The sequence below is a fragment of the Mobula hypostoma genome, chromosome 26 (genome assembly GCF_963921235.1).
Source record: "Mobula hypostoma chromosome 26, sMobHyp1.1, whole genome shotgun sequence".
Lineage (NCBI taxonomy): Eukaryota > Metazoa > Chordata > Chondrichthyes > Myliobatiformes > Myliobatidae > Mobula > Mobula hypostoma.
The window spans coordinates 26,379,557-26,667,914 of record NC_086122.1 but is presented as its reverse complement, the minus strand read 5'-3'; the positions used below and the strand labels follow the sequence as shown (position 1 = coordinate 26,667,914).

The following is a 288,358-nucleotide window of genomic DNA, read 5'->3' as shown; positions in this document are numbered from 1 at the left end:
AGATTTGTAGTGAGTTGGATCTTTACTCTTCCAAATTCTGTTCTGTTACGCTCATTGTAGTGAAAAGGTAAAAACCCATTGCATAAAGAAGCTGAGTATAATGGTAATACAATTCCAATTTTTGAGCCAAGATTAACCAAAAATGTATTCAAGGTAGTATTTAGAAAAAAATTCATTACAAAACAAATGTAATAATGTTGTAAAGATGGTGACTTTCTTTTAAATTTCAGGCAAAATATGCATTAGACCAGCTGCATATTATTGATGAAACTGGAAAGGAAGAACACTATTACCTCAAATACTTAACACCTACTTCTGATATTGGTGAGATGTAGTGGAAAGGTTGGATCAAATTTCTCTTAATTAAACAGTTTTTAGTTTTTTGTACCCAAATCATTTTGATAATTTAAAGAATCAATACTTCCTTCATTTGAAGGCATCACATCATGGTTTCTGACTGAGTCTATTTTAAATATAGCGGCTTTGTAAAATATGTAGCAAGTGTTGCTGAGCGTAAGTTTGGGCTTAGTTTTAATATGTGTGGTTCTCGAGTTGAACTTCATCGCCTCTTTCTGCCACTGATTTTGAGATGAAGTGCTTCCTAAGCCCTAGAGATGGAGCACCTGTCCATGTCTTCCACTATGACATGTCAAGACATGTCCCAAAACAGAATACTTGCATTTATCCCTCTTCTGTCGTATTGCCTTTTCAAAGCTCTGGTCTTAATGCTGTTCCCAAGGTTTTGGCATGGCTTTCAAGAAGGGTTAGTGGCAATGAGTATAGTTCCTTCAAAAGATGCTAATACAGACTCAAATCATATCTGTTAGTTGCAACAGGTCCAAACAACATCTAATAAAGAATTAAACAGCGTAATTGATATTGATTGGTTGATGTGATCATTATAATGAGTTTACACAAGATCTATATGTGATTTGCATTGCGTCAAACTCCTAAATTTCTGTTGCTGTACATTTTCTAACTCAATTTCTGAATTTTGTATAAATAGTAAAAGAACGATGTTACATTTCAAACAATATAGCTTCAATTGAAGTACATTCACATGTACTGTTGAAATATTTGTTTATGCATTTCTGTTTCTGTTTTCCATATACTTTCCAGATAATAAAACCATATTCTGCAAGACTCTGGTAAGCTAGTCATTTTCTTAATATTGGCCGTTTTTCCTTAATTGTCTCTGTATTCTCACTAACATGTTTCAGTTGACACATTATTTTCAGATATGTATATTTAAAATTACTAATTCTTGGTGGACACAACAATATTAACTCCAGATTCCATGAAATCTCAGCATGAGGTCAGACAAGGGCAAGGGTGTCTGTTTATCACCAACTATCCACCTTTCGTTAGTAAAATAGTATTCCTCCATGTTGAACAACACTTAGAAGAAGGACTGAAAGTAGCAAGGGAATAGAATATCAACTGGGTGATGTACTTTATTGTCATAACCAAGAAAACTCCCACTCACTATTGACTGAGCCAGTTGAGTTTTGAAGAAAGTGATGCTAAAAGTGAAGCTGATACTTTTGCAGCCATGTTCAGACTGAAGTGTCAAGTAGGTGATATATCTTAGCTGCTTCCAGAGATTTCCACTATATTATCACTGCAATGGAAACAATAAGCAACTTCTAGGTAGAAGACAGAAGAGCTGTCATCCAGAACTAGCTTTATCCTAGCCAAGCTGCTCTAGTATATCTTTTGCACTGACATCTATCTGACCCTGTGAAACATTACTCAGCTATATCCTGTTCACAAAAGCAGGACGAAACCAATTTATCAACTTTCAATCTTTAGCACAGTGATGGACAGTGTTGTCAACACCTCTGTAAAGTGACAGTAACTTGTCAAAATCTGCTCACTGATTCCCAATTTGGATTTCACTGAGACCTTTTAGCTGTAGACTGTATAACGGCCTTGTTCTGAGCAAGTCAGCATTTGACCAAGTGTGCATCAAGGAGGTCTGATGATATCAAAATAAATGGGTTTTAAGGGGATAATATAATGGGTGGACTCATACTTGCTCAAATGGGAAAGGTTGGTTGTGGTTATTGGAGGTCAATAATTCTAGATTGCAAGCATTGCTCAGTTCACTACTTGGTCCAGCTGTCTTTAGCTCTTTTATACTGATCTTCCTTTCATCAATAGGTCTGAAATGGAGATGCTGATGATTGCTCAAAATCAATTGTTTTCACAACTCCTCAGTTAATGATCCGGTCTATACCTGTATGCAGTAAGATTTAGAAAACGTTCTGAGATAGACTGATAAGTAGTAGGTAATACTTCTGCCACAAACTGCTTGGTAATAACCATCTCTAACAAGAAAGGATCTAAACACCTAACCTTGATATTCATCATTGAGTAGGGGTCACTGTTGACCAGAAATACAGTTAGACAAGCTTCATAAATACTGTGACTCTCAAGAGCGGGTTATCAAGCTTTGTATCCTGCAGCGAGGTTCTCACTTCCTAACCCACTAAAATTGATTCCAGCTGAATAAGTACATTTCCAACAACTCTCAAGATGTTTGATTCTCTCATCAGTCTATTTAATATGTACTCCATTCACTAATCTAAGCCTTCATTTTCAGCAGCAGCACAGAATCAGGTTTAAGATCATTAGCATATGTCATGAAATTTGTTGTTTTGTGGAAGCAATACAGTCGGCCCTCCTTATCTGCGAGGGATTGGTTCTGGGACCCCTCGCGGATACCAAAAAACGCAGATGCTCGAGTCCCTTATTCAACCTGTCTAAATGAGGTGGACCTTAGGACCCAGTGGAACCCTGGACCTTATTTAACCTGTCTCAGTGCGGTGGACATTAGGACCTGGCAGCGGAGCTCTGAATCCGCGGTGTTTCTGTTCACAAAAATAATCACAATCGCGATTTTAAAATAAAGTGGAAATAATAAAGCGATCGGAAAGAGGTGAAACGCCATTGGTCATTGGAAACGCGTTAGGCTACAGTTAGTCAACGATTGGAACAGTTTGAAAGGATAAGGTGAGAAAGGCCCCGCCCCAATGAAAGCTACAATTATTACTAAGCAACGCAGTGGTGTAATTATTGGGTTTTGGGGTTTGGGGTTTTTGATCCTTCACATCAACCTGGCATGGATGGAGAGCGTGCTCGGGAGCGGTCTGTCACTGGATCGAACTCGGGAATTTCAGTTCCCAAGTCCGGTGCTGAAACATACATTTCTTAAGTGTTTTATATGCATAGAAAGGTAAAATATATGCTATATACTAAGACCAACGTTTGACTGACTGACGCTAAATAATACAGGATGTACCTGTTCTGACTTACTTTGTAAGAGAACTTCCGGTTTTTTTCCGATCCCAATCCACGATAACCTATGCACATCCTCCCGTATGCTTTAAATCATCTCTAGATTACTTATAATACCTAATACAATGTAAATGCTCTGTAAAATAGTTGTTAAACTGCATTGTTTAGGGAATAATGACAAGAAAAAAAAGTCTGTACATGTTTGAACAACAACTGCTGGAAGAGCACTTCCGGGTTTTTGTCGATTCGCAGTTGGTTGAATTCGAGCATGCGGAACTCGCGGATAAGGAGGGCCGACTGTACATTACAATAAATTACAATAAGAAATATATTTCTAAAATATTGACTAAGTAGTGCAAAAATGAGCATAAAACAGAAAAAAAATTGAGGTAGTGTACATGGGTTCATTGTCCATTCACAGTTCAGGTGGTGGAGGGGAAGAAGCTGTTCCAAAAATGTTGCATATATGTCTTTATGCTCCTTGATGGTAGCAATGAGAAGAGAGCATATCCTGATTGATGGAGACCCTTAATTATGGATGCACTTTTATGAGGCATCACCTTTTGAAGATGTCCTTGATGCTGGAGAAGGATTGCCCTTGATGGTGCTGGCTGAGTAAGCTTTCTGCTGCTTTTTTCAATCCTGTGCAGTTGTCCCTTCGTGCTATACAGAGATGTAACCAATTAGAATGCTCTCCGTGGTACATCTGAAAAATTTGCAAGTGTCTTTGATGTCATACAAAGTCTGCTCAAACTCCTAGTGAAAGTAGCAACTGCTGTGCCTTTTTTGTAATTGCAACAATATGTTGGGCCCAGGATAGATCTTCTGAAATGTTGACACCCAGGAACTTTAAACCATTTCAGTTCCTGTCCCCATTCCCATTCTGACATGTGAGTCAATGGCCTGCTCTTCTGCCATGATGAGGACACTCGGGTTGGAGACACAACACCACATATTCCATCTAGGTGACATCAATTGCTCTAACTTCCTGTAATGTTTTTCTTCTCCCCCTTCCCTCCTCTTCATTTCCACACTCTGGCCTCATACTGCTTCTCCTCACCTGCCTTTCACCTCCCTCTGGTGTCCTTCCTCCTTCCCTTTCAATAAGATCAAAGAACATAGGAACATAAGCCATTCAGCTCATTGATGCTGCTCTGCCATTCCATCATGGCTGATTTAAACCCATTCTCCTGCCTTCTCCCTGTAACCTTTGATGCTGGACTAATCAAGAACATATCAACTCTCATTTTAACTATACTCAATGACTTGGCCTCCACAGCTATCCATAGCAATGAATTCCACAGATTCACCACCCTCGAGCCTAAGAAATTCCTCCTCATATTACATTGACTGTTCTATTTATTATAAATTACTACTATTGCACATGGCACATTTAGATGATGATGTAACGTAAAGATTTTTACTCCTCATGTATGTGAAGGATGTAAGAAATAAAGTCAGTTCAATTCAATTCTAAATGGACGTCCTTTCTATATTTGATAGGTTTCATTGAGATTCCACCCTCCACCTTATTCTTCTAAACTCTAGCTAGTATAAGACCAGAGCCATGAAACGCTCCTCATACATTAACCCTTTCATTCACACAATCATTCTTGTGAACCTTCACTGGATCCGCTCCAATGGCAGCACATCATTTCTTAGATAAGGTGTTCAAAACTGCTCACAATACTAAAGTGCAGTGTGAATAATGCCTTTAAAGGCTCAGCATCACATCCTTGCTCTTATATTCTAGTCCTTTCAAAGCGAATGCTAACATTGCATTCAACTTAACTTGCAAGTTAACCTTTAGCGAATCCTGCACTAGGACCCCCAAGTCTCTTTGCACCTCCAATTTTTGAATGTTCTCCCTGTTTATAAAATAATTTATGCTTTTATTTCTTCTGCCAAAGTGCAAAACCATACACTTCCCTATATTATTCCATTTGCCACTTCTTTGCCTTTTCTCCCAATCTGTCCAAGTCATCCTTCAGACTCTTTCCATCCTCAACACTACCTGCCCCTCCACCTATCTTCATATCGTCTGCAAACTTGGCCCAAAGCCATCAGTTCTGTCATCCAGATCGTTGACAGATACAGTAATGTGAAAAGAAGTAATCCCAATCGGAACAGGACTTGTCACTAGCAGTCAGGCAACCTTCAATCCATATTAGTATCTTTTCTGTAATACAATGGGCTCTTAGTTTGTTAAGCAGCCTCGTGCACGGCACCTTGTCAAAAGCCTTCCGAAAATCCAAGTAAGCAATATCCACTGACTCTCTTTTTTCTATCTTGCCTGTTACTTGCTCAAAGAATTACAACAGATATGTCAGGCAAGATTTCCCCTTAAGGAAACAATGCTGTCTTTGGCCTACTTTGTAAGTCCCTACAAATACTAGAATCCTCATCCTTAATAATGGACCCCAATATCTTCCCAAACAATGAAGTTAGGCTAACTGGCCAATAATTTCCTTTCTACTGCCTCCCTCCCTTCTTAAAGAGTGGAATGACATTTCCAATTTTCCAGTCCTCCAAAACCATTCCAGAATCTAGTGATTCTGGAAAGATCATTACCAATGCCTCTACAATCTCTTCAGCTACCTCCTAGAGTTCTGGGGTGTAGTCTGTCTGGTCCAGGTGACTTATCTACCTTCAAACCTTTTAGCTTCTCAAGCAGTTACTCCTTGGTAATAGCAACTACACTCCTGCCTCTTGACACTCTTGAATTTCTGGCACACTGCTAGTGTCTTCCACAGTGGAGATTGACACAAAATACTTATTCTGTTCATCTGCTATTTCTTTGTCCACGTTACAACCTCTCCAGCATCATCATCTTGCAGTCCAATATCTACTTTCGCTCTTTATAGATCTGAAAAAGGCTTTTGTTATCCTCTTACCTTATTGGCAATCTTACCATCATAATTCATCTTTTTTTTCTTCTTATATCTTTTTTAGTTGCCCTCTGGTGTGTAGCCTCCCTTCACCAGGTTTGTATGCAAACTTGGCTCGTTAGCTGACCCTGCTAGCACCCACATGCCTCAGCGATGAGAAGGCTATCTTTTACAAACAATATATGTCTAGGGTCGGTATGATTTGGGGTTCAAACAAATGGGAAGATTGTGATGTGCTGATTTTAAAAACAAAACTTTGATTTGAGCGAATACTGTGTAAAAACTTCCCATACACAATTGTCAGTGGACAAGAAATAACATCATACACTGCATAAAATTATAAAGAAAGTATATTTACAAATTTCAGCTTTATCAAACAATTAGTAGGAAAGAGAAAAGAAAAAATAAAACAGCCCATTACAGTTAAACCAGTCCAGTGTGCACATAAAGTTGGAACTCATCCTGGAGTCATCTTTTACTCACGTGCTGGACCCACAGTCTGCATGAAAGTACACACCACATTCTGAACTTCGCTCAAAATCCATCTCAAACAAACAGGCTCTCTCTCAGGAGTATTGACACTTCCTTCTTGGAGCCATTCATCGGCACAAAGCACTTTGTGCGACAGGGATGCTCCTTCCCATGGCATTCTCAGGCATCTTCCCTCCCGTCCTCTCCATAGTTCTCGCCAAAAAGATCTGAACTAGACCACTGTCCATCACAAATCTGTCTCCGCCCCGCTCTCTAGAACTTTCTCCTGGTTCCACCATCCTGATTGGCTGACACAATATTCCAAGTTGAACAGCAGGGCTTCTTAGATGACTAGAGAGACTTGGTCATCTAACCAACACCAAAACATTCTATCACCAGGACACAATGCTTTTGCAGAAACTGCTGACATGGAATACCTACAGCATAGTCGTGGAAATCTTAACCAGGGCATTACAGTTGGTTTTTAAAAGTTTTCCAGTCCTCTAACTTCCTACTAATTACTGCTATATTGTATGCACTCTCTTTTGCTTTTATGCTGTCTTTGACTTACTTTGTCAGCCACAGTTGCCTCATCCTCTCTTTAGAATATCTCTTCATCTTTCTGATGTATCTATCCTGCACCTTCTGAATTGCTCCAAAAAACTCCAGCCATTGCTCTTCTGCTGTCATCCTTGCTAGTGTCCCCACCAATCAACTTTCGATAGCTCCTTTCTCTTGCCTCTGTAATTATTTACCCCACTGAAATACTTCTTCTTCTGGTTATGCACTTCGGCAGAAGAAATAGAAGCATAGATTATTTTCTATGCTGGGTCAATTCTATCATATTATGATCGCTACTTCCTAAGGGTTCCTTTACCTGCAGCTCCCTGTTCAAATCTGGTTCATTGCACAGCCTTTCCCCTCATGGGCTCAACCACAAGCTGTTCTAAACTGCCAACTTGGACGCATTCTACAAATTCTCTCTCTTGGGATCCGGCATCAACCTGATTTTCCCAATCTGTCTGCAATCCAAAATCCCCATGAGTATCGTAACATTAACCTCAATACATGTCTTTTCTATCATGTGTACTAATTTATGTCACACATCCTGGCTACTGTCTGGGGGCTTGTATATAACTCCCATCAGGGACTTTTTTTACCTTTACAGTTTCTGAACTCTACACTCAAGGATTCTACATTTTATGATCTTTTGTCATCTCTTTTTAAGGATTTGATTTGATTTTTTATCAACAGAGCCACCCCACCCCCTCTGCCTACCCGTATGTTCTTTCGATACAATGTGTATCCTTAGATGTTAAGCTCCCAACTATGATCTTTCAGCCATGACTTAGTGATGCCCACAACATCATACCTGTCAATGTACCTGTGCTATAAGATCACTTACACTATTCCATATACTGAGTGCATTCAAATGTAACACCTTCAGTCCTGTGTTCCTCACCCTTTTTGATGTTACACTTCAACATTACAGTTACAGTTCCCATTGACTGCAATTTTGCTCTTTCATCTGCCAGTCCATCCTACAGTCTCAGGATACAATGCATCGACTTGTATATCAAGTGCCCCATTCCTCAAGCCCTATCACTCCACTTCCCATCTGCTGTCAAATCAGTTTAAACCCTCCCCCAACACCTCAAGCAAACCTGCCTTCCAGGATATTGGTTCCCTTAGGTTCAGGTGCAACCTGTCCTTTTTCTACAGATCATACCTTACCCAGAAGAGATCCCAATGAGCTAGAAATCTGAAACCCTGACCCCTGTACCATTCCTTCAGTTACTAGCATATGGTAGTGGGAGTAATCCAGAGATTACTACCGTGGATGTCCTTCTCTCTTCCCTAACTTACTATATACGCTGCACAGGACCTCTTCCCTCTTTCTACTTTTATCATTGATGCCAATGTGTACTATGACCTCTGACTGCTTGCCCTCCCTCTTGAGAATCTTCTGCAGCCACTCTGCGACATCCTGGACCCTAGCACCTGGGAGGCATACCATCCTGCCGTCTGTTTTCAAGCTACAGAACCTCCTGTCTGTCTCCCTAAGTATCATACAGCTTTGGCTGATTTTACCCTTCTTTGCTGAGCCTCAGAGCTGGCCATACTTCCACTGGTCTGGCAGCTGCTGGTATGCCCTGATAGGTCATCCCCCTCCTGCCTGTATCCTAAGGGGTATACTGTTGCTGAGGGGAATGGCCACAGGGAAACTCTGCACTGACTGCCTACTCCCCTTACTTCTCTTGGTGGTAACTCATCTACCAACTCAAGCTTGCACTCTGTGCATGACTACCTCAATAAAATTCTCGTCTATGAGGTTTCCAGGCACCTGGATGAATACATCCAGCTCCAGTTCCTTGACCTTGTCAGTCAAGTGCACTTCCTGCAGATGTTGTCATCAGGGAAACTATCAGGTACCCTGAGATCCCACATCTCATAGGAGGAGCATTCCATTACCTGAACTACCACCCTGCCTACAGTTGTTATACCCCTGAACACTCTTAACACTGTCCACTCCAAAAATGACTACCTTGCTTACAGCTCACTTATTTTTATTGGCTCCTGCCAAGTGCCAAATAGATTATGATTGCAGCCCACCAAAAAGTTCTCTAAAGTCCCCAAGCTCTTTTTAAACCTTGCACTGCCTCACTAACAAACGATTTCTCCTGATGATGGCAGCCCATCAAAAAGGCTCCAAAACTCCCCGAGCTCTTTTTAACTCTCGCGTTGCCTCACCAACAAGTGACTCCTCACGATGATTGCAGCCTGTCAAAAACTTCCAGAAGTCCCCGAGCTCTTTTTAGAGATCTTTTAACCATAGTCCACTCTCCTCTCCAATCAGATTACTCGTCTACAGCTCTTTGTTTTTCCCACATCATCTCCCACCTTCTTACTTCATCCTGCCTCCCCCATTCTCCTGGCTTCACATATCACCTTCTAGCTTATCGTCCTGCCCCTACCCTCCCCCCACTTTCTTATTCTGGCATCATCCCTCTTCCTTTCCTGCTGAAGAGGTTTAGCCCAAAATGTCAGCTGTTTTATTCATTTCCATAGATGCTGCCTGACCTGCTGAGTTCTTCCAGCACTTTGTGTGTGATGGGCAGTAAAAACTGATCTTGAAAAATAAATAAATCAATTGAAACTGAAAATATAATTAATGAAATGTATTGTGATATACTGTTCAGTTTTTAAAAAGTACCTATTTTCTCTGGGAATGAATTGGACTTCTGTGGTGTTTGTTTGTTTTAAGAAAGTAATCAACTAAAATAACGTTGGCAAGTTTAAATTAATATCTTTGGATTTCTTACATTATTCATACTCTGCAGAAGAATGCCTTTAACACAGCATCCATGCCAGTATTCTGAAAACACTACTGGCATTTGGTTTAAATAAGTTTTAAGTGGATATTGAATTCACTTTTGAAAGCTACTAATGAATCTCTTTTCTCACCCATACTGCTGGTAGTTGTTGCCATTTACTTTAAAACCAAATCTTCTGATTTTTAATCCACTTGTTACAGGAATAATTTATTTCTGTCTGCTTTATCAAAATCTTTCTGAATTATTGGGGTCTCCCTACCTTCTGTCAAAGACCTCCTTCAGAGTCGATGCCTCCAGAAGACACGGTACATCATTAAAAACCCCTCACACCCTCTCCATGAACTGTTTGTTCTTCTGCCATCAGGCAAACGTTACAGGAGCATCAAAACTAAAACCTCAAGGCTACTAAACAGCTTCCTCCCACAGGTAGTCAGACTGCTAAATAGCTGCTCTACCTGACTCTGCTTTTGGACACTTTTAACTCGCACTGGACACTTATAACTTGATTTTAACTGACATGTGGCTGTTGTGTTTTTACTATTTATTGTTATGTTTATTATTTAGTGTTGCATTTGTTATGTTATGATTACACTGCTCCTGGGAAATGCTGTCTCATTCTGCCCTGCAGAGCTGATGTATGGTTAGAATGACAATAAAGTTTTTTGAATCTTTGAATACCATTATAAAATTTCTTGTAGCAAGTCCATTATAATAAATCTCTTCTCACACTCTAATGTGGTGTCAAAATTGAACATACTTATATGAGTTCCAACCTGTGTTTTATAGAAGTTTATCATGACTTTCTTGCTTTTTGTATTTTTTCTCTTCTTAACAAAAAACATATTTATACCCCAAGTCTCTCTGGTCATCTGTGTTCTATAAAATTGTCAGATCTTCCATTTGTGATTAACTCCTGAAGGAATAGCCATTTTTGCGCATGATTCTTGTATCCACATCATGATTTCTTGATTTTAAAAATAATGCAGAAGGTCACAGAATCTCAATTATTTGCAATTAATGCTCAAGATTATGTCATCTTTTCCATGGCTGCACCAATATTGCAAGTATTCCACTAACACGTGCAGCCAGGCTGCAAAGCCAGATTACTATTTGTAAAATATAACTTTGTTAAATTAATTGTTGAAAATGTACTTTTTTCTCATCTATGCAGCTGGAGGTTGTGCTGATAAATAAGTGTTTTGCTGTTGTGGGACATCCAGTATTGAAGAAATTGATTGATTTAAAGTGGAAGAACTATGGACTGTGAGTAATATATATAGTATTCAATAAAATATGAAATCTACAGACTTCACAAGGAAATTCCGAGTAATCAATGTGATAACTAATAGCCCAGATATTGCTGTGAGAAGCATAGAAGCAACATTTGTTGTCCATGTTATAGACAAATTTTTATAGCATAATAGCAGATTTATCAGAAATTTCCATTTGTTTGAGTCCAGTGCCCCCTATAGACACTGAAGATGTGTCCAGAAGCATCAATAGATGTATGTACACAGCAGTGAGTGTGAGCAGGTGAAACTGATTCAGTTTCAGTTATTTACATGTACACTGAAGAATATAGTGAGATGCATCATTTTTTCATTAACAAACATCAAAACCTAAGAATGTGCAGGGGAAAGCCTAGTGCGGAGGAAGACATTTTTGAATTTTTCGTTTTTTTTCCATCGGCGTTCAGAGAGGCAGGACTGCGCAGGTGTGTGACGTTGGGCAGTGAAGCGCGGAAGATTTAAAAGGACAGAAATCCTGCTTCGGGTTTGATTCGAAGAAGGAAGTCTAAGAATCGGAGCGGGCGTGCGGAGGAAGACATTTTTGAATTTTTCGGTTTTTTTTCCATCGGCATTCAGAGAGGTGGGACTGCGCAGGCGTGTGACGTCGGGCAGTGAAGCGCGGAAGATTTAAAAGGAACAGAGCCTCATACAGTGGGCGGCGTAGTTTGCGGGCTGCGGAGTGAGCCGGGAGCAGAGTGAAGGCTTAAGGGCTTCGGCTCACCGGGCTTAGGCGGAAACGGGCGAGGCGAGGAAGGTTTGGTATTCTTTTTTTTTGTTGTTATTTGAGGAGAGGAGCAGTATGAGTGTGAGGGCAGTTTGTTGTTCTCCGTGCCGGATGTGGGAGGCCCTGGAGTCTCCAAGCCTCCCGGACGTCCACATCTGCGCCAGGTGCGCCGAGATGCAGCTCCTAAGGGACTGCGTTAGGGAACTGGAGCTGCAGCTCGATTACCTTCGTCTGGTCAGGGAGAGTGAGGAGTTACAGGCAGGTGGTCACACCGGGGCCACGGGAGGCAGACCAGTGGGTCACGGTTAGGAGGGGGAAGGGGAAGAGTCAGGTAATAGAGAGTACCCCAGTGGCTGTGCCCCTTGACAATAGGTACTCCTGTTTGAGTACTGTTGGGGGGGACAGCTTACCTGGGAGAAGCGACAGTGGCCGTGCCTCCGGCACAGAGTCCAGCCCTGTAGCTCAGAAGGGTAGGGAAAGGAAGAAGAGGGCAGTTCTAATAGGGGACTCGATAGTAAGGGGGTCAGATAGGCGATTCTGTGGACGCAGTCCAGAGACCCAGATGGTAGTTTGCCTCCCTGGTGCCAGGGTCCTGGATATTTCTGATCGTGTCCAAGATATCCTGAAGTGGGAGGGTGAGGAGCCAGAGGTCGTGGTACATATAGGTACCAATGACATAGGTAGGAAAAGGGAAGAGGTCCTGAAAGGAGAATATAGGGAGCTAGGAAGGGAGTTGAGAAAAAGGACCGCAAAGGTAGTAATCTCGGGATTACTGCCTGTGCCACGCGACAGTGAGAGTAGGAATGCAATGAGGTGGAGGATAAATGCGTGGCTGAGGGATTGGAGCAGGGGGCAGGGATTCAAGTTTTTGGATCATTGGGACCTCTTTTGGCGCAGGCGTGACCTGTACAAAAAGGACGGGTTACACTTGAATCCTAGGGGGACCAATATCCTGGCAGGGAGATTAGCGAGGGCTACTGAGGTGACTTTAAACTAGAATGGTTTGGGGGTGGGAATCAAATTAAAGAGGCTAGGCGAGAGGAGGTTAGTTCACAATAGGGGGATGGGAACCAGTGCAGAGAGACAGAGGGGTGTAAAATGAGGGCAGAAGCAAAAAGTAGTAAGGTGAAAAGTAAAAGTGGCAGGCCAACAAATCCAGGGCAAGCATCAAAAAGGGCCACTTTTCAACATAATTGTATAAGGGCTAAGAGAGTTGTAAAAGCGTGCCTGAAGGCTTTGTGTGGCAATGCAAGGAGCATTCGTGACAAGGTGGATGAATTAAAAGTGCAGATTGTTATTAATGATTATGATATAGTTGGGATCACAGAGACATGGCTCCAGGGTGACCAAGGATGGGAGCTCAACATTCAGGGATATTCAATATTTAGGAGGGATAGACATGAAAGAAAAGGAGGTGGGGTGGTGTTGCTGGTTAGAGAGGAGATTAACGCAATAGAAAGGAAGGACATAAGCCGGGAGGATGTGGAATCGATATGGGTAGAGCTGCATAACAGTAAGGGGCAGAAAATGCTGGTGGGAGTTGTGTACAGGCCACCTAACAGTAGTAGTGAGGTTGGGGATGGTATTAAACAGGAAATTAGAAATGTGTGCAATAAAGGAACAGCAGTTATAATGGGTGACTTCAATCTACATGTAGATTGGGTGAACCAAATTGGTAAGGGTGCTGAGGAAGAGGATTTCTTGGAATGTATGCGGGATGGTTTTTTGAACCAACATGTCGAGGAACCAACTAGAGAGCAGGCTATTCTAGACTGGGTATTGAGCAATGAGGAAGGGTTAATTAGCAATCTTGTCGTGAGAGGCCCCTTGGGTCAGAGTGACCATAATATGGTGGAATTCTTCATTAAGATGGAGAGTGACATAGTTAATTCAGAAACAAAGGTTCTGAACTTAAAGAAGGGTAACTTTGAAGGTATGAGACGTGAATTAGCTAAGATAGACTGGCAAATGACACTTAAAGGGTTGACGGTGGATATGCAATGGCAAGCATTTAAAGATCGCATGGATGAACTACAACAATTGTTCATCCCAGTTTGGCAAAAGAATAAATCAAGGAAGGTTGTGCACCCGTGGCTGACAAGGGAAATTAGGGATAGTATCAATTCCAAAGAAGAAGCATACAAATTAGCCAGAAAAAGTGGCTCACCTGAGGACTGGGAGAAATTCAGAGTTCAGCAGAGGAGGACAAAGGGCTTAATTAGGAAGGGGAAAAAAAGATTATGAGAGAAAACTGGCAGGGAACATAAAAACTGACTCTAAAAGCTTTTATAGATATGTGAAAAGAAAAAGATTGGTTAAGACAAATGTAGGTCCCCTACAGACAGAAACAGGTGAATTGATTATGGAGAGCAAGGACATGGCAGACCAATTGAATAATTACTTTGGTTCTGTCTTCACTAAGGAGGACATAAATAATCTTCTGGAAATAGTAAAGGACAGAGGGTCCAGTGAGATGGAGGAACTGAGGGAAATACATGTTAGTAGGGAAGTGGTGTTAGGTAAATTGAAGGGATTAAAGGCGGATAAATCCCCAGGGCCAGATGGTCTGCATCCCAGAGTGCTTAAGGAAGTAGCCCAAGAAATAGTGGATGCATTAGTGATAATTTTTCAAAACTCTTTAGATTCTGGACTAGTTCCTGAGGATTGGAGGGTGGCTAATGTAACCCCATTTTTTAAAAAAGGAGGGAGAGAGAAACCAGGGAATTATAGACCGGTTAGCCTAACATCGGTGGTGGGGAATCTGCTAGAGTCAGTTATCAAAGATGTGATAACAGCACAGTTGGAAAGCGGTAAAATCATCGGACAAAGTCAGCATGGATTTGTGAAAGGAAAATCATGTCTGACGAATCTCATAGAATTTTTTGAGGATGTAACTAGTAGAGTGGATAGGGGAGAACCAGTGGATGTGGTATATTTGGATTTTCAAAAGGCTTTTGACAAAGTCCCACACAGGAGATTAGTGTGCAAACTTAAAGCACACGGTTTTGGGGGTAAGGTATTGATGTGGATAGAGAATTGGTTGGCAGACAGGAAGCAAAGAGTGGGAATAAACAGGACCTTTTCAGAATGGCAGGCAGTGACTAGTGGGGTACCGCAAGGCTCAGTGCTGGGACCCCAGTCGTTCACAATATATATTAATGACTTGGATGAGGGAATTAAATGCAGCATCTCCAAGTTTGCGGATGACACAAAGCTGGGCAGCAGTGTTAGCTGTGAGGAGGATGCTAAGAGGATGCAGGGTGACTTGGATAGGTTAGGTGAGTGGGCAAATTCATGGCAGATGCAATTTAATGTGGATAAATGTGAAGTTATCCACTTTGGTGGCAAAAACAGGAAAACAGATTATTATCTGAATGGTGGCCGATTAGGAAAAGGGGAGGTGCAACAAGACCTGGGTGTCACTATACACCAGTCATTGAAAGTGGGCATGCAGGTACAGCAGGCGGTGAAAAAGGCGAATGGTATACTGGCATTTATAGCAAGAGGATTTGAGTACAGGAGCAGGGAGGTACCACTGCAGTTGTACAAGGCCTTGGTGAGACCACACCTGGAGTATTGTGTGCAGTTTTGGTCCCCTAATCTGAGGAAAGACATCCTTGCCATAGAGGGAGAACAAAGAAGGTTCACCAGATTGATTCCTGGGATGGCAGGACTTTCATATGATGAAAGACTGGATGAACTAGGCTTATACTCGTTGGAATTTAGAAGATTGAGGGGGGATCTGATTGAAACGTATAAAATCTTAAAGGGATTGGACAGGCTAGATGCAGGAAGATTGTTCCCAATGTTGGGGAAGTCCAGAACGAGGGGTCACAGTTTGAGGATAAAGGGGAAGTCTTTTATGACTGAGATTAGGAAAAACTTCTTCACACAGAGAGTGGTGAACCTGTGGAATTCTCTGCCACAGGAAACAGTTGAGGCCAGTTCATTGGCTATATTTCAGAGTGAGTTAGATATGGCCCTTGTGGCTAAAGGGATCAGGGGGTATGGAGGGAAGGCTGGTACAGGGTTCTGAGTTGGATGATCAGCCATGATCATACTGAATGGTGGTGCAGGCTCGAAGGGCCGAATGGCCTACTCCTGCACCTATTTTCTATGTTTCTATGTTACAAGTGTCACCACATATTCTGGCACCAGCATTACATTCCCACAATGTTCAGTAGAACAACAACAACAGCAAAACAATCCCCTCCTCCATATCGCCCACCTACTCACACACACCAACAAGCCTCCAACCCTATGACAGTGGACTTGCAAATATTATGCACCCGCTGACCCAAAAGGCTTCAAACAATGGGCCTCAACATCCAGGTCTCCAACTTTGGTCTATGACCCCAAACTCCAGACTCCAGACCCATGTGGACTTCTGAACACGGGTCTCACTGATCAGGCAGGTCACTGGCCTTCATGCTTCCTGCTCACACAGACCTCCAATCTGCTGAAAGGGGAGTCACCAGCCCTCACCACAGGGCCCAGCAACTTCAGTCATTGAATATACGGGTCACTGGCCCTCAGCCAAGGCACCTGCCAATATCTGTCCATGGAGATTACTGGCCTTTTATCATGGAATGCTCCAACATTTACCCTAGCTCCTTCCCTTGGCTCTTCATTTATGCCCTTGACCTCTAGTTCTCCTTTATCCCTGACCCTAAACCCTAAACCCTAAACCCTAAACCCTAACCTGTTCCAGAACTCCTGCACTGCTCCCAGAACTATTCCTATGAATGTAAAAAAGCAACTAAGAATGAGCCACAACCTCAACAGAATGTTTTTCAGTCAAACAGTTTGGGTAGTTATTGCTTAAAAGTTACATATAGGAATCTGGGCCTTGTAAGTGTGTGACATTGCTAAGAAATCACTGCAAGAGCAGTCCTTATGCCCCCGTGTGCCTACTTCATCTTTCAGTAGCATCATGGCTGATCTGATTTTTATCTTTAAAAATGCTGGATCACCGTAATCCTTATTTCTGATATCTGAGCCTTGAATATACTAAATGGCACAATATCCATAGCTTGCAGGGGATTCGAGCAACTTAGAATCCTCTGAGGACAGAAATTCCTCATCTTGTAAATGAATATATTGATACAGTGCTTCATGTTCCAAATTTGCTCAGCAGGGAAACATCACCGCAATATCTACCCTGTCAAGCTCACTTTGAAGTTTGTGTTTCAATCACTTCATCTTGGCTTCTTTCAAAATCCAGAGAGCATAGGTCCATTTTACCTCATCTTTCCTCTTACGATAACTTATTTTCAGAAATCACTGTACTTAGTCAGTTCTGCACTGTTTCCAAAGGAAATACATTTTTTCTTAAGTGGGATCAAAACAGTACATATTACTTCAGACAGGCTCTCATCAATGTTCTCTGCTGTTGCAGAAAAATGTCCCAATTTTTGTACTCTGTTTCTCTTGCAATTGTTACGTACCCCGTAACTGGGTTGCCAAACCAGCAGAAATGGAACACTCGTTGGAGTCTGCGATCACTAGGTTTGGGAGGCTGTATCAGAGTTCCTTGGGTGAGTAATTGTAAGTGTGCATTATAAGTGATATAGAGAATACTTAAGCAACTAAGTGCTGTTGCGGAGGAAATGATATTTTAAGTGAGCAACACTACCAGAATAGTATTACGTTTTGTGAAAGTTATTGGGATTACATATATTCTGGCAAGTAGAGAGTATCCTATCATACTTCTAACTCATTTCTGCTCAGTGGTGATTCTGGGGGATGTCAGTGGTCAAGGATTTGGCAGTGGTAATGCCAATGGATATCAAGGATAGCTGGTGAGATAATGGAGATGGTCATTGCTTGGCATTTCTGTGGCATGAATGTTACTTGTATTTCTCACCTATGCCTGAATGTTGTCCAGCTTTACTACAAATAGGTGCATATTGGTCCATTTGTTGAGGAATTGAATTGAATTTACTTTATTTCTTACATCCTTCACATACATGAGGAGTAAAAATCTTTACGTTACATCTCTTTATGTGCTATGTGCAATCATAGTAATTTATAATAAATAGAACAGCCAATGTAATATAGAGTACACTCAAGTCAGCGTGAGTTCATCAGTCTGATGGCCTGGTGGAAGAAACTGTCCCGGAGCCTGTTGGTCCTGGCGTTTATGCTGCTGTACCGTTTCCTGGATGGTAGCAGCTGGAATAGATTGTGGTTGGGATGGCTTGGGTCCCCAATTGTCCTACAGGCCCTTTTTACATCCATATTTATTGCCACAGTCTCCACCCATTTGTGCACAGTTTTGCAAATGTGGGTGGAATATCATCCTATTTCTCTGCACTGTCTCAAATTGTACGATTAGGCTGCAGGCTGAGTAACATGGGAGACTGCAGATACTGGAATGTGGAGCAACAAGCAAGCTGCTGGAGGAACTCACCTGATTGAGTAGCACCTGTTAGAACAAAGGAATTGTCAACATTTTGGGTTAAAATCCTGCAACAATTCCTTTCCCACCACAGATGCTGCTTGACCTGCAGATTGATTGATGCATTTTAACAGTTTGTAAATGGTGCAGAGATCATTTAAAAATTACTAAAATTGAATAATTAAAAGATCATTATTTAAATTAGCAATTAATTAAAGATAATTGACTTGAAATTAGTTAAAGGATTACAATTAATGTTTAAAACATTAGCCTGCAAGTTAGCAAGCCTTAAATTTTCATATAAGTCGGTGGTGTTCTCCAGTACTGCACCACATCTGACTTGTGGCAAAATCTGAGTGACAAAATGTCTGCATGATGCTGACAAATCTATTGGGAGTGATCTTGCATTTTGTGTTCAGTGCTTCCTGTCACTCAGTAAATCTTGGACTTCCATGTTTAGCACAGCATTGTGGAATTTTAAGACATATTGATGTTTGTGGCTGAAAGAGTGTGATTTCAATGGGAAGCACCAACAACAGCAAGCAAGATTCACCCCAATATTTTGTTCTTTTAATGTGATATATGGAAATGTAGAGATTTAGCGTTCAAACTAATACATCATTATGAAAAGCATCTTAAGTGGGTAAACCCATTAGAATTATATTAGTAGAATACAATTCAATTAATAAAATTATTAATATGAATTGTGTTCCTACTAAATAATACTAAATAACAGCCCCAGAAGTGAAAGTGAAAATTTGCACAAGTACACGAGAATCGGAATCAGAATCAGGTGTAATATCACTGGCATATGTTGTTAAATTTGTTGCTGTGTGGCAGCAACACATTGCAATACATATTATAAAAACTATAAATTACAATAAGAAGTGCAAATATACATGTATATACTGTACCTCCTCCCTGATGGTAACAATGAGAAGCGAGCATGTCCTGGTTAATGGGGTCCTTAATAATGGATGCCACCTGTTTGAGGCATCGCCTTTTGAAGGTGTCCTTGATGGCTGGGGAAGTAAGTGCTAATAATGGAACTGGCTATGCACACAACTCTCTACTAGGTGTTAAGACAAAAAGAATGGTACTGTACAGGTTTACTAGGACACCACTCTATCAAGGAAAGAAATACAGAAAGAAACACGGGAAAATTGAGTTGGTTTGTGAGAGATATGCAGAAGTTTGAAAGGTTGGGATATAGAAGCAGACTGTTTCTAGAAACCAAGAGATAAGAGTGATTTATGTTTGTGTAAACAATAGTTGACAGAAATCCATGCTGCAGTAATATTCTTATGCACTTTGCTTTTGCTTGAATAGTTTTCATTGAAGAGATGATCTAATACTTTGTCATTATCATTTGTCACATTATTGCACTATATTCATAGCTTAATATTTTGTATTACTGTGAAGCAGAGGCAACTAAGTTATATTTAAAGACAAAATAAAATTTGGAAAAGTCAAGTTGTTTCAGAATATCATGCTTACATTTTGTTCACCTGTATGAAGTATTTAGGAAGCTATTGTGTTTATTTACAGTGTAGCAATGGATCATGAATTTGTAGATCTTGTCCGTGTGCTTTTAGATGAGTAATGTTTCCTATTTGTAGAGCATTTTCATGAACAGCACTCATTGTCATCTGGCTAGATAACATCAATAGAGAGAGTAAAAAATATGTTTTTTGTTTTCACAGTAAAACGAACCAATTGTTGATCATAATGGATTTTATTTTCATCTCAAGTTGGACTATTTTAATGATGTTTCACAAGTGGGAGATAAACTGTAACTCACCCCAGGTAGATTATCATTTGAATGTTGTTAAACTGTGTTTGTGGTAAATGTATAACAACAAATGCCTAAAAAATACTGATGTATTTTTAAACTAGACAACATAATTCCCAATATCTGTTCCATATTTAAGTTTTGGCCAACATCGTGATAGATTTTAGTGTTACAACTCTGCAAATTGAAACTATTTTTGGTATTTTAATTTAATTTCATAATTTAAAGGAGTAGGTTCAATAGGGGAAAACATTGGGAGAATAGTAGCTGTATTGCTAAGTATGTATATTTCTTAAAAGATAAACTGTTGTTATCATAGACTTTAATTTGTTGTGGTCAGAGATTAGTGTTAGTAATTCATTCATGTTTTTTCAACCACTAGGTAGGCAGGAAGTAGATTCGTATTACTAGCTGGAAATACATTGCTTGTCATGTTGTAAAACCTTAAATAATTAGCAGCTTCTGTGCACCCCTGTCCCTGTTGATTTTCTTCCTTACTAAATCTGTCCATCCCAGGCTCCATTTCCACCTTTTTTTTAGATGATCATTATCATTCCCTGCATAAATACCACTCAGCTGCTGCTAATTTCTCACACGATGTTCCTCATGTACCTGCCTATCTCCCTTCCTGACCTGGATGCACCAATTGTTTGCCAGTTCTTGCTCCACCTCTTACCTTCACCTTTATATTATGGCTATCTCCCTTCTATTTTTCAGTCTAGACACAGGGTGTTGAGCCAAAACATTGACTGTCCATTTCCCTACTTGGATGCTGCTTGACGCACTGAGTTCCTCCTGCATTTTATTTTTGGCTCTATATTCTAGAATCTACAGTCTCTTATACCTTTATGTTCCTGCTTGCCTCACTCATCTAGTTCTCCATAGCTCACTTCTATAGCTCAGTGTAATGACATCAATTATTGTTCGGTGTCAAACTGGACATTTCCAAACATTTACAACAGGAATTCTGCAGATGCTGGAAATTCAAGCAACACACATCAAAGTTGCTGGTGAACGCAGCAGGCCAGACAGCATCTCTAGAAAGAGGTACAGTCGACGTTTCAGGCCGAGACCCTTCGTTAGTCCTGACGAAGGGTCTCGGCCTGAAACGTCGACTGTACCTCTTCCTAGAGATGCTGCCTGGCCTGCTGCGTTCACCAGCAACTTTGATTTCCAAACATTTTGTCTGTTTCTAAAATATAGATGCTATCAAAATGCATTACAATATCCTGTCTCATTTTCATTGTTTGAGGATGAAATGTGCAATATCAGTATCACAGTGCATTTAATTACTTAGTAACCTGTCTTTCCAGAACTTGTGGCTTACACTGTTGAGCATCTTCTGTATTGGTGAAATGCTGTTTGTAATATTTGTGGAGATTCGTGCATTCTTAGCTTTGTGGAATACAGTGCGAAAGTGGAAGAAATGGCGAAAAGATCAGATATTGCGAGAAGAAATTCACTGCCATTCCTGCTGGCCCCAGGTAAAGAAATTAATTTGAAGAGAAAAGTGCACAGGTATACTTATCACCTGTTTTCTTCAAGACCATCAAAACTGCTCCTAACTCCATTGTAACACAACCACGAGGAAATCTGCAGAAGCTGGAGTTTCAAGCAACACACATAAAAGTTGCTGGTGAATGCAGCAGGCCAGGCAGCATCCCATGGAAGAGGTACAGTCAACGTTTCGGGCTGAGACCCTTCGTCAGGACTAACTGAAAGAAGAGCTAGTAAGAGAACTTACTAGCACTGGAATCTCTTACTAGTTGTTCTTTCAATTAGTCCTGACGAAGGGTTTCAGCCTGAAACATCGACTGTACCTCTTCCTAGAGATGCTGCCTGGCCTGCTGAGTTCACCAGCAACTTTTATGTGTGTTGCTAACTCCATTGTTTCCACTTTTATATGCAGTCTGATTTTAAATAAAATTAAGTAAGTAAAACATATATTTCTGTCCATGTAAACAAAAAAAAACTGTTCTCTTTATTGCCTATAGTCATTTTACTGAATCACTTAATCCATGCACAGTGTTAATAAAAAGTATTCACCCGCTCCCCCCCCCCCCGGAAGTTCTCACATTTTATTGCTTTACAACATTGAATCTCAGTGGATTTAATTTGGCTTTTTTGACTCTGATCAACAGAAAAAGGCTCTTTTGTGTCAAAGTGAAAACAGATCTCTACAAAATAATTAAATTAGTTACAAATATAAAATACAAGATAATTAATTAGATAAATATTCACCCCCCACCCCCTTCAAGTCAGTACTTAGTAGATGCGCATTTTATAGCATTTACAGCCTTGAGTGTATGTGGATAGGTCTCTATCAGCTTTGCACATCTGCAGTTTTTCCCCATTCTTCTTTACAAAGCTGCTGAAGCTCTGTCAGATTGCATGGGGATCATGAGTTGAACAGACCTTTTCAAATCCACCCACAAATTCTCAATTGGATTGAGGTCTGGATTCTGACTTGCCTTTCAGGACATTAACTTGCTTGTGTTTAAGCCATTCCTATGTAGCTTTGGCTTTATGCTTGGTGTCATTGTCTTGCTGGAAAACAAATCTTCTCTCAAGTCACAGTTCTCTTGCAGACTGCATCAGGTTTTCCGCCAGGATTTCCCTGTATTTTGTTGCATTAATTTTACCTTCTACCTTTACAAGCCTTCTGGGGCCTGCTGCAGTGAAGCACCCCCACAGCATTTTGCAGCCACCGACATGCTTCACGGTAGGGATGGTGTGTTTTTGATGGAGTGTGGTGTTTGGCTTATGCCAAACATAGCGTTTAGTCTAATGGCAAAAATCTTAATTTTGGTTTCATCCGACCATAGAACCTTCTTCCAGCTGACTTCACAGTCTCCCACATAAGTACCTTCTGGCAAATTCTAGCCGAGATTTCTTGAGATTTTTTTTCAACAGTGGCTTTCTCTTTGCTACTCTCCCATAAAGCTGCACCTGGTGAAGCATCTGGGTAACAGTTGCAGTATGAGCAATCTGTCTTATCTCAGCCACGGAAGCTTGTATCTCCTCCAGAGTTGTCATAGGTCTCTTGGTGGCCTCCCTCACTGGTCCCCTTCTTGCATGATCACTCAGTTCTTGAGGACAGCCTGCTCGAGGCAGACTTACAGCTGTGCCATTTTCTTTCCATTTCTTGATGATTTACTTAACTGTATTCCAAGGGATATTCAGTGACTTGGAAATTGTCTTGTATCCATCTCCTGATTTGTGCTTTTCAATAACCTTTTTGCAGAGTTGCTTGGAGTTTTCTTTTGTCTTCATGGTGCAGTTTTTGCCATGATTCTGACTCACCAGCAGTTGGACCTTACAGATACCTGTGTATTTCTACTACATTCAATTGAACCACCTTAACTGCACATGTCTCCAAAAACAGTTTGCCATTTAACTAATTATGTGACTTCTGAAACCAGTTGGGTGCACCGGTGATGATTTGGTATGCCATATTAAAAGGGGTGAGTACTTCTGCAATCAATTATTTTGTGTTTTATATTTGTAGTTAATTTAATCACTTCGTAGAGATCTGTTTTCACTTTGATAAAAAAAAGAATCTTTTTCTGTTGATCAGAGTCAAAAAAGCCAAAATAAATCCACTGTGATTCAATGTTGTAAAGCAATAAAACATGAAAACTTTCAAGGGGGGTGAATAGTTTTTATAGGCATTGTATATCATTTGGAAAATATTTTGTACCCTCCTCCTGACTCATTTTCTCTCCTACCTTTGCATCATTAGCAAACTTGGATATAACACATGATCCCTTAATATTATTATTTACTTAAAAGCCAGCACATGCTATACTTGACAGGTACCAGTTCATCAAGTATGTTGATTAATTCTGAGTTATGTTAACAAATAAATCAACTACAATACTGTATATAAAAGATGGATAATAAGCATGAAATAGATGAATTGTGGTAACTAAGAAGTATGGGGTCGTACCACCAGGAGCACATACTATTAGCTTTGGAAACTACACTTAGTAAACTTAGGGAGCTTCTGTCATATCTGGATAACCCTGATAAGGAACTCAGTTACCATACAATGGTGGACTGCATTGAGAGAATAATGAGAAGCTGGTTACTACAGTGTGTGGGATTGTAAAATGCTAGATAACTTAAGCTTTTGTTTCTTGGGATGTGTATATTACTGGCAAAGCAACATTTATTACTTACCCTAATTGTCCTTGACAAAGCACTGAAGCCACTGTTTGAACTATTGCAATCTTTCTGGTGAAAGTACTCACAGAATCCAGGATCATCCCCCAGCAGCCATGAAGGATTAACCATATATTTGCAAGACCCGAAAAGTGTGCAGCTTGAAGGGAAGCCTGCATGGGGTGGTGTTCCTGTGCTTCTGCTGCTGTTGTGTTTGGTAGTACAGGTCATGGGTTAAGGAATATATTTTGTAAACACCGCACAATACAACCATTGTAGTTGGAGATTATTGCTTGGGCTTTAGTGGTGTGTTGTAGTGGTGGAATGTTTTTTCTGCCATTTATAAGCACGTGCATGAATGCAATTATTAAGGATAAACAACACCTCTGCCATGCTTATCTTCAACACTAGTGCCCTATGAGATTGTGTCCTCAACCCCTACTTTACTTCCTATGCACTCAAGACTGCGTGGCTAGATTCTGTTCTAACTACATCTTCTACAAATATGCAGATAGCATCACCATAGTGGGCTGTATCTCAAATAATGGTGAGTTGGGATATAGGAAGCAGATAGAGAGCTTAGTGCCATGGTGTCATGACATCTGTTATCTTTGAAATGCCTTTCAAATTCATTTTGTGGAATGACTGAAACAGCTGAGCCAGTGTCCAGTTCCATTTTAATTAACATGCCATTCACCTCTGGTGTAATCCATAGTGTTTATCTATTGTTAGTTTTCACAATGTAAATCTCAAGGCTACACAGTCCTGTGTCACTCTTATCATTATCAGATTTTTCATCAACAGCATGCAGATTCATGCTCTTTTTGAAAATGCAACTTGACTTCTTAGCTTTTCCTCTTCCCTGTACAGTCCATGTATTTTTGTCTGCCCAACACACTCTTTGTTTGTGTCCTACTTTGTTGCATTTTCTGCAAGTTTTGCCTTTAAGCCTGCATTGGTCTGGTGTATGTGAGCGCCTGCTACAACAGTAACACAGTTTGTTTGGCCAGGCAGGTTTATGTTTGGACATTGCAATTTTGTTCATGCTCACTTTTATTCCTTACTGTAACTAAATTGCAGCTCTGTCTACTGTTTCAATTGATATAGCTACTTCAACTGCTCTTTTAACTGTAAGTTGTGCTTCAGTTAGGAACCATTTTTCAATACTTTCTTATAAGATTCTACAAACTAAAGATCTCTTAGTGCGTCATTAAACCCATTACCAAACTGATAATTGCTCAGTTTCTTCAATTCAGCCATGTATGCTGAAATGGACTCTCCTTCCTTTTGATTCTGCTTATGAAACCCATATCATTTTGCAATCAACAGTGGTTTTGGTTCTAAATGTACCTGCATTACTTTCACAATATCAGAAAAGCTCATTTCGGCTGGTTTGATTCAATTGCTGAAAATACAGCTCAATTTGTTACATATAGTATATCCAGTTACCTGTGTGTAATCAAATGTGACAATCTTTCCAATATAGTGAGCCATTTCTGCTCTTTTTTAATGATTATTATCACCCTGTACTCACTTATGAACCCATGAATTCTTGCGTTTTCTGCTTTTTTTCACTCGATTGTCTCTCCTTTTCTGAAGAAACACATGCTGTACAGCTTTTTTTTAAAACTCAAACATCTCTGTAAAACTTACTTGTCACCATTGTTATGTTTTGTATCTCTGAAATGCCTTTCAAACTCATTTTGTAGAATGACTGAAACAGTCGAGCCAGTGTCCAATTCCATTTCTTCTCCATCTATAGTAATGAGTTCAAGGGACGAAGCACAGCAGCCAGGTTTGGCAGGATACTGTTATAGTAATTGACAAATCCTAAAAAGGACTATGACACGTCCTTTGGCCTTGTGGCATCACCGCTGCTTGAATTTTCTCAGCATACTTGTGTAATCTTTGTTTGTCAATAGTGTGACCAAGGTAAGTGATGCTTGGTTTAAAGAATTTACACTTGTTGCACGTGCTCTGAGCCCATAATCTTCTAATCTTTTTAACATTGTCTTGAAATTCTGAGGATATTCGTTATCATCCTTACCAGTGACAGTGATATCATGGTAATACTGAATGCCTGGACAACCTTGCAGCACCTGGTCCATAGCTTTCTGCCAGAGTGCAGGTGTAGATGCTACTCAAAAAATAAGCTTATTATAGCAATAAAGCCTGTTGTGAACGTTTATAGTGAAAAACATTATGGACTCCTCTTCCATGTCCATCTCTAGGTAGGCCTCAGCTATGTCCACTTTGCTAAGGTGTTTTCCTCCAGAAAGGTTTCCTCTATCCTGGGCAGAAGGTATTGTCCTACTTTCAGTACTTAAAATCACCACAGATCCTGCCAGATCCATTCTTCTTGGCTACTGGGACCACTGGTGTTGCTGCACTCAACCTTGGAAAGAATTCCTTCAGCTTCCATGCAATCTGGCTCTCTGGCTACTTTATCACAGAAGGTATAAGGAACCAGAAAGGATTTGTAAAGCTTGAGACTGGCGTTTTCATTTAACACTATTTTGCCCTTGATATGATTGAGTTTTCCATCGGCATCCTTGAATACTACTGTGGCATCATCTAGTACATTTCTTAATTTACCTTCAGTTGACTCTTTTGCAGGGATCTGGCTTGCAACTGGTGGATGGATCTCCAATCAAGTTGTAGTTGTCTCAGTCATTCACGTCCTCACAGGCTGTCCTGTTTCTATCATATGCAAGTCTAATATGGCTTGTTGGTCATTGTATCTTGCTGTTACAAATGTCATTCCCACAATAGTGAACTTTTCTCCAGCATGAGTGCTTAGTTGAATATCTGATACCTTTCCCTCAATGTCAGCAAAACAAATGAGCTGGTCATTGACTATATGAACGGTACTGTGGTCAAGAGGGTTGAGAACGTGAAGTTCCTAGGAGTGAGCATCACCAATCACCTGTTCTGGTCCATCCACATAAGAATCACGCCCCTTCCTCAGGTGGCTAAAGAAATGTGGCATGTTCCCCTTTAATCCTCACTAATTTTTATAGATGCACAATAGAAAGCATTGAATGTAGATGCATAACAACTTGGTATGGCAGCTTCTCTGCTCAGGACCACAAGAAACTGCAGAGAATTATGGACACAGCTCAGCACATCATGGCAACAAGCCTCCTCTCCATGGATTCTACTTTTCACTGCTTCGGTAAAACAGCCAACATAATCAAATACTGCACACACCACAGATATTCTCTCTTTTCCACCCCCTCCTATCAGGCATAAGATACAAAGCATGAAAGCACATACAACCAGGCTTGCTATTACAAGATTTTTGAATGGTTCCTCAGTATAAAATGGACTCTTAACTTCAGAATGTACCTTGTTATGGCCTGGCACCTTATTATCTGCTTGTACTGCACTTCCTCTATAACTGTAACACTATTTTGCATTCAGTTATTGCTTTTCTCTTGTGCTACCTTAATGCACTGATGTGATGAAATGATCTGTATAGATGGCAGGCAAAACATTGCTTTTCATTGTACCTTCTCAGCTAAGAATGGAGAAAGTTGACACTTGCATTTATAGTTGCAGGCTTTTATACTTTCACTATATTGTGAAATGTATTATAACCAACAAGACATTTTTCAATTCCCATTACTGATTTATTTTAGATCTTAAAAGAAATTGGAGTTTTTCTTTGAAAATACATCATGAATCATGATTGTTGAAAATGTATGTTGTACAAATATGTACAATTTTACTGCAGGAGGAAATCAATTTAAGGAGAAAGATTGTTGCAGTGGAATCAATGAAAGATTACTACTTCCTAGATTGGTGGTAAGTTAAACATGCTTTAAGAATTGCTCTCTATGTGATGCCAACAAATAAATAATAAGTAAGATGTAAAAAAAAATGTTAATCTCATTGTGGACTATGTCTGAAGAGAAGAAAGGTTTTTATGATTACGAGTAAAAATGCTTCCTTGTGTTAAAGCAACAATTTCTGTCAGTCCATTTTTTTCAGACTTTTATGTGAATCATTTTAATTATAAATTTCTGTGCCTACAATACCTATTGAATTATTCTGTAACAGCTTTCAATATTGTTTTTATGACATAGCCAACTCAAAAATATTCTTTAAAAATATAAGCCATTTTTTCTGTATGACTGAAGACAGTACATATTTTTAAACAAATTAGATATGTGAAAATAAATTTGACAAAAATGTAGCTTAAACCATTGTATTGTTCTTGATAAAACAGTGAATGCTCTAAGTACTTATTGGGTTGAACAATATCTGTGAAGAGAGATGTTACAAAATGTTAACTTTGTTTTTTTGCAGGTGCATCCTGTTCTGCAGAATACTTAAGAGAATTTTCTCTTTTATCTCAAATTTCCAATATCTGCAGTATTTTGCTTTGGTAATTTTGTTTTAACTTGGAAACCTACTTTTTAAATGACTATTGATAAAATTTGAGAAATAAAGCCTCTAAAAGCAATACCCACCTGCTGTTGGTAGAACCATTCTTAGCATCTGCAGTCCAGAAAAGTGAGAACAGTATTTATATTTTTAAAATACAGTGGATTTGGGGTTATTGGGACACAGTGAAAACAATACATTTTGGCCCAATTAAGCTACTGCCCTAACTAGCCAAAGTTTCATGAGATACGGTGAATTCTGGTTAAATGGGCCATCAGTTAATCGGGGCAGCTATTTAATTGACACAATTCTTAAAGAACAAAAACTGAATTGAGAAAATAGCAGGAATTACCTTCATTTATTTGGGACACTATGCTACTTAATTGGACCAGGTGACTGTTACCAAACAGTTTCTAACTAGCATCAACCGCATGCATTTGTGTGGCCATTTGGCATACAGCAGGGGAGCTTCATGGTCTCAGTTGTAGCAAGGACTGGGCCTCAAGTCGCAATACGCCTATTTACAGTCACCAAGGAGAGAGGCATCAGAGTTGGTGTCCTCCACCAGAGGTGGTGTTGCACTGCGTCCAAGCTGGAGTTGGTACTGCCCGCCGACCCCCCCCCCCCCCAGTGTTCACTTGGCAGAAAACAACCTGTATTGTGGTCACTGCAACATCCATGGACTCAGAGTTTTGGACTATATTTTTTTGTGTGCCAGGATATCTTAAATGTGCTTGCTATCTTATATGTGCTACAGGTGCCTCGTGCTATGTGCGACTGTTGTACTGTGTTTTCCACCTTGGCTCCAGAGTAATTCTGTTTCATTTGACTGTATTTGTGTATATTCATGGATGGTTGAATGACAATTTAACTTGGAAAAAATAGCAGCAGTTGTGTGTGTTTGTGTTCAAAAAGCAGTGTTTTTTTTTACTGTTAGTTGGCAAGAAATACCCAGTAAGACAAATCGGAACTGTTTTGCTCACCGTAGTTACAAGCATTCAGGCTTGGAGATGCCAGAAACAACCGGGAGTGAAAATGAAAAGATTTCACTATTTCAGTAGGTTAGGAATTACAAAGAAGTTGAAGGTATCGACAATCATTTTCAATGTTACGATGAAAATGAAGATTCGGAGGCATTGTATGAAGGCAGTCCATTATTTGCACTAATTTTGTTCATTTGTTAAATTTCTCTATTGATAACTATTGGAATCTAATACAGTTTCATAGTAGTGTAGAAGTATTGGTGGTGTTCTAATTCATTCTATATTTTATTTAAATACATGTTGTTCCTCAGTTAAACTATAGTTTTTTTTACACACCTTTTCATTATTTCCATGAAATTTCAGCTAATTGGGGCAGTCACTCAATTGGCCAAAATACACTGGTCTTGATGTGTCCCAATTAACGAGAAAAAAGACAAAATACCACTTAATTGAGTAATAATTTATATATTTCAATGAAATACAGAACAAATTAGAACACTGTCAATACCTCTACAATACTATAAAACTGTTTATTAGTTCTTAATAGTTATCAATGGGAAGATTCATAGTGTATGCTGCCATATTCTTTTGATTAACTAAATAAAATCAACACAGACACCTAGTACATGTAATGAACTGCCTTCATGCAAAGTTTTCAATGATTGCATCCTCCAAATCTTCATTTTCATTGCAATATTGTTGATACCTTCAAATTCTTCGTAATTCCTAACTTATTGAAGTAGGGAAATCCTTTCATTTTCACTACAGCTGTTTCTCGAACTCTAAGCCCGACTACTTGAACTGGTAGTGAGGAAAACAGTTCTGGATTGTCTTACTGCTTATTTCTCCCCCAACTATCAGTGACAAAAATACTGCTTTTTGAACAGAAACAAGTGTAAATGACTCTATTTAAGACTGTTTGCGCTAAGCACGGTGTAGTGTCTTAACTACCACACAATTACACATGACTGATGCTAGTTAGAAGCTGTTCGGCGACAGTCTCCTGTCCCAGTTAAGCGTCATAGTGTCCCAAATAAACAAAGGGAATCTTGGCTATTTTCTCAGTTAGATTTTGTTCTTTAAGAGTTGTCCCAAATAAGTGCTGTCCTAATTAACTAATGAAAAAATCTACAGATGCTGGAATTCCAAGCAACAGACACAAAATGCTGCAGGAACTCCGCAGGCCAGGCAGCATCTATGAAAGAGAGTATAGTTGACATTTTGGGCCGAGACTGAGTCCTGAGGAAGGGTCTCGGCACAAAATATCAGCTATACTCTTTTCCATAGATGCTGTATGGCCTACTGAATTCCTCCAGCATTTTGTGTGTGTTGCCCTAATTAATTGATGGCTCAATTAACTGGAATCCACTGTATTTAGACTTTGAAAAGGATAAACACTAAAAGACACAATTTGAAATGTTATTATCTTGGCTTTTGTAAAGCCTTTTACATACTTCTCCCAACTCAGTATTTTTCCTTTCAAATATTCATCAATTTCTCTTTTGAAAGCAATTACTGAGTTTCCTTTTACCACCTGATTAAACAGTTGTTGTGGCTACAAAAACTCATAAAAATCAAATTCTCCTTGTTTCCACTTTTTTGTCAATCACTTTAAATCCATATACTCTGGTTATTGACATTTCATCCAGATTAATTAGTAAATTGAAGTTAGAGAGGTGATATAGAATTTGGCAGACGTGTCACGAAGATTTCTCAAGCATTTGTTCTTACTGAAGTTGAGTTAGACTAACTGCACCCAAAGACCATCAAAAAATATGGTTTCTTGTAATATACCCATTTCTTGTTCCACATGGCTTCCAACTCCTTCCTCTATTAATTTTTTGTGATCTTCCCTCATTTTCTTGATCTTGCTTAATTCGCAAATGCGGAGTCTCTTCTAGATTTAAGTAATTAAATTACTTCAGCACAGGCTTTCAATTCACAGAAAGTAAATTAGCACCAGTTAGCACGACTGCTGTAGGCTAATTAGACCTTAATCAGTAAAGCAAACTACGAAGATGTCAACAATTCCAACACCTGTGATGTAACAACTAACTTTTTAGTGCAGCATGAAAAAGAAGTGTCCAAGATAGATCAGCTATGATCATACTGAATGACGGGGCCTGATGGGCAATTCCAGGTCCTATTTTATTGTATTCTTGTAACTCTGAGTTTTGTGTTGGGTGGCTCATTTTGATTAATGCATATTCAGCTGTGCAAGATGTAAGGTAGGATGAAAGCTGAAGCATGGTGTTTGTTGCACAGTTGCTAGTTTACTGGTGATGCTGGCATCAAATCTGGTACAAACACTGGTGCTTTTCTTGCCTTCTGACACAAGTGGCTACACCCATTCAGATGCACACTTTGAGCAATAGAGATCTGCAGAACAGGTGATATACTGCTGTTTCTCCTCCCATTAGGTTGTTGATAGCGTTGTTCATAAAGTGCCAATATCCTCCGCAAGCGTGACTTGGCTTACGGACTTGTTTCAGCCAGGAGCCCGGCCACCCGGGATTAAGTGTCGGCTTCGGGGCCCGACCCAATCGACAGCCCAGGCCCCCGGCAGCTGGAAGTGGCAGCGGAGCCTCCCCCGTTACTCAGCCCAACCCGGAGCATCCGACGACGCGACCCACCAATCGATCCCCGCGAGATGCGTCCACCAACATCAAAGAGCTGACAACAAAACACTGCATCGATGGAAACCTGGAACGATGCACTATTTACCGAGGAAACGTGGGAAAAGAGCTGGGCTGCTGCTCAGATTGAAACTGAGGGGCTTCAGGGTCCCTATGCCCACCATCCTACTAGCTAATGTGTAAGCCATAGAGAACTAGGTGGATGATCTTAAAGGGCGACTCACCTACTGCAGGGAGATGCAGAACTGCTGTGTATTCTGTTTCACCGAGACCTGGCTCTCCCCTGCCACCCCCAACTGTGCCATCCGACCAGAGGGATTTTTGATCCATCAGACGGCGTCTTCAGTCAAGACGAGGGGAGGTGGTGTCTGCCTACTGATCAACACTGCGTGGTGCTCGGACACAGTGGCACTGACAAGCTCCTGCAGCCCGGACCTGGAACACCTGTCAGTGAAGTGTCGTCCCTAATATCTGCCACGGGAATTCACCTCGGTCATACTGACAACAGTCTACATTCCCCCCCAGGCAGACGTGGAGTGTGCTCTGAACATACTGTATGCCAACATCAGTGAACTTGAGACCAGGTATCCGGAGGCTTTGCTCATTACAGCCGGAGACTTTAACCAGGCTAACCTCAGAAGGGCGCTGCCAAAGTTATACCAACATGTCTCCTGCCCCACTAGAGGCCCGAATATACTTGACCACTGCTACACAGCAGTCAAGGATGCCTAATGTTCTGTCCCACGACCTCACTTCGGAAAATCGGACCATCAGGCCGTACTCCGCCTCCCGGCTTACAAACAGAAACTGAAGCGGGAGGTCGCGGTGTCAAAAATAGTGTCGCGTTGGATGGAGGAAACAGATGAGGTCCTCTGTGACTGCTTTGAATCGGTGGACTGGTTAGTATTCAAGGACTCGGCAGCTAACCTTGATGAGTATGCCTCAGCTGTCAAGGACTTTATTTGGAAATGCACGGAGGACTGTGTGTCTCGCAAGACGATCCGGGTATTCCCTAACCGGAAACCTTGGATGAATTATGAGGTCAAGTCCCTTTTAAAGGCTAGAGCTGCGGCTTTTAGGTCCAGGGATACCAGTCACTACACTGAATCCAGGCGTGAACTCCGGAAAGCCATTAAGGGTGCCAAGAGGCAATATCGAGCCAAGTTGGAAGCCCAGGCTAACCAGAGGGATGCCAGTAGACTATGGCAGGGTCTAAATGAGATCACTGGGCGCAAAGAAAAGACTGGGAATATCAATAACTGTGGCGCTTCTCTTCTTGACGAACTTAATGTATTCTACGCGAGATTCAAACAGAAGAGGAGCGTCCCGCTCCCTCTGGATGAACCGGACTTGGTGGCATCGAGATTTATCATCACCGAGGAGGACGTTAGAAGGGCCTTCCTGAAGATAAATCCAAGGAAGGCGACGGGCCCAGATGGCGTCCCAGGACGGGTTCTCTGGGTCTGTGCAATCAAGCTAGCTAGAGCGTTCGCTGACATCTTCAACTGCTCCTTGCTTCAGTCTAAGATCCCCTCGTGTTTTAAGAAGGCAATGATAATCCCAGTGCCAAAGAAGAGCAAGGTGGTATGCCTGAATGACTATCGACCTGTGGCTCTGACATCAATTGCTGTGAAGTGCTTCGAGAGATTGGTTATGGCACACATCAACCACAGCCTACCAGTCAACCTCGATGCTTTGCAATTCGCATACCGGAGCAACAGGTCAACGGCAGATGCCATCTCTCTGGCCCTACATTCCTCCTTAGAACACCCGGAGAATAAAGATGCATATGTAAGGCTCCTTTTCATTGACTACAGCTCTGCCTTTAATACCATCATTCCAAATAAACTGATTCCTAAGCTCCGGAACCTGGGCCTTAGCACTCAGTTCTGCAGCTGGATCTTCAACTTCCTCACAGACAGGACCCAGGCTGTGAAAATAGGGGACAAGCTCTCCTCTACAATCACTCTGAGCACCGGTGCCCCACAAGGCTGTGTACTCAGCCCCCTGCTGTACTCACTGTACACCCATGATTGTGTAGCCAAGTTTCCATCAAACTCAATATATAAGTTTGCTGATGACACAACAATTGTAGGTCGTATCTCAGGTAATGATGAGTTTGAGTACAGAGAGGAAATTAAGAACCTGGTGGCATGGTGCGAAGACAATAACCTATCCCTCAACGTCAGCAAGACGAAGGAATTGGTTGTCGACTTCAGAAGGAGTAGCGGACCACAGGACCCAATTTACATCAGTGGTGCTCAAGTGGAACAGGTCAAAAGCTTTAAGCTCCTCGGGGTCAATATCATAAATGACCTGACTTGGTCCAACCAAACAGGGTTCACTGCCAAGAAGGCCCACCAGCGCCTTTACTTCCTGAGAAAACTAAAGAAATTTGGCCTGTCCCCTAAAACCCTCACTAATTTTTGTAGATGCACCGTAGAAAGCATTCTTTAGGGTGCATCACAACCTGGTATGGAAGTTGTTCTGTCCAAGACCGGAAGAAGCTGCAGAAGATCGTGAACACGGCGCAGCACAGCACACAAACCAATCTTCCGTCCTTGGACTTACTTTACACCGCACGCTGTCGGAGCAGTACTGCTAAGATAATCAAGGACACGACCCACCCAGCCAACAGACTTTTCATCCCTCTTCCCTCCGGGAGAAGGTCCAGGAGCTTGAAGACTCGTATGGCCAGATTTGGGAACAGCTTCTTTCTAACTGTGATAAGACTGCTGAACAGATCCTGACCCGGATCTGGGCCGTACCCTCCAAATATCTGGACCTGCCTCTCGGTGTTTTTGCATTACCTTACTTTCCATTTTTCTATTTTCTATTTATGATTTATAATTTAAATTTTTAATTTTTACTATTTTTAATATTTAATATTTGTACTCCAGGGAGCGGGAAGCACAGAATCAAATATCGCTGTGATGATTGTACGTTGTAGTATCAATTGTTTGGCGACAATAAAGTATAAAGTATATCCAAAAGCTAATTTTTGAACACGGAGGCTGGAGTTGCCTACCCTTCCAAAAAAAAAGTAAAGAGGACAGTGTCAGGATTATTCCTCAGATTCATTGATTCTCTCACTAGATGTCATGCTATACATAGTAAGGACCATTCAAGATAATCTTTCCTGATGACGGAAGGAAAGAAACTGCAGTCAGTGCTCAAAACAAGAGGCTGGTGATACCTGCAGAACTAAACTGCAGGAGTCAATGCTGTCAGTGTTTTAATGAAATTGTCCTGTCCTAAAGTGTTAAAATGCCACTCACATTGTTTCTCAGTGTTTCAGCTCAGGAACTTTTCATCTGAACGAGACATTCTGATTAGTAGTTCTGATGGTGATATCAATTAATAACGTTAACTTTGATTCTCTCTCCACAGATGTTGGCTGACCTACTACATATTTACAGCATTTATTATTTTTATAAAAAGTCAGGCTTTTGCAGTTTTTACACACAAGTTACCCACATACCACTATTAATAATGAATCTACTTTCATTAGACCGAATGTATTCTTTTTGTAGGCATGCACATGACTGCATTGTCCTGACCTTTTTATTCGCGGTGATTTGCACCCACTTGATTGCACTTGGTCTGACAGGAAACATCAAGATGCTTTGTCAGCACCTTATTGCATTGTCATTCATTCCATTATGGCTGAAGAATATGAAGCATCTTCGTGCTTTCAGGTAAAATATGGGAAGATTTCACTGAAGTGTGGCTGTCTATCTCTAAGATATAATAATTTTTCACTTGTTACCTTGTCCATCTATCTGTTCTAAGTGTGTGTATTGATCATTGGTGTTATTACTCATTTATATCTGTGTCTCGTTGATGGTTTTGTTTATAGCATGGAAAATAAGAACCAGACATGATAATTCAGTCTATTTGCCTGTTCTATCTTTCAATACGGCCATGGTTGATCTTCTTTCTCAGTACTTTATTTCTGTTCTCTCTGCAAAGAACTTGAACCTTTTGTATATAGAAATGTAGGTTTTACATTTGTCTTTAGCGTGTAAATATGTGATAGAATTTGAGGAGGAGTGGATGGGAATGTGGAGAAAGTAACATAGTTTAGTGTGAAACTAGCATAAGAATGCATGAATGATGATTGGCATGGTGGATGGAAGGATTTGTTTCTGTGCTGTATTTCTCTTTATGACTCTAAATTTATATGTGTCCTTATTCAATATGTTAGGTGTCTTGATTCACCATCCTCTGAGTGAAAAGAAATCCTCCTAATCTCAGTCTTAGAACTGTCACCCTCCAACCTGAGATTTTAATCTTTATTCAGGGTGCCCAGCCAGGGGAAACATTTTCCCCACGTTGGATCTGTCTCACCCAGTGAGAATTTTGCATGTTTCAAGTCCTTTTCACTGTTTCAAAATCCTAATGAATACAACCCTAATCTCTCTCCATATGGCAGTTCTGCCATCCCTGAATCTGTCTGGTGAATCTTCACTGCACTCCCTGTGCAGCAAATGTATCTCTGTTAAGTAAGGAGACTAAACAGCATGCAGTATTTCAGTTGTAGTTTTACCAAGTGCTGACATAACTGTGGCAAGACATCCTGAATTCCATTTTCAAATTCTCTTGTTATGAAAGCAAACATGTAGATACACCATAACTGTTTGCTTCATTGGTATATTTGCTTCAGTAACTGGTGTTCAAGATCATCCAAGTCTCTTTGTGCATCAACATATCCCAGTTTAAATACCATCTTACTTTCCTACTGAAGTAGTTACCTTTTTGGTACATACTTTGTCCATTCATTCAATTTGTTAAATTCTCTTGTAGCTTCTGCACCCTTTTCACAATCTGCCAGCCTACGCATTTTTGTGATTTTGGTATATTTAGAAATATTGCATTTTATTCCCTCTCTCAAATCACTGGTACAGCATATCTTATGAATATGAGGCCTAAGCATTATGTCCACAGGACCCCATTAATTATTGCCCACTACCGTGGAAAATCTGTTGCCTATTTGTTAATAAATTTTTCATCAATTTTCCATACAATAAGATTGTGGTGTACTTGGTTGCAGTGGCCTCTTCAGGTCCAACTAATAGTGCAAAAGTGTATCTTAAATGTTTTCTTGTGATCACAAGACACTGTTGGACATTGGTAATACAAAATATTGCAAGTCTGGTTCATTGATTTATTGGCGAGACTAATGATAGGGGAGCTGCGTGGCCTCAGTTGTTGTGCAGACCAGACCGTCATACTGTAGCGTCGCCTGTAACAGTTACCCAGAGTGGAGGCGCTGGAAGTTGTGTGGGAGAGAACAGAGGAATCCATGCAAGGTTGAGAGCTGGCTCCTCCCATTGGTGCTGCTGTCAAGAATTTGCTCTTTGGGAGATAAACTGGATTGCCTGGGGCTGGCTTAGCGCAAGACATGCTGATTTGCTTATATCTGCTGAGTCAGCTGTCATCTGCTGATCCAATGTAAGATGAAGAACCGCTGTGTACTTATAGTTGCAGAAATATGGCTCCAGGGCAATACGACATGGATCATCAATCTTGAAGCCATGCCACTCAGGGACCTTTGCTAATATTTTTGTGACTGTGCTATTGTAACTATATGTGTAGTGCATGACTGTATTTACTATGTTTTTTGCACTTTGGGCCCTGAGGAAAGCTGTTTACATGTATATAGTTACCGTAACTGATGCTAGAGATATTGATATTGTAATGAGAGACACAGAGATGGCAGAGGAACTGAATGCGGATTTTGCATCAGTCTTCGCGGTATACTGGACATTCAAGAGTGTCAGGGAAGTGAAGTATGTGCAGTGAAAATTATGACTGAGAAGGTGCTCAGGAAGCTTAATGGTCTGAGGGTGGATAAATCTCCTGGACCAGATGGAATACACCCTCAGGTTCTGAAGGAAGTAGCTGGAAAGATTGCAGAGGCATTAACAATGATCCTTCAAGAATCAATAGGTTCTGGCATTGTACTGGATGACTGGAAAATTGCAAATGTTACTCTGCTATTTAAGAAGAGTGAGAAGCCACAGAAAGGAAACTATAGACCTGTTAGCCTGACATCAGTGGTTGGGAAGTTGTTGGAATCGATTGTTAGGGATGAGATTATGGAGTACCTGGAGGCACGTGACAAGTTAGGCCAAAGCCTGCCTGACTAATCTACTACAATTTTTTGAGGAAATTACAAGCAGGGTAGACAAAGCAGATGCAGCAGACAAGGTGTACTTGGATTTTCAGAAGGCCTTTGACAAGCTGCTGCACATGAGGCTGCTTAGCAAGATAAGAGCACATGGAATTACAGGGAAGTTACTGGCATGGGTGGAGCATTGGCTGATCGGCAGAGAACAGAGATTAGAAATAACGGGATTCTATTCTGGTTGGCTGCCAGTTACCAGTGGAATTCCACAGGGGTCGGTGTTGGGACCGCTGCTTTTTATGATATATGTCAGTGATTTGCGCTATGGGATTAATGGATTTGTGGCCAAGTTTGTCGATGATACAAAGATAGATGGAGGAGCGGGTAGTGTTGAGGAAACAGAGAGCCTGCAGAGAGACTTGATAGTTTAGTGGAATGGGGAAAGAAGTAGCAAATGAAGTATAATGTTGGAAAGTATATGGTCATGCACTTTGGTGGATGAAATAAACGGGCAGACTATTATTTAGATGGGGAGAGAATTCAAAATGCAGAGATGCAAAGGGACTTGGGAGTCCTTGTGTAGGATACCCTAAAGGTTATCCTCCAGATTGAGTCGGTGATGAAGAAGGCGAATGTAATGCTGGCATTCATTTCTAGAGGTATAGAATATAAGAGCAGGGATGTGATGTTGAGGCTCTATAAGGAACTCATGAGACTACACTTGGAGTATTGTGTGCAGTTTTGGGTTCCTTATTTTAGAAAGGATATTCCAATATTGGAGAAGGTTCAGAGAATGATTCCAGGAATGAAAGGGTTACCATGTGAGGAACGTCTTGTACCTCTTGGGCTGTATTCCCTGGAGTTCAAGAGAATGAGGGGGGATCTCATAGAAACATTCTGAATGTTAAAAGGCCTGAACAAATTAGATATGGCAAAATTATTTCCCATGGTAGGGGAGTCTAGGACAAGAGGGTACAACTTCAGGATTGAAGGACATCCATTTAGAACAGTGGTCCCCAACCACCGGGCTGCAAAGCATGTGCTACCAGGCCGCGAGGAAACGTTATGAGTCAACTGCACCTTTCCTCATTCCCTGACACACACTGTTGAACTTCAACGCACGCGAGATCGTTACCCACGCGAGGACATCAGTCAGTCATTAACCTACAACTACTCGATGAGTAAAAAACAAACGTCACTTGAGAGTTTCTTTGGAAGAAATGGTAGGGGACATAAAAGGCCTAATGATGATGATAACGCAGAGACAGCTGAGGCCAAGACTGCAAAAAAAAAGAAATCTTCCTTCAACAGAAAATACGACGAGTTGTACGTAAAATATGGCTTTATTGCGACTGGTGACTCGCACGCTCCAAGCCCCCTGTGTGTGATATGTAGAGACAAGCTGTCTAATGAGGCAATGAAGCCTCAAATCTGCCTCAGCACCTTGATTCCAAGCACCCTGCACTAAAGACAAACCCGTTGAGTTTTTTGAGCGGAAAAAATGTGAGCAAGCGGGACAGAAGCAAGTGCTGAGAGCCACCACCTCCACAAATGCTGCTGCTCTGAGAGCGTCGTACTTAGTGGCTAGCCGTATTGCTAAGGCTAAGAAGCCTTCTGCTGTTGGTGAAGAATTCATTCTGCCTGCTGCCAAGGACATGTGCCGTGAACTGTTGGAAGAAGCTGCAGCTAACAAGATGGCACAGATTTCTCTTTCAGCTACCACATTTTCAAGGAGAATCGATGACATAGCGGAGGACATCGAAGCACAACTGTTGGAACGGCTTAACGAGTCTGGTTTCACTACCCAAATGAAAGAGATTGCTCCTGAATGCCAGTCTACACACTGTGTCACACACAGGGAAATGCCGGCTAGCCGAAAAATGTCACCGTATTGAGTGACGTCGTTGAAGTTATCAATCACATCAAAGCAAAAGCCCTTAACTCACGTCTGTTTGAGCAGCTTTGAGAGGAAATGGATGCAGAGCACAAACGCCTTCTCTTACACACTGAAGTCAGGTGGCTGTCAAGGGGGAGAGCCCTGGCCAGGGTTTTTGAGTTAAGAGAGCAGCTACAGAGATTTCTTTCAGGAAAAAAGTCACCACTGGCAGCACACTTCAGTGACGAGGATTGGATAGCAAAACTCGCTTATCTGTGTGACATCTTCAACCTGCTCAATGAACTCAATTTGTCACTTCAAGGAAGAATCACAACTGTCTTCAAGTTGGCAGATAAAGTGTCTGCTTTCACAGCCAAACTGGAACTGTGGGGACGGCGAGTGGACAGGGGCATATTTGATATGTTCCCAACATTAGCTGGGAATTTGGGAGAGACTGAGGCTCACAGTTGGTGCGCAAACACCTATCTTTGCTGTCGGCAGAATTCGAGTATTACTTCCCAACCGCAAATGACCCAAGACCTGCTAAGGAATGGGTCCGTGACCCATTTGTATCTGTCCCCGGTGAATCATCCATGTCAGCACGGGAAGAAGATCAACTCCTCGAGCTTGCAAATGACGGTGGGCTGAAAAGTATGTTCGACATAACATCTCTGCCAGCATTCTGGATCAAAGTCAAGGCTGAATATCCTGAGATAGTCACGAAAGCACTGAAAACATTGCTTCCATTTCCAACAGCATATCTCTGCGAAGCGGAGTTTTCTGCAGTGAATGCAACGAAAACTAAATTGCGAAATAGACTGGACATAAGGAACCCCCTTATGACTTATAATTGACTTACTATATTCATGCGAGGAAAATATGCGCTGTGTGTTTAATATTAAATTCGTTAGATCAGGGGTCCCCAACCTTTTTTGCACTGCGGATCGGTTTAATATTGACAATATTCTTGCGGGACCGGCCGACCCGGGGGCTGGGGGGTGGGGTTGCCAACGGACAAGAGTAGCAGTCAAATAGGTTGTTACCCAGAAAAAGACTACAATGACCATGAAGCCTTGCGCGGGCATCAGTGCACATGCGTGTAGCTGCCGATTTTTTTTCTGCAAATCGTTTTTGGTGATTCTGTTCGGTGGGTGTTAATCACGACTGGAGTATAGGTGATAAGTGGCTAATACACTCAATTTCGTTTCTAAAAGGGTTTATCTAACGAATTTAATATTAAACACCGCATATTTTGCTCGCACGAATATAGTGATAAGTCAATTATCAGGGGAGCTTGAAGTAAGTGTTGAACGAACTTCCAGTAGAAGTGGCAGAAGCAGGTTCAATATTATCATTTAAAGAAAAATTGGATAGGTATATGGACAGGAAAGGAATGGAGGGTTATGGGCTGAATGCAGGTCGGTGGGACTAGGTGAGAGTAGCGTTCAGCACGGACTAGATGGCCTGTTTCCATGCTGTAATTGTTCTATGGTTATATAAGTCACTTATAAGTCAATAGCATCATAACATTTTCAGTAATGTTTGGATATTAAACTCACAGCGCATATTTTCCTCGTATGAACATATAAAATCATTGCACCACACCAATATCGCTGAATCAGTGAGAGCCCTGGGCTTGTTTTCCTGCAACAAGACGGTCCTATCAAGGGGTGATGGGAGACAGCGATACTCGAAGGGGGTTCCTTATGTCCAGTCGATTCCGCAGTTTAGTTTTTGTTGCATTCATTGCAGAAAATGCCGCTTCGCAGAAAAATGTTGGAAATGGAAGCAACGTTTTCAGTGCTTTCGTGGCTATCTCAGGATATTTAGCCTTGACTTTGATCCAGAATATCCGCAGAGATGTTATGTCAAACATACTTTTCAGCCCACCGTCATCTGCAAGCTCGAGGAGTTGATCTCCTTTCCGCGCTGACATGGATGACGCGCGCGTAATGACCTCGTGTGCGTAATGGCTCAACAGTGGCCGTGACAGGGAATGAGGAAAGGTGCAGCTGACTCATATTGCCAAATCATATTGTTTCCTCACGGCCCAGTAGCACATGCTTTGTGGCCCGGTACTGGTCCGCGGTCCGGTGGTTGGGGACCGCTGCGTTAGATAAATACTTTTAGAAACAAAATTGAGTGTATTAGCTACTGATAAGTGACTTATAGTTGACTTATCACCTATATTCCGGTGGTGATTAACACCCCCCGCCCGGTCAGCCAGTCCACAAGTATATTGTCAATATTAAACCGGTCCACGGTTCAAAAAAGGTTGGGGACCCCTGATTTAGAACAAAGATGCAGAGAAGTTACTTTAGTCAGAAGGTGGTAAATCTGTGGAATTTGGTGTATTTAAGGCAGAGATAGATAGATTCTTGATTAGCCAGGGCATCAAAGGTTATGGGGAGAAGGCGGGGGAGTGGGGATAACTGGAAGAATTGGATCGGCCCATGATTGAATGGTAGGGCAGACTCGATGGGCCGATTGACCAATTTTTTCTCCTATATCCTATCTTATGGACAATTAAATAACAACATATTTGAAAAAAAAATGCATTAATTTTAAGCACTACTTTTTTATGTGGGACTTTATCAAAGACCTAATACTGTAATCCAAATACACCATATGTACTGATTTTTCCATTATCTATTCTAACAACTGCATCCTCAGAAAAGCTCCAATACGTTTGTCAAACTCAAATTCCCTACTGGTGCTCATTGTGATTATTTCAAAGTCCACTTTGCTGAAGTGTTTTCCTCCAGAAAGGTTTGCAAAGATATCATCAATCGGGGGAGATGGTATTGATCTACTTCCAGAACTGCTTTTCCTCCTGTTTGTGTTTTTGAATGCTTTCTTTTAAGATTTCACAACCTGAACAATCATTCAGTGCATTATTAAGCCCCTTACTGAACCGGCAAATGCGCAGACATTTTCTTCAATTTATCACGTACCCTTCCTTTTGATTCAGTTTATGAAACCTAAAGCGTTCTTCAATCAACAGTGATTTCAGTTCTAAATTTTCTTACATTACTTTCATAATGTCAGCAAAGCTCGTTTTGGTTAGAGCAGTTAAAATTCTGAGCAAACTGTATGCTCTTACAACAATTACACTCAGCAAAACTGGCACTTGTTTCTCATCGGTTATTTCATTTGCGTCACATTACTGCTCAACTCACTCAGTATACATGAGCCAGTTATCTGTTGTGCAATTAAACATGTCTATCTTTCCAATGTAGCCAGCCATTTCCGCTTTATTTATTTATTATCATTATCATTATCTCCTGGTACTATTTATGAACCCGTGAATTTTGTCTGATTTCATATACTTTTAAGTATAACCAATAATGAATTATGTAAACAACAAAGGAAGCTTAATCAAACAGTAGATTTACAATATTTCTGAAATATTAAATACACTACTGTAACTAATTGGGAAGCATGTCAGAGGTGAACTGCAACACTTGAGAGAAAATGTCTGAAGGTCTTCCAACAGAATATCACTTTTTTTTGTGATATCACCAATGGAAAATCAGAAATGGCTGTTCTGCATTTAGTGAACTTGTTTGGTGTATACCTAATGCTAGGAAAGTTCACTGCAATTAGTGCTATTTAGCATTTGTCTATTGTTGGGGGTAGTTGGGAGTATGTAAATTGTGCCTGAGATGCATAGTTCAACATTGCAATTGACAAAATGATCATCTGTACTTTTTTTGTTTGGCAAATTTTAGATCAGGGTGCAGAAAAAAATGAATTTTATATAATCTGATTTATGTGACAATGATTTTTTTCTCTGGCCTTTTCAAAATGAATATTTTGCATTTCTGTTGCATTGTCTTGAAGCACTCTATATTACAGAATAGGAAATAGACCAATAATCTACTGCTTCTTGACATTTTTTTTACTGTGCCTCTTGCGATTTTCCTCCACATTCTTCATTAGTTTTGATCTTGCTAAGGTATATAAGTTGGGATGCAATTTTTTAATTGGGTACCTGAGTCATGGGGTGGGGGTCCTCACAACTATATAAAGTTTGTCTGATTTACATTGAGGATTAACAGATTAGATTTTGTGAGCCCACATTGTTGAGCATCCAAAAGACATTTAATACTTAACCTTGTTATAATAATATATTGTGTGTTATCTGCTCCTGCTCTTTTGAAATAAAACGAATCACAGAGAAGTTGTTACTCTTTAAAGATTCATTACAAATACAAGGTTGATAACATCAATCTTTAATTAAACCAAACTTTGAAGAATCTAAAGAGCAATATCCTGAGAATAATTGATCACGGTTTTAAAATTACAGCACACTGACAAGATTAAATTCTACATTTTTGTACTTCTGGCTGCTGCAAAACAACGTTTCATTACAAATGTTAATGATAATAAACCTGATTCTGATTCTGATATTCAAATAGTCACTAAAATGTATGGGCAAAATAATCCGCCATCCCAAATTGCAAGTATGTGTTCTAATAGCCAAAATCTAGTGCAGAAGTTGCTGTATTTTTTAGATGTTTATATCATGGAAATCCTTTAGGTGATAGGTATATAGATACGTTTAATGCTTTTTTTTAAGAATTTCATGATATTCTTCTGTTCCATCAGAGTTATAGGGCCCTTTATTGTCACAATTGCCAGGATGATGACCGATGTTGCAAAGTTCTTATTTCTGTACTTCGAATTTTTTTTTGCTTTTGCCTACTCCATTTGGCTGATGCTTGGAGGTAAGTTCAGTTGTTTATTGCCTTTCCTGTTGTTTTGCTTTTGCAATAATCTAAGAACTTGAATTTGTATTTGTAGAGGTAGAGACAGAAGTTAAAATGGAGAATAAGGAAGTGGCAGTGATCTTAAAAATTTTACATTAGATTTGCAATTGAAGACAGAGAATATCGGGAATAATGGGAAATCAAGTGTCCCCATGAACCTGGCCTCCTAGTTTTAAGAAATATCTCTTAAGGAGGTAGATGCACTGATTTGGTATTCTTCAGTTGTCTGGCTACTAAAAGGAAGGATCAAATTATACAGGTAATATGGGCTAGATGAGCTTCGAATAAGCTTGCCACTTTAACTCTCTATCCCACTGCTATTTTGATTAATCTGCTTGTGACTCATGCACTGTTACAACAATACTCAAAGCAAGCTTGAGGAACAACGCCTCATCTTCCATCTAAGCACTTTGCAACCTCCCAGACTGAATGTCATATTCTCCAGTTTATACTTTATACTTATACTTTATTGTCGCCAAACAATTGGTACTAGAACGTACAATCATCACAGCGATATTTGATTCTGCGCTTCACACTCCCTGGATTACAAATATTAAATATTAAAAATTTAAATTATAAATCATAAATAGAAAATAGAAAAATGGGAAGTAAGGTAGTGCAAAAAAACTGAGAGGCATGTCCGGATATTTGGAGGGTACGGCCCAGATATGGATCAGGATCCATTCAGCAGTCTTATCACAGTTGAAAAGAAGCTGTTCCCAAATCTGGCCGTACGAGTCTTCAAGCTCCTGAACCTTCTCCCGGAGGGAACAGGGACGAAAGTCTGTTGGCTGGGTGGGTCATGTCCTTGATTATCCTGGCAGCACTGCTCCGACAGCGTGAGGTGTAAAGTGAGTCCACGGTCGGAAGATTGGTTTGTGTGATGTGCTGTGCCGTGTTCACGATCTTCTGCAGCTTCTTCCGGTCTTGGACAGGACAACTTCCATACCAGGTTGTGATGCACCCTAAAGAATGCTTTCTACGGTGCATCTATAAAAATTAGTGAGGGTTTTAGGGGACAGGCCAAATTTCTTTAGTTTTCTCAGGAAGTAAAGGCGCTGGTGGGCCTTCTTGGCAGTGAACTGCTTGGTTGGACCAAGTCAGGTCATTTGTGATATTGACCCCGAGAAACTTAAAGCTTTTGACCTGTTCCACTTGCGCACCACCGATGTAAATTGGGTCGTGCGGTCCACTACTCCTTCTGAAGTCAACAACCAATTCCTTCGTCTTGCTGATGTTGAGGGATAGGTTATTGTCTTCGCACCATGCCACCAGGTTCTTAATTTCCTCTCTGTACTCAAACTCATCATTACCTGAGATACGGCCTACAATTGTTGTGTCATCAGCAAAATTCTATATTGAGTTCGATGGAAACTTGGCTACACAATCATGGGTGTACAGTGAGTACAGCAGGGGGCTGAGTACACAGCCTTGTGGGGCACCGGTGCTCAGACTGATTGTAGAGGAGAGCTTGTCCCCTATTTTCACAGCCTGGGTCCTGTCTGTGAGGAAGTTGAAGATCCAGCTGCAGAACTGAGTGCTAAGGCCCAGGTTCCGGAGCTTAGGAATCAGTTTATTTGGAATGATGGTATTAAAGGCAGAGCTGTAGTCAATGAAAAGGAACCTTACGTATGCGTCTTTATTCTCCAGGTGTTCTAAGGAGGAATGTAGGGCCAGAGAGATGGCATCTGCTGTTGACCTGTTGCTCTGGTATGCGAATTGCAAAGCATCGAGGTTGACCGGTAGGCTGTGGTTGATGTGTGCCATAACCAATCTCTCGAAGCACTTCACAGCAATTGATGTCAGAGCCACAGGTCGATAGTCATTCAGGCATACCACCTTGCTCTTCTTTGGCACTGGGATTATCGTTGCCTTCTTAAAACACGAGGGGATCTTAGACTGAAGCAAGGAGTAGTTGAAGATGTCAGCAAACACTCCAGCTAGCTCGCTTGCACAGGCCCAGAGAACCCGTCTTGGGAGGCCATCTAGGCCCGTCGCCTTCCTTGGATTTATCTTCAGGAAGGCCCTTCTAACGTCCTCTTCGGTGACGATGAATCTCGATGCCACCAGGTCCGGTTCATCCGGAGGGAGCGGGATGTTCCTCTTCTGTTTGAATCTTGCGCAGAATACGTTAAGTTCATCAGGAAGAGAAGTGCCACAGTTATTGATTTTTGCACCTAGTGATCTCATTTAGACCCTGCCATAGTCTACTGGCATCCCTCTGGTTAGCCTGGGCTTCCAACTTGGCTCGATATTGCCTCTTGGCGCCCTTAATGGCTTTCCGGAGTTCACGCCTGGATTCAGTGTAGCGACTGGTATCCCTGGAGCTAAAAGCTGCAGCTCTAGCCTTTAAAAGGGACTTGACCTCATAATTCATCCAAGGTTTCCGGTTAGGGAATACCCGGAACGTCTTGCGAGACACACAGTCCTCCACGCATTTCCAAATAAAGTCCGTGACAGCTGAGGCATACTCATCAAGGTTAGCTGCCGAGTCCTTGAATACTAACCAGTCCACCGATTCAAAGCAGTCACGGAGGACCTCATCCGTTTCCTCCGTCCAACGCAACACTACTTTTGATACTGCGACCTCCCACTTCAGTGTCTGTTTGTAAGCCGGGAGGCGGAGTACGGCCTGATGGTCCGATTTTCCGAAGTGAGGTCGTGGGACCGAACGGTAGGCATCCTTGACTGCTGTGTTGCTGTGGTCAAGTATATTCGGGCCTCTAGTGGGGCAGGAGACATGTTGGTATAACTTTGGCAGCGCCTCTCTGAGGTTGGCCTGGTTAAAGTCCCCAGCTGTAATGAGCAAAGCCTCCGGATACCTGGTCTCAAGTTCACTGATGTTGGCATACAGTATGTTCAGAGCACACTCCACGTCTGCCTGGGGGGGAATGTAGACCGCTGTCAGTATGACCGAGGTGAATTTCCATGGCAGATAGTAGGGACGACACTTCACCGACAGGTGCTCCAGGTCCGGGCTGTAGGAGCTTGTCAGTGCCACTGTGTCCGAGCACCACGCAGTGTTGATCAGTAGGCAGACACCACCTCCCCTCGTCTTGCCCGAAGACGCCGTGTGGTCCATCCAATGGATTGAAAATCCCTGCAGTCGGATGGCACAGTCAGGGGTGGCAGGCAAGCCGAGACACAGTTGCGAAGGCCTCCGCTCTTGTCGAGCCTTGGGCTCGATTTCTGAGGTCGGCGGCGGAGGCCTCACTTCCGGCAGCTGTGGATGGCCACCAACGGGGCTTTACAGTGGTCACTCCGGGGAAGCGTCTGGGGCACCTTGCGGTCTCCGCTGTCACTTCTGTGTGGTCGTCTGCTCCAGAGAGGTGCTGGTCGGAATGGGCCGTGTCTCCAAGCGCTCTGGCACGGTAGCAGATCACGGGTCTCCGGGAACGTTGGTCGGGTCCAGGTGCGGTCCTGAGTTTAAGAAGCAGTTCGGGTGCGGTGGTCTCCGGCTCGGTCAGTAGCTTCGCCAGGGTGTTGTTGATCTTTATCTTGCTAAATTGAAGGTTTAGAAGGGTTTCTCGGATATAGGATAGTGGAGAGGGCAGTTTGCGCGGGAGAGCACGCGCAAAGTCGCCAGTTACCAGCGCCATCTTTAACAATGATAAAGATTTTAGGTAACTTTTTCTTTATTGCTGTATTAGAACTGGCCATTTCTACCAGTTATTCATCTGTGATATTGACTCAGTCCTTTTCTATCGGTTAATATAGCTTGGAGTACCTGGCATGTCTCACAGTTCTCTTACCAACAATGAGTATCAGAGACAAAATAACTGCTTCTAACTGCCACATTAATATATTTAATCTCAGATTTTCAGAATATTTCTTTCACTCTACCCATCCTTTCCCCATTTTCTCTGCAAATGAAAATTAACTTTTCTCTTTCCCAATTCTTGTACCTAAAATTTCAACTCCTTTTCTCTTTCCGTGGATGCTTGATGACTTGCTGTGTTTACTGCATTTTCTGTTTTTATTTATTGAATCTTACCTAATTGATAATCTCTTCCCAAGTCAGAGCTCAGCGCAGAGAATGTATTTTTGGAGTCTGATGTCAGGCATGAGAAAGACTTGGTATACAAGATAGAGCCAGCTGAATATACCTAGGGCCTCAAATGCTGGGAATATTGATTTGGGAAAAGACATAATTTTTTTTGTTCATCTTTCTAGTGAGTTTGAAGAATTTTGTGGACACAGCATAGGTGATATGTTTCCATTGCCATGAATTGCTGATGTCTCCTCCACATCATGTTGGAAGCTGGGGATTACCGCTACCAAGTGGGCCATGAGTTTGTGCCAAGTCTGAAGTCTTGATCTTTAACACCTTTTTCTCAAATTAATCAAGGGCCTTGCTGTCATATTGACAGGTGGCTTCCAAGGGATCCACATTTTCCAGGGTCTTAAATGAATTTTTATGCTTGCAGTCCTGTGTTTTACAGTATGGGCAGATTGGTAAATAATCTTTATGTTATGAATGCTCATTGCAAGGCCTATTGTCTCTTCTCCTTAAGTGAATGAGTTAATGATAGGTGGGAGATCAGTCTCTGAGCACGTGCAAACAGAGGCATCATCAGATCCTTCAGCCCATGATATCTTCTGACCAAGCCAATTTTAACCCTCTCTGCTTACATATGATTTATATCCCTCTATTTACTGCCCGTTCATGTGCCTGTCTAAATGTATCTTAAACATTACTGTCATATCTGCTCCCACCACTTCCTAGGCAGTGTGTTCCAAACACTACCATTCTTTATAAAGAATTAGCCTCATAACTTCCTTTTAATTTTTTTCTGTCCTTAAACCTATGCTCTCTTGCAGTTGACATTTCCACTCTGGGAAAAGCACTATATCTCCTCTATTTAGGCGTCTCATATCTTTATTTAATTCTGTCAGACTACCCCTCAGTCACTGACATTTCAGAGAAAACAATACAAGTTTGTTTAATCTCTCCTTATAGCTAATATTCTGCAATCTAGGCTCATTATGATGAACCTCTTGTGACCTCTTGACATTGGTGCAAGAATGCTAAGTGTCTTCTTTACCATCCTCTATACTTATGTAGCCACTTTCAGGAAGCCATGGGAGTATTCAGGGAGTATTTCAAGTCCCTCTGCATATCAATACTCCCAGGGGTCCTGCCACATACTTTCCTCTTACATTTGACTGCCCAAACTGCAACACCTCACACTTGCCTAGATTAAACTCCCTTTGCCATTTCTCTGCCCACATTTTTGCTAAATCTTTTGACAACTTTGTGAATAGTGAGGGGAAATGGCAATATTTGTGTCTTTTACAAACTTACTAATTAGTTCCTCTACATTTCATCCAAAACATTTATATATTATCATAAAAAAACAGGTTTCAACATGTATCCCCTCCACTGTTTTCTTCTGTCTTCTATGGCCAAGCCAGATTTTTGCAGAAGAACAATATAGGCTATTTTCTGGTTCTTGAGGACCTTTGCCTGTGACTGAAGAGGATATAACAATCTCTTTCAAGGCGCAACAGTTTCTACTTTTGCTTTTCTCAATAACCTGGGATAAATTTCATCAGTTTCTGGATACATATTTAATTCAATATTCTTCAAGAGCCCAACACTTCCTTCTCTTTATCAACATGCCCTAGAATAACAATATGGAGTAGCTCTTCCTAATCTCATTATCCTCCACGTCCTTCTCCTTGTTGAATACCAGTACAAAGTACTCATAGTGCCTCACCTATTTCTGCTAGCTTCAGACACAATTTTCCTCCTTTGCCTTTAAGTGAACCTATCCTCTCCCTAGTTATTTTCTTATTTGTAATACAATATACACTTAAGAAATTTTAAAGTGTTATCACCAAGGAAGAATACTAAGCAAACTAATTCAACAATGATGTAATAAGTTCCCTTGATCTGATAGTATGATCTTAATATTCAAAAATAAGAGTAAGTGGGTGGAATATGATTCTGGAAAGGTCTCAGCTGAGTGGAAAACTACAAAAGTAACAGTACTATTCAAGAAAGATGAAAGAATCAAATAGAGGACTATAGGCCATTTAACTGTATGTCATGTGGAATCCATCATGAAGAAAATGGCAGCTCAGAGAAACATAATATGAATAGTAAGAGTCAACATATTGTAGTTTTATTAAAAGTTCTACCCATGTTAATTTTAGAAGTTATCAATGAAGTGCCACTTAAAAATCAGAAACAGGCTTGTAAGGTTGGGGTAGAAGTATGTTATCATGGATAATAGCCAGTAACATACAGAGAGAAGGTATACATCGAAAATTTTCAAACTAGAGGGCACTAACTATTAAGGACACCTTGGGATCAATATTGGTATCTTGGTTATTTTTGGTCTGGGTTTTGTGACTTTTGCCAGTAGTTCCAAATGAAATTGCCAGCATTCAATTGTTAAACTGAAACTTACACAAGTATGCTGTAAAATGCAGAAGTTTGGAACTAACTGACAGTTTTGGAAGGCCGAATCTTTCAGATTACCCCACTGTTTGATCAGGGTGCAGAGACTGGAGGAAGGAAGTGTGGCTAAGTAGGTCAAAAACTGCTCTCAGGTTGAAAATAGGAAAGGCTACCTTAAACACTCATCTGGGATCAGAGCTGGCTTGGTACTGTAGCTAACACAGAAAACTGATTCAGTCAGCAAGCTTGGGGTGAACAGGGCACGGATTTGGGAAGCTACAACACATTTCTGGATTTGGAAAGAAACTAAATTTGGAAATGGTTTTTAGTTTGTAAATGGATTACACTTTCTTTTGAGGAGAACCAGTGATAACAGCAGATTTGATGGAAAGGGAACGAGTACCTGACGGGAGAGATTAGTCAGCAGTTTAGCAAGAGTAGGATCAGTAGTTCTTGATATGTTCTATCAAGCAATGTGACATGAGAAGCATAGTGGCCAATTCTAACAAATCAATTGTCGCTGCTTGCAGCCTCTACGGATTGTTACCCGTGTATGACATGCCTTCCAATCACTCCAGTAATGATGTTTCAAAATTCGAAGAACTGCATTTGATCTTCTGTTAGCAACTAGCAAAACATACAATCTTGAAGCAATGAAACTTAAGTGTAATTAAGTGTAAATAAGCAGACTTAAGCAGCCGACAAAAGATATAACATCAGTACCCAGCTCCAAACTGCCCAGAACAAAGTACGAATATGTAACTTACTCCCTTTGCTTTTACCACACCCCCACTCATGTGACTAGTTTCCATAATACACATAATAAACACACAACACAGAATACAATGCAGATAGAAAAGAGATGTATGAGTCCTACAAGAAGAGATAGGAGAGAAACTGGAGAAAGGTATGCCTTACAGTCTATGGAAAAGAAAGGAAACAACAAGTGGTGTTAATCTTAATTACAAAGTACTCCAAGGTTCTTGAATTTGTTTTTGAAGATCAGGGCAAGAAGAAAGGGGAAAGGGGGTTAAGAATTTGGCTCACCCTGCGGTAAAGAAATTAAGGCTGGTGTCATATTGTGTCTTTTTGTATAAAACCATCTTTGTAGAATAGGAGGATCTGAGCTAGTGTGAAGTTTTATCAGATAACAAATTTGAAGTTGCTCTACATGGACTTGTCTTAATGTTGTCATCCATACACTATTATCACCTTCCTTTAAGGTTAAGGGTAATCATGGTGGAAGTAGTTGCAGAAAATAAAAGGAGTGGTAAAATTAAAATAGCTATGCCAATCAAACATAGACCAAAAAGGGAGGAATTAATTGCTCCAGAATGGAGAGTCTTGAGATTTACAAAATGTGCATTGGTTCTCACTCATTGAACCTGCAAGCTGCAGATATTGAATAGGTAGTCCACAGAAGATCGGCTTCTGTGACCATATATTTGCACCTGGAGGTATATCAGTAACTATGTATTTACTCAGTCATATATGAGCAGTTCTGATATTTCTTTACTATATTGTTAGCAGTACTTGGTTAGCAGTGTTTGGTTTTGTGTTCATCAAAATGATAGGTAAACTTCAATATTAAGTGATTCTATTTCCAAATAAATTGTAAATTTCTAATCTTTCCGTGTGCATGTAGGAACTTTAGAACTACGAACATTGGATGAAGCATTATTCTTTATTTTTCGGATTAGTGTTCAAGATCAATGGCAGCTGGGGGATACAGCAGATGAAGATCGTGTTTTAGTATACATTATCATTGGGACTTACATTAGCATTATGTCATTCCTGTGTTTCAGTGTATTTATTGCATTATTCAGCAATACATATATGAGGTGAGCAAAGTTTATAGCTGTCTTTGCCAAAAGTATCAACTTGTACTTAGAATTTAATGAATAATAGTTTCTTTCATATCAGGGAATCAAACTCTCAATGCTTTGTAGATATGATGTATCACCACCTATTTCACCATTGCAAAAGTCTTAGACACTATAGGGTGCCTATGACCTTTGCACAGTACTGTAGTAATTTTATGTTGTACTGTACTGCCACAAAGAAAAAAAAATCATGATATGTGAGTGATGATAAACCTGATTCTGATATGGGTCTCTTGTGGCTGAGAGTGGGAAGGGAGAGAGGAATCATGGTAGGGAAAAGGGGAAGGGAGAGTAGAGGAAGCAGGAAACACCAGAGAGACATTCCATAATGATCAATAAACCAATCATGTGGAATCAAATGACTTTGCCTACTGTCTTAGGGCTGCATGTATCTGCACCCGTGCCATCTCCCGCCCCAGCGCTCCATTTCTACCACCTGTCCTACACCCTTCCTGTGGTGCCATTCCCAATATCCTTTACTCTGGCAAGATTTACAAACTCTTCTCTGCTGCTTGTTGACAAATACAGTACTGTGCAAAAGTCTTAGGCACCTTAGCTACATATACATGCCTAAGACTTTTACACAGTACTGTAAAATACATTCTCAGTTGCTTAAATCACAATTCCTCCTGTTAAATTAGGGCAAAGTAGAAATCTGCCATCAGAGATGGGACAAAGGTAGGAGCAAGAATGAGAACAGATTCCCCAGCCCTTTGATAACTCATTGATAGATGGTTTAAGATTACAATTTAGCAAGTACGAAGATCCAAACTCAAGGTTAATCAACTAATTAAATGGAAACTAACTCAAATTTTTTCTATAGCTCTGTTATATGGCTATTCTACAATCCTAGAGATTATTCACCACAAAAGGAGACTATTTGGCCCATTGTAAAAATGATGGTCAAATAGAGAGCTTCTCAACCTAATTAATCTTCCACCATTTGGTCCAAAGCCTACAGTTTACAGCTCCTTGATATGCATGCTACTTATTAATCGCAATTAGGGTTTCTCTTCTATTACCATTTCAGTTAGCACATCAAAGACCGCTATCATGCTTGTTTAGTATCTAACCTTTGTAACAAATTTGCCGCCTTGTTTATGACCTCTCAGCTGGAGGAAATATGTCCCACCTGTTTTTACTCATTCTAGACTCTTCAGTTTTGTACACCTCCAATTAAAGGATTAAATTTCACTTCATCCCCTTGACGAAAATGACCACAGTCCAACTATTTTACAGTCCTGGCCATCTACTTGCAAATTTCCTCTGCACCATCTCTGATGAATCCCATCTTTGGCATAATGTGGTGACCAGAAATGTATGCAATAACCAAGCTGTGGTGTAACAAGGCTTACATGAAATTGGAGAGTAACCATTCTGCTCTTATACTCTTTGCCTCAGCTAATATAGAAAAGCTGTAAAAATGCTTTTTAAATTGTTTTGTCTACCTGTCCTGCAACCTGTAAGAACCTGTGAACATAAACCATAGGTTTCACTATTCCTGTACACCTCCCAGTCATTGTGTATTCTGCTGCTTTCTTTTTACCTTCTCAAGTGCAAACTGCACACTTGGATTAAATTCTATTTGCCACTTTTTTGGATGTGAGCAGCATAGTTTAGTATGTCTTGGTAATTTACCTTTTTCTTATATGTACCTAACTTCCCCACCTCTTAAGACAGTGTAATTTGGAATCCAGTTATGCTTATGCGAAAATATTCCCCCTCAGATCCTCTGTTAAACCTCCTACTGCTCATCATATACCTATGCCTTCTTATTGAGTTGCCTGGTTGAAATGCAGTCATAAGGAAAGTATGTCTTTAACTTAGGAGGTTAAAGTGACCTAGTTTGTCACCAAACATTAACGAACTTCTACAGGTGTACTGTTGAAAATATCCTGACTGGTTGCATCATGTCTGGTACAGCAATTCAAATATGCTATAACATAAGAATCTGCAGAGAATAGTGAACTCTACTTAATATACCACAGGCACATCCCTTCCCACTATGAATAGCATCTACAGGGGAAGCTGCCTCAAGGAAGTAACATTCATCATCAACCATCACGTAGCCCCATTATCTGGTCCATACCATTTTTTGCAGCTACTATCCTGCAGGAGTTATAAAAGCCTTAAGTTCCACATCAGTTAAGAACATCAACTTCCCTTCAACCATTCTTGGTTGATTCTTAACCATCCAACAAACCCCTTATCATCATTACAGTTTAGGGACACTATGACCACTCTGATCACTGTGTATTAAAATGAACTTGTTTCCTTTGTTTGAAAAATTGTATATAACTTATTTTTTTCCTTGCTCCTTGTATGATACTATATGCCTGTGATACTATATGAGTTTGTGATATATTGTGAGCTTGGAGGTGAAAGGGTTAGTGGTCTCAGTGTGGAGTGCCTAAATATGAAGAAGAAAGCCCTTAACTCCAAGTGGAATCATCAGGACGCTGTCATGATGGCATTTTTTTTAAGCAGGCTTTCTTATTTTTATGAGGCCGAGTTACTAGCTTGACGCTCAACCCAGCACGGATGGAAAGCGTGCAAGGGAGCCAGCTGGATTCGAACTCAGGAGCCTTCGCTCGGAAGTCCAGTGCTGATGCCACTATGCCACCAGCCGGCCTGTCTAAAGATGGTAACTTATTAATAATTGGCTAATTTAGCCCACAATGCTCAAATTCAAGGACAGCAACATCATCCCACATGCAACTGATATGGCAATTGCATCAAGCATGTAATGGTGTGCCCAGTTGAATTTCCAGAGTGATGCAAACAATCCAGAAAATGTCATTATCGTGTTTGACTGAGGGTAAAGTCATTTTTAATTGCATAACACTGAAAAGATAGCAGCACTGCACAATTGAATTTTAGGCAAAAGTGCCAAAAACACGAAAAGGTGAATCAGTAAAGGCGAATGGAAGGAAAAAAAGTTAAAATTTTATGTGCAGAACCTTGCATGGTCAAAATTTCAAACATGTTTTTTTTGTTGATTCTCTCAGTTAAAGTAAACCCAAAGGTAATTGCAGCACTATCTTCCACACCAATCTTCTGTACAACATTGAAAATATTTTGATCGTGATATTAGACCAAAGTCATTTTTCCAAAAACTCTGAATGATATATCAGTAACAATAGAGTTCTATTTCTTTATTAAAATATTTGACACTTTTACTACTTTTGTATCAAGCTACTTTTATAATATTGATTAACATTTATATATTGCAAAACGTGACCATTTATCTTTCTGTTTAGGATTCATGAGAATCTGAATGCCGATGTTCTTATGCAACGAGTCAGTATTATACTGCAAGCAGAAAAGAGGTGGTGTATCTTTCTACACCAGGACAAGTTTCGAGATTTCATATTAGAAGACTGTGCACCTTTAAAAGTACAATACAAGAAAAAGGAAAAGCATTGGAGTGTAAAAGCATGTCCACTTAGAGAAACTAAAGCAGATAAGGAAGCAAGACTTTCAGAACTTGCATTGAAAATTAAGGTACAATATGCTAACTAGCTTAGAAATATTTATTGATATCAATAAATAAGTGGAAAGATTTCTGAGAAATCATAAATCGTTTAAGATTTGTATCTTAAAGTTAATCTTTGTAGCAGTCACTTTCTTGTACAGTGAGTGAGCCCAAGGACACCACCAGCAATATTCATAAAGGTCGAAAAACTGCTACAGATCCTTATCCAAAGATTTTAATTGCTGAAAGATAGTTCCTGTATTCAGGTAATAAAAAAACAATTTAACATTTTCCATTTAATTCCATTTACTTGAACCTTTGGGTACCATACTTCACGAAATAATGTCTTGGTGACAAGGGTAGTCAATTATTCTCTAAATTTAGCTTCTCTCTGAAGTTCAGATACTTACACTATATTTGAATATCTAGAACCAAGTAGTGTTCATTGAAATTAAGTTGTTTTCTTAAGTGAACAAGTGATGAGAACAACTTATTCTTTATACTTTGTGTCGCCTCACTGATAATTAATAGTAGGCTGATGAAAGAGTGGATTGTGGTGAAATGGGTTTTCCCTGCTTTTGTTCATGGATTTGATGTATGCAACTTTCCACGAACATAAATGCCACTGCAAACAAGTGTGGAATAAGTGTAAAACAATACAATCAGGATAATACCAACAGCTCTGGTCTTTGCGTCTAGTGCGCTCAGTCAGTTCTGGACATTAAGTGGAATTGAATGAGTTCAATGTTCAAAGTAAATTTATTATCAAGTATGCAAATGTCACCAAATCCTACCTTGAAATTCATTTTCGCACAGGCAATCACAGTAGAACGAAGAAGTGCAATAGAATCAAAAAAAATCTACACACAAACAAAGACTGACAAACTGAAAATACAAAAAGAAAAAATAGTAATAAATAAATAATACAGAGAACATGAGTTGGAGAGTCCTTGAAAGTGAGTCCATAGGTTGTGTTCAACGATCAGTTTAGTGTTGTGGGGAGTAACGATATCAATGCTGGTTCAAGAGCCTTTTGGTTGACAGATAATAACTTCCTGAACCTGATAGTAAAGGACCTGTACCTCCTTCCTGGTGTTAGCAACAAGAAGAGAGAATGGCCTGGTTGGTGTCCCAGATGATGTGTGCAGTGCTCTTTGTAGATGTGATTAATGGTGAGGAGGGCTTTTCCTGTGATGAACAGAAATATGAAAATAAATTAACTCTGCTACTTATCATGGTGAACTGAGCAGGAATAGGGCAAGATGTCGATCTGTTCATAACTTCTCGTAGAAAATAGCAATCATTTCAGCTTTTATATTAGCATTTATTTAATGGATGAATTCTGTTCATTTAGTGGCACAAATATGAATGATAGGTGACAATCAAATGGCTGTGACAAAGCCAGGTTGTAAAGGGGCAGAGATTGAAAATTGATTATTCAAAGGTACTTTTAGAAGGAATGGGAGAAATGCATAAAGCAGAGAAAATGCCCTGATAAAGGTTGAGATAAAAATAGCAATGAAAATAGATCAGAGTCAAAATATCAAGAAATAGAATCAGCTTGGGTGGAGCTAAGAAACAGCAATGAATGGGGCAGCATGGTAATATAGTGGTTAGCACAACACTTTACTGTATAGATGACCCAGGTTTAATTCCGGCTGCTGCCTGTAAGGCATTTGTACATTCTACCCGTGACTGGATAGGTTTCCTCCTTACGGTCCTTAGAGCTGCTCCATCCAGCAATCACCCAATTTAATGCTAGCCTAATCACAGGACAATTTACAATGACTAATTAACCTATCAATTGATAGGTCTTTGGAATGTGAGAGGAACCAATATTTGGACTGTGGGAGGAAACCAGAGCACCCGGAGGAAACATACGCAGTCACAGAGAGAATGTACAAACTCCTTACTGACAATGGTGGAGTTGAACCCAGGTCGCTTGTGCTGTAAAGTATTGTGCTAACCACTACAATACTGTGCCGCCCTACTATATCCTTTAGTAGCTTCCATGAAAATGTACAAAAAAAGACAATTAATGAAGGTTAAGATAGGTCCTTTGCAGACTGAAATATGAGAAGTTTTATTAGGGAATAAGGGGAAGGCAGAAAATTAAACAAATATTTTGTCATTCTTCATGGAAGAAAACAGAAAACCTCTCCAAGAACAATAGGTGCAAAGTAAATGAGGAGCAGAAATGAACTTGTGGGAAAACTCTATTGGAGAACTTAATGGGACTGAAATCCAATAAATTCTTATGAACTGATAACCTGCATCATCAGCTTTTGAAAGAAATGACTATGGAGTTGGCAGATATGCCAAGTGACATCTTCCCAACTTTCATGCATTTTAAATAGCTCTCATATATTCAAAAATAGAAAATGTAACTCCACCAATTCAGAAAGGAGGGAGGAAAAATAATAACAGAAGGGACTTGTGTCAGGGAAATCACGTTTAAGTTTTGTGAGTTGCACTTGGTAGAACAGAGTATGGGAATAAAGGGATCCTATTCTGGCTGGCTGCCAGATACTAGTGGAGTTTCACAGGGGTCGGTGTTGGGACCACTGCTTTTTACAATGTATGTCAATGATTTGGACTATGGGATTAATGGATTTGTGGCTAAGTTTGCCGATGGTACAAAGGTAGGTGAAGAAGCAGATAGTGTTGAGGAAACAGAGAGACTTAGATAATTTAGTGGATTGGGGAAAGAAGTGGCAAATGAAGTACAATGTTGGAAAGTGTATGGTCATGCACTTTGGTGGAAGAAATAAATGGGCAGACTATTATTTATATGGAGAGAGAATTCAAAATGCAGAGATGCAAAGGGACTTAGGAGTCCTTGTGTAGGATACCCTAAAGGTTAACCTCCAGATTGAGTCGGTGGTGAAGAAGGCAAATGCAATGTTGGCATTCCTTTCTGGAGGTATAGAATATAAGAGCAGGGATGTGATGTTGAAGCTCTATAAGGCACACGTGAGACCACACTTGGAGTATTGTGTGCAGTTTTGAACTCCTTATTTTAGAAAGGATGTACTGACATTGGAGAGGGTGCAGAGAACATTCACGAGAATGATTCCAGGAATGAAAAAGTTACTGCATGAGGAATGTTTGGCAGCTCTTGGGCTGTATTCCCTGGAGTTCAGGAGAATGAGGGGGGATCTCATAGAAACATTCCAAATGTTAAAAGGCCTGAACAGATTAGATATGGCAGAGTTATTTCCCATGGTAGGGGAGTCTAGGACAAGAGGGCACAATTTCAGGATTGAAGGACGTACATTTAGAACTGAGATGTAGAGAAATTACTTTAGTTAGAGGGTGAGAGTGTAAATCTATGGAATTCGTTGCCACAAGCGGCTGTGGAGTCCAAGTCATTGGGTGCATTTAAGGCAGAGATAGGTTCTTGAATAGCCAGGGCACCGAAGGATATGGGGAGAAGGCAGGGGAGTGGGGATGACGGGAAGAATTGGATCAGCCCATGATTGAATGGCGGAGCAGCCTCGATGGGCTGAATGGCCTACTTCTATATCTTATGGTCTAATGGTGAATTAGGATTTTTAGAACACTGAGTTATTAAACAAAATCACAGGATGTTATATTGGGGCTAATATATTATCATGGATTGATGAATGGTTAACAGAAAACAAGGTGAAGAAATAAATAAGTAATTTTCATATTTGGAGACTGTCATTTGTATGATGTTGCAGGGATTGATGCTATGTTCCCATCTCTTAATCTATGAACGTTTTGGACGAAAGGCTCCATAGTAATATATCTGAAAAAAACAAGGGATTGCTAATGCTGGAATCAGAAGCAAAAAATAAAACAAGTTGCTGGAGGAAGGTAGCAAGTTGAGCAGGTTGTATGGGGGTGAAAGGAATTGTAAAGTTTTGGGGTGGAGACCCTGAATCAGGACAGGATGGAAAGGGAAGATATCGGGTGGACCAGAGAGCAGCATCAAGAAAGGCCAGAGGCAGCTGTGTCTCTTTCATGATAAACTAATCATGCTCAAACATAGTGGACTCTCTCACTCTTGTTCTACTGACCTGGAATATCTATTGATTAATTGCTGACCATTCTACTTACTGAAAGAGCTCTCCGCAGTGATCCTGACCACAGTCTACATACTGCCAAAGGCAGATGTCAAGCAAGCACTCGATGTATTGAGAGCTGTTGTGTATTTAATATTTCAATAATATTTGAGTAATCTTGTATTTATGTTGGTTGATTAAGGATTCTTGTTTGGTTAAATGATTCATTAAAGGTTATAAGTATGAATATATGAATTGTTCATGAGGTTACACTACCATGTGATACGTGTGCGCCTTGCTTAAAGGAAACACGAAGTTAGACCCACCTTTCAGACTCCCATGTCTTTCTTTGAATTAGTTTAATGCTTTGAAGTTACAAAATACAACATTGGCAACAAGGTAATTTTAAAACAAGCCTGAGATGGCTATCAACCTGTTGAAGTACAGCGAAATGTTTGAACCCAAAAAAATGCAGCAAGGAATGGTGTATAAAAAATGAAGCCCAGCATGTGCAGATATTGTCGTGTTTAAAAAAAAGGAGGCAGTAAACGGAAGAATTCACGAGTTCATAAAGAGTGAGTACTGGATGATAATATTCATGAAAAATGCAGAATTGGCTGGCTACTTCCGAAAGTGACATGTTTGATTGCACAACAGATAACTCGATTTTGTATACTAAGCAAATTATTTTGAAACAAGTACCAATTTTGCTGAGTGCATTCGGTTTAAAATCATACAGTTTGCTTCGAAATTTGACTCTTCTACCAAACCAGCAGAAATGAGCTTTGCTGATACTGTAAAAGTAATGCAGGAACATTTCGAACTGAAGCCATTGTTGATTGTAGAACATTTTAGGTTTCATAAGTGGAATCAAAAAGAAGGGGAGTCCATTTCAGCCTATGTGGCTGAATTAAAGAGATTGTCTATTCGATAATGGGTTTAATGATGCACAGAGAGATAGTTTAGTTTGTGGAATCATACAAGAAAGCATTCAAAAGCAGCTCCTAATTGAAGCACAGCTCAAATTTAAAAGAATTATTGAAATCACAGTTTCAATGGAAACTGCAGATACAGATGAAATTGAGTTGCAGTCAGGAATGAAAGTAAGCATGAACAAAATTGTCGTGTTTAAACACAAACCAACTTGGCCAAACAAATTGTGTTACCTTTGTGGCAGGGGCTCACGTGCACCAGACCAATGCAGATTTAAAGGCAAAACGTACGGAAAATGCAACAAAGTAGGACACATACAAAGAGCATATCAGGCAGGCAAAAATAAGTGGACTGCACAGAGAAGTGAAAAAAGAAAAAAGTTAAGTTGCAGTTTCAAAAGGAACACTAACCTGTTGTTGATGAAAAATCTGATAATGATGAGAGTGACAGCAGGTTTGTGTAGCCTTAAGGTTTATATAATAAAAACTAACAATAAACAAGCACTATGACTTACACCAGAAGTGGATGGCAAATTAATTAAAATGGAATTGGATACTGGTTTGGCTGTTTCAGTCGTTCTACAAAATGAGTTTGAGTGGCATTTCAAAGAAACTGAGCTACAAGGTGGCACCGGCAATCATCATCAGTTTTCTGTGGGTGGCAGAAACTTATTCCAAAATTATTCTTAAATATAATTTTGAATTACTTACACTGTAATCTGCAGTATGTAAATTTCCTCCTAACAATGGGTTGTAAATCACATCAGTGATCTTCAGATCTCATGATCGACTGAAGAACCCGGTCCAGTCAGGCGCGGTGCTTGTAAGGCTCATTACCATGGCTGAAAGTGTGGGAGGAGAGGGAGGATCCAAGCCAGGCTGAAACACAGAGGGATGAGGCGTCCTCTACCTAGCATCTTGTTGGCGAAAATGCAGTCGCTGGAGAATAAAACTGAGGATCTGAAGACAAGACTGCTATATTAGAAGCAGATGAGAAGCATCTCAATTGTTTGCTGTATCAAAACTTGGTGATCTGTGGACACACCAGATGTAGCAGTCAGACCAGAAGGATTTACGATTTAAAGAATGGACTGAACTGCGGACTTGGATAAGGCAAAGGGAGGATGCATGTGTTTTATGATCAATTCCTGTGGTGCCTCAATGTGGCAGTTCAGTCAAACTCATGTTCCCCCATCTTGGAACACCTACTGGTCAAATGTAGATCATTCTGTTTGCCTCAGGAGTTTTCATCCATGATCCTGACTGCAGTTTACGTACCACCAGCGGATGACTATAAGCAAGCACTCGCAACACTGCATGATGTCATCTGTAGACAATAAACAGCCTATCCCAATGCATTTCAAATACTTGTTTGAAGAAAACCCTATCCAATTATCACTAGCATATAACTTGTAGCACCAGAGTTTCCAATATACTAGACCATTGTTACACTAATATAAGGAATGCCTACCATTCCTTGCCCAGACCACATTCTGGTAAATGGCATCTTCCCACCAGCATACAGGCAGAGCCTAAAAAGCAAGGCTCCAGAGATTAAGACAACTAAGAAGTGGTCATGGGAGGCAGAGGAACAATCACAGGATTGCTTTCAGTCAGTGGACTGGTCCATGTTCACATATAAAGTGCTGGAGGAACTCAGCAGGCCAGGCAGTATCCATGGAAAAAAGTACAGTTGACGTTTCAGATCGAAACCCTTCGGCAGAACTAGAGAAGAAAAAGCTGAGGAGTAGATTTGAAAGGTGGGGGGAGGGGAGAGAGAAATGTCAGGCGATAGGTGATCATAGCAGGGGAACAGTGAGAGAGAGTTTCACCGAACTCCTGTCGAAGGGAAGATTTAAACTTCTTCAGTGTAGGCATCCCTGGAAGAGACTTCGCAGAATAGTAATCAAATCACAAACGAGAAAATCTGCAGATGCTGGAAATCCAAGCAACACACACAAAATGCTGGAGGAATTCAGCAGGCCAGGCAGCATCTATGGAAAAAAAGTACAGTTGACATTTTGGGTGGAAACCCTTTGGCAGGACTGGAGAAAAAAAACTGAGGAGTAGATTTGAAAGGTGGAAGGAGGGGAGAGAGAAACTCCAGTCCTGCCCAAGGGTTTCAGCCTGAAACATTGACTGTACTTTTTTCCATAGCTGCTGCCTGGCCTGTAAATTCTTCCAACATTTTGAATGTGTTGCTCAGATTTCAAGCATCTGCAGATTTTCTCTTGCTTAGACCGTGTTCAAGCACTCATCTAGAGATCTGAATGAATACACTGTAGTTATAAAGGACTTTATTAAAACAGCTGTAGATGAGTGTATCCCCACTAAATCATTCATAGTCTTCCCCAATCAGAAGCCCTGGCTGAACCATGATATCTAAAATTTGCTGAGGGCCAGATCAGAGGCATTCAAGTCTGGAGACCAAGAAAACTACAAGAGGTGCAGGTATGATCTCCAGAAAGCCATCTCATGGGTGAAGTGGAGATTCTGGACCAAATTTGAATCAGTGAGGGATGCTCAACAGTTATGGCAGGGCTTGAATGCTATCACCTCCTACAAAGTTAAATCAAGCAACATGGGAGACAGCAGGGCTTTGCTTCCTGATAAGCTCGATGGCTTCTGTGCTTGCTTTAACCATCAGAATGTGGAGGAACCAGCGCAAACCCCTACATCTCTCAATGATCTTTTGACCTCAGTATCTGAAGCTGACATGCAGGGTACCTTCAGGAGGGTGAATCCAAAGGAAGCATCCAGACTAGTAGAGGTACCTGGCTGTGTACTAAAGACCTGTGCTGGCTAACTGGCTGGTATCTTCACTGAGATCTTTAACCTCAAGCTTCAGCAGTGTGTGGTGTGGTACCCATCTGCTTTAAGCAGTCTTCAATTCTGTCGGTGCCTAAGAAGAACGTGGTGACCTGCCTCAATGACTATCGCCCAATTGCACTTACATTCACAGTGCTGAAGTGTTTTGAGAGGCTGGTGGTAAAACATATTGGCAACTTGGATATGCTCCAATTTGCCTACTGGAGCTAAAGGTTCATAGCTGATGCTATCTCATTGGCTCTTCACTCAAACCTGAACATCTATATAGCAAAGCTACATACATCAGGATGGTTCTTACGGACTACAGCTCAGCATTCAATACCATCATCCTCTCAAAACCTAATCAATAAGCTCCAAGACCTTGGCCTCAGTACCACCTTGTGCAATTGGATCCTAGTTTCCTCATTTGTAGATCCCAGTCAGTTCAGATTGGCAACAACATCTTTGCCACGATCTCCATCAGCACAGGTGCACTGTAGTGTTATGTGTTTTAACACCGTGCTCTACTTGTTTTACACCTATGACTGTGTGGCTAAGCACAGCTCTAATACCATATTCAAGTTTGCTGATGACACCACTATTGTAGTCCAAATCAAAAGTGGTGATGAATCAGCAGACAGGATGGAGATTGAAAATTTTGCTGAGTGGTGTCATAACAACAACCTCTCACTTAATATCAGCAAGACCAAGGAACTGATCGTAGATTTCAGAAGCGGGAAACCAGAGCTCCATGAGCCTGTCATCGTCAGAAGATAAGAGGCGGAGGCTGTTAGCAGCCTTAAATTCCTGGGTGTTTCTATTTCAGAGGGTCTGTCCTGGACCCAGCAAGTAGGTGCAATTGTGAAGAAAGCACAGCAGCACCTATACTTCCTTAAGAGTATGTGGATATTCGATATGGCATCTAAAACTTTTGACAAACTTCTATAGATACGTAGTGGAGAGTGTATTGACTGGCTACATCACAGTCTAGTATGGAAACACCAATGCCTTTGAATATAAAAACATACAAACGCTAATGGATTCCGCCCAGTACATCACAGGTAATGCCCTCCCAGCCATTGAGCACATTTACATGAAACACTGTCGGAAATCGACATCCGTTATCAAAGATCCCCAACAACCAGGCCATGCTCTTTTCTCACTGCTGCCATCAGGTAGGAGGTAAAAGAACCTCAGTACTCACAGCACCAGGTTTTACTACACCAAATCCATCAGGATCTTGAATAAAATGGGATAACTACTATCATTTGCCCATCCATTGAGATGTTCCCACAACCAGTGATGTCACTTTAAGGACTCTATCTTGTTATCTAATGTTCTCATTACTTATTGCTATATATTTATATTTGTTTTGCACAATTTGTTGTCTTTTGTGCTCCGGTTGATCTTTCATTGATCCTGTCATAGTTACTATTCTCTCGATTTGCAGAGTATGCCAGCAGAAAAAATGAATCTCAGGGTTGTATGTGGTGACATGTATATACTTTGATAATAAAGTTTACGTTGAACTTTGAACTGAAGCCTGCAGATACTCAACTAAGAATTTGTACTGGAAAAACGATAACTCCTATGAGAATGTCATTCTTGACAGTGAAATACACAACCAAAAAGCCACATTGAGGTTGTACATGGTAAAAATAGGAGGACCAGCACTGTGGGGATGTGAGTGGCTGAGACAACTACAACTTGATTGGGGAGCCATCCACCAGTTGCATAACTTAGGTTGGAAAGGTGACAAGGTCTTGAAGAGAGATTTTAGGGAGCGAGGTAGAAAGCTGAGAAACAGGACCTCCAGAGTAGTGATCTCTGGATTGCTGCCCATGCCACGCACCAGTGAGGGTAAGAATAGGATGATTTGGCAGATGTATGGCTGAGGAGCTGGTGCAGGGGACAGGGGTTCAGATTTATCTATCATTGGGATGTCTTCTGGGGAGCTATGACCTGTACAAAAGAGTCAGATTGCACCTTAATCCAAGGGGGACCAGTATCCTTGCAGACAGATTTGCTAGCGCTGTTCAGGATGGTTTAAACTAATTTGGCAGATGATGGGGCAAAATTGCAGTCAGCAGGATGAATTACAATGTAAAGGCAGACAAAATCAAAAAGGGTGAATACAGGACTGAAGGTGTTTTATTTGAATGCACTCAGTATACAGAATAGGGTAGATAAACTTCTAACACAGTTACAGATTGGCATGTATGACGTTGTGGGCATAACTGAATCGTGGCTGAAAGAAGATTATAGCTGAGAGCCTAATGTACAAGGATACACATTGCATCGAAAGGATAGGCAGGAAGGCAGAGGGGGTGGCCTTGCTGCATTGGTAAATAATGAAATCAAATCATTAGAAAGAGGTAACATAGGATCAGAAGGTGTAGAATTGCTGTGGGTAAAGCTAAGGAACTACAAAGGTAAAAAGACTGATGAGAGTTATATACAGACCCCCCCAAACAACACTAAAGATGTGGTCTACAAATTACAACAGGAGATAGAAAATGTATCTCGAAAGGCCAATGTTACAAAAGTCACACGGGATTTCAATATGCAGGTAGATTGAGAAAATCAGGTTGGTGCTGGATACCAAGAGGAGAAATTTGTAGAATTCCTACTAGATGGCTTTTAGAACAGCTCTTGGTTGAGCCCACTAGGGGGAATCAGCTATTCTGGATTCGGTGTTGTACGATGAACCGGAATTGAGTGGGAAGCTTACGGTTAAAGGAACCCTTAGGGGACACTGATCATAATATGATAGAATTCACCCTGCAATTTGAGAAGGAGAAGCTAAAGTCAGATGTATCAGTATTATAGTGGAGTAAAGGGAATTACAGAGGCATTAGAGAGGAGATGGCCAAAATTGATTGGAAAGTAACACCAGCAGGGATGTCGGCAGAACAACAATGGCTGGAATTTCTGGGAGCAATTCAGAAAGTGCAGGATATATACACCCTGAAGAGGTAGATGTTTTCTAAAGGCAGGATGACACATCCGTGGCTGATACATAAGCCAAAGAGAGGGCATATAATAAAGGAAAAATTTATGCGAAATTAGAGGGTTGGGAAGCTTTTAAAAACGATCACAAAGCAACTGAAAAAGTCATAAAGAACAAAAAGATGGAATACGAATGTAAACTAGCCAATATTAATAAAGAGGATACCAAAAACTACTTCACATTTATAAAGTGTAAAAGTGAGGTGAGAATAGTTATCAGACCGCTGGAAAATGATGCTGGAGCAGTAGTAAAGGGGGATAAGGAAATGGTGGTCAAACCAAATAAGTATTTTGCATCATCTTCACTGTGGAAGACACTAGCAGTATGCCAGACATTAGAGAGTGTCGGGGGCAGAAGTATGTGAAGTTGCTATTACTAGGGAGAAGGTCTTGGGAACTGAAGGGTCTGAAGGTTGCTAAGTCATCTGGACCAGGATACACCCCAGGATTCTGAAGGAGGTGCCTGAAGAGGTTGTGGAAGCATTAGTAATTACATGGTTTCAGAGGAATGGAAAATTACCAATGTCACTCCACTCTTCAAGAAGGGAAAGGCAGAAGAAAGGGAATTATAGGCCAGTTAGTCTGATCTCAGTGGTTAGGAAGATGTTGGAGTCAGTTGTTAAGGATGTGGTTTCAGGGGACTTGGTGGCACATGATAAAATAGGACGTAGTCAGCATAGTTTCCTTAAGGGAAAATCTTGTCTGACAAATCTGTTAGAATTCTTTGAAGAAATAACAAGTAGGATAGACAAAGGAGAATCAGTAGATATTGTCTGTTTAGATATTACAAGAAGGATACTAGCCTGGATAGAGCATTGGTTGATTGGCAATAAAGAGTGGGAATAAAGAGAGCCTTTTCTGGTTGGCTACCAATGACTAGTGTTGTTCTACAGGTGTCTGAGTTGGGACCGTTTCTTTTTACATTATATGTCAGTTATTTGGTTGACTGAATTGATGGCTTTGTGCCCAGGTTTGCGGACGATATGAAGATAGGTGGAGGGGCAGATAGTTTTGAGGAAGTAGAAAGGCTTCAGGAAGACTTAGACAGAATAGGAGAATGGGCAAAGAAGTGGAAGGTGGAATATAGTGTTGTTAAGTGTGTGCTCATCACTTTGGTAGAATAAAAACATAGACTATTTTCTAAGTGGATAGAATATTCAAAAATCTGAGGTGCAAAGGAACTTGGTAGTCCTCGTGCAGGATTCTGTAAAGTTAATTTGCAGGTTGAGTCAGCGGTAAGGAAGGCAAATGCGATGCTAGCATTAATTTTGAGGGAACTAGAATATAAAAGTAAAGATGTAATGTTGAGGCTTTATAAAGCACTGGTAAGGCCTTACTTGGAATATTATGAGCAGTTTTAGGTCCCTTATCTAAGAGAGGTTGTGCTGACATTGGAGAGGGTTCAAAGAAGGTTCACAAAAATGATTCCAGGATTGAAAGGCATGCCGTATGAGGAGAGTTTGTTGACTCCGGGCCTCTAGTCACTTGAATTCAAAAGATGAGGGGTGACCTCATTGAATCCTATCAAATGTTGAAAGACCTCAATAGAGTAGATGTGGAGAGGATGTTTCCTATCGTGGGGTAGTCTTAAGACCAGAGGACATAGCCTCAGAATAGAGGGGTGTCCTTTTAGAATGGAGGTGAGGAGGAAATTCTTTAGCCAGAGAGTGGTGAATCTGTGGAATTCGTTGCGATAGACTGGTGTGGAGGCCAAGTCATTGGGTATTGGAGGGTGGCTAATGTAACCCCACTTTTTAAAAAAGGAGGGAGAGAGAAACCGGGGAATTATAGACCGGTTAGCCTAACGTCGGTGGTGGGGAAACTGCTGGAGTCAGTTATCAAGGATGTGATAACAGCACATTTGGAAAGCGGTGAAATGATCGGACAAAGTCAGCATGGATTTGTGAAAGGAAAATCATGTCTGACGAATCTCATAGAATTTTTTGAGGATGTAACTAGTAGAGTGGATAGGGGAGAACCAGTGGATGTGGTATATTTGGATTTTCAAAAGGCTTTTGACAAGGTCCCACACAGGAGATTAGTGTGCAAACTTAAAGCACACGGTATTGGGGGTAAGGTATTGGTGTGGGTGGAGAATTGGTTAGCAGACAGGAAGCAAAGAGTGGGAATAAACGGGACCTTTTCAGAATGGCAGGCGGTGACCAGTGGGGTACCGCAAGGCTCAGTGCTGGGACCCCAGTTGTTTACAATATATATTAATGACTTGGATGAGGGAATTAAATGCAGCATCTCCAAGTTTGCGGATGACACGAAGCTGGGTGGCAGTGTTAGCAGTGAGGAGGATGCTAAGAGGATGCAGGGTGACTTGGATAGGTTGGGTGAGTGGGCAAACTCATGGCAGATGCAATTTAATGTGGATAAATGTGAAGTTATCCACTTTGGTGGCAAAAATAGGAAAACAGATTATTATCTGAATGGTGGCCGATTAGGAAAAGGGGAGGTGCAACGAGACCTGGGTGTCATCATACACCAGTCATTGAAAGTGGGCATGCAGGTACAGCAGGCGGTGAAAAAGGCGAATGGTATGCTGGCATTTATAGCAAGAGGATTCGAGTACAGGAGCAGGGAGGTACTACTGCAGTTGTACAAGGCCTTGGTGAGACCACACCTGGAGTATTGTGTGCAGTTTTGGTCCCCTAATCTGAGGAAAGACATCTTTGCCATAGAGGGAGTACAAAGAAGGTTCACCAGATTGATTCCTGGGATGGCAGGACTTTCATATGAAGAAAGACTGGATGAACTGGGCTTGTACTCGTTGGAATTTAGAAGATTGAGGGGGGATCTGATTGAAACGTATAAGATCCTAAAGGGATTGGACAGGCTAGATGCAGGAAGATTGTTCCCGATGTTGGGGAAGTCCAGAACGAGGGGTCACAGTTTGAGGATAGAGGGGAAGCCTATTAGGAAAAACTTCTTCACACAGAGAGTGGTGAATCTGTGGAATTCTCTGCCACAGCAAACTGTTGAGGCCAGTTCATTGGCTATGTTTAAGAGGGAGTTAGATATGGCCCTTGTGGCTACAGGGGTCAGGGGGTATGGAGGGAAGGCTGGGGCGGGGTTCTGAGTTGGATGATCAGCCATGATCATAATAAATGGCGGTGCAGGCTCGAAGGGCCAAATGGCCTACTCCTGCACCTATTTTCTATGTTTCTATGTTTCTATATTTAAGGCAGAGGTTGATAGATTCTTGATTAGTCAGGGAATGAAGGGATGTGGGGAGAAGGTCGGAGATTGGGGCTGAGAGGGAAAACGGATCAGCCATGATGAAATGGTGGAGTAGACTCTGCTGCTATATCTTATGTTCTTATGAGTGCCTGTAAAGTAGTTGTATTATATAGTATTCTGTGTATATGGTTGTGATGCATTCTCTATTGACCATATACTCAGAGAATGCAATCTCTATTGGATTTTATAGCTAAGCAAAGAGGAGTGTTGTGTAGTTAATATTTCAATAATATTTGAGTAATCTTGTTGGTATAAATATTTCAATACAGGTTATATGTATAAAATGTGAATTGCATACGTTACTATGTGATATGTGCGCACCTCACTTAAAGTAAACACAAAGTTAGGCCTGCATTTTGAACTCTGGTGGCTTCCTTTGAATTAGTTTAATGTTTTAAAGTTACAAAGCATTCAAAAGTGCCATGATTAATAAACAAGAAATGGCCTACTCTTAACTCGTCTTACATCCTTACCGGGGACTTCAAACAGGCTAGCTTGAAGAAACCTTCCCAACTACCATCAGCACATCACCTGCAGCACCAGAGGATCCAAAACATTTGACTGCTGCCACACTACCATCAGGAATGCTTACCATTCCACATTTTGGGAAATCTGATCATCTGGCTATCGTTCTTCTACCAGCATATAGGCAGAGACTACAGAGGAAGTGGCAGAACAACAAAGAGGTGATCACAGGAGGCAGAGGAACAGCTATGATTCAGTGGACTGGGCCATATTCAAGGACTCATCAGAGGACCTGAGTGAATACACCATTGTTGTCACAGACTCTCGTGGATGAGTGTTTGACCACACAATCATTCAGAGTCTTCCCCAACTGGAAGCCTAGGATGAACCAAGAGATTCAAAATCTGCAGAGGGCTAGATTGATGGCATTTAGGGCTGGCGATTCAGGGAAGTACAAGTAGTCCAGGTATGACTTCCAGAAAGCCATCTCACATTAAAAGAGGAAATTCCAGACTAAACTCAAATCATAGAAGGATGCTCAATAGCTGTGGCAAGGTTTGAATGCCATCACCTCCTACAAAGCAAAACCAAGCAGCAGAAATGACAATTAGGTTTTGTTCCCAATGAGCTCAATGCCTTATATGTTTATTTTGACCAGCAGAACATGGAGGCACCTTCACAAATCCCAACAGCCATTGATAACTCTGAGATTTCAGTCTCTGAGTCAGAAGTGAAAGCATCCTTCAGGAGAGTGAATCCACGGAAAACATCTGGCCCAGATGGTGCACATGGCCGAGTACTGAAGATCTGTGCTGATCAACTGACTGGAGTTTTCTCTTTCAATCTCAACATCTCGCTCCTGCAGTCTGATGTACCCACCTGCTTCAAGCAGGCTTCAGTCATACCAGTGCCCAAGAAGAACATGGTAACCTGCTTCATCATCCAGAAGAACTTGCATCCGCTGTGCATATCCTGTCTGAGGAGTGACCTGGTTCTGCTCCAGTTTGCCAACCACAATAAGTCAACAGCAGATGCCATTTCATTAGCACTTCACTCAGCTCTGGAACACATGGACAATGAAGATGCATATGTCAGAGTGCTGTTCATTGACTACAGCTGAGCATTCAACACCATCATCCCCTCAAAATTTATCATTAGGCTCCAAGACCTGGGCCTTGATTCCTCCCTGTGCAACTGGATCTTCAACTTACTCTATTATAGACCCGAGTCAGTACAGATGGGCAACAACATCTCCACATCACCATCAGCACAGGTACACAACAAGGTTGTGCATTTAGTCCCCCGCTCTACTCACTCTATACCTATGACTGTGTGGTTAAGTACAGCTCCAGTCCTGCATTTAAGTTTGTTGATGACACCATTGTTGTTGGCCCAATTAAAGGTGGTGACAAATAGGCATATAGGGGGGAGATTGAAAATCTGATTGAATGGTGTCACAACAATGACCGCGCACTCAGTATCAACAAAACCAATTAGCTGATTATCGACTACAGAAGGAAGAAGCCAGAAGTCCATGAGCCAGTCTTCATTAAGTGATTGGGTGTGGAGAAGGTCAGTAACATTAAATTCCTTTGCATTATCATATCAGAGGATCTTTCCTGGGACTAGCACATAAGTGCCATCACAAAGGAGACACAACAGTGTCTCTACTTTCTTAGAACAGGTTGCATCATTGCCTGGTATGGAAATACTAATGCCCAGGAATGGAAATGTCTGAAGGAAGTGGTGGACACAGCCTGGTCCATCACAGGAAAAACCCTCCCACTATTGAGCACATTTACATGTGTGCTGCCATAAGAAAGCAGCATCCATCATCAATGACCCTTACCATCCAGGCCATGCTCTCTTCTTGCCACTACCATCAGGGAAGAGGTACCACATCATCAGATTCAGTTTCAGTTATTACCTCACAACCATCAGGCTCCCGAACCAACGTGGATAAATTCAATCTACCACAACTTTGAAGTAATCCCACAACCTATAGACTCACTTGCAAGGACTCTGCAACTCATGCTTTCAGTATTTAATTTTTATTTGCACAATTTGTCTTTTGCACATTTGTTACTTGTCAGTCTCTGTTTACATATGTATAGTTTTTTAGTAAGTTCTATTGTATTTCTTTATTTTCCTGTAAATGTCTGCAAGAAAATGAATCTCAAGGTAGTATATGGTAACATATGCACTTTGACAATAAATTACTTGACTTTGATAGTGTAGAAGAGTGAGATAAAGGCCATCCACTTTGATAGAGAAAAAAAAAGAAAAGCTCAGTCATTTTTAAATGTGAAAGAATGAAAGACGTTGGAGCACATTTAAAATACTTTACACCCTCTGATGTCCTATCTCAGGAACAATATGCTTGTGATAGAGGGAATATGATAAAAGTTTCACCAGATTGCTTTTTGGTGGATGGATTGTCCTAAGAGGAAAGTTTAAACAAACTAGGCTTGCCTTTGAGTTTAGATGAACGAGAGGTGATCTCATGAAACGTACAATATTCTTAGAGGGCTTAATAGGGTAGAGAAATTATTAGTATTTCTCCTGGCTGGAATGTCTGGAACCGAGGGTCACAGTTACAAAGTAAGTGAATTACCATTCAGAACTGAGATGAGAAGAAATTTCTTCACCCAGAAGGTTATGATTCTTTGGAATTACTTATCTGACAAGATTATGGAGGATCAGTCACTGAGGATATTCAAGAGAGGGACTATATGGTTAATAAGAGAATTAGGGATATAGGGTTAGTGCAAAATTGTTGTGCTGATCCTACTGAGTGGCAGTGTAAGTGCACAGGACAAGATGCTATATTCCTGCTTCTTTTTATTAAGTTATTATGTCCTTTTGTCCTCTGCATTACTGAATATGAACATATCCTTAGCTGTTTAATCATATACCTCAGTATATGGATATGACAGCATTGTAGAATTCTGCTATAGGCAATTGGTTTTGGGGTAATTTTTCACTGTCTTTAGCATTTTATTTTTGCCATGCATGTATCTTCATCAGTTGACATCTCATTTTCAGGTCTGCCTGTTGCTGCATTTTGTCTGCTCCTCTTCTTCCTCAGTAAATTAGAAATGGTTTCCTACCTTGCTGCTGATGAAAGAGTGGTGAATATGCTTAGGCTCTAGTTACAGATTACTGTGGAATGCAGTTCTGTCACTATGGATGTCCACAATGATCTATAGATGACCTGTTGAGAGCTTTTAAATTTACTCTTTGTCTAAAACTGTGTTAGTGCCACACAGGTCTGGAGGCAGTTCTTATTATGGAAGTGGAACTGCCACTGATACAGTCATGGACTAGTAACTAAAACTGATAAATTATGAAGAAAATGGGTTATTTCCTTCTATTGCTTTTCTTTTCTCCTGCTCCAAATCCTTCTGGACTTACTGTAGCTACTTTGGTTATTTTATGGTAGTATTGACCAACATTCCATTCCATTGTGCGTTTAGAGTTATTTTTGATGATATTCTTTGAGGGTGAGTATCAATTAATTGGTTTGGTGAAAATTAGCTTGAATTTCAGTGGATCCGTAATTAAAGATGAGAAACCTCAGGGCTACTCCTATCTGATTATACGACCTTCTGTTGCCAAATTCAAAGTACTCACGGATATTTCACTTGACTTTTAAATATTATCATTTAAAGATTACTTTGCAAGTTCACCAAAATGAAAACATAGTTTAGAATTCATTGAGTTAACTTTGATTATAAGAAATTATAGAATGATTCAGAATTTGATAGGATGGGCATTCAGAGGGAATATAATGCCTTCAAAAGTAAGATTGAAGCTAGACCATTTAAGACTGAAATTTGAAAACAAATATTAATATATGAAGTGTGAAATTTAGAACTCTTCGAAAAGGCTGTTGAGAAATAAAGACATAGATTATCATTTGAGGGAAAAGGTGTTTAAAAATAAAGCTAACATGCAGATCAACTTTGAACTAATTGAATGATAGAGTTTGTCTTAGGAGCTTGTTGGCCTTCTACTGTTTCTGTCTTAGTATGGAATATTTTGAATCTAAATGAAAACCAAACAAGAGTAAACAACATTTTAAAATTATCTCATTTATTCTCATGTGAACATATTTATTCATGATTATGGGAATTATTTTATTTGCTTTCTTAGGAGATGCTCAGGGATTGCACAAGTATAGTTACTGGTATCCCAAGTAAGAATGAAGAAGAGTCTAGAATTAATCTCTTGCAATCTAGACAACAGTAAGTTCTGATTCAAAACTCAATTTATAATAAGAACAAAGAGCATCCTTTCAGTAATTTTCTTTATCTTCTATCCTCCTAGGTGTAGCTATAAAAACCTAGTTCAATTTCTCCTACTAGGAAGAACACACTGGGTGTAGACTTGTAAACATCAAGAGGGAAATAAGTAAGGCAATGGGACTGGAAAGATTTCCCTGAGTTCTAGTTTAGACTTGATGGGCTGAATGGTCTCCCTCTACATTGGAAGGAAATTTTTAACCATTTTAACATAACTTACATGAACCAAGTCAGAGATGAGTATCAATTTATTGGGAGGCCTGAAATTGAGCAGATCGGAAACAAAAGCAAGAAAATTAGCAGAAGGTCGAGACAGAGAACAGAGTTCAGTTTATGAAGTGTGGGTAGGCACAAACTTAGTGATAGTTTGTTCCTGGTTGACAGGTCTGAAATGTAATGCCACAGAACAGGTGGTGGGGTGTTAGCGATCTTTTTTGACTGGCCAGGAAATTTAAAACAGGGGCATTAGTATAGCAAGAAGTGCACAGTTGAAATCTCTAGTTAAGAAATTTAAAACAGGGCATATATGTATAGCACTTTTCAAATAATTGAATCCAGTCTTTTTAAATAAATCAAAGATACATTTAATGTCAGAGAAATGTATACAATATACATCCTGAAATACTTTTTCTTCGCAACCATCCACGAAAACAGAGTGCCCCAAAGAATGAATGACAGTTAAATGTTAGAACCCCCAAAGTCCCCCCCCAGCTCCCTTCCCCCCTGTGCATAAGCGGCAGCAAGCAACAATATAACATAGATGAATGGGCTGATAATCTGTTGTAGCTGGGGCATACAGGAACTGGTGGATACGAATGTGGATCAGATTGACTATACCTGCAACATGTGTTGGCAACTCCAGGAACTTTGCCTCAAGGTTGGTGAACTAGATAGAGTCCAAGCATCAGACCCTGACACATCAGAGAGGAAGAGAGTTACTGGACACTGAGTTACAGGAGGCAGACATATCCTTGGACTGCTTTCTTCAAATTAGGTCAGATCAGGGACAGGATGGTGTGACTGCAACTAAGCAGGTAAATGAATCCAGAGAGTAGTTCTGGAGGAACGTCAACTCTTGCCTTTGTCATACAGACATAAGGTTGTCACAGGAAGGATGAGAAAACTGCATAGAAAATGTGGGGAGAAAAAAAAAATGTTGTATACATTGGGGAGAGCATAGTTAGGAGAACAGACACTGTCTTCTTTGCAACAAGAGGAGAACCCCACAGCCTGTGTTCCCTGCTCATTAGCAGATTAAGACATTTCCTCTGGACTGGAACACTCAGTATAGAGGGGCTTCTCCAGAAGTCATGGATACATAGGCATCAACAGCGTGACTAGTCCTTGGAAGGAGGTTCCATTGAGGGATTGTGAGTAATGGGGAAAAAATTGAAAGGCAGAATCACAATGGCGGTAATCTCTCGATTACTACCTGACGTGTGCATATTGTCAAAAGGTAAATAGGATTAAATAAGTAAACCGTAGCTTCAATGTTGCTCTGGGAGAAATGGATACAGATTGATGAGGCACTGGTATTGAAGGAAGAGGGAACTGTTCCACTGGGACAGGTTTTTTTTGAACTGTGTTGGGATCAGGGTTCTGATGGATTGCATAAATAGTAATGGATAAGGCTTTAAACTAATTGAAGTGTGTGGGGGGGGTGAGTTCTATTGCCAGGAAGATCAATAAATCAAAAAACTGAAAGATCACTCACCATATAGTAAAGAAGAGAATGAACAGCAAAGAATGACAAGAAGAGGAAGAAAAAAATAAGCCAAGCAACACACACAAGATGCTGGAGGAACTCAACAGGCCAGGCAGCATCGATGGAAAAAAGTACAGGCAACGTTTCAGGCTGAAACGTCGACTGTACTTTTTTTCCATATATGCTGTCTGGCCTGCTGAGTTCCTCCTGCATATTGTGTGAGTTGCTCAGATTTTCAGCATTGGCAGATTTTCTCTTGTTTGTGAAAAATAAGCCAAAATGTGTACCAGAAGTCTGAAGTAAAAATTGTAAATAATCAAAGATTAAGACTCTATTTGAATGAATATAGCATTAATAATAAGTTAAGTCTGTTAATTTCATAAAGGTGAACACCTGGATTCCAAACCAATGACCTCAACTTAAAAAAGGGCAATTACATATGTATGACCATAGAGTTATCTTGAGTGAACTGGCAAAACAGTCTAAAGTAATGAGCAGTGACACATATTTCAAAGCAGGTTTTCCACAATGTTCAGTAGAAATAAATCCCAATTGGAGGGATTCTATGAAAAAAAGGAACTAACTGTGTTTAACAAAGGAGATTGATGAAAAGAATAAATCAAAAACTTGTTCACATAATGTAGCGAAAACTAGAGAAAGACCAGATGACATGGAATTTTTCAGAAGCCAGATAACAGATACTTTTAAAAGTTAATAAGGAGAGAGAAAATTTGTTATAAAAGAAAAATGGAAATCAACGCAAACACTAAGACTTTCATGCATCTATAAAGAATGGAAGAGGGTGGCAAAGGCAACTGTACATAAAAGCTGCCTAAAAGCATAGCTTTCTGTTCCTCTCCCACCAATGTTTTTACCTTGCATCCTTTTTTCCTGGCATATATGCTATGTGGTTCAGCTACTGAAAATTTAAAGCCATATTTTCAAAGACAGAAAATTGACCTACCCTTGCTTAAAATAGCTGGTGTAGCAAAACTGATATTTGCATAAGAACATTTTTTGGACTAATTTGTACAATATTAAGAAGCAGCTTTTAATCCTTTATGAACGTTGTATGACCTATGCCCACATAATATGGATTTCATTAATTTAGGGTCATAGATTCATATAGCATAGAAATAAGCACTTGCACCCACAGAGTTCATGCTGATCATCATGAAAGTAACCGCAGCACCTCTACATCCTTAAAAGTTTCTGAAGATTCAGCATTACATCTAAAACTTTGACAAACTTCTATAGGTGCATGGTGGAGAGTATATTGACTGGCTGCATCACAGCCTGGTATGGTGACATCACTGCCCTTGAATGTAAAATCCAACAAAAAGTAGTGGATACAGCCCAGTCTATCATGGTTAAAGCCCTTCCCCACCATGGAACTCATCTACATGGAGCATTGTCCCAGGAAAGCAGCATTGATCATCAGGGACTCCCCCATCACCTGATGGATCGATGCTGAGGATGTTCTACTAGTCTGTGGTGGCCAGTGCAATCATGTTTGCTGTTGTGTGCTGGAGCAGCAGGCTGAGGGTAGCAGACACCAACAGGATCAACAAACTCATTCGTAAGGCCAGTGATGTTGTGGGGATGGAACTGGACTGTCTGACGGTGGTGTCTGAAAAGAGGACGCTGTCCAAGTTGCATGCCATCTTGGTCAATGTCTCCCATCCACTACATAATGTACTGGTTGGGCACAGGAGTACATTCAGCCAGAGACTCATTCCACCGAGATGCAACACAGAGCGTCATAGGAAGTCATTCCCGCCTGTGGTCATCAAACTTTACAACTCCTCCCTTGGAGGGTCAGACACCCTGAGCCAATGGGCTGGTCCTGGACTTATTTCGTGGCGTAATTTACATATTACTATTTAATTATTTATGGTGCAACTAACGAAAACCAATTTCCCCGGGGATCAATAAAGTATGACTATGACTATGATTACCCAGGCCATTCATTCTACTCACTGCCATCAAGAAGAAGGTACAGAAGCCTCAGGACTTGCACCATCAGGTTCAGGAACAGTTATTATCCCCTCAACGATCGGGGCTCCTGAACCAGAGGGGATAACTTCATGCAATCTCACTTGCCCCATCACTGAATAGTTCCCACAACCTATGGACTTCAATATTTATTGCTTATTTTTTATTATTATTATTATCGTTTGTATTTGCACAGTTTCTTGTCTTTTACACATTGGTCTGCTCTGTTGGGTGCAGGTTTTCATTCATTTTATTATGGTTATTGGATTTAGTGAGTATGCCTGCAAGAAAATGAATCTCAGGGTTGTATATGGTGACATATGTATTTTTATAATAAATTTACTTTGGTTATCTAAACTAACTCAAATTTTAATTCTCCCTGATTCTACCACTATCCATATACTGTTATGATGTGGAAGAAACCCATGACACCTAGAGAACAACTCTGCAGTTGCAGTAAGAACATGCAAGCTCCACACAGATAGCAATGAAGGCCATGATTGAACCCAGGTTGCTGGAGGTGTGAGGCAATATTTTCATTGACTTGCCCCGTTGAGTGGATTTGATTTGGATATTTTTATCCTAGCTATGTAATTTTTGTGCTGACTCTTACAAGTGCAGAAGTTTAAAATAGTCCCATTATATTTTTTATTATAAGGTCAAAGAATAAGAAACTAGTTGTGTTGCAGAAAGATCTCTGGAGATTGCAACGAGGACTGGAAGTATTACAATCTCAACAAGAAATCCTTGATGAGGAATTACAGGAAGTCATGGACAAACTGCTGGAAAAAGTACAGAGAATATGTGAAGTGTATCGTAACAGAGGTACAGTACATTTTTATACTGTAGTTTAATAGGATAAGGATTTGAAGTATGATGGTACAATTATTACAGAATTGGACCACCATTCAGAGCCTTTGGTAGAGATACAAGTTTTACTCCTTTCATGGCAGCTGGAGAATTTAAATTTACATAAGTAAACAATTCTAGAATTTGGGATGGGAGACAGAGAGCTGGACTCAGTAACAGTAATAACAAAACTATTGGATTGTTCCAAAAACCATCTGGTTCACTAGTATGCTTCAAATAAGGAAGTATTCTATCTTTATGTAGTTTAGCCTATGTGTAATATAAAACCAAAAAATGCTGGAAAATCTCAGCAGGTCACGCAGCATCTGTGGAACAAGAAAAAATATCTGAAATTAAGATTACCTTTTTCCAATTTCTTTTTCCTAGTTCCCATTTCTGATGAAGGGTCTATATTTCTCCTTCACAACTGTTGCCTTATTTCTGAGTGCCTACAGCATTTGCTGTTTTTATTATGTTTCCAGCAATTTTCATTTAGCATATCTTTGACCTCAGACACAGCATGGTGATCAGTTCTTAACTACTTTCTCAAACCAAGGGTAATTTACTATATGTTGGCATTGCTAACAGGACCCATATAACAAAGGAGGAAAAAGAAGTTGGAGCTTAAAGTTTTAATACTGGATTTGTACTGTAGCCCTCTGCCTAAGAGTACCAAAGATCATTATTTAAAAAATGCTACAACCATTGAAATAGCATTGTGAACTTTCATGATTATGTTTAATATGATAATTGCATTTTCAAAAATAACTAACAGTTGTAATGGAAAGAATCAATTTGTTTTCTTGTAGTGTATTTAGTTTTTAATACCTCAAATTCCATTACTATGATAATATCTTAGTGGTCCCATTGTTGTCTTGTACTTTTTATAGTGTAAACACAATCAATATTTGTGTATTTACAAATCAGGGTATTATTGTAATGAAACAAAGGTTAGATTTACTTTGTTTAATTACAAGATCATTTACTATTTTATTAATAACAGAAAAACTGGAAATACTCAGAAGATCAGACAGCATCTCTGGAAAGAGAGACAGGGTTAGTGTTTCGGGTTGATGACCTTTCATCAGAATTGTTCTGATGAGAAGTGTTCAACCTTACACATGAACTCTCTTTCTGTGTCCACTATTGCTGAGTAACCTGCTGATATTTCCAGAACTTTTTTTTTGTTCAAATATCCTATATATTTTCTTTTTGCTTTTAGGTTACTATTTTTATTAAATTTTTTATGGCTCATTTCAAGACAAATGTTAACAAATTTGTTAACAATAGGTTTTGTGAAAAATTGTAAAAATACTCCTTCAGCTTTATCAGGCAGCCATTTGCAGTCCATCATCATTAGGAGTCGTGTCGTGTGACATCATTGTTATGGCTGTGTCATATGACATGGACAATCACGGTCTTTCAATGACCATGATTGTTCTCAGGCTATGTCCACATTACGCCGGATAATTTTGAAAACGCCAGTTTCGAGTAAAAACGACAGGCGTCCACACTAAGCGTTTTTCAAAATATCTCCGTCCACATTAGGCGGATATTTGGGCGAATCTCCTCCTACTGGGCATGCGCAGGACACACAGAAAACAAGCGAAGAGGAAACGATATACTTAGTGCACGTTTGTCCAGTTACAGAGTAGAAAAACTATAAAGGAATTGCTCTTGGCTCTCATGTAGGAGGACTTAAAACTAAAAAAAAACAAATACTGGAGCGTATGGAGGCAACCGACAGGGAGTTCACGGACAGTATGACCCAGCTGACGACGAACATTGAAAAACTGACTAACTATGTTGCATTAATAAAGCACCTTGTTAAATGTATAAAACGTCTGCATCAGTTTTATCTTGTATTTCCATACAATGTTACGTTAGGCTGTTACACATCTATTGGCAGAGAAGTACTTGCATAAATAGGTAAACCACCTTCATACAAGCAAGGACAGAAAACAAGGCAAAGTGAGTATAATTTATTCAGTAAGCTATGGGTCAAAGTATTTGGTGAGTACATTTCTAACCCTTCTGGCTTCAGTCTCGTTGCCATCTGTTCTGAAATTGTTAGGTGGTTGCGTTCAAGAAAACAACGAACATCTGTTCCGACACGTCATGACAGCGTTTTTAAATAGTCAAAAAAGCTCACTTTACAATTTAACTCTCACGCCATTCACACCGACTGCGCGTTATATCAGCTTACGCAGTACCAAGCAGAAGCAGAAAAAAGCATTGCTGTTGTGGTGTTGTCATGACAGCGTTTTCAAATCTCTCCATTTACCCTGTACACGCTACGCCGGATATTAAGCATTTTCAAATTTATTCACTCTGGAGAATGTTTTCGAAAATCTCCGTTTTTGGGGGCTGAAAACGCCGTTTCAGTGTGGACGGGAGGTCAAAATGAAGAGAAAAAGCTTCATTTTCAAAATTATCCGGCGTAGTGTGGACGTACCCTCAGTTAGTCATCTATTGAGGCCCTCCATTAGAACATAGAACATAGAATAGTACAGCACAGTACAGGCCCTTTGGCCCACAATGTTGTGCCAACCCTTAAACCCTGCCTCCCATATAACCCCCCACCTTAAATTCCTCCATATACCTGTCTAGTAGTCTCTTAAATTTCACTAGTGTATCTGCCTCCACCACTGACTCAGGCAGTGCATTCCACGCACCAACCACTCTCTGAGTAAAAAACCTTCCTCTGATATCCCCTTTGAACTTCCCACCCCTTACCTTAAAGCATGTCCTCTTGTATTGAGCAGTGGTGTCCTGGGGAAGAGGCGCTGGCTGTTCACTCTATTTATTCCTCTTAATATCTTGTATACCTCTATCATGCCTCCTGTCATCCTCCTTCTCTCCAGAGAGTAAAGCCCTAGCTCCCTTAATCTCTGATCATAATGCATACTCTCTAAACCAGGCAGTATCCTGGTAAATCTCCTCTGTACCCTTTCCAATGCTTCCATACCCTTTCCTATAGTGAGGCGACCAGAACTGGACACAGTACTCCAAGTGTGGCCTAACCAAAGTTTTTATAGAGCTGCATCATTACCTTGCGACTCTTAAACTCTATCCCTTGATTTATGAAAGCTAACACCCCATAAGCTTTCTTAACTACCCTATCTACCTGTGAGCAACTATCAGGGATCTGTGGACATGTACCCCCAGATCCCTCTGCTCCTCCACACTACCAAGTATCCTGCCATTTACTTTGTACTCTGCCTTGGAGTTTGTCCTTCCAAAGTGTACCACCTCTCACTTCTCCAGGTTGAACTACATCTACCACTTCTCAGCCCACTTCTGCATCCCATCAATGTCTCTCTGCAATCTTCGACAATCCTCTACACTATCCACAACACCACTAACCTTTGTGTTGTCTGCAAACTTGCCAACCTATCCTTCTATCCCAACATCCAGGTCGTTAATAGAAATCACAAAAAATGGAGGTCCCAGAACTGATCCTTGTGGGACACCACTAGTCACAACCCTCCAATCCGAATGTACTCCCTCCACCACGACCCTCTGCTTTCTGCAGGCAAGCTAATTCTGAATCCACCTGGCCAAACTTCACTGGATCCCATGCCTTCTGCCTTTCTGAATAAGCCTACCGTGTAGAACCTTGTCAAATGCCTTACTAAAATCTATGTCGATCACATCAACTGCACTACCCCCATGTATATGCCTGGTGACCTCCTCAAAGAACTCTATCGGGTTTGTTAGACATGATCTGCCCTTCACAAAGCCATGCTGACTGTCCCTGATCAGACCATGATTCTCCAAATGCCAATAGATCCTTTCCCTAAGAATCTTTTCCAAAAGTTTCCCCACCACAGACATAAGGCTTACTGGTCTATAATTACCCGGACTATCCCTACTACCTTTTTTGAACAAGGGGACAACATTCGCCTCCCTCTAATACTCCAGTACCATTCCTGTGGACAACGAGGACAAAAAGCAGACATCCCACCTCTCCCAGAAGTTCCGGGAGTCTCCCACATATCGATAGTGGCTCCCTGATGCCCGGAAATTATATACAATATCCCGCAAATCGATTTTTTTGAGAGGGAGAGCGAGAGCGAACCATCCTGATTGGTCTCTCTTCGTGCTAAGTAGACCTATCAGTTTTCTTTGTGGGAGGGCTTTACAGTCGACCTCAAAAATAATGACAGTGTTGCTCGCTGCACTGTTTGCAACAGTGACTTTTCTATTGCCCATGGTGGGTTAAAATATAAAAGACATGTTGAGGTGAGTTTAATAGGTGTCATTAGTTCAGTAACGTAGCTAACGTTATTTAAACTAGCTGGCTAGCTGCTAAGGAGCTACTCTATTGATGTCCTACGTGATGACGCCAAACTCCCTGTAGACTTGCTTAAAGTTGTAATCGAATAAACATGATAATATAATATAATATATGTACATATTTTAATGTCACATTTTCTGTATATACCCAACTTGCTTTACAGATTAGACAAAATCACTAAACAAAGTATTACATACACCCTTGAAGGTCGACCCGGTTGGGGGGGGGGGTTGTTACCTCCCTGAACTGGTGGTGCTACCTCCCTGAAATGAGTTTTTGCAGGGTGGGATGTCTGATAAAGATCCTAGCCAGAGGCTCAGCAATCTCTTCCCTCGCCTCGTAGAGCAGCCTGGGGAATATTCCGTAAGGCCCCAAGGGCTTATCCGTCCTAATGTATTTTAACAACTCCAACACCTCCTCTCCCTTAATATCATGGTGCTCCAGAACATCAACCTCACTCATATTGTCCTCATCATCATCACGTTCCCTCTCGTTGGTGAATACCGAAGAGAAGTATTCATTGAGGACCTCACTTACTTCCACAGCCTCCAGGCACATCTTCCCACCTTTATCTCTAATCGGTCCTATCTTCACTCCTGTCATCATTTTGTTCTTCACATAATTGAAGAATGCCTTAGGGTTTTCCTTTACCCGACTCACCAAGGCCTTCTCATGCCCCCTTTTTATTTGGGGTCAACCATGGATGTTGCATCTCAGTTGTCTACATAACATGCAAGCCAGGGCAGAATGATCTGGAGAGCAAGTTGTTGTCCACGTAGCAGGCTCCCCTATTCCATGCACCTGATGAATCCAAAGGAATGGCAGAGACCCATACAGTTTGGCACCAGCAGCATTGCAAGAGTTGCCAGTGGAAGTTTGAGATCAGAGTTTTCCTTCTAGATGAGCTGCCATCCATGGTTGACAAGCCCCCTTTGCCCAAAGTGGCTGGTTTTAAGGTGCCAGTAACTTGCCTTTGCCCCTTTCCCCGTCAGTAGAAACAGTTTCACCAGGCTTAGGAACTAAGCCACACATGAAAGCCAGTAGCTGGACTTGGTTGTCAGAGACTGTTTGAGACACTCGCCATTGGAAGCATTTAATAGGTATTGGGAGCTTATCCCCACTACTACACCTGGCTACAACAACCTTAAGGAACCTTCAATATACTGTGAAAAAAAAACAAACACACACGTGCACAGACACTCCATTTATTATATGTCTGCATAAGAGCTATAGACTTAAGGATAAGTAATAAGCAGTGTAAGATTAAGACAAGGAAAAGTACCTTCACCCAGAGTCTAATAAACTAGTGGAATTCTTGACCATAGAATTTACTTGAAACAAAATATATTCAAGTTGGATAATGTTCATAGGGTTAAGGGGATCAAGTGATATGGGTGGAAAGCTGGAACAAAGTACAGATCTTGAATGATCAGTCAGATGCAATTTGAATGGCAGAATAGACTCAAAGAGCTGAATGGCCTGCTGCAGCTTGTGTTTTCTGTGATCCTATATTTCTACATACATCCTCTGATATAAGTATGTATATTTCTAATTTATGGATCAGCTTTGAATTACTTCTTTCAGTGTCTGTAGTTCACATCTCTCAAAACTCTTGCTTTTGTAGGGTTGACAGATAGAGTGCTTACAAAGGAGGAATATCAACATAGTCAATCTTTAGAATCCTTTCTGAGAAAAAAGATACGAAGTGTTAACCATTATGTAGGAAGGTAAGTTCCTCCGAGAAATTCACAATAATATTGTTAAGTAGGTTGAGTATATGAAGTCCGGTGGATGTTTCAACTTAGTTGATCGATAGACAGAAGAGGCCAGAAATGGCAGAAGCTTTGCTGTAAGATATACTGTATCTATTAAAATTTGTGTCAGTGGCTAATCAATGAATCAGTGAAAGTTAACTTCCAGGTACCCCAGGTAATTAGGAAAGCAAGTAATATACTGGCCCTTTTTGCAACAAAATTTGAGTATAAAAATAGAAGTGTATTGCTCCTTTTATATTAGGTCAGGTGATAGTACATGTGGAAAACAGGGTACAGATCTGATCTCCTACCCAAGGAAGGATAGATATATTGCAATGAAAGTTCAAAAGATTAATTTTTTGGGATGATGGGTTTGTTGATTAAGAATAAATAAAGCAATCTTTGCATATATTCTCTTAAATTTAGATTATTAAGAGGGCATTCATTGAAATAGACAGTATTTTTCCAGAGCTTTACAGGGTACATACAGGGAAATTGTTTGGCTAGTTAGAACATGCAAAGTAACAGGAGGTTAAGCATTCAGTACAGAAATCAGAAGAAATAAATGTTTTTGCAGATGGAGCAGTGAATCTTTGATTTTTTTAAATCCAAAATGTCTGTGAATGCACTGTCACATAATGTAGTAAAAAACAAGAGGGATATTAGATATTAAGAGAATCAAGGAATATGGAATTAATACTGTATGTTTCATATTGCTGGTACTCCTTCGCCAATATTCAAGAACATCAGCATTAAGATAAGTGCAATTGACTTGGTGTTTGCTGATCAGATGCCATGTGGGCCTCAAAGAAATGTGGTTATATCCTGGAGGAAGGTTGATCAGGTTGAAAGATCAAGTGATAGGGGATTGTGGTATTGAGTGGGTGGAAACAATTGATTAGGGGACGAGATTGACATTGTGGAGTGAGGGCAAATGTCAGACTTTGCAGGCATGAAGACTAGAAGTTCTGAGTCTTGACAGAGTCAAGGGGTGATTGGGAGCTAAATGAGGGTTGTTTGGATTCCAACTATTTAAGTAGTTTGTATGAACATTAAATTCTCAATTTCATTTATTTCCCACATTTACTCAATGGCTGAGTAATCTATGGGTTAATACAATTTTGTTGCTGATAATCAGTGCTGATTTGCTGAGGCTAAATTCTGATTGATCAGCTTAATTTTCTGCTTTGAAAGAGAACATTGCCGAAGTCACTGTGTGCTTTGAAATTTAAAAAATGTGCATTTGTCTATAGTACTGTGCAAAAGTCTTAGGCAAGAAATTGCAAGGGTCGTAAGACTTTTGCACTACTATATTTGTCAACGTGGAGCGGAGAGCATGTTTGTAAATTTGGTGGGAGCAAAGGATGTTGGGAATGGTGAAGGTGGAGCACTGTGGGAGGGGTGTGGGACAGGTGGCAGAAAAGGAGTGCCAGGAACAGACACACCCTTCCCTGTGATACAAGGCAAAGTCGTTTCATTCCAAACAATTGGTTAATTGATATTACAAGATGTCTGGTGCTTCCCAGTCTCTCCCTTTTCCACTCTCAGTCCACAATAGAGACCCATATCAGAATCAGGTTTATCATCACTCACAAATACCATGACTTTTTTGCAGCAGCAGTGCAGTGCAATATAGAAAATTACTACAGTACTGTGCAAAAATCTTAGGCACCCTAGCTATATACAGTATATTGCTTGTGACTAAGACTTTTGCACAGTACTGTATTCCCTAGTTTAATGGTAAATAATAATTCTTGCTTAAAACCAATGATTATCACCACAAAAGAGAATCTGACCATCTACAGCAGGGGTGTCAAACTACCGGCTCGTGAAGGGGTCCAATCTGACCCGCGGGATGATTTTGGGGGGAAAAAAAGTATATTCACGACCATTTATTATGTATCTGTACGGCAGTCACTCTCTCTCCCACCGCTGTCTGTGCTCCCTGCTGCGCCGGCAGCTTGTGTGTACTTAGAAAACAATAGGCACCTGTTAACCTCCCACTGTGCATAAGCACCTACCACCCTGCACTGAAGACCACTAGGGCCCCACTTACATCGTCAGACACGGTATAAACACACAGAGTACTCAGGTAAGTAACACCTGTAGCAAGGCTGAGACTGTTTACTGCTGTGGTTCAAAATGCTTTCCAAGAAAAGAAAAGTTGACATCAAAGGTCAGACATTCAACAATAATTGGAAAGATCGTTTTTTCTTCTGTGAGGTCAACGACGAACCTGTGTGTCTGATATGCTCGCAACAAGTGGCTGTGGCAAAAGAGTACAATATCAAATGACACTATGAGACGTCACACGGAGAAAAATATGACAAGTACGCAGGATGACTCAGAATGCAAAAGGTAAATGAGCTTGAAGCAGCTCTGAAAAAACAGCTATCAGTGTTCACCAAAAGTCGAGAGACTCATGATGGAGCTGTCGAGGCCAGCTATATTATTGCCAACAAAATAACTGCTGCATCGAAGCCATACTCAGAGGGGGATTTCATCAAAGCATGCATGCTGACGGTGGCTGAGCTGGTGTGCCCTGAGAAGAGACAGACTTTTGGTAATATCAGCTTGTCAAGAAATAGCGTGGCAGAGAGAATCGGGGACCTTGCAGGAGATTTGAACGGTCAACTAAAAGACAAAAGTGAAATCATTTATTGCCTTCTCTATTGCAATTGATGAGAGCACCAACGTGACTGATGTAACTCAATCGGGAATATTTATTCGTGGTGTTGTTGCATCTTTGACCATCACCGAGGAGTTTGTGGAGATGGTGCCCATGACAAATACCACAACGGCGAACAACGTTTTCTCCAGCCTTGTCGAGGCCTTGGACAGACTGGGGGTTGACTGGAGTCACGCTGTCAGCGTGGCAACAGATGGCGCACCGTCCATGGTCGGGAAAAAGGCGGGTGTTGTTGTGAAACTTGGAGAGAAAGTTCAGACAGAGAATCCAGAGCAGGAATTCTGGAATTTTCATTGTATTGTACACCAAGAGGCGTTATGTAGCAGGAGCCTGAAAATGGACAATGTCATGGATGTAGTAATCAAAACGGTTAATTTTATTAGAGCCAAGGGACTCAACCATTGGCAATTTGACACACTTTTGCCCGAAAGTAATATTGGACACGGCTACCCTACCACACTGAAGTCTGCTGGTTGAGCAGAGGGGTTGTGCTCAAATGTTTTTTTCAATTGCGTGCGGAAATTGGACTATTCATGAACGAGAAAGGGAAGCCAGTGGCAGAGTTGGATGACCCAGACTGGCTTTATGATCTTGCATTTTTGGTGGATATAACGGAGCACTTAAATGTGCTTAATGTTAACATGCAAGGCCGCAACAAACTTGTTACGGAATACTACAACAGCATTCGTGCCTTTCAAATTAAATTAGGCCTGTGGGAGATGCAACTATCCCGGAGCAACCCAGCTCATTTCCCCTCTTTGCAGTCTGTGTGTGTCGCTCATGGGAATAATGACAACATGGACAAGTACAAGGACAAAATATCACAGCTGAAAAATGAGTTTCAGAATCATTTCCAAGTCTTCACTCAGCTCGAGAAGGAATTCTCACTATTTTGCTCGCCGTTTGCCGACAACGCAGCATCAGATCTGCCGGAGGAACTCCAAATGGAACTAATTGAAATTCAGTGTAACTTGGCTTTGAAATATAAATTTGAGACTGTAGGTCTGGACTCATTCTATCTGTACCTGGGACCGATATACCCCAAGATGACAGACTTTGCCTCAAAGATACTTTGCACGTTCGGGACAACATATCTGTGAGCAGGCATTCTTCATAATGAACATTAACAAATCCAAACTGCACTCGCAGCTGACACACAGACGTCTAAGCAACACACATAAAAGTTGCTGGTGAACGCAGCAGGCCAGGCAGCATCTCTAGGAAGAGGTGCAGTCAACGTTTCAGGCCGAGACCCTTCGTCAGGACACAGACATCTAAATGACATTATGAAAATCACAACTGCCCAGAAACTGTCCCTGATGTTGACAGGCTGGTTAAAGCCAAGAGATGTCAGGTGTCTGGAAGCAGCAAGTGAAAAATGAGTGACACTGTTTGATGCACTGCGACATGTAAGCAAAATGCATTATGGAAATATTGAGTGTCATAATATTGTGATTCATTCATTTTCTGATTATTCTATTATTGTAAATGTGTTCACTTCAATAAAAATTAGAGGCTAACTGTGTTCATTGTCTTGAGTTTGATTGTTGGGAGCAAGCTAATAAAAATTAGGTGCAGTTGTGTAGCCTACATTTACAATTTGTTTCGTTAGGTCTACATTTGTGTCTGCTAATGTTGGATTTCAAATGGTTTATTAATGGAAAGGGTGTGGCTCCCAAAACAATCTTAGCCAAAGTAGCAGCGTTTTTCTCTCTCTCATCACAACTTTCTTGTAGCCTACCACTGTAAGTTAATACCAAGCATAAAAATAATGCTTGCTAGGCAATCTTCTTCATAAGAAACGAAATCGTAAAGTGAAACACTTTGTTGTTATAGCAGAGACTGAGACACATGAGAGCAGGTTGAAAAAACGAAGACATCGAAAGCTGTGGGAGCGCACGTACACAACTGATCCTGCCCGCATGAAGTCGCATTTTGCCCAATCTGGCCCATGACCTAAAATGAGTTTGACACCCCTGATCTACAGTAATACATACAAAATGCTGGAGGAATTCGGCAGGTCAGGCAGCATCCATCTATCGAAAGGAATAAACAGTCAATGTTTCAGGCCAGGATCCTACGCCCTCAATACTTGACGTTCATTGGAAATTACATAACTGAGCACTCTAATGTTACGTCATGGGGATCTCCATCAAACAAAGCTCAATTAGACCAGTTACATAAAGCAGACATCTTCCAGAGAAGGTCACCTGAAGCATTGTGTAATGAGTGACTCACCCTATCAAAGCTTTTCTGAAAAGCACCACAGGAAAGAGATGAACTCCCCTCAACTTGCTTGGATGAGTGTAGTTCCAATACCACAGCATCAAAACACTGGTTAGACCATATATGAACTGTTGTGTGCAGTTCTGGTCTCCATGTGATAGTAAGAAATAAGTTGTGCTGTGGAGAAAGTACAGATAAGATTCACTGGGATGAGGTCTGGATTAGAGAACTTTAATAACGGAGAGACATTGGGTTTGTGTACCCTAGAGCTAAGGAGGCAAAGGGGTAACTCAATAAAGCTCGAAGTATATAAATTAATAATTTATATACAGAACAGATCATCAGAATCTTCTCCCATGTAGGAGTATCAAAAACAAAAAGACACAGGTTTAATGTGAGAATTGGGAAGTAATTTTTTTTTAACTCAGAGTGGTTGATATCTGGAATTCGCTACCAGAGGAGGTAGAGGAGTGAAATAAAATCACTGCTTTTAAGAGACATGTAGATACTTAAAATAGGCAAGACACTGAAAGATACAGAACAAATATGGGCAAGCTTGCATTATATTCTCTGGTGTGTTGTGGACTGAGAGGGAGACCCAATAGAAGTTTATAAAATTATTAGAGGTATAGATAGGGTAAATCATCAGTCTTTTTTCCTGGGGCAGAAATGTCAAATACTAGAGGGCATAACTTTTAGATATTGATGGTCATTGAGGAGAAGATGAGGTTTCCAATCTGGACTGATTGTGGTCTCTCAGTGAGGAAGTCAAGGATGCAATTGCAGAGGGAGGTACAGAGATGATATGTTTGGGAAGATGAAAGGTGCTGAGTTGTAGTCAATAAACAACAGCCTGACATATGTGATCCAGTTGTCCATTTGGTTCAGAACAGAGTGGAGAGCCAGTAACGTGACATCTGATGTAAATCTGTTGAGCCAATAGGCAAATTGATGCAAGTTCAAGTCCTTACTGAGTTGGGAGTTGATTCGAGCCACAACCAACCCCTCAAAGCCCTTTGTTACAATAGTTGCAAGTGCATTCCTTGAAGCAGATTACTCTGGTCTTCTTGGGCACTGGTACAATTGATGCTATCTTGCAGTAAGTGGAAACTTCAAACCACAGAAACAAGAGGTTGAAGAGGTTCCTGAACAAATCCAGGCAGTTGTTCAGCACAGGTTTTAGCACTTGACCAAACAAGCACACCATCAGGGCCAGTCCTTGTGAGGGTTCACCGTCTTGCAAGGTGTTCTGACATCAGCCTCTGAAATTAAAATCACAGGGATATCAGGTGTTGTGGGGATTCAAGCTGGTGTGTCATTATTCTCCCTCTCAGTGTGCATAAAAGTGCTCATTAAGGAGTGATACATCATTGCCATTCATGCTATTTGTTCTCACATTGTAGGGGGTAATGCCAGCAAGTGCTGCAATTGCTCAGTTATTGACTATATTCAAGGCTGAGAATGACAACATTTTGGACATTAAGGAGACCAACATATGTGGATAGAGGGCAGAGAAATGTAGCAAAAACATGATCAACCATGAAGGGAAAGAATTGAAAGGCAATCAAGAAGGAGCATGAAAGTAGCTTTGTGTAGTTCTACTAAACAAGTGGGAATCAGCACAGCTACTAGAATCGCTGCCTCACAGTGCCAGAGACTCAGATTCAATCCTGACCTAACCCGCGTGTTTGTCTCTGTGGAATTGCATGTCCTCTCTGACCCACATGGTCACAGAATGAAATGCTAGATGCATGTTTGTTCCGACATCCCAAAGACATGCAGATTGGTAGGTTTATTGCCAACTGTAATTTGCCCTCGTAATTGAGTGGTAGCATTTGGGGGAAGATTTAAAGAAAATGGGATTAGTATCAATGGATAGTTGATGGTTATCATGGAGATGGGCCTATTTCCGTGCTATTTTTCTCTGACTCTAATTACCAGAGGCAGAATGGTTGAAGTAACAATTTCCATTGTTTTATCATTTCATGACTTAATTTCACTTTTAGATCTATTGACATCTGTTTCTTCCCCTCGATAGTGGTGTGAGATGAAAAAGTCATCATGTTCGTTTCAATCCAAGTTTTGATTTTAAGTACCTGGATCACTTTTTCTTAAATAATCATTGCTCTGATTTAGCAACCTATTTATGATGTCAACATAATGGGTAATATATACCATCAATCAAAGTGAAATAATTTTGTTGATTTCTTTGATTTATGATTAATTTGATGTATCAATTTTCATTGTTTAATTTGTTTTGTTCTGTGCAGTAAAGGGGTAGAAAATAACGTCATCAATCAACATGATCAACAATTGTCTAAGTACCAACCAAACTGAATTAAATCAAGCAAGTGATGGTAATAATCTCATTTTATAAATTTTGTTCAATCAATCCCTATTAGTTTTCTCAGCTTCTCAATAAAAATAAAGCTATGAATGTTACTGGGCTGCTTTGCAGGCATTGTAAAAATTGATTTTGATTTTAATGTGTGTTTTTTTGCCTTACTGAGATCTATGTTTAATCTTGAAACTTGGGTACTATTTGTTAGAATTCTGTTATGGGAGTAAAATTGTTTGAGTTGATCTAAAATTATTATAATTATTTGTTGAGAACCATCTTATACACCAATCTAAAGCTTAAATAAAACTTAGATCATAATCTTAAACCAATTATTTAAGTATGTTGTCTGTGTTTCTAAAGCAACATCACTTTTATAGACTATTGCTTATCTGCTATAATATTTTCAAATTACATAATCTGCCTCAACCTACAAGCCCCTCATATCTTTGTAGCTGCCAATGGTTAGATTTCAAACTGTAACCACATAACGGTAAAACAATGTAAATGTCAGTAAATTCTTCAATTTCTAGTGAATCCATTACTATTAGATAGTCACAATGTAGTTCAGCCAAGGTGGCCTGTTTCTAGTTGGTTCTCTAGCATATTGGGGCCAATTTTCTGTTTTCCCTGTGTGCCAGTGGACCTCACTTTTATTCAGTCTAGTACTGAATACCGTCTTCCACTTGGAGCCCAGCTCCCAACCCATTAACATGGGCCAAGGCTGCACAACAGTGCACAGGACTCCCTTACTGTGAACAGCTCACTGTGCTGATCAGATATGCAAAACTTAAAATTATAGCTCCATCATTTGAAGGATTTTGACATGGCTGGCAAAAGCTACGTTTATGCCCTATGCTGAAAAGCTCCTTAAACTGGATGTCTTTCTCAGTCATGTCAGAGAGCTGTTCCGATTCAACCACATTGTCATTGGCCTAGAAATACATTTAAGCCACATCAGGTAGATTTCCATCACTGAACAAGCAATTGTGAACCAAATGGGTTTTTATGATAATCCAGTCGTTTCAGGGTATTCTAGCTTGCTTAATGATTTTTATTTTATCTTTTATCTTTAAATCCTGCAATAGTGTCACACCATCTGACTTTTTAGCACATCCTAAATTCTTTATCCGTTAACTTTACTCCTTTTTTTACCCATATTGATAACTATTGGGTTACTACATTTCTCTCAAGTTACTTTTTCACCTCAAGAAAAACTGAAAATATGCTCAGAAGCCATCCTATCATAAAAGCTTTCTGAAAAATGTAGGAAGAAAATAAAAGTATCAGCATTTCACCAAGAAGTTTCAGTTTCTTTCTACCACAGAAGCTTAAATTGTTTATGGAATTGTTATTTTTATGTGATCTGATGATCAAACTAAAATTGGTAGAATCACACTGCCTGGTGAAAAACCTGAATGTTGAAATAAGAATCCATACAAATCTTCACTCTTTGAAAAATAATAGCTTTCCTTTTTAAAGTTATTTTAAGATGGTTATTAAAAATAGTAACATTCTCTTCATATTTTTGAAATTATTAGAGAGACTACACCCTTCCCGCCTCAAATCTCAAAAACAACAATCATTTGGAAGACTTGCTTTCTAGTCAACATGATTAAGAATTGAATGCTAACTATTTTTTAAACATTGTTTTTGTTTTTTGAGGTACTAGGCAGAGTGCAACACCAAAAGTTCTGGTACATCACCCTTTTGCTTATTTGTGTTTTAATAAGACATACAGGCTCTCCATTGTAAATAGTAATGTATCTTTCATAATCCAATCACCATAGTCTGAAATCTACTGCAACAATAATTGCAAATGGTAACTTCCACAGAAGCTTTTGGCAAGATCTTTGTTCTCATTTTCATCCTCAAAAAGTAGATTAAAATGATGAGGAAACAAGTTCAAATTCCTTAAATATGTATGCACAAACATTGCTGAGAACATTGAAAATTTAGCCTCAAGGTCTGTATGGTTCAGTTTTCCACTGTATCTTTCAATCACTTTATTTTGAACAGAACCTTGCATTTTAAGAGTAGTTGATACTGTTTCTCCTCATTTTTTAAAAATCTGTGGTGAAACAAGAATAAGGGGAACAGTGATTCAATTATATTGTAAAATTACATAGGAGTACGTTTGTTTTTGTGTTGAATTGGTGCTATGATGTCAGCTGCCATTGTAATTTTCTCCCAATAACTTGTTCCATTGTCTTCTGTGGAATCGAATATTGAGAGGGGAGTACTGTGGGCAATAAAAATTAATTTCAAACTTTTACTGCATAACAACCAATACCATACTATTAGAAAATGCACTGAGCATTTTAAATACATTTTGTGATTGTGTTCTTCCTATCACCACATTATAACTATTTTTGGCAGAGCTTTCCACTCAGTAGGGTGGAATATAATGTGTTTGATGTTTCCTCTGATGAGGTGATATATTTTCATTTGCAGGGTGCTCCAATTAGTAAATACTTCAGTGTAATAATACATTCAAGATCATGGAATCAAATCCTATTTAACACAAACTTGTAACATAAATAAGCTAATTGTTAATGTATCCTGTTTGGTTAGGAAAAAAGTGATCTTTTATGTATGACAAATTGTAGGATTGGCTTTTTATCCTCAATATAATTATATTGATTTATTAAATAGTCTTAACTTAAATTAAATTCAAGTGTTGATATTCTGGATGTATCTTAACACTCAGATGTTCTCAGAATTTGATAGGTCTTTTATTATTTGGTTAATTATTGAAGATTTTGTTGCAACTTGTTTTGTTGCCACAATAGTAAATAAACTAAAAACTTACAAAAGTGTATTGTCACTTAACTCCTTCACTTATCAATTAAATATTTTGAAAACGATTCAACAAGACTGCAAATGTTTGTAAAGCATGTAGAATACTAAGAGTCTTTCTTATAAATTTAAGTTAAGCATTGAATGTATACTAAAACAAGTAAAGGCATAATAGTTTAATTACTATAGATATTTTAGGACTGAGAGCAGGTTGTTGTAGCAATGAACAGAAAATGGCCAGTGTGGTAAGAAACAGAAGTGTTTACTGAACACAATTTGCATATGTTTTAATATTTTTCAGTGTTACATAAATGCTTCTCTGTTACGTGAAACAGCAGAAAACTGAAATCATTAAAATCTGCTAACAATAAATTATGTTTCCATTTGAAATTGAAATTGGTTTATTATGGTCACATCTATTAAGCTTGTCTTGTAAGCTGTTCATACAAATCAATTCATGACAGGGTGCATTGATGTAGAACAGAATGCAGAATAAAGTGTAACGGCCACAAAGAGAGTGCAGTGCAATTAGACAATAAGGTTCGAGATCATAACGAGGTAGATTGTGAGGTCAAGAGTTCATCTTATCATACTAGAGAGCAATTCAATAGTCATAACAGCAGGGTAGAAGCTGGCTTTGAGTCTGGTAGTATGTGTTGTCAAGCATTTGTATCTTCTGCCTGATGGAATGGGTGAGGTCTTTGGGTAGGCTGGCTGCTTTACTCATGCAGTAAAAAGTATAGACAGAATCTATGGATTCTGGTCGCACTTCGCAGTTTCTTGCAGTCATGGGCAGAGCAGTTGCCATACCAACCTAATATGTAATCAGATAGGATGTTTTCTGCAGTGCATCATTAAAAATTGGTAAAGTTTGATGGGAATGGTGTTGGTGAGCTTTCTTGGCCATAGTGGTTATGTGTTGCTGCTACTAATGTTCAATCCTAGGAAATTTAAGTTCGCAACTCTCTCAACCTCAACAGCACTGATAAATTTATGAGCATGTACAATACTCCCCTTTCCTGAAGTCAGTGACCAGCTCTTATATTTTGTGGACATTGAGGGAAGAGTTATTGTCATGATACCATGTTGTTAAGCTCTATATCTCCTTCCTGTACTCCGATACAGCTCTCTGTGATAGTTGCCAACTATGTAAATTGTATGAGGAAACTGAAAGGCTACAGGAAGTTGGTGTGCAAAATAACAGGCAATTTATTAAAAACTGGTGTGTACTAGAAGACTTGTCAAAGCTGATCTACCTGAGCATGAATTTGATACAGTTTTTATATTCTCAGTTGATGAGATTACCTGTAAAACTACATTTTGGTAACTGAAGTGGTTAGAGGAATACTTAATTGAGTAAAGACTAGGTCCTTAGTACAGAATAAAGTGATTATCCACAAGTCTAACAGCAAATCCAATGTTGTATTACAACAGTAGGTGTACATAGTCATAGTCATACTTTATTGATCCCGGTGGAAATTGGTTTTCGTTACAGTTGCACCATAAATAATAAATAGTAATAAAACCATAAATAGTTAAATAGTAATATGCAAATTATGCCAGGAAATAAGTCCAGGACCAGCCTATTGGCTCAGGGTGTCTGACCCTCCAAGGGAGGAGTTATAAAGTTTGATGGCCACAGGCAGGAATGACTTCCTATGACACTCTGTGTTGCATCTCGGTGGAATGAGTCTCTGGCTGAATGTACTCCTGTGCCCACCCAGTACATTACGTAGTGGATGGGAGACATTGTCCAAGATGGCATGCAACTTGGACAGCATCCTCTTTTCAGACACCACCGTCAGAGAGTCCAGTTCGATCCCCACAACATCACTGGCCTTACGAACGAGTTTGTTGATCTTGTTGGTGTCTGCTACCCTCAGCCTGCTGCCCCAGCACACAACAGCAAACATGGTAGCACTGGGCATCACAGACTCGTAGAACATCCTCAGCGTCGTCCGGCAGATGTTAAAGGACCTCAGTCTCCTCAGGAAATAGAGACGGCTCTGACCCTTCTTGTAGACAGCCTCAGTGTTCTTAGACCAGTCCAGTTTATTGTCAATTCGTATCCCCAGGTATTTGTAATCCTCCATCATGTCCACACTGACCCCCTGGATGGAAACAGGGGTCACCAGTACCTTAGCTCTCCTCAGGTCTACCACCAGCTCCTTAGTTTTTTTCACATTAAGCTGCAGATAATTCTGCTCACACCATGTGACAAAGTTTCCTACCGTAGCCCTGTACTCAGCCTCATCTCCCTTGCTGATGCATCCAACTATGGCAGAGTCATCAGAAAACTTCTGAAGATGACAAGACTCTGTGCAGTAGTTGAAGTCCGAGGTGTAAATGGTAAAGAGAAAGGGAGACAAGACTGACAAGATTGTGGAGCCCCAGTGCTGCTGATCACTCTGTCGGACACACAGTGTTGCAAGCACACGTACTGTGGTCTGCCAGTCAGATAATCGAGAATCCATGACACCAGGGAAGCATCCACCTGCATCGCTGTCAGCTTCTCCCCCAGCAGAGCAGGGTGGATGGTGTTGAACGCACTGGAGAAGTCAAAAAACATGACCCTCACAGTGCTCGCTGGCTTGTCTAGGTGGGCGTAGACACGGTTCAGCAGGTAGACGATGGCATCCTCAACTTCTAGTCGGGGCTGGTAGGCGAACTGGAGGGGATCTAAGTGTGGCCTGACCATAGACCGGAGCAGCTCCAGAACAAGTCTCTCCAGAGTCTTCATGATGTGGGAGGTCAATGCCACCGGTCTGTAGTCGTTGAGGCCACTGGGGCGCGGCGTCTTCGGCACAGGGACGAGGCAGGACGTCTTCCACAGCACAGGAACCCTCCAGAGCCTTAGACTCAAGTTGAATACATGGCGAAGTACTCCACATAGCTGAGGAGCACAGGCTTTGAGCACCCTGGTACTGACACCATCCGGTCCTGCAGCCTTGCTTGGGTTGAGACGTTTCAGCTGTCTTCTCACCTGTTCAGCTGTGAAGCCCACCGTGGTGGTTTCGTGTGGGGAAGGGGTATAGCCATGAGAGCAGGGTGGGGGACTGTGAGGAGGGGTAGGAGGAGAGAGTTGTATTGGTCGGGGGCTGACAACAGGTGGCTCATGTGGGGGATGGACAGGGGCCACAATGTCAAATCTGTTAAAGAACAGGTTAAGTTCGTTGGCCCTGTCCACACTGCCTTCAGCTCCTCTGTTGCTAGTTTGCCGGAACCCAGTAATGGTCCTCATCCCCCTCCAGACCTCTCTCATGTTGTTCTGCTGGAGTTTCCACTCAAGCTTCCTCCTGTCCCTGTCTTTAGCCTCCCTGATCCTGGCTTTCACATTATAACAAAATTGGTGAAGTTCTTGAAACTTGGTTGTACTTGCTGCTGTATTCCATGTCTCTACTTATAGGCTTTGTGTGTTGTTCTCTGTTATTGCATTAGCTCAATCTACATCCCTATTTAATAGTTAATGGGCCTCTCTGTTCTTTCCCATTCAAGTTAGTATCATCTACAGACTTGTAGATTGAGTTAGAACAGAATCTGGCTACGTAGTCATGAGCGTACAGAAAGTAGAGTCGAGAGCAGTCTTTTGGGGCACCAGTGTTGAGAATAATCATGGCAGAGGTGTTGCCATCTATCCACATGTAGTCTACTGGGCACGAAGTCGAGAATCCAGTTGCAGATGAGAAGTTGCCTCCCAGGTCTAGAGTTTGGTGATGAGTTTTCTTGGAATTATAATCTTGGATGCAGAGATGTAGTCAATAAACAATAGTCTAACGTAAGAGTCTTTCCTGTGCAGATGCTCCAGAGATGAATGTAGGTTCAGGAAGATGGTATCTGCCATAGATCTGTTCAGGAGTAATACCAGATGATTGGAGGGTGGCAGATGTTACTCATTTCAAGAAAGAGAGTTGGGATAACACTGCCATACAACATTTCCTGGTTTCTGGAGAAGAGCCAAATTGCTCTTCATCGTATTTCCCATCCTCCTACTTGTTTGAAAGAGGCTTCAGTGCAGTGACCCACATACTTACAAAAAATAGAAACCACTTGGACATTGTTATACATGGGGACTTAAGGCTTTTGTTGTCACAACTTGAACCAGACATTTCAAGTCTTGCTTAAAAACGATCAAGCTCAAGGATCACATTGATATTGAAGCTGCTGTACAGCGCACAGATACTGTATAGCTAGGTTTAAAGTGAAATAAAAATTTAAAAGCAGAATCATTTTTCTCATGTTAGCATATGGTAGACATGATTTTACACTATGGGAGTGCCAGAAAGTATTTCGTGCCTTAGTATGTGTCAAAGTATGTTGGTAAGTATGAAGGTACTTTATGGGGGTGTTGGCAAGTACGGAAGTTCTTTAGGGTGGTATTGGGCTAAAAAAAAGGTTGGGAAACACTGGGTCAGATTGATCTTATTGTAGGCTAAAAGGTTGGTACACCACTGTAGGCCAAAAAGCCTGTATTGTGCTGTAATGTTCTATGTTTCAGCAGTAGGCAAATTGCAGTGGGTCAAGGTTGTCTGGAAGGTTGGAGTTAATGTGTTCATGACCAACCTTGAAGCACTTCGTGATGGTAGATGTCAGAGCCACAGAGTCGTTAAGATGCCTGAACCTTGTTTTTCTTGGGTACAGGGACCTAAGATGAGGTCTTTGGTTAGGCTGGCTTAAAGCAAGAGAGAACTTTGGATTGCAGCTGGAGAGATTAAAAATATCTGCAAATACTCTGCTAGCTGATCTGCACAATATTTAAGAACACAGCCAGGGATACCACAGCAACACACACAAATTGCTGGAGGAACTCAGGTCAGGCAGCATCTATGGAAAACAGTACAGTCAATGTTTTGGGCTGACCCTGAAGAAGTTTAACGAAGAGTCTCGGCCCAAAATGTCGACTGCACTTTTTTCTACAGACTTATCTCCTCATATTAGCATTGTACAACTTTCTGTACTGGATCCTCCATATCAGCTGTTGTTTATATGCAGGAAGGAGGAGCACAGCCTGCTGATTGTTTTATGAAAGTGTGGCTGTGCGGGGTGTGTGGATGCTGGTGGGTCAAGAGATGTGCTGATAGTATTTTGGTGACATAGTCCTGAAGCTGACCTGATTGAAGTCAGCAGTTGTAGACCACAGAATATGTACTTCATTTAGTGCAGGCTTCAGGTCTGTCTAAGGTGGGATGTTGATTGCCGTTTATATAGCTGAAGTGAACTCCTGTGGCAAATAATACTCTTCACTCATTAGATATTCCAAGCTAGGTGAGCAGAAACTCACTGGAACCATCATGTCTGAGTACTACAAGGCATTGATTGAGAACGTTGCCCAAGGACAACTTGAGGCTCATCCAGTGAATTGAGAACCTCTTAGGTAGTATGGCGCAGTCAGGTGAAGCAGTGTAAGCCACGCTTCAGTGGGACATAATACACCAATAGTTGCTAAGTAACATTTAGAAATCCAACCATATTCATTATAAAAGTTTTTGATATGCCTCCAGGTAGTGAATGGTCATTTTATAGACACATTTTTGACCTAATGGTCAGTTCTCGAGGGGTAGTAATTTGTGGAGGGGATTTTAATATTAGATTAAATCCTATATTAGATTCTTCAAGAATAGTTACTCAGAATAAACCTCTGACTCGGAAAGTGAATTCATTGATGGAGGAGTTGGGAATTATAGATGTCTGGAGGGAATTACACCCTACTAGTAAAGATTATACATATTACTCTTTCCCTCATTCAGCCTATTCAAGGATAGACTATTTCTTTATCTTTAATACAGATAGACTCAGGATAAAAAAACTGTAATATTGCAACAATTGATCTGTCGGATCATAGCCCAGTCTCTATGTCTCTAATCCTGGAAAGGAAAATGAGGAAAACACTATGGAGGCTAAACTCACATATACTCAATAACCCGAAAGTAATGGAGAGATTAAGGGGAGAAATCAAAGAATATCTAGACCTTAATGACACGGGAGAAACATCACCAGTGATTTTATGGGATACATTGAAAGCTGTACTGAGAGGGAAAATTATTTCCATTACTACTCACATGAAAAAAATCAATGCACAAAAATTAGCAGACCTTCAAGGAAAATTAAAACAACTTCAAGTTGTAGATAGCAACAAAAGTAATTCAAATCGAAAACAGGAAATTAGGAAATTGCAAAGTGAAATTGATGATATTTATACGTTGGAAACTCAAAGAAATTTTCTTTACCTGAGACAAAAGAATTATGAAGTAGGAGGTAAATCAGCTAGATTATTAGCATATAAATTATGAAAACAACAAGCAGACAATACAATTCATAAAATAAAGAATCCAAAGACAAAGCTTGTGGAGAGTACAATAGGGAAAATTCAAGAGAGTTTTGAAACATATTATCGAGAGCTGTACTGCCAACCCCGGGCCCCCAATGAGCCCTATATAGACAGTGTATTGAATTTTTTAGATCTACCTAAACTTACAGATTTACAAAATGAAAGTTTATTAGAACCAGTAACTGTCAAAGAACTGAACGTGGCCATCTCTAGGTTAAAGGCTGGAAGGTCCCCGGGTTCTGATGGGTTTACCTCAGAGTGGTACAAGTCCCTGAAGACACAGTTAGCCCCATTACTACTTAACACCTTTAATTGGATCTTGCAGAGAGGAGAAACTCCACCTTCCTGGAGAGAAGTGATTATTTCAGTTATTCCTAAAGAGGGTAAAGATAAACTAGAATGTGGCAATTATCGGCCAATTAGTGTTCTTAATTTAGATTACAAACTATTTACATCTATATTAGCGCGCAGATTGGAAAAGCTTTTACCTGGCCTAATCCATTTAGACCAGACTGGATTTATTCAACAAAGACAAACACAGGACAACATAAGGAGAACTCTGCACATATTAGAACAGGTTAATAAGAACGAGACAGAGACAATGGTAGTAGGATTGGACGCTGAGAAAGCTTTTGATTCGGTTAGTTGGGCATTCCTATACAGAGTGTTAGGAAGATTCGGCTTTCAAGAAAGGTTTATTAAAGTAATTCAGACTCTATATGACAGCCCTACAGCCCGAATTAAAATAAATGGGGACCTCTCTGACTCCTTCATTTTAGAGAGAGGCACTAGACAGGGATGCCCAATTTCTCCTCTCCTTTTTGCGCTATATATTGAACCACTTGCCCAACTAATAAGACAGAGCGAAATCGTAAAAGGTATCAAGGTGGCAGGGATTGAACAGAAAGTGGCGTTATTCGCAGATGATGTTTTGGTCTATCTGAGTGAACCAGAAAAATCATTTATAGGATTGTTTACACTGTTGGATGACTTTGGGAAAATACCAGGTTATAAAATAAATGTAAAGAAAACGCAGGTTATGTCCCTAAATTATACACCATCCAAAAAATTGCAGGATACATACGATCTTAAGTGGGAAGCTAAATCATTAAAATATTTAGGAATAACCCTGCCGAAGGATCTTTCAACACTGTCACAGGTAAATTATGGGCCATTAATCTCAGAGATAAAAGCAGATATGCATAGATGGAATCTTATCCCCTTTTTAAGTTTAAATTCAAGGATAAATACTATAAAAATGAATATTCTTCCTCGGTTATTATATCTTTTCCGTACTTTACCAGTGGAGGTGGATGATAATCAATTCAGGGAATGGGACAAATGGATTTCCCGCTTCATTTGGCAAGGAAGGAAACCTGGAATTCGATATAACACCTTACAGTTAGGGAAGGAAGGAGGAGGTATGGTTCTTCCTTGCCTGAGAAATTATTTTTATGCCTCACAGATAACCCCTCTGTTATATTGGTGTAATAGGGAATATAAGGCTAGATGGAAGGAAATAGAATTTGGATTAGTTGACAGTTTTCCTCTTCAGGCCTCAATAGCTGACAAAGGATTGATGGCCCAGTTGGAAAAATTTAATAATGCTTGGATAAATCTTACATTAAAAGTATGGCAGAAGGTGGTTAATTCATGTGGAATTAATAACATGTTAAAACTCTTTAGATGGTGTGCATATGATACCGAATTCCTTCCCAACAGAGGAGATAAAAGATTTGAGCTATGGATAAAGACAGGTCTTACAACCTACCTCTCATTTATAGATAAAAGAGTATTACAAAGTTTCCAAATCCTGCAGGACAAACATGGCCTAGAACATAATGACTTTTTTAGGTACCTTCAAATACGAAACTATGTTAACCAGAGTTGTAGATATACAGACCTATCAACAGTAGAATTAGAATTTTTCAAGATTCTGAATTCGGCTTGCAGTTCAATACCTAGTAAATCAGTTTCTCGCCTATATAATGCACTCTCCCATGCTAAAAATGTAAATACACTGTATATTAAAGAGAAGTGGGAGAAAGAAGCGGGGTTGGTACTTTCAGAGGAGGCTTGGGGGAAAATCTGCAGCTTTCAATGGTCCTCGACTAATTCTTTGACTTGGAGAGAACATTGTTGGAAAAACATTATAAGATACTTCAAGACCCCGTATCAGTAAAATTATAAAGATACAAATGTGATGTGTTGGAGAAGGTGCGGCTCCAAGGAGGCAAATCATTTTCATATTTTCTGGGATTGCCCTAAATTAAGTCTATTTTGGGAAGGTATTCATAGAACATTAGTTAAGGTACTTAGGTCCCAGATACCTCTGAACTTTGAGACGCTCTATTTGGGGCATGTATTGTTCCTTGAACAGAAGGAAGATATAAAGTTGCTGCAGGCCCTCTTAGCGGCAAGTAAGAAATCAATCACTAGAAAATGGCTAAATCCAATACCACCTACATTAGAAGATTGGTACGAAATTATCTTGGAAATATTTAAAATGGAAAAGTTGACTTACTCCCTGAGAACTCAAAAAGAAACATTTTATCAAATCTGGAATAAATGGATTGAATATATAACCCCAATGCGAGCAGACTTTAGATGACTCTCCTAATGATTTATATTGCTCTTCTCATCAACACAGTAATATTGCTAACGTAAGCACCCCTAGTCTAAATGTTTGTTTGTTTTTTGGAAAATAGAGAATTAACACAAGTAAAGGGAAAGATTTGGGAAAGGGATAAAAAAAAATGAAAAAATTAAGTTAATAAGTACATAGGGATTGGATAATTATGTCTGCGGGCAGGAACAAGCACGAACAAATTGGGATATAAACACCTACAATGGTTGGTATATAGGCTTGTATGCAACATTTTGGACTAGTGGAAATGGTCCAGAAGGGTTGTATGGAAACTATTATTACCATTTTTCTTAACAACTAATTTCATTACTTAGCCTAATAGGTTAGATTTACCACAGTACATAATTATCTATTTAAATGTTTATTTTCCTTTTATATCATCTCAATGTGTACTTAAGAATGTATAAATAATTGTAGTTTTATACATATAAAAAAATGGAAAAGGTTATGTGTGAAAAAAGTACATGATAATTGTGAATTCCTTATCCAAATAAAAATAAAATTAAAAAAAAGTTTTTGATATGCATATACTCTTCATGGGACTGTGATCTGAAAACTTCTTCAGCTTCTAAATGTTGCATATTATACTTCCAAACTGTCAGCCTTGGAGAGAAGAATGATAGAATTGGCGTTTCAATTCCATTACAGTAGTTATTATTTACCACTTCCCTTTCCTGTCATTTTGAACTATCATATACTTATCCACTTTACACAGATAAATTGCATTTATATTGTATCATTGCAAGTGCCCCAAGCAAATGTCCAGAAAAAGTAATCAACGACACTCTAGTTCCCCAAACTAAGTAATCCCGGTGAGATTCGAGTTGAGCATACAACTACTGTACGATTGGCCCCAGTTCTCATGCACGTGCACACGCGCGCGCCGTTTAAAGATCCCCAATCCGCGCACGCGTGTTGTAGGTGGGTTGTTAGGGACATGCGCATTATCTGTTCTGACTGAAGCGTCGTTTGGTGGGAGATCGGGTTCGATAGGTATCCGGAATCGGCGGCGACGGGAATGGAGCCAATGGCGCCAGGTAGGGACTCGGCTCGGGGAGGTTCGGGATTGCTTTAAAGGGAACTGTGGTAGGTAGCCCAGCCCTTGACAAAAGCCAGGGCATCGACGAGAAGTGGTTTGGGCCCGTGAAAGTGAGCGCTGCCTCGGCCCAGTTCGCAGCCACGCACAACCAGTATCGGGGTATGAGGGGAAAGGAAAGCCATGCAGTTTGTAATCACAGACAGTGCTTTGCCGGCTACAATTGATTATGTTTTCCGTACGTATGTTCGGGGATTGAGACTTGCCACGCTTTTCCCGAAGGGCAAAGGCCCTTTTAATCCTGCTGTCTGGCAAGCATGCACCTGAAGCCTGTTTGTAAACAAGCGAACGAAGGCAAAGCCAGAAAGTAGGCGCAAAGCCACCGTCCGGAGCAAGCGATTGCTGTGTATACCTGTTGTTTCCTTCCTCGTAGCTTGATGAAGAGGCGATTAGTCGGCAACTTGGGCTAGGTAGATGGATGAAATCGTGGGACGATTGGTTTAAGAGTTAGAGGAAGGAGAAAGTCCGGATTAATGAAAATAAATGAAGGTTGAATTCGCACAATGCTCGTAAATATTACGAACGTAGGTTGTGGTTTCTGAACACTGGGGTTAATGTTTATAAATAGATTTAACGAGTTGAATAGTTAAGTGGTGTGGGAACTTTAGTGGTTATTTAGAAGAACGTAACATCCGCTTCCAGTAGTCTAGTATAGAGGAACGGGCGAAATAATTCAACCTTCCATCTGATATACATTGCCTCAGTCTGTACCAAATGAGCGCATTTTGTTCAGCTTGGGCGATAATTGAATCATGACAGAAATACACTATTAGAGGAAGCCTGTTGCACGGGAATGAAATTAGGAAATGTTATGAAACTGTTTTTGCGTTTCTCTTTTGCGTTAACTCTTGTGTCGTTCCCTAAACTACCAAACACGGGATTCTAAAACGCAGGTATTGAGTGTAGACCAAGACATGTTTTTGCTCACGCAAATATTTAATTTTGAAATAAAGTTGTAGATTTTGCAGAAACACAAAAAAACTGGAGGAACTCAGCGAGTCAGGCAGGTTCTGTGGATGGAAATGGACAGACCATGTTTCCAGTCCAGACCCTTCATCAACAATGGGATGAAAAGAGATAGCCATATATTTTTTAAAAAGTTGAGGGGGAGGGTGGAGAAAGATCTGGTGGATGATAGGGGAACCAAATGAAGGAGGGTGTGTGATGTGTAGCTTGTGGATATATATTAGTTTAAAAATAATATTAAATGAACCTTTTTTTTTAGTTTACACTGGTCCTGGATATGTTTTGTAATGTAAATAAAATACCAAAGTCATTACTTTTAGCATTTCCCTGCTATTTGCAGCCACCACCACACATTTTACCATTACCAATTATGTCATTTCCATTCTGGTCTTTTATTTAAAGCTGAACAATGCTGTCTTTTGGTCATTGTTTTAGCTGTGTTTTGGAATTTCTTCCTATAAATTACATAGGGTTTTCTATTTTTACCACTAACTTGCATACCCTTGTTACCTGAAGCCAGGTCTTCTCCTTTTCTACTTTGGTGGTCTCTTAGGGTCGTGGATGACCTCCACACTATTTTTGTGGTTTATAGATAGCCAGAAGAGCATTTTGGGAGCCACAGAGTCCCCATTGATGAGGCAAGTGAGTGGATAGTTTGTGGGGTGGTGTGCTGCTTCTATTAATCCGCTGTCTCTGTGTACTTCCATAGAATGACCTTGATTCTCAATATCAGCAATTGCTCCTTTACTTTGAGCAATCATGTTTCAGAGGTTTTGAGGAATCTGAGGGTGTTCTACGTGAGACAAAGCAGCTTTTTGAATCTTCAGTGCTGAAGAGCCATCTATGGCCTAAATGGGCAAGACACCACTCCACTAACAGTTGAGAGCAGGTGTAATGCATCAGAAATGGACAGTCAATAACTGCTAGAAGTAATACTTCAGACACCTCTTCAACTGTCCTAATAGTGTCCTTGATCTTGTCCCATAGGCTACTTGAAGCAGCCTATTACCAATGAAGTGAAAAGATATAGGACAGTTCAGCACAGGAACAGGCCATTCGGCCCACAGTGTTGGCCCAACTAAAAAGCAAATCAAAAATACCCAAATACTAATCTCTCCTATCTACATCATGTCCATGTCCTTTCATCTTCCTTGCATCTATGTGCCTATCCAAATGTCTCTTAAAAGCCTATAATGTATTTATGTATTTCAGAATCAGAATCAGGTTTATTATCACTGGCATGTGTCGTTAAATTTGTTAGCAGTAGCAGTTCAATGCAATACCTAATATTAAAAAAGCAAAAATAAATTAAATTAAGTAAATCAATTACAGTATATGTATATTGAATAGATTAAAAATCATGCAAGAAGCAGAAATAATATATATTAAAAAAGTGAGGTAGTGTTCATAGATTCAATGTCTGTTTAGGATGGCAGAGGGGTATAAAGCTGTTCCTGAATCGCTGAGTGTGTGCCTTCAGGCTTCTGTATCTCCTACCTGATGGTAACAGTGAGAAAAGGGCATGCACTGGGCGCTGGGAGTCCTTAATAATGGACACAGACTTTTTGAGATACCGCTGCTTCAAGATGTCCTGGGTACTAAGATAGAGCCGACTAGACTTATGGCCCTCTGAAGCTTCTTTCGGTCCTGTGCAGTAGCACCCCCACCCCACACCAGACAGTGATGCAGCCTGTCAGAATGCTCTCCACAGTACATCCATAGAAATTTTTGAGTGTTTTTGTTGACATGCCAAATCTCTTCAAACTCCTGATGAAGTATAGTCGCTGTCTTGCCTTCTTTATAGCTGCATCGATATGTTGGGACCAGGTTAGGTCCTCGGAGATCTTGACACCCAGGAACTTGAATCTGTTCACTCTCTCCACTTCAGATCCCTCTGAGGATTGGTATGTGTTCCTTTGTCTTGCCCTTCCTGAAGTCTACAATCAACTCTTTTGTCTTACTGATGTTGAGTGCAAGGTGGTTGTTGCTGCAACACCACTCCCATTAGTTTGTATATCTCACTCTTGTATGCTCTCTCATCTCTATCTGAGCTTCTACCAACAATGGTTGTATCATCAACAAATTTAAGATAGTATTTGAGCTATGCCTTGTCCACATAGTCATGGGTATAGAGAGAGTAGAGCAGTGGGCTAGGCATACACTTCAGTGTTGGAGGAGATATTATCACCAATCTGTATGGATTGTGGTCTCTGGTTAGGAAGTAGAGGATCTATTTGCGGGGGGAGGTACAGAGGCCCAGGTTCTGCAATTTATCAATCAGGATTGTGGGAATGACGGTGTTAAATGCTGAGCTATAGTCAATGAACAGCATCCTGACGGAGGTGTTTGTACAGTCCAGATGACCTAAGGCCATGTTAAGAGCCATTGAGTTTATGTCTTTCATTGACCTATTGTGGCGATAGGCAAATGGGTCCAGGTCCTTGCTGAGGCAGGAGTTCAGTCTAGTCATGACTAACCTCTCATAGCATTTCACCACTGTAGATGTGAGTGCTACTGAGCGATAGTCATTAAGGCAGCTCATTATTCTTCTTGGGCACTGGTATAATTGTTTTCTTTTTGAAGCAAGTGGGAACTTCGGCCTGTAGCAGTGAGAGGTTGAAAATGTCCTTGAATACTCGTGCCATTTGGATGGCACAGGTTTTCAGTGCCTTACCAGGTACTCCATCGGGACCTTCCGCCTTGCGAGGGTTCACCCTCTTTAAAGACAGCCTCAGATTGGCCTCTGAGACAGAGATCACAGGATCACCAGGTGCAGCAGGGATCTTCACAGCTGCAGTTATATTCTCTCTTTCAAAGCGGGCATAAAAGGCATTGAGTTCATCTGGTAGTGTAGCATCGCTGTCATTTATGCTATTGGGTTTCGCTTTGTAGCAAGTAATGTCATGCAAACCCTGAGTTGCCAGAGTTGTTGTGCATTCAATGTCACCACCAACCTCGTTTGAAATTGTCTCTTCACCCTTGAAATAGCCCTCCGCAAGTCATACCTGGTTTTCTGGTACAGACCTAGGTCGCTAGACTTGAATGCTACAGATCTAGCCTTCAGCAGACAACGTACCTCCTGATCTATCCACAGCTTTTGGTTTGGGAATGTACAGCAAGCCTTTATAGGTACACACTCATCCACACAGGTTTTAATGAAGTCGGTAAAAGCTGAAGCATACTCATCCATTTTCAAAGATGAATCCCTGAATATGGTCCAGACCAACAATTCAAAGCAGGCCTGTATGCTCTCCTGTGCTTCCCTTGTCCATACCTTCTTGGTCCTCCCTACAATGTATTTGCCTCTACCACCATACCAGACATCACATTCTTGGCATCCACGTCTCTCTGAGTAAAAGATCACATCCCCCTTAAAACCATCCCCTCTCACCTTTAATGCATGCCCTCTGGTATTAGACACTTCAACCCTGGGAAAGATGCACTCTGTCCACTATCTATGCCTCTTGTAATCTTGTAAACCTCTTTCAGATATTCCTTCAGCGCCTGATGCTCTGGAGAAAACAGCCCGTTTATCTAGCCTCTCATGATAGTACGTGCCCTCTAAACCAGGCAGCATTCTGGTACACCTCTTCTACAATCTCTCCAAAGCCTCAAAATCCTTTCTGTAGTGGGACGACCAGAACTGTACGCAGTACTCTAGGTGTGGTCTAACCAGAGTTTTGTAGAGTTGCAACATAAGCTCCTGACTGTTGAACTTTATTTTGAAGCATTCTATAAGCCTTCTTAGCCACCGTAACGACTTGTGTAGCTACTTTCAAGGAGCTGTGAACTTGGATCCCAAGATCTCTCTGCTCTGCAACGCTGTTAAGGACCTTGCCCTTAACAGTGTACTGTAGACTGACTCTCTTGTATTCGCCTTACTGAGGTGCAACAGCTCATATTGAGTTAAACTCCATCTGCCATTTCTAAGCCAATATCTGCAACTGAACTATATTGTTCTATATTCTCTGCCAATCTTCTGCACAATCCACAACTCCACCGATCTTGCTATCATCTGCAATTTACTAACCAACCCATCTACATTTTCATCCAGGTCATTTATATGTATCCCAAACAGCAGAGGTCCCAACACGGATCCCTGCAGAATTCCACTAAGTACAGACCTCCAGCTTTATAAGTCACTTCAACCACCACCGTCTGTCTTCTATGCGCAAGCCAGTTCTGAATCCATACAGTCAATTCGCCGCAGATCCCATGCATCTTAATCTTATGGATTAGCCTCCCATGAGGGACTTTGTCAAATACCTTACTGAAATCCATGTACACAACATCCACTGCCCTACCCTCACTGATCTCTCTTGTCACCTAGTCAAAAAACTCAATCAAGTTGGTAAGGCACAACCTGCCACACGCAGAGCCACACATTGATTTGAGGAGTTTTGGCCACTGGGAGGTTGATCCCTTCTTAAATAGAGATACAACATTAGCCACTCATCAGTTCTCTGGGACCTCCCCTGGAGCTAGAGAGGACACAAAGATACTGGTCAAGGGACCAGCAATCTCGTCACTTGCCTCCTTCAATAACGAGATAAATCCCATCAGCCCCTGGGGACCTATCTACCTTAACACTCACTAGGATTCCTCCTCCTTGAACTCCCTAATGTATTTATTGTTATGTACCCCGTAACTGGGTTGCCAAACCAGCAGAAATGGAACACGTGTTGGAGTCTGTGATTACTAGGAACTAATAAAGTTTTATTAAAGAAATAAGTAATGCGGTACACTAATCGTAAGGATATAAATGTAACAGGTTAGCAATGATAGTATACACATGTACACAGAAATAGGGTAATAGGAATCAACCAAGCTCTATTGCAGTCTAGGGGTAAAATGATCAGTCTTAAGTGAAGCAGAGTTCAGTTCAGTCTAGTGCAGTTCGAAGTAATCGCTGTTGTTGTACCATTGGAGAGAGAGTGAGAGATGCAGTTGGTTTCAGGCAAACCTTTTCGATGCCTTCTGATCCAGCTGTGGTCACCGACTGTGACCCCTCCGTTCCGGATGCAATCGTTCTTCCATGGTGAACCTGGCACCCAGGCAAGGACGGACACACACCAGGTTCCCACCAGTCGTACCTTTACACTCTGTGAGCCTCTGACCGATTCCCGCGAACCGGTCCTCCAAACTTCCACCACCTTGTGGGGCACACTGCTCTTTCCAGGGTCTCGTGGCGTGTGTCCCGTGCCTTAGCAAACCTACTATTTTTATCCCCCTGCTGGGATATCACCTGTCCATCAAACTTCAAACAGTTCAGGTTCAAAGCAAACGGCCTGTCGCAGACGCCAACATCAGAATTGTGTTTCTTTCTCGTTAATCTCTCTCTTCTCTCTTATTAGCATTTTGAATGTTTCTCCATTGTCTTCCATTATCTCTCTCATTAGCATCATCCGTCCTGCAGCTCTGCTTGGCGTCACACATGACATTATACACTCAGCACTGATCTCCTGATCCTTCATATCCCTTTCCGTAGTAAATACTGAAGCAAAGTACTCAATAAGTACCTCACTCACATTCTCTGCATCCAAGCAAATGTTCTCCCCCTTTATTTTTGAGTGGTCCCACCCTCTCCTTAATTATCCTCTTACTCTTGAACTATGTATAGAATGCCTTGGGATTCACCTTAATCCTACTTGCCAGGAACTTTTCATGGCCCCTCGTGTCTTTCCTAATTCCCTCCCTTAGTTCTTTTCTGGCTTTTTTATACTCCTCAGGTTTGATTCTAACTTCAAAAGCTTTACATACTTTTCCTTTTCCTTCATATCTCTAGACATCTATAGTTCAATAGTTCCATTTAATATCGGAGAATGTATGCAAAATACAACCTGAAATTCTTGGTCTTCGCAGACACCTACGAAAACAGAAGAGTACCCCAAAGAATGAATGAGAATAAAACCGTTAGAACCCCAAATCCCCCTACTTCCCCTTCCCACACACAAGCAGCAACAAAGTATCAACTCTCCCCCTCCCCCTCACTTCAGCAAAAAAGCATCAGCACCAACCATCCACCAAGCAAGCAATAGCAATGCCCCCAAGAGAGCCCATGATCTGCAGAAAAAGTAAACGTTCCCTCAACCAATTCGACATGCCACAGGTGCTCCTCTTCCTAATAAAGGAGCAGAGAGGTGTCACACAGTGCAAGGGGAGACCAGCGAAAGCAAACATCTCACTGATTTACGGTGATAAAGTCTGTTGTGTCACTTTTCAGAGTTCTCCAACTTGAGAATTGGCAATGTACTCTTCCCCCACAAATGAGAGAGAGAGAGCAGTTCATCAAGTACAGACACCTGACTGCTGATCCGCTATTCTGGATTTTCTGTTTCCTCCCACAATGCTTCAGTTGGTGGCCTCAGCATAGAATCAGCTCATCCATAGGGCCACGAAGCCTTGGAACCCTAAAGGCACACTCTTCTGCTAGGTCAAGCCCTTGGGATATCGAAAAATGGTCAGTCAGTGAGCCCCAGGAGTGGGTCCCATTGCCACAAAGAACCACAATTTGAGTGCAATTTGAGTGGGGCACTAATAGAACCCATCCACCTTTAAAAAGAGGGAAAAAAAGAGACATTAGAGGTAGAAATTAAGCTGTTTCTGCAGATGAGCTCAAAGAACCTCCTTGAGGTTCTCTTATCTTTCCATCTCCATCCTTCCTTCTAACAGGAACATACTTTTCCTTTCCAAAGACCTTACCAAAATGTAAAAAACTAATAAGGCCTTGAGAGCGAGCAGTATACTTGCAAAATATTAAAAAATTTTTTTTTGAAGAAGCAACTAAAAACTTAGATGAGAGTAGGGCAGGGAACGTTGGTGGTTGGACTTTAGCAAAGCCTTCAACAAGGTCCCACACGGTAGGCTGGTCTGGAAGGTTAGATCGCTTAGAATCAAGGGAAAGGTGGTTAGATTATGAGAACACTCAGTCCTCTCTTATTGTCATTTAGAAATGCATAAATGCATTAAGAAATGATACAATGTTTCTCCAGAGTGATATCACAGAAAACAGGGCAAACCAAAGACTAACACTGACAGAACCACATAATTATAACATATAGTTACAGCAGTGCAAAGTAATACCATAATTTGATGAAGAACAAACCATGGGCACGGTAAAAAAAAGTCCCAAAAGTCCCCGAGTCGATTGACTCCCGAGTCCCCGATAGCAGGTGGCAAAAGGGAGAAACTCCCTGCGATAAACCTCCAGGCACCGTCGACTTGCTGATGCCTTGGAAGCAGCCGACACTGAGTCCATCCGTCCGAAAACTTTGAGCCTCCGACCAGCCCTCCGATACAGCCTCCCGAGCGCCATCCTCTGCCGAGCACCTTCGACCTCGCCCCGGCTGCTGAAACACGCAAAGCGGAGGATTTCGGAGCCTTCTGCTCCGGAGATTCTGGTTACCACACAGTAGCAGAAGCAGCAGCAGCGAAGCGGTTGTTTCAGAAGTTTCCAGATGTTCATCCGTACTCTCACGTCTGTCTCCATCAAATCAGGATTGTGCACAGTCCCCTACTTGACAGATAACGGATATTCATCACCGGAAAGGCCCCGCACGCTGCCGTCGCGCTGCCATCTTCTCGCATTAAAATTTAGTTTGGAGGTAGGAAGCAGAGCAAGGTGGTTGAAGGTTATTTCTCTGAATGGAGGCTGGTGATTAATGGTGTGCTGCAGTATTCAGCGTTGGGACCCTTATTTGTTATTTATATAAATAATTTAAATGCAAATAAACAATGCTTGGTAAGTATGTTTGTGGATAAAATGAAATTAGGAGGTGGCATTGTTGAAGAAGGTTACCGTAGATTACAAAGCAATCTTCATCAGTTTGGGAAGTGGGCCAAGGAGCAGCAAATTAATTTCAATACAGATAAGGGTGAGTTGATGCATTTTGGAAAGTCACACCAAGTAGGTCTTGTACTGTGAGTGGTAGGGCCCTAGGAAGTGTAATGGAACAGAGGGATATAGGAGTACGAGTGCATAGTTCATTGAAAGTGGTATCACAGATGAACAGGATGATGAAGGAAGAATATTTAATATGCTGGCCTTAATCAAGGCATTGAGTAAAGGAGTTGCACAAATAGTTGGTGAGGGTACTTGGAGTGTTGTGTGCAGTTTTGGTCACCATATTATAGTTAAGATGTGGTTAAACTGGAAAGATGCAGAAAAGATTTACAAGGATGTTGCCAGAGCTAGTTGGCTTGACGTGTAGGGTGAAGTTGGCCAGCCTAGGTCTTTATTCCTTGGAACGTAGGAACTTGGGTGACCTTAGAAATGTTTAAAAAGGTGAATGTTAACTGTTTTTTCCCCCCAGGGTAGGGCAATCTAAAACTAGGCAGCATCGATTTAGGGTGGGAGGAGAAAGATTTAAAAGGTACCTAAGTGGCAAATTTTTCATGCAGAAGATTGTGAATATGTGTGATGATCTGTCAGGAAGTGATTGAGGCAGGTAAAATAGTATGATTTAAGAAACACTTGAATAGATTCGTGGATGGCTGGGACTTAGAAGGATCTAAGCTGAACACAGGAAATTGGGCCAATTGGTTTGAGTGGCGCCAATTTCGACATGGACTTGTTGGACTGAAGGACCTGTATCTGCACTGTATTGCGATATTGACTATTTTAAAAACATTTTAACTTTTTTTTAAAGTTGCATCTGCAATTTTATAGTCTGCTTATGGGAAGGGGAGGACATACCAAGGGATCTCAGAAGTGGTGACCATGATCATCATCAAGAAAGGAGATAAACCTGACTCTGCCAACTACAGAGGCATCTCACTGCTGTCTGCCACCAGGAAATGTTAACACCACAGACCTCCTTAACTTCAACTACCCAGTGGCCAAAGCTCCTGAAATCATTGTATGGATTCTGACAATTTAAAAGTTGATATGATTTTCACAGTGTAGCAACTACAGGAAAATTTCAAAGAGCAGCGTGAGCTACAATACATGTCCGTTAATTTTATTAAAGCATCTGACTCCATAAACTGGGAGGGTATTTAAAGCACCCTCCTTAAATTTTGACTATTCTTATTCCAGTGTGGACTGTGACTCAGTTTGTGGAATTCTTGCACGTGATTTAATGTTGCGTTATCTTCTTTAGAATGAGTGAATGCAAAAGGTGCCATGGCACTAAATTGAAAATGCGATGGGGCATTCTATTGCTGCAGTGGCTGATATTTTGTTGTTCAACTAGCACCCCTGAAATTGATTAGTCATTATTACATTGCTGTTTATATGGGTTTGCTGCATTTTGTACTTTCCAGAGTAATTTAGGCTGTAACTGCTTTACTGGAGCAATGTATCCAAAATTTTGGATACTTCATTCAGGAAAACCCTGAACAACTGTTGAATCACATCTGCTCTACCACTAAAGTAGTCAGTAGATATATTAAAAAGATAGATCAAGGCCATAAGCATTCATTCAGTCAATTTGTTGCTTTAAAAACCTCATTTAGTTTATTGAAGATTCATCCATCAGCTATTTGAAGTTACAGCCCAATGCTGATGATGAAATAATCAATTAATTACAAAAGAAACATCATCCTATGCTCCAGATTCTCAATAACTATGTTTCAGTTGCTGGTTGTAAGGCAAAGGTTTTGTGATATGTTTGTAACAATTTAATAAAAGGTTTTTGTTCAGGCTTTAGCTGATGTCGAATAAACTCTTCTTGACTTCCTGCTGGGTACCGATATTATAACCGATATTTCAATGACAAAATTCTGCTATCTTCATCAGGGATGATGCCTGGGCATGTCCAGTCTGGTGGTATTTATACCCCCGTAGTCCATCCCGCCTGATTGGTCAGTCCTCATCTAGTCAGGTTTCTGCTCTCCCACCTTGTTTACAATCGAATTCCAGTTCTTACTTCATTGCAGTTGCTACACTGTTCTTGACTTAAAGATCTTACTCCAAGTAAGAACTGGAATTTGATTGTAAATAAGTACATAATTCTGAGAAAACTAATAAAGATAAATGGTAAGAGGCCTTCTGTGGTTAAAGGGTGAAGAATTTAAGGCTTAGATTTAATAAAGGTTTGGACATTTCACACTAAGGTGAGCACTCCAAGGTAGAGAATTCTTAAGATGTACAAAGGAAATTGGCTTCTTTTACAAGTCCAACATTTTATCTGAATCTATGCTCCAAGTTCAAAACCATTTAATACGTACTCTTCTCATCGGTATCAGAAATGTATGTTTCAATAAAATCAAACAACAGGAATTCTGCAGATGCTGGAAATTCAAGCAACACACATCAAAGTTGCTGGTGAACGCAGCAGGCCAGGCAGCATCTATAAGAAGAGGTACCGTCGACGTTTCAGGCCGAGACCCTTCGTCAGGACTAACTGAAGGAAGAGTGAGTAAGGGATTTGAAATTCAAATCCCTTACTCACTCTTCCTTCAGTTAGTCCTGACGAAGGGTCTCGGCCTGAAACGTCGACGGTACCTCTTCCTATAGATGCTGCCTGGCCTGCTGCATTCACCAGCAACTTTGATGTGTGTTGTTTCAATAAAATCACCTATGTTCTTCAGGTGAAGGACAAACTTTACCAATCTCTTTTCAAAAAGATAGTGATCTCATTTTAGTAATTCTTTCCGAGAATCTACAGTTGCTTTCCAGTCATGTGCACCAAAGTGGATTTCCAGCATTTTCCCCATGTTAGGCTCCATCAGACTTTACCGTATTGCTCACTTCACCTGTCTAGCTCCTTGCAGACGATGACTTCTCACACCTACCTTTGGTTATAAACCTGAATGCAATATCCAGCCCATCCCCAGGTACAAATGGGTTCAGTTTTTACGGGCATCCTTGACTTGATTTTTTGTTCACAAGGCTGAAAATACGTAAAATATGTTAAATGTACCTCCACCGTATTGCAATGAATAGTATTAAAAGTATGCAAGACCGATGAGAAAGAACAATTACTAAAAGTAGAGAGAGAGTTCCGCCATATGTCAGAGCAATGATGTATATATATCATACTATGGGAACTCATTCATATGTATGAGTGACTGTAAGTCAGGTGATGATAACCTGGGGGCAGCCTGTATTGGGTCTTTTTATCTTGATTATTAAAATGGCTGGTAACCACTTGGCAATCTGGAAGCATCTTTATTTCTGTTATTTAACTACGCCCCTGTACACAGTAATAACATGTACATAAAATACTCATTCTTTTGATGTCAAATGTTACAGAGTCTTGTCTTCCAAACTACTTTTGTCCATTTGGTGTGCCCAGTCTGCATGAGGATTGAAATTCTCATGATTATTGTTGACCTTTGTTATAAATTTAATTAATCAATACACTTTCCACCAAAAATGCTTTTTGTCTCATGTCATTCTGTATTTTCCCACTCCACTTCACCAATTGATGCTAATCTCTTTAATGGATAGATTTTTCCATATAACTAACTTTGTCATTGTTTATTGTCATAGCAATATCCGTTCACCTTGATGCCTATAAAATCAAATCCATTGATTTTCCAGTTCTGCCAGTAGTTTATGTAACAGCTTTTTAATTGTAGGCTAGTTATCACTCTGTCAGACATCCCACCTCTCCCGGAAGTTCCGGGAGTCTCCCACATATCGATAGTGGCTTCCTGACACCTGAAATTATATGCAATATCCTGGAAATAGATTTTTTTGAGAGGGAGGGGGAGAGCGAGCATCCTGATTGGTCTCTCTTCATGCTAAGAGTGGTCCCCCAACCACCACTATGATTTGGCGATATGAAACGATATGAGTCAGCATGCACCTTTCCTCATTCCCTGTCACGCACTGTTGAATTTTAACGCACGCGAGGTCATCAGTGACCTAAGACATGCAAAGGAATGGGTCCGTGACCCATTTGTGAATGTCCCTGGTGAATCATCCATGTCAGCACGGGGAAAAGATCAACTCCTCGAGCTTGCAAATGACAATAGGCTGAAAAGTATGTTTGACTTAACATCTCTGCCGGCGTTCTGGATCAAAGTCAAGGCTGAATATCCTGAGATAGCCACAGAAGCACTGAAAACGTTGCTTCCATTTCCAACATATTTCTGTGAAGTGGAGTTTTCTGCAGTGAATGCAACGAAAACTAAATTGCGGAATAGACTGGACATAAGGAACCCCCTTCGAGTATCGCTGTCTCCCATCACCCCTCTATAGGACCGTGTTGTTGCAGGTAAACAAGCCCAGGGCTCCCACTGATTCAGCGATATTGGTGTGTTGCAATGATTTTATATGTTCATACAAGGAAAATACTTGCTGTGTGTTTAATATCCAAACGTTACTTAAAATGTTATGATGCTACTGACTTATAAGTGACTTATCAGTGGTCCCCAATTTCCGGGCCGCAAAGAATGCAGCGGTGGCCGGAACGCACCCAGCACATCTTTAAGAAAAAAGCCAAAATAAACAAGCTAATTGATTAGGTGCCACCTGGCACCTAATCAATTAGCTTGTTTTTTTCAGCTTTTTTCTTAAAGAATGCTGGGTGCGTTCTGGCTACTGCTGTCCCACTGCATTCTTCACAGCAATGAATCGGTTCGCGGCCTGGAGGTTTGGGACCACTGTTATACTGTAATTGACTTATCACTACATTCATGCAAGGAAAATAATGCGCTGTGTTTAATATTAAATTCGTTAGATAAACCCCTTTAGAAATGAAATTGAGTGTATCAGCCACTTGCAAGTGACTTATAGTTGACTTATCACCTATATTCCTGTCGCATTTAACACCTCTCCCCCTCCCCCCCCATTGGCCAGTCCGCAAGAATATCGTCAATATTAAACAGGTCCGCGGTGTTAAAAAGGTTGGGGATCCCTGATTTAAACTAGCTGGCTAGCTGCCAAGGAGCTACGCTATTGATGTCCCACGTGATGAGGCCAAACTCCCTGTAGACTTGCTTAAAGTTGTAATAGAATAAACATGAATATATAATATAAGTATATATTTTAATGTCACATTTGCTGCATATACCCAACTTGGTTTACAGATTAGACAAAATCACTAAACAAAGTATTACATACACCCTTGGAGGTTGGGGGGGGTGGATATGGGGTTGCGGGGGCGGGGGGTGCTGCTAACCTCCCTGAAATGAGTTTTTGCAGGGTGGGATGTCTGCTCTGCTTCTTGCCAAAATTGTGACCTTTCTGTACGGTCTTGATTTTTCTCATTAAATATATAATTCTTCTTCCATCTGAACCCCTTCTCCTTGCCCATCATCTTTAATTTGATTGGTTCAAGGCACAGGTTCCCAACTTTTTTTATGCCATGAACCCCCACCATTAACTGAGGGGTGTGTGGACCCCAGGTTGGGACCCCTTGGTTTAAGGCCTGTTCGACAATCTCCAGTTATCCAGTTCATCAACGAACTGATTCCTAACCCAGTTTAAGTAGAGCCTGTCATCAGTATTTTCCTCTCTGCTGATGCAAGTGTTTAATGAATTGAAATCCAGTCTTGCTGTACTATTCAATTCTGATTGTAACTTAATTTTCATATTAATGTGTTTCTGAGCATTTAGGGGATGTGTTTTTTTTAAACAGATGCCTCCAGAAGCAAGTTTGTCAGTAATTTGTTACGCCCACCTAAATGTAATGATGTTGAGACATCAAGCTGCATGTTTTTATTATGTTCATTTTAATAGGAAGTAAATGTCACTGACAAGGTCAGTATTCAACGGCTAGCTGTCATTGTTCTTGAAGATGATAGTGAGCAGCTGCTATGGCTTTTGAGGTGAAGATGCATACCTCAGCTTTGAGATTGAGGTGAACTTGTAGGTTGTGGATCTTTTTGTTGCTGATAGTAAATTTGAGAAACACGGTTGAAGAAGCCATCACAAAGTGCTGTAGTGCATTTTATGCATGTTGCACTGATGATAGGAGCAATGACTGAACTGTTGTGGGATGGGGTGATGATCAACCAGAGTGATCTTGGTTTCTATTCTTTAGTTTCCTCATCATCACCCTCTGGATACTATCAAGAATCAATTTTTGGTTGGCATTTATTTGAGTGTCCAAATAAGAGAGGATTTTTCATTTATGCTCCCAAATTAGCTTCTTAAATTGTTAAGTGGCTTTGGGGTATCAGGTGCAGGATACTTGACCTTTTGCCTGTGATTAATAGCTGCAAAATAATTCAATAAGAGGAATCCCCTTTTAAAACCTCTAGTGAATGGTATTGGTTACAAGTGGAGGTTTTACTGTACAATGTCTCTTACTGAGCTATGTAGATAGAGAATATAACGTACAGTATTTATTAAGTTCTTTCCATAATACTGCTTGAGTTAATGTTATGGGGGAAGTACAGTTGGCCCTCCTTATCCACGAGTTCTGCATGTGTGAATTCAACCAACCGCGAATCGAGAAAACCCGCAAGTGCTCTTCCAGCACTTGTTGTTCGAACATTTACAGACTTTTTTTCTTGTCATTATTCCCAAAGCAATGCAGTATAACAACTATTTTACATAGCATTTACATTGTATTAGGTATTATAAGTAATCTAGAGATGATTTAAAGTATACGGGAGGATGTGCGTAGGTTATCGTGGATTGGGATCGAAAAAAATCCGGACATTCCCTTACTAAGTAAGTCGGAACAGGTACATCCGGTATTATTTAGCATCAGTTAGTCAAACGTTTGTCTTAGTATATAGTATATATTTTACCTTTCTATGCGTATAAAACACTTAAGAAACATATGTTTCAGTGCCGGGCTCGGGAATGGAAATTCCCAAGTTCGATCCAGTGACAGATTGCTCCCGAGCATGTTCCGCATCCATGCCGGGCTGATGTAGAGAATCAAAAACCCAAAACCCAATAAATAAACCAATGTGTTGCTTAGTAATAATTGTAGCTTTCATCGGGGCAGGGCCTTTCTCACTTTATCCTTTAAAATTGTTCCAGTCGTTGACTGACTGTAGCCTAGCGCTTTTCCAATGACAGATGGCGTTTCACCTCTTTCTGATTGCTTTATTATTTCCACTTCATTTTAAATCGTGATTATTTTCGTGAACAGAAACACTGTGGATTCAGAGCTGTGCCGCCGGGTCCTAATGTCCACCACACTGAGACAGGTTAAGTAAGGTCCGGAGTTCCGCTGGGTCCTGAGGTCCACCATATTTAGACAGGTTGAACAAGGGACTTGAGTATCTGCATTTTTTGGTATCCGCGAGGGGTCCCAGAACCAATCCCTCGCGGATAGGGAGGGCCGACTGTACTGCAAGCCTTTCTGTCCATTATCTAATGACCCATGTTGTAATTGTGAGAGCAGAATCACACTTAGCTCTGCAGTCACCCTGCGCCCCTCTGTCATAAAATAATCGATCAGTACCTTTTGCTGTAACGGATCACCCATGTAAGAGCACCTGGACCTGATGCTGCTTATATTCTGACTGTCCATAACCTATCAAGCTCTAATTTAACATTGTCCATTCTTTTGCATGCCTGATGTTTTTTGTAATGTTTATGAAGGACTGTTGAAATTGACGGAAATGAAATGTAGAAGCTGATTGATTTTTCTGTTAAAGGTTGACTTCAATAAAAGGAAATTATTTAAGTTAACAGCAAGCAGTCTTAAGTTTTTTTTCTTACACATCTTCTAACAAATAAGATAGTAAAATTTTGAAGAAGTGTAAGAAATATTACGCTTTTAGGAACTAACTGTTGGGAAATATTCTAATATTATGTAATGCTTGATTGTATCAATTGGGTTCATGATTAGCGTTCATTGTCCAAAAAAAAGGATTAACTTTGGTTAAAGAAGCCTTTGTAGATCAGTAGGATAAAAAGCAGATTCCAAAGGATTTTAAAAGTTGAAAAGTAGCTTATGAGTGTTTGAAATCTTAATGAAGAGCTGTTTTCTGAAAATAAGTAATTACTTAATAGAAAAAGATATTCAAAATTCACAAAGGATTTCTGGAATGTTACAGAATAATTGTTTCTCTCTGGTTTTCAATGTAAAGAATCTAGATAATGAAGGGCAAATACACAATATGGATCAAGGGGGCATGGGTCAGTATTCCAGGTAGCATATTTTAGCAGGGTCAAGCAATTATTGTTTAAGGCAGCGGTCCCCAACCACCGGGCCGCAAAGCGTGTGCTACCAGGCCGCGAGGAAACGATATGATTTGGCGATATGAGTCAGCTGCACCTTTCCTCATTCCCTGTCATGCCCACTGTGGAGCTTGAACGCACGCGAGGTCATTACACATGTGAGGTCATTACCTGCGCGTCATGCTTGTCTGCGCGGGAAGGAGATCAACTCCTCGAGCTTGCAGATAATGGTGGGCTGAAAAGTATGTTTGACATAACATCTCTGCCGGCATTCTGGATCAAACTCAAGGCTAAATATCCTGAGATAGCCACGAAAGCACTGAAAACGTTGCTTCCATTTCCAACATATCTCTGCAATGAATGCAACGAAAACTAAATTGCGGAATAGACTGGACATAAAGGAACCCTCTTCGAGTATTGCTGTCTCCCATCACCCTTTGATGGGACTGTCTTGTTGCAGGGAAACAAGCCCAGGGCTCCCACTGATTCAGCGATATTGGTGTGTTGCAATGATTTTATATGTACATATGGGGAAAATATGTGGTGTGTTTAATATCCAAACGTTACTGAAAATGTTATGATGCTATTGACTTAAAAGTGACTTATATAACCATATAACAATTACAGCACGGAAACAGGCCATCTTGGCCCTTCTAGTCCATGCCGAACGCTACTCTCACCTAGTCCCATCAACCTGCACTCAGCCCATAACCCTCCATTCCTTTCCTGTCCATATACCTATCCAGTTTTTCTTTAAATGATAATATCGAACCTGCCTCTACCACTTCTACTAGAAGTTCATTCAACACTTATTTCAAGCTCCCGTCCTCCCCGATAATTGACTTATCACTGTATTCATGCGAGGAAAATATGCGCTGCATGTTTAATATTAAATTCGTTAGATAAACCCGTTTAGAAACGGAATTGAGTGTATTAGCCATTTATCAGCTATATTCCGGTCGTGATTAACTCGCCAAACACGATTTGTAGAAAAAATTGGCACGAGCGCACTGGTGCCCGCACAAGGCTTCATGGTCATTGTAGTCTTCTTCTGGGTAAGCTCAACGTATTTGACTGCTACTCTTGTCCGTTGGCAACCCTACCCTCACCCCCCCCCCCCCGGTCGGCCAGTCTGCAAGAATATTGTCAATATTAAACTGGTCCGCAGTGCAAAAAAGGGTTGGGTTTAAGGCATTTCCTTTACTGTTTGGATTTTCTTGTCAGATGCGTATGAATGAAAACTTTGTTTTACTGTAATTGCCTTTGTAAAGCTGATAAAGGAATTGTTTTAAAACCTGAACTGATAGTATTACAAAGAGAGGTGGACATTTTGATAATAGTAATATCTTAACTGGAGCGACTAAAGAAAATTGTTTTCTGAGAGAGTTGCTTTTTACCACTTAGACCAATTTACCAAAATATCTTGACATTAATAGTTTGCATTGCAAATGTTTCTTCCAATTCCTAAAGTTTTTTTCCATTGAATTTAAAAACATTTTTTTTACACAAATGGGTGCATTTTGCATCATATAAGTAATAAGTTCTTTAAAATTTCTGCATCACCTTGTCAAGATAAATTATGAGATTGATGTCCTTTTGGTGGGTTCAATGCTATCTTGTGGGAGTATGAACATGGGAGAAAGAGCATGAAAGTCCTTGCATCAGTACAAGGATAGAAAAGGTGCCCATGATTTAGTAATTTTCATTCATCTTGATTTCAGAGAAATTGTTTCTGCTGTATCCTCCTGATATTAAATACCCCGTTCAGATCACTGTTTTAACCTACATTTATGTAATGCTCTAAATAACACCACATCCAAGTGAAATGTAGCTAAGATAAAAACAGTGCTCAAAAACTGAGAATACTTCTGCAGAAAGTCTGATCAAGGTTCTGTGCACTTGAAGCACTTTGAATTATATGTAATAAGCAACAAAATTCTCTTTTTCTAATTTAGCAGTAGAATTTAGTAATTTGTTTACACCTTCAGCTAATTTTATTGCTCCTCATACCATTTAGAAACAACTGTATTTTACCAAAATGCTGACATTGAATTCCTTTTTGTCATAATTTTGCACTCTTGATCTTTCTTCCTTTGCACCTCATTGTTTTTATCTGCATAATTCATTGTCTCTCCAAACTACTTGTAAACTTGGATTTCTTCATTAATCTTTCAGTATTATGGAAGAGCAACAGTTTTGGTACACATCTTTCATGAAAACTGTATCTAATTAATCATAAAATTAATTCTGCCTTTCCCTTAATGTTATTGCAGATTGGAATGCTTTTTATTTTTGTATGTTTTTTATAAAGAAATTGCAGAATATAAGCTTTGGAAGTCTAGTCTTCAGCATGTTTATTATAGGCAAAATACTTAGGGCAAGAATATTATTGTGCTCTCACTTATCTTCAGAGGCCTATTTGATGTACAGTATATGCTCACAAGTTGGCATTTCAAGTTGGAGAACAAATACAAGGTAATTGTTAAGAGTTATGTTTTTAAGTTAGAGTTCTTATGACAGTAGCTTCTAGTCTGATTCATAAATTCTGTACAGAGTGACATAAATTAGAATGTTCAGTTTGCTGCAAGCTGTTGGATGAAATAGTATCAATGAAATCAGCATGGGAAGATTAAATTTTATTGGAAAGTAGCTTAATTCTTGAAGTTTTGTCTTTTTTGCAATTGCAGTGATTTTGATTATAAAGGTCTGATAATTTATTTATTTTCAGCTCTTAGTTTTGGTAGAGGCGAGTATGAAGGGTATGCTCTAAGCATCACTTGCCTTTAACATGTATAAAGATATTTGACATACTTCAAGCCTGTGTCAATTCCACCAGCATATTCCCATCCGTCCCTTTCCTCCTCTTACTTTGCTGTTCTCCGGGCATTTGTTCTCTTTCACATGCATATTGACGAATCTTTTGTTTCTTGTGATTTAGCAATATAGTGGGGGATAATCCACAATAACCAATTAAATTACCAGCACATCTTGTGGGCTTCAAGAGAAAACTCAAGCACCAGCCTGATAATCACAGTTACAGAATATGCAGACTCTACACAGACACTTGATTCCGTTAAGCACTAGCTGTTGTCATCTTTTTGGTGTTATATGAAACATCTCAGTCAGAAAAGTTTTAATTGACACTTTCTTATTTGATCTTCATATTTTCCCTCGTATTCCCCATCATAATCTTAATCTCATTACTAAGAACTAAGTAGTTGTGTTGAATATGTTCTTCTCTGTGGGCTTGTTGGCTTGTTTTTCATTTACTCATCCTTCATAGAAGCTTGGCAAAATCAAGAAATCCTGTTTTCTGTAAAAACAGCATTTCTTGATTTCCATGGAAGATGAGTAATTTTCTCATATAAAATTGGAAGTTTTCCATCTTTCTTTAAGCAGTTTACAGTTACGGATTAATTTTTGTGCATTTCCATATTTCATGATTATTATGGTTGGACTGTATGTTTCTGAATTTCTTGGAAGTTTACTAAAAGACAATTGTAACAAAATTCTTATTTGTGTATTATTGACTGAGGAGATTCAGTGAGATGACTTTGCCAGACTCTATTTTTCAATGATAACCTGAAAGAATGCAAATAAATTATTGGCCTTGTAGTGAGTCTTAAGCAGTGGGATTAGATCTTGAGATTTAGATTCTTATTTTAAAGTTTGGGTTTGTAATCTATAATTGATTAACTCGATTAGGCTTATAATCTAGAACAAAATAAGATTTCTATACAGATCTAAAGTTATCCTACCTGGCTTATCCAAAAAAAAATCCTCAGCTCTTGTTCTCTCCCCCCCCCCCACCCTGTATCATATATATTACTATAAGTTGCACATTTAAACGGAGATGTAGCATAAAGATTTTTACTCATGTATATGACAGTTGTAAATAATACTCAATTCGATTCAACTCTTTTCTTCCCACTCCAAATAATCTGAAATGTATATTGCTAATTCTGGGAAGAGGTGGTCTGATTTGATCCATTCTTATTGGCAATTATGTGTTCCAATGGGGTGCTCTTTGTCTTTGCTTGCCCTGAGCTGAAGAGGAGAAGAAAACATCAAAAGTTGTATCAGGAAACCATCCAAGAGAACTTAATACCTATTAAATTAGTTCAAGTCTTGACTATGATCTACTGTTTTATGTACACCTTTGATTGATGTACCGCTAAGCTGTTTTGTTTGCTATTGTGGGAATTTACTTTTGGTAACCATGATAAGTGCTTTCAGTTTTCTTCTGTATTTTACTTTTTTTTTGATTAAACTGCTTTCTGAGATAATTTTTATAATATTTAGCAAGAGTGATAAATTAGTGAAAACATGTTCTAGTGCAAGATCAACTTCTATTCCCCTTTTGAGCATGGTGCATAAAGCTGGGGAATATGGAGCAGGGGTGGATATTTCCTCCTCAAAGGAATGTGTTTTGTGTGCCACTTTTGTTGGATACTTAATAAGCATGAGAAATGTGTGGCTATTGGAGCTGTATGCACTGTTGCGTTTAATACAATTTAATGATTTGATCTGAACCTGTCTTTCTTGATTTGCAGGACCTCCTGCAACAACCAACTTGTTTCAACCTCCTCGCAGGCCAGGACTTGGTACAGTAGGGAAGCCAATTCGTCTGTTGGCCAATCATTTTCAAGTTCAAATCCCTAAAATTGATGTTTACCATTATGAAGTGGATATCAAACCAGAGAAACGTCCCCGCAGGGTCAACAGGTGAGAGGTGGACACTTTCTTGATAGCAGTAGATAGAGGTGCCCTTGACCCCAGTTAGATGGGTGTAATGAGAATATTCTAATCCATTATTAAGAGATCATTATGCAGAATCTGGGTGGGGGGAGCAGGGCATGGTATTTATTTTGCTATTTGTAACCTTGCAAGAAAAGATTCTTTGCTATACAACTTGTCCATTAAATTTCCCAGATTTTAACACACCATAAATGTATTTCAATAGAAAACTAACTTCTTAGTGAGCCTCTTCATTGAAACTAAAATGTTGAATTATCATTTCATTTTTCTGCCAGCACTATAAATTTTTTCATAAAATTATAATTTTTTTAAAACTTGATTATGGTTGTATTTTGACTTAGATTTGAATTAAATGGTGCATACAAGTTCTGTTTGTAAATCCTGACATCCTATTGCTAACCCAAATAGGATTATTTGGGATGAAGTATATTTAGAAATGGGGTTGTGTTCTTTTGCTTACACTTGCATTCCCTGGCATTTGTGGAGATAAATTTTAGATTATTCCATGATTTTGAGGACATATTATTGCCACCAGTTAATAATGAAAAAGATTCCTTAATCTATACAGTTTGACTTTTAAGCTTAAAGTTTTCTATGAAATTTATTTCTCTCCAGAGAAGTGGTCGATACAATGGTACGACACTTCAAGATGCAAATTTTTGGAGATCGACAGCCAGGTTATGATGGGAAAAGGAATATGTACACTGCAAATCCATTACCTATTGGGCGAGAGAGGGTGAGTTATTCTAGATTTCTGTTCAGTACCTGCCTTGTAACCTTTGAAGAGATTGTGAATAAAAAGTTCTGGGTTATCACTAACTTTAATCATGGCAATAGTCTGATGTGTGAAAAGAGGCAAAGACTTTGTTTTGTGTTGCATCTCATTCTTTTTAGCTCAGATAAAGTTAATCCAAATTATTATTAATTGGATAATTAACAACATTAAATTCTGAGCTGGGTTACCCTGATCCACACCAGTAGTATTTGACAGGATTGACTCCTCTGATAGTATCATGCCTAATCTAGCCAGCATTGATGCTTTCTTTGAAGATCCCAAGACTGGTATTTAGTTCTCAAACATGAAAAGCTGCATTATCACCATAAATGCATATTTAAAAATTCATCTGAAAATAAGTCATTAGAAGATAGTGTGACTGCAAGTAAACAAAAGAACCATCTCTTACAAACCCATGGACTCTCACAGCTATCTGGACTACACCTTGTCCATCTTACTACTTGTGAAAATACCATCCCCTTATTTTAATTCCTCTGCCACTGCCGCATCTGCTCTCAGGAGCGTTAAATTTCAAAGGAGGTTTTGGTTGAATAATGGTTTAGTTGGGCTGTTGGATCATTTTAATAAAAATATAATTTGTTGTCATGATTCATGTATGTTGAATTTAATCAGGTCCTTTAGATTTCCCATCTTGACTTCCATAAGCATATAACGTTTAAAAAGAAATGCTGTGCCTGTTTGGAATTTGAGTTACTAAGTTTAATTCTTTTTTGCTTCTTGGGGGCATAAGTTTCCAACTTTTTTTGACCAGTGTTTTTACTAGTTTCCTACACGGGCAAGTGTGACCTGTAATAGATATTACAAATGAGGAACTACTGTCTACTTCTATTTTATTGTAGGTTGACTTGGAAGTGACCCTCCCAGGGGAAGGCAAAGATCAGACATTCAAGGTTTCCATACAATGGGTGTCAGTGGTCAGTCTGCAGTTACTCTTAGAAGCTTTGGCAGGGCGTCTAAATGAAGTTCCGGAGGATTGTGTCCAGGCACTTGATGTTGTCACAAGACATCTTCCCTCAATGAGGTAAGTACTGATGTGCGTTTACTGTTATACTTTCAGATTGATACTGAGGTGCTTCATTTTCTGGCAGAAAATATGCTCTTGAGATTCATCGTAACAGCTCATAAATATATTTTGAGTTATTGTTTGTATTCCTTTTTGAATTGGGGCATTAAACTAGCTGAGATGTGGGGGAAAGAAAGCTTTGCAAGAGAACCCAATGCAAAATGTAAGGCAGACACTGAAGTGAAATAGATTAATAGTTCTGCTGTAAATCTTTCAACCAGAACTGGAATTGGGTGAATAGATTAATATAGTTTTTAAACCTACCATAATTGCTAACAACCTATTTATAAAGGGGATTGAAGAGTACTGTGTGAAATGCAGCAGTGATTTTGGCATTTTAAAAAAGTTGGGGCAAAAATTGAATGCACCTCAGTTAATAGGTCAAAAAACTTCCAGTCAAGTTGATGCTGAGCTGCCGTGTCCATCGATGTTATGGCTCAGACTTAATTACCTCTTTCTTAGGTTTGTAGGAATGGTTTGGGGGACAGTGTTGGGTGCTAGACATCAGGTTAGGTTTTGGGGCAAGGATGAAAGAGAATGAAGAGTCAGGAGCAGGAGCCTGTGTTTGGAGTCCAGGTTGGAATGCTCCATGATCAATAGTAAGCAGTCTAGAGTTTGGGTCAGGTCGACAGACAACGTGGAGACCAACAATCCCCAGGTCTCCGAATCATGAGTCAAAGGTTTGTACAGGCAGGAGTCATGATCACCTGTGATCACCCAGGTCACTGGGATCAGAGGTCCGTGTAAGTCCAAAAGTAGAGAGGCCCAAGGTGCTCCACAGTCAAAGGTCCATGATCCCAGAGGTTGGGTCAGTCAATGCCCAGAAGTCAAACTTGTGATTGTTGAGTCCTGGGGTCAAAACGTGAAGGTCAAACCTGAGATTGGTGAATCTTGGGGTCAGTATTCAGAGATCAGCAAAGTCCAGCAGGCAAAGCCGAATGTTGAAGTCTAGAGCTCAACAAGTGCGGTGGTAAAAAAAATCTCAAAAGGTTGAAGACCGAAAACTGCGAGTCCAGAAATGGAGGTCGAGTCCACACTAGAGACTGGAGGTTGGAGGCCTGATGTCTGTGAGTTTTGAGAATCAGGGGCCAGGGCATAGAGCCAACCTGTCTTCGGGTTGGAGGCCTGTGTGTGTGAGGGGATGAGAGGGTGGGAAAGGGACTTGCTTTGCTTTGCTTTTGTTGTTGTTGTTGTTGCTACTGCTTGTGTCATTCTGAATTGTGTGTTGTGTTGAACATGCTGTGTTGATGCCAGAATGTGGGGCCACACTCGTGGGCTGACCCCAGCACATTATTGTGTGTGTTGGTTGTTACTACATTCCGGTGTATGTTTCAATGTACATGTGATCTATAAATCAGAGTCTGAATATATTAAAAAAATTATCAATAGTCAATGGAAAGGAATGAGATAAAGAATAAAACTCAAGCAGGAAAATGTGGCTAAGACTTGAAAAGGTTGTGGATCCATTGCAGTATGTTGATTCGAGGGCCTTCTGAAAATTCAGAGCAAGTGACTGCTGTGAAGAACATTCTGCTCTTGGTCTGGACAGTTCTACCTTGTACATTTGTGGAGGTGAAGTGGCAAGACATAGAAAAGTAGGCATCACACTGCTAATAAAATAGAAGTATTTGACATGTGATTTAAAAATCTGCACTTAGTACTGAATCTTTGAAGAAAATACCACATCATACCACAATGCTGTACTGTAAATTTGAGTTGCTGTGCAAAAATTTTGGTTCATAAATTCTGGTAAATAAAGATGAATAAATATTTGTTCCAGAAAATAAATTTGGATGTATTTGATGAAGAGATGTCTCAGACAGTGTGGTTAGGTGGAAGAGATGGTATGAAAAGATAAAATAAAATTGGACATGTTGCCAGATTAGTAATCCAGAAGCCTGGACAAAAATAATCCAATGGGGTTTAAACTGTACCAAGTTGCTTTAGGAATTTAAATTACACTTAGAAAAACAGTGAGTAAAAAATTTGTTGGTAGCAATCCTGAAACTCCTGATTTTTTTTTTAAACAAACCAATCTGGTTCACCACTGCCCTTTTTAAGGAAATAGTTTCCTGTTCCTATATAAAATCTTTTACTCAGATCTACAGCTACATAGCTGGCTCAAGGGCCAACTAAAATCACCTGGAAGGTAACACTATTAAATCACCATAAAATCTGTAATAAAATTAAATATGCCAGCTGGCATCAACTTAGATGCTAGATTCAGACACCTCAAAGGCATTTGGGACCCAGTCAATCCTGCAAAGTCACCCTTTCCAACTTCTGCAGATTTATGCCAAAGTCTAGTGAACTTTCCTGCAAATCAATTAACAGCTGAACAGTGTGCTGACAAAATGATACCTTTTGGTGAATATCCCATTCTCCTCAACACTTATCTCAGGGAATATCCAATCCCTTCCCATGTTCTAACTTATTCTTCACTATACCATTATAATCAACCTGAAGTATAATTGTATGCATACTAAGCACTGGAAGCTGCCTATTATAGAAAGTGAATTGATCCCACAACCTTCAAATTAGATTAATTCTGTATAGCAGTGGTTTCCAAACTTTTCTGAGTTACCACATCCCCACTGTTCCCCTCTCCCTTTCCGGCTGTTATATAAAAGCTACAAAGAATTTTGATTTACGATGCAGTGGAAGAAAATAGCAACTGCAAATTCAAAGCAGTGACAAATAATTGCAAAGATTATTCAAATCTACTTACAGTTACAAATAAAATTAATTATAGTAAAAGCAATCTTCATCAATTTTAGATGGTAAATTGGTAGTTTAACTATTCATTGCTTTTTCATCTTTCAATGAGATGAATGAGCTTGGTGCACTGAAATCAGTTTCTCAACATCAGGCTGAATGTCCATAAGATCATAAGACATAGGAGCAAAATTAGGCTGTCTGGCCCATCGAGTGTGCTCCGCCATTCAATCCTGGCTGATCCTTTTTTTCTCTATCTCCTCCTCAACCCCGTTTCCCAGCCTTCTCCCCGTAGCCTTTGATGCCATGTCCAATCAAGAACCTATCAACCTCTGCCTTAAATACACACAATGACCTGGCCTCCACAGCTGCATATGGCAAAAAATTCCACAAATTCACCACCCTTTGGCTAAAGAAATTTCTCCACATCTGTTTTGAGAGGGTTCTATCCAGAGGCTGTGCCCTCTTGTCCTAGACTGTCCCACCATGGGAAACATCCTTTCCACATCTATCTGTCTAGGCCTTTCAACATTCAAAAGGCTTCAATGAGATCTCCCCTCATCCTTCTGAATTCCAGCGAGTATAGACCCAGAGCCATCAAATGTTCCTCATATGATAACCCTTTCATTCCTGGAATCATCCTTGTGAACCTCCTCTGGACCCTCTCCAATGCCAGCACATCTTTTGGAAGATGAGGGGCCCAAAACTGTTCACAACACTCAAGGTGAGTCTCACCAGTGCCTTATAAAGCCTCAACATCACATCCTTGCTCTTGTATTCTAGACCTCTTGAAATGAACGCTAACATGACATTTGCCTTCCTCCCCACTGACTCAGCCTGCAAGTTGAACTTCAGGGTGTTCTGTAGAAGAACTCCCAAGTCCCTCTGCATCTCAGATTCCAGTATTTTCTCCCCATTTAAAAAATAGTCCGCACATTTATTTCTACTACCAAAGTGTATGACCATGAATTTTCCAACATTGTATTTCATTTGCCATTTTCTTGCCCATTCTGCTAATCTGTCTAAGTTCTTCTGCTTCCTACCTGTTTCCTCAGCACTGCCTGCACCTCCACCAATCTTCGTATCATCTGCAAACTTGGCAACAAAGCCATCATCCAAATCATTTATATACAGCATAAAAAGAAGTGGTCCCAACACCGACCCCTGCAAACACCACTAGTCACTGGCAGCCAACCAGAAAACGATCCTTTTATTCCCACTCGCTGCTTCCTACCAATCAGTCAATGCTCCAACCATGTTAATAACGTCTCTGTAATCCCATGGAATCTTAACTTGATAAGCAACCTTGTGTGGCACATTGTCAAATGTCACTCTAAAGGAATCTCAAGTCCCCACGTTCAGTAATTTGCAGTCTGTTTTGTTGCTTTGAAAGAAGTTGGACAATAACACTGAGACCATGCTCCAGTGAATATGATGTTAGAAAAACAACAAAGAATATTTCCACCTTTTTCCACAATGCAGGATGGGGTTCAGTAATTTCTTTCTGCAGCTAAAAGTCTTGATATGATTTTTTTTTAACCTTGTCTTCAATTCAGTCATTTTGAAGTGAGGTTAGTTCTTCCTCTATCCTTCCTGTTAATTCCTTACAAGTGTTAAGGAGTGGATTTATTACCCAATCTGGATTTTGGATTGAGGGAAGGTCCTGAAATCTGTCTGACATGTCTTTATGCAGCTCAGATGGTTACAATATACTTGAAGATCATGATCTGGTATTTTTTCTTTTTCTTCTAACTTTGAGAGGCTTGGAAATTGGAAAAGGTGGCAACAGCCAGTGTTGCATTTAAGTAAGGTTAACTTGGACGGAAATGTGGAGGCAACTTATTTGACTTTCATAAGATTCACATCATTTCCTTGCAATTGAAAATTGATTTCATTAAACTTTGTGAATAGTTATGACAAATAAGTAAACTTCTTGAGTTGATTACTGGGTAGAGCATTTGAGTCTTCAAAAAATTTTATCACAGTTTCAAAAAGCATAAACACATCTCAGGCAGTTTATTTTTGAGAGCCATCTGATTTCTGTGTGCACCAGCAAATGTACAAATTGTTCATCATCCTCAGTACAAAGCTCTTGAAATAGGTGAATTGAGAGCATGGGACTTGAGTTTATTTACCACTGTGATAACAGTATATAACAATTTGTGCGGCTGATCACCTTAGGTTTCTTGCGACATGTCTGTGAATTACACAGTGAATGGTAAATATGTTAGCTACAGCTTTTTTCCAAGAAAAAAATAATCCCATAGTGCCCACCTGTCATTGATGGTGCCCCATCTGTTGCACAAGCAAGAATGTTGGTGAGCAGAATGTCTTTCCCTTTGGGAAAAATTGCTCAATAACTTAAAACAGATACAAAGGGGAGTCATTATTTCTAGTTCCCTGATAAGTAACAACTCTTGAACCATGCTTTTTTTCTTTTATGACATAAACATAACCAAGGAGCAAATAATTGTTCCCTGGCAAAGTTGACTGATTCAACTGCAGAGCAAATTCTGTTGTCCAAAGTATATTGTGCAATGTGTCTTCCACATTTTCAGACATTTCATCTATCAGTCTTTGAACAGAGTTGCAGCTGAGAAGAATTACTTTGTGTGATCCAGTGACTTATGCAAAACCATATTCAGAACCTCCCACAGTGCTGGCAGAATCAGTTCTTCTCCAATTTTATGGGGCTTTCTAGATTAAGCAATGAGCAATGAAATGTTGCATGAAGCACACAAACTATCACTTTTGTGAAGTGCTTGTTTTAAAGTGTTTTCCATTTTTGATAGTTTTTACTAAGTGACTGAAAATAAGCCAAGGTCTTATTTGCCTTATTAGAGTGCACTCTGTTCAAATGTTCAAGAATGGGTGGTTTCATTGGCTCATTTGAAAAGCTTTTTCACACAACAGACTCGTTGGCTGCTATAAATCCATATTTCAGAAACTCTTACACTATACGGGAGGAGAGAGAGCAGCGCGCCGCATGTGCGCAACCCTCCGGTGAAAAATGATATTGTATCCATTAAATAGGGGCCGTGGACAATTTTGATTTGATGGAGAGGAACGTGAAAGCACAGAGGAACATCTGGAGAAATTTCTGAAATGCTTGTTCGCTGCTGTCGTTACTGCGTGGTCGGGAATCTATCGGAGGGTAGGCCTCAAAATCCCCGGCTTTGCCTGCTGTTGGCGACTGAGATTGAGGTCGAATGGTTCGGACAGAGATGGCGCTCAGTACTCGGTGTCGGAGAGATGATTCGGAGGCTTGAAGTTTTCGGATGACTCAGAGACGGATTGTGGTCGGGCATGGCAGGGAGAGTTTTTCTTCCTTCTCCCGTCTGCATGAGATGTGGGACATTTGAGAGACTTTGAACTTTTACTGTGCTCATGGAATTCTTCATCAAGTTATGGTATTGTTGCGCTGTTGTAACTATATGTTATAAGCAACTTTTATGTGTGTTGCTTAAATTTCCAGCATCTGCAGAATTCCTGTTGTTTGTGTTATAATTATGTGGTTTTGTCAGTTTTTTCAGTCTTGGTCTGTCCTGTGTTTTGTGATATGTGGAAATATTGCAACACATATCGAAGTTGCTGGTGAATGCAGCAGGCCAGGCAGCATCTCTAGGAAGAGGTACAGTCGACGTTCGGGCCGAGACCCTTCGTCAGGACTTGTATCATTTTTTAATGCGTGCATTACTAAATGACAATAAAAGGGGGCTGCGTGTCTTCATAATCTAAATCTAACACTTATTTTTCATTTGGTCTACTTCAGCCATTTTTGTTGTGGATTACTGACCATAGTCAATCACCTATTGTTTAAGACCAAACTCAAGTGCTGCGATCAATAAAGTTATGACGCCATTATACAGTGGCATACAAAAGTTTGGACACCCCTGGTCAAAATTTCTGTTACTGTGAATAGCTAAGCAAGTAAAAGATGACCTGATTCCCAAAAGGCATAAAGTTAAAGATGACCCATTTCTTTAATATTTTAAACAAGATTACTTTTTTATTTCCATCTTTTACAGTTTCAAAATAACAAAAAAGGAAAAGGGCCCGAGGCAAAAGTTTGGGCACCCTGCATGGTCAGTACTTAGTAACACCCACTATGGCAAGTATCACAGCTTGTAAACACTTTCTGTAGCCAGCTAAGAGTCTCATTCTTCCTTGCAAAAGGCTTCTAGTTCTGTGAGATTCTTGGGCCGTCTTGCATGCCCTGCTCTTTTGAGGCCTATTCACAGATTCTCGATGATGTTTTGGTCGGGGGACTGTGAGGGCCATGGCAAAACCTTCAGCTTGCACCTCTTGAGATAGTCCATTGTGGATTTTGAGGTGTGTTTAGGATCATTATCCTGTTGTAGAAGCCATCCTCTTTTCATCTTCAGCTTTTTTACAGATGGTGTGATGTTTCCTTCCAGAATTTGCTGGTATTTAATTGAATTCATTCTTCACTCCACCATTGAAATATTCCCCGTGCCACTGGCTGCAACACAAGCCCAAAGCATGAGCGATCCACCCCCGTGCTTAATGGTTGGAGAGGTGTTCTTTTCATGAAATTCTGCACCCTTTTTTCTCCAAACATACCTTTGCTCATTGCGGCCGAAAAGTTCTATTTTAACTTTCATCAGTCCACAGGACTTGTTTCCAAAATGCAGCAGGCTTGTTTAGATGTTCCTTTGCAAACTTCTGACACTGAATTTTGTGGTGAGGACGCAGGAAAGGTTTTCTTCTGATGACTCTTCCATGAAGGTCATATTTGTGCAGGTGTTGCTGCACAGTAAACAGTGCACCATCACTCCAGAGTCTGCTAAATCTTCCTGAAGGTCTTTTGCAGTCAAGCAGGACTTTTGATTTACCTTTCTTGCAGTGTTATGAGCAGATCTCTCGGAAAGTTTTCTTGGTCTTCCAGACCTCAACTTGACCTCCACTGTTCCTGTTAACTGCCATTTCTTAATTACATTATGAACTGAGGAAACAGCTACCTGAAAACGCTTTGCTATCTTCTTATAGCCTTCTCCTGCTTTGTGAGCATCATTTATTTTAATTTTCAGAGTGCTAGGCAGCTGTTTAAAGGAGCCCATGGCTGCTGATTGTTGGGACAAGGTTTGAGGAGTCAGGGTATTTTTAAAGCTTTGAAATTTGCATCACCTGGCCTTTCCTAAAGATGACTATGAACAAGCCATTGCCCTAACAAGCTAATTAAGGTCTGAGACCTTGGTAAAGGTTATCTGAGAGCTCAAATCTCTTGGGGTGCCTGAACTTTTGCATGGTGCTCCTTTCCTTTATTTCACTCTAAAATTGTACAAAACAAAAATAATACACTACTCTTGCTTAAAATGTTGAAAAGAATGTTTTATCTTTAACTTTATGACTTTTGGAGATCAGTTCATCTGGGGAGAGGAAAAGATGGTGGCGCGACGCAGCACGTGCGGCCTCTCCGGTGAATGATATCGGTATTTGTTAAGTAGGGTACCGTGCACAATTCTGATTTGATGGAGACAGCCGTGTGAAGCACGGAGGAACATCTGGAGAAACTTCTGAAATGCCTGCTTCGCTGCCACTACTACTGTGCGATCGAGAATCTCCGGAGGGAAAGGCCCCGAATCCTTGGCTTTGCCTGTTGCCGGGGCCGGGGTCAAAGCGCTTGGCAGAGATGGTGCTCGGTGTCGGAGGGCTGGTCGGAGACTGGAAGTTTTTGGACGGACTCAAGAGTTGGCTCTGGTCGGGTGCTTCCAGGGTGCTGCATTGGCAAGTTTGCGGCGCTGGAGGTTCATGTCAGGGAGAGTTTTCTTCCTTCTACCATCTGCGTGAGATGATGGGACTATCGAGACTTTGAGACTTTTTTTTACCGTGCCCATGCTCTGTTCTTTATCAAATTACAGTATTGCTTTGCACTGTTGTAACTATGTGTTATAATTATGTGTTTTTTGTCAGATTTTTAGTCTTGGTCTGTCTTGTGTTTCTGTGATATCATACTAGAGGAACATTGTATCATTTCTTAATGCATGCATTACTAAATGACAATAAAAGAGGACTGCGTGTCCTCATAATCTAATCTAATCTAATCTAATCTTCTACTCACTTAACTATTCACAGTAACAGAAATTTTGACCAGGGGTGCCCCAACTTTTGCATGCCACCGTAGCTCAGGCAAAACCTGACTCTGCCTGAAGGTACATCAGTTGGGGCAGCAATATCTCAGTTGGGTCGTGGGCTAGAGAAATATAGTCAAGACAGTTTGAAAGGGCAGATACTAAACTTAACCCACTGAATGCCATACCCTAATTAACAGGAATTGCGTCACTGCGTGATCAGAGTTGAGGAATCATACTAGCTAACACTACTAAAGTAGAGTGCAGGCCAGGCCCCAAAATATCAGCCAAAATGTTGACTACTTTTTTTTCTGCCCGTCTGGCTGAGTTTCTCCAGCATTGTTGCTCGGATTTCCAGCATCTGCAGATTTTCTCTTGTTTACAATTTCTTAAATCCAGGTTTCTCATGATATGCCAAATACAGAAGTGCCTTTGGTTTTCAACATCTTTAATGTGCTTTGAGCAATGTCTAAGAGAATGTGGTGAGTTAGCAAGAGATGAGGATTATATGATCATTGTAATCAGTTTTGAGGCAGTGGGGATCAAATACTTATAATCTTAAATTAAGCCTGTAATCTCTCAGTTTGTTACCGATGTCCTCCTCATCACCCCCAAGGGGGCGATATTGGCCACTTCGGGAACCACTGCACTAGGGTATTGCCAAATCCAATCATGCTTGAAGGTAAACTATTAGCATTTAATAGGAGATAGAGGTGTATTATCATCCTCATCCTGAATGATGGCAAAGGGCTAATTTGAAGCCATAATCAACCAGAATTGTTGATTGAATAATCCATCTACTGAGGTCCCTTCCTGTCCTATAAGTCATAATTAATTGCAACAATATTAAGAGATAACTGTGTGCTGGATCCATTAAAAGCAATAGGATTTTAGAGCACCTGGGTGTAACATTGCAGACTTGACTGCTAGAATTTATTATACCTTAAGCAAAATGTCTTCAGTTCAGCTACAACACTAACATACTGACATCTAACCAGCAAAGTGGTAAATTGTCCAGATTTGTCCTAGCAAAGGGATTACCTCAATTTTGGCCTGTTTTTGCTTATTCACTTTATTTTTAATTATAAAAGAAGAGTGGTATCTTAGAACATACAGAACAATAGTACAGTACAGAAATAGGCCCTTCTGCACACAGTGCATATTTATGTGCCTATCTATGAGCCTGTTAAGTACCTCTGTCATATTTACCTCCATCACCAGTCCTGGCAGCATCTTCCAGACACCCATCACTCTATTAAAAGAAAAACTTGCCTTGCACGTCTGCCGTGAAGTTTACCTCTCTCACCTCAAATGCATGCCCTCTAGTATTAAACATTTTAACCGAGGGGACAGAGATACCAGCTGTGTACTCTATCCATTCTTCTCATAAATTTTAAGCTTCTTATAGCTCTCCCCTTAGAATTGCTGGAATACTTCCAATACATGGACCACAGTTTTTCAATAAGTCAGTTCACCACCACTATTTTTTCATTAAATGAAATCGAAGCAGAATATGGGGAATTTTGTTCAAGTAAAGCTAATACTTTAGCTATCTTACTAGCTGCCATTTTGATTATAAGATGAAGCTTATCAGAATATGGAGATTGATCATGTTATGCCACTTCCCAGTTTATTGCAATTGTGCCCTCCAATCAAATTGCTCATTTACAGCTTTTTGAAATCCATGCCAAACGACCTTCTAAATTTATCTGCCTTCTCCATGTTTTCTTAATCATTCCTCGAACCTGCTTTCTACAGAACTAGCATCCAATTTTAACAACTATTTTAGAAACTAATTAGAAGACAAACTGCGCAGAAGTTTGTATGGAAGTAAAATAACTGAGTAAAAGTTATCTTTGGTTTTGTTTCTGAATCCCTCTTAAAATTATTGGGATCTTGGATCCTGCACTGAACTTCAACAGGCATGTGATCTGAGCAGTGGTTTCCTCAATGTAACACTGGATAACCTCTGCTAGGTTTTCCTTGTTCACTGCCCTCCCTGTGATGTATTGACTATTAAAGCTTACTGCTACCCCAAAGTTTTGTTCATTTGTGCTTAAGTCCATATTGAATTTCCCGGTGTTAAAACTAGCTGAGTTATTTAGAAGTGAAATAAAGAAGCATTTCTCCTAATTTTTCTGGAATTTTGTCCTTGACTTATCTTCTGAACATTCTTTACATCATGTTACAGACCTGGGTCTATGCCTACTACACCTTGCAGTATCTGGTTGGTGCCTTTGTATCATCAGAACCTCATGTAGACATTGAAAACATGCACACGTGTTACTTAAGATTATCGGTACTGCATGTAATCAGTCTTTCCGAGGTGAGAACTTGAGATCCAGATTGACCATGATGTGTCTGAATGGTGTGTAGCTTCTCCTGCGCTTTACCTATTCATGTTTTTTTCCCACTGTGTGTGGAGTTGCTTCTTCAAATTCCTTTTTTCTAGTTGTACCTTAACATATTTGCTATAGAGTTTATAATTCTAATAAAACTGTTTGTTTCTCCTCAGCAGTAGAGAAACAGCTTTGTGAAGAAGCTACAGTAAGCACTAGAAAAATGCTTTGTAAAATATTCTCTCTTCACTGTCTGAATCTCTAGTGTCTTAGCAGATGATATTAGAAGAGTTTTGTTGGATTACCTTTTTTTTTTCTTTCCGTCCTCAATTCACCTTAGGTATACCCCAGTGGGTCGTTCCTTTTTCTCTCCTCCAGAGGGTTACTATCACCCACTGGGAGGAGGTCGAGAAGTTTGGTTTGGTTTCCATCAATCTGTTCGACCAGCCATGTGGAATATGATGTTAAACATTGATGGTGAGTTGCTAAACTGTGAACATACTTATTATGTGTATCTTACAGCATTCAGAATGTTTTTATCTGACTTGCTTTTGTGCTTTCATAAAACATTAATTTCAATCTCAAAACATCCTTCAGGTAGATTCAAAGCGTCAAATTATTGCCTAATCAACTGCAGCATTAGTAGTTTATTTAAATGGATAAGATGTTATCCAGCTGGGTATAAAGATTAGTGGTGCTTGTCAAAATGTTAAATTCAGCTAAGTATGACCATCATATTAAATGTGCGAAATTAAAAAGATGTTGGATCTCTTGCTGAGTAGTCTTAAAATTATTTGATTCAAGTTGTCATCATGGGTTGATTAAAATATAGTTTTATTGTTTTGTAAAAAGTATATTCAAAAGGAGTGTAGTGAAATATGATTACTGTTTTCCTATTAATTCATTTCAGAAGCACAAATGAAATCAATCCATATATTCTGATAAGCGAGTAGCAGTACAGGTTTCCCCCGCCATCCGAAGGTAGAGCGTTCCTATGAAACGGTTCGTAAGCCGAAATGTCGTAAAGCGAAGAAGCAATTACAATTTATTTATATGGGAAAATTTTGTGAGCATTCGTAGACCCAAAAATAACCTAGCAAATTATGCCAAATAACACATAAAACCTAAAATAACAGTAACATATAGTAAAAGCAGGGATAATATGATAAATACACAGCCTATATAAAGTAGAAATACTTTTCCACAATCATTGCCAGCACTGTTCTCCGTAGCGAAAATGTCACGCAAGCGCTCTCGGCAGAAAATCTCACATAAGCGCTGTTGGCAAAAACACTCTCTCCAGTAACCTTTAAGCTATGAAGCTGCCAAATCATACCAAATAACACGTAAAAATACACAGCCTGCATAAAGTAGAAATAATGTATGTACAGTGTAGTATCACTTACGGGAATCGGGAAGACAGTGCAGAGCACACTGATGTTGGTGTGTTAGACTGAGTTGTCGCAGGTTGGGGTAGTGCAGTGGCCCTCACCCTCCAGGCCGCTGACTGATACATTGCCACGAAGCATGCAGGGGTCCAGCGGTAGCCGGAAGGCACACAGCACATCTTTAAGAAAAAAGCCGAAATAAACATGCTAATTAATTAGGTGCCGACCGACACGTAATTGTCGGCCCATATCATTGCCAGTTGCATCGCCTCTGATCTGGGCCGACATTTACGTGTCGGGCAGCACCTAATTAATTAGGTTGTTCATTTCGGCTTTTTTCTTAAAAGATGTGCTGTGTGCCTCCTGGCTACCGCTGCATTCTCCGCGAATCGGTATCTGTCTGTGGCCTGGGGGTTGGGATGGTGGGACACTGGGGTGTCATCTCGTCATCTGTTTCCATTAGAGCAGGCAGCTCTTCTTCTCCTATGACTGCCCGCCTCGATGTTGAAGGTCGAGGTTCGTCATCTGCTGTGGCTGATGTGGAAGGCTTGCTTGACTGCTGAGGCTCGCGCATTTTTCTATCATACAGTTCTTTGTAAGCACTCAAACCATCCTGCAAATATTCCCTAAACCTACATACCCTTTCAAAATTGAAGTCGTACTTTATCATTGCAGCAAAAATCTCACGCAGTTGCTTCACGTTCATTTGGCTACTGCATTTGGTTTTGATTGTTATCCTTTCCTCTTCCAATTGCATCAGCTCTTCATCTATCAGTTTTTGGCTTCCACAAGCCAAACTCATGTTGTCCTTACTTCGTTCACCACGATCAAAACGCTTAATTATGTCTAGTTTTACGCTAAGTGTAACACCCTTACGAGTTCTTTCAGGCTTTTCCAATATCTCAGAACTCATCTTGCTAACTGCTGCTCACAGGCATGTGTTAAAGCAATGCCGTTCCAAATCCGGGGGAGAGAGACTGATCAGGGCGCGCGCTGCCTTTTATCGCTCGCTGATTCTTTTCGTAACAGTGAAAACACCTGAAAGCGGAAATAGGGTACTAATGTAGGTCTTTCGTAACAGTGAGGTTTCGTAAAGCGAACGTTCAAAAAGTGGGGGACACCTGTAATAAGAATAAAAAATTTTTAGGAATTCCACTGCTGCTGAGGAGGGCCCTTCTGGGGAAGGTTGTTGTACCCATACCACTTTAGTGAACGTAGTAAAGCAAGTGAAGGACTGTCCTTGCACACTGTGTACACAATTACCTTTCTACTGACCTTGCTACCTCACCATTACACCAAATGTCCTCAGAACGATTAAGGGGACAGTAAGGTAATTTTGCATCCTGAAATGGACTTTTATTGAGTGGTTTTGGCCCATCTGAATTAATTGTAATGAGATACAATGATGTGTAATTTGTGGGGTGGTTGGTTTTTTAGAAAATCTTAGAAAGAAGAAGAAAAAGCAAAAATAAATACAGAACATCCTTGAGGCTGAGACCAATAGTGTCTTGCACGTAAGCTAGATTCAGACAAAACCTTTTTTCTGGATTTCAGTGTCAGCAGTGCTAGGAAAACTGAGCACTTTTGGATAAACCAGGGTAATGCTGCATTATGCAAGGCTGCTGATCATAATTAGATTGACCAAATAAACCAAATGGCTCATTTAATCTTTTTGTGGTGAATCAGTCTGCCTCTTTCCAAATACAACAGCTACTTGTTTTAAATACTTGTTTATATTTCTCTAACTCGTTTACTTTTCAAAGCTTGTCTAAATTAATATTAGAGGTGAGCGATACCACATTATGACTTGCCTATTGGATTCTGTTAAATGCATCTCAATATTTAACATTTAGCAAACCACTGTAATACATCATATGTTACAAAATGCAACCAGTGCATCAATCGTTTAATCTGAATTTGGCCATTCATGGCATGCAGTATAAAATGAAAATGCATTATTTTATTTTCCGATTCTTTCTGCAAAGATGGTGTCTGTCTATTCTTTATTATTGTTTGCTGTATTTTCTCACCAGATTCACTGAAATTTGCATAACAAACATTTACATTTGTCATCAAATGTAGACTTAAGGGTTCTACAATTATTAAGAAAATAGATTATTCCTATTACATGATACATTGAAAATAAAAGATCCTAACTGATCTAATAATGTGCATCAGAATGGTTGACTTTATGGTGTACATATTGTCATCTGAATATTTGGAAAACTGTAATTCCGATTCTTGACTGTGGGTAAACATTCCCCATTATTTTATAGCTGTCCTTTTGTTGGATTAATACAAGTTTCTATAATAATCGGTTGCTAGAAAAGATCATGTCCGCACCGTCCATCAGGGAAGAGGTACAAGAGCCTGAAGACCCACACTCAGCATGTTAGTAACAGTTTCTTCCCCTCTGCCAATAGATTTATGAACGGTTCATGAACACTACCTTGCTATTCCTCTTTCACACTAATTATTTATTTTTATTGTAACTTAAGTAATTTATTATGGCTGCCTGGTACTGCTGCCATAAATCAAATTTCATGACTATTGTCAGTGACAATAAACTTGATTCTCGTTTTTGAAGCAACACACACAAAATACCCCCCCTCTGGTTTTTGAAATAATTTCTTAACTACTGTTGGCTTGTGGTTCTCAAGAACCAGATCCTATTCTTCAGCAAGCAGCAGAAAATGAATGTAATCACAGTCAGGACTCATGGCCTTAAAGGAGGGGTTTCCAACCTGCGGTCTCCGGACCCCTCGGTTAATTGTTAAAGCTTCATGCCATAAAAGAGTTGGGAACCCCTGCCTTAAAGATTTTAGCTGTAACCTCTGGTGAATATCCCAGTGGACTGCTGACTGCCCCTTACAGGCAGGGCAGGCATACTCCCCAAAACCTCTGAAGATTGTACAGCTACAAACAAGAAAATCTGCAGATTCTTGAAATCTTGCCCTCCCCCTCGAGGTGACTTTTCATCTTTGAGTCTGCTGGGGTCATATCCAGTGTTTGGTGCTCCTGGTGTAACCTCTTGTATATCAGTGAGACCCAACGTAGATTGGGAGACTGCTTCACCAAGCATCTATGCTCCATCCACAAGAACAAGCAGGATCTTACAGTGGCCACCCATTTTAATTCCACTTCCCATTCCCATTCTGATATGTCCATTCATGGCCTCCTCCACTGTCGGGATAAGGCACACTTAGTTTGGAGGAACAACACCTTATTCTGTTTGGGTAGCCTTCAACCTGATGACATGAACATTGATTTCTCAAACTTCTAGTAATGCGTTTCCCCCCCCCCCCCTTCACAATTTCCCATTCCCTTGTCCCTCTCTCATGTTCTCTCCTTGCCTGTCCATCGCCTCCCTCTGGTGCTCGTCCCTCCCCATCTTCTTTCTTCCATAATGTTCTGTCTCTTTCGTCAAACAACTTCAAAGCTCTTTGCTTCATCCCTTCCTTTCCAAGTTTCACCTATCGCCTGGCATTTCTCTCTCCCCTCCCCCCTCCTTTCAAATCTATCTCTCAGCCTTTTTTCTCCAGTACTACCGAAGGGTTTCGTCTCAAAACGTTGGCTGTACTTTTTTCTGTTGATGCTGCCTGGCCTGTTGAGTTCCTCCAGCATTTTGTGTGTGTTGCTCTGGTTTCCAACATCTGCAAATGTTCTCTTCTTTCTGTTGTGTATGTACTTGTATTTTCTTTTGCCTTAAAGCTGATCAATAATACATAGTTCCTCAGTAAAGTGGTTCCCTATGCAATTTACAGATGGGTTTTCCATTTTACTTAGCCTGCCAGGAAAAGGAAAGAAATAGAAGCTCATTAGTTCATCTCTCACTCCTGTTGTTAATTCCACTCAGCTTATTGATCAGGGATCTCCCTGGATTTGAAGTCTGGAAAAACCTATGGTTTCAAATTGATAAGGTGGGAAACAAGAGTAAGGAATATGAATTTGATTGCAGGCTGCCCTTTCAAGAAAAGTGATCTTTTTGTGTCTTACAGTGTCTGCGACAGCTTTTTACAGAGCTCAACCAGTCATTGAGTTCATGTGTGAGGTATTAGACATTCAGAATATCAATGAGCAAAATAAACCACTGACTGACTCTCAGCGTGTGAAATTTACCAAAGAAATAAGAGGTAATGTGCATGAGCTATGGCAAGCAAGTTTACTGTCAATTTCTGCAAAAGAATATGTTCAGCTGAAGTGAATAACTTTTAATAGGCCATTTGTTTGAACTCCCAAAATTCTAAGCTCAGCATGGAAACTTTTTTAAGACAAAACCTTGAATCACTTAGAATTTTTTTTGTTTATGTATATGAATAGAACATTTATGTGTGATTGACCACACTTCAAATAGCCTGTTTTGGAACATGAGTTTTGTTAATTATTTGTAAATAGGTGCTCCTGTTTTTTTTGTTAAATGTGTTTTGTATTTCTAGGATTGATAAAATTACATACCCCAAGATTTGAATTTAGTTTGAAGAGTTTTATCTTCTAAAGTTACTTACACCGATATTTTTCAGTAATATACTTTATAACATTGCAAATTAGAGTATTATGCAAAATCAGTTGCCTCATTTTAAATATATTGTTATTAGATTATTATTTTTGTATAAAATGTGTCCATTTGATTAAAAATGTTATTCATTTATTAATAACATTTTCAATGAAAAAAATTAAATCCAATTTATTCTCTGCCTTTTTACCAAACGTCCTCACAGAATCAGTGTTTACCTTGATTCAAAGTATTAAGGAATGAAAAGTATTGATTTTTGTTTGTAGAAATGGAAATTACAATAACCATATTAATCATAGAAAATTATGCCACTCTTCTATTCTTTCTGCAGTTGTAACATGCTTACATGAACAAAATGATGGAAGTTAATATTAAAATACTAACTTTTAAATTATTATACTGCAAGTAGTAAAAGTGTAGAATAAGGTTATTGTCCAGTACAGCTCATTTAAACGTTTGATGTTTCAATCTGCTGGTCTTGTTTTCAGCAACTAATTTCAACAATTCTATTCCAATTCATTTACCTATTTCAGGTCTAAAAGTGGAGGTGACTCATTGTGGACAGATGAAAAGAAAGTATAGAGTATGTAATGTCACCCGCCGGCCGGCCAGTCACCAGACGTGAGTACACATTCGCTTGTAATATTTCAATTGTAATTGAAATATTGTAATATTGCTTTTTCATTTGTAAGTCTTCAGTCCCCATCTTTTTCCCAAGTGCAATGCAATTTTATATTTCTTTCATGACTCTTAAAAATTGTACTGGCTTTCCTGATTTTTGTCAGTTGTCTCCTTTGCCAGGTTTCCTCTGCAGCTGGAGAATGGGCAAGCAATGGAATGTACAGTGGCACAATACTTCAAACAAAAATACAACTTGCAACTTAAGTATCCCCATCTACCTTGTCTACAGGTGGGACAGGAGCAGAAGCACACCTATCTGCCACTTGAGGTGAGATCGAAATATAGGGAGCAATACCATTTAAAGTCAGATTTTGTAGCAAAGCTTAAGGTCAGACCCACCTCAAGAGTCCACATACCTTCTAGGACCATTTTGACTTTGTTTAATTTCTATCACTTTTACTGCATGACCATTTTCAGTGTGAAGGAAAGTATTTTTTGTTTGTTTGTTTACTACAGCCATGCCCTCTCATTGAATCTAAATTTTATTTTTCACATTATTCTCCTCAAACTGCTTGTTTTTAATTTTTATGTGTATTTCCATAAGTATCCACTTTGGAATCTTGCCAAGTAGTCAGTATTAGTGTAATCCTTGACTGCAAGTGTTTAATAGTGAATCATATCAAAGCTGAGTTGTATCTTGCTTTTCTGATGACCTTGTATGCACATTGTAAGGCATAAATGTACCTTAAAATTTTATTCACTTGCAGGTCATTAATCCAGCTCCAGCTTTTAATGACTAACAACAGAGAATTGGAATGGAACCGGGAAATTTCCATTACTTGCAACTGTCCTCCACCCATAGCCATTTTTGCAGAAATGTCCAAGTTAAATTTCCTTTAGAAAGTTAAAGATCATGTGCTGAGTAGTGAAAAGAAAAGAGGCTGATATGTCTTGCTTTAATCTTTTGAACTTCATGGACTTCAAAACAATTTGCAGAAACAAACAACTTTCTACATTGCTGAATATTTAAGAGCTGTTAATGCATTATTTTGCCATCTTCCTTGATAGTAATGCACAAAATTAGAGTATCTAATTATTTTAGAAGATTGAAAGAATACCCACTAATATCTGTATATGTATTTTGGAAAGGTTTTGTGTTCGGACCTTTTTTTTTCAGAACATAGGAATTTACATTTTAACTTTTTCCATTTGCAGGTATGTAACATTGTAGCTGGGCAACGTTGTATCAAGAAACTAACAGACAATCAGACATCAACAATGATCAAAGCAACAGCACGATCAGCGCCCGACCGACAAGAGGAGATTAGTCGTCTGGTGAGTAGTGATAAAGCTTTAAAGTTTGTGATTTTTATTTTGGGAGATACAGTACAGATTTGACTGTGAGCTAAACTAACCAGGAAGTCGATAATAGAAGGAGAAATTTAAATATTTTGAAACACTTGAAAGGTAATATAAAAATGATTTTCAAATTATGAATTTAATGCAGAAAGAATCAGTCCCTAATACCCAAATTAGCTGTCCCTGGACAGTGATTAGAATCTTAAATCGTAAATGGTGAAGTAAGGTGTTACAAATTACATTGCCTGCTATGCATTAGTCATTTGCAGGTTTGCCAGCTGAAACGGGGTCACACAGACCTTATGGGCAGAATGTGTACAGTGCATAAAGTTTTCTCAGGCATGACCATTACACTGAGTAGAAATAGATTCATGTGATTTTTTTGGGCTTTCAGGCAATTTGGAGGAAGAGAAAAGGAAGGTGAATTTTGGTACCGAGTGGCAAAGGGAAGTCTGTTGAGTATGCTGTTGTGTCCAATCTCAGAAATTTCTTTAAAGATCATGCTCCATGGTTCTGCATCCATTCAGATAAACAGTTTAGAAAATTAACAGGCTAGCGTTACACTATATAATTTTATCAGGATATTCAGTACATCTAGAAAACTCAAAATCAAAGCTTAAAGAGGTTCATACAAGAGAGTTTGGAAAATGGCAAACATCAACCCCTTTCCCTCCATGCGCAAAAAAAATATGCAAACAGCAACAAGAATATCCAACCCCAAGACCCTCCTCGCGCTAAAAAACAAAATGCGCAAATGGCAACAAGAAAGAATGGGCAAAAACACAGAATATAAAAGCATAAAACTGAAAGAATGCAAGTGAACTACAGTCCAATCCATAAATCGATCTTCAAACTGAAGGTCACAAGCTGTAACAGAACCAGAAGCACATTTAAAATAAAATGAAGATGTTAAAGAAGTAAAAGAATCAGTTTTGTGGACTATGTGGAAGATGTTGCCTGAGTTACCATTTTTCCCTGGTGCTGTCTTGATCAGTAAAGGTTTATGGTGAATGCAGGAAATGGCTATGGTAAATTTAAATGAGTATGGCCAGCATAGCCCCAGTGAGTTTGTGTAAGAAACCTTCAAGAAGTGTTTAAAATAAGCAGTGGATATGGCCCCATTGAATAAAAGGAATGTGGGAAGAAGAGTTGTGTAGCAGAGCAGAAAGCTGTAATCCCAGTAAGTTTATGCAAAGTGCAGGAGGAACAGAGGCCCATGTATAAAAAGTGTTTCTTTTATTTATCCATTTAAACAAATGACTTATAATATGATTGCACATTTTTTTGGTTTCTTTCCCTATTAGTTGAACCAATATAACAAAATAGAAGTAAAGGCAGGGCACCTCAGACCTTGGAAGGCATATCATGTGACATAAGGTCTCAACCTTAGGCAATGTCAGCATAGTTTTCTAAAGGGGAATTCTTGCCTGACAACGCAAACACGTGGAATTCTGCAGGTGCTGGAAATTCAAGCAACACACATCAAAGTTGCTGGTGAACGCAGCAGGCCAGGCAGCATCTCTAGGAAGAGGTACAGTCGACGTTTCGGGCCGAGACCCTTCATCAGGACGAGTCGACGTCTCAGCCTGAAACGTCGACTGTACCTCTTCCTAGAGATGCTGCTTGGCCTGCTGCCTTCACCAGCAACTTTGATGTGTGTTTCTTGCCTGACAAATCTGTTAGAATTCATTGAGGAAATAACAGACAGGATAGACAAAGGAGAGTCAGTGGGTGTTGTTTATTTGGATTTTCAGAAGGCTTTTGACAAGATGCTGGACATGAGGCTGCTTAACAAAATAAGACCTCATGGTATTACAGGAAAGGTACTAGAGTGGATAGAAGATTGGCTCTCTGGTAGGAAGCAAAGAGTGGGAATAAAGGGGGCCATTTCTGGTTGGCTGCTGGTGTCTAGTGGTGTGTCAGAGGCTTCAGTGCTGGGACCGCTCTTCTTCTTGTATGTCAGTGATTTGGATGAAGGAATTGATACCTTTGTGGCCAAGTTTGCAGACAACACAAAGATGGTGGAAGGGAAGATGGTGTTGAGGAAGCAGGGTGTCTGCACAAGGACTTAGATTTGGGGAATGGACAAAGAAATGTCAGATGGAATATAATGTAGGGAGATACATGGTCATGCACTTTAGTAGAAGAAATAAAGGCACGGACTATTAAGTAAATGCAGAGAAAATTCAAAAATCGGAGTTGATAGGGGCCAGAGGACTTGGGTATTTTTGTGCAGAACAGTCCACAGAAGGTTCACAAAAATTACCCTAGGAATGAAGGGGTTAACATACGAGGAGCGTTGATGGCTCTGGGCCTATACTCGCTGAAGTTTAGATGAATGAAGGGAGGGGTCTCTTTGAAACCTATTAAATATTGAAAGGTCCGGATAGAATGGATGTGGAGAGGATGTTCCCAACAGTGGACGAATCTAGGACCAGAGAACATAGCTTCAGAATTAAGAGCCATCCATTTAAAACAGATGAGGAATAATTTATTTAACCAGAGGATAATGAATCTGTGGAATTCCTTGCCATCATTAGATATATTTAAGGCAGAGGCTGATAGGGTCTCAATTAATCAGGGCGTCAAATGTTAAGGGGAGAAGACAGGAGAATGAGTTTGAGAGAGATAATAAATCAGCCATGATGGAATGGTAGAGCAGATCTGATGATCAGAATAGCCTATTTCTACTTCTGTATCTTGTGGTGTAACTGGATGATTTCTACATTTTGAAGACACTTGAAAGAGTTTCTGAATTAGGTGGTTGGGAAAGATGATGTTCTGTTTTGAATCAAGGACCAAACATGCCTGTTTAGAATTAGGAAACGGAGAAGCAGTTGTTTTACTGGGACTATTCCATAGGCCACTATCTTGTGGGAAGAATATTGAGCAGCAAGTTTACAAGGAAATTACAAAGGTGCACAAAATTTCTGGCATAGTGATAATGGGGGACTTCAGTTATTGAACTATAGACCAGCAATTAATAATGCGTAGGAGACAGAGGGAGAGGAGCTTCTGAAATGTGCATGGGAGAATTTTTATGATTACTGACTGTCTGGCCCAGGGAAGATGGACTTGTGGAAGTTTGTTTAGGAAATAAGCCAGGCCAGTGCCGCAAGCATCTGTGAGGGAGCATCAAGGAAATGATTGTAATTTCACAAGGTTTAGAACAGTTATAGGGGAAAAAATAGATGGTAAATTGGGATCAAAACTTCACAGGCAAAACTATTTGAACAATGGAAGGCCTTTTAAGATACAGCTGTTTCATTTTAAGCCTTGGTATATTGTTATGAGGGATTAGGATAAAGAATTTAAAGGCAAAATTCCTCAGATTACCAAAATGAGAGGATGAAACCAAAAGAAAGCATACTCAAGTCATCCTGTACAAATGTGATTAACGTAATATAAGGATATTAAAGCTGGGCTTATGGTGAGTATATAAAGCCTACCTCCCTACTAACCCAGACCTAATGAGTTGTATCTAACATTAACAGGCCATAAAATGACTGAAATTGACTTATTTAAAAAAAAATGAAGTAGCAAGAAAAGAAAGCAAATATCATAGAATTGTACAATTCTTTAGCACAGAAGGAGGTCACTGAGCACATTGTGTCTGTAGCAGATCCCTACTAGACCTACATGCTAGTTCCATCCCAAATCCTTTCCCATCACCTTTCAATATTTTCTTTGCAATGTGTATTTGTTCAATTGCCTTTTGAAAGAGAAAAAGAACTTGCCTCTGTTATGAAAGGTGGTAAACTAAGTGCACGTGCATGCTAAAATGTCCCTGATTCGTACAAGGAGATTGCTTTTCTTAATATATTTGAATGATTTGGACTTGGATGTACAGGAGCAATTTTCAAATTTTACTGTAACACAAAACTTGGAAGAAAAGTTAATCTCGAGGAAAATAATAGACTTTAATAGACGAATTTTCTTAATAGACTTAAAAAAGAAACAGGACACTGGTGGAAGGGGTGGGGAAGTGGCAGACAAAATTTAATGCAAAATATTACATTTTGAAAGTAGAATCAGAATCAGGTTTATTATCACTGTTTAATATGACATGAAAATGGTGTTTTGTGGCTGCAGTACAATGCAAAAGCATAAAATTACGATAATTTACAAGATAAATAGTACAAAATAAAGGAATAATGAGGTTGTGTTCATAGATTGTTCAGAAATCTGGTTGCAGAGAAGAAACAGTTTGTGAATCATTGAGTATGGGTCGTCAGGTTCCTGAACTACCACAGCCACGTGTCTTTCCTGTGAGCTTGTCTCTGCTGCCATCTTGCGCCACGTGGCTTCCAGCTCTGTTTCTAGGCCATTTTGGGCTCAGCAAGTATCCCAGGTACCTGTGGTCTATTGACTTCTTCTTTTGCCAGATTCTCTAACTTCTGGCAATTACTTTACCTGTTTCCCCTTCTCTCTTTTTCCATTGCCCATTCTGGTCACGTTCTCACCCATTCTTCTCACCTGCCCATCACCTTTCTCTGGTTCTCTTCCTCCTTCCCTTTATTCCATAGTACACAGTCCTCTTATGTATTTAATGTTCCAGTAGTGTTTGAGTAAGCATTTTTGTTTGTTTAAATAATTCATTCTGAGCTATATATATATAAAAATAAGTGAATTACATAGGTCATGTCGCTACCAAGTGATGCACACGCATGTCGCTTAAAGAACAAACTTAAAAATTGCATCTTTTGGCTGTCTTGTTTTCCTTTTGAATTAGTTTAATGTTTTGAAGTTACAAAACATAATACGGCTCCTACCAGATTTCTCCTCCTTACTCCTTTACCTCTTCCACCTATCACCTCTCAGCTGCCTATTCATCCCTCCTCTCCCACTCACCTCCCTTCCTCCACACCTGGTGTTACCCATCACCTCTCAGCTTGTACTTTACCCTTCCTCTAACTCCCCAACTTCTCATTCTGGCTTCGGTCCCCTTCCTTTTCAGTCCTGATGAAGGGTTTTGGTCTGAAACGTCAACTGATTATTCCCCTTCATAGATGCTACCTGACTTCCTGTGCCCCTCCAGCATTTTGTGTGTTGCTCAAGATTTCCAGCATCTGCAGATTCTCTTGTGTTTAGAAGTGGTGCAGTTTCTTGCTGACAACCTTTCTTGTTTAGCTATGCTCAGTATTCATCTCCTAGGAGTAAGAATCCAAAGATTTGGACAGTTTACTGAGTTGTGCTGACACAAAAATGACATTGAATACATGTTTAAAAAAGAACTTCCAATATTACATTTTACTTATGTCCTCAGAAGTGGCAAACTAAATCGTCACAAAATAACTTTTTTTTAAAGCAAACTAAATAAAGTCATCCTTATTTTATCTTGTTCCTCTTTCAGAATCATGGACACTTCTGTTAGGTGCATTGATACAAGTTTACTCTGTGAATACAAATAGAAGAATTAGTGGTCAAAAGGATTCCCAGACCTGTGACATACCAGCACTAATTGAATTGATTTTCTTTGGTTCATATAATTGGGTAGCTTTGAGCAATTGTGTTTGTTGTACAAGATGTGGAAATGTAGCCAGCTTTTCCAATGTTTGCCTACCTGCCTCAATATTTTATATGAACTGTTTTCATAATTGTACCATAGTGACTAAAGTTCATGGAATCTAAAGGTGGACTGAATTTTACTTTGGCACTTAATCCTACTGAACTGTCATTTTTTTTTACTATATTCAAATAGCAAAACTTGATATGCCATTCAGCTATGAATTCTTGCATTTGAATATTCTTGATTACATTATACTTCTAAGATTTTGACATTGAGTAATTTTTTTTTAAAAGGTGAAGAGTAACAGTATGATTGGCGGGCCAGATCCATATCTAAAGGAGTTTGGTATTGTCGTTCATAATGAAATGACTGAGGTGACAGGTCGTGTGCTGCCTGCACCGATGCTCCAGTATGGAGGCAGGGTAAGTCTGATGTTGGACGGAAGCAGCTGGAATTGTGAATGCACAGGACTTGAAGTAAGTGATATAGTGCATCGCTATGCTATATGTATGAGTTGTACAGCAAAATTATTTTAAGCACAAACTATTTACCAGCAAAAGTTAGTTCTGGATAGTTAAAATTATTGTTTTGTTTTAGGTACCTGCTGCTTCATTACATTTTAGCATAACTGTCCAAAATAAGTTTTGAGGGTTAAATTTTTAAATAGTTTTTTTGAGTAGGGAGAGCATCTTGTGCACTGCTTTTGGAAGATTTCCCTCTCCCCCCCCCCACCCCAAAGAATATTGTTTCAAATTTGTAACAATGGTACAGAAACTGCAGATGCTGGAGATATTCAGTAAGTCAGGCAATGTCCAGAAAGATAGACATACAGTTGACATTTCAGGTATTTAACCTTGTATCAGAACTCTAGACAGCACTGCCTTGAAGAGTTCTACATCATATTGTTAGTTTACTCTGGCTTGGAGTTCCACACACAGAACAAAGTGATTAAATCATTCTTTTTAATCAGAACAGTGTATTTATGTATACTAGAATTTTAGTTGAAGCATCGTTATTTATTATTGTCTTTTAACCGGTTAACTTTATTAAATTTTCATAAATGCCCGTGATTCATTCACATCATACTATATAATAACAAATTGTAAATTCAAGTTTGAAACTTCCTTTTCCATAGAATTTGAAAGTAGAAGATGTGTTCAATTGTAATTGTCAGTTAAAGTTTATAAGTATGGCCTTTTGAATAAATTCCCACAAAAGTCAGCTCAGCCTTTTTTTTCCCACTTTATTATTTAAACCAGTGAAATAAGGAATTTAAGCATTTTTACCATAAAATCTAATTTTCAAATTAATCTTAACAATTATAAGTGGTGATTTTCTTAATTTGGGTGGTATTTTTATCCATTACAAAATCTTTTCCTAAAGACAGGTCCTTTGTATATACTGGACAAGTACTATAGATATGGATGTTGATGTATCTTCCCTCACACTTACATGAGTCCTATTAAAAAGAAGTTTTTGTCTTTGTTTTGCTTAGACATATGCATATGTAAGAAAATGAATAATTTTCCCTGTCTTCAAGATAACATGATTGAAATGTCATTTTTATTCTTGCATCAACATGTTAAGTAATTAATTTCAGTTATAAAATGCTGATTTTTTCAGTTCTCATTCATTTCTCATTCTTAAGTTGCCCTCCATGCACCATGGGTTAGGTGGACAATGACAACAAAATAGTCAAAGTTACTTCATATCGACATTCACTTTTTAAAGGCCAGTTAAAAAATATACTCCTTTTGATATCCCTTCTGTGGCCATCTTTGCTCTCTGTACCAGTTTCTACATTCCTTTCCTTACTACAAAGGTTTGTGTTCTTTTAAGATTGCCTAGTTGCAACAAGCATGCTTTCAAAAGACAGCTTTACAGAATGCGTTTGAGTAAAATGCAAAGCCTTAAATTCTTGTTAGATAATCAAAGTCTGTGTCCTTGTTGGAAAAGTTGCTGATTAGAGTCTGAATTTGTAACTTAGATGTTAGCCTACACTGGGGAAGAATAAAAACTAACTAAATGCCTTTTCCTTTGACTACATTTGCATTCCTATTTTAAAAGACTGGACATGAGTATTAAATAGGTTGGCCTTTGTGCGATATATTTTTCCTTGGATTTTGTCATTGCTGTTAAATTTACTCTGCTAAGTGGAATTCGGTTACTGCATAAAAGATTACCTTTTCAATGCTCCTAACTCATGATTGCCATGATAAAATTATCCAGTGTTTTCTTTTGAATGTTTGCATCCTGAGGTATTAGCTGGAAATGCCTTCATGTTTGACATTGCTTCTGATGGTTTAGAGACATTGAGGTAATTCCAGGAGACCAATTAAATAATAACAGTTTGAACTAGTAAAGGACTTGTGAAAAGTGTTAGCCTCCTTCCTTATGAAAAGAGAGGTTCTAAAATCTGTGGAAAGACCTTTCTTCAAATGTTTGGGATTCGTATCTAATGTAGCTAATAGAATAAAGGCAAGAATGAGGACTCCACTGTATGGATAGATTAGAGAAGATAGGATTATTTGGCTTTAGCAGGGACAAAATTTATAATTAGAACAAGAGTAAAGACATTGTTATCCTAGAGCCTACTCTGATACTTGGGAAGATGCTGGCTATTACTCTGCCTTCCTACTTTTCTGCTGTATAACTCCTGGGCTGAATCGCCATTCATTCAGCCAATCACAAGCATGTAAGTCTTTTAAGTACTGCATTTGCTGAGTATCAATGTGTGTGTCCTCTACTCCATCAGAAAACTACATGTGTAGTTCAATGCAATGCCCATTACTGAGACTTTCCAGCAATATGTAAGGAATTGGCCCTTAGATCCTGAGCTGGATCATGCCTGGAATGGGATTGAAGCCTCCATTCATTTGAATGGGGATTTTTAACCTAAAGAAAGTAGAAGGTACATTTTTTTAAATCATTGTACTTTAATTTTTCCTATGTGTTTTATTGAATTTTCATTTAACCTTTTAAATATGTTTTTATGTGTATTATCTGTATTACTTACAGTATTCGTATATAAGAAACATTTAAAAAGTGCTTATCAGCTTTGACAAAAGACACTTAAACTTCTGTCAAAGCATTGCGAGGGCAAGGCCTCTAGATTAGAGCCCTTTATGAAGTCACTGGAGTTCATCCCTCTACTTGTAGGTAGGTTTGGGTGGGCAGGAATCATGTGCAGCAGTTATCCAATGGGCCTGATTCGAGAAGATCTACTTCATTATCGCTTGGTTCCATAATATTCAAAAAACAACTGTGCTTTGTACCTGCAGCTCCCTTGAGGTTAGAGAATTTCAGTGAATCCGTAAAAATGTCCCTATATTCTACAGATATGTGATCCCCCAATTTTTTTGTGTCTCCATATAGGGACTCTGCATTTGTTAAAAAGCCTTAAAAGGTTTTTTTTACTTGTAACAATTCAAAGTTGTTGAGTGATTGTTAATAAATCCAAAAGCTTGCAGTTTTTTTTAGCATAATACTGTAACCAACTAAGTTGATTGATCCAGAGTTGAGGAAGATTTGATAGGTGTTCAAGATCAAGAATGGTTCTGATATTATAAACCTGGCATTGCAGTTAACAGCCAGAGGCACATGTTTAAGACTCAAAATATCCAGGAACTGAAATTATTATCAAATCACAAATGTACTGCTTGTAAATGCTGTGGAATATTTGTTCGATTCCTGCATAGAATGGAAGCAAAACTAGGGCAATGAGTGTGATAAATTAGTTATTTTTAGAGGGAATTGACACAATGGGTTAAATAGCCAGCAGTGCAGTGCAATTTTGAATTTGCTTTTCAGGTGCTGCCAAGAGGCCAGGGGACAATTGTGGCCTGCTATAATGTACTTTATCAAAATTGCTTTATATTTTTTGGGGGGGAGATAAACATGCTCCTTAAATTCTAACCTTAATTTAGCATCATTGTTTGACTTGTTCAAGAGAAATTTAATTCCCCTGAGGTCACAGTCCCAAGTTTCCTTTTCAGGTAAAGAATGGTGACATGCATATTGTAGAGAAGCCTTTGACAAGAGTTTAAGACTAGTGTAAGAGTAATAAGTCCATCTACACTTGTATTGAGTTTGAGTCCACTCTTAAGATGCTGGGTAGAGATTTGATCTTGTGTAGGGAAAGTCATATTTGGAAGAAAGAATCACTGGAATGCTTTGAGGTAAAAGTGTTGTCCTGTAAGGAAAGAATTTGTTAGAAATTAGAGGGATAAGTATTGCCATTAAAATCTTCTATTCTTAATGCAAAGTGCTGAGAGGCTCATTTCCTTGCCCTTGTAATCTTAGGTAAAGGAATTGTAGGATGATCATGTTGGATGGAGATGGGGATTCTCACTGAAGACTGTGGATCTTTTAAATTCTGTGTGATTGATAAAAGTTTGGACAGTAAGGGAAATAAAAAAATATAGAACTGAATGATCTTATTTGAATGGTGGAATAAATTACTCCTACTTTTCCTTTTTTTAATCTTCATGACACTGAAATATTGAAATGTAAATGATACTGCAAACCCTGTTTTGTGGGACTTATTTTTAATCATGGTGTGTGAAGAGGAAACACTTATAGTAGTAGAACAGGGACAGCTGGCATGCTTCTCAAAATATTTCACATTTTCTTCATAGATAGCACTCTGACCACAACAATACAATTATTTATTTGTGGGTTTTTTTGCATTGTAGCCCTTATTTGTACAAAATTCTCAAGTATATTCAATATTTTGCAGAGGCTATATCTGTACTTTGACTTTGCTTAACAATATATTTGATTTTGCTGTATTGTAGTAACTTTGATATTGAATAACATTCCAGTCTATGTCCATATTTACTGTTAACTTTTATTTCTGAATTCTTTACCAACAGTCTATCAAAAAGATCAGAAGAATAATTCCCTCTGTGTAGAGGAAAGGGCATTGAAATTTCATTGCTTTACCCTACAATACTTTCCTCTTCTGGTCCAAAGAACTGAAGATGGCTGTGTAGGATTCTAACAATTGTACATGGGAATGAAAAGATTCTGGCTGAAGCCTTCCAAGGGGACTGTTTATTTATGGGTGGAATTGGGTGGGGGAGAAGGAAGTTTTCCATGATTGGATTTGGGCACTCTATCCCATGGTAGGTGGAGGCAATTTATTTGAAGAATGAGGATTATTCTACATGGATAGTAGTATACCTTGATTCTTCATGAATTGGTATAAATATTATTTTGCATTTTAAGTTGATGGGTTTGTTTGCAGCAGAGCTAAGATTTAATTGGTTTATTTACAGAATTAATAGATTCAATTAGAATTGTTATAGTGTTCATATTTAAGTAGTAACCTGTTTTAGAAATAATTTCTTAATCCTTTATGTTTGGCTAGCTGACTTTTTGCACATTTCATGCTCTACTGTAAAACAAATAGAAATTTGCTCGATAATATACCATCTAAGGATTTTGGGAATTGGTATTTGTAATTCATATTGGAGTTCAATATGGTGCTTGCTGTGCTAAGCATGTATGACATTCCAAAACAAAAAATGGATAGCTGATGGCCATTAAAGAGTCACATTGACTAGATTATATCAATTATTCTAGATGATCTTAATTTCACATCTTTGGAAGTAATTTTCCATTTATATTTTGCAGTTCACAGTAGGAATAGTGCAAAGAAACAGAAGTAATCTTTCTATTAAGATGTAATTGTTAATTGTCTTTAACAGGTTTCTTTTCACCTTCCCAACCCCTGTGCATTTATTTCAGAATAAGACTGTTGCTACCCCAAACCAGGGGGTATGGGACATGAGAGGCAAACAGTTCTATGCTGGCATTGAGATTAAAGTCTGGGCAGTTGCCTGCTTTGCACCACAGAAACAGTGCCGGGAGGAAGTTCTAAAGTAAGGATCCTTTCATTTACACAATGAAGCATTCATTGCTAGATTTGTTGGAAAGCACCAATGTCAAAAATAGAAAAGAGCATTTTTTTCCCCAAAAAACTGGGTTAATAGTTTCATTTCAATATATGGTTTTCTGTACTTTGCGTGATTAAGTTTTGAATTAAAATATACCTGTTCTAAATATCATTTTTATTTACATTAATACCTTTTGAAAAAAATTATCTATTTCAAATTTGTTTTTAAAATTTTATTAAGCAAAAAGGGAATTATTTTGACTGAAATGAGTTGAAACATTTAATGGGTGGTGGTAAAATTTTTTTGCACAATTTCAAATTATCTTGCGAGTGCAGATGCAAAGCATTAAAAAAATAACTTGTACTGCTTGATTTTTTATTTTATTTTTTTGCTGTTTCTTCTTTCTCCTTTAGGAATTTTACTGATCAACTACGTAAAATTTCCAAAGATGCTGGAATGCCTATTCAGGGTCAGCCATGTTTCTGTAAATATGCACAAGGTGCAGACAGTGTAGAACCGATGTTTAAGCACTTGAAGATGACTTATGTTGGTCTGCAATTGATTGTAGTCATCCTCCCCGGGAAGACTCCTGTTTATGGTATGTGTGTAATGAGTATAATGTAACAATAACTCCAGTGGGTATTACATTACAAGGTAGTGTTTGGGTGCTAATAGAGTCAAAATAGATCAACTTTAAATGCAGAAATGATCAAACCATTTGCTTTTCAGCTCTATAGTCATCTCAATTTATCTAAAAGGCAAGTTAGAACAGTAACAGACATTTATGGGAATGCTTTGGTTTGTCGTAACTTTTGGGTTTTGTGCAGTGTTAACATATCTGCAAAATCTTCATACCATGAGTTTCCCATCAAGCAGGATTTTTTTAAAATAAAGAGTAGGAAATCCAAGTTCAAAAGGTATTCAACTTGGAGTACTATCCACAAAACAGTTAGTAATTTTGTAAGGATCTTTTGGTAAATTGTTAGCTTATCCTTTTGTGCAATAATATTTGTACCGGGTATTAAGTTGAAAAGTTAGAAACTTCTAAACAATAATGTAACATCATTCTGTATAATGAAGTACCTAATTGGATGGCATACTTGAAGTTAAATTCTCTAGGTTTAGTCTTCCATCTCTGGACTAATTATTTTTCATCCAGACTTGCTTTATTCAGGGGATTGTTAAGCTCTCTAAAATATTACTATTTGATCATTTCATCTCCTTGTTATGTTGGTGTTTAGTACCATTATAGTCTAATACATCTTACTCACAAAAAACAAATGAAACCATATCATGTAATTAATATTTAATGATCACAACTGTAAAAATTTCTTGAAACAAAATCATTCTGCAAGGTTTTTACATGCTCAAAAATAAAATATTTCACAAGATACGGAGATACAGGAGATTATATACAAGATCTGAAACAAAAAAGCAACCTACTAGAGGAACTTAGCGGGTCAGGCGGCTTCTGTTGAGGTAAAGAGATAGTTGACATTTCAAGTTGAGATCCTATATCATAATGGATTCTAGGTCCTGATGCAAGGTCTCAACCTGAAACATTAACTCTCACTTTGCCTCCACAGGTGCTGCTTGACTTGCTGAATTCCTCCAATGGTTTGTGATTTTTTAAAATATATTCTCAAAGACATCCATATTTAATTTAAAAATATTATAGTCAACTGAAAGCTTTCCTATTTTGGAAAAGTTTCAAGTTGGATGTTCCTGCAGAAGACTTCATTTTAAAATGTTTATGTACTTGTCTCCAGCTGAAGTAAAACGTGTGGGAGACACGTTGTTGGGAATGGCCACGCAGTGTGTTCAGGTGAAGAATGTAGTCAAAACATCCCCCCAGACATTATCAAATCTTTGCTTGAAGATTAATGCAAAACTTGGTGGAATAAATAATGTCCTCGTACCTCACCAGCGGTGAGTTCTGTCTGCATTATTTTCATATTACTTTTCATTTTAATAACTTGTGTAGCTATATAAAGTGTTTTACGTAATGTCTATTCCTATTAAGTTGTTTTCCACATGATACCTTTGAAGTTCATTCATGTGCAAAGACCAACATAGCAGTTCTAAGTCAAAAATATATTTGTAATGACAGAACACTAATATTGTTAGTTTAATGAGAAACATTGAGCAGGACAACTGTGAAATGTAAAACAATAGTAATAAACAAATAGAAACAAAATAAGGTTGCATTCCCAAATAAAGTAACCTGCTAACTCTGTACATTCAATCTAGATATTTTTAAATCATACTAAATAAATGTTTAAAAAGTTAGTGAGGGAAATTTGTATTTGGGAAGAATGCTTAAAACTAATTGTATGATTCATTTTTTATTTTCTTTATACAATTTTATTCATTCCTCTTTGCCACCATGATGAAAAGAACACTTCTAATGTCAATAGTTTCAAACATTTATTAGATTTGTAAGCATGTAGAACCAAAGAGAATGCAGCTCCTTTGTTATTTTCTACAATTATGTCTGCATCACAATTGCACTTTAAACACTAAAAAGCGTGTTATTCTAATTGATTGACAGTATCCAATGGGGGTAGGGAGGGTACATATCTTTAATAATTTGCTAAATCCAACCACTACCCTACCCCTCCACACACCCCCACCACCACTAATTTATAATATCCTCTCTGAGCCACGATACATGTATTCACTCCAGTGCCTAGTGTCACTTTATGGGCATACAATCAATGTATATAAGCTATTTAATTTATTTATGTTTATTATGTTCTCATTATTCTTTATTGTGTTTTTTGATACTGCATCAAATCCGGAGTAACAATTATTTTGTTTTCCTTTGAACTTGTGTACTGGAAATTACATTAAACAATCTTGAATCTTAATGATAATTCCTTAGATTATACCCATCAGTTACTTCACTGTTGACTCTTAGTGTTACATTTTAAAAGATGGAAATTTTTGTTGTACATAGACCATCTGTATTCCAGCAACCAGTCATCTTCTTGGGAGCTGATGTCACACACCCACCAGCTGGAGATGGCAAGAAACCCTCAATTGCTGCAGTAAGTTCAATTTGATAGTCGGAAACTAAGTCTGCCAGCTCGGGTGGGGGGGTGGTGTGGGCAGGGGGTTGGGGGGAGAAATATTGATTAACCTGAAACACTGTTAGAGACTGCTCAGAATGCAACCATGTAAACTTGGATATTCTTAACCTTGCACAGACAGTCATGTAGAGAAAATTCAGCCAGAATGCCACCTTAGTTTTAAAAAAAAATGTTACAATGTCATTATGGAATTATTGTCAGAAGAAAGCCATCACTCTTCGAGCAACCAGTTGTAATCTTGATCACTGATGCCATGCACTTGTTAGCAGGAGATGCCAGCTTATAGTCCTCTCCAGAGTCAGATTGCCAGCTGACAATTATTTGGGTCTCTGTAGTGGGAGAAATACAGGTAACACAATAACATCTACCTATGGAATCAACCAGCTGTTGTGCAATTGACTCCTGGCGTGAGGAGAGTTGAGAGAAGGGTAAAAGCAAGTATGTTTTGTAGCTTGGAAATGACTTTTTTTTAAAGTAAGTCTTTATACTGGATAAATGGTCATTATATTTCATGCAGGACTGTGCAAAAGTTTTAGGCACATATATGTAGCTAGGGTGCACAAGTCTTTTGCACGGTACTGTATTTGTCAATCTGGAGTGGAGAGTGAGTTTGTAAATCTGGTGGGAGCAAAGGATGTTGGGAATGGCAAGGGTTGAGTGCTGCGGGAGGGGGGAGGTGAGAGTGCAGACACAACCAATCCTTAGACACCAGGTAAGGTTATTTGCTTCTAAGCAATTGGTTTAATGATCATTACAGAATGTCCCTCTGGTGCTTCCCTCTCCCTTCTCCTTTAACCAACCATGATTCCCCTCTCCCTGCCCCCTTCCCACTCTCAGTCCACAATAGAGACCCACATCAGAAGGTTTCTCATCACATACATCATGAGTTTTTTTTCAGCAGCAGCAGTACAGTGCAATACATAAATTTGTTGCAGTAGTATGCAAAATTCTTGGGCACCCTATCTATTAATATATATGTGCCTAAGACGTTGGCACGTATATACAGTGCCTTTAAAAAGTATTCACTCCCCTTGAAAGTTTTCATGTTTTATTGCTTTGCAACATTGAATCATAGTGGATTTGATTGGTTTTTTTTTGGCACTGATCAACAGAAAAAGACTCCTGTGTCAAATCGAAAACCGATCTCTACGAAGTGATCTAAACTAATTACAAATATAAAACACAGAACAATTGATTGCATGAGTATTCACCCCCTTTAATATAACACACCAGACCATCACTGGTGCAGTCAGTTGGTTTTAGAAGTCACATAATTAGTTAAATGGAGATCTGTTTTTGGAGACCTGTGTGCAGTCAAGGTGTTTCAATTGACTGTAGTAAAAATACACTTGTATCTGAAAGCTCCAGCTGCTGGTGATTTCAGTATCTTGTCAAAAACTACACCATGAAGACAAAAGAACACTCCAAGTAACTCCACAAATTGGTTATTGAAAAGCACAAATCGGGATGTGGAAAAATTTTTTGTATCTAAGACACTGAATATCTCTTGGAGTACAGTTAAGTCAATCATCAAGAAATGAGAAGAATAGGGCACAGCTGTAAATCTGCCAAAAGCAAGCTGTCCTCAAAACCTGTGTGACTGTTCAAGAAGTGGACTAGTGAGGGAGGCCACCTATGTCAGCTCTGGAGGAGTTACAAGCTTCAGTGGCTGAGATGGGAGAGACTCCATATACAACAACTGTTGCCCGAGTGCTTCACCTGGCACAGCTTTATGGAAGAGTGGCAAAGAGAAAGCCACTGCTGGGGAAAAAAACTCTCATGACATCTCGACTAGTTTGCCAGAACGCATGTAGGAAACTCTGAAGTCAGCTAGAAGAACATTCTATGGTTGGATGAAACCAAAATTGAGCTTTTTGGCCATCAGACTGAATGCTATGTTTGGCGTAAGCCAAACCCTGCACATTATCAAAAACACACCATCCCTACCGTGAAGCATGGTGGTAGCTGCATCATGCTGTGGGGATACTTCACTGCAGCAGGCCTTGGAAGGCTTGTGAAGGTAGAGGGTAAAATGAATGCAGCCTGGAGCAAAACCTGATGCAGTCTGCAAGAGAACTGTGACTTGGCATAAAACCAAAGCTACACAGGAATGGCTTAAAAACAACAAAGTTATGTGCTGGAGCAGCCAAGTCAGAGTCTAGACTTCAATCCAATTGAGAATTTGGGGCTGGACTTAAAAAGGGCTGTTTGTTCATGCTCCCCATGCAATCTGACAGTGCTTGAGCAGTTTTGTAAAGACGAATGAGGAAAAATTATAGTGTCCAGATGTGCAAAGCTGATAGAGACCAATCCACACAGCTGAAATTGCTGCCAAAGATGCATCTTCTAAATATTGACTTGAAGGGGGGTGAGTAATTATGCAATCAATTGTTTTGTGTTTAATAATTTTAAATAAATTTAGACCCAATTTGTAGAAATTTGTTTTCACTTTGACATGGAAGTTTTATTCTGTGATCAATGTCAAAAAAGTCAAACTAAATCCACTGTGATTCAATGTTGTAAAATAACAAAATATGAAAACTTGTAAGGAGGGGTGAATGCTTTTTATGGGCACTGTATATTCCATTAATAACATAGTATTCAAAGAAAATTTTTCTTCCTTCAGTTGTCTCTAAAATTAAGATAGGGTTTGTCCCTCAGAGCTGTAATATTGATTTTAGTTCATTTGTTTTCTAGGTGGTTGGTAGTATGGATGGACATCCCAGTCGATACTGTGCAACAGTGCGTGTGCAGACATCAAGGCAAGAAACATCTCAGGACCTTCTCTTCAGTCAAGAAGTAATCCAGGATCTGTCCAACATGGTGCGTGAGCTTCTAATTCAGTTTTACAAGTCAACTCGCTTCAAGCCTACACGTATCATCTACTACAGGGGTGGAGTATCTGAAGGACAAATGAAACAGGTTTGTATTTGTGTTATTGGGGTGCTTTCTGAATCACTTATTGCATTTTCCAACATTGATAAATCTCTGCAACTGTGTACTTTAGACTGAGCCATATATCTGCGGCTTTTCTTGTCTGTGTTGATTGTTTTGGAGGGAAGCATCTCATTATCTTGCTTCGCTTCACAATAATTCAACCAATAGCTGAACTGAAACAGACAAGTCCTTGAAATGATTAACATTTGGTTTTGAAGGCTTGAAAGCAGCTCACTTAGCTTGGAAGAATAATTTGACTGGATTGGACTGCTCTACTTTTACATTGAGTACTTGTGGGCATTTTACATAGGTTGTTACTGAAAGTGTTGTGGGGTGTGAAAATAATACTGAAAAGTTAACTAATGGCAATAATGTTGAAATCAATTAAATGTTCCTGCTGTTTCAGTTGTGTAATTTTATTCTTATTTAAACTTGAACTTAGGTTGCCTGGCCTGAGCTTATTGCTATTCGAAAAGCCTGTATTAGTTTAGAGGAAGACTACAGACCTGGCATAACGTACCTTGTTGTTCAAAAACGACACCATACTCGACTATTCTGTGCTGACAGAAGTGAAAGGGTAAGTGTTCTAGAATGCAAATTGTTACAGTTTGGGTAAATGCACCTGTAGTTCTGAAATTCATTTGTATACCACAAGAATTATCATTTGCTTAACCCAACTACATAGGAGTATTGGTGAAGCAGATGAACAACCTATTGTTCCCATCTGATCACTTTTCCATGACACCACCTGGAAATTCTGCAGGTGTGAAGCTAGATTGTAGCACCACAGTGAAGCTTCCAAAATTTAATAGTCTACAAATCACAATCCTGCCCTGCATTTTTTTAAACAAACTTGCTAGAAATCTAAGACTTCCTAATACAAATGTTTTCTTTTCTACAGGAAAAAAAAGGATAGTATTGTTAAACAGTGAATGAAACTACACTAGTTTTCTTTTCATAGAATTTTATTTTCCATTGATGGCCTGGTATTTGTTTTTAAATAATGAATGCTCTCTCTATAAGACCATATAAGAGCAAAGTCAGGCTATTTGGCCCATGGCGTTATCATGGCTGATCCAATTTTCCTCTCAACCCCAATCTATTGTCTTCTCCCCATATCCCTTCACACCCTGACCAATCTAGAATCTGTCAGCCTCTGCCTTAAATAATACATAAAGACTTGGCCTCCAAAGCTGCTTGGGGCAAAGAATTCCACAGATTCACTACTCGCTGGCTGAAGAACTCTCTCCTCACCTCCATTCTAAAAGGACGCCCCTCTATTTTGAGGCTGTATCCTCTGGTCAGTATGGACTCTCCCGCCATATCCACTCTATCAAGGCCTCTCCATATCCACTCTATCAAGGCCTTTCATCATTTGATAGGTTGTAATGAGGTCACACCTCAATCTTCTGAATTGTAGCGAATACAGGCCCAGAACCATCAAACGTTCTTCATATGACAAGCTATTTAATTGTGGAATCATTTTCATGAACTTCCATTAGACCACAAGACAGAGGAGTAGAAGTAGGCCATTCAGCCCATCTAGTAAAGTAAGGAGGCATGGAATCCAAGGGGGCATTGCTTTGTGGATCCAGAACTGGCTTGCCCATAGAAGGCAAAGAGTGGTTGTAGATGGGTCATATTCTGCATGGAGGCTGGTGACCAGTGGTGTGCCTCAGGGATCTGTTCTGGGACCCCTGCTCTTCATGATTTTTATAAATGACCTGGATGAGGAAGTGGAGGGTTAGGTTTGTAAGCTTGCTGATGACACAAAGGTTGGAGGTGTTGTGGACAGTGTGGAGGGCTGTCAGAGGTTACAGTGGGACATTGATAGGATGCAAAACGGGGCTGAAAAATGGCAGATGGAGTTCAACTCAGATAAGTGTGAGGTGGTTCATTTTGGTAGGTCAAATAAGATGGCGGAATATAGTATTAATGGTAAGACTCTTGGCAGTCTGGAGGATCGGAGGGATCTTGGGGACCGAGTCCATTGGACACTCAAAGCTGCTGTGCAGGTTGACTCTGTGGTTAAGAAGGCATACGGTGCATTGGCCTTCATCAGTCGTGCGATTGAGTTGTCAAGGGCCTTCTGAAAGTCCAAGTACACGACATCAAGCAATTCTCCTTTGTCTATCCTGCTTGTTATTTCTTCAAAGAATTCCAACAAATTTGCCAGGCAAGATTTTTCCTTGAGGAAACCATGTTGACTAAAGCCTATTTTATCATGTGCCTCCAAGTATACCCTGAGACCTCATCCTTAATAATCGACTCCAATGTCTTCCCAACCACTGAGGTCAGACTAATTGACCTGTAGTTTCATTTCTTCTGTCTCTCTCCCTTCTTGAAGAGTGGAGTGACATTTGCAATTTTCCAGTCTTCTGGAACCATTCCAAAATCTACTGAGTTTTGAAAGATCATTACTAACAACTCCACAATCTCTTCAGCCACCCTCTTTCAGAACTCTGGGGTGTACACCATTTGATCCAGAATCAGGTTTATTATCACTGGCATGTGACGTAAAATTTGTTAACTTAGCAGCAGCAGTTCAATGCAATACATAATATAGAAGAAAAAAAACAATAAAATAATAATAAATAAGTAAATTAATTACAGTATACGTATATTGAGTAGATTAAAAATAGTGCAAAAATAAAAATACTATATATTTTAAAAAGTGAGGTAGTGTCCAAGGATTCAATGTCCATTTAGGAATCAGATGGCAGAGGGGAAGAAGCTGTTCCTGAATTGCTGAGTGTGTGCCTTCAGGCTTCTGTACCTCCTCCCTGATGGTAATAGTGAGAAAAGGGCATGCCCTGGATGCTGGAGGTCCTTAATAATGAACACTGCTTTTTTGAGATACCACCCCTTGAAGATGTCCTGGGTACTTTGTAAGCTAGTACCCAAGATGGATCCAACTAAATTTACAACCCTCTGCAGCTTCTTTCAGTCCTGTGCAGTAGCCCCTCTCCCCATACAAGACAGTGATGCAGCTTGTCAGAATGCTCTCCACAGTACATCTATAGAAGTTTTTGAGTGTTTTTGTTGACATACCAAATCTCTTCAAACTCCTAATGAAGTAAAATCTCTGTCTTACCTTCTTTTTAACTGCATCAATAAGTTGGGTCCACGTTAGATCCTCAGAGATCTTGACACCCAGGAACTTGAAACTGCTCACTCTCTCCGCTTCTGATCCCTCTATGAGGATTAGTATGTGTTCCTTCATCTTACCCTTCCTGAAGTCCACAATCAACTCTTTCGTCTTACTGATGTTGAGTGCCAGGTTGTGGCTGCGACACCACTTCACTAGTTGGCATATCTCATTCCTGTACGCTCTCTCGTCACCACCTGAGATTCTACCAACAATGGTTGTATTGTCAGCAAATTTATAAATGATATTTGAGCTATGCCTAGCCAAACAGTCATGGGTATATAGAGAGTAGAGCAGTGGGGTAAGCACATACCCCTGAGGTGCACCAGTGTGGATTGTCAGTGAAGAGAAGATGTTATCACCATAGAAACCATAGAAACTACAGCACAGAATCAGGCCTTTTGGCCCTTATTGGCTGTGCCCAACCATTTTCTGCCTAGTCCCACTGACCTGCACATGGACCATATCCCTCCATACACCTCCCATCCATGTATCTGTCCAATTTATTCTTAAATGTTAAAAAAGAACCCACATTTACCACCTCATCTGGCAGCTCATTCCATACTCCCACCACTCTCTATGTGAAGAAGCCCCCCCAATGTTCCCTTTAAACTTTTCCCCCCTCACCCTTAACCCATGTCCTCTGGTTTTTTTCTCCCCTTGCCTCAGTGGAAAAATCCTGCTTGCATTCACTCTATCTATACCCATCATAATTTTATATACCTCTATCAAATCTCCGCTCATTCTTCTACGCTCCAGGGAATAAAGTCCTAACCTATTCAACCTTTCTCTGTAACTGAGTTTCTCAAGTCCTGGCAACATCCTTGTAAACCTTCTCTGCACTCTTTCAACCTTATTTATATCCTTCCTGTAATTTGGTGAACAAAACTGAACACAATACTCTAGATTCGGCCTCACCAATGCCTTATACAACCTCATCATAACATTCCAGCTCTTATACTCCATACTTTGATTAATAAAGGCCAATGTACCAAAAGCTCTTTTTACGACCCTATCTACCTGTGACGCCACCTTTAGGGAATTTTGTATCTGTATTCCCAGATCCCTCTGTTCCACTGCACTCCTCAGTGCCTTACCATTAACCCTGTATGTTCTACCTTGATTTGTCCTTCCAACGTGCAATACCTCACACTTGTCTGTATTAAACTCCATCTGCCATTTTTCAGCCCATTTTTCCAGCTGGTTCAAGTCCCTCTGCAGGCTCTGAAAACCTTCCTCACTGTCTACTACACCTCCAATCTTTGTATCATCAGCAAATTTGCTGATCCAATTTAGCATATTATCATCCAGATCATTGATATAGATGACAAATAACAATGGACCCAGCACTGATCCCTGTGGCACACCACTAGTCACAGGCCTCCACTCGGAGAAGCAATTCTCTACTACCACTCTTTGGCTTCTTCCATTGAGCCAATGTCTAATCCAATTTACCATCTCTCCATGTATACCTAGCGACTGAATTTTCCTAACTAACCTCCCATGCGGGACCTTGTCAAAGGCCTTACTGAAATCCATGTAGACAATATCCACTGCCTTCCCTTCATCCACTTTCCTGGTAACCTCCTCGAAAAACTCCAATAGATTGGTCAAATATGACCTACCACACACAAAGCCATGTTGACTCTCCCTAATAAGTCCCTGTCTATCCAAATGCTTGTAGATTCTGTCTCTTAGTATTCCCTCCAATAACTTACCTACTACCGACGTTAAACTTACCGGCCTATAATTTCCCAGATTACTTTTCGATCCTTTTTTAAACAACCAATCTGCATATATTGTGATCTTCTGGTTAAGAAGTCAAGGATCCAATTGAAGAGGGAGGTACGGAGGCCCAGGTTCTGCAACTTCTCAATCAGGATTGTGGGAATGATGGTATTAAATGCTGAACCATAGTCGATGAACAGCATCCTGACGTAGGTGTTTGTGTTGTCCAGGTGGTCTAAAGCCGTGTGAAGAGCCATTGGGATTGTATCTGACGTTGACCTATTGTGGCGATAGGCAAATTACAATGGGTCCAGGTCCTTGCTGAGGCGGGAGTTCATTCTAGTCATGACCAACCTCTCAAAGCATTTCATCGCTGTAGATGTGAGTGCTACCGGGTGATAGTCATTGAGGCAGCTCACATTTTTCTTCTTATCTACCTTCAGGTGACTTACCTACCTTCAGTCCTTTCTGTTTTCCAAGAACCTTCTGTTTAATTATAGTAACTTCACACATTTCATGACCACTGACACCTGGATCTTCCACCATACTGCTAGTGTCTTCCACAGTGAAGGCTATTGCAAAATACTTATTCAGTTCATCAGCCATTTTGTTGTCCTCCATTACTACATAGGCATTTCTAGTGGTCCAATATCCACTCTTGTCTCTCTTTTACACTTGATGTTTATATTTTATTTTTAAATAGGCATTTAAAGCTAATTACTTTTTCATTTTGCTGAGAACCTTTGTTCTGTATACTATACCAGTCTATATCCCCGGTTGCCAACCATTTTAATTTTCCTTCCTATTCCCACAGCCTCCTTCACTGCTGGGTTGCGGTGAAATGCAAATGAGAAGAGCAGCATCTTGTATTCTGCATGGCAACCTGGTAGCATGAGGACTGAGTTCTCCAACTTCCAGTAACTGCTCTGCCTGGCCCCCAAGACCCATTTCTTTCTCCTCCCCCACCCTGTTCACCTGTCCATCACCTACTCCCTCCTCCCACTGGTTCCACTCCCACCTCCTTCCTATTATTCCATACTTCACCTTCCCCTCTATCAAATTTCATCATCTTCAGCTTTTTCTCACTTCCACCTTTCACCTCCCAGCTTTTAACACCATTCCCACTCTTCTCTCTATCTCCCTATCACCCTTTTATCTGGATTCATTTATCACCTGCCAGCTCTTGTTTCACCCCTTCCATCTACCTTTTTATACTGGGTGAAGAGTCTTGATCAGAAACATTGACTTTCCTGTTCTCTGCTGACCTGCTAAGTTCTTTCAGTGATTGTGTGTTACTACAAATTGCAGCATTCTATGTACCAGCACATTAAGGATTTCCAATCACTCTGGTTCTAGCAGACTGATAAACCATTGGCTTCTGATGTATAAACTGAAAAGCAGCATTTCCTGTGTTGGATATTTTCTCTTCATGGGCAATTGCTCGAAGCATTAACCAATGAAATGTCATCATGTTTAGTTAATTGGTAGTACTGGTTAGAGTGCTCCATAAATAGATATTTTACAAGTAGAGGTCCTCCTCATCTTTTGAACATCTTGCAAATATCTGTCTTTTATGTACAGCCTGTACAGACAATTAAATGCTTGGGAGACTGCCAGAATAGATTTGCCAGCTACTGCGGTCAGCAGGCATTTTCTGTTGACTGGGAACTCAGTTCACAATTGTATTTCTGACTTGCGAACTATTTGGATTGCAAACAGTTGATAGGAATGTAACCTTGTCATAACCTGGGAGGACCTGAAATCAACTCCTGCAATGCTTAACTATGGGAAGGAAAGCATGATTTTAAAAGCTAAAGAGATGGGATTGATAGTAAATAACAGAAAATTATTTTAGTTTTAATATTAGGTTCTGATATGAATAAATATTTCTAATGATAAATATTTGCTTATATATTTCCAAATAAAGATGCCAGATGGATAACTTCAAAAGATAGCAAAAGAAGATTAACAGTCAATGAATTAGAGGTCAACTTAATTTTCTTAAGGGTCCTTAAAGACAACAATCAGTAACTGCTTTATCCTTCCAGCTTTCCCACCCAACATGCCTACTAAGGGATAACCTGGCTACCACATGCCTGGCACTTGCACATAATTTATCCTTGACTCTACTGGTAACCTATCATTGTGTTTTCCTCCATTTTATTTGTCCACTTGAAAATGAGGTTTTATTGTAAATGATTGGACAAGCAGAGACTGTATGTCAATACAAAGGCAAATCCACCTTCTCCATACTGGAATTTACACATCTGGGTTCTGTAAGAATTTTCTTCTGTTCGCCCCATCCAAATGTGAGTAGTGGTGGTATGTTCCTTGATTCCTCCCTTTATTGTTCAACATGAGGATAAGACGTGAGAGAATAGGACCAATCAAGTGTGACAGTAGAAAGTGTGTATGGAACCAGAGGAGATAGCAGAGGTACTTAATGAATACTTTGCTTCCATATTCACTATGGAAAAGGATCTTGGCAATTGTAGGGATGACTTACAGTGGACAGAAATGCTTGAGCATGTAGATATTAAGGAAGAGAATGTGCTAGAGCTTTTGGAAAGCATCGAGTTGGGTAAGTCACCGGGACCAGAGGAGATGTACCCCAGGCTACTGTGGGAGGCGAGGGAGCAGATTGCTGAGCCTCTGGCAATGATCGTTGCATCATCACCATGGGAGAGGATTGGAGGGTTGCATATGTTGTTCCCTTATTCAAGAAAGGGAGTAGAGACAGCCCAGGAAATTACAGACCAGTGATTCTTACTTCAGTGGTTGGTAAGTTAATGGAGAAGATCCTGAGAGGCAGGATTTATGAACATTTGGAGAGGCAAATATGATTAGGAATAGTCAGCATGGCTTTGTGAAAGGCAAGTCGTGCCTTATGAACCTGGTTGAATTTTTTTGAGGATGTGACTAAACACATTGATGAAGGTTGAGCAGTAGATGTAGTGTATATGGATTTCAGCAAGGCATTTGACAAGGTACCCCATGCAAGGCTTATTGAGAGAGTAAGGAGGCATGGGATCCAAGGGGATATTGCTTTGTGGATCCAGAACTGGCTTGCCCACAGAAGGCAAAGAGTGGTTGTAGACAGGTCATATTCTGTATGGAAGTCAGTCACCAGTGGTGTGCCTCAGGGATCTGTTCTGGGACCCCTACTCTTCATGATTTTTATAAATGACCTGGATGAGGAAGTGGAGGAATGGGTTAGTAAATTTGCTGATGACACAAAGGTTGGGGGTGTTGTGGATAGCGTGGAGGGCTGTCAGAGGCTATAGCGGGACTTTGATAGGATACAAAACTGGGCTGAGAAGTGGCAGATGGAATTCAATCCAGATAAGTGTGAGGTGGTTCATTTTGGTAGGTCAAATATGGCAGAATATAGTATTAATGGTAAGACTCTTGACAGTGGGGAAGATCAAAGGGATCTTGGGGTCCAAGTCCATAGGACAATCAAAGCTGCTGTGCAGATTGACTCTGTGGCTAAGAAGGCATACGGTTCATTGGCCTTCATCAATCATGGGACTGAGTTTAAGATCCAAGAGGTAATGTTGCAGCTATATAGGACCCTGGTCAGACCCCACTTGGAGTACTGTGCTCAGTTCTGGTTGCCTCACTACAGGAAGGATGTGGAAACCATAGAAAGGGTGCAGAGGAGATTACCAGGATGTTGCCTGGATTGGGGAGCATGCCTTATGAGAATAGGTTGAGTGAACTCGGCCTTTTCTCCTTGGAGCGACGGAGGATGAGAGGTGACCTGATAGAGGTGTACAAGATGATGAGAGGCTTTGATCGTGTGGATAGTCAGAGGCTTTTTCCTAGGGCTGAAATGGCTAGCATGAGAGGGCACAGTTTTAAGGTGCTTGGAAGCAGGTACAGAGGAGATGTCAGGGGTAAGTTTTTTACAGAGAGTGGTGAGTGCGTGGAATGGGCTGCCGGCAACAGTGGTGGAGGTGGATACGATAAGGTCTTTTAAGAGACTCCTGGATAGGTACATGGAGCTTTGAAAAATAGAGGGCTGTGAGTAACCCTAGGTAATTTTGTAAGGTAAGGACATGTTCAGTGCAGCTTTGTGGGCCGCAGGGCCTGTATTGTGCTGTAGGTTTGCTATGTTTCTATGGGAGAACATTGACCTTCCTCAGTTGGTGCAAACAGTGCGTAGTAATCAGGAGGTGGTTTCATTGGCATGTTGACAGTGTATTGAATTTTGATAGGATCAGAAGTTGATGCTCCGAAGGATTACCCCTCTCATTTATATGCCACTATACTGCCCCCCTTTGAGGGTCCTACCAATGGGATAGATCTCTCCAAAGCAACACACACAAAATGCTGATGTAGCTCAGCTGTTCGGGCAGCACCTATGGAAATGAATAACCAAGCACTCATGCAAAGACCCTTCATCAGGACAGGAAAGGAAGAGGGGAGAAATCAGAATGAAAAAGAGGGAGGTGAGGAGGTCAAGCTAGAAGGTGATTGCTGAAGCTGGGTGTGTTGGGGAAGGGGGAATGAAGTAAAAAGCTAGGAAGTGATGTGGAAAAGGCAAAGGGGCTGGAGAAGAAGGAATCTGAGAGGAGAGTGGATCATGAGAGAAAGGGAAGGAGGAGGGGCACCAGTGGGAGGTGATAAGCAGGTGGGAAGAGTAAGAGGCCAGAGTGCAGAAATGAAGGGAAGGGAGAGGGGAAAATTACCATAAGTTGGAACCTACCTAGATGGAATATGAGGTGTTGCTCCTCCAAAGAATGGCCTCATCGTAGCAGAAGAGGCCATGGAATTGCATGTTGGAATGGAGATAGGAATTGAAATGGTTGGCCAGTGGGAAATTCTGCTTTTTATGGATGGAGTTGAGATGCTTTACAAAGCAGTCCTCTGATCTACGTCCGGTCTCTCCAGTGTAGAGGAGGCAGCACCAGGAGTGTCAGGAACAGTAAATGACCTCAGCAGATTCACATGTGAAGTAGGACTATTTGGGGCTCTGAATGGAGGTGAGGAAGGAGGTGAATGGGCAACTGTAGCATTTCTGCTTGCAGTCATGTGCCAGGAAAGAGATTAGTGAGGAGGGATGAATGCACTAGTGAATCACAGGGGGAGCAATCCCTGTGGAAAGCGGAGAGTGGGGGAAAATATGTGTTTCATGGTAGAATCCCATTGAAAATGTCACAGTTTGCAGAGAATGATATTTTGGATGTGGAGGCTCGTGGGATGGTAGGTGAGAACAAGAGGAACTCAATCCCTTTTTAAGGTGGTGGGAATATGGGGTGAGCGTGGATGTCCAGGGAATGGAGAAGATGCGGGTGAGGGTAGCGTCAATGGGTGGGGGAAAGGAAACCCTGTCTTTGAAGGAGTTGACGTCGCTGATGTGCTGGAAATGAAAGCCTCATCCTGGGAACAGATGCGGTGGAACTAAGAAATGCTAAAGGCATTTTTACTGGAGACAGGGTGAGAACAGGTATAGTCAAGATCGCCATGGGAGTCAGTGGGTTTATAATAGATATCTGTGAATAGTTTATCTCCAATGATGGAGACAAAGATTGAGAAAGGGGTGAGGGGTGTCAGAAATGGTCCAAGGGAATTTAAGGGCAGGGTGAAGTTGGAGGAAATTTGATGAAATTGATGAGCTCAGCATGGGGGCATGAAGCAGCATCAATGTAATCGTCAGTGTAGTGCAGAAAGAGTTGGGGAGCAGTACTGGAGAAGGCTTGGAAAACAGACTGTTCCACATAGCCACTGAAGAGGTAGGCATCGCTAGGGCCCAAATGGGTGCCCATGACTGCACCTTGAGTTTGGAGAAAGTGTGAAGAGCCAAAAGAGAAATTGTTGAAGGTAAGCACCAGTTCTGCCAGAGTGGAGGAGGGTGGTGGTGGAGGGGAACTGGTCAGTTCTGTTGTCAAGAAAGAAGCAGAGAGCTTTAAGGCCTTTTTGATAGGGGATAGAAATATATAGGGACTAGATATCCTTGGTGAAAATGAGGCAGTCAGGGCCTGGGAATTGAAAGTTGTTAAGGAGATCAAGAGCATGTGAAGTGTCATGGATGTAGATGAGAAGGGACTAAACCAAGGGGGATAAAATGGAGTTGTATGTGGTCACAAGTTCATTGGGGCAGGAGCAGGCAGAAACAGTGGGCCTATCTAGTGATATAGGTTTGTGGATCTTGGGTAGGAGGTAGAAATGAGCAATGTGGGTTAAGGCGAACTATGAGTTTGGTGGCTGTGGATTGGAGATATGCAGAGTTGATGAAGTTGGTGATGGTGTCAGAGACAATTTTCTGTTGGTCCTGATAAGTAAGAGGAGGTGTTGGAAAGTGCTGCTGGCCTCAGCAAGGTAGAGGTCAATCTGCCACACTCTAACATACCCCTTTTGTCTGTGGGTTTAATGGTGAGGTTAGAATTGATGCAGGGAGAGTGGAGGGCAGTGAGTTCAGAGGGAATAAGGATCAAAGGGAAGAGAGGAATGCTGAAGTTGAGCTGGTTTATGTCTCATTGGGAATTTGAGATGAAAGGATCCAGTACAAGCAGAGAACCGGAATATGGTGGTGTCCAAGAAAAGGAGGAGGATTGGAGATGGGAGAAGAAGTCATCAGTGTGGAGTGAGGAATTCTTGCCAAAGAAGTGGGCTTGGAAGTAGAGACAATGGAAAAAGAATTCAGTATTGTGGCAGCATGGAACTCACTGAGGGTGAAGCAGTCAATCAAATGCAGGTATCTGAGATCCCCATTGGATCCAGACTGGGAGGCCTGAAAATGGAGCTGTAAACCCTGTGGAACAAGATGGTGGTGAAAACAAGTTCTCAGGAAGGATATGTGGCTGTGGTAGCAAGTCTGGACCAGAGGGACAACAGTGGGAGATGATCCCTCAGAACCTCTGTCGAACAGAAGATTTAAACTTCAGGGTAGGCATGCAGTACCAAGAAGAGACTCTTGGAGCAGCAAATCATGAACACGAGATCCTGCAGATGCTGGAGATCCAGAGCAGCAACACACAAAATACTGTTGGAACTCAGCAGATCTGGCAGCATATATGGAAATGAATAAACCATTGATGTTTCCAGCTGAGACCCTTCTTCATGACTGGGGAGGAAGGAGGAAGAAGCCAAGATAAGAAGTTGGGGGGGGGGGGTGAGGGGAGAGCCAAAGGAGGACAGGCTTAGAAGGTGATAAGTGAAGCCAGGTGGATGGGGGAGAGGTGGTTGAGGTAACATCGACTGTTTACTCTTTAGCGTGGATGCTACCTGGCCTGCTTAGTTCCTCCAGCATTTTGTGTGCATTACTTTGATTAACAGCATCTGCAGATTTTCTCTTGTTTGTGATTTGAGAGTATAGTTATACCAGGCTATTCAATGATTCATTTGTTGGACAGCTATCCAAATTTAGACATAGGTCCCCAGTTATTTGTGAGGAGGAGTTTGCAATGTAGCTGAATCAGGAACAACTTTACCATGAAATCAGTGCTCTGCTAATGTTCTTTACAACTTTGGCCTTTTGAGAGGGCATTTAAAAATCACCCACAAGGATGGGTATGGGATTTGTGTTAAAGCCAGTCCAACAAAATATGGCAGATTTCCACCTTTGCAGGATATTAGTGAACCTGATGAATTTTTTTTTACAACAGATTTCTAGTTTTTGTGGTAGCTTTGCTAAGATTGTGATTTTTTTAAAACAAAGTATTGTGGCCTCACTTTCACCTTGTACTCAGAAATTTGATGTTCCTGGATTGGAAATCCCTCTCCAGAGAGTTCATAGACTGCAGTCTTTATTTTGGTGTGGTACCACAGGAGTGTTACAGCATCAGAACGGCCATCTTTGGCTTGATGGTAAATAAGGCCCAGTCTTTTTCTATATTTGAATATAAAATATGGCACTACTTGAACACGACAGTCTTCCGATTGTTATTTATCCTTCAATCAGCATCACTGAAACTTTCTAATTGTGTTTTGTGTGCATATGTACTGTTTTCAATCCTGTGCAACAGTGACAAATATCAGAAGTATTTAATTGTATGTTAGTCCGAATAGTGTGAAAGTCATTAAGTCAAATTATCTCATTTAATATTTTATTGTAGTGTGAGATATTTGTATGTAGCTTTTATTTTCTCTTATAACCTTTTTATTATCCAATTGACAGGTGGGTAAAAGTGGCAATGTCCCTGCTGGTACAACTGTGGATAGCACCATCACCCATCCTTCTGAATTTGATTTCTACCTTTGTAGTCATGCAGGAATTCAGGTACAGTAAACTACCTCTTGATTCTTAAACCTATTTAAATTTTCCATTTTAAACTAGTTTACTTCATCCTAATTTTAGTAATCATGTCAAAACATAGGCTCATTCTTTTACAAGCTCCTTACCAAAGTCACCAGCCCTGCCATAGGAACATCTTTTGTCCTTTATTCAACAGACTCCCAGAATTTTTCTCCCAACTAAGAAAACCATGGCCGTTTCTATAGTCCCTGTCTCCATTACTGCTTTACCACCTATTCTGTCACTCTGCCGGGAGAATGAATCAAATCACTACTAAGAATGTCTGTTTCTGCCTCTGTAACATTGCCAAATCCAGCCCTTCCTTTGTCAAAACACTCGTTCATCCTTTTATTATCCTCAAACTTGACTATCACAGTATATTCCTGCCATCTGTAAATTTTAAATTGAAATTCATCTGACTTGCATTAAGTCCTTCTCACCCATTGCCTGCACTCACATTAATTTCAATGAAAGTATTTTTAAAGTTCTCACTGCCATCTTCCTGTAATCTCATACTTCTGACTTGGGCCCTTAGCTCCTAAGTGGAGAATAGGCCATCAATGACCACCGGTCTCTGTCATCCTCTGAAGTCGATAGTTTGGTTAGAGTTCACCAATGCTTTTGCAATCCATTGCATCCACTGTACAGAGGGTTGGCCTATAGAGCTACACCAAAGCCCTGTAGGATGGCCTTACTCATTTCTGCCTCTCACAACAGGGATGTAGGGTTGGACTTTTGAGAGGCCTGTAATCTCATTCTGCACTAGAAGTTCCTTCAGTTCTGATCTTTTGAGCATCTCTAACTTTAATAACTCCTTAGCTGGCTGCATTGCCTTAAGCTCCCCAGCCATAAACTCTGGAATTCCTTCTCTACTCCTCTCTAAAGCATCTTAAAAGAAGAAAGAGACGGTGGCAAAGTTAATGCTCTTACCCACCTGCCCTAACTTCCTGAAGCCTATATGTCAAATTTTGGTTGGCCATGGGAAGCACCTAGAGACACTTATCTACTTTGAACTACCTGGAATGTACTCCTTAAGTTGGCGAAGTTTCAATTGCCTCCTGGAAAAATCTCATAAAATAAATTAAAATTCCTTGACATGTTTGTTCCTGGAATTTTATGACTGGAAGAGAATCCCATGTTGTTCTCTTTCACTTAACCCTAAACTTGATCTTTATTGTATGTGTGTGTGTGTATATATATAGGGTACCAGTCGTCCTTCGCACTATCATGTCCTGTGGGATGACAACTGCTTTTCAGCGGATGAACTGCAGCTTTTGACGTATCAACTATGTCATACATATGTACGTTGCACACGCTCTGTTTCAATCCCTGCACCAGCATATTATGCCAGACTGGTTGCATTTAGAGCAAGATACCATCTTGTCGATAAGGATCATGACAGGTAAAATGCTTGGGTTCAATGTATAAATTTTAGATTTATTAGAGCAACCAATTAATCAGGATGAATGCATACAATTAATTTGATTGCAAATAAATTATTATTTTTAGAAAGTAATCATAAATGGGGAAAAGATTGCATTGGCGTTCTAACTCTTAAAATTAAACAGCAATATAGTAGGTATGTTTTAGAAGATAGTTTATTGAAAGTTAGATGTTTCACAAGCTGAAATGCATTATTCTTAAAATACTTTAATCTATTGCTTTCATATATCAAATCTGACATTCTAAGACTAATTTCTAGTTAAAATGAAATCTTTTGATCTTTGCAGTGCTGAAGGAAGCCACATCTCTGGACAGAGCAATGGTCGGGATCCACTGGCACTTGCCAAGGCTGTACAGGTCCACCATGATACCCAGCATACAATGTACTTTGCATAAAACCTGCTGAAGTTTCCAGCCATTTCCAGCATATTGTGCTGTTCTGAAACGTCCTTAGTGCTTTTTTTATATAAACTTGTAAGGGCCAAGCAGGTTTCAGACAGCAATCTACCAGCGAAAAAGATGCAATGCACTGAATGACTCATTTAAATAATTAGTATTTAAATGCACAGAGAAATGAGCCATTGTTCTTCATAATCTATCAGAAGCACTATACAAGGACAACTGTGGTGGTTTTTTTTCCCCACCATAATGATTTTATATTTTTTACCTCAAGGCTAGAAGGCTGAACATCATAGGGGAAAATTGCATGAATGACTTTGATTGTTACTACATTCAGTAGCAAGATTTGATATTGTGTGTTTTCTTTCTCTGTTTATACGAGGTAACACTGTTGTAAAACTCCTATCTATTTTTAATCTTTTACAAAAGGACTCTATGTGTTTTTGTGTGTGTATCTGTGTGTGTGTATATAAGTGTGTGAGAGCAAGAGAAAGAGAGAGAGAGAGATGGGCATTAGGGATTCTTTATAGCTAGTTCAAGTCTCTCAATTGTGCAACAGTTTCGAAGGGAATCCTTGAAACTGTACAACTATAAAGGTGCAAAGTGTTTCCAAACTATACAAGTACAGGCAACCAGCATTATGCACTCATAATTGCAAAGTTGTTCTTATGGTCCATCTTTGCAAGGCTTAAGTTCTTGTGATTTGGCTTGTTCAGAGATCGGGCTGTTACCCATATGGTTGAGGTTTGTGGTAGAATATAAAAGGAAGTTTAAGTGTAAATAAATCCAATATTTATCATTAAATAAATTATTTTAGACCCTGTGGTTCTGAAATGTTTTGGTACCAGCATTGAAAAAATCCTCCCAATATGTAAAATATCAGATGTACCAGTCCTATTAATGGGTGTCCTACATCATTGCCTCAATCCATTTGGTGATCTTTTCATTGTTTGATTTCTTTTGATGCATAATGGCCATCAGTGTGGTCTGACCCCAGTTGCTGTGAACTACCCAACCACAACATATTTCCCATATTTATTTAATGACAGGTCAGTCATGAACAGATTGTCAGTCATCTTGGCAGCCCCTTTTGCCACTGATAAACTCCATTCCTTGTACTAGTGAATTTAATTTGTTTTTAAATAGGAATTTTGCACTACAAGCTTAATCTTTGTGATTTTTACCTTAAACCTTGATTGTAGCTGAACTTAGTACAATTCTTTCATATGCAATTGATGGACAAAGTTCCTCATTAGAATTACATTTGACACAAGTAAGTTAGTAATTAGGAAAAGATGCTCAATAGAATAATATATATGCTGTGGAGTGTACTGTACTTGCATATTTTGAAAGAAAACAATCCTTTAATTTTTTATGCAACATTTTAAATTGTACTCGTCAGGTTTTTTTTGCTGTTGTTCATCAGCATCAGAAGCTTCTAAGCATTGATAGTTTGCTGTAAGTTTTCAGTGGAGTAACATCTAGATACCTACTTGATTGATTATTGCAGAAACCAGTATGGTGCTTGAAAAATACTTGACTGTATTTATATTGAGGCTTTTGCCAGCTGGACTGTCCATGATCACTTTATAGCTTAGGGAAGAAAGATATGGTCAGCTGTACTCAGAAGAAGACCAAAACTGTGGTTATAATACTACAGTTCACTCTTGGAAGAGATATTTTAATTTGTAATTGCAGTGGTCTTTTTTATTTGAAGTTGAGCATACTTTTTGCATTTGAAGTTTTGTGCAATATATGTTTAAAAACCTTCAACTGCAAGGCACAGGCAAAGGCTGTAGAAAAGGGTTTTGTTGGCTAAGCATATGGGCAATTAAAAAGCAGTAATTTAAAATTTCCAGTTTGGTTCTCAAGGATCTTGGTAAGGGATATTGATTTATTATGTGGTTCCACATCCTCGTATGCAGTTTTTCATGGGTTGTGACCTTTGTCTTTTTGTAGCATAGGAATGTTTTGTTTTCTAAGCAAGCAAAGCAGCATTTTCCTAAACTAGCTTATAAGACTGCATCAGGAGAGTAAATCTTGGTTTTATTCATTCAATCATGACACAAAAAAATTATACAGCTCCATACAATTTTTAAAAGCTAGCTTTTCATTTAGTTTATTTCAGCATTCCATCGATGAAGGTACTAATAAGGAATCTTAATCTTGAAATATTTTTGTTGGGCTACTTCTGATGCAACAGTTGATTGTTATTTTTAAAAAAGACAATGTATGGTTTATCTGATCTTCGGATGAATCCTTTTGTAACAACAGTCAAAATAATTTATCAAATAATGTCCTTTCCCTTAACACTTAAAATTATTTTTTGACACTTGAAATGACTGTATACAACTGTTTAACTCAGTGACCTGTTGTATTTTTATTACCGTATCTGTCTGACATTACATTCAAACTTTATCATTTTTCAAATGGCAAAATATAATTTTAGTTTCTAAATTGGGATTTTGCTGACAGTTGTATCCAACTAGAAACAAGATTTTTGACTTGTCTATGGAAACTTTATAATACACTTTGCAGTATGTGTTGCTGAGGAAATGGTTATATATTCAACAAACTTCTAAAGGGATACTGGGGTTATAACAATGGCAGTAATTTGAGCAGTAAGGAGGCCATGTTACTTATCGCTTGACTGAACTTGCACTTTTTAATAAATTGTGTTTTTCAACTTTTTTGGATTATACCATTGATACAACTACAGTATAGTTTACAGTATTCCAGTCTATAGAAAGTTTTTTTAAAATTAAGTTGAAGTACATCTTCTGTCTTCAACACTTTTTCAGTCTTAATGCAGTGAATTTTTACCAGCAGACTGATGCTTTATGGTATTCAGCCACCAGTATTTTGTAGCCAATTTTCCAAACTAGCTTTCGTATTGTGAAATGCCTCTACTTTCCAGAATAGACTGCTTGAACTAGACGTTGCCTAGGAAAATAGAGGATAGAGATCGTAAAAACAATAATTTTAAAGAACATAAATATCAGTAATTTTCAGAATTCATCTTTGAAATGGCTCTCCATAAAAATGCCACTTCCTGTTTCCTAAATACAGGAGACAACCATCAGGTCTTAAGACTGTGTAGAGAGGCAAGTTTTACTGAGGGTGTATTTATACTTCAGTCAATATCAGTTGTATTAAATTTCTATGATATTGGATCCATGTCTTCAAAAGAACACCAGAATAGTTTTGCAAATATAAAATGCAGACTGCTGGGACTTCAATGTATTGCAGTATTCTATTTCTATTTGTTTACTCTTAGATAGTCAAATGACCATCTAAATTTCAATAACCGTCGTAAGATTGATCCGAGGCAGAAGTTGTAATTAAGAATGAGAGTAATTGACATTTATTTTTACATTTTTTAATTTGTAAGGATATGGTAAATGCTGCTCAAGTTATGAGTGTGCCTGTTTTAATCTGGTTTTTATTTCCTGCATGCAGAATTTAAATACCAGGATGCAGTCAAATAATATAAACTTTTGACTGTATTCCATAAATACAAAATCAATTTCAATTTTTTTGGGGGGGAGGAGGGTGGATATGAATTTGTAGCTTTATGACTGGAACCACAAGATGATTTTTGAAGTTATAAATGGTCTATAACAATATTTCCCACCAGCTAAAATCATTGTATTTGAAAATTTGTATAAAGACTGGAAGTTTATTTCATAATAAAATTATGTTTCTCTGCTCATAACTGAGAAGCATGAGTGTACCTGCTGAAAAATGAATATCTAATGGTGCAATCTAGAAATCAAACTGATTAAAACAGTTACTGAGAAAGTGTAACAGTTTGGTGATCCATTGTTAACTTCACAAGTCTGATACCTATCTGCAGTTTGACTGAATAATTTTACTAAAACATGGAATTTTACCAATTTCAAGTTGGTGTGCTAAATTGTGGTGCAGTGAATAAAAATGTTTGCAATTTGTTTAGAAACAAAAAGTAGACATAAGTATTAATGTCATTCTTTGCATTGACCATATTCATACGTACATATAATGCACATTGGATGAAAAAAAATGTTAATGTGCAGAAGGCACTATTCAATTATTATGCCTGCACTATTTACAGACAGCTGTCGTTCTACTCTATACTTCTGCATTGTCCCACGCTATTTTGACATTTGTTACGGTCTCCCTGTTTTTTTATAAATGTTTCTTCCAACGCGCCATTTTGTTGTAAATTTAAACCATTACCATCTTGCCGACTATGGCTTTTGATCAAAGTGTTTATTTATTCATATGACATAACAAAAATCCTTCTGATTTATATTCATTCAAGGCATTCATTTGATTCTGTTGTCCTCTTTGTCCCATTTCTGATTTTTTTTTACTATAAATAATTTGAATAATCCATGCAGTCAGTTCATCCTTCTGCCTTGAAACAAGCATATTGCTTCTAATATACAAAAAAAAAGCTACCTTAAAATAAACACAATGTTGAAAATATTCAGCAGATCATACAGAGAGAGCTGGTGTTGGTGTTTCAGGTCAATGGTCTTTTTTTCTGCTGAGTATTTCCAGCGATTTCTATTTTTGTTACGGATTTCCAGCATGGTTTCAATCCTGTTATGCCAGATTTAGATTTGTGATTTAGTGAAGCATTAAGTATTTATTGATTTAAATAATTACATTAAGATCTAGCCATAAATTTGCACACATGTCCATTTATGGCGTCATTGTTGAAAGTCCCAGTTAATTACAATTTACTTGATTTTTATTCCAGTTTTCAAGAGTTTTTATTCCTTCCACTACTCCAATTATAAAAATGAATGGTATATCAAGTAGAGTTGGTGATTCACCTCTAGCAGCCCAATTTCCATCCTGATTCCCACTGCTATCTGTGCAGCATATACATGCTCTTCCTATTATGACATGGCTTCTCCAGGTATTCCAGCTTCCCCTCATGTCTCTAAAGATATGTTAGTTGCTAGATTAATTGTCTACCCTAAGTATAGCTGGGTAGAAGACAATCAGAAAAGTGGTAGTAGGAGAACCAGAGGGGTGGGGTGAAGGGCATGCAGGAGAGAACGGGTAACAGGGATATAACTGGGGGACTGGGATTGGTGGGATTGCTCAGATAGCTCACCTAGATTCAATGGGCAGCATAGCTTCCTACAAAATAAGGAAATATAGTATAACAACAGTTTGCATCACAATGAGTATTAATTATTTTTTGTGCCATATTTTGCATTAGATGACAGGAAAATAGAGAGATTGGCTGTGAGTAGGGATGAACCACCTTGATGATCGGTAGGTTCAGCAGCTCCAGACTGGATGCTGGTACTTTAAGCATGGCTACAGGACCATAGATCACTCTACGTTATTAGCCAATGATACCCAGAGGCAGACTGTCCTTCAGGAATCAGTGTATTTAATCATCAATGGAATTCAGTACCTGGAAAATTATTTTAAGGTGTGGAAGCTGCATATTCTTTGCAATACTTAAGTGGAAGGCTAACAAATCAATTTTAAGTACATCATGAGCCCTAATTTTTCCAGTTTCCAATTGCTATGAGTATTGTTGAGAATAGAAAGCATCAATAAAGAATATCATGAGTGAATTACTTATTACCAATTATAGTAGTTTTATTGCAGTTTTCATCTTGTTAACCTGCCCAGAAGGATTATCATTCTGAAATTCTCTCGTACTGTTTTGTTTTCCTTTCTAAATTGGCTCTTGTCATCTATCAGTGATAGATTTCTTAATGAATGCACCACCGTAAAATTTTATAAATGCCCTAATGTATGTTGTCATTTTAAAATTGATCATTGCATGTTTTGTGATATACATTCATAATGTTTTCGGATAATGATTTTTATATGAGGTGAAGTTGAGAGGGTTTGGGTTTTGCAGAAAAAAAAACTGGAGTCTAGAATTTGTAAGTAATATTGTAAATTAGCCTGGTAATCATGCATTTAATGCCCTAGCCCTTGCTGTTTGAAAATACTTTGAAGGTATTTCATGCTGCATAGTTCTGCTGTAAACAATTTTTGTGTAATTCATTGGGAAAGCTGTTGATAAGATGTATGCATTCTTCAATGAAGTTGGAAAAGCTTTTCTTTTTGTTTACATGTTTAGATAAGTGCTGTTTTGATTATTTTATTGATTTTGTGTCTACCAATACGAGGTACTCTCTTGAACTGTAGGAATGGAAACTGTGTGGTAACCTCTAATGGTAAAAGAAGTTGGCTGATTGAATTGCAAGTCTATTGCAATATGACTTTTAGTCTGCAGGGACAATTTGTGTTCACATGACAATAAAAAGTGGTATTTTTATGCCGAAACTTGTAAAGTCTAACAACTTAATTGTCTTTTTTTCCCTTTTGGTTGTGAGACTGACATGAGTTACAGGGAAAATTGTGGGCTGTGGAGAATCGGGATGGAAACTGATGCCAAAGAATATTGCTGGGGTGCTGGTCTCCAGGTAGTACTGAATCCACCAGAATCTTGGAATTTACCCAATTTTGGTTGCGCACTTGATAATGATCAATATCACAGTTGATTTTGGAACAGCTACTTGCTTAGGATCAAAGAATAAAATTCAAAGATGTCCTAGTCAATAGAAGATGCTTATCTGGGAAGAAAAACAAAATCCCCTGTGATAGTCAAAGAATTGTCTTATAAAATCACTGGATTACATAGATACATCAGCTGCCTGTATATGCCTGGTAATCTTTTACATCTCACTGACACGCCAACCAAATATAGCCTGGCCAGTCAGCTTAATCAGAAGCAATCATGAAGGTGGGAAAATAAACTCTTGAAAAAACAATTTTTTAAAAAGCCAGACATCTTTGTGGAAGGCATTTAATGCTTAACCAATATGGTTGTATTTTTAATGAGTTCATAGAAGATTGAGTTCACATTCAATATCATCTGTATGAATTTTTAGAATGCTATTGACAAATTCCACATTAATAGTCAGTTAGACCTCATATTTCCATAGCATTATAAAAAATTGTATCAAGGACAAAGAGCAGAGTGTAATGGTAAACAGTATTACAGGGTAAAACGCAAACACGAGGAATTCTGCAGATGCTGGAAATTCAAGCAACACACATCAAAGTTGCTGGTGAATGCAGCAGGCTGGGCAGCATCTCTAGGAAGAGGTACTGTCGACGTTTCAGGCCGAGACAGGGTCCTGACGAAGGGTTTCGGCCGACTGTACCTCCTCCTAGAGATGCTGCCTGGCCTGCTGCGTTCACCAGCAACTTTGATGTGTGTTACAAGGTAAAAGGTGGTATACATTTGGTGTTTTCATTGTAGTCAGTGGCCTGAGAGACAGTGGGATAGTTTCCATATTTAATGACTCAATAACAAGATCCTGGTGACAAAAGCTCCCGTTGAGTTGCAAGTTTAGAAGTAAATGCTGCAACTTACCCAAATTTAATATGAAATACAATCTGAATAATGGAAACTACAAACAAGACTTAGCAATGCCAGGAGATAATTACACACTTCCACAAACGGAGGAGAGGAGCTAATTGTTTTAGAGAAAAGGATGTGTCAAATTTTCAGCCGACGTTTCGGGCCGAGACCCTCCGGCAGTGGTGAGTTTGTCTCCTATCAGCCTACTAGTAATATGCAAGCCTCAGTACTCTGGAAGACAGTGCTATTTGCATGCATTCTCAGCCTGCACTCTCTTCAGATTATGCTGGAGGAAGTACAAGCAAGTATACCTAATAACCCCTCTTCTCTATAACCCTATCATTGTTTCAGAATCAAGTGAAATATTCTGGGTTTTTTTTTAGGTTGCTTGTTTTAAATCACATCTGGCTTTGGTGAGAACATAACACGTGGTATCTAACTTAACATAATGTGCTACCGAAACTCTAGAAAGCTACACAAAGGATCCAGCAGTGAACTTTGTTTATTCAGCAGAAATGTTAACCAAAAACCTATTTGGGCGATGTCTGAGGTTAATTATGAGCAATTTATTATTCTCTTTAGAAATTGTCGTCCCTTTCGTCAAAGGATGTTTGGAAACACTTCCTAGTCATACCCTGGGTGTAGGAGATGGAGTGAACAAGCCATAGCTGTAGGTACTGCAGGTGCCTGTATCTGTCAGTAAGAATAGGGAGTCAGAAGAAAATTGAGAGTAGAGTTCTGGATATGAATCCATTCAGCTGTTTTCCACCAGGGTGAGGCTGTGCTAATGGAAAGCCGAAATCTGAGTCAGAACGTGGGCGGTTGTGAACGAGAAAGTGGTAACCTGAAGTTGTAGGATGCAATATCGTAAAGAATTCTTCAGTGTGTTTTCCCTGCATCTTACAGTGGGTCCCGTTGCAGAAGTGCAGGTCGTGGGAGGGAGAAATAAGCTGGCTGGAAACGAGACGTTCTGGGTGGCCCCCTCCCCCGTTCAGTCCGAAGGGACGATCCTGCCTCCCTGTTGCCTATCAATAACGAATCGCGACCCTCGGACGGGGCCGATCCGATGCGGTCTGTGCGGCCGCTCCGCTCGCAGAACCTGCAGCGGAAGGTGGCCGTTGCTGTCTCCTCAAGGACGGCGATGTGGCGCTCCAAGACCCCGTCCCAATTTGTACAGTCCCCCCGCTGTTGACTGACTGAACCCCCCACCCTCTCCCTGTCTCCCTCTCCCCTCCGTGCGGGGAGAGGAGGTGATTGGAGGCGAGAGAGGAACTTGGGCGCCACTCGGGAGCGTCGGGCAGCCGGCGCCTGCGCGCTGCGGGCCTAACGAATGTCCGGGCCGCGCATGCGTGGTGCCAGTGTGTGTTGTGAAGTGGAGTTGCTGCCTGAGGAGGAGGCGAGGTTTTCGGTGTCAGACCGCGGGGAAATCCGCCCTCACACACGGTCTATGGGATGGAAGCGGGGCCAGCGACAGCCGGTAAGCCACCAGGGAGCGGGAATCGGAAGGTGTGTTGTTATTTTTGCTGTGGGGAGCAGAAGGGCTCCGGAGCAGGGTGTGTGAGGGGGACATGCGCACTGGGCTGGTACCGCAGGAGCAAGCGGTGCTAAGAGTGGGACTTAAAACAACACGCTGACTCCAAAATCCGGCGAGGGGGCCGTTTTCTTGGACAAAGTGGTAAAAGAGCCTAAAATTCGCACGTATTCAAACTTTGTGCCGAGTTTCAGGTGATGGAGTACGGAAATTAGGTGGAGGGGTTGCTCCCGGGAGATTTTCCACACTGTGCATCAAGCTTGTACATTTTAATCGTTCGTTAGGAAAGTCACCGTGAGGGAAATAAAGCACAGTATAATGCAAAGGTTGACTTTGTACTACCTGATGTTAAATGATGATGGCAGTCTGAAGGCTGATTAAATATAAACAATTTTCTTAGTAGTGAAAACATTTCGTGTGCGCGCACCTTGCTCGTTTATAGGAGTAGGTTGGTAAGGGGAAGAATGCTGTTCAGTGTTTTTGATGGGAATTTTTCGCGGAGACAAATATTCAACTTTGGAAAGTCATAGCCGACGCGTAATCGTGTTCCGTCGTCGTCGGGTCAGGTAGCTAAGCTGCAAACCTTTCTTGTTCACTGTGAATACAGGCTTTTGATGACTGTGACTTGTTAAACAGATGCCTACAACACTAGATTTTATTGTTTTAGCGCGGTCTGTCCCTCAAATAGTCATTGCCATATATAAAACCTTAGTATTTACACATTGGTGGTCGTGTCGGCAGCAGTGAGTTCACCAGGAATTCGCTGTGAAACATTTTGCCTTGTTGGTCGTGTTCTTGCATCTACAAGATGGTGTGGATTCAAGTTAAAATCCAGAGATACGAATCTCCCTGTGCGACATTGCCGGAAAATGCTATGCTGTTTTCTGCATGAGATGTTAAAGCCTTTTCAGGAAGACACAAAAGATCCCATGCCAATGTTTAAAGATAAGATTTTCTGGAATCTTAAGCAATACCTCAGCTTTCTCTACCACTTAACCATATCATTTACACAGTTATCTGTTTCCTCGTGGTGTATGCAAAGTGTAAACACGAGAATGACTAAACATCCAAGTTATTAGTTCCCTGTATTTCAGAACCAGTACTCCCAATTTCAATATGTGACTTTAGGAAGATATTGGGTAGGACATAATTCACAGTCGCTGGGATCTTTTCAATTGTAGGTGTAAAAGCACCATTACTGGTGTCTTTATGTTAAATTAGTAGAAGTGGTTGAAGGATCAATAAGCAACAAACTTCTGGTTTAATATGGCACTGGTAATGCCTAGTAACTACTTATTGGCTGCAAAAATTGGTGAGAATGAGGAACAATCCGATGTTTGGACAATTTAAGTGCCAAGCCAGATTGAAAGGGTCAGGGTGTCAAGACTGGAGACGAGGCAAGTGCCAGTTCTGTTCACTGCTCTGTGACATTTGCTCAGTTCTGCGCTGAACTGACTGTAGCCTGCTCCGGCTGCAGGGATGCCTGCCTTCATTTTCTGTGGTCTCACAACATTTACTCAGGTTTGTGATGAACCGAGGCTGTGGCTGCAACTGCAATAATGCCTGGCTTCGTGGCTTTTGTAAAACTTCAGTTCTGAAGCTATTTACTTTTATTGTTTGCATGATTTGGTTCCCACCCCCCCCCCCCGCACCATTTGGTGTTGATGGTCTTTTTCTTTCTTTCTTTTTCAATCTTTTAATTAAATTTCAAAATTAATAAATATACAATAATAGTAATGAATCATAGAGATCAGGATTACAATAATAACAGTTAACATGTACAAGCACAGATTCCAAGTAACAAATATAGTTTAGCCTCCCAATCTCATAGTAATTGACCATGAAAAAGGTGTTGTTATAAAGAGAGGGAAAAAACCCTAAACTTAAAAAAAAACAACTTAAAAAAAAACGAAGCTTGGGCTGTCATAATGCATCAGCTAAAATTATTATTTGTCATTAACCCCACTCCTCTATACATGGAAAAATTGCTACAAAGGATTCAGAAAGGGTCAACTTACATCATATGAAAATATTGAATAAATGGCCTCCAAGTTTCTTCAAATTTAACCGAGTGATCCATAGTACCACTCCTAATTTTTTCCAAGTTTAGGCATGCTATCTTTTTAATGGGTTCTTTTGAGGTTTCTTTGTTTTGTGGCTGTAAGGAGATGAATCTCAGAATTGTATAATGTATGCATTGATAATAATTGAACTTTGAACACGTTCAAAATCATTGGCAGGATAAGAGAAGGTTTTTGGTAGATGTTTGTTGAGATTGGAACATAAGTCTTGAATAATGTGCACAGGTCCACTGCAGCATTGGATAAATACTCAGGAAAAAATTGGAACAGAGCAGAGTGGGATTAACTAGATTGCTCTTTGAAAGCTGGCACAGACTAAATAGTTGCCTTCAGCATTTCCTATTATTCTCTTAAATTAACCAAAATGCTCTGTCAGGTCCTGAGGGTGTAAAAGAACATCATTTAACCTTCAAATATATGCATTTTTTTCATACTTTTTATTGTGGTATTGTAAGTGCTCACTGAATCATTTGTAACTTTTTAATTAATCAAATTTAATTTAAATCTGATATGGCCAAGAAGATCTTTTCTGTGAAATAGGTGTTTATTTCCCAGACTCTCATGCTGCAGTGTATTGAAGTGTGTGGGTGTTGTAAATGAAAATGTTGCTTATTTGCAAGTTGCTGCTGATGTAATTGAAGTAAGTTTGAAATGCTTTGCCCCAAGTCATACTCAAAACATTCACAAATAAATAGATTTTCCCTAGATACTCTGGGGATATTTGGTGTAAATTCCAGTTCCAGGGAGAAGGTACAAACTCCGTACAGAGAGCACAGAAATTGAACCTGGATCTCCGGCACTGTCATTGGCTGAATCAAAGATGGTGACGAATCAGTATGTAGCAGGAAGATTGAAAATCTGGCTGAGTGGTGCCACAGCAACAACTTCTCATTCAATGTCAGCAAGTCCAAGGAGCTGATTATTAACTTCAGAAGGAAGAAACCAGAGGTTCATGTCCCAGCCATGGGGATCAGAGGTGGAGAGGGTCAGCAATTTTAAATTCCTCAGGATTATCATTTCAGAGGATCTTTCTTGGATCCAGCATGCAAGTGCCATTACGAAGAACGTATGGCAGCGCCTCTACTTTCAAAAAAGTTTGTGAAGATTTGGCATGACATCTAAAACTTTGACAAACTTCTATAGATGTGTAGTGAAGATCGTATTGACTGGCTGCAGTGCAGCCTAGTACAGAAACACCAATGCCCTTGATGTAACTTCATTGGACATGTGATTAGGAAAGAGGAGTTAGAATGCACGGTAATTATGGGAAAGATTGAAGGGAAGAAAGCAAGAGGAAGACAAAGACAAATGATGATGGAGACAACAGCCAGAGAACTGGAAATGAATACCAATGAATTGATCCACTTGACCCGAAACAGGAGTGTGTGGGCCATGGCAGTCAAAGCTCAAACTGGGCATGGTACCTGATGATGATGATGAATGCCCTTGAACGGGGGGGAAAAAAAATCTATAAAAGGTAGTAGAAACACCCAGTCCATCACAGGTAAAGCCCTCCCCACCATTGAGCACATCTACACAGAGCACTGTTGCAGGAAAGCACCATCCATCAGCAAGGACCCCCACCATCCAAGCCGTGCTGTCTTCTCACTGCTGCCATTGGGAAGAAGGTACAGGAACCTCAGGACTCACACCAACAGGCTCAGGGACAGTTATTACCCCTCAACAATCAGGCTCTTGAAACAGAGGAGATAACTTGCCTTCACTTGCCCCCTCAACCTATGGACTCACTTTCAAGGACTCTTCATCCCGTGTTCTTGATATGTACTGCTTTTTTTTGTATTTGTATAGTTTGTTATCTTTTGCTCATTGGTTGTCCGTCCAGTTGGGTGCTGTTTTTCGTTGATTCTTTTGTGTTTCTTGGAGTTACCTGGTATGCCCATAGAAAAAAAACATCTCAAGATTGTATATGGTGACATATTTGTACTTTGATAATAAATTTACTCTAAACTTAATGGATTGATCCCATTAAAATCACTCCTTGCCTTGCACATGGTCAGAACCAAGATCACATGTACATTGAAACATACAGTGAAATGTTTTGTTTGCATTTACAACCAGTGCTCCCAAGGATGTGTGTGGGGCGGGTGCAGCCTGCATGTTCAACGTGACCTGTCTAAATCTGTAGAGCTGGCCTTAAATATTTTGTGTTGTGATTGTCAGCAGCTGCAGCTTTCTACATTCTAAAAAAAAACAAATCAATCAATTGAAAACAATTGAAGAAATGGCAAAAAAGTCTATTTATATTGTAGTCTTTCTAGGCATAGTTTGTGATTCTTGCACATGATATTAGATTTCACTATTGCCAACTAATTTTGTTGGGTAACTAACAATCAGTTAACCTGGACTGTACACACCGGCTGTGTGGCAAAAAAAGAACAGCACTCCTTCCACCTCAGACAACTGCAGAAGATCAGCATGTGCCCCCCAAATCCTCAAAACCTTCTACAGGAACAAGATTGAGAGCATCCTGACTGGCTGTATCACTGCCTGGTACAGGAACTGCACCAACCTTGATCACTGGCCATTGCAGAAAATAGTACGGACAGCCCAGCGCATCTGTGGATGTGAACTTCCCTCCATTGAGGACATTTACAGTAGCAGGTGTGTAAAGAAGGCTTGGAAGATCATTGGGGACATCAGTCACCCCAACCATAAACTGTTTCAGCTGCTTCTGTCTGGCAAACAGTATCGCGGCATTAAACCCAGGACCCAACAGGCAATAAGGCACCTTCTTTCTACAGGCCATTAGACTTAAAAATTCACACGTCTGTACATGACGCAAAGATTTTTTTACTCCCTCACATGGGACAGATGTAAGTTTTAAATTCAAAACTTCTATTGTCTCAGTAAAATAAAATTATGTTGTGTTCAGCACTTTTTTTGCAGTGATTTCACCCTTTTTCTTGCTTGCTTGTTGATGATTCTTACTAGGGTGTATTTCTATGGGTATCAATAGCCTTTCAGTGATTAACAGGTCTGCCCTTTCTTGATGTATTTAGGAAGCAGGCGCCTTGACTTGTGAGATTGCTCCTGTCCTTATCAGACCTCCATGTGTGCATGTGTACATTAATTCCTGTTTATCTAGATGTGCAGTGTCCAGACAAAGGATCTTCAATACTATTTTGATTGGTTGCTAGTGTCCTGTTATACTGTACAGTGAAACAGTTTTATATTCGCAACTTTGTCATTCTATTCACTGCTATTCTGATGTGACACAACTGCCCATGGCTAAAATTGAAATGGCAGTTATAATACATTTGGAAAATGACACTGCATAAGTATTAAACCAGCTCTCAAGTGTTCCTGCTCTTCTGCATTGTCCAGTGCATTTTTTTTTCTATCTCCATTATTAAGTTCATTGAGTTCATTAATGAAAGCTTTGTGGAAACCACTTAACTCCCCCCCCCAAAAAAAAAGGGACAGGATCTTCCTGGCAAGATAGTCACATCTTATTAATCAATCTAGAAAATTTTGAAGGACAACCTTCTCATCCCAGAAATTCACCTGGTTAATCTCCTCTGGACTACCTCCAGTGTAAATTTTTTTTAGGCAGTTTTTTCGATGAGTAGGTTGTCACCAACACTCGGAACAATTGCAACAGTCCTTTCTATTATTAATCTCCAACCCCTTTGCAATGAAGGACCCAATGCTATGTCTTCTTACTTGTAGCTGCTGTTAACTGTGATTTATGCACTGAAATATATCGATCTCTCCGTACTTCACTCATTGCAGTCTCTCTCTGATTACACAATAATCTGCCTTTTGACATACATCTCTTTTGAAAGACATTCCCCTGTATTAAACTTCACTTGCCAGTCTTTTGCCTCCTCATCCAATGTCTCCCCTGTTGCAGGATCACAGTACTTTTATTGCAATCAGCCTTTTTACTGATTTTCCTATCGTTTGACAGATTTGGAAATTGTACCTAATGTTCATTCCTTCCAGGTTATTACTGTAAATAACAAACAGTTGCAGACCAAGAAATGCTCCCTGAATTATACTAATTACATCCTTCCAGCCTAATTTCTATGAAACAACCAGTTTTCCCTTTCACGTTGTGCAATAGCATAGGCTTTTAATTTGTTTATCGTGCCCCTGAAGTACCTTGTGAAATGCTTTTTGAAAATTGAAATATACTACATCTACATGCTCTCCTCCTTCAGTTCCCTCTTCCATCTTCAACGAATTTGAACAAGTTTGTCAAATGTGATTTACGATAATCCAAGTTACTTAAAAAGGTTCTCCTACAGTTGCCTACAATTTCTATGTTTAAATCTGCCATTTCCTGTGGCAGTCTATTGTCCCAAATTGTATTCATTATATTGTGTGTTTTCCCTCCACCAGATCAGAACGTGTTGATTTCACCGTCCTCTAGTAACTATGGTATGTTATACAGCTTAGTGGAACACCACTCATGATTCCAACCTTGCCTGTTGAACATCATACCTGTATAAATGGTACAGGCAACCCTCACCCCTGTTACAACTGTTTGGGTAACTGATACTTGCCCTTACAGAATTAAATACAGAGGTATAGAATAAAATTTACTCTTAACCGAATTAAGTGGGGGGAAAAAAAGCAAACTCTCAGATGACGTCGTTTTGCATTACAGAAATTCTTGATGCAGCAGCTTGAAATTCCAGCATCTGCAGATTTCCTCGTGTTTGCGTTTTTAAATTCTTGATGCAGACTGAATTCTGTGAAAGGCAATTACTCCTTCCCCCATAAAGCATGGGTTACCTGTGGTTCCACTTCCACATTTTCTTTGTAATTAGTTTAATTATACTCAATGCTAGTTAGGTCATTTTAAAGGACTGTTAAGAATTAATACATTGTTATGGGGCTAGAATCCCATATAAGGATGACTGGGTAACATTATTAGTTATCTAGTTGATTTAAAAGGAAAAGAATAGGAACATTGACCTGAAGAGGCCATTCAATACAATTTATCTCTATATTACTTTGTTCCTGCATAATTTCTTTGTGTCAAGGAATCTATCTTTTTGTTCAAATACCTTAAGTGCTATGGCCATTGTAGTCATCTGTGTTAGGGAATTAAACAAATTTGCCCACCTCAATGAAGAAGTTTCTCCTTATCTCAGTCCTAAATCACCTAGCCTAAGACTATGACTCCTGCTTTTAAATCCTACCTTTCATTTAAAACGGGGCCCTGTGTTCATCGTATCGTCTTGCAAGGGTTACTATATTTCAATAACCTCTCGTTCTAAGTATTCATCCTATCGCTCATACAACAGTCCTACCACCTCAGGAATTAGTTTGGTGAAACTTTCCTTTCATTCCTTCGCTTCATTAAAATCCTTGGTTTCATAATTTCTAAGAAGTTATTTGTGTTCACTTCTGTGAAGATAGAACAAAAGTATTTGCTTAATTGCTTTGCCGTGTCTTTGTTCAACTATTTACAAAGTTGCCTTATTCTAATTGTTAGGGACTTTATTTTGCCTCCATTAATCCTTCCCTTTTTACATATGCATAGAAGCTTTCACAATTTGCTTTTGTTTTTCTGCAAATTTACGTTGATAATCTGTTTTTGTTCTCTATCAACCTCCTGGTCCATTTTTGCTGAATTCTGACTGCAGCAGTTCCATAGGATGGTCTGTTTGGATCAAATACTATCCCTAAATGTTGTTATCTGAGATTGGAGCACTTGCTTTCTTGTGTTTTGCAACGTATAGCTGTAGTAGTTCCTCTATTTGTAGTTTAGGAAATAGAAGAAACATAAGAAACACTCAGCGGGTCAGGCTGCATCTGCAGAAACAAAACTAGAGAAGATAGAAAACAAGTTAGTTTTGAGCAGCTATAGTATATGAATTCATTTGGTCCCACTATAGAAATTCCCTTTGTTCAATCTATCCTTCCCCCACTACTGAAAACTAACTTATCGTCTTTTTATTCCAGTTCAGATTAATGGTCTCAGACCCAAATAGTTAACTCTTTCTCTTTCACAGTTGCTACTAGACCTGCTGAATATTTCCCGCATTTTCTATTTTTATTTCAGGTTTGCAGCATCTGTAGGTCTTATTTTATTTTGATTAAAAAAGCACTTCTCTGATGCAGCTCTATAAAACTCTGGTTAGGCCACACTTGGGGTTCTGTGTCCAGTTCTGGTCACCTCACTATAGGAAGGATGTGGAAGCATTGGAAAGGGTACAGAGGAGATTTACCAGGATGCTGCCTGGTTTAGAAAGTATGCATTATGATCAGAGATTAAGGGAGCTAGGGCTTTATTCTTTGGAGAGAAGGAGGATGAGAGGAGACATGATAGAGGTATACAAGATAATTAAGAAAAATAGATAGAGTGGATAGCCAGCACCTCTTCCCCAGGACACCACTGCTCAATACAAGGGGACATGGCTTTAAGGTAAGGGGTGGGAAGTTCAAGGAGGATATTAGAGGAAGGATTTTTTACTCAGAGTGGTTGGTGTGTGGAATACACTGCCTGAGTCAGTGGTGGAGACAGATACACTAGTGAAATTTAAGAGACTACTAGACAGGTATATGGAGGAATTTAAGGTGGGGGGTTATATGGGAGGCAGGGTTTGAGGGTTGGCACAACAATGTGGGCCGAAGGGCCTGTACTGTGCTGTACTATTCTATGTTCTATATCTTTGTTGTTTCCTTTATTTAGATTTAGGATCCTAGTTTCAGATTTAAGTATTTTTTCCATATCAGAATCAGGTTTATTATCACAGACGTATGTCATAAAATTTTTATATTGTGGCGCCAGTACAGTACAAGACAAAAAAATAAATTGCCATAAAAAATAAAATAATTAAGTAGTGTGAAAGAGGAATTGGGAAGTAATGTTCATGGACCATTGAGAATCTGATAGCAGATTGTGTCTTCAGGCTCCTGTACCTCCCCCCTGATAGTAGTAATGAGAACAATGTATGACCTGGATGGTGTGGGTCCTTCATGTTTGATGCTCCCTTTGAGGCACCATGTTTGGAAGATGTCCTTGGAGGGGAGGCTAGTGCCCATGATGGAGCTGGTTGAGTCAACATATAACTTTTATCATTCTTTGGTCATACTTTCCTGAAGGATCCTGCACAATAAGGTTAATAACTAACCCGGTGTTACTGCAAATATTTGTACATTCAGAATCATTGCCCTTATATTTGTCTTTTAATACTTTTAAACAATTTAGCATTGTTGTACTATATCCATTTTTGTCTTATAAAATTAGGTCCTACACACTATTTTGTTGACTTAGACACAATTCTTCATTCTTACCATTATCACTTGTTTCCACTACTTGTACTACTTCCTTGTCTTTTGTCTTAACCATTCTTGATCTCTTTTCAGTGGGATGCTCCTTTTCCTTGCACCTTTACCCCTCCCCCTTGGTAGCTAAATTAAAGACCCATTTACCTCCCCAGTTACTTGGTGGAACTCTGGTCCCTGTAAAGTTTAGATGTGAGTGCAAAAGACTCGAGTTGCTGAAATTGGGGGGGGGGGCGGGGAAGAGTGCTGGTAGAGCTAACATCTGTGGAGGCAAAAGGGTGGTTGTTGTTTCAGGCTGAGACCGTGCATCAGGACTGAGAGTGTAGAAGGAAGATGGCCAGTACATTAGAAATGAGGAGGAGGAGTGAGGCTTTCCTATCCCATGCCCCACCTAGTTTCATGTGCCCATTATTCATTCCACACCCCCCCCAACTAGTTCTGCCTTTCATCTATCAGCCTTTGATTCATCCCTCCCTCTTGCTATGTATCCTAACTATCTTCCTTCTGTGCTGTCAGTCCCAGTGCAGGATCTCAATCTGAGACATAAACCATCCCTTTGCCCCCATGGTTTGGACAAAGCTTGTCCTAACAGAACAGATCTTTTTACTGATGCCAGTGCCCTAGGAATGAAAACCCACTTTACCCTCACTACCGTAAAGGTGCACATCCATCTCCTTGATCTTATTATCCTATTCCAATTTGCTAATGTGTTTCTTAATGTAGTTCTTAATCACTCAGTGTCTGAAGATAACCTTAGGTAGGATTATGCGGACCACTTGGCTAGATCCTTACCCTTCCCCTCTCCCCTTCCCCAAAACCGCTTCAAATTCTCTTCCAGCCACAGCAGATATCCCTTGCCATTGGTCCAGCCAGGCAACATAACCTTTTGCTCTTGTGCTCCTGTTTATGTAAGGTGTTGCCTATCTCAATAATTATACTGTCCCTACTATACCCACATTTCTTTTCACTCCTACTTGAAAAGCTTTCTGTACCACTGCTGCTGTCAGTTTATTTGTCCTCTTCACAGTCCCCTTATGTGTCCACAAGTTTTACAAGAATCTCAAATCCATAGGACAAGTGCAGTGACCACCGCTTCAGTAATGCTCTGAACCCACATGTCTGCATCACATGTTTTCTGTTCATGATCATGTTTGAAATTTTAAATGGGTGCCAACCTCCCTAAGGTCTCATGATATCTGGAAATGAAACTCCAGCTTCTTAACATAGAGCTGAAGTAACTTCGGTTGCAAATATTTACTGCCAATGCAGTTCACACATATTGTGATAGCAACATTTCTAAAATCTTGACATTTTAATTATATTAGATTAGATTATGAGGACACTCAGTCCTCGTTTATTGTCATTTAGAAATGCATGCATTAAAAATGATACAATGTTCCTCCAGAATGATATCACAAGAAACACAGGACAAACCAAGACTAAAACTGACAAAACCACATAATTATAACATATAGTTACAACAGTGCAAAGCAATACTGTAATTTGATAAAGAGCAGACCATGGGCACGGTAAAAAAAAGTCTCAAAGTCCCAATAGCCTCATCATCTAACGCAGGCGGCAGGATGGAGAAATTCTCCCTGTCATGAACCTCTAAGCGCCGCAAACTTGCAGATGCAGCAACATCAGAAGCACCCGACCACAGCCGACTCTGACTCCGTCCGAGAACTTCGAGCCTCCGACCATCCCTTCGACACCATCTCTGCCGAGCGCTTTGACTCCGGCCCCGGCCTCCAAGCAACAAGCAAAGCGGAGGATTCAGGGCCTTCCCCTCCGGAGATTTCAGATCACACAGTAGCAGCAGCAGCAAAGCAGGCACTTCAGAAATTTCACCAGATGTTCCCCCGTGCTCCCGTCAAATCAGGATTATGCACGGCACCCTACTTGACAAATAAGACATCACTACCAGAGTGGCCGCTGCAAGCTGCGTTGCGCCGCCTTCTCCTCCTCTCCTCGTGTTTGTCTTAATCAAGTTACTTTAGATTAGGTTTATTTAATTTAATTAAAATTTTGGTTAAATGTTATAGGATAACAGTTGGAACGACCAATCACATATACCTTACCCGTGATGTTACTCTGCAGTTTGCTTTTGTTACAGCATCTCCACACCCACAAACCCCACCCCCACGTCCCAAAGTTAAGTGATAGGGGATCATTGTCACTTAGTCCAGAGAGATTTTTATGCCATTGTGTAGAGCATGCAATGGAGTTTTTATCGACCAGGTTGTAGGTAGCTGATTGATGTAACCCTAGGGATTGAAACTAGATTAAGTGAATAAAATACTAGCGGATAGTGACCTTAACACTAAATTTCAAGGTAGTTATGGGAAGGGATAAACACTATTCAGAAATTATGTATTGGAATTGACAGAAGGCTGCTTCCAATCTAAAGCCACATTTTCACTGGTTGCACTTCTACTCCTAAGATACTTTAAATAATCTTGGGAATACAAATTATATTTCAAGGTCCCTCATTGGCCTCCAGGTTCCTTTTGTTTTAAACACACACACACATCCTAAAGGGTTTATCTTGTTTTCTGTAAGTCATAAGGACAGAATTAGGGTTCGTTGCCCATCGAGCCATTCCATCATGGCTCCTCTCAACCCCATTCTTCTGACGTTTCCCTGTAACCTTTGAAACTTTGTACTTTATACCTGCAGACAGATCCTGCCAAGCTGGGGCAGCTCCTTGCAGGTAAACTTGCATTTGGAAAGTGAGAGTCTTGTAAATGTGTCTCAGGTCCAGCGTGTTCCTGTGAGGATGAAGGGTAAGGAAAGCAGGTCTCAGAAACCCTAGATGTCAAGAAATGTCAAAGGTTTGATAAAGGAAAGGCAGCAGATATAAAGCACTGAAAACGGGTGGACCTTCAGGAGCATAAAGAGTATAAGGAGGGAGGAGGTGTTTTTTAAAGAGGAATTAGGGGGCCATTGAGGGCCACGAAATATCAGCAATCCAAACCTATTTTAAAATACTTAACAGCAGGAAGGTAGCTAGGGAAAGGATGGGACACCTACATCAAAATACCACTTACTGACTGCAGTACTGCCTTCAATGCCACAATTCCTTAACTTATCAACTCCTAGACTTCTTGGCCAACAACTCATGGACACCTTCCATAAAATTTCAGTTAATTCATATCGTACTGCCCTCATTTTTACTTTTGTTCTCTGAAGCCTCAGATTTCTGGAATTCTTTTTCAAAATCTCTGTCCTTCCACTTCTAGAGTAATTCCTCTTTGTTAGTCCAAAATTTCAATTTGGTCACCACTTGTAATCCTGGATTTTTTTTCATGACATTAATTGTATAGCATTCAACAGACCCAACACACCTATTCAGAGCAGTAAGTCTTTTACAATTGCTTGTTGAATACTCACTTCTCCCACTTGCCAGAGTGGCAGAGCTGCTAATAGTAAAACATTGAAAAGCAAAAACCAGAATCTACAGATGTCAGTAATTTAAAATAATTGTTTCTATTTCCATTTAATGCTGTCCAAACAGCTGAGAATATATTATAATAAGAGCGACAGAAGTTAGAGAAGTGTTAACGAGGGTGCAATTTTTAAAGTGTTGTGATTTGCAGCATTTTTACATTAATTGGTTTGTATGTTTTCATCATCAACACAGCAAATTACTTTTGTATCATGGTACAAGTTTACACATCTAACTTTGAAATCATATGTTCTTGATTAAATGAAAGGAAGATGAGGACACATGGATCGTTCAGAGCACCTGTCAACCAAATTATTTTAAGTAGTCTTTAACAGTGAAAAGAAAATTGGGGGAATCGAGAAGTACGTTTTCTCTTGCCAATATTTTTAAAGATATTGATGCTGTAGTAAAATAGGGACCCACAAACACTGTTTTTTCACCTAAGGGAATTGCACTGCCAGATAGTAAGGAGAAGTCCCACTGAACATTTTAGTATATGGATGAGCACTTGAATCGTCACACGTCCAGCACAGACTACAAATGACTATGTGGAGGAATACTTTCTAATTCACTTAGCAAAGACTGAAGACTGTTGAAGTGCACCTAATTGCCAACGAAGCCTCATCTACTGATCCAGTAAAGCAAGCTCAAATCCCTCCTTGGTTGCCAAGGAAATTAAATTCTATCAATTAAATAATGGATTAAAGATCTAATCTGTAATGGAGACTGCACATCTGCCAGCTGGTAAAAACCTATCCAGTCCATCAAGGACTGGATTTTCTTAAACAGTTTGATAATTTTTGATCCATAACAATATGTTTGACTCTTAACTGTCCTAAAGTATGAAGGGAAGCCTCTCAATTTGAGTGGTCATGAATAAATGACAAATGCTCAGATTGCCAGTAGTGCCCACGTTCTTTCAATATATTACAAAATTCAGAACGTGCATGAATTCACTGATTCTTTGGGAAATTCTGCATGTTTTTGGGTGAAGGGTATAGAGGAATTTTGAACATTGATATGATACTCTTGAGTGCTCAATCTAAATTCTTGCTCGTGCCTAGTTATTTTTCTAATTTGCAGAAGATTGACACCATTCATGATTTGTAAAATTTTCCTATATCCAGTCACCAGCCCTTATCAGTACCTGTAGATAGGAACAACATTTTTATAAATGGAGAATAATAGGAGAGTGACATGGTCTAGGATTGGTAACTTGCTGATTCAATGTTCTAAAATGCTTTCCGTAAGCAAGTGAATATGCTGGGGAAAAAAATTATGATTTTAGTATCAACTTCGGCTGCAGAGAGGGTAGCTGCAGAGATGATAAATGATGTCTACTCTTTGATGGTTTGTAAATATAAGCAATTTAAGTTCTTGGGGAATAGTGGTCTTGTTAAGTGACTATATAGCACCACACACAAAATGCTGGAAGAGCTAAGGCCAAGCAGCATCTGTGGAAAAGAGTGAACAGTAGACATTTCAAATCACCATTTCCCCATTCCTGTTTCCCCCTTCTCACCGTACCTCCTTGCCTGCCTATCACCTCCCTCTGGTGCTCCTTCCCCTTCCCTTTCCTCCATGGTCTTCTACCCTCTCCTATCAGATTCAGCCTTCATTTCTCTCCCCCCACACCCATCCTTCTTACTCTGAATTCTCATCTTTTTTTCCAGTCCTGAAGAAGGGTCTTGGCCCAAAATGTTAGCTATTTACTCTTTTCCATAGATGCTGCCTGGCCTGCTGAGTTCCTCCAGCATTTTGTGCGTGTTGCTCGGACTTCCAGCATCTGCAGACTTTCTTGTCTTTCTTTGTGCTACAGCAGTGATTCGATATTCCTTTCATAACTAAAGGAAAGGTAGTGTTCGGCAACGTAATATTCTCACTGGCTTGACATCCCAAGGTATAAAAACAACCGATTTTAGAAGCCAGAAAGTACAACAACATATTTCGCAATTTCCTATTGTCAGTGCTGGGATTAAAAAATAAATCATATATTCCATGGCTGTGAGATTAATGTTGGCCAGAACTTGCCATTCCAAATAGTTTTATGGACCTTCGTTCATCTACAAAGGCAGGCAGGTCGTGTTTATCATTTTATTTCAGTAAAGTACTTCCAGTTGTTTTTAAAGTGTTCACCTAGTAAATATTTCCTACAGAAAACAGTCTTCAGTCATGTAGCCGAGAGGTAATGTCGCAGCTATATAGGACCCTGGTCAGACCCCACTTGGAGTACTGTGCTCCATTCTGGTCACCTCACTACAGGAAGGATGTGGAAACCATAGAAAGGGTGCAGAGGAGATTTACATGGATGTTGCCTGGATTGGGGAGCATGCCTTATGAGAATAGGTTGAGCGAACTTGGCCTTTTCTCCTTGGAGTGACGGAGGATGAGAGGTGACCTGATAGAGGTGTATAAGATAATGAGAGGCATTGATCATGTGAATAGTCGGAGGCTTTTCCCCAGAGCTAAAATGTCTAATCACGAGAGGACACAGTTTTAAGGTGCTTGGAAGTAGGTACAAGGGAGATGTCAGGGGTATTTTTTTTTTATGCAGAGTGGTGAGTGTATGGAATGGGCTGCCGGTGACGGTGGTGGAGGCGGATATGATAGGGTCTTTTAAGAGACTCCTGGATAAGTACATGGAGCTTAGAAAAATAGAGGACTATGGGTAACCCTAGGTAATTTCTAAAGTAAGTACACGTTCAGCACAGCATTGCGGGCCAAAGGGCCTGTATTGTGCTGTAGGTTTTCTATGTTTCTATGTGCATGCTTCTAGTTTAATGAGGAAAATTAATGACCATGGAGATGAAATAGTTATTAAGTTTCAGCTAGATGGTGCAGGAGTGCTGAAGCACCAGAAGGATGAGCTTCATTTCAAAGGGCTGAATGGCTTTTCATCTTGGTCCTTCTGTGAAGAGGTTCACTAACTTGCTGCTTTGGATGGAGTATTTCTGTTATGAGGGAAGGCTGCATGGGCCAGGTTTGTTTTCCTTGTGGTGAAGGAGATTGAGGGCAGCCTTGGTGGTGGGATACATTTCTTCAAAGCGGAGAGCGCACAAATGTAGAGCAAAGGTGATTGGTGTAGAAGAGATTTGAGGAAGAACTTAGGTGGTGGAGGCAGAGAGTTGTACATTTAAGTGTCTGGATGAGCACTTTAATCCCCAAGGCATAGGAGATTGTGAACCAAGTTCTGGCAGATGGGATTGGTTTAGAAGTAGGTGCTTGATGAATTGCATGAGCAAAGTGGGTGAAGCACCTGCTTCTGTGTGTCTGACAGTATGGTTATTATGTTGTAGGGCTACATTGGACAGCTGTTTTCATCAACTAGTCTGAATGTTGAGAATGCCTTAGTTTATGTTTCAGGGCAACTTTCAGATGGGTGCCACTTAGCACTATTCGAGGTAAACATTTATATAAAAAAACACACACACGTCTTTAGAGAGAGTACTCTTTGAAGGATATTTCTGCCAGGTCCAGATCGGTTTTAAGATGGTATTGATTTTTACTGGGAATTGTGTTTTAAAAGCCTAAATCCTAACCGGGTGTAGAAGCAATGACTATTTTTTTCCCCAAGGTTGCTGAATACGATACTATACCATACATTTTTATTGTGTGCCTTGCTGTCATTCTGATTTTTTGGTAACTTGTGAAACTCAAAACCTAGAAGAGGAATTTGATAGCTAATTTCTTAACTCAATCAACTTTACAGTTTGATAATGGGAGGGTGCTAATATGGTAGCGATCACAATATGTATCTTACCTTGTATATTGGCTTTTCCCCATTCACTTTCTCTCTGTTTTGCAAACAGAAAATGTAATAAATTTAATTTTACAATGGAAAGCAGATTTAATAAATCTTAACTTGCAGTTTTGTTGCATAGAAGGCCACAGATACTTTAAAATGCATCTGTTTTCTTGAATTCATAAAAGGTCAAATGATTTGAAAAGATTACTTGTGACAGTTGGCCTGCTCTTCTGCATGAGCATGGACATTGAATAAGTGACAGATGGCAGTATAGAGAGAATAGACAAAGGTACTTAATTGATGGGCCAGAAGCAAAAAAAAATCACAAAGACAGCATTTTAAATTAGTTGCAGAGTGAAAAATGACATGCAGTGTGAGGGAATGACGTTTAACAAAATTGTTTGCACAACCTTAAGGCATAAATATTCGGTGAGTTCCAGTGTGTAGAATAAGCAACTATTTTAATCATTGTGATACAAGTCTGATATACTGGCGGGCAATCTCCCACTATTGTTGATCTATCATTTTTACGTCATACAAGTAGAAACATTTGGACAATCTGTGGCACATCTTTTAGAGCTTGTATTATTTAAACACTATTGTAACCTTGTGAGCTGTATAATACAATATATTATTAAGTATTGGTTGTAGATTGACTATGATTCATGTTGTAGTTCTAGCCACAAATTGGTTAGGCTTGCAATGAATTATCACTATAAGTTGGCAACATTAATTTTTCTCAATTAGTGTTCACTTTGTTAATGTTTCTGCTGCTGATTAAGGCACCTGGTTGTATAAACATAACAGAGTTGCAAAAAAATTACCACCCTAATTTCTAAGTCTGCAGATAAACATTTTCCACACCCAGTCCCAACACCTGCTGTCATTATCTGACTTTTTCCCTGTCTTGTACCAAACAAGAATGGAAAAATATTTTTGCCTGCAGAGACGTGATTGTGAAGCTGTAAGGCAGCTCTCCTCAATCTGTCGGCATGGATACTTGTATGTATGTAGCATGGTTTGGCACTGGATTTTTGGCACGAGATTTACTAGATTCTTGTGCTGTGGATAGATAACGATGGAAAGTGTAGTGTGTTTGTTGTGACCTTTATAAGCTTGTTGCCTGTGTTAGTAAGAGACTATTTTAAGTTTTACTTTCTAGAAAATAATTTATTTTTTCATGAATATTTATACAGTGCATTCCAAACATCGTTGTCCCATTTTAGTATTAAAGACGACAGCTAGTTGAAGTCCCTAATATGACACAGCAAGGTCATACATTGACTGAAATGCCAAATGTCAGCAGAACTTGCCATTCAAGCTGTTGTGCCTGGGCCATCTCTACATTAAAGCACCTAAAATCCTGTTCTTGTATTAGTTTCCCACATTTATTTGTCTCAAGAGCTCATTGATTTCCCTCGGATGCTGCTTCAATATTCCCTTGCTGTAATGTTTTCCACTTTCAAATACCATGTTGGTTATATCAGATTGTATTGTGGTTAATAGAAGTATAACGTGATTCTTTTTTATGTTTGAAATGGATGTTGTGTTCATTTAATTTAGCAATTTCAGCAATGCTTTTTGGGGCCCATTTTGAAGAAAAAAGAGCTATAACTAATGAAGTGCTGAAATATTTCTGAAAAGCTAAATTAGACCTGCTATTATATTCCCACGATTGTAATTAAAGGGAGAGCAAGGGTTCAGCAGAGACTTGAGCACAGAATGTGTGTATTTAATTGCTTATCTTTTTGAATAAACTGTTAGTAGAAAGGAAATGTGCTGTTGTTCCTTACAAGGTTTAGAAGCAAATTTGTAATTAAAAAGAAGTTTTAAGCAAAGGGTTAAAACTGCTCTAGTAAAGGCATGCAGGCTTTGAACTAGCTTATTTATATTTTACCCTCCTTGAGTACATTTTAATATTTGGTACACAGGTGTACTGAAAAGTGTACGCCTTTTGTGTTGATCCAGGATGTTAATGGCTTTGTGTGAGGGTTATCATCCAAATGATACAAGATTATTTGGCATGTTCCTCAATGCCTCAGATTATTCAAAGCAGACTTGTCATAAATGTATTTAAAAAGTTATGAGAATAGAACTTTGTGGAAGTTAGAATTTGGAGAAGGGAGATTTGAATAATTTTAGATTTATGGGAAGTAGAACAAAAGAATTTGCAGTTGTGGGTTGAAGTCACTAAGTTGAATGGTAAGAAAGGCACGCAGTGGAGTTTCAAGAGATGTTACAAAGGTGGAAATAATCAGTTGTAGTAATCATATGAAAATTTCTGAAACTCATCAAGCCAAGGAGAAAGTGTTTGTGATGGAGACCAAAGACCTTGACTTCAGTCATTTCAATATTTGGGGAATATATCTGCCCATCGAGTACTGGATGCAATATAAGTAATCAGTGTAGGGACACTGCTCCATTTAGAACCGATGGGTTACAGACACACATGTGGAAACTGACTGCATAGGGTGATGTTACTGAAGGTGACAGTGCAAATCAAGGCTAAATTCTTGGGGAGAGTAGTGATAAAGACGAGTGCAGAGCAGAAGAACCCAGTGCTCTTGATTCTTTAGCATTGACTGAGTAGATAAAAATGGAACAAGGCAAGGTCTTACTCAGTTGGGCAGCATTGGAGAGGGTTTGATATGGTTCCTCCAGCACTTTGTGTGTATAATGCCCGTGGTGAAGCAGTGATTTTGAAGGGTATTCAAAAGGCAAAAATGAGAGGAACTGAGATGATAGGGCTTGAGGGGATGTGAAAAATGGAGGGACAAGCTTTGAAGGCTTCAAAAATGATACTTTTAAATGAAAATCTACAACAGCTGATACTGGAATGAAGCAAAAAGAAAATGCTAGAAGTGCTCTTTAATCTTTCCATATAGATTAGTTTTGTCTTTTAAAATATAGGCAACCACTTTGCTTCTCCCCACACCCCGCCACCCCCCCCCCCCCATATTGCTTCCTAGACTAGAAATTCTTGTCCAGGAGGTGTGATTAAGAATTCCTTAAAGGCCTTGTCATTGGTTGTGAGTGATACAAGGGTTTTAATGTGCAGGGGCAATACACTGTGTGAACAACTGTTTGGTGTCCCAAGCTGCTGCATTTCTAATGAAGAGCAGATTTTGCATCGTTGAGTGAGCACATTGTGTCTAAAGGACACATGGCCTCTGTCCCACCATTTGAATCTCCATAACAAAGTACGAGTTTAGCTGCCTCTGCCATGGAGAAGTGAAATATGTGTGACCTCTATATCCAGGAGGTGAGAGGGAACAGCAGCCTCTGGCACAGAAATGTAAAGAAAGCCATTTCTCCAATGCCTTGTGTTAGTTTATTGTGTTAATTGGAGTATGCTCACTACTGCTCACTCTTTTTTCTGCCTTTGCTTATTTTTACCTACAACGTAGTAGTAAAGTTTTTTTTAAATTCAGACACAAAACACTAGATCTGTTTGGTCATGCTAGTATGAAATTAAGTAGTGATAATCCATTACCATTGTTGAAATAGTGCTGGTTAAATTTATTTTGGGATATTTAGAGAGGCCTTATCCTTTGCTCCACCAGAAGTGCAAAACATCAAATTTGCAACTGTTTACAAAGCAAGTTAATGAGTGGTAGATTGTAAAAAGGGATTAATTTCCAGTTTGTTCCTCTCTGTGCCTCGTGGCGCATCAGTTGGCAACCTTGCAGTTTCTTCAGCATTTGTCTGTTTTATGAGGCCAAGTTGCAAGCTCAACGTCCAACTCAGCACAGATGGGAAGCGTGCAAGGGGCAGGCTAGATTCAAACCTGGAGCCACTTGCTCGAAGTCCAGTGTGGATGCCACTACACCACTGGCTGAATTTCCACTTTGGCAGGGGTGTAAATTTTGATCCATACAATCTGTCCAAGCACTCAAAGCAAGTAGTTGAATTACAAACAAGAGAAAATCTGCAGATGGCGGAAATCCAAGCAACACACACAAAATGCTGGAGGAACTCAGCAGTTCAGGCAGAATCTATGGAAAAGAGTACAGTCAGTATTTTGGGCCGAGACCCTTCATCAGGGCTGGAGAAAAAAGATGAGGAGTCAGAGTAAGGTGGGGGAGAAACACAAGGTGATAAGAAACCAGGGAGGAGGCAGGGTTCAAGTAAAGAGCTGGGTAGTTTATTGGTGGAAGAGATACAGGGCTGGAGAAGAGGGAATCTGATAGTGGACTGAGGCCATGGAAGAAAGAAAAGGGGGAGGAGCAACAGGGATATGATAGGCAGGTAAGGAGATATGGTGAGAGAGGGAAATGGCAATGAGGAGTGGTGACGGGTGGGAGCATTGCCAGAAGTTGGAGAAATCGATACTCATGCCATCGGGTTGAAGGCTACCTAGACAGAATATAAGGTGCTGCTCCTCCGACCTGAGTGTGGCCTCATCGCAACAGTGCAGGAGGCCATGATCTGACATGTGGGATTGGGAAGTGGAACTAAAATGGATAGCCACTGCTTTTTCTGGCGGATGGAGCATAGATGCTCGGCAAAGCAGTCTCCCTATCTCCCCAACCCCAGTTTCACCTATCGCCTTGCATTTCTTCCTCCCCTTCCCCACCTTCTAACTCCGACGACTCAATCTTTTTTTCTCCAGTCCTGCTGAAAGGTCTCAGCCTGATACATCAACTGTACTCTTTGCCATAGATGCTGCCTGGCCTGCTGAGTTCCTCCAGCATTTCATGTGACTATCTGGTTGAAGGTGATTCTCTGTCGAACAAAAGTAGCTACTTAGCTGCTGTGGTTTCTCTCTGCTCTGTCTAAAGCAGACTGAAATCAATGAGTGTTGCAACATTTATGAGAGTGATGTTAGAAAGATAAATCTAGCTGTTGTTGCCACTCGAAAGCTGATCACATATTTGAACATAATGGAAGTGTACATTGTTTGTGAAGAACAGGAGGTGAGAATGAGCCCCATGATTTTCGGCAGAATCCTTGTAGGAATACAAGGATCAGCCTGTGTAAATATTGTTTTAAAAAATTGGTTGTCTACAGACTCCAAAGAATAACACATTTTTTCCTTCTCTTTTCAGCAGCAGTTGGCCCATATGTGCCACCTCTGCAGCAGGTGTTCCAGGCACCACGACGACCAGGAATAGGTACGATCGGCAAGCCAATAAAACTACTAGCCAACTACTTCGAAGTTGATATTCCGAAAATCGATGTTTACCATTATGAGGTGGATATAAAGCCAGACAAGTGTCCTCGGAGAGTAAACAGGTACCCAATCTGTCAACCAGACAGTTCAGAGTAACACTTCCAAATAAAGACTGGTGGATCAAATTGTGAGTTTTTATTGGCAGTGTAGATATACTTGATGTCATTTTACTGTTTGATGCCCTATGATAACTCTGTAATATTATATGCAGTGTAAAGTGTTGTGATATGCCCAAGAATAGTTAATGCATTTTGTTAATAAATCATGAAAATTGTTATGTGTAAAATAATATTGTAAATGAGATTGGACACCGTAATAGATGGTTTGGTATCTCCTGTCCAGATGTTCACAATTTGGTAAATGTATGAACAGTGTACACAGGTTTCATGAAACATGAGCACCTCACTTGATGCTCAAGGTGAGTTCTAGGTACAAGGGTGCTGATGGAATAAAGGTTAGAAGGAGTCACATGCATTGCTGACTGCGTTGCTATGCAGGTAACCTTTCGCCCACAATTCACCGTGGAGAGGCTGCCTGTGAGGTCTGGTGCTGATGATGCCCGTATGAGCAGTGCAGCCACTCATCGCTGCGATGTGATCCATCCTGGGAACTAATAATGCAAACACCTTGTGTTGTCAGGCTACCCAGATCCTGTGGTTTCTCTCTCATTGGTTCCTACTGAATGTGCTAATGCTTTTGTATCCCCTTCAGTGTCTGTGGCTGCTTTGCCCTCCGCTGCTAAGAGGGAAGAAAACAACTCCTACCACATCCAACAGGAACTGATGAGAGAGATTATAGGATATAAATGATCAAGACATAGAACTGAAGTTGCTAGTACCAGCACACACCATACTGACCATGTTAAAGCCAACCCTTTCATATCGACCCAGGGAGGGTTCTTGCCACACGAGTACTAATGGTGGGCTCAGGGGTTTTACCGTGACTCCTGACACAACAGTGTACAACAACAAGAAGGGATGAGTTCTCACCAGTTTGCTGACACCATGCTAGGTGCCTGGAACAGCAGCCCGTACTTTGTAAAGTATGGACACTTCACATCTGTGAGAGTTCGGACCCCAGACACAAGACATCATAACAAATTAGTACTCTGCAGAGCAGTGTAAAGTACGGTAATAGTACAATTGTATCAAATATTTTATACTTAAGGTTTATTGCTGTTAGCTCCTTGCTTTGTATTTTGATTTCTTCCCCAATGGAACAAGACAAATAGCTCTCCAACTAAACATTGAATTACCCCTCTACAAATCAGGCTTGAGCAACATTAATAGTGGATGGAAAAACGGTTTGCCTTTCTTGCATTGAGATGCTTACTAAATCAAGTCAGCATGAACTGCATTTGTATGCAATTATGACAATGATATCAATAAGTACAAACTTTTAGTTCCATATTCTATGTAAAAGCTAAGCCTCATTAATGGCTATAGTTATTATGATCTGTGCATTTGTGAATTCACTAATGGTGCCATTTTTGATTAGTGACAAGTTTTTTTAGTGTTTTCCTAAAGGTTGAAGCATTGGGTGTGTAAAGTTGGGAAAAGTCAAAACTTTAGGATGAAGAAATAAGTGTTGAGGCTGGTTGAAGATGCATAGTGGAAATAAAATTATCCCTGTGAATTGCATGGCTCTTCCTACCAGTCAGGGTATAAATGTGATAATAATCTGTTAGTGCAGGGATCCTTCTCTTTTGTAGATGATCTGTTATCTGCATGAATTTTAAATTGTTTAAGAATCAAATGTAGCAGTTTGTAATGAAGGTAAATTCTCAATAACAGCTTGTTAAAGGGTAGCTTTCCTGTAGTGCAGCATCTCAGATCCCTTTCAAGAGTCTTCACTTATACCCACGAAAGTTGATATTAGCACGACTAAAAATTTCCAGTGAGCACCTCAATGAAGGAGAGTGGTAGAAAAACTTATTTTCAGGATGAGAATTAAAACTGAGCATGCAAATTTTTGAAGACATGATAAGAATAGGATGCATGAATGCCAGATTCAGTGCTTAGGAGACCTTTGAAAATTGTACAATGAGCCTTGAAATCGTCAATTTAAAATTAATTTGACAATTTAATCCCAGAAATTTAAAAGTAAATCATTCAAAATTTTTTGTGTTCCTTTTTACAGGGTTTCTCTAGTGACTGTCAGAAATTTTGCACATTTGAATCAATGTATGTGTAATGTGAGCATATTCAAAAGTATCATTTGCTAATGACTGTAGATGGGAGAATATCTCAGTTTGCTAACATTTGGGGGAAAATAATCCATTATAAGCACAATGTGTTTCATAATTCCTGAATAGTGGGTGCACATCACGGATTTAGGATTCAGACATCGAAGGGATGCCTGTGTTTACTCTTTTAACTTTGAATATAGAAGAAAGTCACACCTTGTCAGACACGACTTCGGTTAATAAAGCCAAAAATGCATTCATCAATGGAGTAACACCGAATCTTGATAAGATAGCCTTCTCAATGCATTTGTTTTGCAGGGAAGTGGTGGAGTACATGGTGCAGCATTTCAAACCTCAGATCTTTGGAGACAGAAAGCCAGTGTATGATGGAAAAAAGAATATTTATACAGCAACACTACTACCTATTGGCCAGGATCGGGTATGCTGCATCTCATGTGGAGAAGGGGGTGAAGGCTTTTATCTCTTCCTTGAAAGGGGATAAACTTTTTTTATAAGTTTAATCGTGTGGAAACAAGCAATGCATATTGGAAACTTCCAATTTTTTTTTATCAAATATGTGCTGATCTAGGGATACTATATTTGCACTTCAATGTATTGTGTTGTAAAAATCATTTTGGGTTAGCCCTGCTGTTAAATATGCAAAAACGCTTAAAATATCTGGCTGAATTGTGTTGAATGGATCTTCTTGGGATTTTTGTAGATATTTACCAAATATTGCTCATTTGATGTGGCTTAGAGTGATACTGAATGGTTTCTTAACTTTGTGGCTGCTGTTATGGTGTGCTTTTCAACAGCAACAAATTGCAAGAAACACGCAATGAGTCATGATGAAGGGACTTGGCCCGAAACATTGACTGTTTATTCCTTTTCCATAGATAGTATCAGACTTGCTAAGCTCCACCATTTTTTCCTGTGTGTGTGTGTAATATAATAGAGCCTGTTATTTCTTCCACCCTGCATGTAGGACAATTATGATGTACTGCAGTGTGATTGAAAGAGTTGTAATTCAGCTGCAGCTCAGCTGTTGCCATACTCCAATTTAAAAACAGATAAACGCTCATCAGAAATGGAAAACAAATTGGTGATAGAGCCGAGGATATTTTTGGTCTGTGTAGTCAGTACAGCATACTTTAATGTACTAAAGCATCAAAGATTAAATACAGTGGATTTCCAGTTAATTGGGACAGCTATTCATTTTGGACAACTCTTATTAAAGAACAAAAGCTAAATCAAGGAAATAGCTGGGATTCCCTTTGTTTATTTGGGACACTGTGCTGCTTAATTGGGGCAGGAGACAGTTGCCAAACTGTTTCTAACTATCCTCACTCACGTTCACTTGTGTAACCATTAGACCTACACCATACTTAGTGATCAGTTTTTAAATAGCATCAGTTTTGTGTGATTGTGTTCAAAGAGCGGTGATTTTTATCGCTGATAGTTGGCGAGAAATACATAGTAAGACAATTCAGAACTATTTTGCTCACCGCAGTTCCAAGCTTTCAGGCTCGGAGATGCCAGAAACAGCTGGGAGTGAAAAAAATGATTTCACTATTTCAATAAGCTAGGAATTACACAGAATTTGAAAGTATTTGCAGTAGGTGTCTGCTGATTATTATTAATTTACAGTCAACCCAAAAGATCATGGCAGATGAAATCCTCCAATAACTATTGGGAATTAATAGTTTCATAGTACTGTAGAGGTATTCATAGTGTTCAAATATTTTTTGTATTTCATTTAAATACATAAATTGTTACTCAGTTAAACAGTAGTTTGCCTTTTTTATGCATTTTAACTATTTCCATGAAACTTCAGCCACTTAATTACACCAAATTGTACTCACCCCGATGTGTCCCAATTAACCAGAATCCACTGTATTTCCTTCCAACATTGGGACTGCCTTGTCTCTTTCCTGATGTTGCCAGATTGCTACAATAACTTTCCTTCATGGCACAATTGCCTGTAAGGATCTTCGATATCCTATTCTTCATTTCTCTCCTCACCAGTGGCTTAACAGTGGCCATGATAGTTGTTAGCACGATGCTATTACAGCTCAGTGTGTTGGAGTTCAATTCTGATGCCATCTGTAAGAAGTTTGTATGTCCTTCTCGTGTTTCCTCCCACATTCTAAGGACCTACCAGTTGGTAGATTTATTGGTCATTGTAAATTGTCCTGTGACTAGGCTTGGGCTAAATAGGGTGGGTTGGGCAGAGTGGCTTATTCGGCCAGAAGGGCTTGTTCTGAACTGTATCTCTAAATATAAGTAAATAAAACAAGGCAAATTGCACACGTAGGCTTTAAACACCCAGTGAGATAAGTACACTTATGTGAAATTCTTTAGAATGTTTTTCTACCTTAAGTGCTTTTTGTTAAAAGGTAATGAATGTGGTCACCTGATCTAGCAATGTTTTATAAATTGTGTTTAATGGATTTGAATGGCTCACTCAGTGAGCAGTATTTATAGATGCCATTAAAGGGAACCTGCTAGATGCAGGGTTTCTAATTGTCAAAGTTCAGTGCATTTATTATCAGAGTATGTATATATTGTACAACCTTGTTATTTGTCTCCTAATAAGCAACTGTGAAACAAAGAAACACAAAAGAGCCCGTATTTTAAAAAAAGACCGTCAAACACCCAATGTGCAAATAAAAATAACACATCATGCAAACAATTGCAAGCCAGTAGCATTCTGAAGTCCACAAAGAGAGTCCCGTAGTTCAGCGCAGAGCTGAGTCCATTAAATCTGGTGTTTAAATCCGTGCTTCTTTTAGAAGTCAAGAATGAGGCATAAAACTTGTTTCACAATTGTTTTATTAAAAGCTGATAAGAAGAAAAGGAACAGTGACAGGAGTCTACTACTTGAAGAGGAGAGAAACTAAAGATGGCGCCTAGCATAAACAGCTATTTTTATACTCAGAGATAAGAGAACTTGCATTCAAATCTGTAGATAAGAGACAACCAACTGAAAAATACTTATTCAATACTGCAGTAAAAATGAACCGACGAGAAAGCAATCACTTAATGAAGTACAGTGAAGGTTTCAGAATTATACTTTATGTAGCCATTAGAGGCATATCAAGCTATTATGCATATAAAGGCAGCTTAAAATACAAGCAGATAATCAATTGTTAAACTACAAAGAAAATAATTAAAATTAAACATTCAGATCCAACAGTGGCATACTGGTTTTGTGTGCCGTTCATTATACAAGTAATAGAAGTACACAATTTTGGAGAAAGTGCTTTTTGTGGATGTTTTGTTCATCTTATTTCACATGTTCTTTAAATCGAAGCTAGTCATGGGGCAATTGCCACTGCGCTGCTGTGTTTGTATCATTCCAATCAGAAACATCTTGACAGATGAAAAGAGACGCAAACAAGTCAGTGAGTCAGTGGTGCTTGGCAGTGGTGTGAAGGGACAAGCCCAAAGCATCAGCAACAAGTCTTCCCATGGTGGTTCCAGGCTTGCTTGCCAGGTGGAGATTGGAATGCATGATGCCTTTTGACTTGTGTACCAGGCTCAATGCACCAGCCTTAACCCAGCTTCTCTGGATTGAGTGCCTGCAGACTGAAATCTTCCAGGTGTCAAAAAGTTGGTAAAATTTGTTCCGCTTGCTTAATTTTTTAGTTTTATTTTGATTATATCATGAAAAATTTCCAGAGAGAAGGATTTATCTTTTGGCAGTTTCATTTATTTGTTTCTTTTTCTTTTAATGTAAGGTTGATTTTGAGGTGACCATTCCTGGTGAAGGAAAAGATCGGATTTTTAAGGTTTCCATTAAATGGCTGGCAGTAGTAAGTTGGAGACTGCTGCATGAGGCCCTTGTCAGTGGTCGAATCCAAGTTCCGTTAGACTCTGTTCAAGCATTGGATGTAGCAATGAGGCACCTGGCATCAATGAGGTAATCTGATTTATTGTTCATATAACCTAAGGAAATATTTTAAGTTGATGCAGTTAGGAAAAGTACTGAATATTGTGATACTTGAAGTCGCTCCTTGGTGTCACAAGTTGTAAGTTTTGCAAATACTGAAATTTAAATGATATCTGAGATGAAGAAATCGTTTATTTTACCTCGACTTTATGTTACTCTTATAGCTAGTCAATGATATATTCACATTTTATGACGCTGTCATACCAATGAAAATTAAGAGGTACATGCAAATATAGTTTATTAAGATTCTTGTCAATTTCTTGGGTGTTTTATCATTTACAGTTCATTATATGTAAGAAGACTGCATTAATATCGTCCAGTATCTCGCCATAAGTATGCTTTCAGTAAGATCAGCACCTTCTGTACAAGTGGGACAACTAACCTGGCCCTGAATTTCTGAAGTAGGTTAGGCTACAGGCATGTATGTGTTTTAGGAAAGGAAATGGGCATATTCATAGTTACTGCTTTTCATAGTGTGTGTTTTTCAGTTAGGGAATTATAAAGAAAAAATGGCTTAGAATCACCAGTAACCCTACTTAAATTACATGGAGAGATCAAGTTACACTTGTTCTGATCCCGAGATCTCCACGTTGTGCACAAACTCCATTTGTTTTCTGCAGCAAGATGCACAGCCATCACATTGTGAGTTATACTGTGGAGCTAGTAACATGTGGTATACTAGTTTATTCCATGCCCAGTGGGCAAACCCAGTAAACACTGTAAGGGCTTCCATTTTGTTTTGATCGAGGTAAAGTTATCTGCTAATTTGCATCGGTTTCTGAAATCAATGTGACTTGGTATTCTGATAATTTTCATAAATCCGTAGTGCTAAGAGCAGCAGTTAGGCATTCACTTCTACATGTCGAAGCAGTAAAGAAGTAGAAATTTGTTGCTTATGCTTTGACAATAGGTTGCCAAAAGTACTTTATCCCCACTCACTCCATCAACCTATGTCCCTGTTGCTCAATACAAAAATGTTATTTGAGCTGTTAATCTGGGTTTTTAAAATTTCAGGTATACTCCTGTTGGTCGCTCATTCTTTTCTCCACCTGAGGGTTACTATCACCCACTGGGAGGAGGTAGAGAAGTCTGGTTTGGTTTCCATCAATCTGTCCGACCTGCCATGTGGAAAATGATGTTGAACATCGATGGTAATTCAGCTTTTTTTTTCTATTAAAGGCTTACATTGATCTTTAACTAGTTACTGAACAACAGATAATTTTTAAATAAAAATGCTGCACAAGTTCTATGGTTAATTTGTACACAGGCTACAAATGGTTCATGTGCTGTGGAGCCAGTTACTGGCAAAAGATTTCTTGTGGAATGACTACCATCAAATATAAGTTTGACTACGTTATTTTTTATCTCTGTTTATTCCTTTTAGTCATTTAATATAGCTTTAATCCCTTGTTCTGTTTCCTGCACAACTGATTTTTGATCACATTTATATTAGCATAGATTAGTCAGGGTCATTTCTGTCCTTTAAGACAATCTGGCCAAAATTATTGTCTTGCTGATTATCAATTGATAAGGATAAGTAAATGCATTTATATAATATTTGTATATTTATGCAAAAATTATGTCAAATAATGCATATATACAGCCTCTATAAATACATCGACTTTATTTTGTGTAAATCCTCACAAAAACAAGGTGTGGGAACCCTCCCAGAAATAGCAGAGAGGCCCAAATGTATGCTATGTCTCCATAACCAGTGTACAGAAGATTGTTTTTGTATTTTATCGGTTCTGATGAATCTGCTCTCTTTCCAGAGGCACTGTCCTACCTGTCGAGCATTTCCTTCATATGCAATTAGTTGATTTTTAGGTCTGTTTTGGGCAAGTATGTAAAGTGAAGATCTGGTCTTTGACTTAAATGCTTTAGTTTAGTTTATTTAGTATACAAGATATTAAGAGGAATAGATAGAATGGACAGCCAGCGCCTCTTCCCCAGGGCACCACTGCTCAGTGCAGTAGGACATGGCTTTAAGATAAGGGGTGGGAAGTTCAAGGGGGATATTAGAGGAAGGTTTTTTACTCACTTAGTGTGTGGAATACACTGCCTGAGTCAGTGGTGGAGGCAGATACACTAGTGAAATTTAAGAGACTACTAGACAGGTACATGGAGGAATTTAAGGTAGGGGGTTATATGGGAAGCAGGGTTTAAGGGTTAGCACAACATTGTGGACCAAAGGGCCTGTACTGTGCTGTACTATTCTATGTTCTATGTAGTTTCCCTGCAAGTGAGTGAAGTACTATAGTCGTAGACAAAGCAACATTCTTATTAATAATCTCTAGAATAATTCAAGTGTTATCCTAATAGCTTATGTCTTTGAGTTATTAAACAGATTTATATCATGAGACAAGATTTGTAACATACTGAATTTGGTTAGAACAGTGCAAAAGCAGTCTTGAAGGGTACAGATATATGAATAAGAATTGGTATAGGAGATGAGAGGTTGTATTGTTTTGAAGCTGTCCCTAATTGTATATAATTATGGTGCACAATAGCCTCCAGACACAGTTCTGTGTTGCATTTCAAGTTGAACAGTGAGCCACTACTATGCCTCTTCTGTACCCACGTTTGCCTGCAATATCTTCTGGCAGATGAGTTCTCAGCATGGTTTTCATTGTGTGGCAGTGACGTTTATGATGAGCAAAGACTTAACGCCAGTGAGTCCTGTTCAATGAAGTTCTGCTGTGCTTTGACATCTGAGCCATGTCCTCATTTACAATAGGCTATGAGAATTCTGAGGCAATCATAAAATTTCAAAGGTAATGAATATCATTACAATTATACATACTGTCAAATGCAAATTTGTATAAAAAAATAAAATATTGCAACACTGGATGACACGAAAACAATAAAATTCATAGATTGATTCAATTCAAAAGGTGTAAATGGCCTGAATTTGCCTCCTGTGAGCTGTTAAAGGTTCATTAACATGAATGGAGTTGCTGAGCCCCAGTGCATATTCAGCACTTAAATTTTCAATATGATTGCTGAGACACAGCAGGATGTTGGTGCTCTGTCTGCGGTTTCCTTGAGGAATCCATATCAGAGGACAGTCCTTAATGGCAGAAGCAAGAATCCTTGAGAATTTTGAGAGTTTCACTTGAGCGGTCCTCAAAATTTATGGACTGTGAATCCATCTCTTCCTACAAAAAAAGGTAGTAAGTTACTAGCATCACTTTTTTTTGAAGTGCTGGTGCCTTATTAACAATAGCTAGTAATTATTTAGTAACTCTGATAAGCTCTCTGAGGCTTCAATGTATTAAACAAAATGTCTTGCTCCAAACTATGAGAGTTAATTAAGGTCTGAATAAAACTTTTTCAAATATATATAGATTTTCTAAATGTTGGACTTCACCCTTGTGTTTTACATTGGATTAGTTACAGTGACAATAATAAATCACTGACCATTGATATTTTTCTTTAAATTTTAGTGTCCGCCACAGCTTTCTACAAAGCGCAGCCAGTGATAGAGTTCATGTGTGAAGTCCTAGACATACGGAACATCGATGAGCAGCCAAAGCCTCTTACGGACTCTCAGAGAGTGCGTTTTACAAAAGAAATTAAAGGTGAGCTTCATGATGGTTGCTTTTTATCATTGTTAGGATACTTATTCATTTTGTTCCCCCACCATCAAAGAAGCCCATTTATGAAAGTATGGGTGGGGAAGAATGTTGTTAGTTTGTTCAGGGAACCCACTGCACCTCCATAGCAAGTATTTTCAATATCAGTATATTCCCACAGATTCCTGTTACATCACATTAAAACTTTTTAAACTTTGTCCTCTTGTAACATGGGCAAGGGCAATAGCCAGCATCCTCTGAAAACTGAGTCGAATGAACAACCAGATTGAGGATGCTACAATTGCACAGAGGTTAGTGCTGCTTCCCCAACACCAGGGATCCAAGTTTGATCCTGACCTGAGGTACTAGCTACACAAAAGTTGCACATTATTCTCCCTGCCTCCTTGTGCTCCAGATTTTTCTGTGATCCACATTCTTCCCATGAACTGATGCAATTACTCTGCTGCAAAACGGCATAGAGACAATGTATTAACAAAGTATGTAATAATGTGTTTTATTGAAATTGCTTGAGGGATTATTGTTGACCAGACCATCAGGGGACTTACTGTTGTACATGAAATCTCCATATCTATCCAACTATATCTTCACGAAATCTCCTAATTGAACATGCATAAAATATATAACTGTTACTCTTGGTCATGACAACTCCAATTGTGCAGCATTACCTTGCCCCTGAGCTAAAGTACAACTTAAATTTGATCACCTTTGAGATCTGTATACAAAATGGTAATCGGGAGTTAAAAGTATTTTTTATTATTAAAGTACATGTATGTCACCACATATATCCCTGAGAATAATTTTCCTGCAGCCATACTCAGCAAATCTATAGAATTGTAACTAACAGGATCTAGTGCAAAAGACAACAAACAATGCCAATATAAATAAATAGCAATAAATAACAAGAACATGAAATAACAAGATAAAGATTCCTTTTAGTGAGATCATTGATTGTGGAATATCTCAATGGATGGGAAAGTGAGTGTAGTTATCCCCTTTTGTTCAGGGGTCTGATAGTTGTGAGGTAGTAACTGTCCTTGAACCTGGTGATATAAGTTCTGAGGCTCTTGTCCTTTCTATCTGATGACAACAGCAAGAAAAGAGCATGGCCTTGGGCGGTGAAGATCCCTTTTAATGAATGCTGCTTTCCTACAACAGTGTTTCATGTAGATGTGCTCAGTGGTTGGGAGGGCTTTACCTGTGAGGTACTGGGCCAAATCTACAACCTTTTGTAAGATTTTCCATTCAAAGGCCATACCAGGCCGTGATACAGCCGGTATATACACTCTCCACCATATTTTTAAGCTTACTAATGATAGGTCATCTCAGTTATGGAACTACAACATTTGAACTGTACCTCCACAATGAATAGCATGTGCTTTGTCTTGGAGTATACTAAGTTTCCATTTCAGAGAATCGTAACTTTAAAAGCAAAGTACTTGTAATGCTCAAAAGCTAAAATGGACATTGTAAATACTGAATATGCTGAGCAAGCAGAGTGCAAGTGGGAAATACAACTAAATGCTTCACACCTAACTGAAAGACATAGTTCAGCATGGTTTAACATGGAAAGGAAAGAAAGACGGTGTACAATTGTGTAGAAAGGAGGAAAAATTAAACACGTAATCTCAACTGTAACTTGTGCTAACAACAGTGTAGAATGCCATACTTCAGTACTTTTATCTATCCAGCATATCTACTCAAACAAAACCCAAAATAACTGTTGGAAACACCAGGCCAAGCAGCTGTGGAAAAAGGAACAGTTAATATCTACGGTTGACGTACTCTAACTGAAACTCTTTCCACAGACCTTGCCTCATCTGCTGAATGTTTCTAATGTTTTTGTTTCAGGTTTCCAGCACGTATAGTATTTTTTTTTATTGATCCTCATTTACTACTAAGCCCTCGCCTCGGCAGTCTTAAACTCTCAATTTGGCAGTCTGAGATAACCATCTGCTTCAAGCAAGCTTCAATTATACCGGAGCTTAAGAAGAACATGGTAACCTGCCTCATTGTGTATCGTCCAGAAGCATCCACAGCGATGAAGTGCTTTAAGAGGCTGGTGATGAAGCATACCAATTTCTGCCTGAGAAATGATTTGGATCCAACAGCAGATGCCATTTTAATTGGCTCTTCATTCAACCCTAGAACATCTGGACAGTGAAGGTGCATACATCAGGATACTCTTCAGTACAGCTCTACATTCAATACTATCATCCCCTCAAAACTAATCAATAAGCTTCAAGACCTCAGCCTCAGTACCTCCATGTGCAACTGGATCTTTGATTTCCTCATTTGCAGACCCCAGTCAGTTTGGATTGGCACAATCTCCACCAGCACAGGTGCACCTCAAGGTTTGTATGTTTAGTCCTGTGCTCTACTCACTTTAATACTTATAACCGCGAGACTAAGCTTAGCTCCAATTTCATATTCAAATTTGCTTTTGCTGGCCGAATGAAAGGTGATGACAAATCGCCATATAGGAGTGGAGATTGAAAACCTGGCCACAATAGTAACCTCTCACAACATCAGCAAGACCAAGGAGCTGATTATTGACTCCAGGAGGATGAAATCAGTGGTTCATGAGCCAGTTCTTATCGAGGAATCAGAGATGGAGAGGGTCAGCAATTTTAAAATCCTTGTTGTCATTTCAGAGGATCTGTCCTGGGTCAGAAGAAAGCACAGCAGCATCTCTACTTTCTTTTTGTATTTGCACAGTTCAGTGTCTTTTGCACATTAATAGTTTGTGTGTCCTGTTGGTGGTGGTCGTTCAGTGATTCTAGTACTTACTGTAAATGCCCACAAGAAAATGAATCTCAGTGTGTATGTACTTTGATAATAAATTTACTTTGAACTTGACTACTCTGTTGGAAGAGATTCATCATTGAAGTAAGCTTAATTGAAGATTAAATACTGGGGATGTTCCATAAAGTCAACCCAATCTTGTTGAACCAAAAATAAGGTGGGGAGTCAAGTATTCAATGAGTTGGTTTATGTTACAAGTACAGAGTAGTTTAAAGAATTACTGACAAAATGCCATGTACGTATTAATCACATACAAGTTAGAGAATCTAGAGATTGGGAGAATGACCAATTTAAAGGTTTTGGCCACAGCAAGAATTTTCCTTTTTTTAAACACTGTGTTTTAGCAGGTACATAGCAGGCATCTTTGATTTGTTAGTGTGTGGTCTGCCAGTTCTTTTGATCATCGTTTTGTGAGAATTGGGTAAGGAAGAGCAAATAATCGGTCATGAAGTCACCAATGTGCATTCTTATGGAAGATTAATAATCTGAGATTCATGTTATTCAGTGCACAAAGCACAACAGATCTGCTGTTGTTTCTGTGCAATAGCATTCCAACCATGCCACAAAACCATTCATTCTCTGATAACAACAGAGCTGCCAATAGTTTTTTTTGAAGAAAGTGCAAACATTGTAACATAAATATTCAAATCGGAGATCTGATTTCTTTGTGTTAATAGATTTCCTGTCAGTAGGTAGCCTCCTTATGTCACTGAATAACAAAAGATGGTGCATACTGGTTAAAAGACTGTTGATGTCTTGTTATTTGGTAGGTGGGCATTCACCATGCAACCCCCTCCCTAACAGAGCCAAACCCATTTACTGATTCCTCCTTTTTTTATATTAAGAAATCTTTGATGCTGAATTGCTGGCTCTGCCTCAATATTACGAGCAGAGTTGACAGTCGGGGGGGGGGGTGCATATCATACATTAGCCGAATGGAAACAAACATTTCCTTAAGACAGGCAAACATGTTAGGCAGGAGAAATTAATGATTTAAGCTCCCTCCAGTTTATGAATGTCCAGTGTTTGTACAGCCTGTACGTATTTGCAAGTACTTGTGAGACTGGCAGGGTGGATTTGTGGGGCTGCAGGCATCTTCTGCCATATTTCACCTTATTAAAAGCCACTTTTCTGACCTGTGAACAAACTGGGTTACAGACATGTGAGGGTTGAATTGATGAACAAGTAAACAGTGATCATGAATTACCAGGTATTTTGCAGATTGGCAAACTGTGACCAGTGTGATAATGCCCTACCTCTAGTTATTTGCAATGTATTCCATTCCTTGGCTAAGTAAATCAAACAGATGAGTTTGATAATGTTACAAAACTAAGTATAAAGAGTAGGTGGTGATATGGATGAGAAGAGATGTCAGGGGATATATAAGTGGATAACTACATGGTAGATGTATCATTTGGGAAGTTGGGCAATTATTCATTTGAGTAGAGAGAACATATGCTGCTTGCAGGCTGGGCCAACACTGAATTACCCATTCCTTGTTGCCATCTGTGAAGGTGGTGATGAGGTGGCTCGAACTGCTGCAGTCCTCATGAAATAGCAATACAGTTGGTGAAGGAGATACTGTTAGCAAGGGAATAGCGATATATTTTCCAGTTTCCGGTAAGATGGTGGAATTTTCGGACACAGCGGCCTCTCTGGGGCTCCTGAACCTCCTCCCCAAGGTGTTTTGAAACTTTTTTACAATCGCAAGAAAATGCTGAACTCTAATAACTTCAAGGACTGCAAGCTGCTTGTTGGCAGAAGAGCTGGATCTGGTGCAGAGCTTGTTACTGCCTGCTGCAGAAAGCCATTGAAGTTGGTACACAAAGCTAGTCTGCAGTCTTAACAGCAAGTGATCGTCTTGAATGTTTCTCTTGCAATCAGTCGCAAGACCCTGTTGAACACTGGTAAATGTAAAATACTGCAAGACTGTTTCTTTTGTTTATTGGCAAGACAGGTGGCAGAGGAGCTCGTGAGACCTCAGTTGTTGCGAGGACTAGGCCTCAAGCTGTGGGCTCGCCTGTTTCAGCAGTCCAGGAGAGGAGATGTCAGAGGTGGTATACCGTGGCATCCATGCTGGTTTGACCCTTAAGTCAGGCTGCACTCCAGTGTTCACTCAATGGAAGACAAGCTGGACTGCAGACCTCTGAGAACTGCTTGTTCTTGCTGATAACACCCATCTACCATCAATTTTCAGGATATGTCACTCAGGCACTTGGGCTATGTATTTTTTTGTGTGACTGTATGTTTACTGGTATCTTGGTACTGGTACTGGTTCCGTCGGCTGCGTAAGTCTAGGGAAGGCACCTGCCGGCCCTGCCAAACGTGGGAGATTGAAGTGTAAGCCCCCCAGATCCCCCTGTTTATGTGGATACTGCATGATTTGTTACCCTGTTACAAATAAGTACCACAAAATAACAGACAGGACACCACATACAATTAAATGATTTAGCTTTGTTTGGCTGTATTCATATATAGTTTAATGATAGTTAAACTTGAAATCAGGATGGTGTGTGGTTTGGAGGGCAACTTCCAGATGGTGTTTCCATGCTTTTGCTGCCATTGATCTCCAGTCTTGTAGAGGTGATAGGTTTGGTAGGTACTGTCTAAGGAGTCTTGGTGAGTTGCTACAGTGTAGAAGCGGTGCAAAAAGCTCTTACTGTGTGTCAGTGATGGGAGTGAGGGAATGGCTATGGGTGAGGTGCCTAACAGGAGGACACGGGCACTCTATCCGTGGTTATGAATGGGGTGCCTGTGGTTTCTGTGGTGGTGAACTTGAGTGTTATTGAAGCTGCACTCAGGCAAGTGGAGGATTTTCTGTCACACTCCTGGCTTGAGCCTTGCAGATAGTGGGCAAGCTTTGCGGAGTTAGACAGGTTGCCCGCTGTAGGATTGCTAACTTCTGGCCTGCTCTCATAACCTCATTGTGTATATGGCTATTCCACTTTAGATTCTGGTCAACGGTAGCCCCCAACATATTAACAATGGGGTATTTGGTGGTGGTAATGCAATTGAATGTCAGCAGGTGACAACTGCATTTTCTCTTGTTGAGTGTTGGTATGGGTATTGTCCAGGTCTTATTGCATTTGGTTGCCTACTGCTTCATTATCTTTAATTAAAGTTTGAGTAAAAGAGCAAGGATGTTTTATGGCAATGATACAAGGCTTCATAAAATCATACCTGAAGTATTTTGTACTCCACAGGTCTCAATTCAAAAAGGATACATCTGCTATACTGTTTCCTGACATGACAATTCTGTCCTATAAATAGTGACTGAGTAAGCAAGGGCGCTATTCTCTAGAGTTCATGAAAATGAGATTTGACCTAATTGAAACTTACATAAGTTTCAAAGGGCTCAGTGGGGTAGATGCATGGAAGGTGTTGTCATTGCCTAAAGAGTCTAGGTCTCTCAGTCTCAAACTAAGTACTGGGCCATTTACAATTGAAATGGAGGATTTTTTTTCACTTAAGGTTGATTGGAATTCCCTGTACTAGAAAGCCGCAGAGGTTTTTGTTTGCATTCAAAACAGGTGAATAGGTATCAGAATATGAAAGGAAGCCAGTGATCAATAGAAAATGTTGCTTCACATTCAAGATCAACCATGGTCTTGTTAATGGCACAGCATGTGAGAGACCAAATGGCCAACTCCATTTTTATATTCTCATGGCATTGTTGCCTGGATTAAGATCGAGCACCTGTTTTGTGTCACTCAAAACATTTTAACAAAACAAAAATGTTGACAATGTTCAGCAGGTGATATAGTAGAGAGAAAAACAGTCAACGTTTCAGGTTAATATCTTTCCGTGAAACCTGTTAGGTTTTGTTGCAAGCAACACACACAAAAACGCTGAAGGAACTCAGCAGGCCAGGCAGCATCTATAGAAAAAAGTACAGTCGACGTCTCAGGCCGAGACCCTTCGGCAGATTTCCAAGCCCAGTCTATCCAGTCTCTCCTTGTTATTAAAGTGCTTCATCCCAAGCAATACCACAGTGAGTCTCTTCTCCACCCTGTCCAATATATTCATGTCCTTGTACTGAAGTGACCAGAGCTCCATTGCTTTTTTTTATATAGTTTATTCATGTTAACTGAAACATAAAATATGTGCATCTCATCTGTCGTCTTAAGCCACTCTATCTACTTGTGCTTCCACCTGTAAAGATCTTTGAACATATAAAACAAGATCCCTCAGTTCCTCATAGGCCTCTGATCACACAAAAAAAAACTACCGTCATAATCAGTACACTGTTACCAAGCCGTTTGAATTCAGTTTGCCAATTTGGCCTCGGTCCCTTGGGATCTAATCTCTTGCACCCGTCTCCTTTGTTGGTACTTATCAAAAGCCTTGCTGAAGTCCACAGAAAATATCAACTGCACTGCCCTCATGAATGCACTTTGTCACATCATCTAATAATTCAGTTAGTTTGGTCAGAGGGAATCTCCCCATAACAAAACCATGCTGATTGCTTTTAATTAATCCCTGTCTTTCCAAGTGCAGATTAATCCTTTCCCTCAGTTTTAAAACCATAAGAGCCAGAATTAGGCCATTTGGCCCATCAGGTCTGCTGTGCCATTTAATTACGGCTGAGCATCTCAACCCTGTTCTCCTACTTTTTCCCCTAAGCTTTGACACTGCAGGTTTCCTAGCCACTTCCTGCTCTTGTAACCATGTTGTGACCACCCTTACTAATCAAGAGCCTTCTCCCCGTCTCCTCTCATGCCCTGACTAATCAAGAATCCACCAACCTCTACTTTGAATGTACTTAATGACTTGGCCTATATGACTTCTGTGGCAATGAATTCCACAGATTCACCACCCTCTGTCTAAAGAAATTTCTCTTCATCTCTTCTAAAAGGATGTCCTTGTATTCTGAGATTGTGTCCTCTGGTCCTAGACTCTCCTGCTACAGGAAAAAAATTTTTAGAAAGTTCTTTCTGATGTTTAACTCGCTAGCCTGTAATTATCTGTCTCACCTATGCTGTCCGTTTTGAATAACCATACCACATTTGTTTTCCTTCAGTCAAATGGTCAGTGAAGATTTGTTTCACAGTCAGAGCCTTCGTAATATCTTGCCTTGTCTTCCATAGTAACCAAGGAGGCTTTGGGGATTTATTCACCTTTAAGATCACACAGATTTCTAATTCCTTTTTAATGGTACTTTATGGTAGAGTTTCATAGCGACTGTCCTTGGATTCTCCAACTGCAATTCCATCTCCTCAATGAAAACAGATGGAGAGTATCATTTAAAACCTTGCTCATCTTTTCAGCTGCACATATAGGTTGTTCCTTTGGCACCTTCTGTTCACCTGTTTAATCTTCTGCCCCTTTAAAATACTTTGGATTTTCCATAATCTTGTCTGTCAGTGATATTTTGTATCTTCTCTTTGTCCTCATTTTATTTTTTGTAACTCATTCCTGCCAGCCCTTCTCACTTTCAGTTCCCAAAAGCTACTAGGTGCTGCTTTTTCTTTTCTTCTTTTTCCAACCCTTGTTAGCAAAGTTCCTTGAATTTGTTGTCTTTCCTCGTCATTCTTACGGGAACACCAATGCCGTGACTCCCATTATGAGGTGATTTCCCATAAGTTAAGAAGCTGTGTGTTCAGTTTTATTTGTTCTTCTAGGAACAAAATGTGTATGGGTTGATAATGTGACAAATAACATGGTGTCGTAGTAGCATCTAATAGTAACCCACTTCAGAAAGAGAATGTGAACAAAGTTACCATGTTAAGGCCCTATTATAAATTTGTTAATTGATTGGTAATTTACCTACAGCGGCCTCAAATAAACTTCGACTGCAAGAGCTAATCAGAGGCTGGGTGTTCTTGGGTAAGTGGCTTGTCTGCTGATGTCCCAAAGCCTTTACACCGTCCAATTTGCAAAACAGGTTTGCAGCGGAGTATTCTTAGCTTTCATGAATGCAGCTCAAGTGAGTATGGTCGTATTGTGCTTAAATTAATGGATGGTTACTCCGATTATGTGAGTTCTGGTCTCGCCAAATAGAAAATGTTAATTATGTAAATTGGGAATTAAAAATTGTTATCAGTATCAATGACTGTATTAGTACTGACTGTGTAAAGTAAAAAAATCAGCCCAATCAGTTCAGGGGAAACCTTGATGGACAGATAAAGTTCCAAACAAAACTGAACAACTCCAATCTATCAAGCAGATTGGCTTTCACTTCTTCCATCACTAGGGCAACATGGCTATGATGTGTGCCGACTAAATGTACTGGAATTAAGTGCCAAAGCTACTTTCCATTATCACCCTAACATGGCCCCTCCCAGAGGCAAAGCTGGCAGCTGCAACTACCAACTGTAAAGTCCCTGACAGACCACACAAATTCATGACTTGGAAATATACATTGGTATTCACTTGTGGTTTGATGTCAGTCCTGAAAATCTCTACTTAATACTGGGAATGTACTGCATTAGTTCAGATTAGCAGGTCACCAGCACCTTTTCAAGGATAAATGTGGATGGCAATCCACTGTGGCCTTGCTTCACCACCTTCACTTGTTCTTCACAAACAATGCATGTGTATTTCCAGTGGACTCACTAAATGGTATTGAGAAATACTTACTGAAATTTTGGTCTCTAGATGTAAACTTGCGCAGGATAAACTTTCCCTTCCTTAACCCACTGTGCCATTAGGGAACCTTCAGAGTCCTGATTCTTGATTTTCTTCCTCTGGCTCTCACAGGTTTAAAAGTGGAAGTGACCCACTGTGGACAGATGAAGAGGAAATATCGAGTCTGCAATGTTACACGAAGGCCCGCCAGTCATCAAACGTAAGTACCCTCTCATTAAAGTGGTGAAATTTTAAGAAGTTTGTGTGTTGGCTTGTGTAACTAATAAAGTTTTGTGTTAAATTTAGGATGCAAACGTAGATTTCCGAATTATGGACACTTGTGTCAAATTAATTGTAGATTATATGTAATTAGGAACTTACAAAACTGAAGTAGACTCAACAGTTAGTATATACAGGTGTCCCCCGCCTTTCAAACGTTTGCTTTACGAAACCTCGCTGTTACGAAAGACCTACATTAGTTACCTGTTTTCACTAACAGGAGGTGATTGCGTCGCCTCTGATCTGGGCCGACATTTATGTGCCAAGCGGCACCTAATTAATTAGCTTGTTTATTTTGTTTTTTTTCTTAAAGATGTGCTGGGTGCATCCCGGCTACTGCTGCATTCTCCACGGCAATGTATCGGTCAGTGGCCCGGAGGTTAGGGTCTGCTGCACCACCCCAACCTCTGACGACTCAGCCTAAAGCCTGATTTATACTTCTGCGTTAACTGGACGCCATAACCTATGCAAGTGACCGACGCGCGTTGTGAGCATTTATACTTGTGCGTCGGTGTGTCTGCGTCGCTCTGCAATTCGGGCACGTCATGCATGCGCACACACCTGCCCGCGCAAGGCTTCATGATCATGGTAGTCTTTCTCGGGGTAAACAAGTTTAAAGCGAGTGTTGTTTTTTGTAAAAGCGAAATGTGTCCTCCATAATTTCGGAGGTCTGTAAAGCTTTATGGAAAGCATTGCAGCCAGAGTTCCTTCCCTGCCCTTCAGTCGCCCAGTGGGAAACTGTTGCAACGTAGGAGGAAATACGATGCTCCCAGGCGGACCAATCACTGTTTTTGCGTTGCTGCGACGCGCAGTTACATTTTGGGAGAGGTGCACGTCAGGCTCTGGCGTAGGGATCCGCGTTGGCTCTGCGTAGGGTTTGCAGCAACGCAGTACTTACGGCGTGGAGTTGACGCAGAAGTATAAATCAGGCTTAACACACCATCATCAGTGTGCTTGCCGCTGTCTTCCCAATTCTGGTAAGTAATACTACACTGTACATACATTATTTCTACTTTATATAGGCTGTGTATTTTTATGCGTTATTTGGTATGATTTGGCAGCTTCATAGCTTTAAAGGTTACTGGAGAGAGTGTTTCTGCCGAGAGTGCTAGCGTGAGATTTTTGCTACGGAGAACAGTGCGGCAATGATTGTGGAAAAAGTATTTCTACTTTATATAGGCTGTGTATTTATCATATCATTCCTGCTTTTACTATATGTCACTGTTATTTTAGGTTTTATGTGTTATTTGACATGATTTGGTAGGTTATTTTTTGGGTCTGTGAACGCTCACAAATTTTTCCCATATAAATAAATGGTAATTGCTTCTTCGCTTTATGACATTCCGGTTTACGAACCGTTTCATAGGAACGCTCTACCTTCGGATGGCGGGGGAAACCTGTATTGAAAAATTGTGTGCATTTCCAATCAAATGTCAAAATGATGTTCAAAAGAATAAAATATATGCTTGAGGTATATGCAATTTGATGAAGATTTTGGATGATCTAAAGCAATTGTAGAATAAGTAGACGAGTCACAGAAATGGAAGGAGAGTTGGGAAAGAGAGCAGTAAAAGACGTAAGTAATTGGGGAAAGATTCTGGAGTACAGAAGCTGAGTAAGGCAAGGTTGGATTATAGTAGCTTTTTGGAGTCAGAATAAGTTATACTAACAGATGGGGACAGTTGTGGCACAACAGTACACTTTTTGAGGGATTAGCAAACCATCAGAAGAATGTTGAAACTTAATCGGTTTATTATTGTCACTTGTTTGAAAGTTAAAAGTGAATTTATTATATGTCACAATGTAATGCCTTGAGATTCATTTTCTTGCGGACATTCACAGTAAATACAAAGAAACAATAGAGTCAATGAGAAGCTGCACATGACAGTGGTATAGGAAGTTTGCAGTTTAGAATGGTGTTGGTGTGACACAGCGACACCTTGCTGGCAGCAAACTAAACTACAAACTACTCTATTAATCACGCTTCAGTCAGAAGCCTGTAACTTCCCTTTTGGAGTTGTTTCTGAAAACACTGTACAACCTGGTATTTTTGCGGTGTGAACTGAAGTTTCAAAGGTGCGGGACAGTTGTGGCATGTACGGGCCATATCGAGGTGGCCTGTGCCCGAGAGTGAGGAACAAGCCGATGTTTGGCTGTTGCTGGAGTGGACTTGGAGCCGATTCAAAGCGGCAGAACCGAGGTGAGGCAGCAGGGCCTGGGCCTTGGAGCGAGGAGCAAGTCAGTGTTTGACCGATTTAAGCACTGGGCCAGGTTGGAGAGGTCGGGCACAGGCCGAATTGAGACGCTGGGGTCTGAGCCTAGGCCTGAGAGCACATCGAGGCACTGTGACCAGGGTCTGAGACCCGATGTTTGGTCAATTTAAGCACCAGCCTGAATTGAAATGTCAAGGGGTCAGGGTGGGGGAGCGGGATGAGTCAGTGTGCAGCTTGCTGCTCAGCGAGGCTTACTCACCTGTGCCCAACTGAGGCTGTGGCCTGCAACAAACAGGCTGCTGGACCGCTGCAGTGTTGGCTGGCTTTGCGGCTATGAATTCACTTTCAGGAACTTCAGTTCTGAATGTTGCTTGCTTACTTATTGTTTGCATGATTTGTTTTTTTGGCGCTTTGAGTGTTTGGCAGTCTTTTTTAATGGGTTGTATTGGGAATCTCAAGGTTGTATATCATAAACATACTTTGATAATGTACTTTGAACTTTGGTGGGGGGGACAGACTTAGTTTTGCATGCCATCCATTTAGATCATTGTATCTAACAGGATTGTTATCATGGGTGAATTTAGCTTCCCTAATATTGATTGGCACCTGATTACTTCCAAGGGTTTAGATGGGGCAGAGTTTGTTAAGTGTGTCCAGGACAGATTCCTGTCACAGTATGTGGACAGGCCAACTAGGGGGAATGCCATACTAGATCTAGTACTAGGTAATGAACCGGGTCAGGTCACAGATCTCTCAGTGGGTGAGCATCTTGGGGACAGTGATCACCGCTCCCTGGCCTTTAGCATTATCATGGAAAAGGATAGAATCAGAGAGGACAGGAAAATTTTTAATGGAGGAAGGGCAAATTATGAGGCTATAAGGCTAGAACTTGCAGGTGTGAATTGGGATGATGTTTTTGCAGGGAAATGTACTATGGACATGTGGTCGATGTTTAGAGATCTCTTGCAGGATGTTAGGGATAAATTTGTCCTGGTGAGGAAAGTAAAGAATGGTAGGGTGAAGGAACCATGGGTGACAAAGAAGGTGGAAAATCTAGTCAGCTGGAAGAAGGCAGCATACATGAGGTTTAGGAAGCAAGGATCAGATGGGCCGATTGAGGAATATAGGGAAACAAGAAAGGAGCTTAAGAAGGGGCTGAGAAGAGCAAGAAGGGGGCATGAGAAGGCCTTGGCGAGTAGGGTAAAGGAAAATCCCAAGGCATTCTTCAATTATGTGAAGAAAAAAGGATGACAGGAGTGAAGGTAGGACCGATTAGAGATGAAGGTGGGAAGATGTGCCTGGAGGCTGTGGAAGTGAGCGAGGTCCTCAATGAATACTTCTCTTCGGTATTCACCAATGAGAGGGAACTTGATGGTGGGGAAATATGAGTGAGGTTGATGTTCTGAAGCATGTTGATATTAAGGGAGAGGAAGTTGTTAAAATACATTAGGACAGATAGCCCCCGGGGCCTGACGGAATATTCCCCAGGCTGCTCCACGAGGCGAGGGAAGAGATTGCTGAGCCTCTGGCTGGGATCTTTATGTCCTCGTTGTCCACGGGAATGGTACTGGAGGATTGGAGGGAGGCGAATGTTGTCCCCTTGTTCAAAAAAGGTAGTAGGGATAGTCCGGGTAATTATAGACCAGTGAGCCTTACGTCTGTAGTGGGAAAGCTGTTGGAAAAGATTCTTAGAGATAGGATCTCTGGGCATTTAGAGAATCATGGTCTGATCAGGGACAGTCAGCATGGCTTTGTGAAGGGCAGATCGTGTCTAACAAGCCTGATAGAGTTCTTTGAGGAGGTGACCAGGCATATAGATGAGGGTAGTGCAGTGGATGTGATCTATATGGATTTTAGTAAGGCATTTGACAAGGTTCCACATGGTAGGCTTATTCAGAAAGTCAGAAGGCAGAGGGTTGTGGTGGAGGGAGTACATTCAGATTGGAGGATTGTGACCAGTGGTGTCCCACAAGGATCTGTTCTGGGACCTCTACTTCTCGTGATATTTATTAACGACCTGGATGTGGGGGTAGAAGGGTGGGTTGGCAAGTTTGCAGACGACACAAAGGTTGGTGGTGTTGTAGATAGTGTAAAGGATTGTCAAAGATTGCAGAGAGACATTGATAGGATGCAGAAGTGGGCTGAGAAGTGGCAGATGGAGTTCAACCCAGAGAAGTGTGAGGTGGTACACTTTGGAAGGACAAACTCCAAGGCAGAATACAAAGTAAATGGCAGGATACTTGGTAGTGTGGAGGAGCAGAGGGATCTGGGGGTACATGTCCACAGATCCCTGAAAGTTGCCTCACAGGTGGATAGGGTAGTTAAGAAAGCTTATGGGGTGTTAGCTTTCATAAGTTAAGGGATGGAGTTTAAGAGTCGCGATGTAATGATGCAGCTCTATAAAACTCTGGTTCAGCCACACTTGGAATACTGTAACACACATCAAAGTTGCTGGTGAACGCAGCAGGCCAGGCAGCATCTCTAGGAAGAGGTACAGTCGACGTTTTGGGCCGAGACCCTTCGTCAGGACTAACTGAAAGAAGAGCTAGTCAGAGATTTGAGAGGAGGAGGGGGAGATCCAAAATGATAGGAGAAGACAGGAGGGGGAGGGATGGAGCCAAGAGCTGGACAGGAGATTGGCTAAAGGGATATGAGAGGATCATGGGACAGGAGGCCCAGGGAGAAGGAAAAGGGGGAGGGGGGGAAAACCCAGAGGATGGGCAAGGGGTATAGTCAGAGGGAGAAAAAGGAGAGTGAGAGAAAGAATGTGTGTATATAAATAAATAACGAATGGGGTATGGGGGGGAGGTGGGGCATTAGCAGGTTAGAGAAGTCAATGTTCATGCCATCAGGTTGGAGGCTACCCAGACGGAATATAAGGTGTTGTTCCTCCAACCTGAGTGTGGCTTCATCTTTACAGTAGAGGAGGCCGTGGATAGACATATCGGAATGGGATGTGGAATTAAAATGTGTGGCCACTGGGAGATCCTGCTTTCTCTGGCGGACAGAGCGTAGGTGTTCAGCGAAACGATCTCCCAGTCTGCGTCGGGTCTCGCCAATATATAGAAGGCCACATCGGGAGCATCAGACGCAGTATATCACCCCAGCCGACTCACAGGTGAAGTGTCGCCTCACCTGGAAGGACTGTGTGGGGCCCTGAATGGTGGTAAGGGAGGAAGTGTAAGGGCATGTGTAGCACTTGTTCCGCTAACTCTGACTTAGACTATACCCCTTGCACATCCTCTGGGTTTCCCCCCCTCCCCCTTTTCCTTCTCCCTGGGCCTCCTGTCCCATGATCCTCTCATATCCCTTTTGCCAATCACCTGTCCAGCTCTTGGCTCCATCCCTCCCCCTCCTGTCTTCTCCTATCATTTTGGATCTCCCCCTCCCCCTCCCCCCCACTTTCAAATCTCTGACTAGCCCTTCTTTCAGTTAGTCCTGACGAAGGGTCTCGGCCCAAAACGTCGACTGTACCTCTTCCTAGAGATGCTGCCTGGCCTGCTGCATTCACCAGCAATTTTGATGTGTGTTGCTTGAATTTCCAGCATCTGCAGAATTCCTCGTGTTTACTTGGAGTACTGTGTCCAGTTCTGGTCGCCTCACTATAGGAAGGATGTGGAAGCATTGGAAAGGGTACAGAGGAGATTTACCAGGATGCTGCCTGGTTTAGAGAGTATGCATTGTGATCAGAGATTAAGGGAGCGAGGGCTTGACTCTCTGGAGAGAAGGTGGATGAGAGGAGACATGATAGAGGTGTACAAGATAATAAGAGGAATAGATAGAGTGGATAGCCAGCACCTCTTGCTCAATACAAGAGGACATGGCTTTAAGGTAAGGGGTGGGAAGTTCAGGGGGGATATTAGAGGAAGGTTTTTTACTCAGAGAGTGGTTGGTGCGTGGAATGCACTGCCTGAGTCAGTGATGGAGGCAGATACACTAGTGAAATTTAAGAGACTACTGGATAGGTATATGGGGGAATTTAAGGTGGGGGCTTATATGGGAGGCAGGGTTTGAGGGTCGGCACAACATTGTGGGCCAAAGGGCCTGTACTGTGCTGTACTATTCTATGTTCTATCTGCCTCTACCACCGTTGCCGGCAGTGCATTCCACGCACCCACCACTCTGTGTGGAAAAACTCAACTCTGACATCTCGCTTGTGCCTACTTCCAAGCACCTTAAAACTATGCCCCGTCGTGTTAGCCATTTCAGTCCTGGGAAAAAGCCTCTGGTATCTACACGATCAATGCCTCTCATCATCTTATACGCCTCTATCAGGTCATCTTTCACCCTCCGTCGCTCCAAGGCTGAAAAGGACAAGTTCACTCAACCTATTCTCATAAGGCATGCTCTCCAATCCAGGCAACGTCCTGTAAACCTCCTCTGCACTCTGTATAGTATCCACACCCTTCCTGCAGTGAGGTGACCGGAACTGAACACAGCACTCCAAGTCTGACCAAGGTCTCGCATAGCTGTAACATTACCGCACTGCACTTGGACTCAGTCCCATGGTTGAAGAAGACCAACACACCATACGCCTTCACAACAACATCGTCAACCTGCACAGCAGCTTTGAGTGTCCTATGGACACAGACCTTAAAGATCTTGCTGATCCTCCACACTGCCAAGAGTCTTACCGTTATTATTATATTGTGTCTTCAAATTTGCCCTACCAGAATGAACCATCCATGACATCTACTTTTGGCTTGTTAGACATGTCCTCCACCACGAAGACAGACACAAAATAGTAATTCAAGGCCTCAGCCGCTTCCACATTACTTAATATTAATTCCCCTTTCCCTTCTTCCAAGAGATCTACATTCACCTTAGCCACTCTGTTATGCTTGATATGATTATAAAAACATTTACTATCTGTTTTTGCATTTTTTGTGATAGTTAATTTTCATAATCTGTCTTCCCTTATTGCTTTCTTTACTTAGTGGTTCTTTGGCATTTTTCCAGTCTTCCAGTTACTTACTACTCTTGGCCACTTTATATGCTCGAGCTTTTAATTTGATGCCTTCTATTTATTTCCTTTGTAATCCAAGGCTGGCTCTCCCCACCTTACTGTTCTTGCTTTTAACTGGAATATACTTTAGTTGAGCACTGTGAAAAAATCTTTTTGAAACTCTTCCACTGTTTCTCAACTATCTCACCATTGTGTTCCCATTGTATGCCAGGCAACTCCTCCCTCATCCCGTCCCTTGTGTAGACATAATATGCTGTTTTTAGATCAGACTACTGCACCTCTTATTTGTATGAGAAACGTATTAATACTTTGACGCTCTTTCCAATAGGATTCCTAGCTGCATGGTTAGCAATTTTACTTGTCTCATTGCGTGGGACAGGTTCCATCATAGGTTCAATAGCATGCTGTTCAAGAAAACTGTCATTGATGCATTTTATGAAGTCCTCCATAAAGCTGCCTCAACCAGCTTGATTTGCCTGATCTGTGCAAGTTAAAAGTCCCCCACTTTTTACTTAATTATGGACTGCAAGGTTTGAAGCTTATCTTGGGGTCCAATAAAATGTAGAGATTGTACATTCTTGGTTTATGTCTGAGTGGTGTATGGGGAAGCAAAAGGAGAAATGAAATTGTGGACTGGTGGAAATCAAACCGAACTGGCCTTAGTTAAGGAAAGCATGCATGAGTTTATGCTTGGTGAACATTGGTAAAATGCGATGAGAGTTCATAATTGTGTGAATGTTTTCTCCCAGGTTCCCACTACAGCTGGAAAGTGGACAGACTGTAGAGTGCACAGTGGCTCAGTATTTCAAACAGAAATACAATCTGCAGCTAAAATACCCACACTTACCCTGTCTACAGGTGGGACAGGAGCAGAAGCACACTTACCTACCACTGGAGGTGAGAGATGATTACAATGTGGTTGCAGGTCATGTTCTGTAATTTTCCTATTAGTGTTTACTTTCTAAACAAGGCATCCTGCCTGTTCTTTACTGTGAGTCTCAATATGAATGTCAATGATGCCCTGTTATTAATCCTCTCCCTGGCTATTCTGACATTTTGCAGATCTAGATCTCTTGATAATTCTTACTTCATTGTTGCATTATTAAGCGGGATACCTTTTGCAGAATTATAATGACTTTTCTTTTGTAGGTCTGCAACATAGTACCAGGGCAGCGATGTATCAAAAAACTCACAGACAATCAGACATCAACAATGATCAAAGCAACAGCACGGTCAGCGCCCGACCGGCAGGAAGAGATTAGTCGATTGGTGAGTGACAGAAAACAGTGATTTCTGTGGCAGAGTTCATTTGCAGCTTCTGTTTAATTTGTGTGTAGATAATTGATAGGCCACTGTTAAAGAACGTTGAACGGCCTTCACACTTGTTTCTCTAGTTTGGCTACTGAAAACTAGACAATCAGTAAAAAGTTATTTTTACCTAAACCCCTACTGGTACACATCTTAAATTAAATTCTTTCCACACTCACTGTATCCGTTTATATTATTTTCAACAATTATTTAAATTGTTGTGCCTTGGCTTAACGGTCACTTGAGGTAACATTTTCCAAATTCTAATAAACAGCTGCGTGAAAACATCCTACCAACTATCCTTCTTACACCAGTCCTTCATTTATTAACTTGCCAGATGAAGACTTTTCATACCTATCTTCAAAAATTTCTTCTTGAACTCATTAACCTGTTTCTGGGTGAAGAAAGTGACAATTTTTCTTGATGATAAAATCACATCACTATTGTTTAATTCCAGTGAATCTTTTTGTGCTTGGAGACAGCCATAGTATGCAGAAAATGTTTGCACACACACACCCACCCCCACCCGCTATCCCACCCCAAGCCGCTGGTGACTTGTTCACTGAACCACGTAAGATAATGTGTCTTAGATTCAACATGGGCAATATCAAGGTTCTCTGCCAGCCTGATCCCACTTCAGCACAATGCTCTCTGAAAATCCAGGTTTCTTGTGAGACCCCTGAATGCGTGGACATTTTCAATATCTTGTAACAAAGACAAATATCAATTTTGAAATTCAACACTCCCATCAATGCATCTACGCAGTTTTTGGTTGCTTGAAGTGAGGGTATTTGAAGATAGAAGTCTTAGACCTGGCGCAAAGCTTGTGTTCTGCCAACCATCTGTTATCCATGCCGTCCTTTTTGGTCTCTGCACAAACTCTCCAAACTCATTGGAAGAATAAGTGAATCATTCTCTCCCAGGTTAACATCCTAAACATCGAGGTGCTAATCAGTTATGTTAGACTGGCCACCTTTACGTAAGTGACACTTTTTCTTCCGAACTGTATTGTAGAAGGGGCTGTCAAGTAGATAGAGAAAGATTCAAGGCTCAAGAGCTCCATGAAGAAATAACCGGCTTGTAGAAACCTCTGGCCCTTGGTTACTGAAAGTGAAGGGGCATTTGGCATGTTATCGGGAACCCCTAGGCCATGCATTGGGAGCACATGGAAGCTCTGCAAAAGACAAGAGTAGGCCTCTTCACAAACTATCCACTTGCCCACCATATCAACCATTTCCTTCTCCATCTATAGAAGTGTCTGCACTTCCCACATTGACATCATTAGCCACCCTAACAGGCACAAAACCAGAGTGGAAATTCTGGTTTCCTCCCACAGCCTGAAGACATACTGGTTAGTAGATTAATTGGTCACTGTAAATTGTCCTATGAGTAAGCTAGGTTTAAATAATTTGGTTGATGGACAGTGCGGCTTTTTGGGCCGGAAGGACCTATTCCACACTCTATTTCTAAATAAATAAATAAAGTCATCCTTTGTCCCAAAGGACTACCTAAGGGAAAGATCCCACTTTACTTCCTGCCTCCCTGACCTCAAGCTAACACTCCAGTTTTTCTTACTGCGTTTCTTTCTCCGCCATTGGTATCAGAACTTATCAACATCATGCCTGAAGGCTCTAAACCTCCTGCTTTTTGCTGCTTATTGAGCATCTTGCTATAGGAAAAGTAAGAAAAATAAATTAAAACTAGAAATCGCAATTTTTTGTGTGATTGTAAACTTTCCACCCATGACACATTATGCTAATTGACATCTTTAACTTGCAGATGAAGAATGCCAGCTACAACCTTGATCCTTATATTCAGGAATTTGGGATAAAGGTGAAAGATGACATGACAGAAGTCACGGGCCGAGTTTTGCCAGCGCCAATTTTACAATATGGAGGCCGGGTAAGTGAATGATCTTCTATATACAAAGTGGGTCGTTGTCTGTCATGGGGTGCAGCATTATAAAATGTTGTGGTACATCAAAGATTATTTGAGATGCAACTTTAGGTTATAGTGCAGAGGAGTTAAGTAGTATTTGGGCGCATGAATAGAATCCATACCTTATACTATGGCAGCTGTTCTTCACCATCACCATTCTTCTCAGAAGATGCAGCAAAGACAGTGAGTTTTTTCAAAAGGTCATTAGGTTTCCATGCATGCGTTCGATAGAGGAGTGGCATATATCGGAACATTCCTCTAGTTCACCTGTAATTGTGCTACTCAATACAGAGCTAAACAATTCAGATTAGTACTGCCATGGCATGTTCCTTTTAAGCTGCTTAAAAATCTGGAGATGTTGAAAAGGGGAAAATGTCAAACCAATGGACAGAATTGAAAGGACACTGAATGTGGACATTTCCTTAGAACAAGATTTAGGCTTGTTCTTCACATATTTGTAGAATGCCTTAGGGTTTTCTTTAATCCTGCTTACCAAGGCCTGTTTCACCTGTTCACTCTCCTCTGGCTTTTTGAAGCTATTTGCTTAGGAGATGGAAGATATTTGTAAAATATGTGTATGTGCCTATGTCCATATGTATGCAGCTGTGTGTCTGCATGTCATTGTGGATTTCAGCAGTATCCTGCTGGTTTCCCTACGATAAACAAACCTACACCAAATAAATGAAAAAGCTAGTTTGAGGATGCTGGGAAACTTGCAGGGAAAGTGGGGTAATGTTTCAATATGTGTCGTTAACCTGAAACATTAGCTGTTTCTAATTCTATGGATGTTCCTTATGACAAACATAGGGCATGTTTTCTTTGACAATTTCAGATCTCCTTGATCTGAGACACTTGCTTTAAGTGGAATTGCAAGCTTTACAGTAGAGAAGTCATGATATAAAACTGTTCTTTATTTTCTTGAATCTGTCATGTTTGGGAGATGAGAAATTCCCAAACATTGCTGCGTGCCAACTGACAAAATTGAAATATTAAATAAGATTCATGCTGTGTACATACATCTACTGATGCTTCTGGACACATCTTCAGTGATGTTCCTGGAATCATCAGGTGTTTCGGGTCTTTCAACATCATACAACCTCCTCCAGGTGACCCAGCCGGGGCTGATCAGACCCCAGCTTGTGTCCAGATGGCTAGCTACTTATGACTCCATAGCTCCCCTCTTTTGAGCCACAGCCACCTTGAGGCCCTCTCTGCCGCATCGGTGGTACTGCGGATGGCTCTCCTCTTCCTTTCTCCCTTGATGCCCAAAATGCTGAAGGCTCTAACTAAAGAATGGGCTACAAATCCCCTACAACCAACCTCCACTGGGAGACACCTCACTCTGCTAACAGTTGCTGACCACTCGTGCGTACTTGGAGAGCTTCCTTTCAAAGGCCTCTTCCAAGCTATCTTCCCATGGGACTGTCAGCTTCAGCAGCACCACTTGCTTAGTCGACTCAGATACTAGGACAATGTCTGGTCGCAGGGTGGTGGCTGCGATATGGTTGGGGAACTTCAGCTGCCCTTCGAGGTCACCAACATCTGCCAGACCCTTGCAGAGGTCAGAATGCCTGCAGATGTTCTTTTGGCAGGTATTGGCTGCTTCCCAGCTCTGACAAAGGCAATGGTCTGCTTGGAGGGTCGGGACCGCTTCGCCCACTCAACTCCTGCGCTGACAACTTCAGCGATGGTCTTCAGGACCTGATCATGCCTCCACCTATACCGTCCCTCACCAAGTGTCCTTGCACAGCCACTGAGGATGTGCTCCAGGGTTCCTCGCTTGGAGCACAGTGGGCACGCAGATGACTCTGCCTTGCCCCATGTGTGCAGGTTTGATGGGCTTGGAAGCACATCGTACACTGCCTGGATGAGAAATTGGATGCGGTGTGGTTCAACTTTCCAAAGATCAGCCCAGGTCACTTTTGCAAGCTCCATAGTAGAGAAGTCATGATATAAAACTGTTCTTTATTTTCTTGAATCTGTCTTGTTTGGGAGATGAGAAATTCCCAAACATTGCCACATGCCAACTGACAAAATTGAAATATTAAATAAGATTCATGAAAGACTTCCCAAATAATGCATTTTATGCCTTTTCTTAAACTCTTGGCTAATCAGTGACTTGTCTTCCACAAATATGAATTTCAAGATTTTCATACTTGATTTTGCATCTCAAATTAGGCTTTGCTGCATCCTAATTCAAATGTTCTTCTGCCTAATATCTTTTCACTCCAGTTCTTTTCCCTTCCCTTTTCACGTGACTCCCTGATTTCAAGGCTGCTACTTTGGTTCTCTCCATTCCTACGTCTGTTTTTCTCACCTTTACTCTTCATTCCAGCTGCGTCCTTACAAGATGCACTTATAATTGCCATGATTGATGGTACTGTTTAAGTTCCTGAAAAGTGTGTTGGAGCTGCCTCAAAGTCTGTTTGTACTGTCCAGCTATTCTGCAGAATGAATTTACGGCATCTGTCTGATACCCTTACAGATTGCTGAATACAGTTTCTCCTTTTTAGTGTTTTTTACTAAATCAGTGCTCAATCCCAAAAATGTGTACAGACGTAAATTCAGCTCTCAGCAAACCTCTGAAATGGTAATTGCTAGTTCCCTAAATCTAAACTGAAGAATGCATGGTATTACCAAAAGCTGTGAGGGGAGTATTTAGAAGGAAAGAAAATCTGCAATATATTAAATATTGATAGGACTTGTACATGATAAGGACAAAAGAGCTAAATTAGGATATCCACCTCTGACTAATTTAGCCTATCTTTAAGTCTCATCCATGCTCAGCTCTATATTTTAATTGATTGAGTGCTAAATGGGTAATACATTTGATCATAGCTTGAAACCTGTTTTTGAACTCGTAAGGAGGAGGCCATTCCTGGTGGCATTGCCCTGCTAAACCACAGCTGATGTCAGCCTGAGAACAAGCTCACCATCCCTGTTCCACAAGTAGATTAGTAAAAGAAAAATACGTTGAATCATTTTCTGACATTTTATGCTTTGAGATTCTTCTGGGTCAGTGAAACTATGAATAGAGTGGACAGTGTATGTTAATAGCCAGTGGGTTTAAGAGGCATTTGAACATATTTATTTGATAGTGTTTAAGCACTTGTTTTTACCATGCTATTTATCCTTCAGTATGTATACTAAGTGCCAATTTTTTCTTTTTTTAATCTCATATATAGAATGCTGTTTTTGAAGGAAGATGTTAGTTAAATATAAACGAGTTATATTTTACCCTGGATCATCTTCCATTTCCTTTTGCTATAGTCAAATATTAGGGCACTTATTAAGCTCAAACAAAAGCACCAACGTGGAGAGAGGTGTAACATAGCACATTTAGACATTAATTATAGCATCATGGAATTGGAGCATGGAGAGGCATTGCTCCATCACCAGATGAAACAGGATGTGAACACTTCATTGTTAGAAACTGCTGTTTGACTTGTGAGCAAGGAAACAAAAACAGAAAATTGAGATTACACTGAAGTGATTTCTGAAATATTATTGATGATTAGGCCAGTTCAGTTGGTTCTACAATAATTGCTAATAAGCTTTCTCCGTTACACCTGTAGTCTGTGGTCTACTATTGGAAAGCAGAGAGACTGAAAGGCAGGGTCACCTTTAATTCTACAGAAGTCCATCTTAAACTGTTTATCATCTGTGTTTCATAGAATCGAGCAATTGCCACGCCGAACCAAGGCGTGTGGGACATGCGTGGCAAACAGTTCTACAACGGGATTGAGATCAAAGTCTGGGCCATCGCCTGCTTTGCACCGCAGAAGCAATGCCGGGAGGAAGTGCTAAAGTATGCATGTTTTTAATTCATTACATGAGAGAAGAAGACTTGTACTTTATATCGTAACCTTTATTTCCTAAGGATATCCTAAAGCATTTCTCTCTGTCCATTCATTTTTCATTTGTATGCCACATGATCTTTCTGGGTCACTGAAACTAATGCTCAGACCACACAATGTAATTAGTGCCCAATGTGCTCCAGAGCCATTTTCAACACACTTATTTGATTAAATGGTTAGGCACTTGTTTTTTTTATAAATCATGCTATTTATCCCTCATTATGCATCATCCTCTTCAGGTGTATGTAGTTCTTGAAAGACTGCCTAAAGACCTTTATTTATATGCTATTTACAATAGTGTGGAACACTGAATCCAGTGGGTTCCAGTTAATTGGGACACATCTGGACCACAACATTTTGCCCCAATTAACTGAAGTTTCATGGACATAGTTAAAAAGGTGTATAAAAAATATTGTTTAACTGGGTAACAAATTATGTATTTAAGTTAAATACAGAACAAATTAGAACACCCCCAGTACTTCTACAGCACTATAAGACTGTGTTTCAGTTCCTTATAGTTATCGAAATTCATCCAGTGTATGCTGCTGTGTTCTTTTGATTGACTGTAAATAAACAAAACCAGCGCAGACACTTCGTGCAGATAATGGCCTTCCAGCATGAAGTAGTGTCTTAATCCAACAATAAAGTTCCTAGCATCCTGTGTAGTCATTAGCTCAATTTCAGATGTGTCGTTTTCATCACTATTTTCTACCTTCGTGCTTTGATACAATGGTTTTATTGAGTACATCTCCCAAATCTTCAGTTTAATTTTCATGCACGGTTTCTGGCATCTCCAAGCCTGAAGCTTGAAACAACAGTGAGCAAAACATTTCTGAATTATCTTACCTCTTATCAAACGTGCAATTTCAGTACTGCAGTTATCTCTGCAAACTGACTTTGCGTCATGTTAGGTGGCAGGCTTTTAGTTTGGTCCAGTAGGGTAAATTTTTTGATTGGTATCAAATCTTTCTGTGGCAAAGGTCTAAAATTTTTCAAAGTCAAAATTTAAGAAAACCAAAATCACCACTTTTTAAATCTGCATCTATTGGCCCAACTGAATAACGTAACACAAGAACATGCGACTGACCAACATTCCCTCAAATTTTTTTTACAGCTACACAGATCAACCATTGCTCTGAAAATTTTTACACAGCCTGAAAACTGCGTGGCATTTTAAATGTTTGTTTGTAATATGCATACTATGAATATTTAGAATAAAAATTGAAAAATCACATTTATATTTATTAATTGAAAGGTATAATGAAATACAGTACAACAAAGAAACTTGCATCTGATGAAGTTTTCTCATCTGTGTTTTCTCAGCTGCGCAGCAACAAAGGCTATGTGCACAGGAGCATTTCAGTTACTGCGTAGCCGCGAGGCCTAGAGGGAACAGTGCAACTGACACTATTTTTAAAACTGCTCACTCTAAGCACCGTGTACTATCTAATGTTCGGCAACAGTCTCCTGCCAATTAAGCAGCATTTTTTCTCCACTGGTTTTTGCTCTCTAAGAGTTATCCCAAATAAGCAACTGCCCCCATTAACCTCGATGGGCCACTTAAGTAGATTGCACTGCGTATTGAAATATTGAAGTGTTCCAATAAATAGGATGAGTAATCAGTTTAGCAGTGTTGGTGGAGGGATTAATTATTGGCTCGGTTGTGGTGAGTTGTCCATTGCTTTTTATAGGTGGTTTCATGGGATCATACATATCGATCTGAGCAAGAAAGTTCAAAACTATGAGAATGTCAACATCAATAATGCAAGATGGAGAAATTACCAAAGTTTTACAGGATGGTGCAACATAGATACAAAGCATTGGGCTTATTATGTCCGTGCCAGCTGTGTGCTTAGATTGTCCAGTTCACCAATCCCTGTTACTTCCCCTTATCCTTGTAAATATTTTCCAACTGTCCAGTCCTCTATGATTGTTGATATTGAATACGTGTCCGTCACCTTTGAGGCTATACCTTACAGATCACCACAACTTGAAAAATTATCTATAAACATCTTTCCAATCTGATTATTTTGCCAGTCATTTCAAATTCTTATGTTACTGGAAACTGTGTTACTTTAAGCTTTTCATAATTTTGGATTTCTCAAAACTCTTAACTTTTGCTGGTCTGTGGTCTCTCACAGCCCCATGGTCCCAAGTTCATTCCTAATCTATTCAGAGTTTGCCTGCTGTCTTTTCCGGCATTGGTTTCTCCCACCTTCTCTTTTCTTGGTAACCATAACATTCGGTGTAGGAGTCATGTAGCTATTTTCTGTTTCTCTGCATTGTATTTTCTGTTGTATGTTTATTATGGATCACAGTAATTTGTCACAAGTGTTGGGGCGAGGTAGAGGCAAATAAGTATTGTTACATGTTCATACTTTGTTCCAGAGGGACAACTGGAATGATTTTTTTTTTTGTTACCTGCTTAAATACACTTAAAGAACACTTAAATCTGTTAATATTACCACTTGAAGCATTTATTTCAATATCGCTAGTTTTATGTCCTTTATTTTTGTTACAAGATTGTTCATCTTTGCTAGTTTCTTATTAAAAGATTGAGCATACTTTCTTCAACATTACAACTTTGTTATTGTGGAAAGCGCATCATGCGGTGTCAATCCTGTGCTTAGTCTCTGAGCAGTTTTGTTTTTGTTTTATTCTATCCCATATTTCTGCTGGCTGGTTTTATTGCTCCAAAGTACTGTTCAATATTGTTGATTTGAAATGGTCACAATCTCATTTTAGGGAAGCTTACAAGTCATTTCCTCCCTGAAGACTTGCAGGTTAATTGGCTACATTGAAATAGTGCTCAGTGAAGTTTAATGGCAAAACTAATCAAAGGGGATTTTCTTTGATATATCATACGTTCTTGCAACCTAAGCTCTGGCTATTTCTGTATCATGTTTATTATCACTGCCATATTTCGTGAAATTTGTTGTTTTATGATAGTACATAAAAATTACTATGGTTAAAATAAGAAATATAAAATAAGTAATTTAAAAAGAGAGCCAGACAGTGAGGTAGTGTTCATTCAGAAATCTAATGGCAGAGAGGAAAAAGCTGTTCCCAAACCCATTGAGTGTGCGCCTTCAGGCTCTTGTATCTCCTTGCTGATAAGAAGAGGGCATATGCTTGGATGGTGAAGGCCCTAAATGATGTCTTTAGACTGTGGGAGGAAACCGGAGCACCCACGCTGTCACGGGGAGAACATACAAGCTCCTTATGGACAGCGGCAGGAATTGAACCCATGTAGCTGGTATTGTAAGGTGTTGTGCTAACCTTTACGCTACTATAACCTATTCTTTCTCGCATACCCATCATCTCCACTGTACTCATGGCAATTTATAGTAGCCAGTTAACTTACCAGCTTGTCTTTGGAATGTGGGAGGAAACTAAAGCACCCACACAAAGCCCACATATTCATAAGAAATATCCAAGCTCCGCTCACAGCTGACTAATAACTAGCTTGCTTTATCATTCTGTGTTTTTAGCGGTCTTCTTAACTTGATACTTTAAGATTTTTACACCACTTAATCATTTGTTGCTACTATCTAAAAAATTTATCTGCTATTGCCCCTCCTTGTATCTACCTGTGTTATGAATAATTAGTTGTATATGCCTGTTTCATTTGTCTGTCCTGTCCTTCAGTAGTCTTTATATTTACTTAATGATTTACCATATCATCTGCAAACTTTAAAATCATCATTTATTTATATTCAAGCTCATGTCGTCAAAAAGATCAGAGATACCAGTATGCTCCACTTATCTCCCCTTCCCACATCACCATCTTTGTCTGCGAAACATCTGTTACGACTCCTGCTTCTGTTCTTAAGCCAATTTTTTATCATGTTGCTACTGTCTCTTTAATTCCACAGGGTTTAGGCACTTTGTCAAATGCTCATGTACAGTACATATCACTGTCATCTTTGTTATTTCATTAAAATACTTGATCAAATTTACATGGTTTATCATGAGCATATTCTTCCTGATTTTTGTTTACTGCCTGTACTACTTAAAATGCTGATTAATTTTCTGCAGAAACTGTAACACATTTTTATTGTTTTTTTCCCGTTGGAAACCGTAACATTTTGGTCTAAGTGACTGGGGGTGTCAATCTTTAAAGAAATGACCATGTTCTATTTTATATTTTATCTTAATTACTGCCTCCCTTTATTGTTCCAAACTATTATCCGGTATTGTTGCTGAGTTCAAATGGTCACATTCTCATTACAGGACAACCTATAGGAAACACTACAAGGGTTCCAGCTCTGTGGGAAAAGGGTGGATGGGAGTGCAGCTCATTAGGCATTAATTCAATTTTGAAGATGCATGAAATAGTTTCAATGCCTACATTTATGCCTGCTCTCTTTGGAAAGAGCAACTTCACTCAGCATATAAAATGTGGAACATGATTCCTCTTGTGCACAGCTCACTCTTCTGTTCAGTGGTCTGTTGGTATACCTTTGTGGTTCTTTAGCAATCAGCATACTAAATTATAACAGCAAGTTCAAAAGGAAAGATTATGCATCATGGTTATGAACAGTTATTGCTAGTTTTAATCTACTTTAATTTCCATACAGAGAGCCATAAATGTAAGGAGGAAAGTACAACTCAACTCCTGAGAGTAACGCAGTAACAGATTTTATGACAAAAGAACATTTGCACAACAGCAAAAGCTTCCCATGAAGCTTGAAGTTTAAGCCTTTTGTTTTGAGCAATCAAATTACAATCACGTGGTGTTCTCATTGAAAATTGTATTGTTCAACACAACATTGAAACTTATGGCTTTCAATCATACAGGAGTTTCACTGACCAGCTGCGGAAGATATCTAAGGATGCAGGGATGCCAATCCAGGGACAGCCATGCTTTTGTAAATACGCACAAGGAGCTGACAGTGTGGAACCGATGTTCAGGCATCTAAAGAATACCTATTCAGGCCTCCAGCTTGTCATTGTTATTCTACCTGGGAAAACACCTGTCTATGGTAAGAAGGGCAAAGGACTGGTGTAGTTCTGAGTCAATTATACAAGAGGTTCTCTAGCACCACCTGGTGACAAATACTGATCAATTTCCTCTCATTCTTCCTTTCTGTCAATTATGGATGAAGTAACTGATTCATTTTCCTGCAGCCATATTCTGTAACTGTAACTACCTTTGTATTAAAAAATAACCTGAAGCCAAGCACATTTACTCAGTCTATCGTCAAGTTCTTGCATCAGGATGCTCTAAAATTCAGTCCTTGTAAAAGCAGATGATATCAGCGGGGCATGCAAATGATTTATTAAAAATAAATACAAATCTCGGGTTTACAGAGGAGCAGATTGGATTGTATTATCTACCATAATTGCAAAGCACTAGTGCCAATTGTAAATTAACCTGCAGGCTCTGGTCAAATACAGGATTAGGACACAATTTTAAATTTCTCTTAGATTCAGGTAGTTTGGTGATATTTAACATTACAGCTTACACTTCAAAGGCTGGCCATCTGCGGTAAGTACTGCCGCATTATCAAATGAAATTAAAAAGTACGCACCAGATCCTGTGCAAAGAAACAGTTAATGCTTCAGGAGGAGAGAGGCAGAAAGAATAAAATTAATATCTGCAGCAAGGATGAAGCAGGGTATGCAATTCTTGTTGCCTGTGGAGGCATCTCTTTGCAAATATTGATAGTTTCAGGAGTCAAAAAGTCAGGAGCGATTCTTTCAATCTATGTTGTACAGTACTTTTATTGAAAATTATGAAGCCTTATCTAACATCTGCTAATGTTAGCTGAGTTCTTAGTATTCTCAGGTGAAAAGCTCAGACAATTTATCCAGTAAGTCATTTCTTCAAACAAACACATAATAATTAACAAAATCTAAGAATTATTTTCAAAACTTTGGTAATAAGAGATCTGTCCTATTAATTTAAATATTCCCAATAAACAATAACAATTACAAAACTATATTACCTGCTTTGTGACAATGATGTTTTTCTGTTCCTATGCAGCTGAAGTGAAGCGTGTAGGTGATACTCTTCTTGGTATGGCCACACAATGTGTTCAGGTGAAAAATGTTGTGAGAACATCTCCTCAGACACTTTCAAACCTCTGCCTGAAAATCAATGTGAAATTGGGTGGAATCAACAACATTCTAGTGCCTCATCAACGGTAAGACTTGTATTTCATGTAAGTAAATTAACATTAGTCTAGTTGGTATTAAAATTGATAGGCAGCTAAAACAACAGTTTTGATATGGACTGTGAGAAATTCTCTCCTTTGTTCAAGACCCCACTTATGACTAGAAAACATTGAAAGTTCTCATCATTGTGCTCATTTTATGGAGGTTCTATGGGCCAATTCACAAGTGCTGGATGAAAAACCCGTTTACAGAATTTCATGTGAAATCAAAATGGTTTATTCCTTTAAACTCTTTGTCAAATTGAAGAGATGAGGAACGGTACAGCTGACGGTGGGGTATATCATTAGCACACTTAATTCAAAACTTTTGCTGCCTTTTGGAAGCTCACAAAATGGCAGGTTTTCTTTAGATTTTAATAGTGACTATCAGGTATTTGTTTATCTGGCTATCTGGAACCAGTCATAACTTCCATTCCTCTTTTATTCTCCATGTGAGAGTTTTGTAGAATTGACTGTGCTTCTTTCATTTTGGAAGAGAGAAGAGGAAAGCAAATGAAGCTTTTCCACCATCTGTATGTTAAGAAATACATCTTGGTGCTTTTTCTTGGTGGACTTTATTTTGGTGTGTTTCCTATTTCAAAGATGTTCTAATTTGTGAAATTGTGCAAGATCATAACGTGTGACAAGCTATATTTTGACAGTAAATTGATTCATGTGACACGAGAAATTCTGCATTTAAAAGTTCCTATATACAGTAACTTTTATTAGTTGGATGAAGTCTTTTCTTAGAAGTTTGGTTAAACTGAATATTAAAATGTACTTAATTCTAGAGATCTCCACGATGTTGATGCAGTACGATGAATTTCACTGCATGTTTAACTGTGCATGCGACAAATAAAGCTAATCTTATATCTTCTATTTGTACCTGATACTGGAACATGAAGCTGTCAGGCAGGCTGACATTCTTATCAAAACTGAGATTTCTGTGGAAAGCATGAAAAGAATGATTATAATCATTTTGCCCAACGTGAGCTCTATATTTAAGGTCATATTTGAAGACCAAGACTTTAGACTAAATGTAGAGCTTATGGTTTACTAATCTGCAATGATCCTGATGTATTTCCAACACATGGATAACTGCAGAAAGCCCTTGAGAATTTGCAGGAACCTCATTGATGATATTCTTAAGGGTTTTCGGCAGTTATATCAGAATTGTAAAGCTAATAACATCCTTTTTCACACCACTGTTTCCAGGATCAAAGTCCTGATCGCACTCAGATGAGTGGGCCACATGATTCACATATCTGACCTTAGTCCCCAAAAGCAAGTACGTTGAGCCTTGTCATACTAAAAGATTTTATAACTAGAACAAAGGCATTGCAACACTTTTTTTAAAAAAAACTCACTAAATTTTATAGACTCCTCCCTGGGGGGGGGGATGTAACGTTCATACCAACACTTACGAATCCCTCACCAATGACTACTGAAACAGAGGAGGAGCAGCCTTGAAGGTATGAAGGAGTGACACAGAGCTCAGATGCAAATGCTGCAAAGAGTGTACAGCATTCCAAGCAATGTCAAGCAAGAGAAAATCTGCAGATGCTGGCAATCAAAGTAATACACACAAAATGCTGGAGGAACTCAGCAGCCCAGGCAGCACCTTTTGGGGAAAGAAAGTATACAGTTGATGTCTCGAGCCGAGACGCTTCAACGGGACTGGAAAAAAGAGATTTGGAGTCAGAGTAAGAAGGTGGGGGGAGGAGAGGAAGAAGTACAAGGTAGTAGATGATAGGTGAAACTGGGAAGGAGGGGTTGAAGTAAAGAACTGGGCAGTTGATTGGTGAAGGAGGTAAAGGGCTGGAGAAGGGGTAATCTGATAAGGAGAGGACAGAGAGCCATGGAAGAAAGGGAAGGAGGAGAATCACCAGAGGGAGGTGATGGCAGGTAAGGAGATATGATGAGAGAGGGAAATGGGAATGGTGAAGGCGGAGCGGGATTACTGAAAGTTTGAGAAATCAATGTTCACGCCATCAGGTTCGAGACTTCCCAGGCAGAATATAAAGTGTTGTACTTCCCACCTGAGTGTGGCCTCATCGCGACAGTAGAGGAGGTCATGGTCTGGCATATGGCAATGAAATGGGTGGCCACCAGGAGATTTCACTTTTTCTCAGCAAGGCACTCTCCTAATCTACGTCAGGTCTCACCAATATACAGGAGGCCACACTAGGAGCACCGAATGCATTAGATGACCCCAGCAGACTCACAGGTGAAGTGTCGCCTCACCTGGAAGGACTGTTTGGAGCCCTTAATGGTAATGAGAGAGGAGGTATAGGGGCAGTTATAGCACTTGTTCTATTTGCAAGGATAAGTGTCAGGAGGGAGATCAGTGGGGAGGGATGAATGGGCTAGGAATTCACAAAGGGAGTGATCCCCACAGAAAGCTGAAAGTGAGGGGGCACGGGGGAGGGCGAAGAGATGTGCTTGGTGGTAGGATCCCATAAGCGATGACAGAAATTGTGGAAGCTTGTGCTGGACACGGAGGCTGGTGGGGTGGTAGGTGAAAACGAGGAACCCTATCCCTGGTGGGGTGGCAGGTGGATGGGATGAGGACAAACATAGGTAAAATGGAAGAGAAGCAGTTGAGGGCAGCATTGATGGTGGAGGAAGGGAAGCCCCTTTCTTTGAAGAAGGAGGACACCTCATTAGTTATGGAATGAAAAACCTCATCCTGAGAGCAGATGTGGCAGAGATGGAGGAATTGAGAGAAGGGGGTGGCATTTTTACAAGTGACAGGGTGGGAAGAGGTAGTCCAGGTAGCTGTGAGAATCCTTGGCTTTAAAAGGTATCAGTAGATAAGCTGTCTCCAGATAGAGCAATCAAGAAAGTGCAGGGAGGTGTTGGAAATGGACCAGGTAAAGTTGTGGGCAGGGTGGAGACCATGAAGACCCTGGCGAGACTTGTTCTGGAGCTGCTCCGGCCTATGGTCAAGCCACACTTAGATCCCCTCCCGTTCACCTACCAGCCCCGACTAGGAGTTGAGGATGCCATCGTCTTCCTGCTGAACCGTGTCTACGCCCACCTGGCCAAGCCAGCGAGCACTGTGAGGGTCATGTTTTTTGACTTCTCCAGTGCATTCAACACCATCCGCCCTGCTCTGCTGGGGGAGAAGCTGACATCGATGCAGGTGGATGCTTCCCTGGTATCATGGATTCTTGATTACCTGACTGGCAGACCACAGTACGTGTGCTTGCAGCACTGTGTGTCTGACAGAGTGATCAGCAGCACTGGGGCTCCACAGGGGACTGTCTTGTCTCCCTTTCTCTTCACCATTTACACCTCGGACTTCAACTACTGCACAGAATCTTGTCATCTTCAGAAGTTTTCGGATGACTGCCATAGTTGGATGCATCAGCAAGGGAGATGAGGCTGAGTACAGGGTTACGGTAGGAAACTTTGTCACATGGTGTGAGCAGAATTATCTGCAACTTAATGTGAAAAAGACTAAGGAGCTGGTGGTAGACCTGAGGAGAGCTAAGGTAACGGTGACCCCTGTTTCCATCCAGGGGGTCAGTGTGGACATGGTGGAGGATTACAAATACCTGGGGATACAAATTGACAATAAACTGGACTGGTCAAAGAACACTGAGGCTGTCTACAAGAAGGGTTAGAGCCGTCTCTATTTCCTGAGGAGACTGAGGTCCTTTAATATCTACCGGACGATGCTGAGGATGTTCTACGAGTCTGTGGTGGCCAGTGGAATCATGTTTGCTGTTGTGTGCTGGGGCAGCAGCCTGAGGGTAGCAGACACCAACAGAATCAACAAACTCATTCGTAAGGCCAGTGATGTTGTGGGGATGGAACTGGACTCTCTCACAGTGGTGTCTGAAAAGAGGATGCTGTCTAAGTTGTATGCCATCTTGTCAATGTCTCCCATTCACTACATAATGTACTGGGTGGGCACAGGAGTACATTCAGCTAGAGACTCATTCCACCGAGATGCAGTACAGAGCGTTATAGGAAGTCATTCCTGCCTGTGGCCATCAAACTTTACAACTCCTCCCTTGGAGGGTCAGACACCCTGAGCCAGTAGGCTGGTCCTGGACTTATTTCATAATTTACATATTACTATTTAACTATTTATGGTTCTATTACTACTTATGGAGCAACTGTAATGAAAACCAATTTCCCCCGGGATTAATAAACTATGACTATGACTATGAAGCTGGAGGCAAAAGTTGATGAAGTCAATGAGCTCAACATGGGTGCAGGAAGCAGCACCACTGCAGTCATTGATGTAGCGTAGGAAAAATTGGGGAGTGATACCAATGTAGGCTTGAAACATAAGATGTTCCACGTAGCAGACACAGCTGAGACTCCTGCAAGTGCCCATGGCTACTACACCTTTTGTTTGAAGGAAGCGATTGGAGCTGAAGGAGAAATTATTGAGTGTGAGGACCTGTTCCGCCAGATGAAGAAGAGTGGTGGTGGAGGGAAACTGGTTGGGCCTGGTGTCCAGAAAGAAGTGGAGGGCTCTGAGGCCTTCCTGATGGGGGATGGAGCTGTGTAGGCACTGGGTATCCATGGTGAAAATGAGACAACCAGGGCGAGGGAACATTGAAGCCATTGAAAAGATCAAGAGTATGTGAAGTGTCACGGGTATGGGTAGGAAGGGACTGAACTGGGGCGAGGGGGTGCAGTGGGGAATGAAACAGAGTCAAGGTGCACAGGTATAAGTTCAGTTGGGCTGGAACAAGCTGAAATGACGGAAGCAGGGTTATGGATCTTGGGAAGGAGGTAGAAATGGGAGGTATGGGGTAAGGGAACTGAGGTTTGTGGCAGTGGATGGGAGATCCCCAGAGTTAATAAGGTCAGTGATGGTGGGGGTGACAGTGGCCTGAGGCTCTTTAGTGGGGTCCTGTTCAAGGGGTAAGTAAGAGGAGGTGTCCGAGAGTTGTTGCTGGGCCTCAGCGAGGTAGAGGCCAGTCTGCCAGACTACTGCAGCACACACACATACCCCTTCCCAAATCTGTGGGTTTGATTGTGAAGTTAGGAGAGTGGAGAGCAATGCATTTGGAAGGAGTGAGAGAATTGGGGAAACGAGTAGTAAAGTCGAGAAGGCTGATATCTCATTGGCAGTTAGCAATGAAAAGGTCTAGATCAAGCAGTAGACCCAGAGCGGGGTGTCCAGGAAGGGGAGGATGGTTGAAGATGGAAGAAGGGATCAATGGTGCAGGCTAGAGAGTCCTTGCCAAAGAGGTAGGTATGGTGACAACAGAGCAAGAGCTCAGCATCACTCATGGAGGTGTGGGTGCAGGGGGCAACGGTGAGGCCCTTGCTGAGGACAGATCGGAAGGGAAAAGAGGGTTGGTAGTGTCTGAGGAGAGAGGAGAGTAGGCATGTTCAGAGAAGGTGTGGTGAGAGGAAGATGGAGTCTCCAAGGACCCAAAAGCTGGCGGAACCTGAGAGGCATGGGATGGCAGAGTGGTGGTGGTGTAAGTGGAGTCTGGGGTTCCAGCGCAACGTGTAATGGGCCAGACTGGAGGTGCTGTTGGTCATGGTCCAGGCTGGAGTCAGAGGTTGCTCAATAGGCACTTCGAAGGTGTCTGGGGTTGTTGGAACCTGCGTTGATGGCAGCGGAGTCCCGGTTCTGAATCTGTTCAGAACTGATTGTTAGAACTATTGAGGTGGGCAGCAGGGATTGCGGTCTGGAGCCATATTGTGAGTCCGTTTTGCCGAGCTCAGTCCATCAGAAAAAGCGGGATCTCTCGGTGGCCACCCATTTTAATTCTGCTTCCCATTCCCATTCCGACATTTCAGTCCATGGCCTCCTTTGCTGCTGCAATGAGGCCACACTTGGGTTGGAGGAACAATATCTTACAATTCCATTTGGGCAGCCATCAACATGATGGCATGAACATCGATTTCTCGAACTTAGGGTAATTGCCCCTCTTCCCTCCCCCCTTGCTCACCAGCGACTGAAGAGGCTGGTCCCATATTCTTTTGCAGAACTAGAAAGGAAGTATCTCTTCCTTAACACTGAAGGATTACATGAGAGAGAAATGAAAGTACACTTAAAGATTTTAAAAAGTCCATGCTGATACATAGCATCTGTCATTTATCAGTAAGTTTCTGGTTAGTTAATCCATATGATTATATACGTTAGAACAATAAGAGCAGCTATAGAGATGGAACTGCTTCTGAGTTTTTTTTAGGCTACTGTAATGACAAATCAGAAAAGCCTAAAAACATCCTAGGCATTTCACAGCACTATAATTAGATAAAATATTGGCTCTAAAGCCAATATTGAGGATTAAATGATATTGGGAGAAAATTTTTACAGCATTTCTCATCAACAGGCTGGGACTGATTTAAGTTAAAATTAAATCATATTTACATGTTCTGTTACATGCAATCTGTAAGGTAGTACTTCATGTTTTAAGTGCTAATTTACAAGCATCTTTGCAATAGCAGTGAAACAAATTCTGCAATTTCAGTTGAATCAAGTTCGGCATTCCTTGCCTTTCATGTCTTAATGTGCTATTTTTGTTCTTGCATTTATGTTTGCGCAATTGTGCTTTCGATAATTTAACAGTGACAAAATCTGATGGGGTCTTTTTGCTTTTTTTCTGTCCAATTACTAGATTGATACTCGACTGTAATTGTTACAGGGCAGAAGCAGTAGCAGTAAATTAGCATCTAACACTTATAACACTATTCTGAAAAGCCTCTCAGCAGGACAATTGTGACTTGGAATGGTGAAATCAGGAAGTGGATCAAAGCCAAGAATTCATACCTACCAATATCAAGACTTTCGATTTCTGTACAAAATAAATAGATGATGATTGAACAGAATATATGAAAATTAAATGCTGAGAAGTTAATTGAAATACTTATTTTATAACTTTTGCCTAGAAGCCTTAAATTATCATACATGGCTTGTGCAGTCCATAAATACAAAATTTAGGAAAGTACCATAAAATGGGCATGAGGTTCTTTATTTTTAACAAAATAAAATTTTAGCAATGTTGTAACTTGTTGTTCAATTCAGTGTTTTAATAATTTGTTCACTTTAGGCAGGTTTATTAATAATTTCCACCTGTTTCTTTTCCAGTTCAGCTGTGTTCCAGCAGCCTGTGATCTTCTTGGGAGCTGATGTCACACACCCACCAGCTGGAGATGGCAAGAAGCCCTCAATAACAGCAGTAAGTTTATATTGTCTGGTATTATTACTTCGAATGTTACCTGTGAAATATAATTGAAGTATTTTTATCCATGAATTAGAGAGATTCGTGAGAAATGAAGTCCCACATTCACTTGCTTTCTTCATGGCATTGTAAAAAACAAGTTAACTTGCACTCAGAGAGCTGTTTTCAACAGTAGCCAATTCAAATTACACACTTTCTTAGCACCTCAGCATTTTTAAGCAAAAAAATGGCAAATTTCTGAAACTTCCTAACAAATGATGAATGTGTTTCTCATTGGTTTGTGTATTTTTAATCGGGGCTTCGGTCATCATAAGGTTCTGATAATCCACTATTCAGTTGTTCAGATAGCCAGATGGTTCAGCATCTGGCTTACTGGGTAAACTGTCCAACATTCCTCAAGGTCATCAGTGACTCACTTCCCATGCTCTTAATACTCACTGGAGCCCCATTTCTTGACTTCTCAAACTCTCTGAGGCCTTCCCCCTTACTTATAAATTCATTGGGTTCTCGTTTCCCACAGTCTCTTTAAACACGGTAATTTATTCCATTACCTTGCAACAACTACAAGTGCTAGTGTGTTCATTGGAATAACATCCAATCGTCTGGAAAACCTTGCACCGCCATAGTACCAATGGTACTGGATTATTGAGGTTTCACTGTGTATAGATAGTAACAATTCATTTCCAAATGTGCCTGAGAAATGAAGCTCCAGTAGGAACTGCTTCATTTTGAATCTTGGCAGCAACATAAGGAGAATTTGACTCAGCTACTTTGGCCCAAAGTGCAAGCGTTGACGAGTGTAAAAGTGCTGCTGTCTTCTGAAGCATTGACATGAATGCACATACTTGTCTAGGCAGTAATAATAGGTGTTGGGTTTCTTGGAGGGTTCAAGGTAAATTTATTATCAAGGTATGTATTTGTCACCATATACTACCTTGTGATTAGTTTCCTTGAGGCTTTTACAAGAAAATAAATACAATAGAATTTATAACAAAGACTGGCAAACAACAAATATGCAAAAGAAGACAAATCATGCAAATCATTTTTTTTAGAAGTAAATAAATAATACTGACTTGCAGAGTCCTTGAAAGTGAGTTTGTAGGTTGTGGAATTAGTTCAGCATTGAGGTGAGTGAAGTTATCCACACTGGTTCAGCAGCTTGTTCCTGAACCTGGTTGTGTGGGACCTAAGGCTCCCGTACCTCCAGCCCATCGGTAGTAACAAGAAGAGAGGATGGCCTGGATGATGGGGATCCTTGATAGTGAGTTTGTAGGTTGTGGAATTAGTTCAGCATTGAGGTGAGTGAAGTTATCCACACTGGTTCAGCAGCTTGTTCCTGAACCTGGTTGTGTGGGACCTAAGGCTCCCGTACCTCCAGCCCATCGGTAGTAACAAGAAGAGAGGATGGCCTGGATGATGGGGATCCTTGATAGTGAGTTTGTAGGTTGTGGAATTAGTTCAGCATTGAGGTGAGTGAAGTTATCCACTCTGGTTCAGCAGCCTGTTCGTTGTAGGGTAATAACTGTTCCTGAACCTGGTTGTGTGGGACCTAAGGCTCCCGTACCTCCAGCCCATCGGTAGTAACAAGAAGAGAGGATGGCCTGGATGATGGGGATCCTTGATAGTGAGTTTGTAGGTTGTGGAATTAGTTCAGCATTGAGGTGAGTGAAGTTATCCACTCTGGTTCAGCAGCCTGTTCGTTGTAGGGTAATAACTGTTCCTGAACCTGGTTGTGTGGGACCTAAGGCTCCCGTACCTCCAGCCCATCGGTAGTAACAAGAAGAGAGCGTGGCCTGGATGATGGGGATCCTTGATAGTGAGTGCTGCTGTCTTGTTCCAGTGCTCCTCGTAAATGTGCTCAGTGGTTTTGCTTGTGATGGACTGGGCTATACCCACCACCTTTTGTAGATGTTTCCATTCCTGGGTATTGGTGTTTCCTTACCAGGCTGTGGTGCAACCGGTCAGGATACTCTCCATTGTGCATTTATAGAAGTTTGTCAAAGTTTTAGATGACGTGCCGAACCTACCCAAACTTCTAAAAAGGTAAAGGTGCCATCGTACCTTTTTAGTGATGGCATTTACATGCTGATCCCAGGACAGATCCTCTGATATACTAACATCAAGGAATTTAAATTTACTGTCTCTCTACACCCCTGCTCCCTTAATGAGGACTGGTTCATGGATTTCTGCCACCACCTCCTGTTATCAATAACCATTTTGCTGACATTGAGCGATAGGTTGTTACGGCACCATTCAACCAGATTTTCAGTCTCCTTCCATCAGCACCTTTGGTTCAGCCAACAACAATGTTGTCATCAGGAAACTTAAGTATGGCATTGAAGTTGTGCTTAATTATGCAATCATAGGTATAAAGTGAGTAGAGCAGGGGTCTATGCACACAGCTTTGTGGCGCATCTGTGTTGATGGTGATTGTGGAGGAGATATTGTAGCCAATACACACTGACTGGTATCTGCAAGTGAGGAAATCGAGGATTCAATTGCACAGGAAGGTGTCTGGGTCTAGGAGCGCAGTGATTAGTTTCAAGGGGATGATAGTGTTGAATGCTGAGCTGTAGCAGCCTCACTGTCCAGCTGTTCCAGAGCTGAGTGAACGGCCATTGAAATGGCATCTGCTGTGGACCTGTTGTGATGGTAGGCAGAGTGATACCTAACATCTCATAAGCATCCATTAATGCTGTGCACTTGGATGCTGCAGTCAATATCTGCCACTGCTCCACTCTTCCAAAGCCTTTGATGGTTGAAGTTGAAGTTGAAGGTGCCAAGCCAGAATCAAGAGCAATCAGTCTTGAATCCCCTTTAGGAACTGCAGCTCATCCCAAAGCTGCTTCATGTCAATACATCCGCTTCCTGGCAAGGAGTTTTCTTTCATGATGTTAAATCGTCATCATCATCAGGTGCCGTGCCTAGTTTGAGCTTTCTTTTTTTTTTCTTTTTCAATCTTTTTGTTAGTTTCACAAAATATAAACATTGCAAAGTAGTAATACAAAGTTATTGGGAATACATTGTTATAATTAACATGAGTAATTATAAAACTAAAAAATTAATTGACAAAACTCCCAATCATTAAGGATACCAATGGATAATACAGAACAAAGAGAAATAACTAGACAAAAATCACGAAAAAGGGAAAAAAAATTTAAAAAGAATAATAACCCTCCCCCCCCCAAAAAAACTAATCTAAACAGAATTAATCAACTAAACTAAAAAAAAAAGGACCTGGGCTGTTTTAACATCATAAAAAATGGGAGAAAAGAAAACCTTAGTGTCGACGACTCCGTTCCTCTAGTTTGAGCTTTGACTGCCGTGGCCTACACACTCCTGCTTTGGGTCAAGTGGATCAATTCATTGGTATTCATTTCCAGTTCTCTGGCTGCTGTCTCCATGATCATTTGTCTTCCTCTTGCTTTCTTCCCTTCAATCTTTCCCGTAATTACCATGCATTCTAACTCCTCTTTCCTAATCACATGTCCAATGAAGTTACGTTGCCTTTTCATGATCTAATACATTACTTCTCCTTTTGTGTTTGCTCTGTTCACGACATCCTCATTAGATATTCGTTTCGTCCATGATATTCTTTGCATCTTCCTCAAAAACCAGATCTCTGCTGCTACAATTCGTTTCCTCATGTTACTAGATAATTGTCCAACATTCTGAGCCATATAACATAACTAGATAAACGTAACATTTCAGTACTCTGAGGTGGGTTGTCATGCCTAGTTTAGTATTGGTCAGTATACTCTTCATTCTCATAAAAGTGTCTTTTGCCATCCCTATTCTTCTTTTGATGTCCATGTCGCACCTGTCATCTGATGTCACCCAGCTTCCTAAGTAGCAAAAGTCCAGTACTTGTTTTATGTCTTCCCTGTTTATTCTCAGCCTGCAGATAGGATTCTCCTTCTTTTGGATATCACCATACATTCTGTCTTTGCAATTGATAGATAGACCTATTTTTGCACTTTCTTCAACAATTATATCAGCTAAGTTTTGTAGTTCTTCCTCCATACTTGCAATTAACACAGTCATCCGCATACCTGAAATTATTGATGTTTTCACCGCCATCTTTGATTCCCAAGATGTCTCTTATTTTTTGCCACATTGACACATTAAGTAAATCAGGGGAGAAAACATACCCTTGTCTAATGCCTCTCTTGATTTTCGCAAACTGACTTGCTTCTCCATCTATTCTTACAGCATCAGTTTGTTCCCGGTACAGATTTCTGATTAGGTGGAGGTCTTTCGAATCTAGATCTAGAGTTTTATGTAATATTTCAAATAATTTATTGTGCTTCACTTTATCAAATGCTTTTGTGTAGTCGATAAAACAAACAAATCCTTTTGCACTTGAATAGCTCATTCTGATAGTATCCTTAACATCAATATTGCGTTTCTTGTACCCTTGTCTTTCACAAAACCACATTGTTCTTTGCCTATTTCAGCTTGTATCTTACTTTTAGCTCTTGTCATCAAAATTCTTAGAGGTATCTTGGTGATATGACTCATTAAACTTATGGTCCTATGTAATTCACATTCTATTGCTCCAGCTTTCTTAGGAAGAGTGATAAATACTGATTTTTTTTTTCCATCTGGTCTGGTATTATTCCAGTCTCATAAATGTCATTGATTAAATCAGTAAGTTTTTCAATTCCATAATCTTCAAGGGCGATAATTTGTTCTATTACTAGTTCATCAGGACCTGCTGCCTTTCCTTTCTTCATCTTATTTATTGCATTACGAAATTCAGATTTTTAAAATACTTGGACCTTCAATGTTTTTCTTAATTTCTGGTTTTTCACCTCGATCATCTTCAAACAATTCCTGAATATACTCAGTCCATCTGTTCATAATCTCATCTTTTTCCATGATAATGGTACCACCCTTTGCTTTCAAACATCCACCTGAAGAACAGAGGAGCTTTTTACCAGTGATATTCTTGATTTGTTGATGTAACCTTTTTGGATCAGTAATAGGGATTCTTTCTATTTGCTCACATTCCTGGTTTAACCATTCTTCTTTGGCTTTTTGACATAAGCTTTTATCTTTTTTTATCTAAGGACTTATATTCTATAGGATTTGCTTTCTTCTGTCTCCTTCCATTGGATTTTTGATTTCATCTGTCATCCATTTATTCTTGGTGCTTTTTTTCTTTTTTAGGAATCACTGACTTTGCTGATTCTACCAAGGCATCCTTTAGAGAGTTAAATTTCATTTCTACATGATTGCTATCATCTTCAATAGATTCTATTTCTAGACTTTGAAATCTATTCCTTACTTCAATTGTAAATTTTTGTCTTAAGTTTTCTTTAATTAATTGCAAGTAGTCAAGGGATTGTTCAGGTTTTTGCTTCTTTAGTTTTTTAAGTTTTACTTTTACATGACATACCACTGGGTTATGGTCACTATTACAGTCTGCACCTGGGTATGTTTTGCATTGAGTTTCTAAATCTTTGGTTTATAGTAATAAAGTCAATTTGATTTCTAGTGTTATCACCTGGACTTCTCCAGGTCCACAAGCGTCTTGGATGTTTTTTAAAGTAGGTATTCATAATGACCTGATTATTCATCTTGCACCATTCTACCCATTTCTCACCTCGTTCATTTCTTTCCCCTAGTCCAAATTTTCCTATGGTATTTCCAACAGTACCTTGTCCTACCTTAGCATTTAGATCTCCCATGACAATAACAATATCTTGAGATTTACAACCATTCTTTGCTTGTTCAAACTCTTCATAGAATTTATCTATATCCTCATTTGTTCCATCTGTTGTTGGTGCATATACTTGTATAACTGCTAAATCAAATGGTTGTCCTCTGAATCTAACAAGGTGCACTCTTTCTGATATTGCCCAATGTCCTAAAACACTTTTAGCCATGTTTTCATCCATAAGAATTCCTACTCCATTAGTATGGGATGTTCCACAAGAATAAACTAGTGTTTTATTTCTAATCTGACATTTTCCGGCACCTATCCAACGAACTTCGCTAATTCCCATGATAATTTTTAGCCTTTCCAATTCATTTATCACATTGTCCAATCTTCCTGCTTGATATAGGGTTCTTACATTCCAAGTGGCAATAATTTTCTTTTGTGTTACTTGAATTTTATGAGCAGTAGCTTGATGACAGTCGGGGATCCCCTGCTGACCAGAATCAACCCTACCGAGTGAAGCATCTTCAGAATTTTCTTGAAGATCCTCTTGACGCTGTTGTTGTGTGATACATTTTGTGAGTTTGACCATGGTTTTCTTAGCAAATAGCAGTGGTGGTTTGCTATTGCCTACCATTGGGCAAACTAAAGAAATCGCCATTTCTCTTCCCAAATGTTCATCCGCCTTCTCCATCATAAGTTTAGTTACTGAACCTGCCAGATCTGCCATTGGCCTTGTATCCTGAGCAAGAACCCTTGCAGATGCTACCATTCCGGGTCAGAGCGGCCCTGGGAGCAATGTATGACTAAAGGGTAACTCCACTTTCCCCAAAGCTCTGAAAGTCCCCAATCAGAACCTCATCATTGGTTGCAGTTTAGAGTCATACCCAGGACTAAAGTGCTAACTGCTACTGATGTTAAGTACTAACCGGATTTACAAGATCTGCTCAGCTGTACAACCTTTGGCTTGTACTTATCCAAGTCACGGAAGTTCACAGGGGATTTTTTTTAATCGGCAAAAATGAGGTAAGACTATTCCAATAGTTAAATCATAAATCTGGCCAAATTGAGGTAACTGACCAGTATATGCACAAAATGCCATGGCAGTGCGACACTCTCCTCTAGGTTCTCTTGTTGCTTCCCACGTTCCAAAGATGTATGGTCAGAGTTAGTAAGTCGTGAGTATGCTACGTTGGTGCCAGAAATGTGGCAACACTTGCAGCCTGCCTTCCCCCGCCCTCCCCCCACGCAATCCTGCCCCCCTCCCTCCACACAACCCTTGCTCATTTGCTTTGCTGCAAATGACACCTTTCAATGTATGTTTCAATATACATGTAAAATAAAGCTCATCTCATCTTTAGGATGACTTTTGTGTGAAATCCTCATACTAATAAAGTGCATTTATAAATGGAGTGCATGAGAAGGCAGGAATCTGAGCTTAGGTTACAGATTTGGGAAGCAGAACACTACAGTGGGAATGAGTGAGGGTAACTCAGCCAGTATAGACAGTCACTTAGAGTCATGCACAGGGAGAACCTGCAATGTTGTGAATATGCAAAATCACTCAAAGACCTTTGTTTATTTCATTTTAAAAGATGAGAGTTACTGAGGGCATTTCATAATAATTCAGATAATTGAATATGAAATCTTCTAATTCTGTATATTTGAGATTAGGAACAGGAGCCACTGTAATTTTCTGTGCAATTCTGCAGTCACTCGAGTACAACAAGATCACTTATGGACAGAAACATTTATGGCAGTTTATTATCCAACTGAGTCTTGATTTAGGTTATTCAGGTGCATTGAGAAATTTGTTTTTTGACATTGTTGTGTCAGTAGAAAGATGTTCTCCTGAGAGTTCTGTTTTTCACCAGGTGGTTGGCAGCATGGATGCTCATCCAAGTCGATACTGTGCTACGGTCCGTGTTCAGCGACCCCGTCAAGAGATCATTGAAGACCTTTCTTACATGGTTCGAGAACTCCTCATCCAGTTTTACAAATCAACCCGTTTCAAGCCAACAAGGATTATTTTCTATAGAGATGGTGTCCCTGAAGGACAATTACCACAGGTAGCTCAGAGTTCCAATCACTCAATGAAGTAAACAGCTGAAATAGCCAAAGTCGTACAAGTCAACTGAAGCAGTGTTCAGATCTACAGGGGTTACCTTGATGGATTTAGATACAGGCAGGTGAACAATATCAACAAAAAAAAATTAAACTGGGTTTAATTTTTGTACTAACTGTTCTCCTTTGTTATGCTTAGCACTCTCAATGGGAGGAAGGGTAGTGTGGAATATGGACAGCTATTATCAATGGTATAAAGTTGCTAGGAGCTATAATTCAAATGAGGTAACTTAGAGAGTGCACACTGTATGATATGTGATTTGAATAATGTAAAAGGGCTGGTCCCTGCACAGAATCTCCAGTGAAAGTTTTAATGGGGCTTTCAGATCCTATCCAAAATAATACTTTGGCAATATAACTGGTTTTTCAAAAAATCTCTCCTTTGCAGGCATATACTTCACATGCTGTTAAGTTCCTCATTTCTTTGGTTTAAAAAAGAGCATTTAATAAACAGTTACATCTCATGTGTTTGATGTTTATTTGAACTAACAAATTATATGAAACTTTGTTTCCCAGATTTTACACTATGAGCTCCTGGCTATTCGTGATGCGTGTATCAAACTGGAAAAAGATTATCAACCTGGAATTACCTACATAGTTGTCCAGAAACGACATCATACGCGACTCTTCTGTGCAGATAAAAGTGAGAGGGTAAGTGAAATGAAATAACTTCACTGAAAACTAATGGAGGAAACAATGGTTATTGTTTCATTGTTGTGTTTTATTGTTCCCTCTTCTCTTCTTTTGAAGGCACTGATTGCAACAACACTTTTGGTGCCTCCTTGCATGATGTACAAGCTCAATGGCCTGAATAATGTTCATTAATATATTCTTCAACCTGAAACATTCTTTTTTTCTTTTCACTCACACTGTCTGACAAGCTGTGAGCTTCTAATACTTTTTAATTTGAAATTGCCAGTATGTGTGAATTTTTTTTTAATTTTCAGTGTCAAAAGTGAGAATCTTCCTGTCCTGTGACATGCATTTTGTGCCTAGTCTTTTGAGTGCCCAGAAGATTTAAGAAACCAGTCTATGTATTTCCTCTGGCTAACCTATGCAGCATTAAAATTGAGTCAAGTTCGTTGATTAAAATAATGGAATATTGATTAAAACATAGTCTGTTTATCTTGGGAAATCTTATCTATAACATACTATGTTAATCGTTTAGACTTCAACTAACAGGGAATTCATATATTAATGTAAGTTCCTTATCAGCTGTTTTCATCCATTGTTCTTCACCCACTACTGATAAGTTCTCTTTAAAGTTCCAGAAACAAAAACATTAAATTGGTTTTTTTTTGCATAGATTAGGATAATCATGTATTACCAAGAAAAAAACCTCAATCTTATTACAATTTATTATTACTACTACTGGGATATTATCAAAATCGTTAATTACATAATCACACTAAATTTTTCCATTCATTCAATGTTTATTCATGTAAATAACAAACATGATAAGGCTGCAATGTGGAATAAGAACTATCCATTCTGGTATGCAGGATATATTTTCAGATTCAATGCTTGCAGAATCTATCTCTCTGTTGCTTTCTTGTACTTGTGCTATGCATATATGATTTAACAGTCCTAAGGGTACTAAAGCCAACAGCTTTATGAAGTGAAGAATTTTACATCCATTAAAAATCTTGTTTGAATGTGCACAAACATGAAAATGCACTTAGAGTTAATGTACAGTACAAACCTTACGAAACCATAAGTGTCTGAATATAGGAAAATACTTCTTTCAAAACTTATTAAATGCTGATTATTTATTTTTCCAGATTGGTAAAAGTGGGAACATACCAGCAGGAACAACAGTTGATACCAACATCACCCACCCATTTGAGTTCGATTTCTACTTGTGCAGCCATGCTGGGATTCAGGTTAGTTTAGTATCTTAGTATTTGCAACCAGCATAGAATAGAATTATGGAAAATTTATGCACACTAGCTAACTTACAGTAACATTACTGAGAATTTGTTTAGTGTTCTGAGCATGATTAGCAACTAGTCTGATTTTGTTTTCTCCATTAATACAATTTCCGGTCCTGGGGAAGTAATAGAAATGATTTCTAAGGTAAATTACAGGTTGGTTGTTGATGCATCACCTACGAAACCAATTATAAGATCCCTTGGGTTTTACTTCTTGCTGCTTTCCTGTTGCGTTTAGATTATGTCATTCTGTCACATATCACAGTAGGTGTATTCTCCTACATGAATTACCAAGAAAGAAACTCATGATGTGGTGGAAACATTGTGTGATCTGGTTGTTATGACATTTATGAAGGGCAAAATTCTGCATTTAAACCACACCAGGCCTGAAAGTACATGATATCACACACTGGAGTAATTTTTAGGGGAGAACTGAATTCATTAAGGATTTGGAAACTATGGAGAAGGGAGAGGTAAAAAGAAAAATTATAGTTTTGAATTTCTTGAACTAAAGTATACTGCAAAATGATGTTGACATTGAGGATGTAGGATGGTATATTATCAGCTTTGTTAGAAAATGCTACTTATTTTGTGCCTTGGAATATTTTGCTCTTGTTAAAATAGAAGCTGTTGAGGGATATGCAGATGATGAGAGGTGAGGGAAATTGACATTGAGGTGGTTAGCTCTTTTTATGTATTTACATTCTTCTGCACAAGGTACTTCAGAGAAAGGAGTGAGGTGGCACGGTGGCGTAGTGGTTAGCCCAACGCTTTACTGGACCAGCAACTCCGGTTCAATTCCTGCCACTGCCTGAAGGAGTTTTCAGATGCAAGTATATGTTTGTGAACCCTTTGCAATTACCCCGTTTCCTGTGTTAATTACTCTGATCTTAATCTAAGTCACAATAATATACAAACACGATCTGTCTAAACTAATAGCACACAAACAGTAGTGCTTCTTGTCAGTACTGAGTACACCATTTAAACAATCACAGAAGAAGTAGGTGAACCTCTGGGATAATGCCGCCTACAAAAGCTATTTGGAGTCGGGTGTTCCAGTCAATGAGTTGTGATTGGAGATGTGGGTTGTAGAGGTACCCTGTCCTATATAAAAAAGGCCCACCAAGTCAGGTTACTGACAGAGCCTGCTTCACTCGATGTGCACCATGCCTCTTTCAGAGGACCTTAGAAGAAGAATTGTAGAGATGCATGAAGCTGGAAAAGGCTACAAAAGCATTTCTAAAGACCCGAGTGTTCATCAGTCCACAGTAAGAGAAATTGTCTACAAATGGAGGAAATTCAGTACTGTTGCTACTCTCCCTAGGAGTGGGTGTCAACATGCAATGCTGAAGGAGGTGAAAAAGAACCCAAGGTTAACAGCAAAAGACCTATAGAAATCTCTTGAACTTGCTGAAGTCTCCACTATATGTCCACTATAAGAAAAACACTGAACAAGAATGGTGTTCATGGAAGGACACCACAGAGGAAATCGCTGTTCTCCAAAAAGAAAGTGTTGCTGCATATCTCAAGTTTACAAAAGACCACCTGGATGTTCCACAACACTTCTGGAACAATGTTCTGTGGACATATGAGACAAAAGTTGGACTTTTTGGTAGAAATGCACACCACTATGTTTTTGGGGGTGGGGTGGGGGGGGGTAGGGCACTACACACCAGCACCAAAACCTCATCCCAAATGTGAAGCATGGTGGAAGGAGCATCATGGTTTGGGGCTGCTTTGCTGCCTCAGGGCCTGGACAGCTTGTAGTCGTTGAGGGAACAATGAATTCAGAATTGTATCAAGACATTTTACCGAAAAATGTCAGGGTAATGGTCTGTCACCCGAAGCTTAATAGAAATTGGACTGCTGCTGAAGGAGGTTCTACCAGTTATTAAGTACAAGGGTTCACATACTTTTTTCAGTCTGGACTGTGAATAATTAAACAATGTGTTCAATAAGGACATGAAAAGTACAATTGTTTGTGTGTTATTATTTTAGGCAGATTGTGCTTGTATATTATTGTGACTTAGGATGAGGGTCAGTCCACATTTTCAGTAATTAAAGCAGAAAACCAGTTAATTGCAAAGGGTTCACAAACTTTTTCTTGCAACTGTGTTCTCCCCGTGACCGCATGGGTTTCCTCCCACCGTCCAAAGACGTACCAATTGGTAGGTTAATTTGTCATTGTAAATTGTCCCATGATTAGGCTCAGATTAAAATCAGGGGATTGCTGGGCACCATGGCTCAAAGAGCCTATTCTACGCTGTAGCTCAGTAAATAAATAAAGTTTGGTTATACGCTTCAGTAGCAATAGGCTGGAGAAGTTAGCTCCTGATGTAAATTCAGGTCAAGGATGTGCATTTATTTCAGTTGATCAGCCAGTTTTACTCTGGTTCAGATTTAAATAAAATCTGACTCTTCACTGAAAGCATCAACATTTTTTTTTCATTATAGGCAAGTATAATTAAAACAAATTTCTGGAAAGAGGTTAGAGAGAAGAGTCAGAGAAAATGTTTCTCTATTTTTTTGTTTCTTTGTAAATTGAGCACTCAAAAAAAGTGTAGTGTGGCCACCTTAGACAGTATACAAACGCATGATTGCAAAACGTGTAAACTGGGAGTTTAATTTACTGGTGGAAGAATATCAGACCAGGCAAGTAAATTATTATGGCAATCGGTTTGTGCTTGTTTTTTTTTAAAGAATGCTATGAAATAAAATCAATGTACTTAGCAGTTACGGTTGATGTCTAAAGCTATTTAAATTAAAATCTTTTAAATGGCTGGTTAAATGTCATAGTTCCACCTTTTATCATTTGCAGGGCACCAGCAGACCTTCGCATTATTATGTATTGTGGGATGACAATCGATTCACAGCAGATGAGCTTCAAATCCTGACCTACCAGTTGTGTCACACGTATGTACGCTGTACTCGCTCAGTCTCCATTCCAGCACCAGCCTACTATGCCAGATTGGTAGCATTCAGGGCGAGGTACCACCTGGTGGACAAAGAACATGACAGGTAAGGAAAGTGATTGAAATAATTGACGTAAATGTACTTTCCTGATTTATATGTACTTTATTACACAGTGCAAAAGGTTATTAAAACTTCTTGCTACAGCATGGCATCTTTTGTCAGGAAAACATGTACAAGCAGACTTACTATCAATGACCATCCATCACAATTATGAACGTTTAAAGAAGTCTAGCGGGAGTAGAGGGACGATAATACTAATTGCATGTCTGCTTGATTGGTAGAAGGAGAGAAATGGACAAATGAGTGATGGCGCAAGGCAAAGCAAAATGAGAACATAGAAGGTAATTGGTCTTGAAGTTGCAAATGGAAATAGCAGAATCATTAATTGAAATTACTGAGTTCAGACCATAAGTGAAAGGAGAGAAGAAGACATTTTTTCAGAAGATGTAAAGCAAAATGCGACATCATGAGATGGTCTCCACCTGATGGCTGATTTATTATCCCTCTCAACTCCACTCTCCTGCATTATCCCCATAACCTTTGATGTCCCGACTAATCAAAAACTTATCAACCTCCACTTGTGTATACTCAATGACTTGTCTTCCACAGCCACCTGTGGGAATGAATTCCACAGATTCACCACCCTCTAGCTAAAGAAATTCCTCCCCATCACTCTTCTAAATGGATGCCCCTCTATTCTGAGGCTGTGCCCTCTTGACCTAGACTCTTACACGATAGGAAACATCCTCTTCACTTCCACTCTATCTCGGACTTTCAATATTCGTTAGGTTTCAATGAGACCCCCCACCCCACCATTCCTCTAAACTCCAGTGAGTAAAGGCACAAAGCCATCAAACGATCCTCATACGTGAACCCTTTAATTCCCAAAATCACCCTCATGAACCACTTCTGGGCCCTCTCCAATCCTAGCACATCTTAGATAAGGGGCTTAAAACTGCTCACAATACTCCATGTGCAATCTGGGCAATGCCTTATAAAGCCACAGCATCACACCCTTGCTCTTATATTCTAGTCTTCTCGAAATGAATGCTAATATTGCGTTTGCCTTTCTTACTGCTGACTCAAACTGCAAATTAACCTTTAGGAAATCCTGCACAAGGGCTTCCAAGTCCCTTTTCACCTCTGATTTTTTAACTTACCATTTGGAAAATAGTTTCCGCTTTTATTCGTTGTACCAAAGTGATTGACAATACACTTCCTTACACTATATTACATCTGCTACTTCTTAACCCATTCTCCCTATCTGTCTAGGTCTTTCTGCAGGCTCGGCATCTTCAACACCACCTGCCCCTCCACCTAGCTTTGTATTGTTTGCAAACTTGGCCACAGAGCCATCAATTCCATCAACTAAATCATTGACATATAATGTGAACAGATGCGGTCCCAATACAGACCCTGCAGAACACCACTACTAACTAGCAGCCAACCAGAATAGGCCTCCTTTGTTCCCACTCTTCGCCTGCCAGTCAGCCAATCTTCTATCCATGCTTGTTTCTTTATTATAATACCATGGGTTCTTATACTGGTAAGCAGCCTCAAGTGTGGCGCCTTGTCAAAACCTCCTGAAAATCCAAGTAAGCAACATCCATTGACTCTCATTTGTCTATCCTGCCTGTTATTTCCTCTCAGAGTTCCAATTGATTTGTCGGGCAAGATTTCCCCTTAAGGAAGCCTTGCTGACTTTGGCCTACTTTTTCATGTGCCTCCAAGTACCCCTAAACCTCATTCTTAATAATGGACTCCCAGATCTTTCGAATCAATGTCAGGCTAACTGGCCTATAATTTCCTTTCTTCTGCCTTCCTCCCTTCTTAAAGAATGAAGTGACATTTGCAATTATCCAGTCCTCCGGAACCATTCCAGAATCTAGTGATTCTTGAAAGGTCATCATTAATGCCTTTACAATCTCTTCAGCTACCTCTTTCGGAACCCTGGAGTGTAGTCCATCTGGTCCAGGTGACTTATCGACCTTAAGACTTTCAACTTCCGAAACACCACCTCTTTAAGAGCAATTACACTCATTTCTGCCCCCGACACTCTCAAATTTCTGGCATACTGAAGATTGATGCATAATACTTAGTATGTTTGCTATTTCTTTGTTCCCCATTACAACCACCCCAGTGGTCTGATATCCACTCTCGCTTGTCTTTTACGCTTTACTGAAGAAACTTCTGGTGTCGTCTTTTTAAACTATTGACCAGCTTACTTTCATATTTCATCTTTTGTCTCCTTATGGATTGTATACTTCCCTTTTCTGTTGGTTTTTAAAAACTTCCCAATCCTCTAACTTCCCACTCATTTTCGCTATATTATTGGTCGTCTCTTTTGGTTTTATGCTCTCTTTGACTTCCGTTGTCAGCCACGGTTTCCTCATGCTCCGTTTAGAATGCTTCTTCGTCTTTGGGATGTATCTATCCTGTACCTTACCAAATTGCCCCTGGAAGCTCCAGCCATTGCTGTTTTGCCGTCATCCCTGATGGTGTCCCCTACCAATCATCTTTGGCCTGTTCCTCTCTCATGCCTCTGTAATTCCCTTTATTCCACTGTAATACTGATACATCTGACTTTGTCTTCTCTCTGAAACTGCAGGGTGAATTCTATTACATTATGATCACTGCCTGCTAAGGGTTCCTTTCACTTAAGCTCCCTAATCAAATCTGGTTCATTACACAACACACAATCCAGAATTGCCTTTCCCTTAGTGGGCTCCACCACAAGCTGCTCTAACAATCCATCTCATAGCCATTCTACGAATTCTTTCTCTTTTCAAATCTACCTGTATATTGAAATACGCCATGTATATCGTAACATTTCCCTTTTTACATGCCTCTCCTTTCTGCTGTTGTAATTTATATCCCACATCCTGGCTGGTATATAACTCCCATCAGGGTCTTTTTACCAATGAGTACTCTACATCTTCTGATCATATGTCACCTCTTAAACATGATAGGAAAAAGCTTGGCCAAGGAGGGAATGAATTTAGAGTTGGGGTTCTGGCTGAGAAATGCAATTGCTTTGGGTATTTTGGTGAGATCAGGGTTGGTGTTGAAGAAATCCTAGAGCTTTTTGCAGTTAAGGTGAAGTTGGAAGGACAGTGGAGAGAGATGCAAGGAGGCAGTCGGTGGAAGGAAAAAAAACTTGGATTTACCTTTTACTACCTATCCACTTCCATCAGAATAGACATTCATTTTTACTGCTTTTTAGCTGTGTACCAGGTCCGTCTTAAGTTTATACCCTTTGGATTGGGGAGAACCAACTTGAAAAATTACAGATATGGCTTGGTCAGGATGATGGTGTTGGAGGTGGTGAAGGTGTCATCTAGCATCTAATACTAGCTGCAATGTTGTAGGGAGTAGTATTCAAGGTTAGTTTGGGAGTTTAAACATTAGTAATATTTTCCTAGAGATACTTGATAAATTAGTGGTATTGAAGATGCCTACTAGCTCATTTGGTCTTTCTCTCTTTCAAAAACCAATTCACCTGTATCAGTGTTTGTTCCTTAAAATGATTTGAGTACTCTGACCTTTCTCTCATCTTAGTCTGTTAAAGCTGCTAGTATCCCCTAAGCAAGTTGTTAGAGTGGACAAATAAAAGAGTGTTTGGTTCACTTTTCCTACTTCCTTTACAGTGGAGAAGGCAGTCACATCTCTGGACAGAGTAATGGGCGAGATCCCCAGGCACTGGCTAAAGCTGTACAAGTTCACCAGGACACCTTACGCACAATGTACTTTGCTTAACTCTGTGATTGTTTAGTCACTTCAACTTGCCAGCCTTCTGGACTATAAACAGCCATGCAAGAACACAAAACCACCTTCTACAGAAAATGTCTTAGTGTTGGAAGGGGTCAACATGTATTTTACAAAGGAGCAATTTTCAAAGAACTAATAACTGGTGGAGAAAGATTGACCAAGCAGATTATAGGAAAGATGTCAAACTCTTCTACATGACAAAAACACATTTCACATTTGTTTTATTTTTTACATGTATTTATGCAATATATTGATAACTTAATGTCAAGTGCAAATGTTCACCACTGCCAAACTCCTGTTAGTTTTTAGAGACACATGGATTCAAGAAATTGCTTGGTATGCAGCTACTTCATCGGAATTATTCAAGGATTTTTAAAAATCTTATAGGTCCAAAGGCTGAAGTTTGCAACTTAGTGCCTGGATTAGTAATTATTTGAATCTGTAAGTCTGATTGACTTGGCAGAATTTTTTTCTTACATGTTCCGAAGTTGGCACCAAACATATCAGTCACTTTCAGCCTGTTTATGTTCCTTGTGATGTCTCATTTCTTTTATTGTGCTTTCAAATTTCATTCTAACAAGTGCAGTAAGTTGTGTATTTACACAATCTAATGGAATCTTAATGTTATACAATCACTTTCTAAAGTCTGGACTTTGGAAAGTTATTATGAATATGTGGAAACAGTACTAAGTCCTGAGGCAGAGCAAATGGAAACTTGTAAATTATTTTTTTAAAATATCACATTAAGAATCTTAATAAGTTGTGATGGCTACATTTCACTTTTACTGATACTGTGAGCCACACCTGCACAGCCCCCTTTAAACACAAGAGGGTGTGAATACAGCAGCAATGAAACGTAGATTTATAGATTCAGTTTTAGCAGACAGCTGAATGAATAAAACTGAGCCTTGGGGTCCTTTTAAGAATTGCTGTTCTCTGAATGTCTTTAGTTATTCAGCGGAAGAAATGCACACTAACTGAATTCGCACAGTAGTTCTCTTCAGAAGCTGCTAATTACTTGGAAGTATATGTGGATGAACAAGAAGCACAGTTTAAATCTGATCTTTTTTTATGAAGTGAACCTGTACAAAGGTGAAGTTTGTTTTAAATATTTTAATCCTTATTTGGATTTGTAATCTTCTTGCTCCCACTTACAGACCACTTATTTTATAAAGAGAGAAGGATGGTATTATGTTGACGATGGAAAAGATTTGACTGCTTGTAATCTGAAGATTTTCTTTAAGATTTGATTTTGCAACCCACTCTCAACATAAAATATGTTCCGGGGCATCACCTTATTAAGGTTAATGGAAGATATTTCCTGCATTGTTGGTGTGAATGCTTATAGTCTTAAAAGAGTGTCCCTCCTCTGCAGGTATCACACTTCATTTATTGGACCAACCATCCTGTGAAACCACTGAATAGAACTTTTGAGCAGCTTTGCCTATTAATCATACCGCCAACTCTAAATTGAGACAAGTACAAACTTAAAGAAGTAATTCTAGCTGGAAAATCATCCTGGGACACATGTAATATCCCAGTGCTATATTTACAGAATTTAATGTAAATGGAAGTTCTTCCACAGTACTCACTCCAAGATTCAATATTCATATTGTGGTTCAGTTTTATATTCACCATTTGCACAAGAAAAGACAATGAGGCACAATCCAGCCTAAAAACATATATGTAACACTAACATTAAAAGATCACTACAAATTGACAGATAAAATGCTTCTGTCATGCAAGTATGATTATCAAGAGAAAACCATGTAAGCATTTCACAAAATACTTTATCCTCACCCTGTCCAATTTTCATCCATTGGAATGTGGTGTGTTGATGTTCCCTGCTGGTGGATGTTTCGTGCAAAGTATCTTTTATGTCTAATGAAGGAAATGAATAATTAAGAAACCATTCAAAGATCAAGGTCATGATTGCCCACTCCCTTTTCCCACTCAGTATGACCGAAGTTGCTTTGCAGTAGCAAATGTTGCTTTCTCGCAACAGAAATCCCGATTAATGTGCCCTTTACTGGATAAAGTCATTTTTAACTTTGCCATCTTCAGCAGCTGTCTGTCTGAAATTCAGTACTTGATGCAGTCTTAAATCACATAGAGGATGCCAAATCTCATGGCTCAGTTTACATGCTGCCTTTGGCAGTTGCTGTCAAGAGAATTGTAGCATCATTTTTCCGAAGAACCACTGATTTTTATGTTATGGCAAAGTATCTCAAGTAACTTAAGGAGCATTTTCAATTTAAATATGTCATCAAGCCACTTAGAAAGCTGTTTTGGGAGATGACCATAAGCTTGATCAAAAAGTTGATTTGAGGTGTGATTTAGAGCAAGAATCTTAAAGTGCAGCATAGCGCCCAAGCATTTGAAGGCATTTATCAAATGCATAGCAATTTTATTTGGGGAAGATCAAAAGCCTTGAATTGAAGGACAGCAGATATCTTGTATGGTTCCAGGGCTGGAGGAGATTATAGAGATCCCAGCACAAAATATGGAAGATTTAAGAGCCTTTTTGAGAACACTGCCCCAAATCCAACTGAAATAGATACAAGATTAAATTGACATCTATAGGAGAATGATCATTACCTCAAGTTACTTTGTTTCTGTCTTTTATAACTGGCCATAGCAGAGCTTTATATTTGTGACATCGCCATTAACTATTAGGCATGCAATGCACAAAAAGTGGGGAGATCCTTATAAGCTGGCTTATCTTGGTGTGAAGTAACGGAAGAGAAGATGCACTTGATTGGAATATAACTGGAATTTTAACCTTCCAAGAAAAGTTACAGAAAAGGGGTCATCGAACTCCTAGTAGTGGAAAAGCCTGTCGCTCATTTATGGTCAGTGTACAATACACTGCCTGTTGGAGTTCACCTGACTTTAACTGAATACTGAGGAAGTGGAAAATTAAATCAGGCTGAGCTACTGTTGTCTATCCCAGATATACTGTGTATTGGGATATACAGAAACTTGGAAGCTAGACACCTTTGCCCTTAAGAAATAATGAGTAATAAGAAAAGCACAAATTAACTTCATATACACACAACTTTCATTCTCCCTGCTGCCTTAAGTAATGAAATTCGAACAAGGACTTAGTTTACAGAGGTTGATTAACTGCATATTCTTGGCTAATGCAGACAAGGGGGGTCTTTGTGGAAATGACACAGGGCTTTCCCAGTAACTGAAATGTATTCAGTAAATTGCTGTGTCTCAAATTCAATCATTGATATTTGTTGAGTTAGTGGATTCTAATTTGTCACATCATTATCTTCATATTAGGCACCTGCGTCTGGTCACTCTCCACCAATCCTTGCTAAAGTAACGGGTATGGATTATCAGGATTGGTCATGGTGCCTAATTGCTGTAAAGATCAACATGAAATCATGGAACTAGAATGAAGGTGGCGCCTTTTAAGTTCAAATCAGAAAAAGAGAGGAGGGTAAATCTGGTTTGAGCAAAGTTGAAAGGAGCTTAAAACATCCACATTTCAGCATCATCGGTTAAGAAGGTATGAGATGATCAGTATATTATCCCCCAATTATCTATAAGCTCGTAACTCATCAATCCAATCACCTGGCTTTACCTCCTGAAGTAGAGACTAATCCCGAGCCATGTCTGGATATTCCTGTTGAAATAAAATGTTCTCAGCTAAGGTGTTGCCTTGGTGCTGGGAGTTATGCTCGAGGCAAAAGTAGTTTATTTTCTTACACTGAACCAATATACTGAAGTTAACAATATTTATAATTTTCTATGTTTCTTTTCCTTGCTGCACAAGTGTTTTTAAGAAATAAAATGATTTGAAGCAACATTTGAAGTAATTTTATTTAGAGCATTCCGGAGTAAGTGCCTCTGACTTTAAGTTTTTCATAAGGTATGTACACTGGTTAAAAGGAGGAGCATCAATTCAACCAATTGGAAACATGTAACATGAAAGCCAACTGGAAAGTCTGTTATATAATCACTTGCAATTTACTTTTGAAAATCTTTTGTTTCAGAAACTCTGCTGAAGAGGTATTTTTCTCAGTAATTTAGCTACCTCCAACCTTTGGTCTAAAATATATTGCAATGAAACTGCTAAAGGTGATTCGGGGTATGAAATAATTTAAGAAGGCATTGGTCAGAAATGTTTTTAATACTCGGCGGACACTTAAATAGGCAAAGTATTGAAGGATATGTACCTTATGCAGGTAAAGAGGATTAATTTAAATGGGTAAAATAGTTGTTATGGAAGCCGTGGGCCTAAGGATCCTTTTCTGTGCTCTTGGACTGTAGGAAATGCCTAATAAATTCTTGCAATACGTTCAAACTATAGAATAAGTGAATGTCTTTTCAGAGCTTTACTGTAAATTGTCCCTGAAAAGGTTATATAACGTAACAGTTCAAAATGCGTTTTAATTGCCTAGTTTTCTAATAACAATGTTCACCCATCCATTCTGATGAATTTCAAACATTACTGTCATCAAAAATACTAGACCAATTTTTTTTAAAAGTTAAGTATCTGGTAGTTGGTAATGTGATCATAAAATCTTGAGGGTGACTTCAAACATGTGTGTTGAAATTCATAAAACAGCCCACAGTGTAATATGTGTGAAATACCACCCTACCAGCTACATTTTTATGGACAATATCTTTGTTCATTATATCCTTGAACCCTGAAAAGATTATATTTCATCTGCACGCAATTAAATATGTATGAAATCCACAGTCTGTGTGGCTGTAGTGTACTGGTTCAAATAACAGAAGAATGGAACTGAAAAATATCTTTCTAATTTTTTTTCTAATTCTTTATTGACCATATTTGTATTTTGCTATTACTGCAAAAAAATGTTTGTTCCTGACTTTTAAAAGATGTTGCAATGAGGCTGCCAAGCAAGGTCTCTCGCCACATACCTTGATTTGTACAGGACTCTCTCTTGGATAATTAAGAGAAGTGTAACTGGGTGTATAATTAGATATCACTCGCACACATAAGTTAAGTGGTCAACAGTCTAAAATTATTACCCACATAATAACAGCACTTGGTAGACTGTTCACCCCAATGACAGGTTGCATTTCATACATTCTTTATAAATCAGCATCATAATTAACATCACAGTTGCAGACTGACAAGGAGAATCACAAGGATGATTTGAACTCTAATGTGCACCTTCAAAATTAGTGTAGAATAGCAAAGAGATGGAGTGACAAACGGGCATAGGAAAACGTCTTTTTTCACTATCTTTTCTCACTTTCTTCGTCTTTTTTCACTATCTTTTCTCACTTTCTTGTACTACTGCAAATTCTCTCTCACACACTAATCTCCTTGATTGTTTTTACCAGTAGCTACATGAGTTGCCAAAAATAAATTACTGGGGAACCAGGCGACGCTGAAGTACTTGTACAATAAACCAATCGCAGAATGTGAAAACTTAACTTCTTTATTATTCAAGGAGTACAGGTGCACAGGACTGAAAGCATCACAGTTTAATCGGCCCAGAGGATAAAAACAGCACTGAAGTAATGTACTTAGGTAATGTAACAAGGAAAGATAAATCTTAAACAAGGGAAAATTTGTAGGTGCTGCTGAATCTCAAGGTTGTATATAGTGCCTATAAAAAGTATCCCACCCCCCAATCCCCACTGAATCACAGTGGATTTAATTCAGCTTTTTTGGCACTGATCAACAAAATAGACTCTCTTGTGTCAAAGTGAAAACAGATCTCTACAAAGTGATCAAAATTAATTAGAAATTCAAAATACAGAATAATTGCGTAAGTACTCACTCTCCTTTAATATGACACACCATATCATCACTGGTGCAGCTAGTTGGTTTTAGAAGTCACATAATTAGTTAAATGGAGCTCTGTTTTTGGAGACCTGTGTGCAGTCAAGGTGTTTCAATTGATTGTAGTCAAAATACACCTATTTCTGGAAGGTCCAACTGCTGGTGAGTCAGTATCCTGGCAAAAACTACACCATGAAGACACAAGAACACTCCAAACAACTCTGCAAAAAGGTTATTGAAAAGGACAAGTCAGAAGATGGATACAAGAAAATTTCCCAGTCATTGATTAACTAAGGAGGACATAAATAATCTTCCAGAAATAGTAAGGGACAGAGGGTCCAGTGAGATGGAGGAACTGAGTGAAATACATGTTGGTAGGGAAGTGGTGTTAGGTAAATTGAAGGCAGATAAATCCCCAGGGCCAGATGGTCTGCATCCTAGAGTGCTTAAGGAAGTAGCCCAAGAAATAGTGGATGCATTAGTGATAATTTTTCAAAACTCGTTAGATTCTGGACTAGTTCCTGAGGATTGGAGGGTGGCTAATGTAACCCCACTTTTTAAAAAAGGAGGGAGAGAGAAACCGGGGAATTATAGGCCGGTTAGCCTAACGTCGGTGGTGGGGAAACTGCTGGAGTCAGTTATCAAGGATGTGATAACAGCACATTTGGAAAGCGGTGAAATGATCGGACAAAGTCAGCATGGATTTGTGAAAGGAAAATCATGTCTGACGAATCTCATAGAATTTTTTGAGGATGTAACTAGTAGAGTGGATAGGGGAGAACCAATGGATGTGGTATATTTGGATTTTCAAAAGGCTTTTGACAAGGTCCCACACAGGAGATTAGTGTGCAAACTTAAAGCACACGGTATTGGGGGTAAGGTATTGGTGTGGGTGGAGAATTGGTTAGAAGACAGGAAGCAAAGAGTGGGAATAAACGGGACCTTTTCAGAATGGCAGGCGGTGACTAGTGGGGTACCGCAAGGCTCAGTGCTGGGACCCCAGTTGTTTACAATATATATTAATGACTTGGATGAGGGAATTAAATGCAGCATCTCCAAGTTTGCGGATGACACGAAGCTGGGTGGCAGTGTTAGCAGTGAAGAGGATGCAGGGTGACTTGGATAGGTTGGGTGAGTGGGCAAACTCATGGCAGATGCAATTTAATGTGGATAAATGTGAAGTTATCCACTTTGGTGGCAAAAATAGGAAAACAGATTATTATCTGAATGGTGGCCGATTAGGAAAAGGGGAGGTGCAACGAGACCTGGGTGTCATTATACACCAGTCATTGGAAATGGGCATGCAGGTACAGCAGGCGGTGAAAAAGGCGAACGGTATGCTGGCATTTATAGCGAGAGGATTCGAGTACAGGAGCAGGGAGGTACTACTGCAGTTGTACAAGGCCTTGGTGAGACCACACCTGGAGTATTGTGTACAGTTTTGGTCCCCTAATCTGAGGAAAGACATCTTTGCCATAGAGGGAGTACAAAGAAGGTTCACCAGATTGATTCCTGGGATGGCAGGTCTTTCATATGAAGAAAGACTGGATGAACTGGGCTTGTACTTGTTGGAATTTAGAAGATTGAGGGGGGATCTGATTGAAACGTATAAGATCCTAAAGGGATTGGACAGGCTAGATGCGGGAAGATTGTTCCCGATGTTGGGGAGGTCCAGAACGAGGGGTCACAGTTTGAGGATAGAGGGGAAGCCTTTTAGGACCGAGATTAGGAAAAACTTCTTCACACAGAGAGTGGTGAATCTGTGGAATTCTCTGCCACAGCAAACCGTTGAGGCCAGTTCATTGGCTATGTTTAAGAGGGAGTTAGATATGGCCCTTGTGGCTACAGGGGTCAGGGGGTATGGAGGGAAGGCTGGGTTCTGAGTTGGATGATCAGCCATGATCATAATAAATGGCGGTGCAGGCTCGAAGGGCCGAATGGCCTACTCCTGCACCTATTTTCTATGTTTCTATGTTCTATTAACCCTTGGAGTATCATTAAGTCAATCATCAAGTATGGTACAGCTGTAAATCTGCCTAGATCAGGGAGGTCTATGACAACTCTGGAGGAGTACCAAGCTTCAGTGGCTGAGGTGGGAGAAGACTGCACATACAATGCTTCAACAGTCACAGCTTTATGGGAGAGTGGCAAAGAGAAAACTGCTGTGGGGGGTGGGGGAGGAGCTCACATGAAATATCGGTTAGAGTTTGCCAGAAGGTATGTGGGAGACTCTGAAGTCAGCTGGAAGAAGGCTTTAAAGTCTGATGAAAGCAAATTGAGCTTTTTGACATCAGACTAAATGCTATGTTTGGCATAAATCAAACACCACACATCATCAAAAGCACACCATACCTACCATGAAGTATGCTGTGGGGATGCTTCGCTGCAGCAGGCACTGGAAGGCTTGTGAAGGTAGAGGGTAAAATGAATGCGACAAAATACAGGGAAATCCTGGATGAAAACCTGATGCAATCTGCAAGAGAACTGCAACTTCAGAGAAGATTTGTTTTCTAGCAAGATAATGACTCCAAGCATGAAGTCAAAGCTACACAGGAATGGCCTAAAAACAACAAAGTTAATGTCCTCATGTGGCCAAGTCAGAGCCCAAACTAGAATCCATTGAGAATTTATGGCTAGACTTGAAAAAGGCTGCTCACTCAAGATCGTAGTGCAATCTGACAGAGCTTGAGCAGTTTTGTAAAGAAGAGATGGGAAAAATTGCAGTGTCCAGATGTGTAAAGCTGATAGCGACCTATCCACACAGACTCAAGGCTGTAATTGCTGCCAAAGGTGCATCTAAATACTGACTTGAAGAGGGTGAACACTTATGCAATTATTTTATGTTTTATATTTGTAATTGGTTTAGATCACTTTGTAGAGATTTGTTTTCACTGTGACACAAGAGTTTTTTTTGTTGATCAGTGTCAAAAAAGCCAAATTACATCCACTGTGATTCAATGTTGTAAAACAATGAAACATGAAAACTTCTGGGGGGGAGGGTTGAATACTTTTTTTATAGGCACTGTATATGCATACTTTGATAATGTACTTAGAACTTCGAAAGTTTTTGGTGTCCTATTTATTAAACGTAGAGCTATACCAGAACTGATGCAATGTATTTGTTGAAAGATTGAACAAACTGGCTGTTTCTTCTAGAAGGGAATTTTTGAGACTACTTGATACAGATCTTCAAGATGACCAAAGGATATAAGGCAGGCAGAGATGACTCTTTCATGTGATGTGAGAGACCAGATTTAGGAACCAAAAGTAAAATAGCCACTAATCCAAAAGGTTTCAGTTTTGTTGCAAGACGAAGCCACCAAGAATACAGAACGCAATGTAGATTTGTGTTCGTACACTCCAACATTGTGAAGTCACTTCGCAACACAAACTTAAAGTACTCATGAGGAGAGCCAACAGCCACCAGCTCAAGACTAAAAACGGGCAATGCTTAATTGTCTTTCAGGTAATGATGATTACAATTTGAGATATAAGGTGGATGATCTTGGTCTTTGTCCATGATTGTTCTTGGTAAATATTTATACAGAAGTGGGTTGCCATTACCTTTTTCTGGGCAGTGTCTTCACAAGACGGGTGACCATATCAATACTCTTCACATAACTGGGACTTGTGGGATGCACCAGCTGCTCATACAACCATCCACCACCTGCTCCCATGGCTTCATGTGACCCTGATTTGTTTTTTTTGGGGGGGGGTTGTTGTTAAGTAGGTGCTATACCTTACCCCAGAGTGACCTGTGAGCGAGTGGAGGGAAGGAGCACCTTACACCTTTCACCACCCTTACACTTTTGTACATTTTAAAAGATACCCAATTTCTGCAACCTTTATAGCACAATCTTTTATTCTGTAATTAATGACACTCTCCTCACAATGAGCTGCTTTGAAAGCAGTTCTGTAAATAGCTGGAAATATATACTGTTATTATAATACGGAGGTAAGAAAGTTCATTCACTAAATCAAGAAAAAAATATATCAAGGAGACAAATTTGTTTTTACTGCTGCAGTTTGCTGTATTTAAGCAAGCAGGCAGTGTTGTATCACATCCTTCTGATGTGCTTTGTAGAAACTGGATATGCTTTGGCTGCTGAAGGGGAACCATTTGGCAAATCATTCATCCTCTAATCTGTTGTAGTCAGAATGTGTGTGTGTTTGGGGGGGGCGGCACTGGTACAGGTCTATTTCTGTTAATGTAGCAGACTTTGTAGTACTGGTATAAAGTGTCAAGGGGCTGTAGTTAAGCTTTTTGTTGGAGATGGAAAATTTAAGTGTTACAAAAGTTAATTAGCAATTAATGTTTGTAAAAATAATAATAAGGTAATGACTACAATTACATTAGACCAAGTGTTGATATTGTCCATATGGTACTCCACTGCTCCATCTGAGCAATTGTAAAGGAATCTGTACACCAAATCCATCAAACTTTAGACAAGGAGGGAAGGATGCTGATGAATCCGGGATTCTATCCTTTCCATTTCAGTTGTATTGAGGCAATTATGATCGATTTAGAATAACAGTTATTATATTCCCTGTTGTGACAAGTGATCAGAAGCCACTATTGTATCAATATTTTCTGCATCTTTGAGTAGATGTAGTGGCAAAGCAAAACCAAACCAAACCAATTGCCGCGGCCTGCAACCCCACGGATTTGCTATGTGCCCCCAGCCCCAATAATGATGTTCCAAAAGTCAAGGATCATTTATTAGCAATTGGCAAACATATGGTCTTGAAATGATGAAATTTAAGCATACCTAAGTGTAACTAAGCGTTATTGAGCAGTCAGCTAAAGATACGGTCCGCCAGTCCCAAGTTACAAGCTGCCATGAACGAAACAAGGATGCATGATTTATTCCCTTTGCTTTTACTCCCCACTCATGTGACCAGTTACCATAATAAACATAATAAATCCTGCAATACAGAATACAAAGCAAATGGAGAACATATGCATAGCTCCTACAGATGATGTAGTCAGAAGGGCCTAGGAGTTCTTGAACACAAATTACTTAAAGTTAACATGGAAGAACAGCAAGCAATTAGAGAGGCAAACAGTCGGCCAGCCTCTAATTGCAAGAGGATTTGATGATATCTTGCTCCAGTTACATGAAGCTATAGCAGAGTCACGTTTGTAGTGTGTGAGATTTGCCTCGCTAAGGGGTGATATACACATGTTAGATGGAGGGCAGGAAGTTTTCCAGACTGGTTCTTGGAGTAGCAGGTTTATAATTTTTAAGATTCATATGGAACTTACAGGTTAGACCTGGAGATATTTCAAGATAAGAAATCAGCCATTCGTGCCTCAGAGGAAAATGAAACTTAAATTCTCAAGAGGCTCAGTCTTCGAATACATTTAACACAGACCAACAGATAGAAAAGGTGTCGAGGGATGTGTGGTTACTGCAGGAAAGTGACACTGAAGTAAAAAGGCCACCAGACTGGAGGGGATAGAAAAGGCAGGATGGGGTTCTCTTGCTTTATCTATTATTTGATGTTTATCCAGACAGCTACAGAGTCGAAGTGTATTAACCTTCAGGTTGATGCTGGTAAATACATTGAGAATATCTGTATATCCATCCTTAAAGCACTTCTACAAGATGGAGCTGGGAGGATTGCACTGTGATAACATCTTCAATTGAAAGTGTTCATTTAACGTTAGTGGTTTTGTGCTGGCTTCGTTCATGCTCTGTGTAGTTACACCTGGCAATGGAAAAGTATATTGTAGAATGAAAAGGCAACTATGATCGCTGCTGATATGCTGGCCGTTGTGCATGAGTGAATATTGGGTGAGGCTTGGATTGGAATCAGTTCTGTTGTTTCCCAACAGCTGAACAGGTTCAATAAGGGTCAAGTCATTTAAATAACTGTTTCTGCAGAAATTTCATAAATATTATTACTAAAAGAGAACGGTAATTCTCAAAGAGCATGAATACATTTAGTTATCAATGCGTACTCTGAGATATTTAAAACATTTTAAAATAACTAGCCAATGAATTCGTAAATACATGGGAAAATAATATTTTTTATACCCAGTAGAATATTAGGATTAACTCAAGAAATAATTACTTTTATGTGTCAGATCATAATGGACAATTAGTGTTTAATGAAACTAAGTTGAATTTCTGTTAAAAATAATACATAATTCATATATTTGACTTTTTAACGAAAGCTCTTTCAATGATTGAGGTTTTGTGAACCAGACAGTACCTTTTCAAGGAACAGGGACAACAGTTTAGGATTGTCACATGTACAAGCGTACAGTGAGAGGTGCCATTTGCGTTAACAACCAACACACCTAAGGATGTGCTGGGGGCAGCCCACAAGTGTCACCATACATTCCAGCACTAGCGAAGCATGCCCTTAAAGCTCAGCAGGGTGAAGATTCCAAAATCAATTCGACTCAGCTCTCAAGAGAATAAAAAAAATACAATGCTGGAAATACTTGACAGTTCAGGCGGCATCTATGGAGAGAGAGTCAACGCTCCAGCTCAAATTATTTTGGTCAAAACTAGAGGCAGAGAGAAGATAATAGTTTTTTTTTTAAGTTTCAGGAAGTGCTGAATGCTTCACAGGACTTTGCTTTCATCCCAGATTTTCAGTATTTTGTTTTTCAGTGACAAGAAAGAATGGTCCCATTCATCAACACAACTGGAAAGGCTTTTTTTTTTTAACTATAAGAATTAGTAACCTGTCCATTCTTTTCTCTGATCTAAATGATATTGAGATTTTATATCATTCTAGCTCAGATCCAATGCAGCCTCTGCCTCGGTCAAGGACTACTTGAGACTTCAGTGAAGGTTGGTAACACGTGAAAAATTGCCATAATTTCTACATCTAATCATGCACATGAATGGATATTGAGTGACAACAGAATCCATCCTCTTTATGACGGGGTTAGATTCCTGTGAACTGTTCATAACCCAAACAATTTACAAGTTGGAAATATGGCTATGAACTGGGTTACCACACAGCAGAATTTGTATGTGGTCCCAAAGCAGCCAGCAAATCCATACTGT

At 40.0% G+C, this 288,358-nt stretch overlaps 2 protein-coding genes and 1 long non-coding RNA gene across 8 annotated transcripts; 2 read left to right on the top strand and 1 right to left on the bottom strand.

Annotated features, from left to right (window-relative positions):
- Positions 1–106,273: 106,273 nt before the first annotated feature.
- LOC134338219 (protein argonaute-4) lies at positions 106,274–187,789 on the top strand. Of its 2 annotated transcripts, none has more exons than XM_063033896.1 (19): positions 106,274–106,369; positions 127,987–128,158; positions 128,807–128,927; positions 129,827–130,008; positions 141,537–141,673; positions 146,583–146,717; positions 147,631–147,718; positions 147,899–148,046; positions 148,934–149,053; positions 154,880–155,008; positions 160,338–160,471; positions 160,900–161,084; positions 162,256–162,415; positions 163,446–163,536; positions 166,276–166,500; positions 166,958–167,092; positions 179,514–179,615; positions 180,833–181,032; positions 181,361–187,789. In XM_063033896.1, exons 1-19 carry the CDS (start codon positions 106,351–106,353, stop codon positions 181,467–181,469), a joined length of 2,592 nt encoding a protein of 863 aa, XP_062889966.1. In that variant the 5' UTR covers positions 106,274–106,350; the 3' UTR covers positions 181,470–187,789. The 2 variants fall into 2 exon arrangements, with proteins under 2 accessions (XP_062889966.1, XP_062889965.1); XM_063033895.1 differs by having other exon boundaries at positions 154,880–155,062.
- Positions 187,790–190,139: 2,350 nt separating this feature from the next.
- On the top strand, positions 190,140–279,366 carry LOC134338247 (protein argonaute-1). Of its 5 annotated transcripts, none has more exons than XM_063033958.1 (19): positions 190,140–190,342; positions 211,985–212,168; positions 214,610–214,730; positions 218,032–218,213; positions 219,258–219,394; positions 221,690–221,824; positions 231,341–231,428; positions 239,416–239,563; positions 239,816–239,935; positions 241,754–241,876; positions 245,587–245,720; positions 250,570–250,754; positions 251,759–251,918; positions 259,000–259,090; positions 266,633–266,827; positions 267,399–267,533; positions 268,664–268,765; positions 271,632–271,831; positions 275,434–279,366. In XM_063033958.1, the coding sequence occupies exons 1-19, from the start codon at positions 190,318–190,320 to the stop codon at positions 275,540–275,542; spliced, it is 2,574 nt and encodes an 857-aa protein (XP_062890028.1). In that variant the 5' UTR covers positions 190,140–190,317; the 3' UTR covers positions 275,543–279,366. The 5 variants fall into 5 exon arrangements, with proteins under 5 accessions (XP_062890028.1, XP_062890030.1, XP_062890027.1 ...); XM_063033960.1 differs by having other exon boundaries at positions 211,982–212,168; positions 278,846–279,366; XM_063033957.1 differs by having other exon boundaries at positions 211,982–212,168.
- On the bottom strand, positions 194,100–217,001 carry LOC134338248 (uncharacterized). The gene is made up of 3 exons (XR_010016177.1): positions 216,154–217,001; positions 206,949–206,982; positions 194,100–194,365 (listed from the first exon to the last, which is right to left on the bottom strand). It is a non-coding gene; the product is annotated as an uncharacterized LOC134338248 (long non-coding RNA).
- Positions 279,367–288,358: the final 8,992 nt, after the last annotated feature.

Excerpts from the sequence above, each read along its gene's own strand:
- LOC134338219 (XM_063033895.1), top strand. Across the intron at positions 128,159-128,806 it reads CGTCCCCGCAGGGTCAACAG|AGAAGTGGTCGATACAATGG; the intron begins GTGAGAGGTGGA and ends ATTTCTCTCCAG. Across the intron at positions 147,719-147,898 it reads CGGCCGGCCAGTCACCAGAC|GTTTCCTCTGCAGCTGGAGA; the intron begins GTGAGTACACAT and ends CTCCTTTGCCAG.
- LOC134338247 (XM_063033957.1), top strand. The coding sequence starts at position 190,318 with ATGGAAGCGGGGCCAGCGACAGCCG. Across the intron at positions 251,919-258,999 it reads ATTCTAGTGCCTCATCAACG|TTCAGCTGTGTTCCAGCAGC; the intron begins GTAAGACTTGTA and ends TTTCTTTTCCAG. Across the intron at positions 268,766-271,631 it reads GCAGCCATGCTGGGATTCAG|GGCACCAGCAGACCTTCGCA; the intron begins GTTAGTTTAGTA and ends TATCATTTGCAG.